General features: G+C 40.1%; 2 protein-coding genes across 6 annotated transcripts; one reads left to right on the forward strand and one right to left on the reverse strand.

Annotated features, from left to right (window-relative positions):
• Nucleotides 1-3,213: 3,213 nt before the first annotated feature.
• ube2d2l (ubiquitin-conjugating enzyme E2D 2 (UBC4/5 homolog, yeast), like) lies at nucleotides 3,214-18,716 on the reverse strand. Of its 2 annotated transcripts, XM_084718526.1 has the most exons (8): nucleotides 18,339-18,716; nucleotides 9,360-9,423; nucleotides 9,199-9,230; nucleotides 8,959-9,036; nucleotides 6,825-6,930; nucleotides 6,543-6,636; nucleotides 5,766-5,819; nucleotides 3,214-3,831 (listed from the first exon to the last, which is right to left on the reverse strand). In XM_084718526.1, the coding sequence occupies exons 1-7, from the start codon at nucleotides 18,360-18,362 to the stop codon at nucleotides 5,771-5,773; spliced, it is 447 nt and encodes a 148-aa protein (XP_084574652.1). In that variant the 5' UTR covers nucleotides 18,363-18,716; the 3' UTR covers nucleotides 3,214-3,831; nucleotides 5,766-5,770. The 2 variants fall into 2 exon arrangements, with proteins under 2 accessions (XP_084574652.1, XP_084574653.1); XM_084718527.1 differs by lacking the exon at nucleotides 5,766-5,819 and having other exon boundaries at nucleotides 18,339-18,710.
• Nucleotides 18,717-32,845: 14,129 nt separating this feature from the next.
• Nucleotides 32,846-221,822, forward strand: LOC146326295 (transcription factor COE3). 4 transcript variants are annotated; one of them, XM_084718532.1, is made up of 18 exons: nucleotides 32,846-33,644; nucleotides 61,053-61,209; nucleotides 63,418-63,481; nucleotides 66,115-66,170; nucleotides 75,380-75,453; nucleotides 85,500-85,568; nucleotides 152,254-152,335; nucleotides 152,448-152,565; nucleotides 160,979-161,112; nucleotides 162,530-162,656; nucleotides 185,217-185,305; nucleotides 205,122-205,187; nucleotides 207,298-207,472; nucleotides 214,364-214,543; nucleotides 215,440-215,445; nucleotides 219,374-219,439; nucleotides 219,635-219,757; nucleotides 221,477-221,822. In XM_084718532.1, the coding sequence occupies exons 1-18, from the start codon at nucleotides 33,511-33,513 to the stop codon at nucleotides 221,506-221,508; spliced, it is 1,752 nt and encodes a 583-aa protein (XP_084574658.1). In that variant the 5' UTR covers nucleotides 32,846-33,510; the 3' UTR covers nucleotides 221,509-221,822. The 4 variants fall into 4 exon arrangements, with proteins under 4 accessions (XP_084574658.1, XP_084574655.1, XP_084574656.1 ...); XM_084718529.1 differs by lacking the exons at nucleotides 215,440-215,445; nucleotides 219,374-219,439 and having other exon boundaries at nucleotides 219,668-219,757; XM_084718530.1 differs by lacking the exons at nucleotides 215,440-215,445; nucleotides 219,374-219,439 and having other exon boundaries at nucleotides 160,982-161,112; nucleotides 219,668-219,757.
• The last annotated feature ends 66,536 nt before the right edge of the window (nucleotides 221,823-288,358 follow it).

The raw sequence follows: 288,358 nt of genomic DNA on the forward strand, positions 1-288,358 counted from the left end.
ATAGAAACACCTATAAAAACTTCAACATAGAAATACAATCAAAAACAAAAAGGACAGCTGTTGTCATTTTCTGATGTAACTGTATTAAAATCACTGCATAAAATTAGATTGAAGCCAACTGTAAGTTGTTCTCCAAGTCTGTTAAATAACTGAGATTTCTTTCTGTCTTCAGGAGCAGTATTTTTATTAATTATGTGGTATTTTTCACCCGGATGAAAACAATCCAACTTAAGCTACTTAACTTAACTTAAGCTAACTTTAAGCTACCTGGAATAATGAATAATTATAATAACATCTTGAGATTTAATTTTGTCTTTCTCCTGCCGTCACCATTACTGCTTTTTGTTTGAATGAAAGAGGGAGAGTTTGCTTGTTCTTGTTACAGAGCGCCTGGACGTATTTCTGCTTTTACATCAGTCCCATTTGAGAGGAGCTACTGTGATTGGTTTCTTTCTGTGAGGAACACAGCATGTGATCAATTGCATTTAAGAAAAGAAGAAACAGCTGACTTCAACGATGTGCTCAGTCAAAAAGTAACATCAACCTTCCTACAAATGTAGGGGACTCAAAAGTACAATATTTGTCTTTGAAATGTAGTGGAGTGAAAGTAATAAGTTTCCAAAAAAATAAATACTCAAGTAAAGTACAGATACATAAATAATGTACTTAAGTACAGTACTCAAGTAAATGTACTTCACTACTGTCCACCACTGAACATAACATATCTGATCACAGTAGACTGCTAACAGCCATTTCAATTCTTACATCCCTCACAAATGACCACGATTTTCAATGAACAGCCATGATCTGAATTTAGAAAAGCAAATGCACAAAATATTATCATCAGTATACAGAGACAAGCTTGATAGTGGGGCAGCCAGGGTTTATTATGATCTTGAGGCATTTCTAGTGACAGGATCTGTCAACTGTCGCACTAGTTTAGCTTTATTTTGGTGTCCTAGCTAAGATAGCTTGCTAGCTACAATATAATATGCTATAATATGCTATAATACAATATAGCTAATAGTACTGAATATATTTTCCTCTCTGACAAGTAATGTACTTTTTCTCAAGGTAACTTAAACCCTTATCAATTATCATATACTTATGTTTCACAAGTCATCAAATGTCAACATCTAACTAACAGTAGCCTATTGAAAATGTTTCCCTTTCTGACAAGAAATGGAGCTACTTAGTCTTCAAATTACCTTAAACATAATCAATAATTATGCAGAGTTATCACATCAAATTTCTTATCAGGTAAGATGATAATTATTGTAAAATAAGACTTACATGTTTCAGGTCTTCAAATAGTTCTCCACAGTGGGCTACAGTAAATACTGTATGTTACACAAATGTGGGTCATTTCTTACCCATGTGTGAAAACTTCATGAAGACTGACAAAAGCTATGCTTATTCATAAAGGAAGAACAGAACACTTAATATGATGATGTGTGCTAAATAAAACAATTAAAATTTACTGAATAGTTGGATAAATAAATGATGACATACATAGAATATGAACATTCAGCATAGAAACACTCAGCCATACATGAAATAACATGGGAAATGGATATGGGTCATTTTAGACCCATGTTGCGCATTAGAGGGGTAGTGATATAAAAAGTGTTTTTATTCAAAATGTAAAAAAGAAAAATATACAAGAAGGATGAATTATGATCAAAAACAAGTTAATTGAGGAATACCTGGAATGCTGAGTAATAAAATTAATTAATTGCAAAGATACAGCAAATAAAAACTCAGTCGGGTCACTTTAGACCCATGTTGTGCATCAAAGGGTTAAATGATTTTGAAGGTGACGTGAAGATTCAGAATCTGCGTCATCAGTGACACCTGCTGGTGGTTCAGTGAACTGCAGGCAGCGGCCCGTTGGTCCCACTGAAGAAATTACAATCTTTATTTAAAATAATGTTTCTATCAGTGATGTTCAGAGCTGCAGACTGTAAATCAATCATTGGTAAAACTAATGATCGAGTAATCAGTTAATCAGACTTACAAATCTTAAAAAAATTGCATTTATCAAACAACCCCTCAATTAAAGTTTTGTTTCCACAGCAACATTCCACGTTCTCCGACAGCGTGACATACACTCTTAGAAATAAAGCTTCTAAGCAGCACCATGTATGGTTCTTCAGCTTGTCCCCATAGGAGAACCATTTTTGGTTCCTGTTGAACTTTTTTTTAAAACTTCACTTGGAATCACTTCAGAGTTCTACCTAGTACCCAACATAAAGGGTTATATCTAGAACCCTCTCTGGAGGTTCTATCCAGAACTCTAAGGATGCTAACAAATATCCAACCAGAAGGTTCCACCAAGAACCTTTTAGCATTTGAACAGTTTTAACCAGAACACACCCAGGAGGTTCTACTGAGAATCGTTTTATATTTTGGTACAAAGAACCCTTGACAAACTTTTAATGAAAGAGTTCTTCAAAGGTCTCAACAATCTCTGAAGAACTTTCTTCTAAAAAAGCTTCAGGTTGTCGGATGTTTCCTCGTGATAAATGATGCTGCGATCTGAAGGTAACGGGATGAATTCATTTAAAGTTTTGTTGTTCAGGTAACGACAGATGACAGGAACACAAACGTCTTCCTTCCTTCTTGGCTTCTACACTTTAACTTCAATAAAAATAACAAAACAACAGTGGAAAAAAATACTCCGTTAAATGTAAATGTTCTGCATTTAATTTTACTCAAAGTACAAGTTTTACCACAAAAATGTAATTTTATTTATTAAAAATAAAAGTTCTTCTACCGCTGGAAACAACTGGTGATGTTTTTAAGAGCCGACAACAAGAACATCTCATCAGCTACAAATTTATTATTTTCATATTTTCTAATTTTGTCTTATTTTTAATTTAATATTGTTATATTTTTACTTATTTTTTTAGCTACAAAGTCAATATTTTGATTTTATATAATTCAATATTCATCAGCTACAAGTTATTATTTTAAGTGTCCTGAACCTTTAAATCTGACATCCAAATGACAAGAACTTGAAAAAACCCAAACTTAACAAAATGACATCAACCAAACATGATCAGCGACCAGCCGATCAAGTTTGATTAATTATTGTTGTCATGATTTGATTATTTTGTCTAATTTAACAGAAAACTGATTATTTTGGGGGTTTGTCTCATTATGACTAATAAACAGATACAGGAGAAGAAAATGAAAACAGTTCAACAAAACTATTTGCAATTTGTTCAACTTTATTGAGAAAAGAAACCATCACAGAGCTATTAGTTGATCAATCAGCCATTGAGAGCTTTGAGTTTCATCTTCAGTGCAAAAAGAGGAGAACAGTGTTGTGGATGATGGATGAACTAACGGCTCTCTCGTCTAAAAACAACAAAAAAACAACAAGAAGAAAAACAGAATAAAACCAAAACTGTCGTTTCTTTTTGTTTTAAAAAGTGGACAAATCTCAGCAGCACATGAACCAATCACTGACATGCATTAAATTATTAATTTATTCAGATTCTCCTGTAACAGTTGTTTTGCAGTTGGCACATTCACAGCTCAGAGTCCTCGAATCTTCTTCACTCCGTTTTTATTCAGTTTAGAAAGCAGAAAAAAAAAGACGGACAAATCAAAGAGTTTAAAAGCGTTTTAACGTCGAGGACAAAAAGAAACGTGAACAAATTGCCATTATTGGCTGATGGGGGGGGGGGGGGGGGGGGGCGTGGCCACATGAGAAAGAATAAATCAAACAGTTTGTTCCAGCAGAAGAAGAAGAAGAAGGAGGAAGAGGAGGAGGAGGATCACATGGCGTATTTCTGAGTCCAGTCCTGAGCTGTCTTGTTGTACCTGCAGACAGAAACACACACAGGTGAGTCGAGGACGTCGGCAGGTTCACAGACAGAGCAGGACGATGCCATGCCTGCACGCACACACACACACACACACACACACACACACACACACACACACACACACACACACATATATACACACACACACACACACACACACACACACAGAGCTGCCTGTGTTTGTTTTCATCTTCTTCACTCGGTTTTATTTTGTTTCTCTGTTCTGTCGATGTGACCTTTTTAAATAAAGATTCAATTAATGAAAGAATAAACGTCTTTGTGATGCAGCTGCGTTCTGTTCCACTTTGAGATGATTTTTTTTATTCTTGACAGAAGCTGCTCAGTTTGCACTGAGCAGCTCGAGCAGGAAGTCAAACACAGGAAGCGCAAAGATCATCCAGTCAGTTTTCAAAATAAAACACCCTGCAGACCCACGATCCTAAAAACAGACAAAGACAGAAACATTTAACTGTGCAGCCTGTTGGACAGTCCCTCCAGGACGTTGTGATGCCTGTGCCATCTTGGATTGTTGTCAAAACTCCACATTTTCCATAATTATTCATTATGTTTTTTGCATTTATGTATTTTCATTTATATCAGGTACTGAATTTGTCACATTTGTCACTGTTGTTGACATTTATTATCACTCTGTACACTTTTATTTTATAATTTTGTGCAGTTTGACTGACTTTGATCTTCTTTGTGCAAACCCCCCAGGTGACCTTCATCTTCTAAGATTTAGTCTATAATCAATTATTAAATTAATCTGCAACTATTTTGATGATTGACTAATCAGTTTGAAGTAATTTTATGACAAAAAAGTCCAAATTCTCTGATTCCAGTTTCTTAAATGTGAATATTTTCTGGTTTCTTCTCCTCTGACAGGAAACTGAATATCTTGGAGTTTTGGACAAAACAAGACATTTGAGGACGTCATCTTGGACTAATCAAGAAAGTAATCGACAATGAAAATCTTCCTAACGTCTAACCTGTCTGCACAAACACACTCTTAGGCTGGTTCACACTATACGTTTGAGCAGCGTGTGTGTTGGTTTTTATTTTGGCGCCCATATTAACCAGTTAGAGCGTCCACACGGTGCACTGGAGCAGCACCGCTCATGCAGCTCACAAATGATGTGTTGAAGGTCATGTGGACATTACATCAGCAACAGGACACCTGCACTGCCGTCTCATTGTCTCCATCTGTGCAGTTTGTCACAGACATGAAATCAAATCAGGTGCAGGGCAGTTTTTTCCCCTCTCTCTCTCTGAACGTGTGTTTTTCTCTTTAAACTCTCGTGCAGACGGACAGCAGGATCACAGCCTGTGCGGACGCCACAGTGTGAGCGAGCTGCGGCGGGTCGGTGACGGTGACGTCATGTACGGCTCCAGCGTGCAGAGTGAACCAGGACTAAGACTTACTGAGGTGATTCAGGTGTCAATTTAAAAAATACAAGAATGAAATCTGAACCTGAGGTTTTCACCGCCTGGAAAACTGTCAGATTTGTTTCACATGCAGATCAAAAAAAAAAAAAAACAGCATTAAATGACAGCAGATACGGAGGATTAATGAACAGCCACATCATCGCCGTGTTTTCATGTTTTAGCTCTTCGTTTGTTCCTGCTCGTCAGTTTCTAACTCAGACAGTCGGTTCTCTTCACTTCACACAGGTTCAGACGGGGTTCTACGTCAACGTCCTCCCTGTATCTTTAAACAAACTGTGGTTCTGCAGGAACAGAGACGGATTCACAGCTAAAACATGAAAGACCAGCGGTCTGTGGACTCGTCTTCAGATTCGGAGCCATGCTTCAAATGCATCCAGTCCAGCCTGTCAAAGTTTTTTACAGAACCAGTGAGATCAGGCCCAGCAGGCAGGAAGCTCAGGTGAGTAAAACTCTGCTCCAATCAGACGGCAGCTCAGATCTTACCCAGCTCACAGCATGGCATACTTCTCTGTCCACTCCCTGGCTAGTCTGTTATACCTGAGACCAAGCAGCAGGACACTCGGTTAAACTCCTCCCACACAGATTCTACTCTGGTTTTTAATGATTTTTACTTCCAGCTGGGAGCTGAACAGCTGCTTCTGGAGAAACACCATGAAAATATTTCAGATTTCATATGTCGGAGACGTGGGTGGAGCTCCATCAGACCTTCTCTAGTTTTAATTGATCAGGTAAACTGGCTGCAGAATAATGACGCCATCTGAGTTCAGAGGTTTCATCAGGCTCACTTTGATGATGCATTTCTCTCAGAAAATGTTTCCATTAGAGACTAAATTCTGTGTGAATCAACTTGTTCTCCTAAATACTCAAACTCTGTTACTGCTTCATATAAAATGACTTTACCTCTTCAGTGCTTCTCTCACACACATTTGGAAACAGATGCAGTCTGTCCTGTGCAGTTTGTGACGCTCTGAGGAAAATGGGATGCGATCCGGTCGTCTTTACAACAGCGGCGCCAACAATAATACGACTCGCAAACACTAGTGAGGGTAAATGTCTGTTTCCACTTTAATGAAGAGGAGGAACGATGAAGGTTTTTGCGTGGTTGGTGCTTTCTGAGACATGTGACTGTCAGTTTTCAAGTTTATTAACTTTTATTAATTTAAAGTTGAACAAACCAAATAATGACATTTAAATCATTTTAAAAATGAGAGTTTATTAGGTTTTTGTTTCCCTAACTGTGTTTGTCAGGTGTGAACTCACCTAACAGGGTCTGTTTTGTAGATGCGGGCGATCTCTGGCACTAACGGGTCGTCAGGATTCGGGTCACATAACAGAGAACAAATGGACAAAAGGACTGCAGAGAAAAACACACCAAACATTTATTTATTAATCTGAAATCAGATTAGAACAGCTTTTTTTTTAACTAAGTCAGACAGTCTGTTAAACTCTTTTTGGATTTTTTTCAATTGACAGAATTAATTAATTGATTAATCAGTTTGAGTCATTTTAAATTTAAAAAAAGTCCAAATCGTCTTCACTCACCTTTAGAGATAGTTAATGCTGGAGACCACTGTGATCTCAATATATCCAAGCAGATGCTGCCGTTACTGTTAATATTTGGGTGATAAATTCTTGTTGTGAAGGCGACCTGATGGAGGACAGAGACAAACGTCATGAGACAGTACAGAGTTTCTGACACATCAACATTCAGCATCAGGTTCCTGATGAACTTCAGGCTCAACAGAGAACAGTTTGACTGGCAGAACTGCAGCTTCTGATGTTTGTTTGCAGCAGATAAAACTGAACCTGAGACCCAAACACAACTTAAATCCTGCTCTCTACGTCTGAACACAACAGAACTTGACTTGTGCTGCTCTGGTTCAGACTAAATTTCATCCATTATGGACTCATAGATCATCAGGCAGACAACCATCTTTTAGTCTTAAAGGTCACATACAAAACGCACTTTTTCAACAAAAACACACGTCTCCACTTTCTCTGAAGAACCAGAGAACCTGTGAGAAATGATTGGTCAGATTTGCCTCCCCTTACGATGTCACAAAGGGGTCAGCACCACCTTCAGACAGGTGACCGTCCCACTCTTTTCAGAAGGGGAGTCAGGAGTGTTTCAGACAGAGACGGGGGAGAACGGAGCTGCAGAAATGACCAGCATAAGAAAAATACTGTGTTTTATGAAAATGAAAGTCTGTAGTAGAATCCTGAAATAAAAACATGAACCAAACATGAGCAGAACGTTTCCTCTAACACTGAGCTGAAACTCAACCAGAGACAAAAAAACTCTGAGTGCATCATGAACAGAACACGGCTTCTCATTCAATGTTCTTTATTTTGATTAGTTTTCTACCCTGAAGGTTCTGATTCAACTTGATTCATTTCAGTTTCAACGTCAACTTTTCTTTGATATGAAAGAGATTCTCACAAAACTGAGGATATAAATTGTACAAGAACTCTCTAACTAATAATGTTTAGTACGGCTGCAGACTGTCAGCACTTTCCTTAATCGATCACTGGTAATATTCACAACCAATCAATCAATTAATTGCTATTATAAAAACACCAAAAAAATTGTTTATACCAAACAATCACAAAAGTGTCATCAAAAGTTTATTTTCTCAGTAATATACTGACAGATCAGATATTCTGATATTGATACTTATCAGCTGATATTCTTTATACAGAACATGATATAAAGAATATAGAACATAGAAATAAACAGAACTTTTGCAACACTTATGACAAAGAAAAGTGTCATGAGGATATTTTACAGTTTAATCATAACCTTTTTTGTCCAAAATGACATCAGGGCACTGAAACTTTCACTGATATTTGATATAATTATTATAAATAAAATAATAACAAGGTTTATATTAAACAGAAATGAAAGAAAAATGATTAAATAGACATAAAATGCTGCTTGTAAAGCAAACAAATAAAAACAATCAGCATTATGTTAAAAATCAGTCACCAATATAGAACTGTGATCAGCCGATATCGAGCTGATATATTGATCTGCCACTAATATAAAGACACAAAGACCTACATGTCAAACGTGTATCTGATAAACTGTACAGAACTCATTTAAAAATCTGTTATGATTCAATTTATTTGGTACCAGATCAATCAAATTCTAAGCAACCAATTAATTGATCATTGATTAATGTTTAGCTACACACTGATCAAGTAGTTTTTATTAAAGATGATCTGGTGCTAAAAGCTGATCGCAGGTTCAAACTGCAGGAGGAACCAAACACGTGAAGGAGAAAAGACATTTTAAAAGATCCATTCATGGACTTTTATCAGTCGATATCAGATCAGGCAGCTGAAGAGAAATCAATTTGAAATGAATCAGTTCCAATCAGAACTATGAAATATGGAATCTAGAATCTAAAATAGAAAAGACTTAAAAACTGTTTTCTACACCTTCAAAGATTTAATGACATCTTTATTAAATCCTTTTTACTTTTTATTGTTCACCAATAATCTTCTCCTGTAAAGTGTGAAAACTTTATTTCAACCTTTGATTTGAGACTTTGCGCTCTGTTCTTTATTTTGTTTTGTCAGATTTGATCAACAAACATCGAATGAGAAGACGCGTCCAAACTTTTGACAGAAGCGTTGCAGATATGAGAGACAGTCTGTGGAGCTGCTGACTGACCTTGGGTGGTTTGAAGGGATAATCTGTGGGGAAATGAATAGTCAGGAAAAACACACCGCCCTGATAGGGACTGTCAGGCTGCAGCAGGAAACACACAGAACACACACATTAGATTTCAAAATAAAACTCACAAGTCATAAACAAGAAAAGTGTGACATGAAGATACGTTACAGAGCTGAATCAAAGTGGAAAACTTCTCTCAAAATAAAAATTCTCTCACAGAAACTCTTTGATACTTACAGGTCCCATTATAGTAGCTTGCCAATGAAACACTGGTGGAAAAAAGAAAAGGGTTAATAAATCAGATTTATTCTGTATCTGATGGACAAAAACAAAGTGACGGCAGCTCAGAGTCTTTCAGTTTATATTAGTGAGAAAAGTTCAAGTAAAAATGATCTTACTGTCTTCACCGACGGGTCCAGCAGAGCACTGAGCCGGAGGATCTCTGGACAGATCAGTTAGCTCCTGAGGACACAGAGACAGAAGAGACAGAGGAAGTCAGAAAACACAAAGACATGCGGTGGTTAAGGATCTCTGATGTCAAACATTCACAAACAAAATGATGACTTTGATTTCAAAGCTTTTAAAGCCAAGTTTACTGGAAAATAAGACGACTTTCATCACCAAAGTGTTTATAATAAAACAGCTGTTCATCAATAATAAGATCAGTGGACTGAAAAATAGTCTGTTTGAACAAATCACTTAGAAAACGTGTCACGTGTCTGTGGTTGTTGGTATTTTGCATTTTGTTCTGTAGGACTGTTTCCTGTTTGGAAACAACACACAGATGACACACATACTGACACACTCACACACACACACACACACACACACTCACACGCACGCACTCACACACTCACACTCACACACACACACACACACACACACACAGCTTCCGTCAGCTGCACTGAGGCCTGAAACAGCAGATCTGATCTAACAGTTACAGCTTTATGTCTGATCGACGTGTCACATCCTGTTGACCAACAACTGATCACTTCATCCTGGAGTCAGAGGAACACGAACCTGACAACCCGACTAACACCACGACCGTCTGTTCAGGAGTTAACGGGGTTTTTAGAGGGTTACGGCGGGGGTCTGCAAACTATGGCCAAACACGCTGCAACCATTAACTCTATTGCTTCCTTGGAGACTCTTCTTCTTCTTCTTCTTCTTCCTCCTCTTCCTCTTCCTCTTCCTCCTCCTCCACTAACCACCTTCACAACTTCCAGGAAAACACTCCAAGCTGTAGCTGAACACTCATTTTAGTTGATGAAATATTAAAACTTTTATTTTTTGATTTGGTGTATAAGCCAAACATTTTCACATGTGCAGAATGAAGAATCGCTTCAGACCAGGGCTGCACAGTGTGAGCGCTTTAATTAATTGATCATTGGTATCATAAACCATCAATTAATTGAGTAATCAGTTTTTAGAAAAACAGAAAAGATTTGCTTCCACCAAACAAGACCAAATACATTTTTTCCTCCTTGATCAAAACTTAGTTTCCACAGTAACATGCTGTATATTCTCTGAAGCGTTACAGCGTGTGAAACACAGAAAGACAAAAGGCCGACATATTAAACACAGAGACTTTAATATCAGATAACACTGGAGCACACTCATAAAAATAATGTTTTATTTGTCTATCGATATGATATCGCAGCATGAGATGAGACTAGATATCATGATAGATTCTGGATATTGATTTATGGCGATATGGCAGAAGTGTTGTCTTTTCCTGGTTTTAAAGGCTGAATTACAGTAAACTGATATAATTTTCTAAACTTAGACTGATCTATTATTTGCTTTTACCCACTGAATCATTATCTCCACATTACAGATGATTATTGATCAAAAAAATCCCATTTGGGACATTTTATCACCTCTGTTGCTTCCACCCCTTAAAGTACACAACATGTAGTCAGTCACGACCAATATGATCAATAATTATTGATATCAACGTGACTGGTTTTTCAGCTATGTCACCCAGGTGTGATATTAAGTGGTTTTGAAGAAGTAAAACCTCTTAGATTTGATCAAATATCACTGAAACTGAAACTGGTTTAACATAACTGAAAAAATAAGGTATGAATTAATGGATGACTTTAATACCGTTTGTTCACTTTGAACTCTTAAAGAGAGTGAAAGTAGATATTTTACCTCAGCCCTGTAGTACTTTTTGTCCATTTAGATAGTTTTGGTGTGAGCTGTGGAGATATCTATAAATATCTATTTGGAAAATTCAAAACCAGCATCTCTTTCCAGAAATCATGAGTGATTTCATGTAAGAACTACTTTCATACTAAGAGAAAAGACAGTTTAGTCGCATTATTTCATTATATTGGAGAAAAGGCAGACATCTCTAAAACTCTGCAACTCATCAAAAAATCTGAGAACACTACAGGCCAGGTGAAAAATATGTTCCCATTAAATATAATATATGACAGTCCATCAACTAAATAATTCATTATCCTAAAAAAAAAATCCCATGAAATCATTATTAATGGGTTAATTAGTAACATTTCAGTAAACTTTACAGACGCTGTGTTCTCGCTCTGTGTCCTACAGTCAACAAATAGCTCCAACAACTGTCACTAAAACCACATTTTCTCCTTTTTATGTTTCTATTTCTACATTTTTCCACCTCGTGTGCACTTTCCTTGGTCATCGTCGGGTGAATGTGCTGTTTAGACAAATAAAGCTCCTCCTGAGGTCAGTACAGTGTCTGTCTGAAGCTACACACACTCTTTTAAACATCAGCAGTCCTCACAAGTCCACAGGCTTATTTTTCAGCATGAAGAAGAACAATAAAGGCCAGTTGGGCCGCAAAAAAATACAACATTTGTCACATCTGACAGAGTCAAAAAGCAGCAGACTTTTGAGGTGGAGCAAAAAAAAAGAACAGAATAGATATTCTCCAGCTGGACAAGAGAAGATAAATCAGACATTGTCCAGTTCTCCTGCTGCTTCTCCAAACTGAGGGCATGTCGACCTCCATCCACAGTAGCTAACACGCCGACTGTGGAGAAGAGCCTCATTCATCGATTATTAAATGAATCCTCAACTATTTTGATAATCGATACATCATTTTGAGTTATTTTTTAATAAAAAAATTCTCAAAATTCTCTGATTTCCGCCCCTCAAATGTGAATATTTTCTAGTTTCTTTTCTCCTAACCTGAATGTGTTTGGGGGTTTTGAGGTCGTCAACTTGGGTTCTTGAAAACTTTATCAATATTTTCGACCAAACACTAACTGACTAATAATGAGTTAATCAAGAAAATAATCGGCATGATGAAAATAATCATTAGGAAAACGAGCTTGCATCATCTCCACAAACCAACTGAATGAAGCGATTACAGATTTAAAAACCGAAGCGTGTAGGACTCTGAAGATCAGACAAACCAGAACAGGAATGTTTTCTCCTGTCAGCAGCTGCATGTTCAGTAAATCTGAGATACCATGAACACAACGTGAACAGAGTTTCCTGGATGACGACATGAAGATGCCGTCGAGTCAGTCGACTGACACGGAGCTGACAGACGCTTGTTGTTTGTGTAGTATCAGGCCAACGAGAGGCCTGAACAAGTGAAAAAACCAGACAGAAGTAGAAATGAGAGAATTTTGCAGAAGTGGTTTATGTTGCAAAATATAAAAGATCCTCAAGACTTGAAACAACCGTGAGAGAAGTTTCAGGTGGTGTTTTGCGGTTGTTTAAGTTTTTCTTTCCTCTGTGAGACTGAATATGAACATGTAAAAACACTAACTGTGGAAGTTAATGTCACTGTCCCTTTAAGTCCAGCCACAAAATACATCAACACCAGAAAATCAGAAAAAGTCCAAGATGACAACTCAAAGATATTCAGTTTACTGTCACAGAGGAGTAAAGAAACCAGAAAATATTCACATTTAAGAAGCTTCTTAGAAAATTACTCAAACTTCAATTATCAAAATAGTTGGTGATTAATTTAATAACGGATTAATTTTTGCAGCTCTAGTTTGCCGTCCTACATTACAACAGGAAGACATTTATTTTGAAGGCCAAACTTTAGCCTGAAACAACAGGAGCCGCTCAGTCATGAACTTGTATCTGCCATCATATGAAGGCAGCATTACACACACACACTGAGACACACGGCTGTTACTGATGTGTAAGCAGCAGGTCTATTTTTACTGAGCGAGTCGAGCGGACAGAAGAGTCGGAGGCCAGATCAGGATATAGCAGCAGCAGCGGCGGCGGCAGCAGCAGAGGAGGAGGAGCTGCTGCTTATAGGACAACCGGTTTGTATTTCCAGCCTGCTGCAGGTCTCCCTGAAGCCAAACTGGCTCTGTGTGTGTGTGAGTGTGTGAGTGTGTGTGCGCGTGTGTCGGTATGTGACATACAGGCTCGGCACACACAGCTCATCTTTCAGGTTTGACTGAGTTTGGGAGGCGAGAAAATGGTCAGGAATTCAGACAGTGACTGTGACAGAAGCAGCTGGTGGAGCTGATATCAACCTGCTTTAAAAGCTCAGAGTCACAAACACTCAGAAGTTTCACTGCCGTTTCAAACCATTTAACATTTAACAAGTCATGTTCTCATAAATATGTCACCTAAAAATCCTCAGATCCACTGTGTCGGAAACATTTTTCCGTTGTGTTCAGTACACCTGCAACTATTAATTCATTATTAATCGACTATTAAATTAACCATCAACTACTCTGCTAGTCGATTCATTCATTCATTTTTTTTCTAAAATATGAGGATTTTCTGATTTCTTTACTGCCCTCTGACACTAAACTGAATTAGGGCTGCAACTAATGATTATTTTCATTGTCAATTAATCTAGTGATTATTTTCGCAATCAACTGATTAGTGGTTTGGTCTATAAAATATCAAGAAATATATAAAATGTCAGAAAAAGTGCAAAAATTTCAATCAGCGCATTTCCAAAAGCCCAAGATGTCGTCCTCAAATGTTTTCATTTGTCCACAACTCAAAGATATTCAGCTTTCTATCATAAAGGAGTAAAAAAACAGAAGATATTCAAATTTAAGCTGGAGAAATAAAAAGAATAAGAGAATTTTACTTTCTCTTCTTAAAAAATTACTCAAATGATTAATCAATCAAAACAGTTCATGATTAATTTAGACTAATCGATTAATTGAGAAACTTATTGACAGATTAGGTCCTAGTGTTCAGTGGTATGTCTTTTGGAATATTGAATACTGAATTCCCAGACTGTTGTAGCTGTTCTTTTATTTGTCTTTACCCTTTTAGTCATTATATTCACATTACTGATGACTATTTATCAAAAGATTCACTGTGTTAATATTTTGTCAAAGCACCAACAGTCGTCCCTGCAGTACTGATGGAGGTCTTTGGTCGAACACTGAGCCTCACCTCTGGTAAAAATCTGTCAGCTTTCAGGTAAGAAAACTAAATCCTGCTACTTACAAACTAACTACTTTATTAAATTCAAGTACTTGGTAAATGCTTCTTTTCTAGGTCTTAAAATCAACCCAGATTTTTCATTATTTCATTCATACCTTTGCCAGTAACGTTGTGAGTTGTCATTAAATTCCTGTCAAAGTGGAATTAAAAAGGTGTTCAGTGTAACTTGGAGAACCCTGGAGGTTCCCTGGTTTTGAGGATTATTTAAACTAAATGCTACACAAAGGTGACATATTAATTCAGCAGAACCCTCAGAGGGTTTATTGTTTTGTCAAGTCACTGGACACTGGTTCCTATTTTTATCTTCTACTGTACGCAGCTCTGCTTTCTGTCATGCACCCCATTTTAAAGGGACAGTTCACCACCAAATCAAATCTACATATTTATCCTCCTGCTGCTTATCCATCCAGAGAGATTTGAGTCACAGAGTTTTAGAGACAGACTGGAGGTATGGCTGCCTTCTCTAAAATATAATGGAGCCAGATGATACTCAGCTTGTGGAGCTCAAAAAATGAATCATGTCATATCTGGGTCAGTGTATGGGGTTATATCAGTCATTCCCAAACACCGGGTCGTGCCCCACAGGTGGGACACAGGAGATTTTATTTGGGTCTCTTAAAAAAATAAAAGACTAAGGAGAAAATTCTGCAAAATTTAAGATTTATATCTGCAGTACATCATTTATAAGGCATTTAAAATGTGTGTATACTGTTTTACTGATTTAAAACTCTTATTTTGAAAAGCTTTTACCAACTAATAACAGTTTGTTCAGATAATATACTTTTCCTCTTTAGATAAACTTGAATCATTGATTGATTGATTGAAACCTCAAAAACTGTATTTTAAAAATTGAGTAAAGTTGTTGAAGTAAGTTGCCTTGACATTTTGAGTTAGTATTTAATGTGTATATGCATGTGTCAAAATAATATACTGCATGGTGACGTGGAAATGGCACTAACAATGGTGAGAAACATTCATGAATGCACAAATGATCTCTCCGAAGATTTATTAAAAAGGCCTGTTGTGAACTGGGTCATGATGGTTTGTCATTTTTAAGAAGCGGTTCCCCAGAAAAAAAGTTGGGAAACACTGGATTGGATGAGCCCTGCGGCCTGAAGGGAAGCACTAAGTGTTAAAAATACATTTTGCATTACTCATTGTGCATAAATAAGTGTATGTTGCATTTTACAGCTGTAGATTATTTTAAAATACATACATATAACTATAATATAATCATATAACTTAATTCTAATTCTACCATTTTTCTTCATTGTGGACTCACTAACAGTGAAATCCACCAACATCACTGTTGACAATTCTATTGAAATTGTGATACAGTCTATGGTATTTTTCAAGTTGCAGGAGGCGCAAAATGTGTTTCAAACTATGATTTTAAATTAAATATCATTGTGCTGAAATGTCCTGGCCTACACGCCATATTTATACAATCTTAAGACAACATCTTTGTTTGGTACAGATCCCTGCAAAAATCACAACATGATATATTTTAAATGAAAATATAATATCACAATATCAGTCTAAATAATTGCAATTAGATATTTTTTGACATTATTCAGACCTGGCTGCCAACAGTGTCTCTTTTCAGACATCATGACCCAAATACTCGAGGTAATTCACACACACTGTTGTGCGCAGTTTCATTTAGGAACTATTTTCTTATTATCAAACCACATCACGGCACATCTACTCACAGACAAGAGGCTCATGGTCGTGAGAGTGCAGTACGTAAACACTGATGGTGTCCTCAGCTGAGCTGGAACCTCTCGTCCATGAGCAGTTGGAAGGTGTAGTTTTGTAGAAACAAAGAAACATCTAATCCCATTATACTGGAGAGAAATCAGACATCTCTACGGCAGATGTCTCCAAAACTCTGCAACTCAAACCAAAACTATCCAGACGGAGAAACAGCTCTACAGGTGAGAGGAAAAATATGCTTTTAATTTTAGAGTGAACTGTTTGGGTAACATAACAACTTAAGAAGAACACTATTTCATTCAAAGAAAAGAGAGTGAACAACCACGTCTATGAATCAAAAAGTAACGAATGATTGACGATTAATGATTCATAATAATTTGACCTCTGTATTAAAAAAAACACATCAATAAGGGACAGACTACTCTGACAGCAGGCTGAAATGATGAAAAACACCAATGAAGTTTTCCAGAATTCAGAACAAGATATCATCAAGTGTCTTTTTTCGAGATGTAAGACAGAGAAAAGCAGCACTTTGTCACATTTGAGCAGCTGGAAAAACGAACTGAAATAAAGATGTTCCTGACAGAATTTTAATTTAAACTAGCCAACCAATTTAAAAGTAAGAAAACACTCAGAAAACAGTTTTAATAGAGCATGATTTAATTTTAACGCTGCAACAATTAAATGATTATTGAATTAATTGCCAACTATTTTGATAATTGATTAATTGGTATATTTTAAGAAAAAAGTCAAAATTCTCTGATTCCAGCTTCTTAAATGTGAATATTTTTTGGTTTCTTCAATCCTCTCTGACAGTAAACTGAACATCTTTGAGTTGTGGACAAAACAAGACATTTGAGGACGTCATCTTGGACTTTGAGAAACATACTGATTGACATTTCTGCACTTTTTCTGACATTTCACAAATCAAACCACTAATCGATCGGGCTTTAGAAACACTGATCAACATTTTCTGATATTTTATAGACCAAACAACTAATGACTGATTAATCAAATATGAAAATAATCGTTAGTTGCAGCCATATTTAATTGATCATATTAAACATCTGAAAAAACACTGCATGTCTGTAGAGCCATTTGAAACCACTGATTACATTCTTCAATAACCAGACCGACTAATAAGGGTGGCGACGTTCAATCATATATTCAACTAATCACATTAATCCCTAAACTGAAAGAAGTAGCTGATTATCAAAATAGTCTCAGATTAGTGTTTTTGTCGATCAACTTAACTGATTCATTGATTTATTGTTTCAGCTTTTAGACTTTATCTTATTTCCTTGCTTGATGTCAAGAGGCCACCAATGTATCAGCTGCAGAGGAGAACACACAGGCCACTATATGAAATGTTGTATTGATTATATCTTAAATATTATACATATTTTACATACATATAAAATTTCCATCTTACCTACACCTTATCAGTGGTTGAACACTAATCAGTTCAAACTTTAACATAAACTTTTGTCCACATAAAAGATATTCAATATAATAAATTACCTACAACAAACAATAATTCAAACTATTGTTGCTCTTTTCTTATTTGATTTTCTGATCTAAGAACAATTTGTTTCTCTCTCTATTAGACTAGCACTTTTTTGTAAAGCAGCTTGTGTGAGGAGAACTTAAAACCCAAAGAAACACTTTTCAAACTTAAGAAAACATTATTATTAAAAGTATTTAGTGATGTAATGTTCAAACGTAGTAGTTTCGTTATCAACCCATGTTTTAAACACTGTTCCATTTAGATATAAGTCATTAATTCAAAATATTATTGACTCAAAAGGTTACACAGGTAATTTATTGGCCTGATGGGAAATGAAGTAGAGAAGATTTCAGTCCTGTCAGGCCTGTTGTGTGATTCTGAAGCTAAAGCTAACAGCAGCTCAGTAAACTGAACCTTTGTTTCACTTCATGTGAAACCGTCAGACCCGCCGCAGGGAGACGAGTCTGTCAAAAACAACTGAAGCTGACACACGTGAACACAACACACAGAAAACAACAGACCCTGTCCTCTGTGAGAGCTGACACCGTGCACCAAACCACAGACACAATTTAACGGTTTTTATGCTAAACGTTGTGTCATCGGCAGCAGCTGCTTCAGAGTGGAGAACAGGCTAACGCTGCTAGCTCAGAAGCTAATGGCACACAGACCACACACTTTACACTTATATGTTTTAATTAAATGTCTTAAAAAATGAGTTCCTTACCTTGGTAATTCGTTTTAAAGCCATTGTGTCTGCGTGAAGGGACCGGCTGTCGAGGAGGTGGAGGAGGAGGAGGAAGGAGGAGGAGGAGCAGGGCAGGCCAGCTAGCTGACGCTAACTAACTAGCATCTAGGACTCTGCTAGCTTTGTGGCTGCTTCAGGCGCTAAGCTAGCTAGCTAAGCTGCACATACGGTGGTTAAACTACAAACTGATAAATCTTAAATCACCGACTCTCCAGCACGTCAGCCCCCGGACTGCAGGCTGACAGACACACGAATAACGGACCGGAGCGACCACGGCAGCTCAAAATGTCTTCCGTTCCACACAGAGAGAGGGAGCAGCTGTCAGACCACCGGGAACAGGAGGTCTCACTCCGACTGTGTTTCAACGACAGTGAGGTCTCACTCTTATGGAGTTTTAAGAGTGCAACGAATAAATATGTAGAGATTAAATGTGGTAATAGAGAGAGGAATAAATTAAATAATAAATAATAACATTTTAAATGTAGACTTATAAAGTTAGATAAATGAAAAAGTAATTAAATGTGTAAATATAGAGAGAAATAAATAATAGCAAATAAAAATGTTTATTAAATATTTATTTTCTTATTCTTTTACAGACAGACAGGGGATCTGAGTCTTATGGACTCATTAAAAAGAATTCATCTGTAAAAGAATAAGAAAATAAATCTGGAAATATAAATATGAATAAGTAAATAGACAAGTTGGAACATAAAGACGAATAAATAAGATAATAAGTAAATCTGGAAATATACAGACAAATAACAAAATATAAAAGAATAATTAAAAGCATTTTCATTTCTAAGTGTTAAATATCTCTCTCTCTCTCTCTCTCTCTCTCTCTCTCTGTGCACAAAGCCAGTTGACTGACAGCTTATTCCTTCAAGGAATAACAACTATGCACTTGTTTAATACATCATTTACTTATTTTCTTATTCTTTCACAAACACAAACAGGAAGGCTGAGTCTTATGGAGTCATAAAACAAGAATGCATCTGTAAAAGAATAAGAAAATAAATGTGGACGTATAAAGAAGAAAGAATAAAAGAATAAATAAATAAAATAATGAATAAATAATGTGGAAAGGTGAAATTAAATAAATGAATGAATACATAAATAAATAAATAAATAATGAGAGGAATAAGTGAAATACATAAAACAAAAAAGGAATAAATAAGTAAATAAGAAATGTGGAAATATGACTATAAAAAGATATATAAAGACAAATAACTAAATATATACTATACTTATGAGTATTTTATTTATTTTCACATTTATATCTGTATATATTTATTTATGTATTTAAAAACTATCGTCCTCTCACAGGGGGAAGCTGTGCTATCCGTGATTAACTGATTTAGCAAGTAAAGTACACTTAAAGCCAAGAAAGCCGAAAATGCTATACAGAGAATATTACTTCCGCTCTAAAACGGAAGTAGGATTACAACATAATGAAATGACCAAAGAATAAGGTGAAATTTCTTTGTTTTTTAAAATGTATTTTATATTTTACTTTACCTTTTTAAAAATGGGGAAAATGCGACTCCAGCTAAATAAAATAACATAAACACACAAATCTTAGTCTACATACTCCGGGACGGTAGGTGGCGGTATGCATCTAAAATCTGGCATTACCAATCCGCTAAATAAAGGAAAGAAGAAGAAAATGGTGCTTCTGATTGACCAATGAGCTGAGGATAGAAAGTTTGTGCAGGTAACCTGTCAGTTTAAAACACCAACAACTGACGATGATGGACGTTAAATGTAACGTTACAGCGGTGAGCATTTAATAATTTGTTATATCGGTAAAAATGAGCCAGTTAGTATTTTATTGACGTTATTAACATTAGCATAAAGTCGATATTTACTTCAACGTGAGGCGGGATGATGGACTGTTGTTAGCCAACATTCATACCTGAAGACCTTTAGCTTAACATTAGCCTTCAGCTAACGTTAGCCGCATGTATCAAATATGTCAAATATGTGTATTATCGGAGATAACCCGATGTAATTGGTGAAAAGTAACTAAATACATTTACTCAGGTACTGTACTTAATTAATTTTTGAGGTACATTTTATGCTACTTTATATAAATACTACACTTGAATTCAGAGACAAATACTGTACTTTTTATTCCTCTGCATTGATTTGATAAGTTCAGTTACTTCGAATATTCTGATTATTAATAATAGAATATTAGAAACAAATAAATTATGATTGAATATTATAGATTCAGATGAAACTTTATTGATCCCCAGATGGAAATTAATCAACTGCACAGAAATATTTAAGTCATTAAAATGAGCTGCAGCATTAAAGTGATGAACACATTAATGCGTCAGTTATTATGATCCAATAATATCGAATAACCTATTCGATATTATTGGATTTCTGCATCATGAACACTTTAAATATATTTTAATGTTAATAAAATGTGTACAGTGTGGTATTACTACTTTTACTTAAGTACAAGATGCTGGTTGTTCATTCAGAGGAGGCACATCCAGGTGTTACACCTGAGCACAGAGCTGCAGTTATTAGGTGAATGATTATTTAATAATCAAGTTATTGTTGAAATAATCTTTTAAAGCAAAAATGCAAAAAAAAAATCCCCAATTTGAGATATTTAATTGTGAGTATTTTCTGCTCATTTGTCTTTGTCTTGTTGAGTCATTTGTCCTATTTGACATTAAAACAAACCTTTTCCTACAGGAGGGATTATTTAAAATAAATAGATTACTGCAGTATACTGTATATACAGTTAGCTCACATGGGCCAATGGGTAAAACTCCAGTTTGTGCCTCATATATTACAATTACATTTAAGTTACGCCGCTAAATACCTGTTTTAAGCTGATGATCTTTAAAGAAAAAAATCTCCTTTTGTTACCACTTAAGTAGCATGAAGTTTGTTATCATCCTCTGATATCTAACTAGATTTAAAAAAGATAGAATGAAGTTTCTAATAAAGTTTGTAATAACCCACTGGTGGGTTTCTCTTGGTGAAGAGGTTTTATAACAACACTTGTCACAGTTTTAAAAATATCTCACTTTTTAACCAAGAATAAAGATGATAGCCAGAAATGAAAGACCTTGTTCTCACTCACCTTTTGCAGTACAAACCAAAAATTAAAAATATTTGTTATGTGGTGCATTATTTATGTTTTAGTTTGTTTACAAAATAACTTGTTCATATTTGTGTTGTGTAAAACAAACAGTTATTTTATTATCAGTTAATCTGCTGGTTCTTTCTGTTTGTTTTTTTTTTTGATTAATGAGTCTATGAAATGTCAGACAGGAGTGAAAAATGCGCCTGATAATCGAAGGTGATGACTTCAAATGTTTTGTTTCAACCAAATACAACCAAATATGAAAACCTTCCACTCTGAAAGACAGGAACCAGACAGTGTGTATTTTAACTATTTTTGTAGGAAAATGACTGAAATGAGTGATCAATTATCAGAATAGTTGCTGATTATTTTTCACCTTTACAGCAGATGCAACGTTTTTTTCATCCAGATGGTCAAAAATGTCTTAAACCATCATCTTCTGTGTGTTATTGAGTTTAATTTGCTGTTTTACAGGATGAACAACAAGAAAAGCTTCTTGTGAGGAGGAGGAGGAGGAGGAGGAAGAGGAAGAGGAGGAGGAGGAGGAGGAGGAAGAGGAGGAGGAAGAGGAGGAGACTCCATCGCTGACAACGATCAAGTTTATTCAAATTTATTCTCAGGTATCACAAACCACTCAGGTCATCTCATCTGTCTTGTTTCTGAATATTTGGGGAATTTAAATGGTTTGTCTTCTGCAGTTACACAAAGTGAAACATGCTGACAGATATTTATTTTTAGAGACAAAATACCAAATGAAAATATTGTATGATTTTGGGAGGTGTTCATATTGTTTGATTCAGTTTCAGTGTTGGATGATACAATTTCTATAAAATATCATTCAGCTCATAAACAAACTCATAACAGGAAGTCAGAAATAGAACAGATGTATCGTTTATGACCTCAGTATTTCTAAAAGCAGGGACACTAATGTACTAAAAATCAAAATAACAGAATAAAAATGCCTCATGTAACCACTTCAATCAGAAGAGAGCGACTCGATGGGTTGAGAGAGGTGCTGTAAATCTTTGATTATCTGTTCAATAGGAAAATATTAACACTCAGGACATAAACATGTAAAGACTTAATCTGATCGTTTCTCTCTGGTCGGAGTTAATATATTTTTTCTGCACGTTGTCCCCACATGGAGGAACAGAAACATGGTGAATGATCACAATAACACTGATCTGTGACCCAAAGAATATTATATGATGATTAAAATCAACATCAGTAAGAATATTACCAATAATCATAATCAATAAACAGTTTACAGATCTAAATATAAATAAATAAATCAGTTCCTCAGTCTGTGATGAAAAAGACCTTATATCTGAACTGCAGCTATTGGTCACATTATTTATTCAGTATATTAATAATTTGACAAAAATGATTTGGTGCATAAAATGTCCACTCTCAGAATCCAGATGCATGTCTTCAAATGTCTTTTTATGTCCAAAACCCAAAGATATTCATTTTACAACTGTGGAAAAAAAGAAAATCCTCCCAGTACAGAAACTGTAACCTGATTATTGATGGCGTTTTGATTGATAAATGACTCAAACAGAGGATTAAAATGACACAACACAGGCAGTAAATCAATATCACGACTTGCTGGTTGACAGAGGAGACGAGGAGACGAGGAGACGAGGAGACGGACTTGAGCATGATGAAAAGTTCTCACTGACTCTGTGTTGAATTGTTTTGATTTTCAGCAGAGCTCAGATCAGTCATGTAGTGAATGCAGCAGGTGTGAACATGAGTGTAATGTGCTGTTTTCTACACTAGATGGCGCTCTTTACCTTGTTTTTACTCCAGGTTCAACACAAATTCAGTCTCAGTCATCTATCTGATGTGTGTTCGAGATATTTTTTGTGACACAAATGACTACAGAAAGATTACACTTTTTAATAATGCTCATATTTCCTCCAAACCTAAAACACATCAGCCTGTTGATGGTAAATAAATTTACCTTTAAGATCAATACATTGTTATACGTTTACTGTTTGGGGGAAATACAGACATTATTGTTGTTTTCACTCTGGAGAAATTAACTTATTTGATTTTAGGAACATTTTTTAATATTAGAATTTTCTGCGTCAGCTTATCTGAGCCTCGGCAGGGCTACGATTTTGTCTAACAATGTTATCAGATGAATATTTTTTTTGCAACATTCATAAAACATTCTTTATTCTCATAATTGAAAAAAACTTGACTGGTGTTCCTTGGGGAACGTTTCTGCTGCAGCTGCATCCAGGTGTTTTATCGTGTTTGAATAGTTAAATGTTTTTCATATTCATAACTAGTCACAAAGCGTTCTGGGATATTTATTTTTTTTTAAAAATCCCAGCAGCATAAAAGCTTTACTAACAGTGCAGTAACATACAGGAAGTAGGTTTTACACATGAAACGTCTTTGAACATAAACTGGATTATTTTAAATGTAGTTTTGATGTTTATCAGCGGCAGCAGCAGGAGCAGCAGGGTATTTGAGTGTCTGGGGGGCAGTTAACAGTGTTTTAGGATATGTAGGAGTGTCTAGGGCGTCTTGGGGGTTAAATGCCCCTCAGATGGTTAAAGTGGGGTCGTGACCTCCCCCCCAGCAGGAGGTCTGCAGGCTGCAGGATCCTCTGATCCTCTGAGCCTTGCTTCCACTTCAGAGGATAAAGAAGAGACTCGGTTTGGATTTTCACGTTTCTGTCGGGAGGAAGAGGGAGTGTGTGTGTGTGTGTGTGTGTGTGTGTGTGTGTGTGTGTGTGTGTGTGTGTGTGTGTGTGTAATAGTTACAAATCAAACAGTACAAACTGATTATTTAACAGACATCAGATTTCAGCAGCAGCATGTGTGGCTTGTGCAGATTTTTGTAATAATAAAATAAAAATACAGACCCCGTCATGACAAACAGATATGATCAGTTTTTTGAAACCACAAATTTCTTAAATGTTGAACATGTTTAGTGTAAAGTCAGCTGTTCCTCATTAAACTAAAGGATGTCCATAAAATAAACCAGAACTAACTGAGTCGGATCATCTCAGATTTCTTTTACTTCAAACCTAAAAATCTATAAATAAATCAGCCTCGTTCAGTTTGTTTCAGGACTTTTCCTCAGTGTGTCGAACCAAGAATACAAACTGTGTTTCATTTAGGAAATGACTTTCCTGTCCCTTATTTTGTCAAAATAATCTCCACTCAATGGTCACTTACTTACTTATTACAAGTCGCTCTGTCTCGTCTCAAGTCAATCAGTCATTATTGAAATCTTACAATAAGTGAGAAAATCCTCTAATGAGACAATCTCCTTTCTACACTTTACAGTATTTAAAAAAATCTACATTTGTCACAGAATAATTTAGTTCACTTACTGTTTTCTTCTGAGCTTTCAACTGTATTTCATGGTCTTCATCAGTGAATTGAACTATGGCCACCTTAGAACAGGTGGTTATAACTCATGTCTCAGCTCAGAGGTGGTCTGTTGTGTCCTCACTCAGCTCCTCTCACTGATGAAGACCATGAAATATGTTTGAAAGCTGCAGCACAATAAAGGTTTCTCAGTTTAACATGGTTTGAGAATTGAATGATATCATCCAGTGAACATTTTCTTATTTATGGTATTGAATTAAGCACTGGCTGTTCTTCTTATCTACACATTATACACACCACAAACACAACAGACATTAAATCAAACACAGAATTATAAATCAGTCAGTTCCTCCAAAAATCACAACAACTTCATCCTTTTAAACTTTATGTTCATACATGCAGAGTTCTTCAAAATAAACATTAAATCATAATCAGAATGATCTTAAAATAAAATAAGACATAAAAACCATTTCAGATCCTCTGCCTCCTAAAAAACTGGAAATATCAGTCTCCCTCCAGGAAGTTATGATCACAACAGGAAATGCAAATTCAGCCAATCCCTGTGAATTACCACGACGTTTCTGCAAATTTTAACCGATCATTGAAGTTTCCTGTGAGTTCCACCAATCACAGCCGTCCCCACACGCTAAAATCATACAAGTACATCTCAATGAGCGGACTTCATGTTTTATTATTTACTGTTTTATTGTATTACTTTATTTTGTCATTTTATTTTGAATATGTTTATCAGAGTTATTGTTATTTATTAATGCTCTGTGCAGTTTTTTTTTTATGGTTTTGTTCTGGTTTTGAGTTTGAGCTCCAAAACGATTTTGCTTCCACCAAGTAAACTTCATTTACATTTGAAGCATATTTTGCTTGAATTTTTGTAATTTGAAACTTTGATTTTTTTTTTTTACTGATTTTATTTAGTGTCAAGGTAGAACATTAATCCCATACAATCTTGAACACTCCTTGACAACAGAGCTCCTCCAGCATTTCAGATTAACAATTACAGTTCTTCAGAAGGGCAAACAGAACTTAAAAGACATAACATCAGAGAAGAAGAAGAGAGAAAAAAAAATGTGTATATATATATATATATATATATGTATATATGTATACACACTCACACTCATTTCTAAAAGTTCAATTAAGAATACGTACATAAATTAAAAAAATAGTAGTAATAATAATAATGATGATGTAGGGGGATGAATATCATCTTTACAAGGTTCTAATCAGCCAGATACCGAGTTACAGTTGTCCATCTCCGTACAAAAATGTCTTTTTTCATTTGCAATCGTGCAGTTAATTCTTCCATGCAGACCTGTCTCAGTCTCTCAGTCCATTGTTCCACTGTAGGGGATTGATTTCACCACCAAAAAACAGTTATCATTTTCCTTGCAATTAACAATAACATCCTTAAGACATACAATTTGTCCCCATAGAGTAAACCTGTCGGTATACATCCCAACACATAGTACAGTTCAAAGGTAAAGAAACATTTAGAATAACTATAATCTCGTTTCTAATATTCTCTCAAAATTTCTGCAGTTTCGGTGAGTCCCAAAAAATGTGTGTATGGTCACCAACCATTCCACATCCTCTCCAACATAGTGGTGAGGATCTTTCTATGAACTCAGACGCTACTGTAGGAGTCCTGAAGTACCTAACCTTAACTTTCCAGTCGAACTCCCTCCACGTAGGACTGTTAGTGATCTTATGGCTTGTTAAGTTACTTTCCTCCCATTCTTCATCATTTATAATAACATTAGCTTCCAACTCCCATTTTTCCTTTATATATGAAGTATCTCCTGCCTCCTCCAATTGCAAAATTTTATAAATATTTGATATATACTTATCATATCAATGAAATACTGTTCGATACCTGTTGGCGGTCCCCGTATTGCTTCCCACTCACTGTGAGTCAGTAGATAATGCCTTATTTTACAGTAACAGAGGAGGTCCTTTGCAGGCAACCCAAACCTTTGCTGTAGCTGTCCGAATGTGCCTTTGATTTTTAATGAATTATATTATATAGTACTAAAAGTGATTAAAAGAATTTAAAAAATTCTTTGCAAAAAACACCTAAAAACATTGCATCATGCACTGCCATTTTTAAAAATAGCTGCTGTGAAATCAGACATTTTAGGCCACAACAATCCTCCAAAAAACCTGAGAAATCCAGGAGGGACTGAAATACTGTTTTGACAAAATTTAGAACCAGTCTTTAGTTTCTTCTAAATGTGTCAGTTAATTCCAGCCAGAATTAAGCAGAATTAATAAAACCAGTCAAGTAACTGTTCACTGGTTCCAGCTTCTCAGGAGGATTTGCTGTTTTTATCTTTTTTTTTATTATTCAGTTTCAGCCTCTTGGTTGGACAAAACGAGACATTTTGGGGACGTCACACTGAACTCTGTTCAACGTTTTTTTAAGATTTCAGAGATTAATGATTTATCGATGAATTGACTGAGCAACCAGCACATTTATCATGAATGGAAATAATTAGTAGCAGCTCCAGACTGGACTTTAGTGCCACATCAATATATGAAATCTTCCAGTCAGTTCACTGTTACACTTAATAATAAATTGTTTAATGTCTTTTGTATCAGTTTCTGTTTAGTTCAGTTTCTGTTGTGTTCATCAGAGGACCGAATGAGTTCTACACAGAACCTTTAACTCAGATGTTTTTGTATTATTTTCAGGATCAGGGGTGCAGTCACCCATGAGACAGGTTTCTGATTTGTAATATTGACTTGATTAATTACAAAACAGATTAATTTCTTCCATATTAAAGGTACAGAATTTGTTCATCAACACATCAGAGAGAAAGTTTATTGTTCATGTCTCGTCCTCAGGAGCACAAATACTGACGTTTAGTGTTGGGAAATGTCCTGAACAGCAGACTAATGATGAATCCATGCAGAGGGCTGCAGATACAGGCACCAACACACGCTGACAGTGGGTCATAAAAATGAAAAAGGATTATGTCTCTGAATCTGTTTTTTAGGAATATGTGGCTCATTATGCCTCTAAATAAAAATATCAATTTTAAATGTGTAGCTTAGTTGCTGTTGTTTTACCTCTTTTGCATAACTGGTATTATTTAAAACATCTGGATTATTAGAATTCTCTGTATCTCTGGTTGGAGAGATCTAAAATACCAACGTAATCCTCTGACAGTGTATCTGAGCTGCAGTACCTGCTGTGGTCCACTGTGTGGCGCCCTGTGCCTGCACACTGTGCTCCTACGACTGCAGCTGTTCCTCAAACTGCTGCTGGATTTTATTCTCAGCAGCAGAGAAACAGAACAAAGTGCCATCTGTGTTTCACACATGACAGATTCTCCTGTTCATTACCGGAGCCGCGCAATTAATAAAGTCATTAAAATATATTAAAAAACAGGTAAATTAAGAACCTGCGGTGTGGCGCTCCTTCAGGTGTTCCTCTAATCTCAGCACGGCAATATTAAGATCCACTTTGGAAGGTTCTGCTAAGATTAGAGAACCCATTTCAGGCGGTACACCAGGTTAAAAGAAAATATTTACATTTCTGTTTACAATATTTATTTGTGCTTAAAGGATTTAATCCCGCCTATTTAAAATAAAACTGTTCTGTGTTGTTAAACGGGGATCTAGCACAATTTGAAGATCTGAAGAATGTTTGGGGGGTTCTGGAGGCAGTTCCAGGGGTTCTTAAAGGAGGTTGATGGTGTTTTCAGCAGGTTCCAAGGTGTGTGGAGAAGATTCTGGGTGTTCTAAGGGAGGTACTGGTGATATTCAAGGAGCTCCATGGGAATTTAAAGCTCTCTGAGGCATTTTTGGGGTTCTGCAGGTATTAGAGGAGGTTCTTGGAGTTGTTAAGGGATTTCCAGAGTGGGTTACTGTGTTCCAGTAAAGGTTCCACTGGGTTTTAGGGGTTTCCAGGGCATCTAATTAAGGCTGTGATCATTTTTAAGGGGCCATGGGATCCTGAAGAGGTGTCAAGGGTTCTAACAGGGTTCCGCTAGTGTTCCACAGGATGTTCTGGGGTTCTAGGGCTTTTTAGGGGGGTTTCAGGGAATCTAAAGGATGTCCTGGTCACAATAAGGAGAACCAGGACGTCTAGAAGCAGTTAATGGAACTCTACAGGTTCTTAAGTGTGTTCCAGGGGCTCTAACAAATTTCTTAAGAGATTTCATTGATCATAAGGGGGCCTCAGCGTTCCAGGAGTACTTAGGACAGCTCCAGGTGTTCTGAGGGAGTTCCAGGGTAATTCTTGAGGTTCTCCGGGGGAACTAGAGGATGTGTTGGAGGGTTCTCAGAGGGTTCAAGTGGATTCGAAGGAGGTTTAAGGTTCTCGTAGATGAATGTCTTTATCATCCCTCATTACGGGGCCTTGAGGGGGTTTCAGGAGTTCTTAAGGAGTTTCCGAGGGGAGTTCCAAGATAGATTTCAGGTTCCAGTTCCAGAGGTTTGTGACATCATGTTCCACGTTTCAGCCTGTGTGAGAACCAAAAACCTAAAAATCAGAAGAAGCAGGTCCAGTAAAATGAGACGAAATTTATTTTGAAAAGCTCTCACGTTGTTAAAATTTCCTTCATCACGGCCTCCTGTGAAAATCTGATTAAAATGTTCTAATGATTATTTTTTACAACATTTTACTGAAATCAAAGTCCAATAAAATTATTACTTCAGGCACATTATTCTAATAATTGAAGTGATCAAATTATGTTTATAATAATAATAATATTAATGATGATGATGATAAAGAGACGGACCGATGAGCCTGTTGCCGTCTGCTTTCTGATCCGGACCTTCTTCTTCATCTTCCTCCTCCTCTTCTTCATCGCCAACATGTTTGCAGCGTCTCATTGACTTTTTCTCTCCGCGCACACAGAAATATTTTTCCAGGCTTTCCAGACGTTTCTGTGTCCCTGGAGGAAGGCAGCGGGCTAAAGGAGGATAAATATTTAATCAGCGCTGCTCACCAGTTTTTGCTTAATTAGAGGAATTCTGCTGCTGCCACGAAACTGAGCAGAAATGACTGCTGGAGACGTCAAAAGATTCCAAAAACATCCCAAATTTATTATTATTATCATTATTATCATTATTATTATTATTATTATTAATATTATTATTATTGCTGTTGTTTTAATTATTTTAATTGCTGGATTATGCGGCCTGTTTAATATAAAATCTAAAAATTAAAGACACGTTTTGTAACAGAATGTGAAATAAAACACTCAGACTAAAACACAGCTTATTAGCGGCTTTCCCTCCCGGTGTGTGTGTGTGTGTGTGTGTGTGTGTGTGTGTGTGTGTGTGTGAGAGAGAGAGTGTGTGTGAGAGAGAGAGAGTGTGTGTGTGTGTGTGAGAGAGAGAGAGAGAGAGAGAGAGAGAGAGAGAGAGAGAGAGAGAGAGAGAGAGAGAGAGAGAGTGCCATATGTCCGTGCGTAAAAAAAAGCGCAAATTGGTGCCAAATTTGCGCGCCTCCCGTGTCAGTCAGCCTGAACGCGGGATGACAGAGGAGATTATTCCACATGAAACCAGTTAATCCCCCCAAAATCTGAAGGAGTCTGTGCGGCGGGAGGAAGTGAATACAGATCTGTGTTCCTGACGAGCTTCAGTATTACAGTCTCGTCCGCGCTCACATGAATCTGGAGCAGAGCAGAGACAGACCGACCGACCGACCGACCGACCGACTGACTGACTGACTGACGCGGAGAAGGTTTGGATGAAGCACATTCAACCTTCTGTCAACCTCAACAACTCTTTTAATGATTGAGGCCGAGAGAGAAGTGACAGAAAGTGTCCGTGTGGTGTTTGAGGTGTGTGGAACTGACGCGTAAATCGCTCAGAATGACTTGTGACTTGTGCGCTGCTGCTGCTGCTGCTGCTGCTACAGAGAGGCGGTTAAACTCACCACATGAACAGATTCCCCTCAGTGCTGCGGGTTAAAAACACTTCAAACATGACTGGATGTTGGACACACGATCCTGTTAAATCTCATGTGTCAGTCTGTTTGTTAAAAACGTCTAAACGTGTCCATCAGGACGCCTGTTTGCACCTTCAGCTGCACAGCTGTTTGTCTCATTAACTCAAATCTGTTTTTATCCGCTTTGAAGGCAAAATATGGAGCATTTTCCTTTAAAACAATGTGAAATTATCGCTCTCAGTCATCCTTCTGACCCCACTAGATGTGTGTGATGGTGTGTGTTTCTGCAGAGACCCTGCCCTCTGCCTGTAGGGGAGACCTGGAACAATTGGAACACACTCAGTTCTTCCAATCAGAAATTTTCAACAAACAACTGATTTTGAGGTCTGAAAGTGACTTTTTGGATGTTCAGTGTTTTTTTCATCTGTCTAAAGTTTAGATGACTGCAAATTTATCTCCAGGTTATTGGTTAAAAATGAACATTATGATAATATACATGCTGCCAGCGAGCATTCGAGATTTTATCATGGCTGCAAGATCAGAGGCTCAAGATCCAATGTGAGCACCTTGTTTGTCTGTGTTGACTTTTCTGCTAAAAAAAACTGGACATAATTCACTAAATTTAAAGGTAAAATTACTTTTAAGCCAATTAAAACAATTCAAATCTTGTTACCTCTGGAAAAGCTTAGTTTTCTGCAAAAATAGAAACAGACTTTTACTTTGAACACACACTGTCTGACATCTAACAGAACCTAACATTATCAGCTAAAACAGCAGTAATCTGATTACTTTAAAGTGTTTTTATTTGTGATACAGTGGGTTAATATAACGACTGTCACAGTCACCCCCCTGCCTGCTGACATCTGGCATTAAATTTAATATGAATCTTGTTCTATTAGTGAAAATAAATACTTTGTATTATTAATCAGCAGTTCTCTGTAAAAAAAAATTTGAACTGAAACTTTTTTAAAGGTTTTTTATCATGATAATTTAGGAAATATCTGTAAATTAACCGCATTTCTCTGTAAAATTGTAAATGAAAATTTCTGCAAATGTATTGTTTTTGCACTTTATTAGAATGAAGATATTTTAGTTTTTCAGCTGTTGCTGACAATCATTTGACAGTTTTCTTACAGTGTGGTGGAAGAAGTACCAACATATTTTACTTGAGTAAAAGTAGAAATGTTGAAATCAAAGAATACTCTGTTACAAAAGTCCTGAGTTTAAAATGTAACTTAAGTACTGAAGTTTTCTATTCAAAAGTAAAATTACTCATTATGCAGAATGTTCCATTATTGAAGAATATCACATTATTCTGTTTTTCTTAATTAGATGAGAGCATTTTAATGTTTTAGTTTGTTGACATGGACCCAGTTTCAGATGCTCTGTATGGTTCTGAGTAGATTAGTGGTGTCGTACTGGATCAGCGTTTATATCACACATTTTTTTTTAAATGTGAAAAGTACCAACTGTCAGTGTAAAATAAATGTAGCTGAGTAAAAGTTACAATATTTACCTCTGACATAAGGTAAAATAGAAGTACTGAGAAAATAGAAATACTTCAGTAAAATACAAGTATGTTAAAATTTAGCTTAACTACAGTACTTAAGTAAATGTACTTAGTTACTTTCCAACACTGTTAATTAATGCACTGATATATGTTTCTTATGTCAAAAGATGACGTGTTTTTCAAGCAGTCTGTGAGACATGAGGGAAAATGTAAAACAAAATATGTTACAATATCCCCCGGTCTCCCCTACTGTTCTCTTTTCTCATAATTTTTCTGCTGGGGACGTTTTACCAACCTACAGCTTTGATATGTGACGTCCTGGGAGTGACTCTCAACAACCAGCTGACAAATCCTCCTGATTCTACTTTTAAAACAAGATTTCAAACCTCATTTTTTTACAGTGCGCGGCCCCGAACACGCGGAAACCCTTATTTGGCATGCGCTTTGAAAAAACAATGACGCAACACGCGGCTTCCACCAATCAGAGTCCAGAGGCGCGACCAATATCCAAATGAGCAGTCCTTGTTTGGTGTTGTCTCCGCCCCCTCCTGCTCCACGCGGGTCCCCCGGGAACTCCCGAGCCTTGGACCCCGGGAGAAGGAGCTCTCCGCCGGGACAGAGGAGCCATAAAGAGCCGGGGAGGGAGGGGGATGAGATTTCTCGCTGCCCAATCCCCCTGTTCCCCCGGGAGCAGCAGCCTTCCACGGTCCGTCCCTCCCTCTTGTTTGCTAATCATTTCATTTTACTCCTTTTTGAAGAGCGCGCTTGTTTTTTTATCCCACTTTTCATTTCTCCACACGCGGCTGCTCGCCTCCCTCTGATCCCGGCTCTCCTCTCCTCCTCTCCGCTCCGCTCCGCGCTCCGCTCCGTCCTCCGTGCGCCAGGCTCTCCACGGCGGACTCCGACTGCTCCTCTCTCCCGGGCTCCTCTGAGATGCTCTCCCCGCTCGGCGCGCCTCTCTCCTCCGCCCTCTTTTAACTTCACAGAGCCGGTGTGAAGCCGGGCAGCTGCAGCCAGGGCCCGGACAAACCCGCAGGGATCCATCCCGGGCTCTTCTCTGGATCAGGACCGGGCACTTTGGGGAAGCTGCACTCGTGTGTCCCTCCTCCTCCTCCCCTCCTGCCTCCTCCTCGTCGCTCCTCTCCTCTCCACCTTAATCCAGGTGGTGCTGTGGCTGTTTGAGTGTTTGAGCTACAGGGAGGATTATTCTGCTTCTTCTTTCTTGTTTCTGGTGAAGACAAAGCTCCCAGAAGGACACTTTGATGTTCTCCATCCAGGACAGCCTCCCCCGGGGGGCCCTGACCATGAAGGAGGAGCCGCTCCCCACTGGCATGACCCCGGTCCGCTCCTGGATGCAGGGCGCAGGGATTTTGGACGCCAACACAGCGGCGCAGAGGTAAAAATATCACCAAAAACCACCAAAGCAACTTTTCATCTCTGTGCTCCGCGGTGCCAACGAGTCCGCTGATTAATGCCACAGTCAGAAAACTCCCGGGTGGAGGTGAAAGTCATGTTCGCATCCTGCAGGAGCGTCTGAAGAGTGACACCCGGTCAGTCTGCAGAGAGAAAAGACGAGAAAAGAGCGAGTTCAAGAAATTAAAGTTCAAAGCGATTCAAGCACATGGTGCTCCTGCAGAAAGAGTTAAACTAGCAGCTTCGGTTTATTTGAGAAAAATCCTTCAAACATTTGTTTTATCTGGAAAAGGATAAAATAGATTAAACAGACACAAAAAGCTGAAGAGCTCGGAGTTCAAACTTTGAGTCCAAACTGTCAGAGCAGCGGCAGAAGCATCAGCTGGACGTTTTGGGAAGCTTTTGGCTTCTTCACTTTTAAAATTCATGTAAAAATGAACGGGGTTTGGTTCATGATTTGGAAAAGTACAATTGATCAGGAGTAAAACAACAAAAAACAAAATCCAAGACAGAATCATCCTGTCAGTCAGAAACAGTCTGTTTCTCAGTGTTTCGGGTTAAAGGTTTCAGCGCGGAGCGGCAGCCTCAACATGCCGCCTCCCTCCAACTCTTCGGCGGATTCGGCTTCACCAGCAGCCCGGTGCGCATGGAGATACGCGCCGAATTGCTTTTCCCGCCTTCACGTGTCTTTATAAACAAAAACCCAACTTTAAGTAACGTTAACGTGTGCCGCACCGCTGCTCTGATAATTCATTTAAACAAATCTGATACGAGGTTTGGTGCTGCACGAACACGCCGCGCGCAAAGAGCGCAGAGACGCGGCGGGAGGATCGCGGAGCTGCAGCCGCTGCTCGGGACTGTTCTCCGGGATCCTTTAAAGAATATTTAGAGCTCATTTATAAGACAATTATAAAAACTAATACACGACTATTTAATTAAATCACACAGAGATTTTCTCTTAGAAATAAACATCATCGTTTACGGATTCTGAGGTTTAATAAAAATCGTTAATTTAATTTGTGTATGAAGCAGTTCAGGGAGAAAATAATGCGAAATTTCAAGTTTAAATTAACGACTTTTTACACGCAGCATAAAATAACTTAATGTTTGTCCTCCGTGACAGAAACATGAAGCCCGGCAGAGATCTGACTCCGAGTTTCACTTTCAAATCAGTCCATTTTTAATTTTTAAATATCTTAAAGCCTCTCAAAGCGGAAGACGTGGTTTTAATCTCAAAGCAAGAAATGGAAATTCCCCAAATTTAACAGTAGAATAAAAGTGTAATTTATATAATGATAAAAAAAAATCGCTTCAGAGGTTTTTTTAAACATCATAAATTTCTCCACCACTGTTGTCTGTTTTCTCCGTTAAGATCTGCTGATAATAATGAGAGTTCTGAGGATGTAAATAGCTGAAGTGTCTCTCAGGTGAACTGGAGTGAAATTTGACCGCTTAACTGAAATAAATCAATGCGCTGCCTCAGGTTTAAATCACCTGAACATGAAGAGAGAAAATCCATCAGCTGCTGCTCACACAGACACATCCATCAGCTCCGAAAACACGCAGAGAGTTTCAACTTAAAACAGTTTGTTCTTCCTGCTCTGTCTTCATTTAAATTCTGTATGTGATGCAGGAATTTCTGCAACAAGATTCAAAAACAGAAAACTAGAAAGTAAAACAGATCCAGTTTAATTTTCAGTTTGAAATCATTTTAGCAAAACAGAATCTTGTTGCTTTATGCAGTTTAACAAATCAGCTGCTTCACATCAGAGCAGTTACATTCTGCATGTGAGGAAGCAGAAACAAAACTTTATTATCCAAATATTCACACAAGAAAAATATATTCACATGCAAAAATGAACCAAACCTCTCAATTAATTTATTATTTGATTGGTCTGTAGAAAGTCAGCAATTAGTAAAAACATTCAAATGTTTAATTTTGTCTGAGCAACAGTTTAAAACTCAAAGATACAGAGTGAAGAAGAAAAGCTGCACATTTATTTTAAAAGGTGCAACGGGACAGGAATTTAATTTTAGCATTTTGCTTTAAAATAAAATAATGATTATTCAGTTCTAAAAATAATTTCCTGTCCATCAAATTAATTAGTTAATTGACTAATACTTTGAGCTGTGAGTTTGTAATGATAAACATCTGCTGATAAATAGATTCATATGTAGAGTCTGTTTTCACTTGCTGCTCACTGTCTGTGTCCCACTTTAACACACGACATGAAGCTGAAACAGATGCAGATAAAAGTCACGTGAAGTTCATTTCTGCCCAAAATCACAAACTTGCATCAGAGGACTGTAAAATCTGCAGAACAACATGAAGTTATGGCACGAAAATATTCAGTGAAACGCTCCAAACTGCAGATTTAGCAGGTGTGTGTCCAGATCAACAGTGATAATCCAGACTGACGGGACAGAAACGATAAGAGAAAAATAAAAAACAGAATGAATGTAGAGAGGAAACATGTTTGAATTGAATCTAAATGAACCCAACTTCATTCAAAAAAAGACTTGTTTTGTAAATTTTATATGAAACTGAAGAACTCTGAGTTGATCGGTGTGTCAGAGCCTCAACAAACACTTAAATAAAACAACGTTAAAGTGTGAATATTTAAATGAGAAGAAGCAGGACGTTTATCAGAGACCTGACTGAGCGGAGATGAAGAGTTTCTGTGTTTTTGTCCACTTGATGATCAGTTTCTCTGGTGGTTTTTTGCAGCAGAAGAAGCTGCAGATTTGTGGTGTTTTTTTAAATAATGAAACTCTCAGGTTACTGAGCGAGTGTGTGAGTGTTGTGAGTGTTGTGTGTGTCGTGTGTGTCGTGTGTGTCGTGTGTGTCGTGTGTTCTGCTGGGAGTCACAGGAAGATTCTCTGTTTCAATCATTTGTGTCAAACCCAAAATCAAATATCACAAAATTGCCTCAGAGGGCTTCACAATTAATTCACATTAGACACCATCTATTCCTCCATTTAGAGACAGAAACACTGCAGAAATCCTCAGATATATGACAGCTATCAGATATAAAGTAGAAACAGTTTGTTATAATGTAAAAAAAAAAAAAATAAAGTAATAAGAACAAGAATCATCAGTTTCTGATGATTCTTGTTCTGTGAATCTGTAGAAACATGAGATCAGAGTTAGAGAACTGATGCTGCGTTCACAAACCTAAGAATCTGTAAAAATGTTCAACAGGTTTAAAAACTATGAGCCTGCAGCTGTTTATTTAATCTCCAGTTTGGTTATTGATTAGTGATTGGTACGTGATCAGTTTGTACGAGGGGAAAATGAAGAGACGAGCAGCTGGAGACTGACTTTACTTCTGATCTTTGACTCTCACAGTAACTGATCTCATTTTCTATTTTAGATCATCTGCACGATTTCTAATTTACTTTAGTTTTTACATTTTAAATGAAAGTTTTTTTAAACATGCAATAAGAACATTTCAGGTTTACAGGAGTAAATAATTTGTGGGAAATACACGATAAACAAATCAAATACAAAATTGTGAGAAAAGTAGAAATAGTTGTGACTGAAATCTGAACAGGAACTTTGTTCCATCTTTTGTTTTTCAAATGACATTTTACCAAACATTCAACATATGAAGCTTTAACTGTTTTCCATTGTCTTTAAATAAATCCATGAAGCTCCAGTCACATCTAAAAATCTTCATTCTGATCTATTGATTAGTTATTTAATAATAATAAACATAAAATCAGGAAACACTGAACCAAATCATGGACAGTGTAGGAAAGTTCCAGCAGAAATGATCCTTAACAGACTCTGATAACATCTCTGTGGTGTTTGACACACTTCTACAGTTTATTAACTTCCGAGTCAGAATCCTTTAATCGATGCTCAGAGAGAGTTTGTAGATCGACTACAAATCAGGTGGTTTCTCTCAGGAGTTTGTCTGATTCACTGGTGACACAGAGTCACAGCCTTTACAGTAACATCATGTTTTTATAATTCAATAATCATTGAACTAATATTTAAAATATCAAACTTCAGCTGTTTTCACAATGTTTTAAAATAATTAATGAAGCTGGAGTCACAGCTACAATAAAAAGTGAAAATCTTCATTTTGACCTGCGGGTTTGGTGTCTGAGATGAGCTCTATAAACAGTCTCTTATTCAATGTAGGAAAATTCCAGAACAAATGATCCTCTGATTATGTCTCTGTCATATTTTACACACGTGTCACAGTGTTTTCAGTTCCTGCTCATCACACACACTCAGAAATACTTTAAAATCAGTTCAGACTGTGAGTCTGGATCCTTTAATCGATGCTTACTGAGAGTTTGTGAGTCGAGCGATTTGGTGCCTGAAACACTCGAGTGACACCGAGAGCAGCACGTTTTACAATAACAGCACGTCTCCGTCCTTTACTCATCATTTACCTGATATTTAAAATATCAAACTGCAGCTGTTTCTCCAGTGTTTCAAAACAATTCATGAAGCTTGAATCACAGCTACAGTAATAAGTGAAAATCTTCATTTTGACCTGCAGAGTTTGGTTTGTGACATCATAATTAACAACCAGAACCAGAACCCAGACAGAATAATGCATATTTCCATTTGAATAAAGTCTGCAGATCAGGTAGAAATCAAGCGATTTATCTCTTGAAACACTCGTGTCACACTGAGAGCAGCACCTTTTAATGTAATGTGAAACATGTCATGAATATTTTCACATGAAAAGATTAAGAAACTAAACAAAGGACTCTAATAATCCAAACTGTAATAAAACCAAAATATGGAAAATTACCTGATAAATATATAAAACATGTTTGGAAGATGTAAAAAGAAGCTCAATTTAATGTAAAATCCCACAAATGTTTATAAGTTTCACACTAAATTTGATGTTTGTGTCGATGTCTCACTTATCTTTATTTAGTTTTTTTTTTTTTGATGATCAAATATTTATTCACATTTACAAGTGAAGAGTTCACATTAAGCATCGATAAATGGTGACAAAAATGACAGCGATAGTAAACTAATGTCGACTCCCACCCCAAAAATCCATCTCCGTGTAATCCACTGGAGAACGTGTGCTGGAATGACAGAAAGAGAAATAAATTAAAAGGCGGAAAAGATTTTTTTAAAAAGTCACATGTGGAGGAGCGGTTGTAATACGATATAGATGCATAAATCCTTGGGTTTTTCTTAAAGCTCTGGTCCAGGATAAGATAAGAAAAAGAGGCAACAGTGACATAAACATTTAACCAGCGTTCGCCCGGCGAGTGAGATCTGGTGTGGAGATTTAGCAAAGACAAGTGGTTCAGCAGGAGGACAGTGGGGGTGTGTGGGACTTCATAATCGAAAATCTTTGTCAGTAAGGAGCAGAAAGCTTTCCAAAAGAGAAATACGTCCAGAATGTGTGCAAAAAAGAGCGGACAAGTGCACCGTAGAGTTCACATCAAATAACTTTGATTAAGAAACTTTTCTTATTCTAAAAAAAGAAACTGAACCTAAACCTGTTCAAGTGTCAGATGCTCTTGGTGGATCAGTGACTGTGCTTCAGATCTGCGTCAACATGAAGAAATTTAAGGGATTTAAATGTCTTTAAGTGAAGATCATGTGTTAAAGGTGGAAGTGTTCCTGTCTGCTGCAGTGGGTTATTTTGTCAGAGGAGAAGCCGACTGTAGATGTGTGTGGATTATTTATCTGTGGACACATGAATAATGAAGCGTTCAGATTGTTGTACTGTGTGTTCGGAGCTGCAGGAAGACGCTGGTTTGAATCCTGCGTGTTTGAATTAACGTCAGTTTGCAGCTGTTTGCTGTCACATCACACAAAGAAAAATTCATGTTTGTCCTTTTTGTGGTTTTGTTGTTAAAAAAAACCATTTGTATTTCCATGCTTTAATGTGTGAAGCAGTTTTGTTTTGTTGTGTTTGGTTCCTGTACGTTTCGCGCTCTCACATTCAAGATATTTGTTGAATGAAGTGTTTCAGTCCCTGTGGAACCTCATCAGGAAGTTATTCTGATAAAATCACAAGTATCTCTGTGACAGAATCAGCTGGAGGCAGCGAATACACAGCTGGAGAAACTCCTGATCTGAATCAGAACAAACAGGATCAAGAACAAAATATCCAGTGGAGACAAAAGTTTACATCAAAAACAACATGTCAGATGATATTAGATGAATCATAAACTCTGATTTCTGTCCAACATTTCTTAAACTGAAGGAAAAACAGAGTGGTTAGGATTAGGGACATCTACGACGTCTGACAAAGGTTTCTCACCGCGGTCAAACCCGGGACGGTCTGCACCACAAACCTCTGGGTCACCTGGACGCTTAACGGGGTTTAAAATCGCTTTTCTCCCCTTCGGAACATCAGTTCATATTTTCAATGTTTCTCTTAGAACGTGTTGCAGGTTCACATGAGAAAACATGAGAGAAGTTCTGTTGTATTCTAACATGAAGCCCATAAATATTCAGAAAACCTTCAGAATTCGCCCTGTAAACACAGACGTAGATTTCAGGGAAATCTAGGAATTTTATTGTGACAAACCACTTGACTTTTCTGTATTGTGTTCCTTTATATTTGTTCAGTTGTCACCTGGAGCCTGAGTTTGGGTTTTCCTTTACATAAACTGGTTCACACCATAAACTGATGCAGAAATGACACAAACTGGTGCATAAAAATCACCAGAACGCAGCAAATGAAGTGTTTGATGCTCAGAATGTTTCTGTAAAGTCATACTGGAGGTCAGAGGTCAGTCAGACTGTGGGGATATTTAAAGCATGTCTGTGTAAAACACCTGTGTGTGTGTGTGTGTGTGTGTGTGTGTGTGTGTGTGTGTGTGTGTGTGTATACCTGCCACCATTTAGGTGTAATAATAAGGAGTTGGTGGGTTAAATTTTCTGGTGTATTTAGATTTTTATTTTAGGACACTTTGACAGCAGCTAACGATAAATTAGCAGCTGCTTTCATGGTCCTTTAATCAGGTTGTGTGTTGCCATGTTTGGGTTGAAAGTGTGTTGTTTGTGTTTTATAGATGATCTGGCAACTTCTGACAAACCTTTTATTGGTGCATGACGGTCGTGAAAATGACAATAGTTTCCTGTGAGAAACAACAAAACGTGGCGGCACTGGGAGACGGACTTGAAATACGGGAGAAACCCAGGAAAACTGGGAGTGTTGGCAGGTCTGGAGATCAGTGTGACAGTCAGAAAATGTGTGTGTATCTTTGTATCATCAGGATATGTTCAAGCAGAACAGAGGTTTGTTGGTTTACGTCCAACACAGGAACCCTGCAGTGTGAACTTTATACGGTGTGGAGATCGGAATGATTCAGACACTTTATTCTGGAATATTTTTGCAGCCTGAGTTTAGTGTTCTCCTTTTCATAAAGACGTTCCCTCCATAAACTGATGCAGGAACGACACAAATTGGTGCATAAACATCACCAGAATGCAACAAATGAAGTGTTCAATCCTCTAAATGTCCTTGTAAAGTGGTGCTGGAGGTCAGAGGCTTTATTTAGATTTTTTTTTAATGACTTTTTGAAAACAGTTAACATTGTGTGTTGCCAGGTTTGCTTCGACCGCTGGGTTCAAAGTGTAGACAGTGTGTGGATTTGGTTTGGATTGTGTTTCCAGGTTGTGTTTCACAGGCGATCTGGCAACTTATGGCAAAACTTTTATCCATGCATAACAGAATTGTGCAAATTACAGGAGTTTCCTGGGAGAAAAGGAGAGCGCTGGGACTTGAAATGCAGGAGAAACCTGGAAAATTTGTGACAGCATGAATTTTCCTTTTACCTAAAATTATCATACTATAAATTGATGCAGAAACGGCACAAACTGGTGCATAAAAATCACCAGAATGCAGAAAATGCAGAAATAGGGAAAAATTTTAAGCTAAACTTGGTTCTTTAACTTTAACTTTTCATAAACCTTTTTTTCTGCATTCTGGTGACTTTCAAAGAATAAAAATAACAAAATAATAGGTAATATACATGTTATTTTTCAAAGAAAAGCCTGCAGATGACTTAGAAGTGACAGTTATTAGCTGGAAAACACCGTGGGACAACATCATTTAGCGTCACCTCATAGTCCACTTTCAAATTTGATCACAACAACACAAAAAATTTATATTTTACAAATGTTTTTTTAAGCATATACATTAGAGAAATACAGGAGAATTGTGACCTCAGGAGGAAACTGGGAGAGGGCAATGAACAATCTCCTGGGAAAATCAGGAGGGTTGGCAAGTAAAAGTGTGTGTGTGTGTGTGTGTGTGTGTGTGTGTGTGTGTGTGTGTGTGTGTACCTGCCAACATTTCTGTTTCAAACTAACGGAGGGACAGTGGCTTAAATGTTTAGGTGTGTTTTGGTTTTTGACATCAGCTCATGTTAAATTAGCAGCTTGATTCAGGTTGTGTGTTGCCAGGTTGTGTTTCAACAGATGAGTTGAAAGTGTCGATGTGGTGTGTATTGGTGTGTGGATTGTGTTTGCAGATTGTGTTTCATAGACGATCTGGCAACTTAAAGCAAAACTTCTATCTGTTTATGACAGTTTTTTGTAATAAAGTTTATGGGTTGTGCAAATTATGGGAGAAACAGCAAAACACGATGGTGCTGAGACCTGAAGGAGGTCTGGAGATCAGTGTGTCAGATCCTGTGTGTATTGTGTGTATTTGTGTGTATTTGTGTGTATTTTTGTCTTTACATCATCAAGTTATATTTAAGCAGAACAGAGGTTTGTTCAGATTTATTTTCTGTCCATCACAGGAACCCTGTAGTTTGAACTTTATGTGGTGTGCAGGTCCGAGTGGTCGATGACAGATGAAACAGAGTGTGTCAGGAGCAGTTCAGTGATTTTTCATCTGAATCATTTTCAAACTCACCTCCTGTCCAACAGGTCACGCTTTAATCCCCAAATCTGTTCAGCCATCTTTGTCTTCCTGAAGAGACTAAAATGTGATATTTTCCGACCCTGGTGACCCCCCCCCCCACCTGTTAGTTTAGAAAAGAAAAGATAGAACTTCTTTAATCCAGAGAAAATTAATGTGGCAAAGATTTCTCAACATTCCACGAACACAGAATAAAAACAACAGAGGATGAATTCTAAAGGATATAAAGTGACTAAAGCATAAAAGTAAAGCAGCAGCACCTGATAGAAAAACAACAGAAGTCACACAAGTAAAAAGTAAAAATAAACTTAAGTACAAACGTGGTTTTGGTACGGACATTCAAAGTAATGTTAGCAGTTAAACTGAAAAGTAATAAAAAGTAATATTGCACCTGATAATGAAGTTAATATTGCAGCTGATATCAGACTTCATGTTGTACATGACGATAATAATAAAGAAAGTTAAACGTAATATTGCACATGATGGTCAGGCTAATATAGCACGATATTGAACATAGTTTAGGGTCCCGGTCCCCCAGTTTGAGCCCCACTGATCTAAACCATCATGTGTGTACGCTCTAAAACAAAACATCAGGTTCATCGATCCACAAAGTTCAAGATAATATCAAAGATAAACTCTGCAGATTATGAGGCTGGTTTACATCCAAATTTAAATAAAGTTGTTCAGATGTTAAACGCTGACACTTCCTGATCTTCTTATAGAAATTATTTTTATTGGCACCAAAACTTCTTCTTACTGAGTTATTTCATTTATTTAAGTCATAAAATGAATAATTTTCTTAAAACAGGTTAAATAATCTGCCTTTAACTTTCAGACTGTACAGGTCATTAAGTTGTACAATCTTTTCTGTGTCCTAAAAATAATCTTGTTTGTTTTAATGATTAAATTCTTCAGATTTTAGTTTCTAATATTTCTTAAGTCAGACAGTAAACGTGCCTCCATGTTGATAAATTAATTTTAGAAATACTGAGGTCCAAGTTCACCATCCTCCAGAAAAAAATGACCAGAAACCAAAAATTAAGTTTTAATTCTTTTTAAAAAATGTCATTTTTTCTGTACACTTTATTTCCCATCTGTCCAACTTTTATTTTCCAAACATGAACTTTTCATGAGCTAAGAAAAGTTAATTATAGCTCTGTGACTTTTTCAGATAATCCAGTAGGTTTTTCAACAGATTATTCAAACAAAGACAGGAGAATTGTTCTCAAGCCATAAATAAAAACAGTGGACATCGACTCTGCAGACACAGATTCACTCAGTCTGATATTTGTGTGTTTATCAGGCTAAAACTCCCAAATTCCCAGAGAGAATCAGAGAGGAGAGGATCAGTGTCCTCAGTGACAAACCTGCTGCTGCAACAAAATCAAGAAAACAAAGTTTTTATTGTTCTGTCTGATACAGAGTTTGTTGTCATGTTCTAGAAAAATATTCTAATGTCATCAGTTAAACCAAATCAGATTTCTGGGATGAAGCCTGAATATTTTTTTCTTTGATGAAACTGAAGCTCATTTCTGTAAAAATCTGAACTCTCAGGTGGAAAAATGGACTTTTAGGACTCAATAACAGGCAGAATTAAAGTGTGAAGATGGAGGGTTGTGGTGCAATGTTTGCAGGTGTGTGTGTGTGTGTGTGTGTGTGTGTGTGTGTGTGTTGAAGCTCCAGGTGAACAGATTTCCCTCGACCCTCCCTGACATGGCCTCTCAGAAAAGGGAAGAAAAAAGAGCGACAGAGTGAGTGATCCTGCCCTCCACACCCTATCTCTGTCCTCCGGGGTTAAAGGGAGGGTGGGGGGGGTTATAAACTACAGGTTCCCAGGCTCGGAGGGGGAGGCGGGGGGAGTTCAGGTACGGTTTGGACGAGGTGGATAATCGCCGACCGGGGGATTCCCCCGCTCTGTTGACGGCGTCATTCGTCATCGGCTCAATCATCGTGCGTTTGGCGTTCCACTCGGCGCTCCCCGGGGGCGGGCAGGAGGGCGGGCGGTGGACTGAGACAGATCTGTTGAGTTTGGCAGTGATGGATCTGAGCGCTGAGAGACTTTTTATCAGAGAGTCGTAACTCACGGCGGCGGTGGCGGCGGCGGTCAAGGAGTGATGGAGGAGGTCAGCCGAGGCCTCGACCGCTTACTACCTGCTTTTTTTCCTCCCACATTTCAAACATCTTATTTTTTCCACCCGGGTGAGAAAAACCCACTTCCTCCTGCATTTGCATTTGTCCACACCCCCCTCCTCCGCTTCACGTACGCACAATTAAACTCTCCTGAACGCCGCCTTAAAAACGTGTTAGATAATTAAACAGCCGGCAGATGCTGCGTCAGCCTCGTTACTGTAAATCCTCCCCGACACGTCGTCCTCGCCGCTCACCGCCACCGTGGAAGTGGAGTTGACTAGTGTAAATAAACCGTCGACTCTCAAGCGTGGCTCTTTTGTCTCCTCGCGGCCTCTGCTGAATGTCAGGACGAGCGGCTAATCAGAAGCAGCAACGCAAAAAAAAGCTGCAAACAATTAACCCGAGCCGGCGTCTGAGAGGAGCAGGTGACCACCGCTAATAGACCTGGCCAGGGTCTGCGTGTGTGTGTGTGTGTGTGTGTGTGTGTGTGTGTGACAGGCAGCGTGTGGGTAAAGGATGTGTTTTGGAGGAAACAGCTGAGTAGAGAAAAGCTGCAGCTGCATTTGTCCGACTCTCCATCCATCCTGAGAGCACAGAGGTAAAATATTAAAACTTCTCACACAAAAAAACTCCACATTCAAATAAATCTGAAAGAGTTTGAAGCCAACAAAAAAACTCCAAACGAAACAGCTTCTTGACCAGGAAAACTCAGATTTACTGAACCCTGAATGCACCGCAACCAGACCTGGGTGAATAAATAAAGAAAAGTTTAATGAATTTGTCAGTTTTACTTCTTATGACAGCTTCATTCGCCCAATTCCACCGGAAAAATCAGCTGTTTAAGACGTTTTGAGTTTACACCTGCAAATGCATTTACTTTTTTTCTTTTCTCAATTATCCTCCCGATGCGTCAAACACAGGAAAAGCAACTGACAGCCACTGGTTTACAATCCTAATACCAAAAAACACTCAAAGATGTAGAAAATTCTTGGTCACAAGCAAAGAAATCTGAGGAAAGTTTGAAGGCAAAATGACTGAAAACAAACATTTGGAAACAGCTGCTTGACCTGTAAATCTCAGATTTACTGAATCCTGAATGCACCACAATCAGAGCTTGAAGAATAAATAAAGATAAAGAATCTGATGACAAACTGATTTTTTACTTGTTTTACCAAACTGTTTGAAAAATCAGCCGTTTTACATCTTTATAAAGACATTTTGAGTTTACAGCTGCAAATCTTTTCTCATTTTTCCTAATTCATCAAACAAAGAAGAGGAACTGAACGTCACCAGTAATTGACTTGAAGCAGGTCCGTGACCAGGGGATCGCAGATCAATGAACCCTGAATGCACCACAACCAAAGCCTGATGAATAAGTAAAGAAACTAAAACGTTTTAGGTGTTATAAGAGATTTTTCACCTGATTCCATTGGAAAAATCAGCTATCTGATATTTCTATTTAGACGTTTTAAGTTTGCAGCTGCAAATCTTCTTTTCTCTCCTAATATGTCAAACAAAGGAAGCAGAACTGGAAGTCGTCAGTTTATAATTCTTGACCAAAAGCCCCTAAAAGTGAGGAGAGTTTGAAGCCAAAGAGATTGAAAAGAATTTCCAACATCTGGAAACAGCTCCTTGACCTGGAAAACTCAGATTTACTGAACCCTGAAAGCACCACAACCACGGCTTTTCTGAATAATTAAAGAAAATAAAAAGTTTAAAATAATCTGATTGTTACAGCAGCTTTATTCACCAAACTCCTTTGGAGAAAACAGCTCGTTTACATCAACTGAAAGTTTACTGTACTCGACCACAATACCCTCAAAGCTGTAAAACGTTTTCTTCATATCCAGATAAATCTGAAGAGAGTTTGAAAACAAAATACTTTTCACCTAAAGAACAGCGCCTTGACCAGGAAAAGTCAGATTTACTAAACCCTGAATGCACCACAACTACGACTAATAAAGAAAATAAAGTTTTACAGCTCTCTTCACCAAATTCCATTAAAAAAATCAGCTGCTTTACATCTCGATTAAGACATTTTGAGTTTGCAGTTGAAAATGATTTTACTTTTCTACTTTTCTCACAACATACTTTCTCAAACATAGCATAGTAATCAGGGGAACTAAAAATCATCATGCAATACTTGACCAAAACAATTCCTTCAGATTTACTGAACCCTGAATGCACCACATGGACCAGAGTTGGATGATTTCATGTGCAGAAATGCTCACTTTTACAACATATTAGTGTAATGTAAATGTTAATGATTTTAAAGTGGACTGAGCAGCTCTGAGTTGTAGTATTATTTGTATTTGTGTGTATATTAGTACGATTATTGTTGTTATTGTCATGAAGTTGAAGGTGAAGCTGCAGAACAAACAGCTGCAGGTTGGAGTCTGACGTCCGTGAAACCTTGTCTGCTTTTATGATGCATTTTCACACATTGAACACCTCACAGAACGTACTAATTAGCACACATACTGCTCACACACACACTCTCTCTCTCACACACACACTCTCGGTCAGGAGGAGTGTGTGAGCGTGTGCAGAAGCCCCTCAGTCTAAAGACTAATTTGTTGGTAATTGCAGCATGACAGGAGCAGCCATTTCAGCATCGAGCCACCGTTTCCCCGAGCCAGTCGCCCTAATTAGGAATGACACACACTATTAAGGTGCACAAATGGAAATCAGTCAGCGGGCGTTTCCTCCCCGACGGCACCGCCACCGCCATTGAACCCACAGCAGACCGCCGAGGCACCAAAAAACCTCCCACAATGCATTTGTAGTGGAGGCACCATCTTCAAAAAAATCACACAAACACAAAAACACAAATTTGTTTCTGAAGCAAAACTACAAAGATTGAGCAGAAAAATAAGATTTAGATTGAGATAATCAGATTACTTTTAGTAATCATATTACTGACAAAAAGTGAAATAAAGTCAAAAGTTGAAAAGAAGACAATAATGGAATTAATTTATAGAAAACACAGAATGTTAAAATCTGTGTTTTTTCAATGGAGTTTGGTGGGTCTCATTTATGTATTAACGAGGGAAAATGAGGGACAACAGAAGAAAAAGTAGGAATGAAACAGAGGAAAAGAGATGAGATGAGGAGATTTAACCAGTGACATAACAACACACAAACGCACACACACACACACACGCACACACACACACACACACGCACACACACACACACACACACGCACGCGCTCTGGGCCTGCTGTCTTCTCACCATGTTTCAGGCTCAACTCATTAGTTCATATTACACGGCTAATAAGAGCTAACCAAACAGGTGTGTGTGTGTGTGTGTGTGTGTGTGTGTGTGTGTGTGTGTGTGTGTGTGTGTGTGTGTGTGTGTGCGCGTTTGTGTGGCCTGATTGGGTAAATGTATTCGTGGGTAATTGTGCAGCCTTGCATAAATCAACACACACACAGACATACACACTCTGTACTGTACATGAACAATATGTGCATATTTTAACCGTCCAAACCTGACTAACATAGTAATTAGAGAGGAAGACCTGATGGTGTGTGTGTGTGTGTGTGTGTGTGTGGTTATGTTTCTGTGTGTGTGTTGATGTGTTTTATGTGTGTTAGAGATAAAATAAGCAGGTCATGTGATGTCAGAAAGTCAGAAGTGTGTCTTGTTTTTTGATCTTCAGGTTCTGTTGTTCAGGTTTCTTCAGGTTGAGCAGAAAAAAACAAAAGTTCATTTTCTTCTCTTAGGGCATTAAATCGATTGCAGCTGGACTGGTAAAATTGTGTTGTTAGTTTTAGAGGCTAAATTTTTTGCTAAATTAAAATTAATTTAGCCTCTAAAACTAACAACACAGTCCAGCCACACCTGGCTCCAGGTGCCTCCAACGACCATCGTTAGAACAGAATGGAACACTACCCCCCCCCAACGACTGTTGCTGGCTCACTGGGTTTTCACCCCACTCAACCCAAACGACCGTCGTTGGGCCTCACAATAGGGAGTGACCTGGATGAATGAGAATATTCACAAGCATATTCATTTTCTTCTTTTAAGTAATTTTAGTTTTCATCAAATAAACACTGAGGATCTACTGGACGTGTTGAGTTTGATTTCTGAGCCTAAAATCCAAAAATGAGTGATCATGTGATCAGCTGTGGTTCCTCGTCTGAAGTCAGTATGTTTGTTGAATGTGCTTTTAGTTCGGTTTCTGGAATAAAATCTGTGAAACAAAAGTCACACAAGATGAAGAGAATTTCACGTTTTGTTCTACGACATAAAATTCAACAGTAAATACTCAGGCTGTGACAGTCTGGATCTTTTCTGACCACGGTGACAAAGCAACATATTCCTGTTGGATGTCTGTTTACCATGACTGCCTTCATAATCATGTTTTATTGAAGCGTCCTGTCATTAGCGTAGCTTCTTTATGGAATAGGTCAGGATGTGTGTGCAAGTGAGGACTGTACAGTTTGGTAAAAAAGTCATATTGTAATTATTTTGACTGAAATTGCAAAAAGCTTGAAGTTGAAGCTGAAATTGATATGATTAGTGTAAATGATCAGTTTTGAATCACAATTCTCAAGTTTACTGAAAAGGATTTTTGATTTAGATATTGTACTTGAACAGATTGTGATTGCGCAGGTGAGGCAGAGCGAGCAGCAACAGACTGACGGTGGAGCAAAAACTTCAACTCTGCAGTCAGTTTGTCAGTGTGGCAGTAAATGTACAGTTCAGGTTACAGAGTGTCAGTTAATAAATGCTGCAGCTTCTTCTTCTTTGTCTGTTGTTTCCAAGGTGCTGAAAAAGTGAGGTTAGCCCTGAAGTAAGCTCAGCAGAAAAGTTTAACATTAAGCTAATGCTAATGCTAATATTGCACTTTTATAGTCGTTTCCCTTTCAGAAGATTTGTAATCAGCCCTGGACTGCAGCGTCTTTTTGGAGACATGATCAAATAAATCCAACACTGAATGTCTTCTGTATTTATTTATACATTATTCTGTGTTGAAAACAGTTGTTGTTGTTGTTGTTGTTAGCATGTTGTTAGCATGTTGTTAGTGGTCCTCTGGCAATCCCAAGATGCCTTGGGTTGAGTCAGTCCACCAATAAGAGGTTGTGTTCCTGACTTGTGTGTCACAGCACTGATCCTTAGGTGTACTAATAGATGGACATGAGATTGACCTTTCAAAATAAAATTTGCAGTAATGACAGTAATGTGCTCAACTCCGTGGTGGTCATGACATGACTGCAGTTTTTGCCCCGGTAAATGAATTTTGAGACTTTTACATGTTTTAAAACAGGCGATTGCTAACAGGTGGCTAAATGAAACTACAGAGGTTGTCTGGGAAATTAAACATCATCACGTCATGTGGTGACATGAAGTCATGTGACTGTGGTGTAGTTTGTTACTTTGGGATAACCTCGGTTGAGCTTCCAAGATGAAGTGAAAACTTGCAGACCACTGATTGTTTGCACAACACGGGACGTCCTGCACAAACCAGCGTTTTTTATTGGCCAAGCTGCTTCTGACAGCAACCAGAACTCTTTTATTCACTCAAAAATGCCAATGATGCAGTGCAGACGTACGAAGAATACCAACCCTTTATATCCTCTGTTACAGGAGCAGAGTAGCTCCTTTTGTGTGAAAACACAGATATGTTAGAAAAGAAAAGGACATAAAAAACGATGGAAAACGGTGTGTTTAAGGACTAAAGTCGTCCTCAGGGAGTTTAGTGGTTTTCAGGAGTCAAACATGTTGCAGGTTCAAGGTGGAGTTTTAATGTTTGTTGATGTAGTTTAGCTTCAGTTAGCATCCAGTCAGTGTGTCGTGTCATTTCTGCTTTGAATTCTGCTCAGATTAGACGTGTGTGTGTGTGTGTGTGTGTGTGTGTGTGTGTGTGTGTGTGTGTGTGTGTCTTTACTGTATGTGTGTGGGTCTTTACTGTATGTATGTGTGTGTGTGCGTGTGTGTGTGTGTCCTGTCAGGGTGTGTTTGCTCTGAGTTTGTTTCCCACTGAATCAGATTTAAACATCCACTGTTTATTTGATTAACATCCTGGCAGCCAGCCACAGTGTGCGTGTGTGTGTGTGTGTGTGTGTGTGTGTGTGTGCGTGCGTGTGTGTGTGTGTGTGTGTGTGTGTGTGTGCTGTATGGCTCATTAGGCTGGTGTGTAAGTGTGTGTATTTATGTGTGTGTGTGTGTGAGGCGGCAGGCCACGCTGGTTAAAGACTCAAACAGCGGTCACACTCCATCTCCTGTTTGATTAATGTCATGGTGTGTGTGTGTGTGTGTGTGTGTGTGTGTGTGTGTGTGTGTGTGTGTGTGTGTGTGTGTGTGTGTGTGTCCAGCTCTCTGCAGTCAGTGTGTATCAGGAGGATTTTCAGTGTTTTGTTTCTTCTGCAGTTTTTAGCTTCAGTACCAAACAGAAGTTTTTACCTTCATGTTGGATTAAAACTCTTTGACCTGCAGCCATTTTTATTCACATTTACACACAATTTCATCCCAAAGCAGCAGGAAGAACGGCTGTACGGTCGGGGTTGTTGTCCAGAGACGAGCTGACAGTTCTCGGTGGCTCCAGTCTGATTCCAGTGATTTTACATCAAACATGTGGAGTTAACAGTCGATCACTCCAAACTTTATTTTGACTCAGAAATATGTCGAGGTAGAGACATCATTTACAGTGTAGCCCAGTAAAACAATCAAATAAAAACTGCTTGACACACCAAAGTCAAACTTAAATAAAAGTGTCTACAAGAAATAAAAAAAAAATACTAAAAAGCACAATGAGATTTTAAGACTAGATAATAATAAATAACAGACAAAATGACACCTGTTTTATTGATCAGTTATCAATAAAAACAGTTCAAATCTGTATTAATCAGCTAAATCAGGAGCAGCTAATGCAGTGATGCAGTTAAAGATTTAAGTTCCTCTACAGATAAAAATGAGGAACTTTTGAAATTGTTCTGCATGTTGTTCCACACAGATCCCACTACACTGTAAAAACAGAAAGAAGATAAATATTCTTCAATATCATCAAATCGTTTTGTTTTAAGGAAAAAAAAATCTGCCAATTTTATTTGGTTACAATTTTAAAATGATCTTATAAATCCAGCAGCTTAACGACCATAATGAGATTTAAATGTAGAAAAAAGTCAAATATTTCACTTATTTAAGAAATAAATCTGGACTCTTCATTGAGGTGACTTTAAGAATTTATATCTTGATGTAACATTTATATTTAGCAAATAAAGCTTATAATTTTCTTTAAGCAGAATAGTTTCTTAATTAAGTCAACATTTAGAATCTTTACTTTATTACACGTAGAGCTGCAATTAACCATTGTTTCCATCTGTCCATTATTTTTTCAATTAATTGATCAGTTATTTGGTCCATAAAATGTCATAAAATGGTGAAAAATGTTGATCAGAGTCCAAGATGACGTCCTCAAATGTCTCAGAGATATTCAGTTTACTGTCAGAGAGGAAAGAAACCAGATTAATAACCGATTCATTGTTGTAGCTCTAATTACATGGCAATCAATTACAGCGTTCTAAGGTCTGTTATTGCTGTATAACAGAACGCTGCTATGAAGAACAGACTGTTGCCATGGATACAGACCTGATCATAGACTCTAGAGGAACAATCATTTTAAAATGAATATTTTGTGACAAATTATAGCGTTTTGGGGACATGGGGACTTATTTCTCAGCTTTGTTGAAATTCTTTTCTTGCCGTGTGCAGAGAAATAAAGTTGCATAACAAGAATCACAGCAACAGTTTTGATCAGGTTTGAGTATAAATCTGTTATTTGTTCCCTCAGATTCATGATTCTTGCCTCCACTTCTTCCCTTTAATAAATACGTGCACACGTGACGAGTTCATGGCCTGAAATATCTGTAGATGTTGTTTCTGTTTCTGGAAACTCTGAACACACAACGTCATAAATCTTCTAGATTAAATTATTCAAACGATGTTTCAACATGTTCTTTATTATATTGTATTAAGATTTTAAATATTGAGTTTATTTTAGTTGGAGACTACAAATGTTTCTACACAGTTTGGAAGACGCTGGTAAAGAGAGGCTGTAATGCAAAACAGCATCCAGGTGCATTATGGGAAATGTAAGATCTGGTGTTCTTGGACTAAAGGTAGGATATCTCCAAATCTGCCGTTCAGATTGGCATTGTTCTTTTTTTTATTTTGTCCCCCAGTAGTGTCGAAGTTTGAAATATCAGCTTCACAAATGAATCGTTCTTTTTGAAGGAATCCTAAAGAGGAACAAGTTAACTCACTGAGCCGAGCATCAAGAGCTCGGTTTCAATTAATTCATTAGTTGTTTGGTCCATAAAATGTTAGAAAATGGTGAAAAATGTTGATCAGTGTGTCCCAAAGTCCAAGATGATGTCCTCAAATGTCTCGTCTTGTCCTCAACTCAAAGATACTCAGTTTACTGTCAGAGAGGAAAGAAGCCAGAAAATATTCACATTTCAGAAGCTTTTTTAAAATTAAAATTAATCCTATCACAGTCTTGAAAAAAAGGTCCAAACATGTGGAGCAGTTTGAAGTTTAATATTCTGTCTTAAAAATAGACTCAAAATGATTCCTCCATTATCAAAATAGTTGATGATTAATTTAATAACCAATTTATTGATTAATTATTGCAGTCCAAATGTCAAATACTTTCCAATATTTATGTCTCTATATATTGTTTGTGCTTTTCTTTGAGTTAAATATTCAAACTTCAGACTCTCAGTTTTTTACGTCTGCACCATTTCTATAAAACTCATCCTGGCAGATTTTGGTATCTTTGGAAAGTTTGAGATCTGCACTAGAATTCAAAATAAAGTTCAGCTGGTTTGAACAAACTCTGGACAAACAGGCTGAGTTTAAATCAGGTGGATCAGGCGTTGAAACCAGTAGAAGACATTCTGTACTGGGATCAGTGGCTGACTGCTGATCCTCCTTTAATCTGAGAACAGAAAAGATGAAGCTCACAGGTTTTTATTGCAATATTCAGGCAGTGGATTTATTCACTGTGAGTGTGTGTGTGTGTGTGTGTGTGTGTGTGTGTGTGTGTGTGTGTGAACTGACTGCAGCAGGCCCGGCTGTCTTGCTCAGTAATTGTTTGCAGAGTGCTCGACACGACTCCCGCTGACCTTTAATTTCAGGCTTTGTGGTGGAAACGTGCGGATCGTCGGCCGCGGCCCTCGTTTGCCTCGCTCTGTTTGTTTTGTGTGAGTGTGTGTGTGTGAGAGTGTGTGTGTGTTATTTTTTTTTTCCCTCCCTGCCTGTTGGCGTGTGATTTACACTCCGGGCATGTTCGAGCGAGCCGTGTGCCATCGATACTGTTTTTATTACACCTTGTGCCAAGTGCTAACAGCCGGATACGAGGCGCGGCGACGAGTGGATGCTGCCGCAATTAGCATAATTGAAATAATAATAATGCTAACGAGCTTTCTGAGTGGAGGCAGAGCAGAGAGGAGAGGATGAGCGGCAGTGATGGCGGCGGCGGTGGCTCCGTCACCGTGGCGATCGGCTGTCTGGATGGCCGCTGCAGAGCGTTGTGTGTAATTGGGATAATGGGCTGGTTTAGTGGTGGAAGTGATGCTTCTGATAGAACAGGTGCCAAATTCACTGAGTCAGTCGACTCACTGTTTGTTTTATTGTTCAAACCCAAATTTATATCAGGCCTTCATCATCTTGTCAGTTTAAATATCAAAAAAATCTGAATCAACCTTTGTTGGGAAGTTGAGGATTGGGATGCAGATATTAAAGGATCGTTCTGCATGTTTTAGCTACAAATCATAAATATTTTTACTTCACTGAACTGCAAAAATCTGAATACTCTCAAGTCACGTCTGCGTCTATTTAAGTCTTCAAAGGATTTTATTAAACGTGGTGAAAATATCAACAAGTGCACGTATCAAGGTCTGTAGTAGGCAACTGGACTTGATAAAGATCCATGAGGCTTCTTCAGTTCTGCCTGACTGGTTTGGGAGTTCAGGTAGTCTGGCAGAACTGAAGAAGCCTCGTGGATCTTTATCAAGTCCAGTTGCCTACTACAGACCTTGATACGAATACCATGACTATGAATATTCAGACACATCAACAAGTGCAGCAACAATATAAAATAGAAAAATACAATAAAAACACAAGTAAATGCTCAAATAACGGCCCAGAAATGATCGTCAGATAGATGGAAAACTAACGTGTCACAACGGCATAAGTATAAAATATTGCAGAATAGAGAATAATGCATATTTCAAGAATGTTTTATGTACAACATGAAGCGTGGGAAGACAAAAAGAAAAGATAACAAATAATTTACATATCAAATGTCAGAGGAGGGCCAAAGAAAAAAAATTGAGCCTACAGGACAATTTTGTGATATTTCAAATTTTTTCTCAGCTGAGCTGAGTTTGGATCTTTTATCATGTAAATTTGCAAAATTAACTTTTTGTTACCAGAATAATAACCTCATTTTTTTCTCTCAGTCCAGTAGACGGTGCTGAGTGTGTTTTTCTTTCTTTTTTTTTTTTCAGTGAGGTCAGCAGGACCAAAATGATAAAAGTGATGAACAGACTAAAAACTTTAGATGTTTTATTTTGAGGATATAATTTGCAGTTAAAAAAGGTTATAATGTTATACTCAGAGTGTAAAACGTTGGAAATTGCAATAACAATATTGTGTTGTGATAATATCATATCACGGGTCTTCTGGTGATTCTCACTGCTACCAAACAGTAGTTTGTACCTGTGAAGAGGACTGAGATACATATAATCATAAATAAATAGCTATAACTCTCTGAATCTGATTTTGTTTTTTATCAGAGATTTAAACACGTCTGGTGTTTGTTTGTCTGCAGCAGTGAGACTGAGAACATGATTCGAAGGTGTTTCCAGCGTGGATCACATGTTCTTAGACGTTGACTTAAAGATGCAGCAACTCCTAAATCTGTCTGTGTCCAGTCACTGCTGATTGGTTAAATCTGCAACATCTGATTTTTTGTAGTTGTCATCAGAAGGAAGTTTGAACACAGTATTAACACATCATCAACGCATCGTTCCTCTGAAGACACGTTTGTGTTGAGCTCAGTTTTTGGTCTCCTCCACCTCCTGAGGGAAACTTCTGTCTCTTTAGCTGCTAAAGTTCACAGACTTCTCTTTGTCTGTGTCTGTCTGCTGTTTGCTGCTTTTCAGCAGCTTTTTACAGGTTTTTCTCTGGAAATGACAACATGAAGTCAAAATAATTAATGGATTAATCATGAAAGTAATCTGCAGATTAATCAATATGACAATAATCCTTAGTTACAGAAAGTGTTGGAGAAAGGTCTGACTCCACACATGCACATTCTGCTGTAGAGGAAGAAGCATCCTGCCTTGTTTGTATTTCTTTAAAACAATCACAGTCATCTGGGCGGAGCTAAGCCCAGGATGCAGCGAAGGTGCTGCCGCAAAATATTGTTGATGGGGAACTTGTTTTGGTGGAACATTTGCAAGTCTGGAGGTGAGCTCTGGTATTAAAATGACTACATCACTGCAAAAGGAAAGAACAGCTGTTAGCTTGTCTGTGTTCGTATCATTCATTCGATATTTTCAGTGTGTCGGCTGCAGGTGTTCTTGTTTCCCTTGGACTTCGATAACAAGCTAACGAAGGAAAGTGTCGTCACCTGCCTGTCCAACAGAAAACAGAGCAACTCCACATCCCTCTTTATCATCATACATCTTTTCCTTATTAATCTCATTATTATTATCATGATTTAGGAAAATCCTGCTCAGTCTGCCTTTAAAAGACATTTTCAGTGTAGGGCTTCGACTTTTAGAGTATTTTTAGTGTCATATTGGTCCACTTACTGCAGTAGAGGATGTGTCAGCGTGTTACCTGAGTATTTTTACTGCAGTGCTGGATGTGTCAGCGTGTTACGTGAGTATTTTTACTGCAGTAGAGGATGTGTCAGCGTGTTACCTGAGTATTTTTACTGCAGTGCTGGATGTGTCAGCGTGTTACCTGAGTATTTTTACTGCAGTGCTGGATGTGTCAGCGTGTTACCTGAGTATTTTTACTGCAGTGCTGGATGTGTCAGCGTGTCACCTGAGTATTTTTACTGCAGTGCTGGATGTGTCAGTGTGTTACGTGAGTATTTTTACTGCAGTGCTGGACGTGTCAGCGTGTTACGTGAGTATTTTTACTGCAGTACTGGATGTGTCTTGCAGTTCTGGTCATATTGTTTCAGCTCTGTGCATCAAAATAGCAAACTGTATAAAACCAGCTGTTTTTTTTTCTCACATTGAGACTCTGGTAGTGAAAGTGTTGAAGTCTGCCGCGCTGTTTCCTCTCAGTGTGTTTTAATTTTAACACTGTTGTGTTTTCCGACACTCAGCTGCTTTTTTACCTCCGAGCCTCCTTTTAAACACACTCTCACCTGACCGACACACACCTGAGCTCAGTGCCCTTCCTCCTCATCCTCCTCCTCCTCCTCCTCCTCTTCCTCAGACTCTCTGCTCACCGTCCGCTGGCCAAACGCTGCGAGTCAGAGAATTAGCTTCCAACAAACTGGCCTACAAATGAGGCATTAAGCATTGGTAATGGGGGTGCAGAAAGGTCACGGCTGTATTAATCTGCCGTCGGGGGAATAGACCCCTGAGCCGGGAAACACAGAGACCGAGAGAGAGCAGGCGAGGCTCCAAAAACAAACCCTGAGCATGAATAAATATTTATCTGTGCCCGGGCGATCATATTGATCATAAAGTGTTTTAGGAAACAAAACGAGCAGGAAAATGAGATTGATGTAAAAATATTCAGCTGTTGCTTTGAGCGTTTCCCCCTCGGACCCCCGCGAGGTTCTCCAGGCTGAGAGCAGAGGTCGTCTCCTGCAGGAGCATCGATTTTATTTCAGGATCAACCAGGATTTTCATCCACTTTTCCTAAAATCACATTAACTCGGGGATGTTTTTTCTATTTACAGTAAAGGCCTTTTTATATTTTACAGATGTGATGCTGAAGACAGAAATATGGCATCAAATCAAAAAGACTAGTCAGTGATTGTCATAATGTAAACCAATATAAGGAACAAACACAAATGTATTTATAACCACAAACACCAGGAAAAACTGTGATCGGTGTCAAATCGAGATGGTTATCAATTATTGAATCTGGATAAATGTCTCTTTTCTTTTTATTGGCACATAAAATGAACAGTAATTTAATAATCTCTTGACTCTTTTAAAGTATGACAGTTTAATTAGTTTTTACAACACAGAACAAATAAAATTTGACCTGACTTGTATGGACTCCTGCAGTGGGAGGTGTGTTTAATGAATCCATCTTTTTATTAATAAAACATGGCACTTTATCTTGATATTTTTACTTGAGGTTTCTGACATAACTTAATAATCTTTTATCACTACATAAAGTTGTTTTCATTTATTCTAACTGTGCCTTGTGAGTTTTATGAATTTGTTGAAGTTAAAGTCTTCAGAAGCTTTAGTTTGATGAGTTTACACTGAATGTGTTTGTATCATTTACTTGTCAAATATATGATTTATGAGCAAAATGTACAACAATGAGCTAAACACAGAATCTCGAGGAACTCCACAAGAGCAGAAATTTTGCATAAAATGTATTTATTTTGGGATGCATGATAGCATCAGCACATCATCAATATTGGTCAATAGGCTTTAAAGTGAAATCTTTGAGCCTGAAATGAACATTTCTGCTGATATTGTGATGCTTTAATTATGTGTTGAGACAGTGTCTGCAGGGTGGAGGGTTTTTTTTTTGAAATATCTGAACAGATATCAGAGTTGCTGTCATGTGAGGAGGAACCATCATGTTCCTTCAGCGCCTCAAATTGAACTGCCCATCTTAAGAACAATTACTGAAGAAGAACAAGAAAAAAAAACTCTCAGCAGTAGTATTTTCTTATTTTGCCCTGTGAAAGTGAAGATTTTGAAAAACTTTGTATTTTATTATGAAAAACTTTGTATTTTATGCCTGTATCTGCTAGTTGTCTGTCACAATAAGAGCCGGCAGAATCAAAATGTTGATTCACTTCACAGGAGAGACCTGATGTTCTCTGACTTTAGCTGGAAAGACACACATGCAAATATCAGTATCTGCAAAATATACATTGGTGGGTCGAACACAGAACCCTGAGGAACTCAACTACTAACTGTTTATTTGGTTCTTGTTCTCCAGGTCTCTGCTGAGTCAGAATCAGTTCTGCAAAACTGTTAACTTTGCTGTTTTCTCTTCACTTTTATTTTCTGAGCAGAACACAAGTTAAAGCATGTAAAAATTCCAGTGAGTCAGAAGCAGTCGGTGCAGTCACAACCCTCACAGACACGTGGAGAAAAATCATTTTCAAAGAATTAAATCATCATTCTGTAATAAAGTAAAGTGATTATTTGTAAATGATTATCTGTTCACTTTAGTGCTTCAGTCACAATCAGCTGTAATATTATCAAAACTGCAGTTTGACCAACATCCAAATCACAGATCTCATTAAATTCCACATCATTATGATTTTAACATTGTTTCTTCACTAAAAGTGAAAATTTTGTTGCAAAAATGATCATTTCCTTTAATCGAAATTTCAGTCAATATACTCATAGTTTGATTTTTTTTTTTTAACCATATTCTGCAGACGAAGTTAAGATGATTATAAAAATGCTCCTGTTATCCAGTCAAATCAAACGTGTCATAGTTGATGTGGATATTTTTGGGATTATGGTCAACAAGTTAGAGATGTGAGGTTTTAAGAGAGGCAGTCAGGTCATATTTCACAGGTGAAGCTCATGCATGTGTCATAAATACTGTAGTAACCTGCATGTTGTGTCTTTCTCTCTCTTGCACTTGCAGGAAAATAGATGAAGACAGATGAAGTTTTCAGAGCTGAGTTGTGATGTGGTGACGAGCCTTTTCTCTAATGTTTTCTTTAAGTTGTTGTTTGGGACGTCCACGATCAGGTCCTGATGGTGTCTCAGCAGCTGGAGACACATCAAAAGTTATTTTAGCTTTCGTTGCAGTGATCTCAGGGATAAATGTGAACAAATATGCAGTATTTATGTCACAGAGTTCTGGACCAGGATTGTGTCCTTGCACCTCTTTGATTGGCTGTTGTGTGCTGTGATCTTTACCTGGAAGAGGATTATAATAACTCCAGGCTTCAAATGCTCCTTTAAGATAGTTATGATTCATATAAATATATTTATATATAATGTATAGAGACAGATAATGTCTTCCGCCTCCTCCTCCTCCTCCTCCTCCTCCTCAGACTGGAGGAAGAGTCTTGTCTCTCCTGGGTTTTGGCCTCTGTCTCTACAGTTTTTCTACCTTTTATGTAAAAGGTCGCGCTTACAGAGAGGAGGAGACACACACACACACACACACACAGACACACACACACACACACACACACACACACACACACACACACACACACACACACACACACACACACACACACGATAAATCAATTCAGTACAGTTACCTCCCTGTTTCAGTCACTATTATCACCTGAGTAGTTTTCCACTCGCTGCTGCTGCTCGTCCATCACCGTCCTCCTCACTGTGAAAACACTTTACACATAAATGCTTTACTGATCAATCTGATTGATCAGGTTCATTTTAATAATTACTGTTTATAAAATCTGTGTGTGTGTATGTGTGTGTGATTGAGAGGTCCATGTTTCCTTGAAGACAGAGAATCCATGACACCACACTTTCTCTTTCTTATTTTATGTGTCTGTTTCACAATAAAAGCATCTCACTGGTGGAGAGCTAACTAAGTACATTTACTTAAGTACGTTCATGATATATACTTAATTGCAGTATTTATATTTTCTGCTGCTTTATGCTTCAGCTCCTTTACATTCATTTGAAAACTTTAGTTACTCTGCAGATTCAGATTATTGATATAAAATATAATCAACAAATCAGTTATTGATGTCTTATTAAAGTAAAGCCAGCTGCAACATTAATGTTACTCTTTATGCCGTAGTAAATATTTATACTCAGGATTATTTATAAATATATATTAAATTAAATTATTGACAAAGATGCCAAAAACTCAAGATTTGAAATAAATGTCATTTATTACAATACTGTCATAAATCTGACATGAACAGATTTATGTTCCTTCTGTAATAAACTAAAATAAAATTAAAGTAATAACCCTGACCTAAATGTGCAAAAAGGCTCATAATTGTTAGTAACAATGAATGTTCAATTTATATTTATATATTGTTACATCTCTGTATGAAGTAAAGTGTGACCATGGCTCTTTATTGATCAGATGATCAGGTCTGTGCTGAAACGACCTGCTGTTTATTCATATTTATCAGTACAGAGTTGTGTTGATAATCATGTAGAGTATTAAAACGATTTCTCTCTCTCTCTCTCTCTGTGTTTCAGCGGTGTGGGTTTAGCCCGAGCTCACTTTGAGAAGCAGCCTCCGTCCAACCTGAGGAAGTCCAACTTCTTCCACTTTGTGCTGGCGCTGTACGACAGACAGGGACAGCCGGTCGAGATTGAGAGGACCTCCTACGTCGACTTCGTGGAGAAAGACAAGGTGACGGCATGATGTTTTATTGTATTACACTAACAGATGGAGGCCGCAGACCCACAACTCCTGTGTTCTGTGAGATAAAATCATTGATTTTATCAATGGAGTTTGGTTGGTTTGTAGAGCGTGATATTTGTCTCATATAACGGTGGTTTCCTGTCAGAAAAGTCTGTCTGACAGAAAGATAAAGAGGTGAAAATATTCTAAATATAGTGTTCACTTAAACTGATGCCAACTGCAATCTATTGTATGGTAATAAACTGACTACACGCAAGTACCTCACTTCAAAAAACCTGAACTATCCCTTTAAAGAGTCAAAAAACTATTAAAAACACATCAATGATCCACACAAACTGTGGTTTACTTTGACTCAGTCCCACACACACCATCCTGCTGCTACAAATACTGACAAGAGCACCGAATGTGGATTCATCCGCTGCTGAAAATAGTCATTAAATGCACCATTTCCTCCAGTTTGATCAAATCTACAGCGAGCAGCTGTTTGAGGAAACTACTGGACCTTTTTTACATCTTCAGTAGGAACCAGTGAAGATTTATTGATGATAAAAATATAGAATAACAGCAGACTGATATTTGAAGTTGCACCATATAATAAAATACAAACACTACGAGAACTAATAGGACTATTGATGATAATAATAATAATATCCAGACAGGTTGAGAGTGTTTGTGGTTTGATCAGCTGCCAGCTGGCACCAAATCCTCCTCCCACTCACTCACTCACCTCACCTCTGCTTTGACCTCTAGTCTCTCGCCCCGATATCCCCCAACACACACACACACACACACACACACACACACACACACACACACACTGGGACTGAGCCAACACTCGCAGGCACAGTTGGCACCGAGCGGCCGACTGACGGAGACTGAGAGGAGAGAGAGCTGAAATAAAAGAGGAATAAAAGGTTGGAAAGAGAGAAAGAGAAGAAGAGGAAGAGAGGAAACAAGACGGGGTGACAGAGGGTCAACAGAGAAGAAGAGACGATGAGGAGGAGACGGAGACGAGGAGAGAGGGGGAGAGGATAAAGAGGATGTTTTAACGCAGCTCTCACATGCCTGTCGGTGGCTGACGGAGGAGTGAATTCTTCAGAATAAACCGACAATCTGTGACCAGAAAGGTGGAAACTGGAGACACACAGTGGACAGACTCGTCTTCATGCCAACTGTCAGTCACATGATCACGTTGGCTGACTTGGTTGTAGAGGTCAGAGGTCAAAGGTCACCCAGCAGTTATCACCATCGAATAGCTTTCAGATGAAACTCGATAATAAAATACATTAAATATATCTGTATCATACTCAGGAGTTATTGTATCACAAACTAAACTGGAAAACTTTTTCTGCTTGATTTTTATGTGGAAGCTCATTCCTGCCAGGAAAATAATAAAACACATTAAATATAATGAATAACAAAAATAAAACAACTCAAGATAAATCAAGAGTGTAGGATACCGAGTCAAAATTATGATTGTCCAAGTCAAAATAATTAACATTATGTCATGATTATATCAAAAAATGACAGACTTATCATTATTATTATCATTATTAGTTTTTATAATGCTGTTATCTGGAGAGTTAATAATTTAATTGTTTTGAGTTCTCTCATGATGACTGCCTCATTATCTCAAGACAACAAAGCTTGTTTTTCTCAAGATTACTTGATAATTAAGTCATAAAACATAACTGAACGTGTTCTCAGCCTCCGTAAAGATGAATTTTGACATCCTAATATAATTTATGTCACAATTCTACAGAAACAATTGACTGAAACTATTTTTATTCAGCGTCTTATAAATATGATTTAAAAAGTCTAATTTTGGACTTTGCAGCTCATAGTTCTGACATAGTCTGTTAAAATTCTGACTTACCTCATAATTTTGATTCAAACATAATTTTATTATTATTAAAAATGACAGAAATGTGTTTCTGTTCTTCACAAACTTCACTCAGAGACAGAAGCGGCTCGATCAGACGAGTTTTTTGCAGGTCTGTGATGATGTACATGATACATGTGTTTGTCATGTTCACAGGAACAGATCTGACTGTGAGGACTGAAGCTGTGTGTGTGTGTGTGTGTGTGTGTGTGTGTGTGTGTGTGTGTGTGTGTGTGTGTGTGTGTAGCTGTTTGATCTCACCTTCATCACAGTGACTCTGTGTGTAATGTGTGATCTGTGTGTTTGTGTCACAGGAGTACAACGGAGAGAAAACCAACAACGGGATCCACTACAGGCTACAGCTCCTCTACAGCAACGGTGAGTCCAGAGAAACTCAAACTACACTGAGCATCATTTTATAGCTTAATATAACACAAAACAAACCAGACACATGATTCAGCTACAGATTTGGGATCAGTTGTTGATATCCAAAATGTTTTTTTCAGGAAAAGTCTTCTAAGTGTCTCTGTCGGGATTTTGTGGTTCTGCTGATGAAAATTCTGAGACTTGAGTCTCACAGGAGATTTTATTTGAGTCACTAAAGGATTAAATATTATAGAAGAAATTCTGACACCTTACACCACAACAGTTTGTCAGTGTTCGCTGCAAACACCAGCAGTTTTGATCACGTCCTTAGTTCAGTCAACACGTTTAACAGCTCGCAGCCGTGACGCCGCTGATCGCTCTGAAACGTTCACGATCCTGTCGGGATTCTGAACAATTTAAGTCGATCAGGGGAATATCGATTATGACGTACTGAAACGCAACAATCGGACACTTTGGTGATTCTGGTAAAACTCTGAACTCAACATCTGCAGACTGATGAGTCGTCTGGATGACTGAGGGAGAGAAAATACTTCTGTTGCTGAAAAGTGTGAGCAGGTCGACTTTCTGCACTTCTTTTGTCTCATTTATGAAGTCAACTAAAATGTTCCATATTCCTAATGAGAGAAACAGAAAATATTTAACATGGAATATTTTTATGGTTTTGTTCTGGCAGCTTCACACACACTCGACTAATGCGCAGAAAGTAAAAAGTGACACCTTCTGTTGCCTCACATCACTTCACTAAGCCCCTCCCTCAAAATGATGCACCAATCATACATGTGCATTTTGCTGAACTTGATGCAGAACGTCAAGGTTGTATCAAACTAATGTCGGTTCCCCTCAGATAGTTATGTTGACTCAGAGGTAAGAGAGACACATAGAACCCGGAACAACTGAAAGAACCTGTCATGATAGTTGATAGATTGATATCAGTAAATTCTTTTTTCATAATGATGAACCATTTCAGTCCTTTTTTAAGCAACAAACATTTTCAGGTTTCAGCTTTTTAAATGTGAAGATTTGCTGCTTTTCTTTGTCACTTTTGGGTTTTGGACTCTTGATTGGACAAAAGGAGACATTTGCACAGCTGACATTTAAAACATTTATACTTAAATATCTGAAAATATGTGCTGAACAGTCATAAAAATGATCACTGTTTGATAGAAGATCAATTAAATTTTACTCAGTCAGTCAAATTCTTAACAACCGATTAATCGATCATTGATTAATTGTTATCATCCCTGGTGGAGACGGGACGGACGACTGGAAAACATGAACATCATCCAGGCAGCTCTTATGAATTTGTGAAACACATTAGTGGAATAAAATGATTTTCATCTGCTAACTGTGGTGGAATCTGACTCTTATAGGTTGACTGACAGAATGAAATGAAAACTTAAATTTTCACCTTTTTGTAAAAGTCATTTGTGTAGGTCAGGTGAGTGTGTGTTCAGTATTGACTGATGAAGTGGAGGTAATAATGGCTGCTCTGTCTGCGTCCCACAGGTGAAACTGTCTGTTGAACTTTGCTGCATGAATTAAAGTTGAGCAGGATTTTTATATGAAAGGTCACCTCAGATGGAAAAACTTTTTCATTATCAGCAGAGCAGCTTTACAGACATCTGGAATATCTGACAACTAACCAAACCTGAACTCTGTTTTGTCCATCGAGGGGGTGGATGAGGGGTGGGGGGGGTTTGGGGGGCAGAGGAGGATCTTTTGCTGATTCAAAACACACGGCTCGGCTCTGCGCTGGCACGAGTCCAGAGCTGCAGGAGGAGCGAGGCCGTAATGCTCTCAGACCCCTGCAGAAACACCAGATAAAGTGGGACATAAAAGAGCGTTTTCTTCCAAAGGGGGATAAATCACTCTAATATGAGTCGGCATCGTCGGATTAGCATCGTACGGAGGTAATTGACCTCATCTGCAACCGGGACGGATAGCCGCCATTTAGGCTGCAGACTGCTCAGCACTCAGCCGCTGAGCGAGGAGTGAATCATGTCAATTAGAAAGCAGAGGAAGCTGCGAGGAAACAGCCCGAAAAACAAGAAGAAAAAAAAAAAGCCTCACGAATACAATTAGAGCTCCGCCGCCGCTAACAGGTGTTCCCTGCAATTTCCTCCACCCCATGTCGTGTTTGTGTCACATTTACGCTCGGATGCATAGCTAATAAAAGACAAGCAATCCTGATTGATATTTAATTTGTCGGAGAATGAGGATTCCTTGTTATCCTTGAGGAAAAAGGCAGTGGGGGGGGTGCGGAGGGGGCGTGGAGCGCGCGGCAGTTAAAGGCGGCCTGGCCTATAAATAATAAACAGCTCTGGAGCCGCGCTAATGTTTGTTTTTGCTGAGGGGGGTTATCGTAGCTGGGACGAGATGACACGGCGAGCTACACAAACCATAAATACACAACCGGGACATAAATAATAACAGAACTCATTTACTGAAACATTATTAGGAATCACTGTTTTTGTTTGGTGGGGGGGGGGGGCGGTATGTTCTTCTTCCTCTTCTTCTTCTGCATCTAATTAGCATCTCAGGCTAATGTATGTATGTATGTTGGCGGTATGAATGTGTCTCACAGATACCAGATAATTATGACAGTTTGTGTTTGTGTGTTTCAGGCATCAGGACAGAACAGGATCTTTACGTCCGGCTGATCGACTCCATGACCAAACAGGTGAGACGACACAAACACGCAGCAGATCACAAACCAGCTGAGTCCACGTCTCAGAAACAGGCGATGGACGATAACAACATTTCTAATAATATAACCAGACTCCAGGCAGGCTGAGAGTGTCTGGATGTTTGTGAGAAACAAACACTGATCAGACGCACACAGTCCTGCAGAGGTCGTCTCAGTTCTGTCAGGTGGTTCTTGGTCACGTGGATTTGAACCCTCGACCTTCGGATCCTCAGAGGAGACTCACAGACTGCAGCGCTGAGGAGGCGTGGTTTATACACAACCTCTGACCAATCACATCACACGTTTCAAAAACTGAAACATTTTTATCTTTTTGAAATTAAAATGCTGACAAAAGTCAAAATATTGGTGATAAAATCTCACATCATTCTGTTTGGTCGGATATTTTTCATTCCATCAAACACTGAGCCAAAAATAAAATGTTGTTCATACAGAAGAAATTACAGACAGATATTAAATCTGACTGCAGTTCCTTGATGTTGACCATCTGAATGAAGCCGTGTGGAGATACAGAAGTTCATTTATTTTTCATATTTATAAAAACACAGAGTGATGGACTGTTGAACTGACCACAGGCTGCAGTGAAACAAACTTTAGTCACAGTTCAGCAGATGTGTTGAAGAAATTTCAGCTCTGCAGGACGAACAGCTGATTGTCAAAAGTCTACAGATTTAGCTGGATGTTGGAATAAGTCCCGCCCACTTTAAGAGTCATTACCAAAATTCATCCATCGACTAAATCATGACCCAAGATTGTGCAAAATGTTTTTTGTATACACGAAGTCAGTCACGATATCTAGCCTTTTCACATCTGTGGCGCCCTCTAGAGGTGAAGCACATTGTGAAAATCAGCTATTTCAATAATCACTTGTCAATCAGTTTTTATAAAATCCAAACTTAGATCAGCAAAGACTGCAGATGATGCTGTCTCATTTTTATGCTGATTGGCTGAACAGTGTGGGAGGAGTTTTGATCAAATTGAGAAAAAGTCACAGAAGTTAAGATTTTTAAAGCAGAAGACTGAGAAAAGATGCAGATGAATCAAACAAATTAAATGGTGAAATAAATTTGAGTGTACATCAAGCCGTTTTCAAGATAATTGCAAAAACATAAATTTTATTGTTACAGCACCACTGTGAGGTCAGTGAGTGTCACTTTAGTTGTGGGTGGAATTTACAACCCACCTCCCAACTTTGGTGAATTTCTGTCCTAAATTTTTTGGTGCTCAAACACTTTTAGTGAAGAAAAGAAATAAAAATCAGAACAGAAACAACAGGGTTCTGCAGTGAGCGTCGCTGTTCCAACTCCAGAACAGAGTCTGTCAGCAGCTCAGCTCACACAGGGATAAAACCGATCCAGCTGAAGATCAGTTTAATAATCAATAAACCAACAGATGTTTTAAAATATCATCTGACATTCAATCAGTTCAAAGTTAAAAGCAAAAGAACAAGAACAAAATGGTTCCATTCTGTTGTTTTATTCCAGTTTCCCTTCAAGTGTTTTACTCGTATTTATATGAATCAGGCCAAGGTGATATTGATTAATTATTGATCAAACAGATCGTGACTGATCACATGTTATGTGCTCCAAAGTGTGGAAGCAGCTAAAATTAAGATGAGCTAATAATTAATTGAATATTTGATTATTAATCGATTATTAAAGTAATCACAAACTCTTGATAATAGATTCATCAGTTTAAGTCATTTTTTAAAGACAAAATAAGTCAAAATTTCACCATACTCTGATATATTATCAACCAAACAGCTTATCGATTAATGAAGAAAATGATGGACAGATTAAATGATAATGAAAATAATCAGTACAGGAAAGACATTAGAGCTTTAATCGTGCCTGAAAAGTTGAGTCGAGGCCTGATGACGACAAAATTCTGTCTGAAACAACCCGAACCCGACCCTCAATAGAGCCTGAACCCGACCCTCATTAGAGCCCGAACCCGACCCTCAATAGAGCCTGACATTTTTCTTAACAAGCTTCCCTGAAACAGTGACAGGGAAATGAAACTGCCAATGACTAAACTGGGGAGAAAAAATTAAATAATTAAATAAATAAATATAAAACAGCCTGAACCCAATATGAGGCCATGAAATATGTGAGAAATAAGGCCTGACCCGACCCGAACCCATCGGGTCCCATCGGGTCCCGTTAGGATGTCCATGTACTACGCATGACAACATGATTGTGACAGGATTAACTAAATGATTGACTGAGAAAATAATCAACAGATTAATTGACAATGAAAATAATTGATAGGTGCATCCCTAAAATTAAGCTTTCTTTATTATGGCTGACAAAATCAAATATCATGAAACCAAATACCTGGATATCAGTGTTACAGTAATGCTGCAGGTGTGACTGTTGGTGCTTTCACAAAATATTAACACTAAAATTCTGTCATTTTTGAGTAACGCAGTGTTTAAAACTCATGTAATGATAATAATGATATCCAGAAACTAAGATGATAACTGGGCTCATATCATGATATGTTGAACTGAATATTGATATATTGCCCAGCCATAATATGAAGCCAGTTTTAATAGTTGAGAGAGCAGATTTTTATTCAGTGTGTGAGAATATTTTCTCTTTGAGTTTCTGATCTGAAGCAGCACATGAGATGAAGGATGTCCCGTCGTCCTGGGGACAATAAAAATAACAGCTGGGACACAAAGATACGCTGTCTGGGACAGAAGAGAAACTTGTCATCACAAAAACAATTATTATGTTTTATATCATTGAACATCCTGTACATCATTTTAATTGTGAGGTGTTCAAATAAAATAAAATGAGAGGTGGCTCCGACACGAGCTCTGTGTTGTTACACACAGGAGCTGACACTCTGTCATGGTGTCCAAAATAAAAATGAATCATTCATGTGTAAGAACAGAGACATGTTTACATTTGTACTGCAGTTTCCAGTGATCTTACAGCAGACAGCAACTCAACCACTAACTGAAAGAAGTTACCTTGGTTTTGTTCAAACATGCAGAAAATGTTCAGAAAGCTTTGAAACACGCAAACCTTTATTTTGAAAACCTCTTAATGTTTTGAAATGACATCATGTCCTTTGTGATGTCACTGTTTTCAGCAAAAAATGTTGCAGTCAAAGAGAACTTGTTCAAGGGAGAACAAAAGTAATCTTACCTCAGGATTACAAAAACTTTAACAAAATATTCTTTAAAAGTTTCGGAGTTTGGACAAAGTTGTAAAGTCACAGGATTGGTTGAATTTGAGTGAACTGTTGTGATCACATCAGAACTTCCTGTAGGGACTGATTAATGAGAACAGTGACTTAAGAACTATTTGTCTGTCAGGCCTTTTTTTTTTTTTTTTTTTCACCTAAATCAGGCTCTTAACTATTGTCACCATGGTTACCAGACAGTCAAGACAGAATCTGACAGTTAGGAAGTTTCTGTAGCCTCGGGCTGCTGGAGTTCAGGCTGTGATTAGCCTAGCGTAGCATAAAGACTTGAAGCAGGGGGAAACTGCTAGCACGGTTTCATGCAAAGTCGATGCACCTCCGAACAGTTCTGAAACTCTCCGATGAACGTGTTCGATCCAAACACAAATATAAAATCAGTTTCCAGTTTCTGCTCAGAGTCTCAGCTGATCGTTTTCTCTGACCCACTGTGTCTGGAGAAACTTGTTTTTACTTCACACCCAAAAGTCCAATTATACCACAGAAGGCAAATAAAACACTCAATGAATCAGTCCTGTTCTAACCTCACAATCATTTCTCTTCTAAACTTTAACTAACCCTCAAAAACTCCTCAGACCCTTCGTCTCCTCCTCCTCCTCCTCCTCTACACCCTCCTCTCTCTCTCCGTCCTGAACTCGAGCAGCACTGATCTGTTTTCCTTTCCAGCAGAGCAGCTCGGTCTTTAGCTGAGTCCAGATCCTCCCGTTCCTCCCACTTTTCCGGTTTTCACTCACTCAGAACCCCCGTGTGGGATTTGAACCTGCGAACGGCTTCTCTGCCAAGAAAAACCCCCAAATATTTCCAGATTCCAGTCGATCCTGCCAGCCGACCTCCCGCCTTCATTCCTGAAGTTCGCTGAGCTCCAGATCCTCCTGTTCCTCACACCTACAGGTTTACTGAACAAATATTCATTGGAGAACAATCATTAGAACCCTCTTTGTTGTTTAAATGCAAATAAAAAACACCCTTAACAAATAAACAAATCAATAATTATGTTCATAATTATACAATTAAAGAAAATAAACAAGATTAACAGTAAAGGGGCTGCATGCAATTTCTAGTTTTTATATATTTTATCTAATTTGTGTGTTTTTGTTTTTTGTTTTTCTTCTTTTGTGAATATTTGGAGAGGTGCAGGAAATTAAAGGGACAGTTCATCCCAAAATCAAAACTGCATTCTTTATGTTTCCTCTGGCCTGTAGTGTTGTTTATAATAAACACCAAAATACAACACATTTGGAAAATTCAAAATTCATAGTCATGACCTGGTTAATAAAAAAATAATCCATAGACCTCGTTGTGAACACTTCAGTGTAGGAACTACTTTCTTTGTTAGAAGGAAGAAAGTAGTTCTGGTAGGTTCTTCTGCAGAAACAAAATAGTTCCTACATGAGTGTGTGTGTGTGTGTGTGTGTGTGTGTGTGTGTGTGTAGGGGAAGCAGGGCTGCTTTTCAAAATAAAACAACGTTTCAGAGACAGAATTCTTGATTTGATTTGGTTTAGCACGTGAAAAAAAACAATCAAAAACAAAACAATATAAATAATAATAACAATATATAAGGGAGAGTAAAAGCCTCCAAGGCTCATCATGACCCGGGATTTACACCAGCGCTCCGTCATGCACGTGACTTCAATTTACACCAGCAGCGTTTCAGAAGTGTTTCAGCAGCAGAGCGTTTTGCCCGTCTGATTATGTTTACTTGCTCTGATTTTGTTGATGAAGTCCTCTTTCCTTGCTCTTTTTGCTTCTACCATGGATAAGCAGGCTACATAGTTGTTTATTTTCTGTCTGTCTTTATGATCGCCAGTCTGCACGGGGTCTTTTATTTTGAAAATCAATCAGCTTCTCCCCTGTTTTCCGTGCCCGACTTCCTGCCCGTTCGACCAGCTCTGTGTCAATTGACGCGCCATCCGTCGAAAATAGACTCGCTGCGTATTCTCTGCAGAGTGGAGCGCCGAGCTGCTTCCGGGATGCTGCTGAGACGCGCCGCCGTCTGGTGTTGGATTCTTGTTAGCACCCTTAGAAAGGTAGAAAGGTTCTAGATAGAACCTCCAGAGAGGGTTCTAGGTGAAACCTTTTACCTTATAGGTATAACCCTTTATGTTGGGTTCTCTGTAGACCTCTTTGAAAGTGTTCCAGGTGAACTTACGAACGAAAAAGTCCTAACAGGAACCAAAAATGGTTCTCCTGTGGGGACAAGCTGAGGAACCTATATGGTTCTAGTTCACACCTTTATTTCTAAGGGTGTATGTAACGCAGTTAGAGAACGTGGAACATGTTGCTGTGGAAATAGAACTTTGAGTTAGGGGTTTTCCAGTAAATGCAACATTTTTAAGATTTTGTAAGTATGGTTAATTGATTAATTGATTGTTAATTTTACCAATCGATTAAGGACATAGCTGACAGTTTACAGTCCTGGTCCTGTTATATTGAAGAGAAGTCAGACGTCTCTTCGGCCACTTTCTCCAAAACTCTGTAACTCACACCAAAACTTTCTAGACACACTACAGGTAAGAGGAGAAATTTCTAGTTTTGATTTTGGGGTGAACTGTCCCTTTTACGTTTAATAAAATAAATCATTTCCACTCACCTGTTCCAGCCTCCACCCGTCCTCCAGCTGCACCTCCTGCTTATTTATCCCCCCCAGTCATATCAGCCCCTCCCTGCTGGTTCGGCCCTGTCGGCATGTCACCGATCGATGTACCAAGCGGCTCCTCGACAAAGCGTCAGCCACGGAAACCGATCAATAGGCCCTAATGTGGCGCAGCGACGGCACACTGGAGACAATAATCCTGACACCTCCTCCTCCATGACACACACACACACACACACACACACGTCTCCACCTTCACCTCCCACTACATGACACCCCATTGGTCGACAGTCAGACCTGACAGACGGGTCGGCTGGAGTCCCCGTGGATCGATACGACCCCGTCGAGGGCCTGTTAGGGGCCCTGCGTCCGCGGGATTGTCAGAGCGAAGAGGAGCTGAATTAATGCAGATTGGACTGTGGAGCGACGCAGACACGAGTTTATACAGTGAGCTACGTCACACAGAGAGGCTGAAGACTCCAACTGTCTCTGCTCTGTGGGACGTCTCTCTGGATCTTTTAAAAAGGCCAGAAAAATATGCCAAATAGTTTCTATGAAGGTCACGTCTATAATGCATTATAAGCACATTCATAAGACATTATAATGCACTCATAAAGCTTTATAAAACTCTTTAGAAATGTTTTGAATCATGTATGGCAACGTATAACAAGGTTTATAAAGTGTTATAAGAGCTGAATGTAATGTGTTATATTTCCAGCATTCATAATGCTTTATAGCTCCATGCCAAAGTGACAGCATGTCTTGGGTTACACAGCACATTTTAGTTTCTGAAATGGAGTAATGTCTTCTGAACATCAATAATACGCCATAGCATGACTTTGCGTGCTTTTAAGTGACATCACTATATAAGGTTATTAGCAATTGTATTATGTTAAAAGACATAATTCCAATGTAAATTTGACATGCATAAAGCATTATGAATGCTGCAATTACACTACATAATGTCTACCACTAATAATACTTTATAAATTTTGTTATAAGTTGTCATGCATGGTTATAAACATATAAAGTTTTATTAATCCTCACAAATGCATTCATGTCTTATGAATGTGCACATAATACCTTCTAAATACATTCATAAGACATTATAATGCATTTATATGGCTGTATAAAGCTCTTTATAAATGTTTATAATCATGCATTATAACTTATAAGAAGGTTTATAAGCCGTCCACACCGTCCAGGAAGGTTCCACTTCAAATTCAAAAACATCAGAAATATCATAACTTTTCCAGAATGTCCTAAACCTCCGGCTCGTCCTCACAGAGACGTAAAGGCATGAAAGTAGACACACACACACACACACACACACACACACACACACACACACACACACACACAGGACCCCTGCATCAGGAATGATGATGTATAAATATCGACCAACACACAGTATGTGGTGTGTGTGTGTGTGTGTGTGTGTGTGTGTGTGTGTGTGTGTGTATCCTGGTCAAACTGGAGCGTTTTAATCCAGAGGAACAGAGCAGAGCCGGGATCAGGATCAATAATGCAGAAGTGGTCGTTATCCTAAAAGTATCGTCCCCCAGGGGTGTGTGTGTGTCTGTGTGTGTGAGTGAGAGAGAGAGAGAGAGAGAGTGTGTGTGTGTGTGTGTGTGTGTGTGAGCGAGAGAGAGAGAGAGAGAGAGTGTGTGTGTGTGTGTGTGTGTGTGTGTGTGTGTGTGTGTGTGTGTGTGTGTGTGTGAGCGAGAGAGAGAGAGAGTGTGTGCAGGGCGGAGGTCTGTTTTGACTATAAAGGTGGATGAGGTAGTGGTAGGTCATCGTAGGAAAAGCGGAGAGGAGTACACACACACACACACACACACACACACACACACACACACTTACTGGAGTTCATTTACAACCACCAGGGTATTACAAAAAGCACCACACACACACACACACTCTCAGCGGTCATCCGTCATCCGGACGCTGACATGACAGCTCGGTGGGGGTGAGGAGGGAGGGGGGAGGATGAGGAGGGGGCTTCATCCTGGGGCGCCGCCCGCCATCTGGCAGGGAATTCTGGGAAGGCCTGAGGAGGCTCAGACCACCGAGAGGGGAGGCGGTGGTAGAGGAGGTGTTGTGCAGGGCGTGCAGGAAGTAGTCGGTGGCCATGTTTGATTGTGTTGTTGATGCTGAGGTGTTTGTGTGTGTGTGTGTGTGTGTGTGTGTGTGTGTGTGTGTGTGTGTGTGTGTGTGTGTGTGTGTGTGTGTAAAAGGAGCACCTGAACATGTCGATATATCAGCTCAACCTGAAGGATAAGACACCAGAACCGGTTCATACGCACAGGAAACTGGTCCCAGTTACAGAAAGAGCAGGTCATTAATGGGGGGGGGTGTGCTGGACTGACTGACTGCTGCAATTGACCAATCAGAATTGAGTTCTGTTTTGATGCACCGCTGATTTCACATGAAGTCATTTAAAGAGCGACAGAGTCCGTCTGTAGGAGGAGGAGGAGGACTGGATGGGTCAAATAAAACAAGGGTTTCACTCAGGAGACTGGGGTTTATGTCCTGCATGAAAAAAAGTCAGTGTTAAAATATTTTAAACTTGCACCACATAACTTTCATATATAAATTAAATAATGTTTTGTAAGCTATTTAACTTGCCTATATTCTGCTACATAACTTATGTAACTAAGATATTTATCTTAAGCCCATACCATCTTTACCTAAACTTAACCAAGCGTTTTTTTTGCTTTTAATTTGAAAGTCTACCCAGAAGTTGTATATTATTATTGCTAACTTGACTGTGGTGTTCTGCACATAGAAAACTAGAGGGGGATGTGCGTAGTTTGATGTGTAGAACCACTGAACAAGCTGCTGTATTTGACATGTTGGGAATGAGAAGACACTGTTAGTGAACTGGTTTATCTGTAGAGTAAACCGGTTTAAACGTGAACTAAACTGGTTTATATGTAAACACTCCACCTCTCCAGTAACTAATAAGACAGATTTAATTAACTGAATCTGAACCTCAGTGTATTTTCAGTAAATCACTGAGGGCTGCATGATATTGTGAAAGAGTCATATTATGATTATTTTTGACTGAAACAGCAATTGTGATATGATTAGTGGGAATGATCAGTTTTGCATTAGAATTTTCATTTTCACTGCAAAACAAATAACTGTTAGAATCATGATAATGTGACAAACATATTTTCTTACATCTTGAGAACAAGATTTGAAGGTCAAAGCATTTCTGCAGCTCTGTACTTCATTATAATGCTGTTTTCTCTCACATTTTTCCTTTTTCACAACACTATAATTTGGTTCTGGTTTTTCAATAATGATAATATTGTGATTAATTGTGCAGCCTGAGTCTCACCCGTCCGTCTGTGTCTGTCTGTGTCCCATCAGGCCATCCTGTATGAAGGTCAGGACAAGAACCCAGAGATGTGTCGCGTCCTCCTCACCCACGAGATCATGTGCAGGTAAGACAAAGAGTTGGGCAACACTAAACCCTCGGTATGATCTCACAGGAGCTGCTCACTAGTACTGTGGCAGAGTGGAGGACTGAACTGAGGCATCATTGGACGTATACATGTGATTTAAATGCAGCAGTGTATAATTATCTACCCACTGTGGTGTACATGTGTGAGTGTGTGTGGAGTGTTAATTACGCTGCAGAGGAAGTGTTTATGTGTGTATATTGACAGATTAGTCGTCATGTCAGAGCTGGAAGATAAAAAGAAATTTGGTGTTTTACATGATAATCGCTACTGTAATTGTACGTTTTGTACCGTTAAAGATACTAACTGACATTTAGATATTCAAGTTGTTTTAATCTAATTTTCTAGGCGGTCTGGGAGATAGCTGGAGTGATAATAAGATAAAATAAAATAATGTTAAAAAGGACACTCCCAGTTTGGAGAAGCAGCAGGAGAACCAGTGTAGGAAGCTAAACAATATCCTGCTGTGGACAGGGTCAGCAGCAACATGTATTTTCAATGGCATTTTAAGTGAACACTACATTTAGAATATTTTCACCTCTTTATCTTTCTGACAGACAGACTTTTCTGACAGGAAACCACCGTTATATCAGACAAATATCACTCTCTACAAACCAACCAAACTTTATTGACAAAATCACAAATTGTATCTCACAGAACACAGGAGTTGTTGGTCTGTGTGTTTGTGTTTGTGTTATTGTGTGATTTCAGTGAATTTGAACTAACCCTTTATAACACTGAAGTCACACAACAACACAAACACACTCACAGACGGAGGCAGCAGCAAACCAACAGCTCCTGTGTTCTGTGAGATAAAATGACAGATTTTCTCAGTGGAGTTTGGTTGGTTTGTAAAGCGTGATATTTGTCTGATATAACGGTGGTTTCCTGTCAGAAAGATAAAGAGGTGAAAATATTCTAAACATAATGTACACTTAAACTGATATTGATTTATATACTATATTTAGAATATTTTCATCTCTTTACTTTGCTGTGAGACAGACTTTTGTTGCTGGTGTGTTAAGTAAGTTAATTTTAATTTTATTATTTAATTTTATTGTTTACTGTTCTTAAATAATGATTTACTTTAAGAATAATAAAAATGTGTGCAAATGGATGGATTTAAAATATCTAAATATACTTGTGCTCAATAAGATACATATATTTATATAACATATAATATATATTTTACAATTATTTTATCATTATTTTCTGTTTAGATGTTGCTCTGTAAAACACTTTAAACTGCATCTCTGGTATGAAAGGTGGTGTTTGTGTGTGTGTGTGTTTGTGTCTAAGAGAAAAAACGAGCAGCTGTTGGTTTGTCGTTCATCACACCAATCAACACGTTTCCTGCCCTGCGTGTCTCTGCTGTCGTCTGTGAGTTAATGGTTTTACTGGTTCAGACTGAGGAGTGAAGAAGAAGAAAAAGAGGAGGAGGCTGGATAAAAATAGGACAAACACACACATATAGTCTATATAACAAACACATATACAAACGCAACTGAAGAGCCTCTTTGTATGTTTGAGCCACAGCACACACACTGCACCAGTACAGACTTACCAGGTGAACTATTCTCATGTGCATTTAAACTGGTCTGAATGTGCACGAAACTGGAATGAAAATGTGTAAAAATGCAAAGTAAATTTGTTTAAATATAAAGTAAACAGATTTAGGTGTGAATAATTTGGTAAAAACATGAAGTAAACTGGTTTGACTCTGGAACAGATAAACTGATTTAGATGAACAGAAAACCGTTTTTGTTCATTTGGTCTGTATTTCTTGTCACAGTGAGTCAGAGGGTCCTTAAAGGAACAGTTTGGGGTTCTTTTGAAGTGGGGTTTGGGAAGTGGAGTTACTTTTCCAATATTCTAAATATAGTGCACAACTCAATATCAATTTAAGTGTACACTGTGTTTAGAATATTTTCACCTCTTTACCTTTCTGTCAGACAGACTTTTCTGACAGGAAACCACCGTTATATAACACAAGTATCACTCTCTACAAACCAACCAAACTCCATTGATAAAATCAGTGATTTTAGCTCAATGAACACAGGAGTTGTTGGTCTGCTGCTGCCTCCATCTGTGAGTGTGTTTGTATTAATGTGAGACTTAAGTGAATCTGAATTAATCATTTAAAACACTGAAATCACACAATAACACAAACACACTATCAGATGGAGTCAGCAGCAGACCAACAACTCCTGTGTTCTGTGAGCTAAAATCACTGATTTTATCAATGGAGTTTGGTTTGTAGAGAATGATAAAATGAGGGATTTAAGTTCATTTTCCTGTCAGAAACATCTGTCTGACAGAAAGATAAAGCAGTGAAAATAAACTAAATGAAGCGTCCTATCCCTTAAAGAGTTCCCAGTTTCAATCTGTAAGAGAACTATGTGTGACGTGTCACTTCCTGTACTTTGACCTCACCTTGTTTGACTCCTCCTCCTCCTCTTCATCAGAACTTCAGTATCTTTAAACTTCTCCTCCTCTTCCTCCTCTGACTTTTATTGGAGCTCATTTCCCCCCTACGAGATTCCTTCGATACGAGCTTCATTTCCATAATGACGTGTGTCTGTGTGTGTGTGTGTGTGTGTGTGTGTGTGTGTGTGTGTGTGTGTGTCTGTCTGTCTGTCTGTCTGTGTGTGTGTGTGTGTGTCTGTGTGTGTGTCTGTCTGTCTGTCTGTCTGTCTGTGTGTGTGTGTGTGTGTGTGTGTCTGTGTGTGTGTGTGTGTGTGTCTGTGTCTGTGTGTGTGTGTGTGTGTGTGTCTGTCTGTCTGTCTGTCTGTCTGTCTGTGTGTGTGTGTGTGTGTGTGTGTGTGTCTGTCTGTCTGTGTGTGTGTGTCTCTGTCTGTCTGTCTGTCTGTCTGTGTGTGTGTGTGTGTCTGTCTGTCTGTCTGTCTGTCTGTGTGTGTGTGTGTGTGTCTGTCTGTCTGTCTGTGTGTGTATGTGTGTGTGTCTGTCTGTGTGTGTCTCTGTCTGTGTGTGTGTGTGTCTGTCTGTCTGTCTGTCTGTGTGTGTATGTGTGTGTGTCTGTCTGTCTGTCTGTCTGTCTGTGTGTGTGTCTGTCTGTCTGTCTGTCTGTCTGTCTGTGTGTGTCTGTCTGTCTGTCTGTCTGTGTGTGTGTGTGTATGTGTATGTGTGTGTGTGTGTGTGTGTGTGTGTGTGTGTGTCTGTGTGTGTGTCTGTGTGTGTGTCTGTGTGTGTGTCTGTCTGTCTGTGTGTGTGTCTGTGTGTGTGTGTGTGTGTGTGTCTCTGTCTGTCTGTCTGTCTGTGTGTGTGTGTGTGTGTGTGTGTCTGTGTGTGTGTGTGTGTGTGTGTGTGTGTGTGTGTGTGTGTGTGTGTGTGTGTCTCTGAGCTTCAGTCATTATGTGATTGAGTGCGATTATTAACCAGCTTTCCCCCTGATGGATGCTGTGTTTCCATTCGCTAATGAGTGAGGGATCAGAGAGCGCCGGCTCACTCTTTCCATCTCGCTCTGTCTCTGTGTCTCTGTGTCTCTGTGTCTCTGTACTGTAACGTCCCAGGTGAGCTCGTCTTTATGGGCGTCCCTGTTGGTTTGTCTACCTGGATCGTACAGCGTACAGGTGGAAGAACACCTTGTCACACTCACAGGGGATTTAATAAAAGTCCACCTTGAATTTCTATTTGAAGAGGAGATTTTATCTTTGACTCTTCTGATGTTACTTTTTACTGAAGAGATTCACATTTTACAGTAAACAGGAGATAAAGATGGCTACCGCCTGGTAAAAACCTCTAAAATACCAACTCTAGAAAGATGTTTGGCACGGTGACACAAAGATCAATTCGTAGGTGAGAAGTGTGAATGTTGGTCGTATGAAGGATAAAAATCAGTTGTTCATATACATTTTGACCTTATATATACACAGTATACTGTACAGTCCCTCCAGAGAGATTTGATGTTTTGATCCCAACAATTTCTGTGAATTCTGCACAAATTTTTCACATTGTTTTATTATTTTTTGTATTTTTGACATTTATCAATGTGCTGTACACGTATGTACGTTATATATTCTATAGTTCTGTGCTTGTTTGAGTTTGAGCTCCAAAAAGCTTTTGCTTCTTTGTGTAGAACCCCTCAGGTTTTTGGTAAAGTTACTCTGAAGACTCAAAACAAAATGTGCTTTTATTCTCACCGCAAAAAAGTAGTTTTCTGTAATTTTCATGTGCTCCTCCTACTTCAGTGGAGAAAACACCTAAAAACAATCACAAGTTTTCAGAAGATCTGCTGTGACAGCAGGCTTTTTAGACCACAACAATCCAGAAGACCAGCCTGGAGGGACTGATTCTAGATCTGCAACAGTTAATCCATTATTAGAGCTGCAATCATTAATCAGTTACTAATCAATAACTATTTCTTTACTTCTCTCTGATCTTTGAGGACGTCAGCTTGTTTTTTACATTTTATGGATAATAACTGATCGATTCATTGAGAAAATAATTATCTGTAATCATGGACTGATTTTTCAACTGACAAGACTGGATTCATTAACTGATCAGTCGCAGCCTCTTAGTCAGGAACAGCCCTAAAACCTTCATAAAACCTTCATGAACCTTCATACAACATGTTCTCCACTCAGTGTTTGGTTCCAGAAATCCTCCAAGAACAAAATGAAGAACTATGAAATAATCTTATTTTACAGGAGGTTTTAAAACTCGGTGATGAACTGAATGTCTCAGTCACAAGCACATTTTTTTGCTGTGTGTGTGTGTGTGTGTGTGTGTGTGTGTGTGTGTGTGTGTGTGTGTGTGTGTGTGACCTCTCCGTCGTATCATTGCGGCACATTAACCATTCTTAAACGGGACTCTGCTGCTTTCCAAAACTACCAATCACAAACCAGTGAGCAGGCACGGCGGCGGCAGCCAGGTTGGCACGGCGGCGTTGCCAGCGGGCTCCCGGAGGCTTGCCAGCTCCAGGCCGCTCTGCTCGCCTTGCCTCGCCTCGTCGCCACCGTCACCACCTCGCTCCCTCACTGGCTGCCAGGCTCCGGGCGACGCTTAGACAAACCTGCTGCCACGCTCGCCGCGAGCGAAGGCAGCTTCCAGGCCAGGCGGCGCTGCTGCTGCTGCTGCTGGCTGGAGCGAACCGTCGAGCCTGGCTGCCACCGCCGCCGCTGAGACGTTCCAGGCCTTCGGGTAATTACAACACTTGCCCTTTGAAAGCGAGCCCTGCGCTGCCGGCCCGGTGTTATCTGGACGCTGTGATCCGAGCGCCGGCCGGCCTCTGACGCCGCGCTGCAGCGTCCTCGGGGAGCCTTTGAAGGGCTCTCTCTCAGTGTGTGTGTTTTTATCGTGCGTGTGTGTGATAGTGGAGCGCCGACATGCCCGGACAAACCTTCCCTTTGTGCCTTAAGTAGATTCCACTTGTGGCGGCGTCTGAAGTGGCTGCTGAGCGGCGAGGAGGAGCAGCCAGCGGTAATGATGCCTGTGTGGCCCGGCCGAGGCTCGCCGGCCAAACTGGCTCCTGTGGCTGGATTATTTTTGGGGCCTGTGTGTGTGTGTGTGTGTGTGTGTGTGTGTGGCGGCTGCACAGCGGCCTGAGGAGCCTCTCTGCAGCGGTGGCAAGGGACAAACTCTCTGCGCCAAAATGAGTGACAGCGGCAACAAACACACACACACACTGTTTGTTTTATTTTTGCCGTTTTTTTTTTACAGGCTCTCTCACAAACACACACACACAGACACACACACACACACACACACACCCTCTGTCACGGCTTCACACTCCTCTCAGGTCTGTGTGTGTTGTTCCTCGCAGTCATTAGCCGGCCGTGGTGTTAGCCTGTTTGCGGCCCGGGGGGAAACGTCATTAAGGCGATATTGTGGACGCTCAGCCAAGGTTTGTTTTCGTCTTTGGAAAGGGGCCCCGGGTCCCTGGAGGGGCCCCGGCAGTGCTCCTGGGGTCCAGTTTGTTTATAACACTTCTTTGGCAGTTTGGAGGAGGTTGTCACCACAGCAGCACCAGTGGGTTTCCAATGCTAATTGGTCTCCTGGAACTTTCACTAATGGTTCCAAGTAGTTGGGGGAATAAATTATTGTGGCGCATTCTATGGCAACAGTCACACACACACACACACACACACACACACACTGACACAGAGACAGACAGAGAGGAGCGGAGGAGCGGGGACACAAACACGTCGCTTAGTTTATGATTTTTCTGTACTTAGAGATCAGACGGCGTGATAAATGATTCATAAAGCGTCTCATTTGGCATTCGCAGCCTCGATTTGACGCTTGTTTGTCAAATGGCAATTTGATTCAGGACAGCATGGGGGGAATGCAGCGGCGTAATTGGACGTCGCGGGTCATATGCGATATGATTAATTTTTAAGAATTACCGGAAGATATGTTAATGACCCTCACAGCGATAAGAAAGATGTGCAGAGCAGCTTGTCAGGAGATTACAGTGGGAGGATGGTTGTTGTTCACGGTGGACGGATCAGTTCTGTCACTGCCTCACAGCCTCACTTCAGATGTTTGCTGTCATAAATTCATTTTGACAAACTTCCTACAGTTTTGTCTCGTTGGAGGTTGAATTATGTGAATGTTTCCTCTGAGGCCGAATCTGTTTCAAATAATCTTCTCATGTCAGAATACAAATAGTACGATTTCAAAACACTCCTCTGTAATACATGAAGCTCACGCTACGTTTTATTTATTTAGATTTTAGCAGGAAGTCGCACTGAAATCAAAACATATTAACATATTAAAACGCAACAACATCATACACAAAAATACACAATAAAACAAGAACAGTTATGTTTTCAGCTTACAGAAAAGGTTACTGTATTCCATTACAGTTGCAGATAAAAGAAGATGTAGTCAGATTACAGATACATTTACTGCAGTAAAAATGTGGATTATAAATAAGATTACAGTTTTGAAATAAAGAATGATATCCCACCATGCACAGTCCACACACAGCTGCTAAATCAATATTTAAATCAATCAATCAAATCTGCACAACAAAGGAAGGAACAGCTGTTAATAAACCAACAATCAACATAAAACACTGAGAGCTGCAACCATTAATCTATTAAAATAATCTGCATCAATTTTGATAATCGATTAATAATTTTTAGTCTTTTTTTAGTAAAGAAAATCCTAAAAATTCTCTGATTTCAGTTTCTTAAATGTGAATATTTTCTGGTTTCTTTCCTCCTCTCTGACAGTAAACTGAATACCTTTGAGTTGTGGACAAAACGAGACATTTGAGGACGTCAAACTTGGACTTTGATCAACATTTTCTGACATTTTCTGAACCAAACAACTAATCGACTGGCAGAGAAAATGATTGGCAGATTAATTGAAGATTAACTGACAATGAACAGGAAAGACTTGTCTGTGTGCTTCACATGTGTGGACACTCTTGGGACCAATGAACTGATCAATTAATTGTGAAAATAACAGATTTTCAGTTATTGAATGCTCAGTGTACACAGTAAGAAGAGGCAGTTTTCTATAAGGCTGTTTGTTTGTCTGCTGATATGATTATTACGATACAAACGGTATGATTCAGTTTTCTGGAAGGACCAATAAATTAAAGCTTCACTCGACACCTTTTTGGTCAATTTAATGACTTTTTTGTTACTTATTGTTGTTACCAGGATCAAAATACGTAACTGTGATTACTAATATTACAGTCTATTGTGATTTATTACATCATTATTATTATTAAATCTGATTTAAGGGAAAATAATCAGAAAAATCAGCACATTGAAGACAGATATCTGGCAGTATGACACTAAAACACAAAATGAATCACTGCAACAAACATTACTGCAGTGTTCTGATATTTTCTCACAGCTCTATTTTTCCTCAGTTTCCTCAAAACTCAGGATACATAAAAAAAAAAAAAACAAGTCGCAGGACGAAGCTGGTGACAAACTCAGAGAAGGATGGACGTTTACCCAGTCTCACTTATAGATTCAAAAAACAAAAAACAGTGCTGTTGTCTGTGATTGGTCAGTGACGTCCATGTCCATGATGTCCACCGTATCATAAAGAATAAAGGGACATAAAGGCTCCATATGGACGAGGCTGCATGTGTAAATATACGATAAGTCGCCGTAATCAAACAGAGACGGAAAAGAAGCTTTTTTTGTCTCAGCATCAAAAGTAAAACAAAATTTATTTCTAAAATAAAACTTCACTTTGTTTTTCCTGCACAGAATAAACAAACCTTTCCTCCATCCATGCTCACATATTCTACAGTGTTAAAAAATAAAAAATAAAATGATGTGAGTAAAAATGTCCTCCTGATTCTTCTGAACTGGCTGATGTACGACTGACTGTAACTCTGTTCAAACGTGAACACAGACTCAGACATTAAGAATAAATCTATAGATGGTCTCATTAACTTCTCTAAGTCACACAGAGACATCAGGATTAAACTGACACTGTTTATAACCTGTTATAAACTCACTGTAGTAACTTCAACTAAAGGTATGATGGTGTTATCTTCATGTAAAGGATCAAAACTCAAACTGAAGTCAGTATAATTATCCTCCACATGTTAAAAATCTCTGTTTGTTCTTACTAACAACTAAATAGTTCCCTCTGAAACTATAAAGTAGCATGCACTTGTACTTAATTACATTACTTGAGTAAGTTACATTGCTCCGTGGTGCGTTCACTGACTGCAGCACATCTGAACACTGTTGTTTGCAGCAGTTTCTCCTCTGTGTGTGTCTGTCTGATGGATATTAATGTGTTGGCCTCAGTCTGCTGCTGTTCAACATGCCACGCTGACCCACCACACCAACAGACTCATTTGGCTCCACCCGTCCCCTGTAGAGCTGAAACAGAAACCCAGCGCTCCCTCCTCCTCCTCTTCCTCCTCCTCCCTCCGGATGCCTCCACAGACCGTCGACCAGCTCCCGCTCGTCTGGTCCGATGAAACGTTCGCCGGCCAGCCGGTTTGCCCTCTGGCTACCTGGACGGCTGTTTGGCGAGCAGCCGTCCGGTTGGCTGGCTGGTTGTCAGGGGCGACGGCGCTGGGGGTCGGGGTTGGGTGGGGGAGTCCGCAGTGGTGCCTCCGTCGCTGGGCGTCGTCCAAATGTTAGTGACCTTGGCTTGGACTTCACCCAGCTGGACACACTGTGTATGTGTGTGTGTGTGTGTGTGTGTGTGTGTGTGTGTGTGTGTGCGCGTGTGTGCACAGAGGAAACAGGACTGCTTTTCAAAATTAAAGTCAACTTGTTTTAGATGCAGGTAAAGGTAAAGTGTGTTTAAAAGTTAAAGAAAACAAAAAAAAACTGCAGCTCACTTTTACAGTGTAAATCTCCTTTAGCTCCTTTGACCAAACGAATGTTACCATGACCAGCTGGTCATGGTAACATTCGTTTGCTCGGTCTGCTCCTGGTTGACATTTAACACTGTTACATGTCATCACAGGAGACTTCTGGGTAATATGTAATAAACTGAGTTTGTACAAAGTCTTGAAAGTTTGGAAAAAAACTTAATTTTAACTGTTATGTTTTCAAGGTTATAGGTTATATAGAAATCGGTTCCACCTGTGTGGCATCTTTTGTAACCTGGTCTCTTCGGACCCTCGTGGTTTCTAGTTCAGACTTTCTGATGTTGCTGAGGTCGACCAGCGTCACATGGGGTTCAGCCATCTTGAATTGAAATCCAGTTTCAGTCCGTATTCTCAAACTTTTATTCCAAACTTTTATGTTTTCATTATTGCCATCCATGTAGTAACCCTGCAGTTCATATGGGAAAATAAACTAGTTTCATTCTGTTCATGCAGAAAACTGTTGTCAAACAAAATAGCAAAATTTACATAATTATGACCCAAAATTGAGTTCTCCTCCTCTGTAACATCAAAAGTCTTAACCAAAAAAAAAAGAAAAAAAAAAAAAACAGGTTAAAAAGAAATGCTGGGGAACGTCTTTCTCCTGTAAACTCGAATCTGATGGTTTTTTTTTTTGTTATCTGAGACTCTGTTTGGTTTCATACGATGAAATTTTACTCACTGTGTTGTTTTTCTCTTCCAGTCGGTGTTGTGACAAGAAGAGCTGCGGAAATCGCAACGAGACGCCATCTGACCCCGTCATCATCGACAGGTAGGAACTCACCTGAGCCTGGTTTGACCTGTCGCTCCGTCTGTACCTGTCTGTCTTCACACTGTTCCTGTCTGTGCTCGTGGAGCTCAGACTTTACATCAGCTGGTTAAAGTGTGGAGATGAAATGATTGAACATGATTTGATGCAGTAAGCAGCCGTTCATCAGAGGTGAATTTATCTGCCTTCATGTTTGAAATCATCAGAGATTTGGTTTCTTTGTCGTTGAGGAATCGTGTCCTTCTGTCTGTAGAGGATCTCTGTGGCTCTTTGACTTGTTGTCTTGAGGTGATGATTGTTGTTTTCTGGTTGCTGCTGTTGATCCTGAAGCAGATCAGGATCTTTTTATCTTCTTCACTTCACTGCTGATCATCGTCCAAATCATCCATCACTTCTTCCTCTCAGGCTGGTTTCACTTCACTTCTAGACTGCAGAAACATTTTAATCACAAATTAAAGTGAACTCAGAGTCTTACTTCTGGAGCTTTCAACCATTTCTCCTGGTCTTGTTGAGCAGATGTTATTTATCTTAATCTTTTTACATCTTTCTGAGCACAAGTTGAGTCTGACGAGACGTCCTGAGAGAAAAATAGAAAAAATGACAGAGAATCTTAGTAAACAGACCTTCAAATAACCTTTTCCAAGAATCAACTCTACACTTCTTCTTCTTTTCAACAAGGAAATGTCTTTTTCCAGCTGATAAAACAATCTCACCTCTTGAGCTTTGCTATTTATGCCTTTTGATAAAATGAAGACTCAAAAATAACAGTTTTGTTCTCATCAGCATCAAGAGACGATTCTGGAAATTCTTTAAAGAGCTGACGTCAGCTGCTGAAAGGCAAACAAACCCAAACAGAGACACTATGACAGGAATACTGTCTCTTTGTTTCATTTAAAAGAGAAAATGTCCTGGTCCTTGAAGGCACCATATAGGACAGATCTTAAAGAGGTTATCACGTGTCATTTGAGTCATTTTGACACAAAAATCAACTCATAAAGTCTCTGTCAGCTGATTTTTATAATAATTACAGTATTGAGTATTTGTGTGTTGATCAGCACTTTATTTTTCTGTTTTCTGAATAAACATCCGTCTGATTTCTTTGTTTCTTCCTGCTCCTGTTTTCTGGCGTCTCACTTCGTCCTCACCTCTCACTTCCGACACAAAACTCGACTGTGTGAATTGTTCAATCAACACCACGCAAAAAAAATAATGTTTACATGCTGCAGCCCTCACAGATCTGTCCTTAAACCTTCATAAAACATTATGAGCAGGATTAAATGTGACAAAGACACACGTCGACTGATTTAAAGGTTGAGATTAAAAACTGAGATCACTGACTTCTAATTTTGAATAGATTAATAATTCATATAAATAAATAATTCATTTCTCACTGTAATTTAAGAACCATGTTGATTATTTTGGAAAATACATTTCCCATAAAACTTTGGGGGATGTAAACAGGAAATATAATGTTGCTAAGCAGCCGTGAATTTGTGCCCTTCAGTTTTAGCTTATATTTGTAGACATTTTGTAAAAAAGGCTTTAATAAAAGTGCTGAATGAGCTGTTAGCTGCTCCTGATTGCAGTGTGGTCATGGATAGACAGATAAATATGACTGGATTGTGGTGAAGAAAATTAAAAAATGTGACATTTCTCAGGCAGTTTCTGCTGTTATAAAGACCATCTTTTAAATATGATTTATAAGTGGATTTTTTGAGGTTTATTTGTTTATATGATGAAAAGAAAATGATGTTGTCAGAAAGTGCAATTTACCCGTAATCTAGAAATGTGTGTTTCATATCTGTGTGTTGAGATTTTACTGAGTTGTGACTCTGAGAAGGACCCTCAAAGTATTTTAATCTGCTTTAAAGGGATAGTTCAAGGTTTTTGAAGTGGGGCTGTATGAGGCACTTATCTACCTAGAAATCAAGATTAGTTTGAGTGTACGCTATATTTAGAATATTTTCACCTCTTTACTTTTCTGACAGAAAACCACTGTTATATAAGACAAACATCACTCTGCACAAACCAACCAAACTCCATTGATAAAATCAGTCATTTTATCTCACAGAACGCAGGAGTTGTTGGTCTGCTGCTGCCTCCATCTGTGAGTGTTGGAGAAATTGATATTTGGCTTTTCTGGTAATAACTAACTGTTGTTTTTTTACAACACCTGCACACACCTGTCCCTTTCACCTCACAGTATCACTGCCTCACCTCTGTCCCTCCTCACCCTCCTCCCTTTGACTCCCCCTCACAGTCTGGAACCCTGTTATAACCCTTCAGTTAGACGATGGAAACATAGTTTGTGTTATTTTCCAGCTTGATATAAATATATTTATTGTTGTAGAACTTCTGACTGAACCTGCTGCCTTGACATTCTGTATTTTAAAACTCGCCGTGATGATGATTCCTGTGTTTATTTTTCATCCAATGCCACATCAGAACTCCCCGCGTCCCTCAGTGTGAATATTCACTCTGACAGCCAATCAGACGGTCCAAAAAACATCAGCATCACAATCCTTTATTAACACCGCGTCCGTCCTCGCTGTCTAATCCCTCCGCCCTCAGTGTCCTTGGAGTCGGCGGCTGTCCGTCACAGCGGCCGGCTGTGATTGGTCAGGTCGCAGTGGTGGGAGCCAATGACCTCAGAGGAGGTCAGGAGGGAGGGGGAGGAGGAGGAGAGGGGGGCCGGTACCAACTCCATGTTGGCTCGTTAGAGAGGCCTTGGACCACGGCCAGGACACACACACACACACACACACAGGTGATACACACACACTCACACGGACACATATATAAGAGAAAATGCATACAGTGCACACATGTTCATACATGCCAGAATAGGAATTCATCAGAAAATGTACACACACACACACACACACACACACACACACACACACACACACACACACACATACATTCACACGATGACACACAATGACACACACACACACACACACACACACACACACCCTCTGGTCTGTCCTCTCACCTCAGGCTGTGTGTGTGTTCTGGTGTGTGTGTGTTTGATGGGTGTTTTTGGAGGTTTTGTCACCTCTCTGTGTGTTCTGTCACACATGAGATGGACTCTATATGTCCAACATCTACTGACACAAGGCATTGTGGGTACCGCTGACTGTGAGGAGCTGTATAGAGACTCCGAGAGTCATAACTGTCCTGTGTTTCATCATGAAGAGGCAAAAATAACATATATATATATACATATAAATATATATGTGTATATACATATATATATATTTTAGGCCTTTGTAGTCAGCTTCATTAGATAAATGTGTGTTGATCAATGAGAAATTGAACTCTCAGTGTTCAGAAGATAAACATACAGTTGATTTAAAGGTAAAACACACACATTAAAACATCGGCTACAACACTTGCTCACAAATTCAGACTTCACTGCAAAATTATGTAAATCTCATCATGTCACAGTCATTATTTTTATCATAAACATTAGGTTGACAGTACATGTGGTCCAGACATTACACTGTAATTTACCTTTTTTGCTTCATTTCTAGAAAATTCATGATTCATGCAATCTGCACAGGAGAGAGGCTCATTTTCTTGGTTGATATATTGATTTGATTGATTTAATTGTTAGTTGGCAGCATGTCAGCATTTGTGTGGCTGAACTGTTACAGTACAGTTATGGTTAATGAACCACCGTTAAATCTTTACATTTTTTCCAAAATAAGTGGCAAAAAAGGTTAGTTTCTTCATTTTTTTCCCCAGTTGTAAAAAAAAAACATACCCTTAAACCAAGTTACGTACCAAAACTTTAAATTTTACAAATTATCAGCAGAGCTGCACAGTTTGGTTCTGGTTCTGTGGTTTGGATATTGGACTCGACTGTATTGCAGTTTTGATAACTGTGCAGCCCGAGTTATCAGCTGACACTTTTTGAACATTCAAACGTGATGTCCAGTCAGCAGTCAGGAGGTCAAAGGTCACAGCAAGAAGAAAATGTTCAGGTGCCTCAGATAATCACAGACGATGGAGGGAAGAGAAGGAAAATGATATGGATGAGAGAAAAACACAAAGATCAGTGTGTGTGTGTGTGTGTGTGTGTGTGTGTGTGTGTGTGTCAGTTTGATTTACTTCAGCGAGACGTGAATTCACAACATTAAACTGCTTTACTGTAGCTACTGAGCTACATCATTTGCATGATGGGTCACTAAACACACTAAAACACCCCCAACTCTGCCCCCCCCATGTGTGTAATATGTGTGTGTGTGTGTGTGTGTGTGTGTGTTAGTGGTGGGGTCACAGTAATAAATCCTGCATTTCTTAACAGGCGCTAAAATGCAGAGAAACAAGCAGAGCTGCAGTAAATCACTGACAGAGTGTGTGTGTGTCTACACATATATGTGTGTTTCCATTAATATGTGCACAATAGCTGTGTGTGTGTGTGTGTGTGTGTGTGTGTGTGTATTCCCTGGGTTAGTGGTCCAGTATCAGTGTCCTGTCGTGTCCTAATTAAAGCTGCAGAGGAACAACAAGCAGGAAAATGATTTCAGACATTTTCCTGCAGCTGAACGTTACACAAAACTAATTCATATTAGTGTGAACATGAGACATAAAAGTGCTGTGTGAATGTTGAACATTACACCCTGGGTATGAAGCTGCAGGATGAAGCTGAAGGCAATAAAATATATGAACTGCCTCATACCACTGCTATATAAGACAAATATCACTCTCTACAAACCAACCAAACTCTACTGACAAAATCAATAATTTTATCTCAGAGAACACAGGAGTTGTTGTCTACATCTGTTAGTGTGTTTGTGTTGTTGTGTGACTTCAGTGTTGAAAAGGGATAGTTCAGATTCACTGAAGTCACACAGTAACACAAACACACTAAAACATGGAGGCAGCAGCAGACCAAGAACTCCTGTGTTCTGCGAGCTAAAATTAGTGAGTTTGTCAATGGAGTTTGGTTTGTTTTGAGAGACTGATGTTTGACTTTATGATTATTTATTTAAAATGTCACATTTGAAAGCTGTGAGCAGCTCAGGTAGAGGAACAGAAAACTCCATCAGAGGTCAGAGAAGAAATAGCTGCAAGAAATTTGTTTGAACTGATCCTTTAACTCAGAACAAACAGAATCTGTCTGCTGCTTCAAACCTGAATCTGAAGCTCAGATGAGGAGATGCTGTCGGTCACTAACATACCTGTGTGTGTTTGTGTGTGTGTGTGTGTGTGTGTGTGTGTGTGTGTGTGTGTGTGTGTGAATATAAATGTGCACTGATGCTCCTCTCAGAGGTCGCTTTGTTTCCTCCGTTTGCCGGTTAATGGCCGAAATCCTGCCGAGGCAGCAGAACGCAGCGCTGACGGATCGCCGTAACACCACCGTTATTACACGCTAATATTGCAATTAGATGGGTGGACAAGTTGCCCGAGTGGGGCAATAAATTGCCACAGAGTGTCAGAGCGTACGAGGAGGCTGAGCTCTAATTACCCAGAACACACCTCTTCCTCCCCCACCTCCTCTGCTGTCTGACCATCACCCTCCTGCTTTAATGGTCGTGCCTTACATGGAGGTCATGACCCCACCCCTTTACACACACACACACACACACACACAGAGCGGAGCAGGGCAGCACTTGTTCCTCTCATACCATTTGCAGGTTTGATGTCGTCTGTAGAGAGTTTAGAGTGATGAAGAGCGACCTTTGACCTCCACACACCGTCGGCCTCCCAGTTATCAGTTAGTCTCCACCCTCCTGCTTCACCCACCGCAGTATTGAATTGATATCCAGCCGTACACCAGCCAGTGTTAACTGATCTTTTAGTTTGGAGATATACTCATTATTTCACCACGTTTGTGTTTGTGTATGTAGTATGTAGTATTTCCAACCACCGCTCCAAACAGAAGCAGGACAGGTGTGTGTAAACGTGTAGTTCAGGTACATCTCCGGCCTGAGGTGAACATTCTGGTGTGATTAATAGTCTGAAGGGATCTTCACATGACCAGAAATTTGCTCTTCTCTCACCACCAGGTGTGTTGGGGCCTTGAAAGCTCCTTGAGGCAGATAGTGATTTGTATTATTGGGCTATACAAATACAGTTTAGCTTAACTTGACTTGGATGTAATCTATAACCACGGCAACCAGATTGGTTATGAGGTGGATGATTTTTCCTCAACCCCTGTAAGGGTTGAGGTGACCGAGGGAAGAGGAGGATGAGGCGTCCACTCTGCATCAGCGGCAGCAGCTGTTTATGAGGTCACCGATGCTCTCCGTCACTTTTCTCGCAGCGTGCTCCAGGACGCCTGATGACAACATGAAGTTAGGGAGAGCAGCATTGACATCAGCAGGACACAAACAGCTGATCAGCTGTTAGCCGCTTAGCTAGATGCTCAGCAGCTAACAAGCTACACCCCCAGCTAACTAGCTAATGCTACATCCCCATGGGGGACGCTCAGCGATGACCCCGTCCTGGCCCACGGTGGTGGGACAAGGTTATGGCCAAAGTGAGGTTATTTCTGTAATATTAGCTCAAAATAACAAGAATTAATTTGCCTCTGGGCAAATTACTCTGGTTCATGTCATGTGACCAGAGAGGAAGTGGCTAAAGGGTCAAGAGTGACAAAGAGGCGTGACGCAGTTTCCTGACTGGAAGTGAGCGAGTGAACTCAAGAGGGTGAACAGCAAAATAAATGATACAGATACAGATTGTAATTGTGTTTCTCCCTCTGCATCTGTTTATTTAAAAATAACCTCATTTTCATAAGTCTGCCATCTTTCTATATAACTGGGGGCAGTTTACCTGTTCGAAACGCCAACAGCTCCCTGATTTCCTGACAAAACTTGTCCATTTTTAGGATTTTCACAGGCTCTGGTTGAAAAACAGAAACTTGAAAGGCTGTCGGCCTTGATTTTCACCAGATAAAACAGTTTGGAGGTGATGCAGCTGCACAAAACATAGCTAAAATATAAGCGACACATGGCTCAGCCTGTTTACTGATGGAAGGAGCAGAAAAAAGTGAAACAATCTGATGTTCACGAGCCACACCTTAAATCTTGTTACACTGAGAACAAAATTCTGTTGTTTGTTAGAAAATTTGTTGAACAGTGTGTTTAATCAACACTGTCCAGGATAAAATATCATAAAAACTGGTAAAAAAGTTCTCAGTAACAACTTGTTACAGTCAGATTAAATGTTAAACTACATTTCCCATCAGCCCTCTGTGCAGACACCTAACCAGTGATTTTACTGGCTGTCCTCTGAACCAAATGAGAAGAAGTTTACAGGGAGAATCGAGGCTGAGCAGGTTCACAAAAAGCCTCAGTGTTTTTTTGTTTTTTATGTTTTTAAGTGCTGCCTGCTCAGAGGATTAATCATCATTTGCAAAGAGAAACTCCTGCACGCCGTCTTCGCCTCACAGTTAAGATGTTTTATCGTCTCGTGGGAGCAGAAACAGCAGCGAGGCTGCAGAGCGAGCGTCAGCAGAGAGAGGAAGGTTTGATTTAAAAAAGAACACACCTCAGAGCTTTCTGTTGTTTTTATCAGTTTATTCTCCTTCATGTCAGCTTTTTATTCCTTTATTTTCATGTGTGGAGGACGAAGTCTGCCTGTTTTCGTCCATTTATTCAAAGAGGTCACCAGCCAGGCCCCAAACATTGCAGTCACATGACCTGCGACCTGAGCGGTCAGTGAGATGGCGAAATGGATTCTTACTTGATTGCGTGATCTTTTTAATGTGAGGTCATTAGACTGTGGATACTACGAAACAAAGAGTCATTTAGTTCATCCATGATAAGTTTTCAGTTTTATATTTTTATTTTCTCACTTCGTGTCGGTCGCTGACAGTTTCCTGTCTTCACCTGCTGGATGTACACGAAAATCCCGATGAAAAAAAGAAGAAAAACTGTTGGAAAATTTCAGATCCTTTGATAAAAAGTTGAAACTACAATATGTCTGTGTAAAGCTGAATTTAGAGAAGTCAACTATGACTCCCAAGGTGCATTTCACTCACAAACGTCCAATCACAAAGCAGGGATCAGCAAACCTTTACGTGCACCTGTGAATCCTCCAGTGTCTGACAGTAAAACTCAGTGGACGTCTCTGCAGATGTGGAGCTTTATGTCTCCATGTGTTGGACTCTATGGAGGGTTGACTCCACAGGGGGGTGGGTGGTGATGGGGGGGTTATCTGCCCCTGTGGACCCTTCCCAGCAATCGTATCGTATTGATTTGGCGAGCGAGGCCCATCGGAGCCGGCCAGATTAAGAGTATAGATTTACAATAAAAGCAGGACATTACTGGGCAGGCGAGGCTAAAATTGAAAGGAGAGAGAGAGAGAGGGAGATGGGGGAGAGGGTGAGGAGGAGTGGAAGAGTTAGTCAGTGGGGGGCGGGCCTGGAGGTTGCTGCAGGGGTTTCTGGGTAATTTGAGTTGAGGATGTGGGTGACGGCGGATACATGCAGGTCAACTGCCGCGGTGAGATTTCGGGTTTATGTCGTTATCGAAGGAAACTGACGTTACGACGACGTGTTAATGAGGTTTTATGGCGCCGACACGGACAGAGGACCTGCAGGGGGCAATGCATCATGGGTAAAGTGGGATCAGGTTGTAGTGATGGAACGGGAAGCTTTAAGATCTCTGTGATCTCCTGATTTACTGACGCCAGTCCTCACCTGTTAGTGCCAGTCCTTCCAGGACAGACAGATGGACACACACAGACAGAGAGACAGACAGAGACACAGAGAGACAGAGAGACAGACAGAGGCACATAGAGACAGACAGACAGACAGACAGAGACACAGAGACACAGACAGACAGAGAGACAGACAGAAACACACAGAGACAGAGAGACAGAGACACAGACAGAGAGACAGAGAGACAGACGGACATCTGGTGTGGAGTTTGTGTTTGTGGTTGTAAAATATAGATGGTGGCCGGACGCTGCAGCAGGTGGCCTGATGTTCACACTGAATTATTCACACACACACACACACACACACACACACACACACACACACACACACACACACACACACACACACACAACCTCAGCTCAACACTAACTTCTAAAAGTGGCTGTCAGGCAGGTAACCGGGCAGATTTCGGTTGCCAAAACTGAAAATATGGTTGCCATTATTAGTCACTTTATATTTTGAATAATTAAGATACTGGGCTGCATGATTTGGTAAAAAAGTAATTTGGCTGACTTTGACTGAAATTGAGATTGTGTTGTGTGATATGATCAGTGGAAATGATAATTTTTGTATTAAAATCGTCATATTTTCAAAGGGAGAGAGGAGGGGATCAGAGGTCAAGAGTCGGTCCTGTTTTTAGACTCGTGTTTACTTTATGTGACGGAGACGATTCACGAGAATAGTACAGAGGAATGACTCACTGTGTGTGTGTGTGTGTGTGTGTGTGTGTTTATCAGATCTCAGCTGACCTCTGCCTCTGTTTCCAGAATCTGTTTCCAGAATCTTTTTTTTTTTTTTTTTACAGATTCTGTTCTCTCCACTGGAGAAAAAGAGCTTTTCATCCAGTTTCTGCAGTTCAGAGTTTCCTTCTGTGCGTCTGATCGACTCTGCAGAGTTAGTGTTCATCTCTCAGGTGTTCAGGGGTGTGTGTGTGTGTGTGTGTGTGTGTGTGTGTGTGTGTGTGTGTGTGTGTGAGTGGTGGACAGTAACCTGTCTGGGTGTCTCCATTAGGCCCTGGTGGGGCTGGAGCCTGCAGGGGGGCCCTCGGGGGGCCCTCAGGGCTCAGTCAGGTTTGATGTGATCCAGGGAGAAATGTTCAGTGGGGCAGGGAGCCCACAGCCATCGACCACGGGGGAGGAGGAGGGGGAGGAGGAGGGGGTGTTTACTGTACGTACAGATGTGAAGGATGATGGTCAGCTGACGTCCAGATCTGTTGAGTCGACATGTTTTTATTTTCAGATGAAATCCTGAAGGACTTTATGTGACGTGATGATGTCATGACAGCTGATTTTCTCAGTGAAACACGTTCAGACACAAGGAGTCAGTTCAGCTGATTTTACAACAAAATTAACTCGTATGTGCAGTTTTTTAAAATGCATCTCTCTTTCAAACTCAGTGCACTCATTTGGAACGATGTTTGAGCTGCTTGGATGGAGACAGATGGACTGAAACTGAAATTTTTAAAGGTTTGGTCGGCCTTTATTTCTTTCTCGAACAGCACACACAATGATTACAGTCTCCAGTAGTTGTGTACAGGTCGGCTTTTCTTTTTTGTCATGTCTGTGTTGTTGTAAAACCTGAAGCAGTTTCTTTCTCTGTATGAATATCAAGCTTTTTGCATTAATGATTCCAGTAAAACAAAACTATTTTCCTGACAAAATCTTAAGACTTTATAATTTACACAGAATGAACCAAAGGAGCAGGGTTCAAATCACACAGCAGCTTTCAGAGGAGCCCTGTTGAAAATATTAAAACTTTTACTTTCAATGAATTTTCTCAATATTTTCTTAAATGCAATGTTTTGAGTTTCTAAAATTCAAAGCTTTGAGTTTATTTAAAGAAGAAAACTAAATTATCTCAACAAAAGATCTGAAGTTGGTCAAACTTTTTCAGAGTTTGAGTTTGGCTCAAGACTCAAATATTTGTTGAAATCAGACGTTTTCTCAACTATTTTTTTTACTGTGTATTTTGTCCGTCGTCATGCAGCAGGTTTAAAAATGAGGAACGTGAGATTTTAAGTTGGTTTTTCAGGTTCAGGAGCAGAACTGAACATCATCAGCTGCTTCCTGTTGACTTCTAATTGGATTGGTGAATTAAGGCCAAATGTGATTACATCACCACCTGCAGCTTCGTTAGCCGCCTCAGTGTCAACATCCAGCTGAGCTCAGCTGGAAACACCCCCAGCACCCCCCCACTGCCCCCATAACCCCCCACCCCGACCCAGGGCGGGGCACTCACCAGGGGATCATGGGAACTTTGGGAGTCCCCCCCACCCACCCAACCCCTTCTTCCTTCTTCCTCCCCTCACCAAATCCTTCTCCCAGCATGCACCTCACCCCCTCAAGGCAAATCACCTTGTTAATCTCAGCATACACACACACACACACACACACACACACACACACACACACACACACACACACACACACACACACACACCTGCTGGTGTAAACAGCAGCTTTCTCACCGTCAGTTATCACTTAAACTTCATTTCTTTTTATAGTTTTTATAATCCCTGAACTCAGTCAGCTGATAGAAATAAATATATAGATATACAATCGACAAACATATGTTTATACATTAGAGCTGCAACGACTGATCAAATGATTAATCATTTATTGATCAGTAAATTAAACACCAACTATTTTGATAATCCATTGACTGGTTTGTGTATTTTTTTTAAGGAAAAAGTCTAAATTCATCATATTTCTGCCCCGGAGGTCCAGGTGAGCTGCGTCTGGTCCTGATGGAGGTGGAGACGTCAGGGTGGTCAGAGGAGCTGTTAGTATTCAGAGCATCAACACTCTGATTAGAAACATCTCCTCTCTCTCTCTCACTCCCTTTCTGCCACTCAGTCTCAAGCTCGCTCGCCCCCTTCCTCCTGTTAATCACTCGAGTGTTTTCCCAATTAAGAATGCACTGATAACCTTCCATCACACTCACACACACACACACACACACACACACACACACTTGCAGTGGTTTAATCAGGAATATGAGTGCGGTGTGGCTAATTAAGGACGACCATCCGTGGGCTCCTGCCTCGCCAGCAGATGTGGGGGAGGGTGTGTGTGTGTGTGTGTGTGTGTGTGTGTGTGTGTGTGTGTGTGTGTGTGTGTGTGTGTGTGTGTGTGTGTGTCTGTCTGTGTAGCTGTGTTAGTGTGTTGCAGAATTTTATTTGGCTCTACCTGTCAGAGGATGGGATGATCAGTGCTGATTGGTTGGTTAGCGGTCGGTCATTTTCGGAGGTGACTGTCTGGATGTTTTCACATCAGTTTGTCTGCATCTGTTTCAGTGAAACATTTGTTGAACAGATTTCTGTTTCTTAGTTTACTGATTTGAGACGTTTTATGTCTGAAAGGGTTCAGTAGCGACACAACAAGAAAATGAAGAGGTGATGCCTGCAAACATAATGTGTTTTTTTACGCACAGCAGAGCTGAAATTTATATTTGATTATTAAATTATTCTGCAACTATTTTGATAATTTGTTAATAATTTAAGTCATGTTTTAGGCAAAAATCCCCCAAATTCTCTGGCTACAGCCTCCATCCTCCATCCAGTTAACATGTTGCCACAGACTTAGATTAGAACCCGACAGATCGTTCTCCACCAGTTTTTTCCAATGGTCACTCGCAGAATTGCAACAAAAATTCCCCACAGGCCCCAAAAGTTTTGACTCTTTCTGTGATGAACGGAGGTTTTATATTTTGTAAAACTTTCCTCAAACTGAGAAGAACAATTTTAAAAATCACCACAATGTAAAGTTTGTTGGCTATGCAGTCGGGGAAAAGGAGGAAACACTTCTGCACACATTCAGTGGGATGAATAACCAGGAAGTAAACCTGCAAGCTAGAAGACTTGTTTTGGGCTTATGCACCAGCCGAACACCTCTCATTGGACTGAATGGATGCCATCTTTGCATCCACTCTCTGGTTCATTATAATAAATCTATGGTTCAAGCATACACTGATTACATTAGCTGCCCACTGCCCCCACCATCTGAGAGTGTTATCAACACTGAGTCACATGACAGACACTGCAGCTATAAAGTCCGAGTGTCTGGTCTGTACAGCGTCAGAGGAGCAGGAGTCAGATTTCAGGCTGATGAACCTGACATCATGATTACTGGATGTACAGACTGAAATCTGACTGAAGCCTCATCAGCATCAGCATCACCATGAACAGCATTTTTGGTACATAACCACGTAACAAACAGGATGATGTGCAGTGAGCAGGTCATTATTGCAAAATGAAGCCATAAAACATTTAAAAAAAAATAATTTAGTCACTTTTGTTTTTGGTAAATAACCATGTTATAAGCGGGATGATGTTCAGTGAGCAGGTCATTACTGTGAGAAGAATCCTGATGATGATGCAGGACGTGGAGCATCACAGAATAACTTACATAATGCTGTTTTCTCACACACTTTTGCTTCTGCTTCTGCAATACTGAATATTACACTTGGCAACATTGTGATTTAGATTTGATTGTAATAGTCTAAAGTGAGTCTAACTTGGCTAAACAGAGTGTGAGGGATGTTTGTTAGACCTGCAACCCCCAAACTTACTAATGAACCAACCTTCTAAACATGTTTGGTTCAAAGAAGAATAAAGATCTCTTACAGATTTAGAGCAACATTGATAAATATCTTATTTTGGTAACCAGTGGGAGAATTTCCTCACCGTGGCATCTGTTGTTTTGGTTTGTTTTTTGGACTGTTTGTTGGACTAAACATTTGAAAATGTTGTCTTGGACTCTTTCATGACAGGTTTCACTATTTTCTCCCATTTTTAGACTGAATGATTAATAGATTAATAAAAAACAAACAAACTGGTAGATTAATTTACTTGTCACTTTGACCGTCCAGCAAAAAATGTGGAGAATAATCAAGGAAACACACTGATACACATGAGGAGGCTGTAAACACACCTGAGCAGAACAGGTTTAAGGTTGTAGAACCTGGTAAGAAACTGCAGAACATGGAGGACAAAAGGAAATACTAAAGTAAATAATTAATGCATTTTATTTTCATTCCATTATAGAAAAAAAACAACAAAAAAACAAAACATGATTTTATATTCAGATTCAGTTTCAGACGTTTAACCCCAGAAAACACAGAAACACAACCTGAGGCACAAAGACACAGAGCCTCTTCTTTGTGTGGAGAAAATAATAAATAAACAAAGCTGTGTGTGTGTGTGTGTGTGTGTGTGTGTGTGTGTGTGTGTGTGTGTGTGTGTGTGTGTGTGTGTGTGTGTGTGTGTGTGTGTGTGTGTGTGTGTGTGTCTGCGGTGTGAAGAGTGAAATGTGAGGCGGGCGAGTCCAGACACAACGACAGCAGGAAGAGAGATGGAGAGACGGGTGAGGGAGTGAAGGGGGAGGTGTGGATGGACAGGTGGGGGGAGGGGGGGGGCAGAGGGGGGTGTTGGGGGGTTGATGGAGGGGTGAGAATGAGACAGTTGGGGGGGAGATGGAGAGGAGGGGAAGGGGTAGAGGAGAGGGGAGGGGAGGGCAGATTAACAGGGTATTGATTTCTATATAAAGATGGAGGGATGTGATATGGGGGGAGGAGAGGAGGTCACTGGGGAGGAGAGACGATGGTTTGGGTTACATAACGACCAAAACACCTGTCTGTCTGTCTGTCTGAGGCTGTCTGTCCACCAGTCTGTCTGTCTTTCGTTTGAAAGCTCTGACAAAGCCAGTAAGTCAAAGTTTGAGGCAAGAGTTTATTTAACCCGGGTACAGGTGTGTACAGGTGTGTTCCGCTGTGCACAGGAGTGTTCCGCTGTGTACAGGTGTGTACAGGTGTCTTCTTCTGTGTACAGGTGTGTTCCACTGTGTACAGGTGTGTACAGGTGTGTTCCGCTGTGTACAGGTGTGTTCTGCTGTGTACAGCTGTGTACAGGTGTGTTCTGGTGTGTCAGGTTTGTCATGTGTTTTCAGGTGTTTTCACCTGTCTACAGGTGTGTACAGGTGTGTTCCGCTGTGTACAGGTGTGTTCTGCTGTGTACAGGTGTGTTCTGCTGTGTACAGGTGTGTTCCGCTGTGTATAGGTGTGTACAGGTGTGTTCAGTTGTATTTAGTTGTGTTCAGGTGTGTCAGGTTTGTCATGTCTTTTCAGGTGTGTACAGGTGTTTCTGGTGTGTTTAGATGTGTCAGGTTTGTCAGTTGTCTTTAGGTGTGTTCTGGTTGTTCAGGTATGTCATGTGTTTTCAGGTGTTTTCACCTGTCTACAGGTGTGTACAGGTGTGTTCTGCTGTGTACAGTTGTGTTCTGCTGTGTACAGGTGTGTTCTGCTGTGTATAGGTGTGTACAGGTGTGTTCAGTTGTATTTAGTTGTGTTCAGGTGTGTCAGGTTTGTCATGTCTTTTCAGGTGTGTACAGGTGTTTCAGGTGTGTTTAGATGTGTCAGGTTTGTCAGTTGTCTTTAGGTGTGTTCTGGTTGTTCAGGTATGTCATTGTGTTGAGATATGTCAGGTGTGTTCAGGTTGTGTAATCAGATGTTTCAGATGTGTTAAGGTGTGTCAGGTTTTTCCATGTTTGTACAGGTGTGTCTGATGTGTTCAAGTTTTTCAGGTGTGTAAAGCTGTTAAGGTGTGTTCATTTGTGTCAGGTGTGAGAGGTGTGTGCAGGTGTGTTCAGGTGTATTTGGGTGTCACTTTTCTGTTGAGGTTTATAAATCTTACTAATGCTAACATTAATGTTACCAGCAGTTCTGAGTTAGCTATTGTTGTGTTTCTTTTATACTTGAAGCTGCAGCTGCACACAGTCAGCATCATGTTATGTCCCCCAGAGTTTTTTATGACATCACAGTGTGGGAGGAGCCAGAGAATTCAGCTGAAATGGACATTCAAATTTAAACAGAAGCACGCAAGCTGAAAATGAGCAGAAAAATGTATTTTGTAGGAAAAGTCACCTGTATTATACCAAGTTGAATTTCTATGTTAATGTGTTCAGTGTAAAAATGAATAATTTAATGAGTCTTCAGATGACTCCGCCTCTTCCTGTCATCTCAAGCTGTCTTTCAAAAAGAGTTTTTCCCTCTGTAAGGAGAGTGGATACAGCATCATCTCTGTGACTAATGAAACCAGGGTCATGTGACTGGTGTGGACTGTTAGCATCAGTGCTATCAGTCGTCTCCACTGGCTCTGGTTACCTTCTTACTGTAAAAGTAGCGTTAGCGAGATTAGCGTTAGCCTAAAGCTGTGTCCACCTGCCTGATCTTCTCCCTTCACTTCTCAAACTCACTCACTTTATATAATTACACACACTGAACCAGAGTATTCACACAATACAGCACACACACACACACACACACACACATACACACACGCACATACACACACACACACACACACACACACACACACACACACACACACACACACACACACACACACACTCTCAGCGGCAGTTCTGAAGCATGACAGAGTGTGTTTCTACCTGCCGTACGGAGCCGTGTAATCCCTTCGCACCGCAGCGGGCGTCCATCAGCTTCACCTCGCCGCCGAGGCTAAACACAGCCAGGATCAGCTGAGTGTGTGTGTATGTGTGTGCATTATGGGTGTGAACGCAACACGCCAGGGGAGGAGGCAGTGTCATCCATATTTGATATCACTCCAGAGTAAAAACTGAGGGAGACACCCATGTTTTATGTCTGTTTATTGTTGTTTATTTATTATTTACTGGCGTTTCCTTGATGTCCATTTTGAGAGCTGAACTTTTTGCTGAAAGTTTGTGTTTGAGGTTTAAAAACTCGGTTTGACTTCGCTTAGTTTGTAAATTATGATCAATAAATAGAGTCCACATTCAAATAGAATTTGAACCTGTTAAACACAAAGTTTGTGATGGTGAGTTTGTTCTTCTTCTTCTGTCAATAAGCGAGCAGCTCTGAGGCTGACGTTACATCAGAGCAGACCATGAGGCTCAGCAGGTGGTTTGAGTTTTTGTTCCCTGCAGGGAGTTGTTTTGGTGAAATGCAGTGTGACTCATGTTTCTTTCACTGCCAACATTTTTCTGTTGCATAGTTGTTCAATTTTTCACCAAAATCCAGGAGGCTATATGATGACAGAGCGCAGGGCCGGCTCTAGACAACAGGGGGCAGCAGGCAGGATTTTGTTTGGGGGCCGTCCTTACTTTGCCTGAAGCTGAAAACTATGAAATAAAGACTGAACTGTAGTTTAAGTGTTCAAATATAAAAGAACCGGTCATGTGACTGTTGCTCACCTGCAGTGTGAAGATGAACTTCTCTGTTGTGACGTATTTCAGAGGAAAACAGGAGAAAACATCAACGTTGAAAAGTGGCTAGTTGTTAGCTAGCTGAGCTGTGTGCTGCTAACAGCTGAAGACAGATGGATGTCATGATATCATTGGCTGGTTCAGGCGGTCTGGTAGCTCAGTTGTGCCGAGGCTGTCGGTCCTCTGCAGCAGCCGTGGGTTCGAGTCCCACCTGTGGCCCTTTGCTGCACATCATTCCCTCACTTTCCCTCTTTCCTGTCATGTCTATGGCTCTTCTTTCTTTTACAGGAAAAACATGATTGGACTTTGATATAAGAATACAAAGAAATAGTTTTTTGTGTAAATCACTCAGACTGACAGCTCTTGACTTTAATGAAATCATCAAAGTATTTCCACCTGATTAAATGTCTTTCTTTCAGCATTAAGCAGTTATGAGTCCAACTTAATTTCTTTGTGTTAACTCAGCAGAATTACTTGGATTTTACAGAAGTAACTCTTGTAAATTGTTCCAAGTTCATTAAGTTGATCCAACAGAAACGTTTAATGCCAAAATAAAGCTACGTGGAAATATGTTCCATGATTTAATTAACTAATGAACTTTTCACATAAAGATATGAAATGTGCGTATATATTTGAATATCTGGCTTCAACAGATGTTTCTGTTCCTCTGAGCTTTCTTTTTAACACACGTGACATGTTTTATAATAAAGATAAATTCATTGTTCAGTTTAGTCTGACCACCAAAATCTACTGCAGTCCAATAAGACAGTCATTAATTCAGGTGTTAATAAAGGTTGTAATGTTGATTTTCTGTTGTTGAAGCTGTAGAGAGGAGCTGATTCAGCTGCTTTCTTTTTGAGGATGTGGTTTGTGGTGCTGTTGATTTCACAGCAGCTTTTCTAAAAAATTGTGATGCATGTTGTGATGTTTTTGTGGGAACAAGTGAAGATTACAAATGAAAGTTGCAATTTCTTCCTCCTTTTTAATCATAGTTTTGTATAATTCAATAAAAACCAAAGGCAACTTGTTCCAGGGAGAATGAAACCATGTGAAATCTGTCAAAAGGGCTCAGATTACAGAAACTCTAGTAAAATGTGCTTTAAAGGTAAATGAAGAAATTCACTTGGTGGTTATTCTACAAAGAAGCAAAACATTTTTGGAGCTCAGCTCAAAAACTGAAAGTGCACAGAGCGTGTATAAATGTCAGTAACAGTGATAATTGTTATTGACCATGACGTGATCGCTGGAGCTCGTGGGAAACTGCAGCGTTGTGGGTGGTGATTGGACAAAATTGCAACGTTCTGCAGAATTCACAGGGATCGGCTGACTATGAGTGAATTGTTGCGATCACGACTTCCTGGAGGGACTGATGGAGAGACGCTAAATATTTGGTCAACCGTCATGTTTGGACAAAATATTGGACACACGTCTCATTCTAACCTTCATAAAGGTAGAATTTATCACGGAGCTGCAGCATTAGTTTCACAGTCTATAGGAGATATTTTATTTTTAAATCTGTGTTTAATAGGAGCTCAGAACTGATCTGAAAGGGTTCAAATTCTTTTTTTTTAATTTCATCTCGATTTTAACAAAAGTTTAACAAATGAAACATTGAGGCTACAGAAAACCAGCGTCAGGAGATTTTGGGAGGAACTCAGGCTAAAATCACAATTACACATCTACACACACACACAGGTACACACACAGGTACACACACACACACACACACACACACACCTTCACCTTCTCTCAGCGTTACAAACTGTTGCCAAACAAGCAGCTCTACAGTTTTTTTCAGTGAAAGCGTGAAAACAATCGAGCAGCTGAGCTGAGCTGCATCCTGCTGCTACACACACACACACACACACACACACACACACACACACACACACACACACACACACACACTGCAGCTCACTCACCCACAACACAAATCAATACCAATTTATAATTCAGGATTGCTGGAGTTTGGGTTTTAGGGCAGCCTGGCTTCCAGCCTTCATAAATATTACAGTGTTATTGACTTGATCTCAATGAATTGGAGATTTTCTTCTTCTGCGTTTTTTTTTTCTTCATTGCCCCCCCACCCCTCCCTCCTCCTCCCTCCTCCTCCCCCCTCCTCCCTCCTTTTCTTTCGGGTGTTTCTGAGGAGTAAAGTCTTCTTTATTTATTCTCTTTGAGTTGGAGATGAGACGACTAACGGGAGATAACGTGGTGGCTAATAGCCGATGGACGAGCTGAGACCTCCCCCCGACTGACCCCCCTGCCTCGCCCCGACACACACACTCACACACACACATTCACACACGCACACACACACTCTGCAGCCTTGTCAGGCGGAGTTGAGAGGATTTGTCGACCTCAAATCTGAACAAAGACATCGTCGTGTCAGACACTGATCACCAGGATCTGTGTGTGTGTGTGTGTGTGTGTGTGTGTGTGTGCATGCGTGTAGAGAGCACAAATACACACATGCACACACGCACACAAACACACACACACACACACAATCAATTTGAGTCAATTCAGTGCCATTTGACTGATTGATTTATTGATTTGAGGACAAAATGGGTAAATATTCATATGTTCAAATATAATACACACTTTGAGGAAAATACATGCAAGCATGTACACACATACACAGAAATATACACACACGTGCACACACCAGGACACACACAAATACTCACAAACACACAACAATAAAGATTTTGTTTTTTCAGTGTAATTTGAACACAAGATTTACCCAGAATCCTCTCCTCCTCACCCTCCACTTCTTCTTCTGTTCCTCACCTGCCCTCCCCTCCCTCCTCCCCTCCTCCCCTCCTCCCCTCCTCCCCTCCTCCCCTCCCTCCTCCCCTCCTCCCCTCCCTCCTCCCCTCCTCCCCCCTCCATACAGTAAAGATGGAGGTATTGATTTTCCTCCTGACCACCAGCACAGTTTTCTTATTTTTGTCTCATCTGATCCGCCTGCTGACAGACACTAATGGCGGACAGACAGAGTGTGTGTGTGTGTGTGTGTGTGTGTGTGTGTGTGTGTGTGTGTGTGTGTGTGTGTGTGTGTGTGTGTGTCCAGTGTCAGTGATGTCAATAAAGTAATAAAGTTCAGTGTATTATGCTGCTAAATGGCCACGTCTGCACCGTCTGAGGTCCTAAAGCAGGTTGCTGAATCTCGTCTGTCACTGACTCTATCAGGGCGGCAACTAACTACATTATTATTTTTTTTATCAATTAATCTGTTCATCTTTTTATCTGTTACTCCATTAGTTTTTTTGTCTATCAAATTTCAGAAAATGGTGAAAAATGTTGATCAGAGTCCAAGATGACGTCCTCAGACGTCTTGCTTTGTCCACAACTCAAAGATATTCAGTTTACTGTCAGAGAGGAGGAAAGAAACCAGAAAATATTCACATTTAATAAACTGAAATCAGAGAAATTTGGACTTTTTTTCAATTAAGAGATGACTCAGAATGATTAATGGATTTATCTTTGCAGCTCTACTGTATCTACTGTATATAAATGTGTTTTATTGATAGAAAGGTACCAGATTCATGGAAAAGTTCCCTTGAGGAAAGACTACGGTTCAATGAAGCTGAAAATCATTTAAAAATGACAAATATAATACTGATACCAGTAGAGTTCTCCATCAGATACCTTCTGCTCTGATTGATTTGATGCCCATCATGTGAACTGACATGTTCCTGCTGCAGTTTATGTATTTATTTTTCTCAGACGTCTCAGGTTTGCACTGTCGCCATATTTTACAACATTTTGGTGACATGTTGGCGCTCTGAGCTGCAGCTCCATCAGATTCATCACGCTCGACTTCACCACAGACTGTCTGGGTTGTCGCTGCTGTGGTAGTGGCTGAATAGTCATTTTTCTCTCGATCTGGGTACAAAGCAGATCAAATCTTTTGAATGGAAAAGTTTTGATGGGAGTTATTTCAGCTGAAAGCAGCCCTGGTTCACTGTGAGCTCATGACCTTCAGGTTTCGTTCAGAGATGAACTTCCAGATGAGTTTTACAGTGATCAGGGTTGGAGGTGAAGCACAGTAAATCTTCAGTATCTCTCTGCTTTATTTACAATCATAAGTAACTAATGAAGGTTTTCTGAGCAGCTCGTCCATGAACATCAATCATTATGTGATACACATGCATTATAAACATACTTATAATGCATTATAATCTGCCTATAGCACTGTGAACAGAGCTTCCTCTCATCACCGCACACTGAAGTGTGTTACTGTGATTTTATGAAGAGCGATCAACACGTTTCTCCTGTGGCGTCTTCAGGTTCACGCAGCAGAAACACATGAGAACTCACAGGTGTACCAGATCCATCCTGACTTCTGCACATCATTTTTAACGTTTCTGACCAAAAATCATTTGTTTCAAAATACAGGATGTTTTCTGTGTCATATTCCACTAGTTGATGTCGAGTCCTTGATTTCAGTGATTCTGCTCAAAACTGGTGGAAACACAGGCTGCTTCTCTAGTCCAAGAACCTTGAACAGAGCCGGTTCTAGAGGCAGAACTAACGTGGAGGGAAAAAGACTTTTCTTGGGTACTCAAAGGATAAAGGTCTCACCGTCCTCTGACAGCCAGGATCACCTCCTGGTGTTTGGAGGAAGCTGGAGACCCTCTTCAGGATTTGGTGTCACATTATTGAGTTAAAAAGACGACATGAACACAAGTAGAGACAAACGTCATCAGACTGGACTGAGAACTGGACTGGACTAAACTTTGCTGACTCAGTGTCTCAGCTGCCGTAGGAGACGACAGGTAGAACGTGTTCTGCGGTTCTCTGTAAATCAGTGTCCACACTGTGGATCATATTCTGACTGATCAATACTCAGAATCAGAAGCTGTGAGGCTGCAGAACATGAACGCACCGTTGATATAATAGCTCCTGCTGTCAGAGTCCAACACTCCTCAGGTTGTCTCTCTGAAGAAAAGTGTTGATCCTGGAGACAAGATGCTCAGCTGGACCAGTATCAATACCAGTATCAATACCAGTATCAATACCAGTATCAGTCCCTGTGGCAAACATCAGTGAGCTGGATGTGAGACCAGTCAGTCCTGCAGACGTTGTTGTAATGAGCAGCATGTGAGCGTCAGCAGAGCTCTGATTTAAGACGGAGTTTAAACAGAGAAACACACTGAGAATTTATATTCACCAATATCTCCAGATAGATAAACTGATCGATCAAATGACATTTATTGATCCCAGAAGAAAAGCTGCTGCAGAGGTGGAAGGTTTGAATAGAAAAAAAAACAGGAAGTCAAATGAACTGACAGCGAATGTGATGTTAATATGAGGAGATGTACTGAGAAGAACAGGTTCTATGAAGAACCTTCATCTGTTTCCATCAAAAATTAGACCGATTATTGATTGGCTAAATTGCTATAATACGCATTTTAAAGAAGATGATTACAGACAAAAATTATTTAGAACCAAATCCCGTCTCCTGCATCACTTTTCTGTTGTGGATGTGAACATGAACATCCTGACACCTGCAGGAGCAGAAACTCAGGTGCTCTGATCAGGATTTCTGGGGCCAATTACCAATAATTGATCGCTGGAATCAGTATCAGCCAATACTGATCAAAGGGTCTATTTGAAACGTATGTATTTTTGTTCATTTAAAAGTTCTCACCAACATTTTATATTAAGAATAAAACAACTTGAAAAGTATAACAGAGGTACTTGTGTTTTACATTTTCATTTTTTTGTTTTCTGTTTTTTCTTCTCAAAACAAAAAATGAGAAATGAGTCATTCTTCGTTTTCTGTTTCCCTGTTTCTAAGTGGGAATCAGTAAACAGCTGACCCGTTTCCCTTTTTTTTATTTTGAAATTAAAAAAGGAAAAGCGACTTGTTGTCTGTTTTGGAATCTGAGAATTAAAATAAACCTGCATGTTTTGGTCCAAGAAAAACAAACAACAGGTTGTTTCAAAACAAAAAATTGGAAACGGGTCATTCTCCATTTTCTTTTTCCACCTTTTAAGAATAAGAAATATGTCGTTTTCCCTTTTTTGATTACTGTTGTTTTTCATCTCGTTTCCGTTTCCAAATAGGAACAGTTTGTTTCCTACCGTAGATGTTTACACGACTACAAGATTTCATCAAACAGAAAATCTACCTGCACTTTGCGCTCAGAGGATTTTCATTTCAGAGCCGTCTGCTCTGTCATCTGATCGGCCTTCATAAAGATCATCAATCAAACTATCTAGAACAAATATTGGCCGATCAATCAGTCTCCTGGACGCAGTGTCTGATTCTGCAGCATCATAATTAATAAATAACATAAACTGCTGTTTAAAAGAGTGATGTGAAGGTTCAGGACACTGATGTAGACATGTTGATTGTGTCACCATGATGACGTGTTAACAGTTATGGATTATTGATTGGTTGATTAACAGTGAGACAAACCAATTGTTTGGCTCACAGAGTGGGAGGAGACCTGCTGGTTTCATCCTGCAGTCAAAATAAAGATTCTGACTGGAAACTGAAGAGTAAAAGTACTCGAGTACTTGTTGCCTTCACACACACACACACACACACACACACACACACACACACCTGTAAATAAAGTGAATATCTGTGAATAAGCAGCAGGATGTTGCTGCAGCGGCGTCAGTTTTCGGCGGGATTGGATTTTGGTCACGACGCCGGCACGCCGATCCTCCAGCTCTGCCCTTTTGGCTGCTGGAGGATCATCTGCTGCCGGATAATCATGACTGAAATATTGAAGCGGCGGCGTTTTGGAGGCGAGTGGAGCTGAAATTTGGCACTTGGCAGAGCGATGCAGGAGGAGGGAGGGAGGGAGGAGGGGGGGTGTGAGTTCATCCTCTGCCTGCCCGCAGTCGTCTTCCTTCAGCCCCGCAGTAAAACCCCTCTTAGTGGGTAGTGCCATCTGGCCGGGGCCCCTGGCGGAGGCGTAACGGCGCCCAAAAAACTCGGGGTCGCGATGCTTTACTGCCCAAGCCTGCCGCCTGCAGATGGCAGCGGGCGTGCCGCTGGAAAACGCCAAGGTCGCTGCGGCATGTGGTGCGGTGGAAGGGAGAGCTAAATGGCAGCGGGGACGGGGGGGTGAGGACGGAGGGGGGGAGGCACCGCTGGAGCCATAGCAACATCAGGGCCGTGCTATGCTACATTAAAGAGCAGTGCTAGCTCGCCATATGGGAGGGCTACTGCTATCAAAGCTAATAGCTATGTTAGCTTAATGCACACACACACACACACACACACACACACACACACACACACACACACACACACACACAGAGTGAGGTGGCAGCTGGTGGAGTGAAAAGCCTCCCAGTACAAAGGAATTTAATAAGAGAACAGCTGAATGAGACACAGACAGACAGAGAGACAGACAGAGTACCTGTCTGTCATCACACTTTTTCACTTTCAATAATCTTTATTCATACAACATGAGTTTACATTCGTGAAGCAGAGTGGAGGAAGAAACAGAAAGTCGATGGTGATAAAAATATAAACAGATGATGTTTGAAATGACATCATCATTTCATCATTATACTAAAGGGACAAAACTATATGGACACCCAAAGATTCCACCCATATGTGATCTGTGTTAAACAGCCCTTTTAGACTGAATAGTTCCAGGAACTACGGAGCCAAAGACAGAGCTGGATCATGTCTCTATAGGGCCCCGGGGCCAAAATGAGCCCCACCATCCCCTCAGTGTGTCCTAGTATGATGTGAAATTGACTTTGGCTTCACTGCTTGATGTTAATTAATGAGGACAAACAACAGGGACATCGTGATTTATAAAACATAACTTGCATATATGTTTCATTAGTTAGCAATTATAACTTAGGCACAATTTATTTAGTAAAATGCAAAGTTGAAACACAATAAAAAAAAGCACTTCTTCTGCAAGATGAATAAGAGAGATAAACAGATTTAAAAAAAATTATATTGAATCTGTTTACATTGTTAGGCCAACTTGTAGAGAACAAAGAGTTTATCAATAAAAGATGTGAACATGAACATGTGGATTCAGTTTGGAACAAAATACCACCAGAAATCACTGTTATATTAGACAAACATCACTCTCTCAAGACCAACCAGACATTTGCAAAATCAGTAATTTTATCTCACAGAACACAGGAGTTGTTGGTCTGCTGCTGCCTCCATCTGTTTGTTTGTTTGTTTGTTTGTCGTCTCAGAAGTCTCACAATAACACAAACAAACTAAGAGATGGAGGCAGCAGCAGACCAACAAGTCCTGTGTTCTGAGATAAAATTACTGATTTTGCAAGTGGAGTTTGGTTGGTTTGGTCAGAGAGTAATATTTGGCTTATATAACGATGGTTTTTCCACCAGAAAAGTCTGTCTGACAGAAAGTTAAAGTGATGAAAATATTCTAAATATAGTGTATACTATTTTAAGGTGAATTCTTTTATGGGTTGGCAGTAAATTTCATACAAAAGCCCTTAAGTTTCCCTTTCAGATTTCTGTCATTTCAGCTCATACTGAACAAATGTTAAATTAATTAATTAACACAAACTAATCATCAAAACATGAACCCAGAGTTTTTGAAGCCCTTGAAGGATCCAGGTTACCTACTTTGCCCTGACCACAGGAACTAAACTACAAAATAAAAGTCCCATCTGGGTTTTCACCACATCTGAAACACAGATTTGCATCAGTAATCATTCATAAATTGGAGGTGTGACATGCAGTTTTGAAGCTCAGCACTGTAGAAAGTGCAGTTATGATTTAGTTATGAAGTTCCAACATTCAGAGCAGGTCATAGTGTTTTATAACCTAAGGATGTGTTGATCTGTTCAGTTTGTACGGTGAGCAGGAGATCCAGCAGCGTGGAGCACAGAGAGTTTACAAGAAACAAACAAAACAAAATCTGAATGAGCTTAATCTTGATTTAATACCAGGCTCACAAAACTCTGATCAAACTGTCTGACTAGGCAGAAATAGGTAAAGGTACATCAACATGGTCAATCAACAAATCAACAATCAACAAAGAGTAAACAACAAGATGTACTTTTTACTAAAATGACCTGTATTTATGCTGACTTGTTTTAGCTGGATGAGTGTGAGAGAGTTGAGTTGTGCGTCAGAAAATGTTCTGTTCAAGCCTGAGCAATAAAATGGACTTCAGTTTTGTACTGAAAGGAAAATGTTTGACCCTACGACTGTATTTTGTGTCTTATAAACCCATGAGGGTTGGGTACTTCTTGTACATGACACAAAAGTAAAAGGAAATCAATCAATCAATATTGTGAATTCTCTTCATTTGATCCATCCCGTCAAACATGGATCAATAATCTGTCATTACATTGCCTTTTTCTTCTTTAAATGTTTTCAGAAACATATTTTAGTGTCTGTTTAGCTGTAACATGAGAAACTTTGTGACCAGGCCGCCATGTTGAAAAGACTCGAGCTAAAGTGAGCAAAGCGAGTCCCCTCCCAGCTGGAGCTCGTAGAGGTTCGGTGCGTCCAAAGTCGTCCTCGCTGGAGTCTCTGTGTCCACAGCTTCTGTCTCATATTGAGCTTATTTTCTGTTTGTCTTTGGACATTTTTCTGCCTCTAACATAGAAAAATGTCTAAAGGTGTGGAACCAGAATGTTTCTTTCTCCTAAAACACATCATGTGACGCACAAATGCTGAAACTGTGAATCTTCTGTGTGTTGGCTCAGTAGAACTAAAGTTCTCTCGGTTCTGTTCAGGTGTGTTCTCTGTTCTTCACTGCAGTTTCCTCCTCTTTTGTTCTGTTCATCCTTTGTCTCCGCACCTCTCTGTCTCTCTGCCTGCAGCTGAAGACAAGACTGAAAATTAATTTGGGGGGTTTCATTAGATTCACTTTTTGGCCCATTTCCCCGGGTTTGGTCCCTGAGCACCCTCACACACACGCACACACACACACACACACACACACACACACACACACACACACACACACACACACACACTCACTCTGTCCATCTCTGCTTAGGGATGAAGGGAGTACAGAGAGCTGGATTGTGTGTGTGTGTGTGTGTGTGTGTGTGTGTGTGTGTGTGTGTGTGTGTGTGTGTGATGCTGTATTTTAATGATCAGGAGCAGGATGCCCCGAGGAATCATCAATACCCTGAATGAAGTTTTTACAAACAAACAAACAAACACAAACAAACACTGTTAGACCATCAAGGTTCTCATGTTGAGGTGAACTGTGACCGCTTTCAAATGTGCAGGTGAAAGGTGATGTTACTATGGTAACATGTTGTGCAATAACAAAATGTCACCTGCGTGTTTCATTATTATATCCTTAATGGATTTTAGACTTTTAAAATCATGCACTTAAATAAAAAAAAGCAGAATATGAAGATAATAATCTGCAGCATCACAGCTCTCGTACCAATCTGTAATCTGAAACAGTTAATCCAAGGCTGCAACATCTAAAAAATGTCAGAAAATAGTGAAAAATGTATGTTACTGTTCCTTAAAATCTAAGATGATGTCTTAAAATATCTCATTTTGTCAGTCTCAAATCCAAAGATATTCAGTTTAATATGATAATAAACAAAGAAAAGCAGGAAATCTCCATATTTGAGAAGCTGAAAACAGCATTTTCTGCTATTTTGCATGAAAAAATACCTTAATCATTAATCAATTATCAAACAAATGCAGTAGTTTAATTCTTTTTTACAACTTTCCTTGTGTAATATGTACATATAGACTTTATATGTGAATATTTCGTCCCAGAGGCGGCTCTACACTGAGTTTTATTTTTGACAGATACTGCGTCAGTCTGCACAGAGCAGATCAACTTGTCAGAGACAGAAAAAAACACAGAGAATCCTGTCACTCTTCAAAATAAAAGAGCCTGTGCAGACTTTACAGCAGATCATGTGTGGGCACCTTCAGATGGATGTGGTTCTGCTGAGGGAACGTGGACTCCTGGGTGCATCCCTGACTGTTTATAGATTGATCCCTGATCTGATTGGCTGAGTGATTGTGGTTTTATTTCCAGTCTGTTGTTTTTTTCTCAGGCTTCATCATATTTCAACCAAACACATCAAAAATGTAAAAACAGAAGAGGAACTCATTAGAACATCAGAACATAGAAACAGATGAAATCAGAGGAGGGTTTGTTGTTTCTGTTGACCTTCCCCCGCTGCTCTCTCTCTCTCACACACACACACACACACACACACACACACACACACACACACCTGTATTTCTGTGTCTCGTTTTGTTTCTTCACCACCTCAAACTCTCTGGTTCAATATTCTCTGCTTCCAATCTGTGCTGCTGTCACCAGCTGCTTTCTGCTTCTTTTTCTGCAAAGAATTTATTTTTGGAGAAATCTTCGGTGCCTCCTCGCAGCCCGTCGGTCCGCTCGCCTGCTCGCCGCTCGCTCTCGGACTCTCACCTCCTCAGGTAGATTGAGTTTTCAAGGTGAACGTCCCATTACAGGAGAAGGTTGACAAATTAATTTGGTGTGCGCCTTGTTGCAGTGTGGGTAGCGATAGTGACCGGCCTGTCAATTTGAGAAATGAGGTGTAGCTCAGCGAGCCAGATGGGAGAGAAATTGAACAGCACATTAGCTAATTACTTATGCAAATCACCGCCAGTCGCTGCACCTTAACTTAAGCAGGCTGGATGACACTCGGGGAGGCCGGTGGAGAGTTTTAGCTAATGCTAATCCAGACGTGCACCCCCCCCCCCCCCCCCCCCCCCCTTCGGCCCCTCACCTGCTGCAGGAGCAGAAAACCTGCAGCCGAGCAGAAAATAGATCACAGCATGTGAAACAAATACTGTGTCACCTCAGAGAAGGAGACAGAAACACTCTGAGAAAAGTTTCAGAAAGTCTCAACTTTCATCAAGTAGAGTTTATTTATTAAAGAGAAGAAAGTGTTTCACAATAAAAGACAAAAGGCACAAAATGAAGTCACGATATTAACCTGAGAGAAATTAAGATAAACAGGTTTTTGCAGGTTTTAGGGTTCAGTGATTTGCCCAAAGACACGTCAACATGAAGACCAAACCACCAACCCTGTGATCAGTTCCTCTACATCCTGACACGCCCCCAATGATCAATTAGTTCATTATTTCATTTGCAAAATGTCAGAAAATGCTAAAAAAAAAATCAATCAGTGTGTCCCAAAGCCCAAAACGACTCTCACAGATATCTTTTGTCAAAGTTTATTTGTTTTTATTTAACTCGTGTTGAATATAACTAAATATGAATCAATATTAAAAGCCATCAAAAGTGAAGAGGAGTTTAGTTTGACTGTACATATAGAGAGGACACTGTTGACCAAAGTGTAAAACTGGCTTTTGTTCATCGAAATATTAAAGTAACAAGGTAACACACACATAATATTATTAGAGCTGCAACATTTTTTAATTTAAAAAAAAAGTCCAGATTCTCAGATTTCAGCTTCTTAAATGTGAATATTTTCTGGTTTCTTCACTCCTCTCTGACAGTGAAGACATTTGAGGACGTCATCTTGGACTTTAGGAATCACTAATTGACATTTTTCGCAATTTTCTGTCATTCTGTCTTTTTCATCTTGTATTTTCTATATATTTCTATTCCTAGACTGGATTAATGTGTAAAAACATTCAGCTCAGGCATGTGGACGTTAACCTGCAGGGAGAGCAGGCTGCTGCTGCTGCTAGCACTGCTAACGTTAGCCACAAGCCAGCATGACGTCATTTACCGCCAACGAGCAGACGCTGTCATCCTGCTCAGTCTGCAAAGATAACTCGGTCAAAATATGAATTCACTTCACTTTGTTGAAAGCAAAGGTTTCTGAAACATGATAGAAAATATCAAGAACAAATACATAACACCAGAGAGCAAAAAGGTGAACTGTTCACCATATTAAGAATATGATTTGGTAATTGAAGAATGTGATCAGCAGCTTCAAATGACTCTTAAATACCAGCAGTATATTTTGTGTTTTTACATTTTTAGGCAAGTCAACTTGTCTGAATTAAAATTTTTGTTTAATCAATAGGGAAATTAGTCAGCAGGATCATCAGTGGGTGTCGTCAGGGTGGACGGTTGGATCAATAATTCATAGTTCCTGAACTTTAACCTACATAAGTTAATCAGAGAGAAGACTGTTTCTGTATATTTTAGTTATTCGTAGCGTCTTAAACCGGCTCAGATTCTCCTTATATCAGATAAAACCAGCATGTATTTACATGTTATACTCATGTTACAGTCAGTTAGCCAGGTAATATTTTATATTTAGATACTTTTGTATTTTGTGGTTATTACTGGAAACAATACCACTTTTGTTCACAGGGGGCTCCAAAATCAACACAACATGAGTTTGTGTAACACCTTTAACCCAGTAGTTTTGTATCTAAACTGAACTAATAAATCTGCAGCAGAAAACACCCAAAAACTCATTTTGATTGATAAATGACTGAAAAAACATGAATACACCAGAACAGGAACATTATTTTCATGTGGCCCCAGACCCTCAGGGGCCCCAAAACAGGTTGATTGCCAGTGACTGGTGAGACGTGTACTGGACCTTCAGTTTTTCTTCTGACAGACGAGTTTAAAAAGACCAGAAATAAATGATGGAGTGAGGAGAGACAGAAACGTTCTGATCTGAGACGTGAAGGAAAAAGTAAAAACGTGTCCAAAATGTCTGAATAAGTGCGTCACATCTGCATCATTGACTCACGCAGCAGTGAGCCTACATTAGTTTATTAAGACTCCTACATTGACCATCAGGAGCCTCCTGTGAAGCTGATCCCTCCCCATCTGCAGACTAAAACCTCCTCCTCCTCCTCCTCCTCCTCCTCCTCCTCTTCATCACTACCCAGCGTCCCGGCCTGAGACTCGGTGGCCAGGTGTTCATTTAACGCCTAACGGCAGCTCGGTAAGGACGCCCCTGAGTCCGCTTCACGCCGCTGCCAGCCGAGCGAAGACTCCGCTCTGCCAAAACTCCCCTCTCCCCCATAAACCCCCGTTACACTCCTCCTCCTCCTGCTCCTCCTCCCTCCATCCTCTCCTTTCTTTCTTTCCTTCCCTCTCTCTATTGTTTAAACTCGTACATGTTAACCTCGGCGGCGGCGGTGATGTCACCTCCGTCCTCATCCTCTGCTGGTAATAAACTGTCCAGACGTCCAGCAGCTGGACACTAAAGGCTCCTTTACAGCTGAATATACGGCAAGCAGGAGGGGACATATTTGCTTTACATACACCAGCAGTTTTTATCGTATTAAACCGTCCTGGTGCTGAATTTAAAACCACATCGAACAAACAGCAAAGAAGAGCTGAGAGGACGACAAAGATTTAATGTAAACAAATAAAATACACACTGTAAACACAAATATGTCCGCAGTGCTAAAAAAAAAAGAAAAACCAGTTGCCACAGAGCTTAAATATTTTGCAGTTAAATTAAAATCATTGAGTATTTTCAGTAAATGCAACTCAGAATTTTTATTATCCCTTCTCATAGCAACAACTTAAAAAAAATGATAAACTGTACAAACATAAGCGTTTAGAAAACTTCAAGAAATATTCCAAGGCTACTTAATTCTTAGGGTTTTTGAGTTTTGAGCCCAACGCAAACAGAAAAAAGTAAAGTTTTTTCCCAACTAATATTGTTTTGTTGAGATAATTTACTTTTTTTCTTTGGATAAACTTGAACCTTGGATTTTCAGAAATGAAAATAAAAATGTATTTCAAAAAATTCTTGACTTAACTCATTTAAGTGAAAGTGAAAATGTTTAATAATTTAATATTTTCTATTGAAACCAACCAAAAGAAGACAAATCAGATTCATAGTTCATGGTGAACAGATTTTAAAAAACAATTACTGGGGGGTTTCTGAAACTCAAAGATTCAGTTTTATCTAGAGAAGATAAGCAGATTAACTCAACAACAGATTACAGATCAGTAAAACTTTATTTTAGCTTTAGTTTATTTTAAAACTGACTTTTGAGAGTTTGAATTTGATTCAAAACTCATAAATGTAGTGAGTTTTCTCTGCTTTTTTCAAAAGGACAGAATTTATTCATTTTAAGAATACAAAAAATGATTTTTCCTCCTCTACTTTGGTACTTAATTTTTTTAGCGTTAATTTAAAACATTTTGCTCACAAGTTTTTTTTAAGGAGATGAAGTTTTCTGCAGTTTTAATGTCCACAAAACATAAGAAGAACAACAAGAAGTGAAAACAAATCATTGTTTGTCAAGGCTTTCTCAGGTCACAAAGTGAGTGAGCTGGTAAATTAATGTTAGCTAAACATTAGCGCGCTCACTGCGCTAATATTGGCCTTGACTCACTGTTCTTTGTGTGACTTCAGATGTTGATTGAAGTTGGAAGTTGTTGCATCTCCGTCTGTAGTTTTCGACCTGCGTGTTTTTCATCCTGGAGGTCATTCTTTGTCAACGACATCATAGTTTTTGTGCGTGAACAAAATGATCCTTGGTGTCATTTTTTCAGCTGGAGCTCAGTGACGTGATGTTAGTTCTTCATGGTTCTCTGCTGTTGTCTGATTCTTTTAAAGTTTTCAAAGTATAATTATGTTGTACATGTGTGAAAAGATTTTGTGCACATCGGTATAATTTGCACGTGTTTAAAGGTTTTGTGGTTGTTGTGTTTTTGTAATTAAAATTTGTGCAGGAAAAAAATAAACAGTGAGGTCACACAAAGTCTGAGACACAGATACTCAAATTTCCCATCTTTTTATGTGACCATCCTTTTTTTTTGCACATGTACAAATTATATCTGTGTGCACAAAACCTTTTCACACATGCACAGAATATTTCTACAGCTGCGAAACTTAATTACACATTCACACACTTGTATACTTGCATGAACATTTTTCCCACATGCACGCAAAAAGTGATATATAACTACAGGCTGTGACATTATGTATGAACATTGTTTTACAAGCTCAGAATCTTTATGACCCTGATTTGTCTCCGTAGTTTTCATGCTACTGCTTGTTGAGACATTACAGACAAAAGAACATTAACATAAACGTCCAAGAACATGAAGAAAACATTATTGAAATCAAAAACGTATCTAATATTCATGTAAACCTGACAACAGAAGCAGAAGATAAGATCCAGAAAATCAGTAAAACATTCCTCTACAGAAACAGGGGGGTTACACAGGGGTTATGGGGGGGGGTTACGGGGTTGCAGTGGGTGAAGCAGGACGGGGGTTTTCTCTCCCAGCATGCACGGCATTCCCTCCCCGGGCTCTCCAGCGGGGCTTAGCGTTTTGTACGTGGCCCGTCTTCCTAATCGCGCTTCGCTAATCCCACCTGTCAAAACCAAAACCTGACGCTCCAATCAAAGACCCCCAGATCCTCCCGCCCCGCCGCGTGGTCACCCTTTAATTAGCTCATCCCAGGCCACTGCTGGGGGATGCTGGGAAAAAAAAGACAGTGAGTGAAGGAGACAAAGACAAACTCTCCTCCTCCTCTTCCTCCTCTGGAGGCTCTGTGTCCGTTCAAATCGAGCCGAGCCGGGGGCGCCGGGCCACCTAGATCGAGAGCAGGTGTGTGTGTGTGTGTGTGTGTGTGTGTGTGTGCAGGTATAGGAAGTGAGTATGATAGACTCGACTGTGTGAGAGTGTGTGTGTGAGCATTGATCCATCGATCGGCGTCAGTGTGGCCCCCCGAGCGCCGGCAGGCTTAACTGTTATTACTGCTGTGGCTGTTTAGCCGTCAGTCATTAATTAATGCACTCACAGTGTTAGCTCTCTGCACCTGTCAGTCACACACACACACACACAGACACACACACACACACACACACACACACACACACACACACACACACACAGAGCTGTGACTGATAGCCACTCAATGCTGGCCGAGTGTTTGATTTCTGCCTGTTGACGGTAATGAAGTGTGTGTCGCTGACTGAGGACTGAGGGTCAGTCTGTAGCCTCACCTGTCTGTCTCTCACCTGTCTGTCTCTCACCTGTCTGTCTGTCCGTCTGAAGTAGGCTGGACAATTGATCAAAATTTTATCAAAAGGAGGGGCAATATTTTCTAAAAACCAATTTATCTTGGTGCTGCAGAGATGTGCTGACATCAGGTTCTACAAACTGAAGAAAACATGTATGTAGGGTTTGGGTTAGACAAATAATTGATTATTTTCATTATCAACTAATCTGTCAGTCATTTTAAGGATTAATCGATTAGTTGTTTGGTCCATAAAATGTTACAAAATGTTGAAAAATTGGGCTGCATTGTTTGAGAAAATAAAAATTATCTGCGTTGGCTGTAAAACAGTCAGTGCAATCAATGCTAAGCTAAGCTAAGCTAACCAGCTGCTCGTTGAAGCTTCATATTTACTGTACAGACATGAGGGTGGAGTCGATCAGAGGATCTTTATATCCAAAGATATGGAACTTTTCTTTGAAGAAAATAATGATATGATCTCAGAAGAGCTTTACAGAATGAAGAGAATGAAAGAATTAACGGGTGGCTCCGTTGTTTTTTGTTTTTGTTACTTAAACATTCACATCCAAACAATAAGATTTTGGTTGAAGTTTGATGGTTTGTTGTCAAAAAGCTGTTTTCCTAAGCTGTTGTTCCACATGTCCTGACGTAAGTTTCTGCTCGATGACGTTACAACATAAGAAACCCTCGGGGTCACATCAGTACTGTAACCTGCATCACTGCTTTTTAATGTGAACAACAGAACAGAACACAGTTAAGAACCGGTTCTGCACAGAAAGAATGTAGTTTGGTAAAAAGTTCAGGATTTCTCACTGAAATGTTAAGAAAAAGAAGCAGGTCTCTGAAATAGAAATACTCAAGTCAGAAGGACCGATTTGAACTGGATTGGTCCAGACCGGTCTGTACTGATCTAGACTGGTCTGGTCCGGACTGGACCGGACTGGACAGGACTGGTCTGAACTGCACCGGACTGGTCCGGACTGGTCCGAACTGGTCCGGACTGGACCGGACTGGTCTGGACTGCACCGGACTGAACCCAGCTCAGGTATTTTACAGTGTGAATCCTGCAGCAGGTGAAACCAGCTGTGAGTTTCAGGTCTGAGCCTGGATGCGAGGCGGCGGGTGTAAAACCGGAGCGGGTCGGCCTGAGGTCGACACTGATCTGCATGCAGCGGTGCAGCGCTCGCTAACGTCCCCTGAGAAACAGCTGGAGGACGAGTGCGTCTCCTCCTGCTGGAAACTGGAGCAGACAAACAGTTTGTGTGGAAGCGAGTTCCTCCAGTCTGCTGACCGAGAGCTGATGGTTTTACATGTTTGACTAATTGTTGGTTATTTACAACAGATTGGTTTAATTACAGAGTCTCAGTGAGTTAATCAGCTTTGTTCTTCTTCTTCTTCTCTACACAAACATGTCGTATCAGAGCTCCTGCAGGAGTCAAACAGGAGGAGGACGATGTGATCTGAAACAGAAACACACACATGTGTGTTTTCCCCCTCAGTGAGTCGGGGGGGTTTGGGGCGTCCCGGGGGAGTTCGGAGAGTCGAGGGCTGACTAATGTTGTGCAGTGATTTGTGACATGAAGCAGAGATGAACGGAGAGCCTGTGAACGCAGCGTCAGTCCGTCCTGAACACAGAGGAGCTCAAGTGTGTTTACAGGACGTGATGGAGGAAATCTGACCTGAAGTCTGATGTAAAATACTGTCAAAAACTGCAAATATCATCCAATCAGCAGTCGGCTTCATATGCAACTATTCTGCATGTTTACAGTCGGGTTTGTGCAGCTCAGAACAGACGTGTCGGCAAATTCTTCACTGAAGTAACAGCATTAATACCACAGTGTGAAAATACAAGTCCTGCACTGAAAATGTTACTCAAGTAAAAGTAGAATATCCAAATCTATAGTTAGTTTAGTGTTTTTAATCACATGTATTGATCTATATGTCACATATAGGGCAGTATCTGACCCAACAAGGACAAACAAGTCATGTCATAGATATTCTCAGATATTTTAATTGTGTTGTGTTGCAGCCAATGAAAAGCTTTCTTCCTTTTCTCTCCTGTGACGCTGCTGCAGCGAAATGTTTCTGTGAGTTTCACTGAACGGAAACACAACTTTATAACTTTATTCACTGAAAAAGTGAATTAGTTGGTGAAACCAGATCGAATTTTCTTGCGATTTCTGGTTTTCCCTCTGATGTCCTCTGACAGATACCTTTACTGAAGTACTTAACTTTACTGAAGTACTTAACTTTACTGAAGTACTTATCTTTACTGAAGTACTTAACTTTACTGAAGTACTTAACTTTACTGAAGTACTTATCTTTACTGAAGTACTTAACTTTACTGAAGTACTTAACTTTACTGAAGTAGTGTACAGGAACAGTTAGTTGATGTTATCAGGAAACAAAGGAGGTTTAAAATCCTCCCAAAGCTCTTTTCTATCAGATTAGCTCTGATTCTTGAACCAGATCTGTTTTAGTCATATTGTGATATGATAGGATTAGTGGAATGATCAGTTTTGCATCATAATTCATGTTCACTGAAAAAAAAAAAGCTATTAAACTCATGATGATGTGTTATTTGCTGAAGTATGAAACTTTCATCTGGAGAAGAAAGATATTTTCGTCTCTACAGAACCTCATAGTTATATTTTCTCATGTTTTTCCTTTTTCAGAAAATCATGACTTTGTTCTCGTTCTGTGATTTGAATGTTGCACCATGTTGTGATTTTATTGCTTTTTGGTTTTCCTACTCTTTGTCTTATTATTGGCGCCTGTACTTCGGATATTTTCCATCTTTTACTGTTTTCTGATTTGTTAACTTTGCAGGAAGTTTTTTTTTTGTGAATCAGTGTATTTAGCACTGATATTGTTCTGACGTTCCACCGGTGCTTCGTTCCTGGTTTTGGTTCTGATGCTGAAAGTCAAACTCATCATCATCATCATCATGCTGTCGTCTCTCTGTCAGTTCTGCGTCAGTTTCACAGGAACTTCCCTGTAGTTTGTCGGTAGTTTCAGTGGTTTTCGTGTTGTTTCTGCTGCAGTGCGTGTAAACAGTGTGTGATCGGTGGAAACACGAAGCCGCAGCGTCAAACTCCTCTGACGATGATGTGTAATTGATCCTCGGAGGTTTGCAGCAGCTTCCACCAACTTTATGATCCGTGATGTGCAGCTTCCGGTCGCCGATAGAGAGACATATGTTCTCTATTTAAAGACGGGGAGAAACAGAGAGAGAGAGAAAGAGAGAGAGAGCAGAGGAAGTGGATGATGGGAGTTTCTCTTGGGAAACCTCGATTCTTCCAGCTGAGTACAGATGTTGCACCACCCGTCCAATCCCACAGCCCCCACCCTGCTCAGCCCCCATCACCCCCCCACAGCTCCTGACCTCTTCACCTTTACACAAACTGTCAGCAGCAGCAGAGTCACTGTTAGTTTAAAACACAAAAAACACTCAACAGTCGGTCAGTTTCTCCTTTTTACTTATATTCTTTTTATTTACTCGTAACAAGCTGCGTGGATTTTATTCTATAATCAGTATTTCTGCTTCTGTGTGCAGAGCTGCAGGTTGTTAAACTCATCTTTAGTAAAGCTGAACATTTCATTTGATTAAAATCACAGTATGATTTACTGCAATTTTCAAATCACAGGATGCACAATATTTGTTAAAGGTGAAATATGTTAAAACACATTCGATTCTACAGACTTAAGAAAACACCTTTCTTTGGTTTGAAGTTTTTCAATGAAAATGAGAATAACAACATAAAAATTAGCATCCAGAATCATCAGTCAAAATAAATGCAGTTTGTTCAGCTCTGATCCTGAGTCTGTAACAGTCAGCAACCAGGTGGTAAAATTTATTTAGGAAAATCTTACTTTTTGTCAGAGTTTGCTAATGTGAAAAATCTGACATATCATTGCTTTTGCATCATGTTTTTACCCTACGAGGAAGCTACAGTCACGAGATCACGAGATCATGAGATCACGAGATCACGAGATCACGAGATCATCCATCTCGCCAGGCTCCAAGCTATCTGTCTGTGTCTGCAGCAGAGGTGAGACGAGCCAATCAGCATCCTTAGAAGGACGACTGATTTTAGGTGCTTCCATGGAAACGACTCCTCTCAAACAAACAATGGCGGCTCTGTGATGGAATCAGACCTGGAGAGGATTTCTTTATTAAAAGAACAACAAACAACGAACTGAAGGCTTTTCTCGATGGTTTTGCTCGTCTTCTGGCCGTGTGTTTTTCGGTGATCTGACTGGTTGAAATTAGCTCATGTTAGACGTGACAGATGGTTCATCCAATCACCTGCCAGGTGTTTTTTGAAAGTGCCCGCTCTTTTCCGTAGCCTGTGTCTCTGGTTTGGTGTCTTTTCCTCTAAATGTTGACAGTGTCTCGTCTTTTGAGTCTCTGTACCCTGTGGACGCCAAATCAAATCAAGAAAAGTCTTCAGGTAAAAGAGAGGATTTAATATCTGCAGCTCCGGCCTGTTTTGTTTGTGAAGGTTGCAGATCCCTGTTTGAGTGTTTGTCCAGGTGTTTCCTCAGGTTAGACGTGTTTCCTTCACCAGTTTTACATCTGAACCTTACAGATAAAGTTTTGAATGTTTGTGTGGAGTGTAGAGAATTTGATCCTGTGACTGCTGGACTCACCGTGACTTTAACAAGCTGCACGTTTGTTCTTTCTCCTGATGCTCTCACGTTCTCACTCAGGTGGGTTCTCATAGGCACCGATTGATTTACCAGTCTGTGGTACCGACACAGTTCAGTGAGAACCCTTAAAAGAACCGAGTTTGGTCCCCATCAGAGTGGTTAATGAAACCAGAGAGTCAGTGTGATCCTGAGTGTTTTTATCTCAGCTCAGCTTCATCGACTCATTTTATTGGCTGCAGTAACAGCAACAATGAATTATGGGATTTCATTGAGAAGAGGGTGGGGGGTCGGCGGGCGGCGGGCGGCGGGTGGGGGGTGTTGATGGGTGTAAACAGAGATAAAAGAGAGTTAATGAGCCGAAGCCTTTTATTGGATCTGACTGTGTAACCGAGTGTGTTTCTGCTGTTCAGCTAATTTGACAAACTGGAGCTCGTCATTCACAGGAAGTCACGTGATTGCCACGGCGACCAGTTCTGCCTGTAAAAGGTGGTGATTGACGGCGTGGAGAGATTAACCTGTTAAAGGTCTGAATAGTGACCCCGTCCCTCTGTGTGTCCCACAGCTCCCAGAGCTCCCATCAGGTCCAGTTCAACCAGCACACCGTAAACATCTGATTAAAAATCCTGGTTTAAAGATTATTACAAAAACCTTTTAGGGACACTTTAGGAAAAAAGAGAAGTTATGGAGCTGTGAGAATATAATATACTGACAAAGAGGCAAATTTACAAGAACAAACATGCAAATTTATGATTAAAAATTTAATATTTTCTGAAATTAAAATCACAAATCTGAGAAAAAAGAAAACATGGAACATGTGAGTTTTTTTCCTCATGAATATACGACTTAAATCTCAGAATATCTGAGTTTCTTTTTCTTGGAATATTTCCACTCTCTGTCAGCTGATGTTGTAAAATATAAACTGAAAATTAAATTTGACATTTTGAAACAGGACTCTGGAACACAGACGTCTTTCTGACGCCCGACCCTGTCATCACAGTCCTGATTGGTTTTTTAAAGTTTTGTGATTTTTCAGTCGCCTGATTTCTTCGTCAGCCCACAGAAACTACAGGAACATCATCATCATCATCATTGTCATTGTCATCATTGTCATCGTCATCAGTTGTTAGCAAATAATACACAACTTCATTTCTGTTCACAGTCATGATGCTGATAAAGATAATAATAATTCTAGCATCAGATTAAATGTACAGACATAAAATAAAACAAAGAGAATAAAGGGATGTTTAAACTCAGGGTGTTGTGATTAAACAGTATTGATGATACACATGATCAAAACCAGAGATACTCATATCATATAAATAAAACTGCATCACTTAAACAGACTGTTTTCTATGGCAGCATCTTTCCACCAGTAAAAAAACAAAGATATCCCCGTGAGAAACCAGATAAAATGTCAAAATTCTGAGATAAAGTCAGAATAATAAATAATAAAGTCTTAATTATGAGAAAAAAATCATGAGTATGGGATGAATTATAAGCTAAGAAGTCATAATTATGAAAATATAATTATGAGATAAAATGTCTAAATTCAGATTTTTTTTTAAAATCTATTTCTTTTCTTTGTTTTTCTCTTAAATCCGTCACAGTTGTGGTTCCAGACTCTCTCTCCTGTGTTTGATGTGATATGATAATGGCGTGGCGAGACCTTGTGAGCTGTGTTTAATGTTAGAGATGTGACTCCTGAGTGTTTGAGCTTCTGTGTTTGGTTTGTTTTTGTCTCTCCGTGATGTTTTCTGTGATAAAGTGTGACTTGCGGTTCTGGCTCAGTCCAGCTCGGCGTGGCTCTGGCTCGGCTCTGGCTCAGCTCTGGTCCAGGTCCGGTCCGGGGGGGTCTGCTCGTGTCCTTGGTGGACTCTCCTTTGGCCGGCCCGGTCCTTCTCTGCGGGCTGGAGCGACCCGCCTCGCCTGTCGGCTGCCAGGTCGCACTTTCCCACTGAGGGACGATGGACGGCGGAGCTGGCCGCTCGCCCTCCGTCCCTCCGTCTCTGCAGGACTTTTTATAATCTGCTGTTTCTGCTTCACTGTTCGCCTGTTTGTGTCGTGTCTTCATTTCTGGCCAGAGTTGTGTTTATGAAAGTCTCCTTGTTATGATGTGATGTCACACGTGGACGACCAATCACAGTCAGACGCTGTCAGTACCTGAACTTTGACGTAAAATCACCTCCTGAGAGGTGACCAGTGGAAACACCAGTGGATTATGTTTGTTAAGAGGCTCTCAGAACTTTGTACATCAAACATTATATTATCATTTATATTATTACATTAATATATCAAAGATCTTTTTCTGAACTCTACAGATAAAACCTGCCATGAAAAGTCTCCATCCTCAAACAGAAGCAGTCGGTGAGATGAAAGACATTTTAATAAATGAGTTCAAATGAGCAGCAGCGGTGATTCTACCTGTTTCCATGAATAACCGTCACTTTCCTGAGTGTAACTGCAGAGATCTTTAACTTTTATATCTTTAAGTCTGCTTCATTTACAGCCTAACGAGACAGCGAAACGATCATGGACTCAGTAACTTTCATTCATTTGACCCCCTGAATGTTGCCTCTGACACGTATGATTTGGTGGTTGAATAAAATATCCTGCAGTCAGGTGTCAGAATAATCATAAAAACGATTTCTCACTCTGAAAGTCTGAGAAAATGAGCTGCAAAGTTGTTTACGTCATGTGTGCAGGAACATGACAGATGAAAGTAAATGTTCGAGGTTTATTGATTTAAGTATTGCATATTAATTTCTTGTAATATGGTTGCAAGTTTTAGCTGTTAGTTTCTGTGCAGGCAGAGCGACCTGGGTTAGTCTTTCAGTTTTTTATATTCAGTGCACATTTTTTACAAATCTGTCCAGTCGTCATGGCTCCCTGCAGCTCCACCAATCACAGCAGTCCATCATACATGTGTGTTTCTATGAATGTTTCATTATTTTTGTATTTTTATTTTTTATTTTGTCACAGACGCTGAAAAGAACACAGTGTGTCGTCGTAATTGACATTTATTAAGGTTCTACATCCTCAGACTGTATGTACTGTACATACACAGAATGTGGTTTTATTATCACCAGAACAAAATTTGCAACTCTTATTTTGCAAATTTCATGTACTCCTGCAACTTCACTGCAAAAAAAAAAAAAAAAGTCTAAAAACATCACAAGTTGTTAGAAAAGCTGCTGTGAAATCAGACATTTTAAGTCACAACAATCCCTAAAAAAATCCAGTGAAATCCTGGAGAGACTGAGTCTAAATCAGAAACAGTTTAGTTTTCTCTGAGTGGGAAAACGTTTGCATTACAGTTCCTCCCATTCAGGAATAGAAGGAGATACAAGCATGAAGAAATTCTAAGAATATAAATAGAAATCTGAGTATGTAAAAATATGTAAAAAACAATTATACACGTTATACTGCTATATACAATAATATAGAAAAACAGAGATAAGAGATGTGTAAGAATATGTAAACAACAACATGCATGGATTGATGCAACACGATTATAAATAAGTGTACAGGTTGGTTTTAATGCACAGTATAAATAAATAAATGATGCCAGTGTAACCAGGGTTTTGCACTGAGGATTAAACAGTCGAACTATTGCTCAAACTGACAGACATGTAAATACAGAAACATGTCAAGACATATTTTGGTGGTTTTAGGGACTTAATCATATAAAACTTCAAATGTTTCTACTCTTTGTAGTTCTGTGGTTCCACATTACAACATCAAAAAGCTCATGAACACACCAAAGTCTGATAGATGATGTCCAAACTCAGGAAATGGGAACATCCGAGGAGCACTTGAATGCAACATTAGTTTTTAACCTGAGACCCCAGATTCAGGGACTCTGGACAGACTCACTCATTTTGAAGCTTCCTGAAGGGACGTTTGTCTGCTGGATGCTGGATTTGGGACAGTTTGAGTCCAGATAAATGAGTTTTCTTCATGAGACAAAAGCTCAGTTTCTGCTCGGTGTTTGAAGCTTTTTAAAGGTCCAGCTGAGCAGGTTTTGTGTTCGTGTTCGTCTGATGCGTCATTCATAAAATCATCAGAAACGCTGCAGTTAGAGCTCTGCTGTGACCTGTGAAACTGGACCGGTGTGTGTGTGTGTGTGTGTGTGTGTCCACGTGTCGGCCTAATAAACTGCGTCTCTGAGGAGGAGGCGGAGCTGTGATCTCAGTTCATTAAGTGACTCGGTCCTCGAACGTGTCACGGCGCTCGCTCACACTCGGCTGCTTTTTAATTAATCTTTATTTTTCCTCAGGACCCCCCTCACCTCCTCCTCGTCTTCCTCACACCCCCCCCCCCCCCCTCCTCCTCCTCCTCTCTGATCCCGCGTCGTGTTAACACCTCGCAAAACGCAGTCGAAGCTTCGGGGGGAAAGTGTCGGCGTACAGGGAGGAGGAGGAGGGAGCTGGAGGTTTTTTTTGTTTTGTGAGAGCGTTTCGATAAAGATTTGATTTGATGAGAGTTTCTCTACCTGCTGCTGCTGCGGTGGAGGTTTTCCAGTATTTATCAAACGTTGAAGGTCCCAGCCTCAGGTGTGTTCTGACAGCCGAGAGTTAAAGAGGGAAGTGTTGCTGTCTCCACCTGCAGGCGGCAGCTTTTACAATTCCCTCTAATGTCTCTGACGGAGGTTTCGCTTCAAACAGAAACTCTAATTCTGCGTAAATGATGTTCAATTTTTCCCAAACGCCGCACATTGTCGGCCTCTTGACGGCAGAGTCGAGCTTTCATCTCCTCCTCGTGGAGGTGAGGAGCTGATGGAGCCGGTGGAGGTGAGCTGGGATTTGGGCCAAATGGAGCTCCAGCAGCTCCTCCAACATTCAAACAACTCGATTGTCTAAAAGCAGTCCTGAGAAAAACGGCCTACAAATTTAATGACACCGATTATCTCAAAGGCTACACATCTGCTTTGTAGTCTTTCCCCTCCAGTGCACCGCCCTCCCCTCGTTCCCCTCCCTCCTCACCCCTCCTCACCCCTCCTCTCAGTCAGACATGTTGAAGTCTTTCCAGGTGAGAAGCTCGGAGGGTTTTTTTTTTACTCAGAAAATGCTGAAAGGTTCAATTAAAAATAAAAATACTCCTGTTGAGTAAAAATAATGCATCGTGAGTTTTTACTTTGCGGCTCATAATTTTGACTCGTTTTATCAAAACTCTGAAACTTAGTTTTTCTTAGTTTAACTTTGGTGTAGTATGTAGATTAAAAAACATTAAAAAGGTGATGATGTGATATTTATTGAAGTCTGAACCAAGCAAACGTGTTTTCATTCATCTGGAGAATTTTAGGTCCGATCATCTCTGCAGCTCTACAGAACCTCATTATGATGATGTTTTATCTTTTTCAAAAAAATCTGATTTGCTTGTGGTTCTCTGATTTGGATATCGCACTTGCTCAGATTGTGATTTTATTGCAGTTGTAATTGATTGTGCGCCCTAACCAAAGTAAAAAAGTTCAGCTGAGTCCTGAGAGGTCAAAATGTCTCATCATTTTGACTTTTTACTTTTTTATTCCAAATATTTCACCTGTTTTTCTTGTCAGCTTTTGGCTCCCATATGTGACTGACTGCAGCCTCACTGGTGTGTTTGTAGGTGTTGTGTGTTTGCAGCAGTGTGTGTGTTTGTGTGTGTGTGTGTGTGTGTGTGTGTGTGTGTGTGTGTGTGTGTGTGTGGTGGTGTCTTTCTGTGTTGTATGTTGTCAGCAGTGTGTGATGGTGGTGTGTGTTGTGCGGTGGCGTGCAGGTGGCGGTGGTCGAGGTGCGTTTGGTTCACGCTGTGTAACACTCCTGCCCTCTGTTTGCGCTGACGGTGCAGTGTCATCAGCGACTGCTGGCAGCCAAAAGAGCCGTGAAAACACGAGCGGCAGTCGCGGGAAGCCTCTGCGACGAATCAAAGCCGAGGCCAGAAAGCACAAAATAAAACCAGTGAAGAAGAAGAGGAGCGGGGACCGGAGATTGACACGGACCATACAGCACTTGACAAGCGTCCTCGTGGCGTTTGTTCAGCAAAATTAAACACTCAGGACTGTTTTCACCTGCTCAGGCAGGCAGCGGCGCATATGGCCCGCAAGTTAAAAATAAAGACAATGCGCATACATTAGCATCCATAATGCAGCGCGACCCCCATTTAATATGCAAATTCCCTGAAATATTACTGAACACCTTCTGTTCCCACAGAATACATTTGAATTTGCAATTAGAATTATCCTGTATAATTAATGAAAAGCGTCAATTTTTGGCTGCTCGCTAATTTGATTAAACATGTTGATGAGGCGTTTAGAGGCGCCGCCGATCGCAGGAGAAAAGAGATCCACATCCTGGATCAGGTGATCAGGTGACCAGGTGAGCAGGTCTCATCCAGGAGGTCACAGAGAGGGGAGGAGGAGGAGGAGGAGGAGGGGGGGGGGGGGGGGGGGGTTACTGTGATGTCAGCTCTGTGTGTGTGTGTGTGTGTGTGTGTGTGTGTGTGTGTGTGTGTGTGTGTGTGTGTGAGAGACCTGGCAGCACATCAACAGAACAAATGGTGAACAGTGTTTGTGACTCGATGATGTCACAGCAAGGCGCTCCGTCACTCCTCACAGGGATTTTCTAATAACTGATGTCCCTGTTGATTAAACACAAAGGTAAATTTAGACCAGCTGATGTGTCAGAAAGTCAGAAAACAGTCAGTAAATGATGTCATGTATGTTAGCTGAGTGTGGCTAACGTTAGCAGCAGGTTAACGTCCACATGTCTGAGCTGACTGTGGTCACTCATCGATCCAGTCGAGTGATTAATTATCAGTTTATTAACCTGATTTTACTTTTCTAATTGAAAAATGAACAAACCACATTTTTGTCCTACTTTCCACCTCACTGGTCCTTAACAGCTGCTACCAGCCGCGGCTGCTGTAACATCTGACCCCAGGGGTTCCCAAGCTTTTCCATGTGAAAGACTTCCAATTCTTCTAAGAAAATCCCCACAGTAACATAATAAAGTCTTCATGGTCAATCAATAATCAAACTAGGGTTCCTATAACTTACAGTAAATCAAATCCATATTTCTACCCTTCTTGTTCCAGTTTCCAAAAAAATGTAATCAAAGTTAAAATATTCTGTTCCTCCTTTCGCTGAAGACCTCGTACAACCCAATCAAGGGCCGCTGTTAGTCCCTGGACCCCTGTTTGAAAACCACTGTCATAGACTCGACAGTTAACCTGCGATGTGCATCAACAAAATATCAAATAAATATCAATAATGATCTTCACCAGCTAACTGTTTTTGATCACACTCGTGTTTGAAATACAAAGCAAAAGTAAACAGCCTTGATTTCCCATCATGCCTTGTTTCATCGCTGACTTTTTGTTGTGTCTGGATCTCTCGGCAGCTTTGACATCCTTCTCTCCTCGTTTCCTTGTCTCCTCTCCTCTGTCTCATTAATATTAATGATATTTGTAATAAAGTGCGTCTCATTGATTGAGGCCTGTTTGTATTACAGAGAGCAGATTATTATGGTCTGTAACGCCTCAGGACCGCTCGGTGTGTGTTTCCATGTATGGACACTATATTAATAATAAACTTTATTTATACAGAAAATCACCTTTTGAACAGAAAACAACAACAACAACAAAAACCTGAATAATTCCAGAATAATTGTTTTGTGGTTTTGTGAGTGTGAACAACACAATCCTGTAATGTGTGTGAGATTCTTTGTCTTCTTTATTTAAGTGACATACAGTTTCTTTAAGGATGTTTTCTTATTGATTATAGATGATTAATTGATGATAGGTTTTATGTTGATTTGATTTTTTGATGTGTTGTTGTATGAAGTTCTTATCCGTAGTCAGTCTGTTACCTACAGTAGATTTAAGTGAACACTATATTTAGAATATTTTCTCCTCTTTATCTTTCTGTCAGACAGACTTTTCTGACAGGAAACCACCGTTAGACAAATATCACTCTACAAACCAACCAAACTCAGTGAACAAAGGAGTTGCTGGTCTGCTGCTGCCTCCATCTGTTAGTGTGTTTGTGTTGTTGTGTGCCTTTTGTGATCATGAATTAACCCTGAAGTCACACAACACAATAGAGCCAAGACATGTAGGCAGCTGTAGACCAACAACTCCTGTGTTCTGTGAGCTAAAATGACTGATTTTGTCAGTGGAATTTGGTGGAGAGACACGTATAAAAAAGCATTTTAACGTCAGTTTCCTGTCAGACATTTGTTGTAAATTTCAGTTGGCAGTATGTTGAACACCGCTCTGCTCTCTGATGGAGGCCTGCAGGTGTTGGATGTTGCATCACAAGTTTGATGATGAATCAACCACAGACTCAGTTTTCAACAGAGATAACACATAATATAATATCAGTCTCAATCTTCTCATGTCACACAAAGGTCACAGAGCTGCACACAGCTGGTGTTTTCACTGTTGTTGGGTGGTCAGTGAATGCAACACACCCAGTCCGTTTAACACTCAAATTTAAGGGAAAGAAATTTGATTTATTTGAGCTTTTGGATCTGATCTGATCTGATCTGATGATGCGCCAAGTTTATTGCAATTATTGAAGGAGGCAGTTTTCCATATATTATATCCAGTGTCAGGGGTTGATCCCCGTCCGTCTCCTGCATGTGGTGATTCTGCACCTGTGAGGAGCAAAAAAGAAACTTACAGAAACATCTGCAGCTGCAGTCGCTTCACTGTAATAACGTCTTTTCAAGGTTGGAGTGTTTAACCGTGACAGTTACATGGAAGCTACACTGAGGTTTGGATAAGATCTAGTTCATATTAATGTGAATAAACACACACACACACATACACACACACACACACACACACACACACACACACACACACACACACACGGACATGCAATGATCGCACAGGCTTGTTTTTTTCCAGGGAAAAGGAAGCAGATTTTAGAAGGGATTCCTGGGAAATAAGCAGGAAGATCTGTGTGTTCAGGCTCAGACTGAGTTTCTGTCTTTATTTACAGAGCAGATCAACACTGCAGGAATCTGTCTCTCTGTCTCTCTCTCTGTGTCTCTGTCTCTCTCTCTGTGTCTCTGGGCCGTCTGGATGCCATTAGCTGTGAATGATTTCATCAGTAATCCACTTACAGCCGGGTGGAAATCAGAAAAGATGGATGCTGACATCAGTCTGTTCTGTGGACGAGGTGTTGGTGTCTCTGTCTGTCTCTGCTGGGTGGAGGAATAATCCACCGAAGCAAAATAAATGAAGAAAACATTTTAAATGTGATATAAATTCAGATTGTCGGGGTTGTTTGACGTGTGGTGATGGCTGAGCTGAGGTCACATTTGTAGGCAGAGAAAATGTCCTGTTGAGGGTTGAGTTGCAGGTAGGAAGGATTTTACTGATGCACACAGCTGCTGTGATGACAGAGAAGAAGATGCAGCTGCCAGGACAAAGTCTGTACTGTTGGATGCAGTATTCATACAGCTGGGACACTTCGTCATAAACTTAAACCTTGACCCTCTTACTCACATCCTTTGCAGTCTGTAGCACAAAATTTGGAGTAAGAAGAAAATGTGTGATGTATGTTCTGGTGTACAGAGGATTATGGGTAAGAATAGCCAGATATGCTGCCTCATGACGGTCTAAACCCAGCTAATGTTCCCGATCAGTTGGTGAACAGTCCAACGCTACATGATGACAGGAGGAGCCGACATCAAAGGGTCAAAAAGCGGCGGTGACCCTCCACAGGCCAGTTATCTCTGCAGTCACTTTTCTAACATCTCCTGCTTTAAACTCAAAAAGTCAGAAGGATCGTGACGTCTCACTTTCACGCTCTGTTTTCCAGCACAAAATCAAGATCAAGCGAGATTTATCATCCTGCAGAATGCAGTTTTTGGCCTGCTGCATTTGATATGCAATGCTATGCATTGGGACTAACTGTTTTTCTGATGTACTACATGATGGTGGTTTCAGTTCTGCACTCACCTCAGGTCAGCCTGTCTCATTTTGTGGACTGTGGAGACTCAATAGTGAAAATTGGCTCTTTTATGAGAAAAATTTTAATGTAGCTTACAGACTAAAAGAAGATAAACTTGTCTTAAACATGTCTTTGTTGTTGGCTTTGATATACAAAAACGATATCAAAATTTAAAGGACAGCAACACACACAGCAGGCATTACATAAAAGACAAAGAATATAAAATACAGGCTAACAGACAGCAGCATCAGGCAACAACAAGCCAGCAAATACATGCAGCCATACAGTCAGTGCAAGGAAACAACAGGAGACGACAAAAGCTGAATGCTGCACAGCAAAAAAAAAAAAAAAAAGCAGGAAACAACAAAAAGCAAACGGCCAAGAAACAAAAGAAAGCAATGCACCGACAGCAAGAACACAACGAGCAGCAATAAAGTAAAGCAAGAAAAAAAAAAAAAAAAAAATTCAGAAATTTCCTAAAACTGCTGCAGACTGTAGTTTTTATCAGAATCAGGTTTGGTTGAAACAATAAATATACTAAGTAGAAAAATATAAAGAAAAGATAAAGAGCAAGTGTTTCAAATCAGGAAGTGCAGATAGAAAGAAAATTGTCAATTAGTTGACAACTATAGTAAAAATATACATTATTTACATGACAGAGCTGTGCAGTTTTGTGCTGGAATCTTTATATTTATATTTATATTTATATTTATATTTATATTTATATTTATATTCACCTATAAATCTACAAAAGTTCACAGAATGTAATATGAGAACATCTGAAGTGTATTTGAAGCAGTCTGAAGAAGCAGCAGTCCAAGATGGATGTGAGGCCGTAGACTTTGTGTTGATCAAACAAACAGGAGGAAATGGCACATTTGTCTGGGACTATTTTCAGTGGCGGATTAATCCACATTCTGTTGAGTTCAGTGGAAAAGGCCTCTTGAATACAAACTCTTGTTCTAAGAGCCAGCTTCTGGAGATTCTGCAGAAGAATAAACACAGATATTAGTGAGTAATTTGATATTTTTGGTATCTGAGTGGAACAGTCTCTGGACGCTTCACAAAACGAGAACAGAAGAAGATTAAAGAAGAAAAACCATCAGTGTTTGAGCTCATTCACAGTCAGGAGGCTCCGTCCCTCGTGTCATTTTTAAAGTCTTCATACTGAACAACAGGCAGCGTCTGCTCTCAAACAAACAGTCCGGTTCTTTTATCAACCTGATGAAGCAGAACACAGAATGTGTTCATATTAACAGGACGAGTCTCTCTGTCCCGTTTTCCCTTTTTTTCTCGGATATTCAAGCCTCCGTTGTGCCGAGTGCGGCCCAAGGTCAGGCCAGATGGTGCGGCTGGCTTCACCTTGCTGCTGACCGCTGGTCCCAGCGCAGCGGAGTGGAGCCGCCGCCAAACAGATGGAGAAGAGCAGCGACGCTCGCTAAAACCCCCGAAATCTGCAGAGCAGGAAAACACCGTCCACAGATTTAAAAAATCTGCAGAGGAGAAAACACAAAACACAAAAAACAAGTTTCTCTGAGCTGTTTGTGCCAATTAGGTGTTTTTTTCTTTACTCGTTCTTTTGGATGTGTGTGTGTGTGTGTGTGTGTGTGTGTGTGTGTGTGTGTGTGTGTGTGTTTAATTTGGCCCCAACGTCCGATGTGGTTTGGTGTCGACGCCGACTTCAAAGGAGAGTAAATTACATTTACTTTGTAATGCTTGCATCATTATTCCTCCTCTTTATCAGCAACCAATCAGCACTGTGTGTATGTGTGTGTGTGTGTGTGTGTGTGTGTGTGTGTGTGTGTGTGTGTGTGTGTGTGTGTGTGTGTGTAGATTCAATATACTTCCTCTGTATTTAAACAGTATTATCATCACCACTGTAACTAACAGTTCTTAAACTTCCACCGCCAAATGTAACGTAGCTCCTCATGACTGATCAGGTGTCCAAATGAAGAAGAAAATCTAAATTTGCAGCAATTAAATAACTAAATCCAAAGTAAAATCATTAAAACAAACAATGTGATGCTGTTTAAAGAAAAATAATGATACAAGACATGAAAGGAAGTCTTATATAATGGTTAATGGTGTTACACTCATCAGAACCAGTGTTACAAAGTGTTTTACACATGAAACACAGTGATGTACGAATAAACAAGCAGACATCAGGAATAAAAGAGAAATAAAGATAAGAAATGATAAATAAAACACTGAGGATAAAATGTGAAAACAATCTGTGAATGAAAACTTCAGATAAATCAGTGTAAGTGCACAGATGACATCTGGACAACTTTAGCAACCGACTTAATCTGAAAATATCAAATCAAAGACACCAATTATTGATCAGCTCATCCAACTGCACTTCAGTCAACGTCTCACACCGGCAGAGTTCAGATCAGTCCTTTTAATACTTTTTTCAACAGAACTATTTTCATATATGCAGGTTAGCTTCCAAATTTAATATTCTTAATGATGAAAATTTGTGATCAAAATTAAACAAACAACATAAACATCAACAACAAAATGCATTTCAGATTGTTTCTTCATGAAAAATGATCTTGCTATCTTGAGAAATCAGCCTTTTGTTTTCTTGAAATAGTGATAAATGAATTTGTTTTTATGAGAACAAAGACTTATGAGACGTCTTTGTTGTCTCAAGATAATAAATGAATGAACTCATAACAAGCCGCTGTAATCATGACTCTTCTTGGCTTCAATAAAAATGAGTTGCACAGATATGAAACCCAGAAAACACGAAGGCTGAAACATGTAGACAAAATATCTAATTGTGTTTGTTCAGACTGATATTGAGATTTGTTCTGTTATATTAGAAGGAATGATCATTTTTACACCATTTTTCTCATTTTTCATTTAAAACATCATTATGATGTGATTTTTGCTGAACAAAGAAAAACTGTTTGTCAGTAAAGTTTGTGATGAAGCTTTCATTTTGATTTTTGTTTTGGCAGTAATGAAGTCCTTCATCATTTCAGTCCTTAAAATACATGAAAATTAATGAAATTACATTTTTATTTCAGCGTTTCTGTTTTAAAATGATGTGTAATCATCCTAAATACTTATATAAAACAGAATTAAATAAAATGGACACAAATTGTGAATTAAATATCAATTAAATCAGGATGATGTTCATTTAATACTGGCAGCTTTAGGCTTCCATACATGACTGTTTGAAAGGAAGGCGATGAATCTAAAACCTAATTCTTAATAAAGTTTCAGCAGGGGTGACGTGTTTGTGTTAAGATGCAGAAAGGTGCGGTCTGTTCCTTTAAGAACCATCAGCTGACGTTCTTTACACGCTATGAAACGGTCCAGTTTCCTGTTGTTTGCTGGTGATTACTGAACGTGTGAAGTTTCTGATCAGGTGACACAGAAAGATTTTCTCCTCCTTCAGTCTGAGGCGAAGCAGCGGCATGAAGAGATATTGAAATGAAATGGTTGGGAGGCAGGCCCCGGGCGTTATTCAAATGGCCACGTTTTTTTCTTTTTTTCCTTTAATTTTGGTTCAATAAAGCTGGACGTTGAACCATCAGCAGTCAGACACTTAATTAAATACCTCAGCGGCTGTTGGATCTGCGTGAAGCCTGTTTGGAATAATAATGAACATAAAGAGAAACGTTTGTCAGACTGATGAGTGAGAGATAAATCTGCTGCTCTGATCTGATAAATAAACTAAAGGAATCATACAGAGAGACGTTTGACTTTAAACGCATCACGACCAATCAGCTGCTGCACTTCAGAGCAGATGGATGGACTCATTCGACTGTACTGACAGAATCTGTAACACAAAATTATCTTTATTCACATCAACAGACTGCAGAGTCTGAGGACTTTCCTTTATTGATCATTGGTAAAATTAACAATCAATTAATCAAGTCATCATTATTATGAAACTCATCTGAATTTTGCTTCTACCAAATGTGTTTTTCCCTCTAAATCAATCTTAACTGTTTTTTTTTTTACTTGGATGATGAACCTGAACTCAAATATGGTGGAAGTTAAGTTTTGATCATGGCAGTTTAACTTATCAATAACTTTAACAAACAACAATTTAAACTTATCAATTTATTGAGAAAATATTCAACAAATAAATAAAAACTAAATCATCATTAGTTACAGCCTTAAAAACGCCAAATTAGGCTAAACACTGTCACTGTATTTTAAATTGAGGTAATCTTCTTTCAAAAGATCTTACTTTAATTGCAGTGTAGTATTTATCTGTTTTTGTGGTATTACTGCAGTTTTTAAGGTATCTTAGTGTATTTAAAAGACCATTCCAGTGTTTTGCTGTATCGTCACTGTATCACTGAGAAAACATGTTCCTGCTGTGAAACTGATGGAAACCAACGTCTGACTGAAACAGATTGAAAAATACAACAAACTGTACAGTGAATATGAATTTATAAATATTTATCGTCTGCACGATTCAGGAGCTTAAAGGATTTTTCTACCACTGATGGAGCGAATGCAAAAGAAAACATATTTCTGAGATGTAAAACATTAATTAAAATCGTTAGTGTTTGAATGTGGAGCAATAATTTAATCATGTTGTAACGTATTAAGAATTTACTGCTCAGGCGGGCGTGAGCGGCGAGTGTTAAATGAATCATAAAAGTGGAGAGGAAGAAGATGTTTCTTCTAAATGAGACAGAAGTGCTCAGAGAAACATTACTGTCACTGAGTGTGTCAGCTGACCTTTAGACCGACCGAGGTTAATCAGGACGAACTGAGGTCACAGACGGTCACGTTAATATTTCATCTTATTGTTTTGTTTTTATCATGATCATTTTACATTTTACTGCTGTCTGCAAGAAACATTAAATGAGTTTAGTCAGATTAAAGATAATATCTGCATCCTCAAATCTGTCCAGTTTCTCTGATTATAAGAAAGACTGTAATATTACGACAAGCAAACTCAATGCATTAGGTAAAAAAAAGAGGGCCTAACTGCCCCCTTAGCCTGGGGCTAACTGCCCCCTTAACCTGGGGCTAACTGCTCCCTTAGCCTGGGGCTAACTGCTCCCTTAACCTGGGCCTAACTGCCCCCTTAGCCTGGGGCTAACTGCCCCCTTAGCCTGGGGCTAACTGCCCCCTTAGCCTGGGGCTAACTGCTCCCTTAACCTGGGGCTAACTGCCCCCTTAGCCTGGGGCTAACTGCCCCCTTAACCTGGGGCTAACTGCTCCCTTAGCCTGGGGCTAACTGCTCCCTTAACCTGGGCCTAACTGCCCCCTTAGCCTGGGGCTAACTGCCCCCTTAGCCTGGGGCTAACTGCCCCGTTAACATGGTGCCAAGTGAAAAGCCCCTTTAAGACTCTAAGAACTTTGCACACTTAAATATAATGGCTGTAAATATAGTAAATATATAAATATTGAGAATTACATCCCCCAACGTATACATGACCAACCCAAATGGAAACAATATGAAACACAAAAATCACAGTCACTGCTTGTTTTCACTTGAAATGACTCTGAACGTTTCACCTGACACACAGCTCTCTGCTGTCTGTGTGAAGATATTTAGACCTGCACACATACAAGTAAAAATGGTGCAAAAAAATTACTTTAAAAAAACTGTCCTAGAAAAGCCCAACTTACTGTAAAAAAATCATGTAAAAGAGGCCAGAAGGGACAATAAAACACGATGTGTAGAGGTGATGAGATGAAGTGAAGTGGAGCTCAGACAAAGACATTCACATTCTGCAGATAAAGTTTGAGGCTGAAGTTTGCTTGTTTGCGGAGTAACGACAGCAAACTGAAGGATGCATTGTGGGATTTTCAGGTCGGAGAGGAGTCGACAGGCCGGGAACTCGTGGAGGTTTTTACATCTGGAAACTGAGTCTGTTTCCCCCAAAGATCAGCCTCACTTCAGCTGTTAACTTCTCTTTGTGTATTTAATCTTATTCTAATGAGCTGATCTTTGATATTTGGAGGTCTGACCTTAATTTTGGAGGTTTTAACAGCGACGCTGCTGCATCACTGACCTCAGACAGAATTCAGAGCCTGATGTGAGCTGCTGAGGACCATGATGAAATCCATGTCAAACCTCACGTCTCCCAAACGTCAACTTTTCAGGAAAAGAAACGGTCCAGTTTTTTAGTTTTTACCTCGAGGCGGTTTGGAGTTTATCTGCTGGGTTTTAGGAGGATTTCATCAGGCGAGAAGCTGAAGGATCTTCTCTGTCCAGAGAGAATAAAGAAATCCTTCAGTTCAACACGAAAAAAAAAAACTGGCAAGACCGCTGCCACGAGGATTTCACATGATGATATCAAGGTTTCTGCAAAATTCAGACATGGAAAATAAAATACAGACACAAAAACAAAAGTAAATTATTGTACACGAAATCCAGCTGTGTGTTTCACATTTAAGATGGAGATTTAGAAAGATTAGGCTCAGAGTGGAAAAATAAAACCTCAGATGATATTATGATGTTTTTAAGGACCTGAGTGTTTCCTGGAATTATGTAGTGAATGACCTCTGACCCCTCACAGACTCACAGCGACCCTCTGATTAGTTTCAGTCCCACTGAGCTGAATGTGAAGACTTCAGCTGTCGACCTTTTTATTAAGCCTGTTTTAACCTCACTGGTCTCCTGAAACCTGTTTTTGGAGAAATTCAGCCAAAAAGTTGCTTTTTAAAAAATAATTGTACACAATAAAACAGAACAGATGAAGAATACTGTAGAATATAATATTTCAAACTAACAGTTTAAAGTGAATTTTAGATCTTTCTTCTTGTTTTGCTTTGATTAAATCCAGCAGGTTTTCAAGATGATTTTTTTGTAGTTTAATTATAATGTTCAGCTTCCAGCATCTTAAATGTGAATAATGACAATAAACAGTTAAAATAATTAAAGTGGACCTAGTCATTAACAAAGCTTGGCAAGCTTGCATGTAGCATGTTGCTAACAAATGCTAACGTGGTTGATGTGATGTGAGTCTCCATCCAGTGGTAACTAGGTGGGAAATCAAGTTGCTAACAAATGATAATGTGGCAAAACAGTACATCAGTAATTCAAACAGGGTAAAAGAGCACTACTGATGCTAATTTGGATAAAAATGTAAGCTGACAAAGTGAACAGATGCTAATATGGCTGTTAAAGTGACTTTTTACTTAGTGTAGCCCTAAGTCTGAAACAAATATTGTGGCTTAAAGGGTAAATGGCTAACAAATGCTAACTTAGCTAACAGAGTATGTTGCTAACTCAACCTTTAAAATAAGCTATTAAGAATTGCTAACTTGGCTGCTGAAGTAAGTCTGTAACAAATGCTACTGTGGCGTAAAGGGTAAAAAGCTAATAAATGCTAACGTGGTCTGTGTGTCACACTGCAGGTAATGAGACTTTTAAGTTCAACAGTCTTTCTCTTTCACACGTCTTTAAACTGAGATCACTTCTGCTCAATTATATTCTAACATTGACCAAACATTTTTCGCCCCTGGAGCTCCCTGGAAGACCCTTGAAGGTCGCCTGGAGTTTCCTGGACTCCAGCTTGAGAGCCACCAATTATATTTGCATATGTATTAAGACAAATTATAGGCAGTGTGTGTAAATTTGGCTGCAGAGTAAAATTATTCATTTAGTTTAGTGAGAGGGCCTGCTCCTGTTCCCCAGAGTGAGCTGACTGTTTCCAGGCTGTCATTTCAGGCTGTTTCCAGGCTGTTTCCAGGCCTCCTCTCCCATGTTTTGGTCGTCTGTTGAGGTTTATCTGGTGGCAGCTGCTCGCTCGACGCTCCCTCTGGTTGACAATATGCTGCCAAGCTGTCCACATATACTGAGCTACATACACTACAACTCCCATGATCCCCCGGGGCTGCAGCAAGGCTGGGTGGAGGGGGACAAGCGTCTGCTGGTCGCAAACAAATTGAAGTGTTTGATGAACTGGAAGGACTGGGTGGTTACTGGAGGGAGTGTGGTGGTCCCTGCTGTGTGTTTTCTGCTTTTACTGGTTTTACTGGTTTTACTGGTTTTACTGGTTTTACTGGTCGGGCTGGGTGTTAATATCAGTGACAACATTTTTCACAGCTCAGTTTCACTGTTCAAACTATTTGTTTTCAATTTCAAAAGTTAATGTCCGGGCTGCCTTCAAATTTAGTTGAAAATAGATTTACTAAATTTGAAAAGACAGGTCATGGTATTTTTGTAAAGATTCAAAACAAAGTTTAGAGTTTAAAATGAGTTATACTTGAGAAAACATGTTTGATAAACCTCAGATATTAATCTGAGTCAACAACTTGTCAGTCAAAGTTTGTGTGCAGGCTGTTTTAAAATTGTAAGCTGGCTGAATTTTAAAAGGCAAGTTGAGGTCTTTTGCAATGAGTCCAAACAAATAAACTTCTTGTGAAATAAAACTTGATATTAATGTACTTATATTTGAAAAAACAAGTTCAGTAAGATGAAAAACTGAAGTCGAACCAACCTCTCTTGAGCCAGAGTTAATGTGTGGGCTGCCTTAAAATTTTTAAGTTGATTGAACTTGATAAGAAATGTTGAGGTACGTTTATAATGATTCAAAACAAATTTTCTAACAGGATAAACTTCATAATACTTCAGTTATACTTGAGAAAACATGTTGAGTAAACTTAAGACTTAACTGAAGACATTGACAAACTTCAGAAACTTGATTTGATGAGTCAAACATTTCAAGTCAAAAGGCTTCAAGTTAGAAAAACTCCTGAAGTGTTCTGAAAATTTAAGTTGAATTAACTTGAATAAATCAAACCTGTAACACGTTAAGTGAACAGGAAAACAGTTGATTCAACTCAGTTCCTGTGTGATTTTTTTTTTTTAGTGTTGAGTTTTACAAACAGCATGAATGCTTTAAAGTGTTGTGTGTGTGTGTGTGTGTGTGTGTGTGTTCTGTCTCTTGAACACATGTACATGGGTGTGTGTGAGTGTTCATGTGTCTGATTGGCTGGACAGTTTGTTCTGTGTGTTTTCATGAAGACGTGTGCTCGGATGTTTTTCCCTGGATTTTGAATCGTACTCAGATTTCCACCTCATTTTTAAGTCATAATGTCACACACACACACACACACACACTCACACTCACACACACACTCACGCACACACTCTTCTGGCTGCAGTGTTGCGTCACACGGATGATTTTTCGATCGCAGAGACAAATATGCTGATCGTCATGACAACGCTGCCAAAATACAGCTGAGGAGGAACCGGGAGTTCAGTGTGGGAGTCTGTGTGTGTGTGTGTGTGTGTGTGTGTGTGTGTGTGTGTGTGTACTGGTTCACTCAACCAAAAAAAAAAAAACCTTTTCCCGTTTCTCTCTCTCTCTGTATGAAATAATTATGGGATGTTCTGTTCGTCTCTGCGCTCCAGGAACTCAGCATGTGTTTTTTTATACACAACATCTCTCCACAACATTTGTACACACACTTACACACTCACACACACTCACACAGTCTCACCTCCAGCGAGCAGGAAACAACAGAACACAAACAGGAAGCAGCAACAACACTTTCATGTTCAAACATCTCTGCTCCTCCTGTCGACTCTGATCCTTTTTATTCAACACTCAGACTCTCAGAGCTGCTCTACTGTCACATACAGACCATCATTCATCACACAAACCTGTCGATTGAACAGAAACATGAAATAATCTTTAATCAGTCAATATTAAGGATCAAAGAGGGCACTGGTTTGTACATTTTTAATATAAAACACAAGAGGTCTTAAAATGATGTACCAGGCCTGTAAAAATAAAAACTGTGATACTAATGACTAAAAAAATATTTATACAGCTTTTCTAAAGCACATTTGAATTTGACATGAGCAATGCATTTTAGCCACAGATCTCAAGTGCTGCACATTTTTGAGTACTACAGGATAAATGTAGTTTTTATTGCTCCACATTTATCTGGCAGCTGGATTTAGAGGCTACTTTAAATAAACACTAGGGATAATGATTATTTTCATCATTGATTAACCTGTCAGTTATTTTATCCATTAGTGTTTTGGTCCCTAAATGGTGAAAAATGTTGATTACAGTCCAAAAGTCATGGTTAAAAGAAACTAATATTGACTATTGACTGGTCAAGTTGTGCAAACCTGCACCTGCAAAACTACGAACACGTTACCCAGAATCCTCTCCAAGTCAAACTCGCCCGCCCAGACAAGTCCAGTCATGTGACCTGACCTGTGTTTAAACACACATGCACATTTACTGACCTGTGATCTTGGAGAAGTATTTGTCACTTTGTGCAGTGTGTGCCTGGGTGTAGTTTCTGACTCTCCCAAACGTCTGACTGATGTATTTTCAGTCTCCACTGGCTATTTTTGCCTTTATATCATGCATTTTGATATACTAGCTATCATCTAGCCTACATCGCTGTCGGATCAGTGATGTTTCATTATTTGGCCAGATTTGGGGTCAAAGGTTATGTTGTGACTTTCACAATAAAAGAAATCCTGGCAGATTAGGCTTGATAATGTCAACTGATTTAAATGTTCAAATTACTGTATAATCATTTTTATTTCTGATTTCTCCAGCAAATAAAACCAACCCGCCTGCAATTAGTTCATTTTTACCTGTAATTATATATAAATATATTTTTTAGCCATTAAACTTTTTTTTTTTTGTGGGTCACCTGGCAGGCATGGATGCCTGACCACCTGACTTCCTCCTTTGTCCCTGATGGACAGGAGTCATGATTCCGCCGAGCACTAGAGGGCGCTGTCATGTGAACATGAAGCAGTGCTGCTTTGGGTGCATTAACTGAAATGACTCCTGCTGCAGTTTTTCTGTGCAAAACACACAGTTATCATTTCCATGGCTGAACAGACGAAGAAGAGAAAGTTGTAAAGAACTTTCTGTTTAAATTCGTTCATACCAATAAAGTTTTAAAGTTACCGATAAAGCATGTGTTCCATCTACATCTGATTTCATTCCTTTTTTTGTCCGAAGTGCCGAACAAATGAGATCCGATCCAACGACACTATCAGGGAAACCCTACAAAAATGACAGATGCTCCGCCCACGCTGCGTATGATTGGCAGATGAAGTCCAGTTCCAGACACTGATGAAGACTTAATAAATCTGTGATGATGTCAAACGATTAGCTGCGATATTCCTCCCTGCAGACAAACTCCTTCATGTGTTTTTAGGTTTCGTCGTCAGAGATCGATCCTGCGATGGAGTCATCACGTTCTCAGCTTCTTCTTCTTCTTCTATTTTTTTTAACACGATGGATTTTGTGTCACATTATTTTTAATGCAGAAAAATTTCCCTCTGGTCACAGTGAAGGGGGAGGAGAAGGAGGAGGAGGAGGAGGAGGAGGAGGGTGTGAGCATCTCCTTCTTTATTGCGATCGATTCAGATTGATTAGTTTCAGATATTTAATGTGACGCCTCCTCCCTCCTTGCTCGTTTGCTCTCGTCACTGTCGCTTCTTTATTTGTAAAAGACACAAAAAAAAAAAAAAAAAAAGACGAAGAAAAGCGAGGCAGGCCTGGCCAGGCCAACAATCCCACAGCCTCCCAGAATGCAATGCATAATGGTGGCACTCAATATTTCAGACGGAACAAATGAATTGCGCGAGGCTCTTTTAGCAGAATAAACTGCTTTTGCGTGTCAAGACAAAGTCTGGGGAATAAGGGACCGAGGACCTAATGTGTTGTGACAATAGACAGTAGAGAGGCTGTGTGTGTGTGTGTGTGTGTGTGTGTGTGTGTGTGTGTGTGTGTGAGTGTGAGTGTGTGTGTGTGTGTGTGTGCGCCTCACACACAGAGAGAGAGACAGAGGCAGATCTGTTCCAGGACTGTTTTAGTGCCTCATCAAATATTTAGTTTGATTGTACATGGTCCTGTAATTGCCATCTTGGCTTGTGAATTATTGATGGCGTGTAGCAGAGCCAAGGAGGGCCCTCACACACACACTCACACACACACACACTCACACTCACACACACTCACACTCACACACTCGCTCATGTGCTGTAATAAGGCCAGACAAAGCAAACACACACACACGCTCGGCAGTGCTGAGGCCAGTGAATCATCATGTGATGGTAATGGGCATGAAGCTGCTCTTGTTTCATATCCTAATTAGCAGCCGAGGAGCTTCGTCTGAATTCCTCAGTAATTATTTGAAGAGGGCGTTTCAACAACACGGCAGAGTCAATATTAGACTTTACTCGACCTTCTAATGAGGCGACGCTTCCACCAACGCCTTCCCCTTCTCCTTCTTCTTCTTCTGATGTTTTTTGAAACTGCCTGCAAGCTTGTTCTTTTTTTTTTTTCTTTTTTGTTTCTCCTCCTCCTCTGTTGCGGTTCGTTCGTTCGTTAGCTGCAAACAAATGAGATGTGACGGTGAGGCGGTTAGCGGGTTAACCAGGACGGATTGTTGTTAGCTCGGCCGTGGCCTCGGCTCGCTACGCTTGCTTTGTGCTTTATTTCAGTTTGTCACCACTGAGATGAGGCGGTGGTGGTGTCGGCGGCGGCATGCTGGCCCGGGCTCGCCGGGCGGTCAGGTGGTAAACTGGCAGTGGCGGGGCGGCGTGGTGGTTTCTCACAGAGAGCATCAAACTGTGAGGGTGTGCAGTAGCAGCGGTGGTGGCGGCGGCGGGCGGGAGGATCGACAACATGGCAGCTTTTAAAAATACTCCTGCTGAAATATTGATTTTTTTTCTGCTTCTTTTTCTTTCTTGCCTAACGTAATAAGTGAGAGACTCCAGGGAGTGTGTGTGTGTGTGTGTGTGTGTGTGTGTGTGTGTGTGTGTGTGTGTATGTGTGCATCCTCCCTCAGCCTTCAAAGTGTGTGTGTGTGCTCCTATGAACTGTGTGTGTTTCTGTGTGTGTTCATCAGGGCCTTGTAATCTGAGCCCGACGTAATTGCTTCCCATAGTGCACTGGGTGTGGTCGGGGGTGACATCATCTGGAGTGGCCGGTGAAAACGCTGAAGTCAGACCAGCGTCCCCCCCCCCCTCCTCCTCCACCCCCTCACCCCCCCCACCCCAGTGTGAGCTAAATTAGCTTTAAATCCGCCCCACTGGAACCATTACAGCCACCGTCATGTTCCTGCTTCCATTCAGACTTCAAGTCAAAACACTTTCTGTTCTTTAACTTAAAGAATTAAACACTTTTTAAACTGAATTTTCAGATTTACGGCTCTAATTTTCAACCAACAATCTGCCCTCTGTCACATGCAGCCTTCAGTTTATTAGATCCACCTCAGTAAAGTCCAGCAGTCCCACAGAAAATCTTCCTTCATGCAGGTTAATGTTTTGTTCACACGGTTTCAGAGAGCTGCTGTAAACTGTTACAGAGCAACTCACATCTTTATTCTGCAAATATGCAAATGCAAATATATTTCACAGAAGGAGGAAACATTTATATTAGGGCTGCAAAATTAATTGCAATTGCAATAAAAGTGCAAAGTGCAATAGTCTTTTGAAAACTGTGTGAGAAAACATCATTATAGTGAGGAACTGTAGAGCTGCAGAGACGACCTGGACTGAAAATCTTATTCTCCAGATGAAAGAAAACAGACGTCAGTAAATATCACATCATCAACATTTAATACTTTGTGTTTGTTTTTTCAGATTGTTAAGTTTTGAAAAAGTTTCACCAACTACTGATCTTTTGTTGAGATAATTTACTTTACTTTTCTTGTTCTTAACAAACACAGCCTCCATCTTTCTTTTGTTGAACCTCCTTCTTAAAAATGTTGATGTTGTGATATTTCTGCAGATAAAAACCTGTTGATATCAGAGTCTGTCACCATGTTTAAACAGTAGCTGTGTTTCTCCTTCTGACCTGAAATTTGTGTTTTTCTTCTGTGCATCATCTCTGCAAACTGTTGGCTGATCATATAAATATACATATATTTATATGTTTGTTGTGTCCAAAAGTATGTGGACGTGGAGGTCAGAGCTCTGCAGGTTTGATTTTGGTGCTGAAGGAGGAGAGCAGCAGTGATTTCAGAGCTGCATTCTCCTCCTCCTCCTCCTCTTCCTCCTGTAATTGATTGTCGGCTGGTGTAATGAGGTGACAGCTTACAGCAGCAGACTCTGTCGCTCTCATTATCTTCACCTCCTGTTTAAGAGCCACAGAAGAAGAAGAAGGAGAGGAAGAGGAAGGAGCTCTGGCTGTTTGCTCAGCTTCATTATTTATCATGTTTTGATCAGTTTTCAATCAGGAGGTGTGAGTTCCTCCTCACTCCTCCTCCTCCTTCCTGCTGTCATCATGGTGGACTCAGAGCAGAAGAGGAGCCTGATTTATGAATCATTTGTCTTTAAACTCCTCGGTTGTCCTGCGTCTTTGTCCTCAGATTGAAGTCTTTTAAGTTGTGTTTAGACAGATGTGAAGTGAAGTACAGGTGAGACGTACCTGCAGACAGACGAAAAGCAAAGACCAGAGTGGAGACTCATCTCATAAATGATGATTTCAGGGTTGAAATTTTATGAGACATTAGAGAGTTAAAAAAAAAATCTTCAGCTTCTTAAACGTGAATATTTTCTGCTTTCTTTCGTCCTCTCTGACAGTAAACTGAATGTCTTTGAATTGTGGACAAAACGAAACATTTGAGGATTATTACAATTATTGATCGATTAATTAATCCATTGATTAATCAAAAATAATCATTCGTTTATTTAGTATTCATTATTTTTTTATACAGTGTTTGTATTGAAAACGATGATGTAAACTGAACACACACACGTGTTAATGTCTGCTTTTGTGTCTGAGTTTCTGTGTGTTTTCTTGTCAGAATGTGTGCACAAGTGTGTGTCTTCACGCCAGTCTGTGTGTGTGTGTGTGCATGTGTGTATTTTGTGTTTGTGTGTGTATAGTGTGTGTGAGAGTCTCTGGTCGTCTCCAGCTGATTGTGTGTGTGTGTATGGTGTGTATTGTGTACAGTGTGTGTTGTTGTGTCTCCAGCTGTGTGTGTTTGAATTCAATCCGTATCGATCGATCGTCTCTGAAGGACTCAGATCATCTGAATGGAGCTCCATATTATTCTGTTCACTGCCATAAAGGGCATTAGAGCCTCAGAGCAGCAGATCAGCTTTCAGTCGATATATATACACACACACACACACACACACACACACACACAGAGCCCATCCCTCCTCCTCCTCTACGCTCACTCTGTCTCTTTAAAGGGTCACTTCACACAAATCATAAAAACCAGTGGAATCTGTCGACACACAGAGAGCTCAGGGTTTTATTTAAAACACAATGGAGGAAACATGTCAAACATTTAACACCAACAATTTGAGTGAAATGACCCTTTAAGTCAAATCTTAACCCCTAATGTCCCGCCTCACTGAGCGCTGACAGTTTCTTCTCATTGTTCTTATTTATAACTGACTGATTACACACGGAGAAATATATTGAATGGGTTCTCTGAATCGGTTAAGATAATTTAAAGGATAAAAAAACACAAAACACACTTGAATTAATATAAATATTTATGTTTAGATGTACACTTTGGTGATAATTAACAGATGGCTTGAATAAATTGTAATATTTACAGGGTTTTTTATGTGTTTTTCCATGGATTAAAGGGCTCAAGAAGTAATACATTTGGGCTACAGCTAATGATTATTTTAATTATCAGTTATTCTGTTGGTTTGTTGTTGATCAGTGACGTCCTCAGATGTCTTGTTTTGTCCTTAACCCAAAGATATTCAACTTATTTAAGTTTAAAAAGCTGAAATTAGAGAATTTTTTCTTAAAAACTGACTTCAAATGATTGATCGATTACAAAATAATTGCAATAGAATAAATAAAATCAGTCACTTCTATGTTTTAAAGGGTTAGTTCAGATTCACCAAAGTCACACAAACACACTAACAGATGGAGGCAGCAGACCAACAACTCCTGTGTTCTGTGAGATAAAATGGCTGATTTTATCAGTGGAGTTTGGTTGGTTTGAGAGAGTGATATTTATCTTATATAACCACAGTTTCCCATCAGAAAAGTCTGTCTGACAGAAAGATAAAGTGATGAAAATATTTTAAATATAGTGTACACTGAAATGTTAGTGTCTCAGTTCACCTTACCTGTGACTTAAAGGGGTGTTTACTCTCAAAGACCTTAAACTGACCAGATCATCCATTAAAACTGATTTAGGATCCACGTCGAGTCGAGCCTGTTTGTTTTGTTTTTACATTTGAAAAGATTTTAAAAGCTTCCCTTTAAAAATACCTTCATTACAAAATAATTACTGGGTAAATTAAGGTGATTTTAAGGTCAAATTTAGTGGATTCTTGTAAACAAGCGTAAGAGTGCCATGAGGCTGCACAGAGAGTGAAACCTGGCCGAGCTCCCGCTGTGTGTTTTTAAAGATATTGTTACTGTCTTATTAAGGTGGAAATCGATGCCGACCTCACAGAGCCCCCATTAATATCTCCCGCCCCCCTTCTCGTGCACTCCCAGCATGCCTTGCTGAGGCGGCGGTGGAGTGGATGGGGTGTGGGTATTGTGCCGAGGTTATCCCCTGGTTAATGTGACATGTCTGTCTGCGACCTTGCCGCTTGTTAACTGCCCGGATTATTATTGTGATAATGTGGCAATTAAAAAGGAAGCGCTCCATCAGAACGGGAGGGGGGGCTTATGGTCCGAGAGATGGATGTGTGCAGATTACAAGGCAGTGGGAAATGCATTAAGGTGGCAATCCATTCTGACCCCCCCACACACACACCCTCCCACTGTCCTCCTGCAACGCTGCGGGTTATTACCGCCCGTCCTCATTGATATCCGTTCCCAATCAATACTCCTCCGCTGCCGTAAAAATCGGCGTAAATCAAACATGCGGCGGGCGAGAGAGATCGGACGTGCGGGAGGAAAAATCAAAAGGCGGTTCCTAATGAGACGCCATAAGTCTGCAGGAAGTGTCGACTGTCTTTATCAAGACGCCGCCGCCGTAGCGGAATGATAATTTCATCAGAGCTGAGAGACGAGAGGCAATCTGTGAGCTGACACCCGGAGACAAAACAACAAAGACAGAGCAGAAATACTGACAAATATTTTATATATGATAAAACTACATAACATCTTATTAACATTGTTCATATTATAGACAGATAAACAAGAATTTATGTTGAATAAAACTCTTTGTGGTTCAAACGTCAAGACGTTTTTAATTTTGAGACAGAAATCATTTGTCGTGTTTTATTATAACTCACATTAAATTGTCAAATCCAGTTTCAAATATCATGAAATTTCACACGTTGTTGCTCAACATTTACTCCTCTCAACAACGACAGTAAATCTACAATAAATAACCAGGTAATAAGTGCTTTATGACAGAGTATAACTGCAGCGGATGGAAGCACATAGATGTTGTTTTGTCATATATGTCAGTTTTAATGCAGCGTTCACATTATTTGGGATCCATGACTCTGCATTAAAACTGACAGAGTTTACATAATGACACTTAATAACAACAGTCATAAACGTTCGTACAGATTTCTTCATTTTCATGTCAGGTGGTATGTCAGTCTTATGAACACCTAATCAAATAGAGTGTAACGTCATACCTTTGCTCTATCCCCCCAGGTATAAACATCATCATTTTAAAGTGTTTATTAATGTGTTTGTCAACAACTATAACATCTATTAATGTTTAATGAATGATTTATACTGCAGTGGATCAGGTGACATTTTATTTGAACAGATGTGCATAAAACTGTCATGACATCTGTCATAATCATGACATGTTTATGACTGTTCTTATTAAGTGTCATTTGGTTAGTTATGTCATTTTAAATGCAGTTGACATTGTCTGAGAGTCCTAACTTTGCTTTATAATTGACGCAGCAGTCATGAACCTTCATAAAGATTCCTTCATGCTCCTGACAGGTGTCATGTCAGTCTTATGAACGCCCCAGTCTGTGGTTATAACAAACTGGCTATAAACACACATAAACACGTTAATAACTCACAAAGACGTGTTGACTCAGTAAACATGTAAACATGTAAACATCTTTGCACAAGAACGTACTTACATAATATTTATATTCAATAAAACTGTAAATTCATCTTAACGAAGAGTAAAAACAGTTTATTTAAACAAAGTTTTTCTCTTTGCATTATGAGACAGAAACTTGTGTGTTGATGAAACGTTTCCTGATGTGAAATGAGTCTGACCTGACTTCTCTCACCTGCGGTCTTCTCTCTGATCCTGGATCAGTGTTTGATTTGATGGACTCAGATGTAATCAGATTACTCCGCAGCAGACTGAGACTAACCTGCCCCGTCCGTCTTGTTTTTTTTCTCTGCAGATTCTTCCTCAAGTTCTTCCTCAAGTGCAATCAGAACTGTTTGAAAAATGCAGGAAACCCCAGAGACATGAGGAGGTTCCAGGTAAGAGACTCACCTGAGGTTCACCTGGTCGACCAGAGACACGATGTTTTATATATATATGTATGTATATGATACGTAACCCAGAGGTGTGTGTGTGCGTGTGTGTGTGCAGGTGGTGGTCTCCACTACAGTCAACGTGGACGGTCACGTGCTGGCGGTGTCAGACAACATGTTCGTCCACAACAACTCCAAACATGGCCGCCGCGCCCGACGCCTGGACCCCTCTGAAGGTTAGACGTCTCTCAGAGACAAAGAACCTGAGAGGACAAAGAGTTTGGACTTTAAGTCTCATAAAACTTCCAGAATTAGATAAAAGAGGCGCTAATTAGGAACAAAACAGGCAGAAATATCCAAAAGTCAATATTCTGATATTGATATATATTATAATATTCTTTATTTCTACATATAACATCTAAAATGAGTTTTTGAATGAATGAATTAATTTTTAATGGCATTTTTAATAATTATTAACCAGAGACTGTAGATAAAAAACAGAAATACAGCTTGAATCTAGAAAAATCATCAGATATACATAAAATTCAGCATGTAAAAAATAATAATAAAAAAATCGGCATTATGTTTTCATTTCTTTTAAAAATATATTAGACAGTCTATAAACTGATAACATACAGACCAGTTAGTATTATCCACCACTGACACTCAGATGCACCTTGTGTTGGTCTAAAACTCTCCACACTTACCATGTCATCCTTTTTGGTAAACTCCACCTGTCTGGCATGTTGAAAGAGTTAAAACAAACCACCCTAAATACAAATTTGACACAATTTACTGAGTTGAGTTTTTAAAGTTCAAGCCTTTATGTTTATCTAAAGAAGGAGAAGAATAAAAGATCAGTGGTTGGTGAAAACATTTTTAGAATCTGAGTTGGGCTCAAAACTCAAAAATGTCTGTTGCCTTAAAATTTTGAGGTTTCTCAACTTTTTTTTGTTTTTCCAGTGTGGGAGGATCATTGATTCCACCTTTGATTATGATTACTGAAGTTGAAACTTCATTTTAGTCATTTTTTTAAAAATAGAAATTGTGACACCCCGAGCTACATCACATGTTTCATCACTCTGATTGGTTGTAGATCTGTCGAGTCCAGAGGCAGTTTGGCCCGCATGTGCCGATAATGAGACTTGGAAATGGAAAATGAACTGAGATTTGTCCGGCGATGCCAGGCTGTAAAACTTCCATAAAGTTTTTGGACTTCTTAGAGACTCATTAAAACCAGAATGATCCAAATCTGAGCAGCAGAGGTGGAGATATCCTGATTTTTAGTCCTAAAACACTGAATCCTACACTTCCCATGATGCACCTGGATAGTGTCTTTTATTCAAGACTCCCTGCCTGTTAAACAGTCATGTCTTTTAAACACCAGACCTGCAGTTTGTAACCACAGAGGACATAATCCAGCTGTTTCCACAGGCTGAGGACGACTCAACATGATGAGTTTTATGTGTAAAATCAGCGGACTGTCCCTTTAAAGACAATGTGACAGTTTACTGAGAAAATAAAAACGAAAACTGACAAATATTTAATGTGACAAAAGTGAAAAACCAGCGACGGAGTGAAACAGGGACAGCAGGTTCTGTGTGAACCCCTCCAGCTGCTGGCAGGTCCTCTGTCCCCTCCGTCCTGCCCCGTGTTCCTGTTGGACGTCCCGCTCCACCGGGAGGGGGACGCCGAACAAACGCTCCGTTCTTCCAGCGTTCCGCAGCGACCAAATAAAATGCATCATTCGCGTATAAACTTCACACGATGAAACTCGAGTCTGAGAGCTGGAGCTGAGCGGTAACATTTCCTCTGAAGTTGTAAACTTTAATACCTCTCTGCCCTGTCCCTGCTCCAATAAAACCCTCCTGCCCCGCTGTGGAGCGATGACATAAGTCCCTCGTTTGATTCGACCTGCATCGAGTGCCAGGCGGGTGGGGCTAAATCGCACCAGTACAGTACCAGCGTTTTCAGAGAGCATTTGGCTCTCAGGAAAGTGGGCTCATCTAAACCTCCCAGCAGTCATTGTTTTGCCCTGTTTGCTAAGCCCCACCCACCTGGCACCTACAGGGGAGTAAAACAAACTCACAGTATATTTGCTAAAACTAACTGACACGAATCATGCATGAACAGATCGATATATCTCGCGTCTAACTTTCTTTTTAACATACCTTAGTCTGCAGTTTTCTTCTCAAATAGCTTTAAAATTTGAGGCTTCTACAGTGGCTGTTTGTTTTGTTAAATTTGGAACACCAGAGGGGTGGAGTTTGTGATATAAAGCCATTGACTCGGATGTGACATCAGTCACTGGAAAGTGAAACTAAACTGACTATCAGATACATCTTGTGTCCATGTAAAACTCTCCACACTTATAGTTTCATGATTTTTGGTAAGCTCTGCTTGTCTGGCACGCCCAGGGGGTTAAAAAAAACATGCCAGTCTGATATCAACAAGCCAGTGTGTCTCACCCACTAAACCAACTCACTGTACATTTTCCCTTCAATTCAGTTACAAGTTTGAGGTGTTTCCAGGAGAGATGGCGTAACTGTTTCGTTTGTTTTAACCTCCTTGGAGTGCCAGATGGGTGGAGCTTAACCATGCAAGTGCCCAAGTTTTCAGACAGCATCAGAGATGATGTGGCTTACAAGAACATGTACTAAATCAACTCATCCGAATCTCCCACCATTCATTGTTTTGTCCTGTGTGTAAAGCCCCACCCATCTGGCACCTGCAGGAAAGTAAAACAAAGTACAGTATTTTTACTAAAACTATTTGACACCAATTAAGCATGAACAGATCAATAAATCTCACCTCTCTGACTCTCCAAACTAGCTTTGTCTGCGGTTTTCCCTCAAATCTCTTTAAAGTTTGGGGATTATACAGAAGTCTTTGTTTGTTTTGTCCAACTTTGAACATCAGACGGGTGGAGTTTAAGGCATTAGATAGTCTGGAATGTGATGTCAGTCACTGAAAAGTGAAACTAAACTGACTTTCTGATACATCCTGTGTCCGTTTAAAACTCTCCATGCTTATCCTGTCATCCTTTTTGGTTAACTCCACCTGTTTGGTATGTTTAGAGAATTAAAACAAACCATCATCCCAAATACGAAGCTGACATCAACAAGCCAGTGTTTTCTCATCCACCAAACCAGCTAACTGTTCCCCTTGCCTCAGTTAAAAGTTTGAGGTGTTTCCAGGAGAGATAACTGATTTGTTTGTTTTATCCTACTTGGAGCACCAGACGGGTGGGGTTTTACCGTACCAGGACATTTGAAACTCTCAGTTAAATTGAAAGTCACAGAAAAGAAGACCACATTCCTGTTTGCTTTCATAAAATTTTGTCCAAACTTCAGGGCAATTCCTATTTATTCTGTGAGGTATACCCCACCTGTCTGGGACATACGAGATAACAAAACAAGCCCTGAATCAGTGTGTCTTCCTACTTCCTACTTCCCTCAGCTTCTTTTCCAGGAGCGATACTGCGACTCGTTTTAACCAACATGGAACACCAGACGGGTGGGATCACCAAGTCAGTGCAGCCGATTAAATCTTTGTGACGAAAAACTAAATCAACTTTCACTTTTAGACGCTTTTATTCTGAACTTCCAGACATTTGTTATGTCTGTAAACTGAACCCTTCCCGCCCCTCTGGGACTTCAAACAGAGTTAAACAAACTCACACTCTCTGTTGTGTCACTTCTCAAACCAACTCCCCAGTTTCCCCAAACTCACTTTAAAGTTTGAGGCTTTTCCAGGAGAGAAGCTGCAGCTTGTTCGCTTGTTTTAACCAGTTGGGAACACCAGACGGGTGGAGCTTTCATTATCAGGGCATCAGAAAGTCAAAAGTCTGAGTCACTGGAAAGTAGACTAAACTGACTTTCATATAGTTCTTCTTGACACTCATCATTTATGAGGTAAACCCCGCCCGTCTGGGACATACAACAGAGTGAAACAAACCCTATAACAATTTACCACCAGTCAGACTTCAAAAATCTGTTTTCTTTGACCTCCCTAATGTCTACCTCTGCAGTTTCCCTAGACTTGTTTTAAAGTGTTGAGGCATTTCCAGGAGCAGATGATGTAACTGTCTCGTTTGGTTTAACCTACTTGCAGCACCAGGCGGGTGGTGTTTATCACACCGGGGGTGTTTCAGACAGGATGAGGTTGTTGATCAAAGAAAAAAAGCGGAGTAAACTGACCTCCTGTGATTGCGTTAAAATGTTTTTCACTCTTCCTGTGCTTTTTGTGTGGCAAACCCCACCTGTCTGGCACGTCCAAGGGGATAAAACAAATGCTATATGACACCGATATGTCAAGCTGTTTCTCACCTGCGTTCTCATCTCGAGACTCTGAGGAAACTCATCAAATCAGCACTTAAACATTCATGTACAGAAGCGTGCCGACTCTGAGGGTGCCGGGTGTACTGTACGGTGTCCTGCAGGGGCCAAAAGGGGCCCGTTGTTTACCAGACGGTCCTGTATCTGAGCCCGCAGAGGAACGCTCGGGGCCTTTCATCTCATCCAGACTGGGATGTTTTCAGAGCCGATAAAAAGCCCCAACATCTGCTCCCGCCTTTGTCACCAGCCCTCAAACCCCCCCGTCTCCGCGATAAAACTTTCCACCGCCTGCTCCTCGCCTTTGTGCTCTATTCATTTGATTGGAAAGTCCCCCACCGCCACCTCCACCTCCACCAACACCACCCGCCCCCCAAACCCATCGCTCTGTTTGTTTACTGCTGTGACAAAAGAGGGAAATTAATAAGGAGATGACAATCGACTCCTCGGAGCGGGAAAAGCCTCGACCCTCTGCTGCTGCTGCTGCTGCTGTTGAACGGCTCGGGGTTTTCTTTTCTTTCATCTGGAAACTCTGAGCGACTTTCAAAAGTTGGTGCTGCAACCAGAGGCGGCAACAAGGACCCTGAAGTTGCTTCAAGACAAGTCCAACATTTATCTCCCTTTCAACTTCCATCAAACTGTTACAACTTGAAAAGCATAAAGCAAACTCCACTTCCAAAAATAACTTCACATCTTTGTTGCCTTGTATTAAACTTTAAACTCCACCTGTCTGGCATGTTCAGAGAGTAAAAACAAACCATCCCAAATATGACGCTGACATCAACAAGCCAGTGATTCTCATCCACCAAACCAGCTAACAGTACAATTTCCTCAGACTCAGTTAAAGGTTTGAGGCGTTTCCAGGAGAGATAACATAACTGGTTTGTTCATTTGTTTTAATCTACCTGGAGTGCCAGATGGGTGGAGCTTAACCATGCAAGTTCCAGGGTTTTCAGACAGTATCAGAAAGTGATGGTTTACAAGAAAATGGAGTAAATCAATTTCAATATTCTTCATCTAAACCGCCAAAGATTCATTGTTTTGTCCTGTTTGGAAAGCCCCACCCATCTGGCACCTACAGGAGAGTAAAACAAACTCACAATAAATTTGCTGAAACTATTCGACACCAATCAAGCATGAACAGATCAATGAATCTCCCGTCTCACTTTTTAAACCACTTTTGTTTGCTGTTTTTCTCTCAGATAGCTTTAAAGTTTGAGGATCATAAACAAGTCTGTTTGTTTTCTCCAACTTGAAACACCAAATGGGTGGAGTTTATGATATACAGTCATTAGGTCGTCTCAGGTGAGATGAAAAGTGAACTTTAAATAACATAAGAGATCAGAAAGATCAAAACATGATCAGAAACCGTTTTGTGTGTTTACATGCTAACAACTGTGTTGGATCTGATCTGGTTTTTTGTATCCTGGTTATGTTTTGCACTCGTAAACATCACATCCTGGTTTCAGAAACCTGGACTAGACCTTATCTGGGTATTACCTGGAGTACTCTGAGAGAAACCAGGGCTCCTCTTCCCAAAAGATGGTCTTTCCTCTCGTCCATGACATTTCTTTTCCTCATCAAAGATAAAATTGAATGTGATGAACCAAACCAAGGCGGTAAAAACTCCAGGGTTTGGTTAAACTGGACAAGACTGGTGTGAACGCACCCTCAGGATCACGTACACACTGATAAAAATAACCAGGTTCTTCATGTTCCATGTGATACTGAACGTGATCAAAACTGGAATTACTCTGAAAACGGGGTACTCATGCATGAGTAAATGTACTCTAGTGCATCTTTGTGGTTCTCTCCAGAATCTATTTGATGTTCAACAAAAACTGTCTTGGACCAGAAACTATCCAGAGTCCAGACCACCAAGACTGAGTGAGGTCGAGGAGGAAGGCCGGAAAAATGGAAACCTGGAGCATCGAAGCACAATTCAATACAGAACCGTGCAGTGCAACCCGATCCAGTCCAAGTAGATCCTCTCTGATACGTTCAAAGAATCCGGAGTGATGATTGTGCGCATCGCTAGAAATGAAAACTTTGTATTTGGGAACACAAACGTGGTTAAACTGTGAGAATGTCTCTGGCCTTAGAGACTCAAGGAAAGATACTGGCGAGCTTTAAACCGAAGGAGTTTAATCCTGTCTAACCCTTTCACTTCCAAAATTTGATGGGTTCTTCCTCTACCAATGCTCCACCTTTCCGCCAAGTTTCATGAAAATCTGGCGTGTAGTTTTTCCATAATCCCGCTGACAAACAGACAAACAAACAGCACCGGAAAATCCAATGAGCTGCCAGTAAGTTATAGTAGAAGAACATAACTCCAGTATCACTGGTGAAAATGGTAACTGGAATGTTTAATAGAGTCTCTGAACGCAGCTTTATAGATCAGATCACACAGTAAACAAAAGGAAACTCAGAGCTCTGACTGGAATATCGAATCATCTTCCCAATAAAATGGCCCTCGGTCCGGGAAGAGGTTGTAAACCTGCGGAGCCTCGTCCTGTTGAGTCCGTCCGCCTGTCTGACTCGACTCGACTCTGTCCGGACTGCAGTCTAGTCATCGTGGAGACGCTGTTTATGTGGAGCCCCTTATTGATCTCTGTGGCATTGGAAAAACCAATCATTTTGCATGTGTTAGTGGAGGACTAACAGGCTGCTGATAGATCAGTCCTGCGTGGAGGGAAATCTGACTGGAAGCTCAATAATCAGCTGCAGTTTTGTTAAAGATTTGTTGCCTCGTTCTGAGACTCTGAAGTCGTCTTTTGAACGGCGGTCAGAGGTCAAAGCAGCCACGACACTTCAGCAGCTTTCTGACAGCCAAGAATGTCTGATGATGAGGGGCAGGGGCAGATCTAGAGGGGTGGCATGGGGTCACAGTTGCCACTTCTAATGCCAAGAATTTAATAATCTGTCCTGGCATCTTTTAGGTGATGGGTTTATGTTCAATGAAAAAAGAGAAAAAACGTTGTTTGGAAAAATCTTTGAAGATTTGACAATAAAACTCGTGACACAGTGATGTTTTTGAATTAAAATATCTTCATTTATGGGTCTTTACAAGGAAATATTGATATATATGATTAAAGTCTCGATGAATATTTCTCTTGATCCGCCTCTGGAAACATGAGAATAAAACCGTCTGGGAGTTAGAAAATCCAAGACATGCAAATAATCATGTAAAAGCCCGGTTTTGTTTTTGTTTTTTTGTTTTTTTTTTATTACTCCAAAATGAGTAATTGAGTGTAATTGAGTCCTTCAGAGTCTGATATTTCCTGCTATAGAGGTGTCAAAGTGCAAATCACAAGCTTTGCTACTGAAATGTAGAATTTCTCCTGCAGGAAACTGCTCTGATGAGACTCAAGTGGAAACAGGAAGTGGTTCAATCTTGGTAAATAAAGGTGCAATCTGAACTGAAGCCCCCAGACAGTAGCAACCAAACTGTTTAATGACAACGTCACGTGATGCACAGCGACCCAAAAAGACTTTTATTCCCATACATGACAGAAGTGTGAAGATTTTTTTTCTGCACGATCAGGATTTAATCCATTCGGTTTGATAACGTTTTGAAAGCCTGTAAGAAACTCATGATTAAATCTTTTCTCCACACTTCATGTCAGACTGTTTTAGCTCTGTTTAGCGCTTTAGCCTTTAGCCTCTGTCCTTAACGGTTAGCTAACCTCAACCAAACTGTTTATGTTGCCGGTAACACAGATCAAAATGTTTTCACTGCCAAGTTGAACAGTTAGCTAACCTTTTGTAGCTGTAACTGTTTGCTAACAACAAGCTGTTTTAGCAACAACAGCTGAAACTAACAGTTAGCTAACCTGAAACAAACTGTTGTAGCTGACTGAACTTTTAGCTAACCTAAATTGCTAGTTTCACATCTGCTAACATGACCTTAATTCAAACTTTTTATTGTTAGCTAATCACTAGAGCTGCAACAATCACGTTTACTTGATTAATAATCAATTAGAAATGTATTTATTTTTATTGAGAAACAACAGTTTGATTCCCTGATTCCCTGGTCTCTTACTCTTTTCTAACAGTAAACTGAATTTCTTTGCATTGCGGACAAAACTGATCAACAATTTTCACAATTTCTGACACAAATAACTAATTGATTAATCAAGAAAATGATCAATAGATTAAATGACAATGACAATAATCATTAGTCGCTGTTGTCACACAGTCTTTTATGGTAGAAACATTTCATTTGAACACAGATCATTTTATTTTAAGTGATTTTATTTGCTGCTCGTGTCTCTGTATCACTCATGTCGCTGTTTTGTCGCCTGTGTTTCCGAAGCAGCCACGCCCTGCATCAAAGCCATCAGCCCGAGCGAAGGCTGGACGACCGGCGGAGCCACTGTCATCCTCATCGGGGACAACTTCTTCGACGGCCTGCAGGTCGTCTTCGGCACCATGCTGGTCTGGAGCGAGGTGAGACCACTTCGATTTTATTTCTCAGAGGAGGAAACCTGACATCTGAAAGTTGAATTAGTTTCAAACCTTCACAAACAAATCTGTGTTGTAATATTTTTATATTTGCTGTATCAGATGAATCAAACAGAACAAAACTGCATTTTCAAACTTTCAAACAATATTTGGCTCAGAGTCTGTGCTCTGAAAGCAGCTGCGCATGATGTTCATCATGTTCTCCATCTTCTTCATCCACACACACACACACACACACACACACTCGTAGAAACACCTGCATCTGTATCTGCTGCTGTGCAGCTCTGCCAGGTTCTGCGTGCCCCTGAAAATATGTAGATTGGTTGCGTGTCGAGGTGCAGGAGGAGCCGCGCATACGGCGCGCCATGAAATATTGAAGCAGGTCCAGAAGAGCAGAACACCTGGCGGGGGAAGGAGGGAAGGAGGCGTGAAGGCAGGCAGATATACCTCCACACGCTGTTCGCTTCACATCACACGCCGCTGACGGAGCTCCTCTCACTTTGATCAGCGTCGTCTGGCGGCGAGCAGACGGACTCCAAAGCCCAGCATCCCCCTGAACGCAGACTGCATGCTGACCCAGATTGGAGGAAGTCGGTCGGACTGTTTTTCCACAGAAAGTTTGTTAGGGAGGAAAAAAAAAACCTCCTGCTGCAGGTTTTCATGACGCTCGTGATGAAAAAAGATGTTCAACATCTGCACCGGGATCAGCGTGTGATAAAACAGGTCTGGTTTCAGCTGAAACTGAGACTCTGAAAAGGTTTGAAATGTGAGTTAAAGTGTGAATATTAAGAAGAGCTGAGAATGTTTTTCTCACATTTTATCTGATTAGTTTTGGTTTCATATTTCAACATTACTTCACAAACCTGCGTCCTGTCATCGCGCTACTCGACAGTCACAGATTTGTTGCGTCTGATTTGGGAAACAACTCAAAAGTGTCTGAATCTTTCTAACTCAGTCTTTATAAAGTTGTCAGATCAAATTCTCCTTTTTCCTGTTTTGATGACAGAACTTCCTGTAAGTTCCAAACCATCCCGTAAAGTCTGAACCGTGCAAGAAAGAAAAGTGTTTTCACACTAGAAACAAACTGGGTTCAGATCATTTCGGACCGATCGAGGTCGCTGTTAAATTCCCATAAGGTGCATTTAAGCAACTGAAGTGTTGAAGTTTAAACTTGACTGTCAGTCAATGAAAACTGTTGAAATTAGAGAATTAATTGAATATTAAATTGCAGAACTCCATTTTTTCACAGTTTTGTTCATAGAAAGTTTCACAGCAGACAAGAAACAGTATATTATAATAATAGACGTTGACCCGCTGTCTCGACCGGACCAGTACCAGAAACCTGTTCTCCACCTGTGACTGTATTCTGAAACAGGATGTGTGTGTTTGTTTCGTCACCCAGCTGATCACTCCTCACGCCATCCGGGTCCAGACTCCCCCTCGTCACATCCCCGGGGTCGTGGAGGTCACGCTGTCCTACAAATCCAAACAGTTCTGCAAAGGAGCGCCGGGACGCTTCGTCTACACCGGTAAGACCCACGAAACGGTCCGTTTCCTCAGATATCAGGTGACCAAACAGAAGCAACGTCCGATCGGTCCGTTTCTCATCACAGGAATGAGTCTGGGAGCTTTTGAATATCTGATACTTATGACCTTAGGGATGATGGTAGTTGTAGTTTTTGGGGCCTGTTTCATCCTGAACACCTTCTGTGATTAAAACATGACAAAGGGAAGAACTTCAGGTTTTAACTTGTTTGGGAGAATTTGTTTCTCTGCTGCTCTTTTACTGTTTTAAATACAAAGTTTGATTTCTTAAAGACTTTTGATTTTACAGATCACAAAACACAAACGTCTTTTTTTAGACACTGATCACAAATTAGAGCTGGGCATGAAATCAGTATTATATCATATCACGATATGAGACTAGATATCATGACAGAGTTTGGATATCGACAAAATAAATCTGATAAATTATTAAGTGAATATTTAAGGATTTACTGGTTGACACCTAAACATCATCCTCAGCTTTTAAACTCTGATTTTTCTTTTTTAAATTTCCTCTCAAAGCTTTCGTCAGTATTCTTTTGCAACCTGACAGAGTTTTGGAAACTTTTGTCTTTCCTGTGGAATTTAAACTAAAGTTCTGTGAGTTTGTTTGTTAACAGTTCTGTGGGGTTGAAGAGCAGCTTACAGTGAAGGTTTAAGGTTTTTAGACTGAAGGATCAGGTCTGTTCTTCACTGTAAACAGTTTTCTACGAGCTGAAAGTGAAGTAAACATTTTCCCTGACGTGTCAATCCCATCATCCCCCTTCTCCTCTTCTTCTTCTTCTTCTTCTTCTTCTTCTTCTTCTTCTTCTTCTTCTTCTTCCTCTTCTTCTCCTCTGCAGCTCGTCCTTCAGACTCATTGTCTGCTGTCCAGAGTTAAACGTCCACACGCGCCTGTCCTTATCTCCCCCTCAGATCGGTGCTTTTACTGTCCCGATTATTCCGTCAGAATATCCAGATGTCATTCAAAGTAGCAGAAAGGTCAGATGGAAGGCTGTTTAGCGCGATAAGTAAATGTCATTGCGTCGGGCTGAGCGTGTTCAGGCTTTCTGTTTAACACCAAGTTTATCGCCGCCTCCTTCCTCTCGCACTCGGCTTTGTTGGAGGCGCCGCCGCCGGAGGAGGGACGAGACGGACGCTCACAATGGACCGTCCAGCCGCGTCGCCGCCGCCGCCGCCTCCTTTTGCAATGCTAATCTGTGATTCCATTTACAGATAGGACTGACAAGAGCCGCGAGCTTTGCTTTCATGCAGAGGTGTGTTGTGAATAGAGCTGTTGTTATCGGAGTGTCCATTAGAGTGTGTTCTCCTCAGGAACATGTTAGAACCCAAATCACACAGGAATGAGATGAAGGACGATGATATTTTAGCGTCTCCTGTTATCAGATGGTCAAAAGAAAAAAGCATCAGTGACGGAGAGACTTTAGGAAACAGTCAGGTGAAGCTGTTAGGATCAGGGTTTTTGGGGCTGATCAATAATCACCAATCACTGGATCAATCACTGCCTTCTATTTATCATGTGGTCGGTCTTAACAATACAGCTACAAAACTATATCATGATCAGGAAGATTCATATCAGTCGATATCGATAATTACTGATCATGTAGGTCGTGACATGTTGAGCTGCAATTGATGATAATTTTCATATTCTATTAATTGGTCAATTATTTTCTTAATAATTGATTAATAGTTGTTTGTTTTTAAGTGTCAGAAAATTGTGAAAAATTAATCCTGTCACAATCTTATCAATTGAAAAACAGGTCATGTGAAAAGATGGAAAAAATATTTGTTCATTTAAAATTTAATTAGAATAACAAACAATCATCTCAATATCACGTGTCGTAACAAAAACGTTTTTTTAGTCTGCAGGTTTGTAGTTTTTTGTAGTTATGTTGTAGTTTTTTGTAGTGTTCCTCAGGATTGTAGTTGTGTGTGATTATTTTGTAGTTTTTTATGGTGTTTTGCAGGTTTGTAGTTTTGAAAAATGAAACTGACTAATAGAAAACCAATGTTTACCTTCCTTCTAATTGAATTTAAACTTTATTAAGCAAAGCGACAAAACACTAAACAATATTTGACAGACAGTGTATTTAGTAAACTGGCCAGCAGTCATGTAAAAACTAGTACAAACTGGTCTGGTTCTTCTCGGTTTGTGAGCATCAGCAGACAGATTCCACAGATCCAGTGAAGAAACGTGAACATCTGACTTGAGTTTGATTGATTGGAAACAACAAAACTGCGCGTCCCTGAAGGCATCGCGAGGCTGAACCCCGACAGGTGGCTGCATCATAATGTCGTACAGTTTCTTGTAATTCTCCCAAGTCTTCCTCCCGCTCCTCCTGCCAGAGAGGCGGCCATATTGTGCACACACATCGCCAGTTCATCTGATTTACACATCCATATTTTAAGAGCGAGGACGCGGCGGCGGTGTGCGTCTGCAGAGCGCGCTCATTGTGCCAGCAGTGTGTTGTTGTTGTTCATGAATGTGAAATGAGCCGAGCTTTTAAATACTAAACAGGCGAGCGCTTGGTGGATAATTGAAGAGGAGAAGAGAAGGCTGATGTCATTTCCTTCACAAACTCGTCTGAATGTGTTTTACTCGCTGGAAGCAGAAAAAAACACAGCGACACACACCGACACACACACACACACACACACACACACACATCAGACGGCAGCCAGGAACAAACATGGCTGCCAATCTGTCAATCACATAAAAAGCTTTTATTTGATTAAAAAACCCTTTATTTTCAGAGGAAAATGTAGAAAATTTAAAGCTTTATGATCGTTCTGACAACATGTTGACTTGTCATTTCATCCTATATGTGTGGAAATGTAGATTTTTAGTTTGTGACTTTCTGCAAGAAAATGTTTCAGTCACAGCTGAAACAGAAATTTTCAGAACACTTTGTGGTTTTGTGTATGTGTCTCTGACTCCTGGTCTTAACTCCAGTCCTGGTCCTGTTAGGGGCTAAGCAGGGCAGGAACACATGCTGTTGTAGGTTTTTTTTATAGGTTTTGGTTCTGTTGGTTTGTAGTTTTTTTTATCTGCAGGTTTTTTTCTGTGTAGTTGTTTGACTCTCTTGGTTTGTAGTTCTTTGTAGCCTGTTTTTTATCTGTAGGTTACTTCTTTTTTGGAGTCTTTTGGTTCTTCTGGTTTGTAGTTTATTTCTTTTTTATTTGCTGGTTTGTAGTTTTTTGTAGAATTTTCACTCTGCAGAAAATTTCATGTGTGCAGGTTTGTTTCTTTTTAGTTTTGTGGTTCTGTTGATATTTTTTTTATTTACAGGTTTCTCCTTTTTTGCACTTTTTTTTAGTTGGTTTGTAGTTTCTATACATATATATGTATATATATGTATATCCCGCCTCCTCCTCCTCCTCCTCCTCTCAGCTGCCACCGTGGAGGTGCAGCTGGAGGTGAAGTGATGAACATTCAGATCCGAGTGTTTTCCCAAAATTCCCTGCTCTCTTCCTCTCTGTAGCTTAAAGCAGCTTCAGGATTTGATCCCCGGGCTTCGCTCTGAAACGTTCAGCAGAATGACAACGAGAGAGGAGGAGAGAGGAGGAGTGACTCCTCCTGCTGCTCCTCTGCACCTGAGACTCATCTGTCTCCAGGAACACGTTCTCACAATACGAAAACAGATTTCCTCGATATCTGTCTCAGAGATTTATTAGCCGAAAAAGCCCAAAAAGCAGGAGGTGTAAATTTAAAGTTCAGTTACCCGCAGATCTGTGTTTTTACAGTGTGTATATTTTAATTATACCTTAGTTGATTATATTATTGGCCTACTTTTTAAATATGGACCCCAGGAGCAGTGGTTGTTACCAAGGCAACAGTTAGAATACAAATAAACAATATAAAATTAGGAGCATTAAACTGCAGGTTTTTGTTGTTGTTGTGTAGCTTTGTGGTATTTTTGCAGTTTGTAGTTTTGCTTGTTTTGTTCGGTTTTTTTTCTACTATTGAATTTTTTGCAGGGTGGGGGTTCTTTTGTAGTTTATGGGTTCTATGATTTGTTGTAGTTTTTGATTCTACAGTTTTGTGGTTTCATTGTTTAACTGTGGGGGGCAGGTTTTTAGTTTTGTGTATTTTTTCTACTTTTTTTTATCCTCTGGTTTGTAGTTTTGTATAGTTATTTTGTATTTTTGTAGTTTTTCTTTAGTGTTCTGCAGGTGTTTTAGTTTTGTGTATTTTTTTGTAGTTTTTCTTGTATTTTTTGTAGTTTTTGTCATGTTCTGCAGGTTTGTAGTGTTCTGCAGGTTTTTTAGTTTTGTGTATTTTTTGTATTTTTTCTTGTATTTTTTGTCATGTTCTGCAGGTTTGTAGTGTTCTGCAGGTTCCACTCCTCTCTCCTCAGCAGTGCTGCTGGGTCCTCACCGCCGGCCTCAGAGCTTGTAATGCACGGATCAATGCAGCCTGCGGGGGGGAGGAGGGGGGAGGATGGGTGAGGTGGGGGGGGTGTTGTGGGATCGATGGGTGCTGAGTTATTGCGGCGCTCGGCCACTGATTTTTAGAGAGCTGTGTTTTCCCAGGAAAGTCAATACCTCCAGGCTCCTCTCATTAATTTCAACCCCCAGCGCCTCCTCCAACGCCTCCCCCTCCTCCTGCAGCTGCACCGGGGGAGCTGCAGCCCCGGAGAGGGAGAACAGGGGGGAGGAGGAGGAGGAGGAGGAGGAGGAGGAGGAGGAGAGTGGAGAGAGAAACTGAGATGATGGAAGTGAGAGAATTTGAAGAGGAGAGATGGAGGAGGAGGGGAAGAGAAGAAGATGATGAAGTCAAATTCAGGCGAGAGGAAGAGGAGGATGGATGCAGGAGGTGGTGGAGATGAAGAGGAAAGAGGAAGGAGGGAATGAATGAATAAAAGACGAGATTTTCTGGTTCCTGGTTTAGAAACAGACAGAAGGAAAATATTGATCCCTGATATGGAGATCATGTTCCAGCAGATTATTGATGAAGACTCTGTCGTCACGAACTGGAGCTGAGAACCACAACTGGAAACTTAAACTGGGAGCTCAGCTGGTCGGTTCCTCTGCAGTGACTTTATAATAAATAATATGATGAGAACATGGAGAATAATTCTGGATAATTTATCCTGTTCTCCTGAACGGGGCTCAGCTTTCAGTGGGGTTTGTTTAAGATGCACTGATGTGTATTGGGGGGGTGGGGGGGGTGGGGGGTGTGTGTTCTCGAGGGGTTCTCCTCTGGCAGGCCTCGACGTGTCTGAGCCCCCCCCGTCCCCCACACAAACACTGCAGTGAGGCCTGCTGGGAGCAGGTGTGTCCGACCTGAGTGTCAGATGAATATTCAAACAAACCACATGGCCAAAAGTATGTGGACAGCTGAACACAAAATATTCCAGTTTCTACTCTTATTCTACTGATACTCCTGCTGAACTGTTTACATGACTGAAGAAAGTGAATAATATTCCTGTTTGCATGCAGATGTGCAAAACTGTTTCACTTCATTGCATCAAAACAGCAGTTTTATCAAAGTTTTCCACCAGTGGTTGACTTGTTAACCTCGGCTTGAGAAGGTGACTGTTATATATAAAAAACTGTTGTTATTTAACAGCAGGTGTGTTTCTGGGCGTTTCTGACCTGATGAGAACGAGTCATGTCAGAAAGATTCAGATGTACAGAATAATTTAGAGAAACATCAGACTCCAAGTTTTTGGCTCTGCAGGAGTTTTCTTTTTTTTAAATGCAGTTTTAATTAAAGAGGTGAGGGTCTGTAGGTTTTGCAAGTTTTCTGTAGTTTTTGGTTTGTTGCTAGCTTTTGTTCTGTAGTTTTTGGTTGTTTTGGGGGTGAGAGAATCTGCACATTTTGTTGTTCAGCTGTTGTGTAGTTTTTTGGAGGGTGGATCTGGTTGTTGTGTTTTTTTTTTATCTTCAAATTTGTCTTTTTTTGTTGTGCCAGTTTGTAGTTTTTCTTTTAATCTGCTGGTTTGTAGTTATTTGTAGTTTTTTATCTGTGGGTTTGTACTTCTGTCTTTTAGCTTGGATGGTTTGTTGTCTTTCTACTTAAAAAAAATCTGCCAGTGTATAGCTTTTTATTCTGCAGGTTTGTACTTTTTTGTACTTTTTAGGTTCTGTTGGTGTCTATTTTTTGTAGTTTTTTTGGTTCTTTTGTTTTGTAGTTTCTTTCTGTTTTTCACCTGCTGGTCTGTAGTTTTTACAGGTGTGTTACAGTCATGTTAATTATTGAGCTGGAGGAACTTTTAAACACATTTTTGTACATTTTTTTAGCACAAATTTCTCCCACAGTGGCATCTGCATGCTCCATCATCTGGTTTAAATCAGTTACTAATTACTGACATGTTGAGACACTGAGGTCACACATCAACACAAACACACTAACAGATGGAGGCAGCAGACCAACAACTCCTGTGTTCTTATAATTATTGATTTTATCAGAGTTTGGTTGGTTTGTATAGAGTGATATTTGTCAGTGGTTTCCTGTCAGAAACGTCTGTCTGACAGAAAGGTAAAGAGGAGATAATATTAGCGTGCAGTTAAACTGATGTTGACTTTATGGAAATCAAAGTGAGTAAAAGCAGAATGAGCTGTTCTGAACGTTTATTTTCCCGGATGCTGAATGAGACACTCAGCTTTGATATCATATGCATTTTTACTATTTTGAGCCAAATTTCCAGAGGCTTTAAAAAGTCTTTGTAGTGAAGAAAACATGAAAAACTTTTTTAAGGACGTGAACGGTTTCAGATCAGCTGCTGAAGGAGAGAAAAGTTGTTAGAGTGACACCTCGGAGCAGTTTTCAAACACTCTCCACCTCTGCTTTTAAATGACGCCTCTGAGGATCCTGGATGTCAAACATGTTAATGTATGCACATGGAACTACACACACACACACACACACACACACACACACACACACACACACACACACAGGGTTACAGCACCAGGAGGAAGGAGGTCGCACAAATAAAAGCAACTGTAGGGAAAAACTCTGACAAAGACAGACAGAGCTCTGAGGTCAAAGGTCAGTTTATGAGCCAACACCTTTTTTTAAACTCTCTGCACTGAACTCAAACTGATCAGAGTCCAAAACATTCTGACCTCACATGCAAAATATGTTGTTTTTCTCTCTTTCTTCGTTCTGTTTTCTTCATAAAAGCTGCAGTTGTATCCTCCCTCTCTTCTTCTTCGTGTTGTTTTTTGTTGGTAGTGTTGCAGTGTGGGTGTTCACGTTCCTCTGGGACGTCACACAGATTAAAGGGTTCTACAGATAAATTCTCCTCCACTTTAACGCCTAATTGTTTCTCTAAAAGCACTAAAGTGGACAGAAAGGTCAGATCTCCGCTCAGCTGTCGACGTTCTCCTCTCTGAGGGTCTGTGAGGTTCTCTTTGTTCTGTTTTCTCCTCCACTGAAAAGTCACAGGTCGAACTTCAGGATCCAACACATCAGGAGTTCCTAAAATGTATGTACATGTGGTTCCTTTACACAGAACAGTGTTCCACTGTTTGTGACGGCTGCATGTTCTGTTCTCTCAAATTGATCCATTTGATTTACTCTCTTAGAAATAAGGGTTCCAAAAGGGTTCTTCCTGAGGAGCTGATGTTCTACTGAAAAACTGAATTGGTCCGTCAAGTGTTCTTAGTGAGATTAAAGGTTCCACGAAGAACCTTTTTAGCAGAAATATTTACAATCCTTGAAGAACTCGGTCATTAAGGGTTTTTTCAGGGTTTTTTCTACTTTTTTCTGATCTATCATGAATCAAACAACTAATCAATTAATCGAGAAAATAATCATTATTTGACTTTGACCAGAAAGGTTCTTTACTTGTGACTCTTAATCATAATTTATAATCGTGAATAAAAATCATTTCGTAATATAATAAAAATAATTTTATTATCGCCAAGAACTGGGACTTTATTTCACTGCTTGACCTCGACGCTCACAGTTTCCTCTGAGCTGCAGCTCCTATCAGCGCCGCTGGAAACACAACCAAACACTCAGTACGTTTTGTTCTTACACACACACACACACACACACACACACACACACACGTGGAAGGCATTAGCAGATTGTTCCATCAGGTCTGCTAAAGGTCTTGTGAACATGTAACTGAGAGGAGAAAGTTAAACCTCGAATCTGAGACGCAGTAAAAGTTTCTGCAGCAGGAGGAGGAGGAGGAGGAGGAGGAGGAGGAGGAAGGTCTCCCTCCCTCTCCTCCCCCCTCTCCCCTCCCTCCTCCCTGTGTGTTGCTGTTGTCCTCTCGACTCATGTGAAGCAGCGCTCACTAATTGACTTCTGAATTTTTATTGTTTAATTACTGTCACAGAAACACATGGAGGTAATTATGTGTAACTGCTGGGATCAGTTTGTACCTGCAGACACACACAGAGGGAACAGAGAACACAGGAACCAAACACGTTCCACGTTCTTTAGCCTTTATGGTTCTGACACTTTTTAATGTGCATCATTTTGTCCTAAAAAACAAGAATCCAAAGTCACAGTGTTTGTTTTTCCAGATGTTTTCATACAGATGTGTCGATAAAGGAACAGTTCACCCAAAAAAGTAACCTGATTGTTTGATGCACTTATTTATGTCCCTTATTTTAGTATTTTGTGCCCTTAGATGACATAATAAATGCACTCAGATTACAGCATTGTATTATTTTAGATTTTTTTTCATATTTTATTTTATGTGTACAACATTCATTCAAGAAAACCTGCACTCTAAAAAACTTTTTTGACTTTTAGGAACAACTCAAACTCTTAAGTTTTGAAATAAACCAAAACTTGCTTTTCTTTATTAGATAAACTTGAATGTAGTCTTAAAATATAATTAGTTAATAAAAGTTAATAATTAAAATAAATGACAACATCTGTGATTGAGGCTAATAAAATATGCTAGAATAGAGCATTAATCTTTCACTGAACAACTGAAAGTAAACATGATATTAAGTTTGATTTTTGCACTGATAATTAATTTTCAAGGTGCCGTAACAAATGACTGACACTTTGTGACCTGACCTGTGATTGGCTGAAGTTGAACACCAAAAACAAAGTTCCCACCACAACTTTAATTAATTATATCAGGATTTGTCAGATCTAATTATTAAAGACTGATGCAGGATACAAGATTACATACAGACATGCTTATTTTCTCTTTTATTTATTTATTTATCAGTCATTAATATCTCAAACACTTCACATGCTGAAGACGTCTGATACTCATGGTTACCATGGAGACAATGATCAACATATAAAACCATGTTCAAATAGCACCACCATGTAGCGTTCTATGTTTTTGGTAATAACTCGTGATCTGTAAGGAGTAGAAGAAAGATTTTTCTACAGTAGGATCCTTCGATGAAGCCGATTCAAATGATGTAGGCCACGCCCACTTCCACCCATACAAATTTCAGCCAACACCTTTGTTGCGTCTTTTGGCACACTTCATCCGATCTTCTCCAGATTTGGTAAATATCTTATTTAGAGCACCCCCGAACAGAACTTACTAGTTAGTGTCATGATATCTTTCTTTTACCATTTCTCTGTAATTGGTCATCAAACTTTTGGAGGCGTGGCCTGATGCTGCGTTCCAGCCCATAACTCCATAACAGTCACATCTGAACATGATATTTCTCCAACTCTGTTGTCTTTAATCACATGAAACTTGACACACAGCTTCTCCATTAGCATGTGTACAACATGTTGAAGCATGGCACTGGTAGCGCCACCTTGTGGCCATAAATAAAACACCATCATATCTCTTGAATGCATCCTTCAGTTACCTCAGATTTTGGGTGGCATCTGTTTCGGAAGTAGGTCTGTCGAGTGGCAGCAGCAGACGCAGCAATCACACACATTTTCTTCAGGAAATGAAAATATTCTATTTTTTTGTTGTTGTTGTGAAAACTGGACTTTATCTGAATCTAACCCTCGGCCTCTCGCTGCCTCTCTCAGGGCCCGGGCTTCACGGCGGTCGGGGCCGGAGCTGCCTGTCAATCACAGTTTAAAGTTCATGAAATTTCTATGAGCATCGATTGGAGCAGAGGAGGGAGGCGGAGGGGGTGGGGGGGGGGGGGGCTGTTAGTGACTCCATTGATTGATCAAGTGTCTTCTTGCTTTGAGTTTCTCTCCTCGCTCCATCCTCTCAGCTGAGAACAGTTTGACACGACGTGTGTGTGTGTGAGTGTGTGTGTGTGTGTGTGTGTGTGTGTGTGTGAAGCTGCTGTAGGTGTGACTGAGGTTTAACTCCAGGTGAGATGCTTTGAATCACAGGTAACATCTGAACAAGTGTCTTTAAAACATCTGTTTGTGTTATTTAGAGGATCAGACAGATGTGAGCTTTCAACGCAGCATCTCACCTGAAGACGATGTTTTCACTCAGGTGACAACGGCATCATGAAAAAAAAGATGAGAGTTTAGAAATCCTAAAGTTTGGAGTTATTTATCATTTTATTTAGAAAAAAAATAGTGCAGAGTATCATTTCTGTTCATGATTTACAAAGTTTATGTTCTAAGATCTGACATCTCCTTTCTATGATTTTTGGGTGCAGTAAAAATTCAAATAAAATCTATAAGAGCTGCTAGAATAAGACAGTAATAGATAATAATAGATGAGATAGTGAAGGACAGAGTCTGGCTGTTGCTTTAAAAATAGAAAAACAAAAGAAAATATATTCAAAATATGAGCGTTATTTAATTTGAAACTGAAATAAATAAATGTGGTGTTAAAGTCTGCAGGTACAGCAGCCTCACGTCTGAAACCAACTTCTCAGACTATTATTTAATGTGGAACCAAAATAAATTGTTTCAGAGGCTGGAAAGAAGGAAAAGTGTGAGAGGAAAAATGTCTCTCTATATATTTTTGACTGTACCTTTAATATTTCATATGAGTGAAAGATAATATTTAAAGGAGACGTCGGTGACCTCATCAACCCTGTGATTTCAGCAGCTGGACGGTCAGAGGACACAAAGTGATCAGAGTCCACTTGAGTTTACGACTCAACTGATGTTCAGCATTAAACTCGTCATCAGAAGACGCGTGATGCGTAAGGAGGCGTCAACGTTCACACGGCGGTAATGAAACAACACAAGCAGTTTCTTCTTCTTCTTCTTCTTCTTCTTCTACTTCTTCTTCTTCTTCTTCTTCTTCTTCTCTTCCTCTTTGATCTCGGTTCTTGTCTCGTCTTTTAATAGACAGCAGAAGTGTGCTCTCCGCCGAGGGAATTCCTCCACCCTCAGCAGAGACGCACCACATTTCATATATCAAAGAGCACCGCCGCGCCGCGCTGCGCCGCGCCACCGCGCCGCTCCACTTAAGGAAGGGGGACTTGTGGAACTAATGTCGGGTAATTAGCTGTTTCTGCAGGGGCATTTTCGGCCGCGACTCCAGAAAATAATAACTTCTCAGGTGGGGGGCCTATTTCTTTGAGGCACTGTGCTTCTCGTCAGTCTAATCAGGAGGAGGTAATTATTCACTGATTAACATGCTGGATCTGGGCGGATGTTCCCTCTAATCACAGAGGTTGTTGCGTCAGCGGCGGCTCTCCGAGGAGGAAGCAGAAGGGGAGTGGGTGTTCTTCTGTCACTCCGGTCCCGACAGGCGCCAGGCGACATGTTCATCTGGGTTACACGGCGAGGAGGGAGGACGGCGAGTCGGTCCCCAGACTAACAGAGAGGAGGAGGTTACCTGTAGTTCTGAAAATACCTGCAGCTGTCAGGAGGGAAGACGAATCAGCATTTGTTCCCTTGAAAATCTAAATTTGTTCCCTCAAATCCCTGAATCTCTGCTCTTAGATCATCTGCAGAGGTTTCCTCTCTCTGAAGAGTCACAGGTGTCATCAGGAGCTCGATGGACTCTTTGTTGGGCTGATTATTATATTTCACTCATATGAAAGTCTGATGATTCTGTAGGTCTGCCTTCATGTTTGGCACATAGTTATCTCTTTTCCACCACGTCAGCTCTGGTTCCTGAACTAAGATTCTAGAAAACGTGATGTTTTGAGCGGTAATCAGAAACGCTTCATCAGAGCATAACCACCTGTAGAATATGACACACCCACTTCAAGTCCAGGAAAACGTTTTGGTTCCAGCTGGTGGCAAACTTTTCAGGTTCTGAATCAACTTATTTTGGAGCAAAAGGCTTCAAATGTGAATTGCAACAGAACCAGTTCCATGTTGGTTGAAACGAGGTACATGAGGTTCTTCCAAAAAGAAAAAAAGTTGTTGTTCTGTGTAATTTGCTGCTTTATTTCGGCTTAAAGTCACATTTTGTTTCATTACAGACACAGTTCACTCTAAAATAAAAAACATATTCTCTCCTCTGTACAGCTGTTTGTCCATCTAGATAGTTCTGGTGTGAGTTGCAGAGTTTTGGAGAGATCAGCCTGAGAGTTATCTGACTTCTCTCCAGTAAAATGGAACTAGATGACACTCAGCATTAAGACCCAAAGAGCCAAAAATTACATTTGAAAAACTCAAAACTTTCTTTCTGCAGTAGAATTTACTGGAACTTCATACGTCTCGTTTCCCCCTGATGTCCTCCAGCTGCTCACTTTCAACTTTGTTGTGTTATTTTTGGTGCATTTAATGGCATATTAATTTATTTACTGAGTCAATTATTTTTGGCAGTTGCAGCTTTCCACACTATAAAAAAAAGAAAAGGATGAGAAAACTTTTTGGATTTTGAGCCCAGCTCAGTGTCTTACATTTTGGAAAAAATCCTGACTAATGTTTTGTTGAGATAATTTACTTCTTTAAATAAACTCGAATCTTTGAGTTTTAGAAGAAATGGTCCTTCTAATGCAGTAGAATCTACTGGAACTACTTTCTTTCTAATAGAAAGAATGAATGAATGAATGTTATTATTATTTAATATTGAAACTATTAGAAGGTATCAGAAGTATCAGCAGGTGGTTTGGCCTGTAGCCTGAGAGATGAAAGTCAAACCAGGCTGATGATCCCTCTCTGTTTTCTGTCTTTCAGGATCAGGTTACTTCATTTGTACCTGTAGGATTTGCAGAAGAGAAGGTTCCATCTTGATACAGATTTTACAGACAACAACAAATAAAATAAATAAATAAATAATCTCTTGAAGCGAATAAGATAGAGTTTAAAAAAAAGTAAATAAATAAAAACAAAAGCACCAAACGTGTTCTTTTAATTTAACTTTAGAAAACTAAATGAAACTATGTTTGTGAGGAGTTTTTAAAGCTTTTTGTTTTTAGCAGGAACCAGTGAGCCACAAACAGGAAGTCAGACGGTGACGAGAGACGGATGAACACGTAGGTTTGAATCTGAACATAAGAAGGAAAACAGAACAAATCCAGAGCGTTTCTTGAAATTTCATAAAGAAGGTTAAGACTTAAATCTCTGGTAGCGTCCCTCTTTGTTGTTGTTGTTGTTGTTGTTGTTTATCTCGTCCTCTGACTGACTGATGAATTGAGAGTTGGAGGAATAACCCAGCAGATCATTTCTTTAAGTTTTAGGACTGAGTCTTTGGTTAAGATAAGAATAAATCTCTGGTAGCGTCCCTCTTTGTTGTTGTTGTTGTTGTTGTTTGTGTTGTTGTTTATCTCGTCCTCTGACTGACTGATGAATCGAGAGTCGGAGGAATAACCCAGCGGATCAATAAGCTGGTGAAAGGATGCATCCTGGGTGTTATGGCTGCCTGTCAGCAGCTCCAGCTGACGCCAGTTGGCCACTTGACAAGCAGCAAAACAAATCAGGCGTCCACTTAAGGCTCGGCGTGTTGTGCATCTGTCCACCCCCCCCCCACCCCCCCACCCCCTCCTCACTCTGAAGGAAGTGAGGAATCATCAGCGGCAGCGATCTGCGGGCAGCGAGGCCAAACGCCGCTCTGACCTGCATCAATCAAACAGCCGGGGGAGATGGGAAATTGCGGCGCATGTTGCTGCGGGATGGAGGAGCGGCGGGCGTGTCGGGGGAGTCGCCGCCACTCAGCGGCGTGTTTCATGCGGAATATGGAGTCTATTTGAAATGATAAGTGTAATACAGGAGGAAGCCGGGTCTATCTGCGTCATTGGGGACATGACTGCGCCTTCACCGAGGCCATCACGGCAAAACAAAAAGGTAAAGGTGAGCAGGGATCCCCCAAAGTGCATATTTCATCTCCGGCTGGTAAATATGTACAAACCAGCGGCGTAGAAAAACAGATTCCCACTCAGAGCGGGCGGCGGCAGCGACGAGAGGCCCTACGGCGGTGGGAACCGGCAAATGAAAAATAGCGAGAGATAAATAAATGTAAACAGTTGCGAGGAGGAGGATGTAAACAGAGGCTTAGTGGATGTATACATGCTCCTCTGAAGCATGGAGGCCCGTGGAATTGTGGGAGCTGATGTGAGCGGGGTAATGAGCCTGCAGAGATGTTCCAGTAATCCGCCGTCCTCCCTCCAGAGCGCTGATCCTCTGATCTGTTATCAGCCGGCATCTGCAGCAGCAGCACTCAAATTATCACAGACTGAAGTGAGAGGAAGAGGAGGATTCAGCCGCTCTTCATCAGTGATCCTCTGTCAGGCAGATACAGGACAGGTGAGACTCACCTGGAGAGACACGGAGACCAACTCTGAGGGATTCATCAGTCCCTCCAGGATTTCACAGGCTGTTTTTGGGATTGATTGATAGCTGATTAATAGCACTGAAAAACAGGAAGAATACAGATGAGAGACACATCAGGGAAGTCTTCTGTCGATTTAAGTCGCAGGAGATGCAATATTTGTTAAAAGCAAAATGTATCAGAAACATTTAAAAAACATCATTCATTTGGAACAGATTCCTGCAAAAAAATCAAACCATAGTAATTTTAAGATGTTTCTCAATCAAAATAAGAATAATGATGTAAATATTACTAATATCACAAATCATATCAGTTACAACATCAGTCAAAATCGTCCAGCCTCTGTGTGTTCATTGGTCTGTGGTCGTTCAGTTTTGTGCTCACATGTTGAATATTCCTAAATTAGTTTGTCAAATTACAACACAGGTGTGTCAGTCATACAGGAGGGGACGTTCTGCGAAGGTAACCAGTGTCCCAAATATTTACAGAACATTAAGGCTGTTCCTAAAACGTCCTGACTTTAGTTATTTATGGTTTGTTCCATTTTCATTCTTTTATGGTGACACAGCATCACAAACAGGACTTTTGGAATGTAAAGAAAACATATGGTTCTCTGTCAGTTACATGAGAACGTTCCATGGAGGACTTTTTAAGAAGAAAGCATTCCCTTGAAAACTGTCTGAGAATGTCCATGAGCAGAACTTCAGAACTTGCAAGAGATGTTCTCATTTGGCTCCTAGTTCTAGAATACCTCAGTGTCTGCTTGTTTACTGATCTTCTTCCCTGACCGAGGCGCAGGCTCAGAACCGGAGTTGGTCCCTGGATGCTGAACCGCAGCAGCCCGCCGCTCCTGACCCTTATCATCAGTTCATCAGAAGGATAAATTCACTTGTAAATATATTTTGATGATATTTCAAGATTCTGCAAAAATTCCTTCCATCTAAATATTCTCAGAACACTAGAGGAAGGACCTAAATGGGACCAAAAACAGAACATTATAGGCTGGTCACCGAAAAGTTTCCGTAATGTCACTAAAGGTTCTGCAAACATTATTTGGAACATAGTGTGGGAACCTAGAGGGAACGTCCTGTAGTAACGGTCACACATCAGTAGAGCTGATGATGTGCGAGATGGTGTCATCAGGAACTGGACATCGTGCTGCTCAGCTGAAAAATAAAAATATTCAAATAAATAAATGTAAATAACAGAGGGCCGCGGATGGATCCTTGTGGGACGCCTTTTTCTTTTTTATTTTACCACAACTCAGAGCTTCCTGGGGATAAAGCAGGTGGATAAACTGGTACAGTGGCTTCAGTTACAGCTCAGAATAATAAAGTGAAGGATCATGGGAAACTGTTCTGAAAACGATGAAAAAGTTCCTCTGGTCTGAAACGGTCCAGTAAAGGTCCACTGACGTGCAGCAGGAGGGTACAGGGATCTGGATTTTTCAGGGTATCAGGGTTCAGGTTTCGACGCCTGAGCGTTGAGGTCATCGGCTTCACATCTGTCTCGTGTCACTCTGACACCCTGATGATGTCATTGTGACCCCGATGTCATCTCTGACACCTTCCCGGTGGGGCTCTTTGTGTTCGTTGGGGTTTGACTGTGTGAGAGAAGCCAGGTGTTGCCATGGGAACAGGGCTGTAGGACGGGTGCTGTGATTGGTCAGTAGGACTTTGTTAATTGGTTTGGACAGCAAAGACTCCTGGGAAAGTGGTCAAACTGGTTTGGGTCTGTGCTATTGTGTTTAACAGGCTTTTATTTTGAAAGGATGGTTTGATTTCTTGAAAACAGTGGAGGTGGTGATTGATGATTGTCTCAAAGTACTTCTACTGGTACCCCTAAGACCCACAGATACTACTGAGGACACTGAGGACACTTCCTCTGTATGTCCTCTGGGAATTTCAAGTTTACATTTTACAATTCAAACATTACACATCCTGGGTGTTTAATTGGTTAATTCCAGTAGTGCTGGAATCATTTCAGGCCTACAAGCCAGAACAGAAACCAAGAAAATTAGAAATGAATTCCTGCAGCATTTAAACCTTCACATTAGGAAATACAATTTACATATTAATCTAAATGAATAACAGCTTTGTGGCCGATGACTCATGTTATAGTCAGAGTTATATTCTTGATTTTTTCCTGAGGAACTGACCCATCTTTTGGTCTGTAAAATCAGGCCTGCTCTCAAGTGAAGGTCTTCCTGCTTATCTAGTTGTTGCATGTTTATGACATTAATAGAATGATTTAAATATATATTTTGGGAGCATCAGAAAATGGTTTGAGTTCCTGGTCGCGCTGCACGATCCATGCAACCTCGTTTCTTAATGACAACGAATCACTTGCTTCTGCTCCTCTGTGCATTCACATCAGGCTGAGGTGATATGTTTAAACATATATGTTACGTTTAAGTCAACCCAAAAAGTTAGCAGTGAGTCTTTAGTCTTAGTGAGAAAGATTGTGATTCAGATTTTATCCAGGATGATGCAGCCATAGTTCCAGAGCTGAGACACTGTGCTACCTTACAGAGAAACACAAAACAATGAGCCTAAAAAAAACATTTTTGAGCGACATGAGACTTTTAGTTAATTTATTTCAACACAGTGTAAACTTCATACGAGTCTTCAAGCAAAAACTCGTGGACTTGGCTTGTGGAGGAGGATGTGGTTTGGTGCAGAATCAAAGTGGGCTGACGACTCGTCTTTCTTGCTCGCAGTCTTAGATCCACTCAGTGTTAGCTTAGCTCTTATCCAGGCTCCCCTCCCTCTCTTACCGGGGTGATCACACTGCTTTCTGTAGGAACTTTCCCTTTGACAGCCTGACAACAGCAGCAGCCATAAACATAAATACACAGACGCCATATTAGCCGCTTTGGCCCATTGGTGCAATATAACAACGTCACCGCCATGTTGGACAGAGCAAGACTGTTCTGATAAACGGGGAGCTGCAGTTTTTGTCTAAAAAGCTAATTTCAACGAGTAATTTTTATATGAACTTACTCCACATAGTCCAGAAAAATCACGGCTCCCCTGTTTACTGTTATCTGTTCGACAGCCCTCTCCAATATGGCGGCGACGCTGACGTATGATCCAAAGGCTAATATGGTGTCATCATTGTCATGTGATCAGTCTGTATGGGAACAAAAGAAGGACAAACTACACCTGATAGTCTCTCAGTACCACGACTGTACATTCCTCTTCAGTGTGTCCTCACTGAACCTTTATATTCTGTTTTTACTGTCCTCTCATCCCTTCATTTTATATGACCTTCTGGTTCATTTTACTGTATACAGAAATATATTTTATAAATGTGACTCTGGCTTTAATTTGACTGTTAAAACTCCTCTTACAAACGACGTTCTGATTCTTTAAATATTATCAATCAATCGGGGCCTCTTTGATCGTTAATCAGTGTGCAGATGTTCCAGTTTTTGGTGTTTTTGTGTCTCGCTGCGTCTCCTCTGATGCTACAAATCTGTCGTCTTGAAAATGAGTCTAACATGTAGCCCCCCCCCTCCTCCTCCTCCCCTCTCCTCTCCTCTCCTCTCCTCTCCTCTCCTCAGTCACTTAGTCGCCTAATAACGAAGCGCTCCGATCAGCAGGACGCCAACCAACCGTTTGATCACTTTCACAGAGAGGAGAAGGAGAAAAAAAGCAAACAGAGAGAGCGATAAATACTTGATTAAATGTATAAAGAATCGCCCTCGTCTCCTCTCACCTCTGAATTATCTTCCTCTGCTCCTCCTTTTGATTTATAAGAAAACATCAGACATCAGGAGAAAATGCCGGCCGGCCGCCATGGCCTCCTCCTCCTCCTCCTGCTTCTCCTCCTCCTCCTCCTCCTCCTCTTCGCCTGCACACAAAAAAGACAGAGAGAGAAAAATCAATACAAATTACGATGGAGAAAGTGGCACTGATGCCTGGAATTGCAGCATATGTTTACACTAAATCAGGCAATCTGTCTTCATATGGGCGGTGTAATGCGTGGGGTGGGGGTGGGGGGTGGGGATGGGGGCGAGGGGGGGTCAGGGTTCGCGCTGCCAGCCGCCGCTCTCCAATTACTCGGGCTCTTTGCAGGGAGGCAGCCGGTATCGATTGGCTGGGAGGAGCGCGGGGCCCTGCAGGCAGCCAATGGGGCGCTGGGGTCAAAGAGCGGCGAGATTTTAATAAGAGGAAGTAATGGGCTTAATTTCTACAGAGGAGGGGGGTCGACTCTGAGCCGCCTGTCCAGAGGTTCATTAAAAGACTTTGTTTCTTTCTTCATCTTCTCCTCTTCCTCCTCCTCCTCTGATGATGATGATGAACAGAGGAGGAGGAATCAGCAGGATGCAGCAACAAATTATATTAATTTCATGTTAATTAAAGAGAAACTCAGCAGCAGGATCCACTTCTTTGCTTAATAAGATGCAGATAACAGCGTTCACTGTGGCTCTTTGCCTTTTTTACCAAAGTAAATCAGTGATTCTTGGTGATTCTGTCCAAAAACAAACAAACCCCAAAATACAGAACCACCATAAAAACATTTCTTTATTTTTTTTACTTGTTTTGTTACTGTTTGGGTTCTGTTCACACTGCAAATATTTTCTCACATCTCCCTTTTCTTCATTAAATACTAGTTTACTTTGTTTCAGTCACTCCCAAACACTGGGTCGTGACCCACAGGAGGGTCACAGGAGATTTTATTTTGGTCAAAGGTCACCTGCCACAAGCCGGGTGCTGATACCTGAATGTAGACCAGCGAGGTGGAAAGTGGGACAAAGATGACATCTCGACGAGGAGTGGACGAGTCTAAATTTAAATTTCAGATTAATAAACAGGAACATTAGTCCTTGGTGGTGAACATTAGTGTTTTTTTTTCCCCAACTTTAAAGGTAGAATCAGTAGGTTTTGTCCAAGTTGTTCATCAGAAAGATCGTTGATTGTCTCATTTCCAGGTCGTCAGATAACGTTTTGGGTTTTTAAAGCTGCAGGATCTCTGCAGGCACAGACACAACAACACTGACAGTAAGAGGTCAGAGGTCATGACTGAAGGGGATTATGTTCCTTCTTTGCTTGAAACATTTGATGAGAACTTTAAAGTGACTGAAGAGTCTGGAACTGAACTGCTGCTGAGGTTTTGGATCTTTAAACAACCTAAAATCACAGTTTTCCTGCACCGTCAGTGGAACAGACGTCCTTTAGAGGGGGATCCTTCCTTCAGGATGGACAGATGTGAAGACAGCTGGAAGCAAAAGAACAATTACAACGTGGAGAGACAGAATCATAAATATCGAGTTAATAAAGAAGAAGCACAATATGATATCAATCAATATTAGTGATTATTTAATGTAACAACTGTCTCAGCTTTTTCACGAGGATCAGAAACGTCTGTTCGTCTGCTGCAGATGAAGAGTTAAACATCTCTCTGACTCTCTCTGAGTGTAAATGGGTTTTTTATTCAATTGCAGCATTTCCCATAGTGCCTTTCACTTGTTTTATAAGTTGGGATGTATGTACGCGGTGTCGGTTTGGGACTCGCCGCTGATTGCTGCTCGTGTCGTCGCGGTGCATTATCTCCATTCATCCTCTGCTGCTCCGCATCCCCCCAAAAAGTCGCTTTGGGATCCCACAATGAATCCCTCTTTTCATCTGCGGCAGGGCGGAGGTAATAGATTCAGGCCGCGCCGCTCGCTGCTTCCTCTCAGGGAGGCGGGGAGGCAGGAAAATCCAACATGGCAGCCCCTGCGGCGAGGGCCACGTCCCTCAGCGCTCTGTCACCCTTCAGATATCATCCCCACCCCAGTCGCAGCCTGAAAGCCCTTTTTCTCCTCTGCCGCCGCTTGAAACGGGCGCCGACAAATTTGATTTAGCAGCTCGCGGTCGTCCATTCCCGGGAAAGAAAACAAATATTGTTATAATGGTAATAACATCCATTTGGAGCGCCGGCGACAAACGGTGGCGGGGCCCTTTGAAGGAGACCCCGTATAGCTGCCTTATTCTTATTCATGAAAGCCGCGGTTATGCATATTAGCGCAAACTAGCTATTCTACTCAGCGGCATTTGGTGTGTCAATCATCCTTACAGAATACAAGAGCCAACGGTGACAAAAGCGGAGTGGGCAAGATCGGCTGACAAATTGTCCCCAAAGTCAAATTTGACAGCCTTTTATGATTAATGGGCTTGATTATGGAGAAGTATCTCCCCGAACTCATTTCCGGGTGTTTCTGCAGCGGCTCTGCTCGCCACGTACGGCGAGGAGGAGGAGGAGGAGGAGGAGGAGGAGGAAGGCAGATTGTTTGTGGAGGTGAATGAGTGGAGGGGAAAGAGAAAAGAAGAGGGAGGAGAGGAGAGGTTGGATTGAATTAGTGGTGGAGGAGCGGAGGACAGATGGAGTGTGAGGTCTCACACTTAATAACCAGCAGAGAGATCAGAGACGCAGAGATCAGCTGACACTGTGTGTGTGTGTGTGTGTGTGTGTGTGTGTGTGTGTGTGTGTGTTAGCGTTCAGTGTTAATAAGAAGCAACAGACTGAAGCTGAACATCACTGAGAGGTCGACATGAGTCCTAAAAGTTGACATGGATAACCATCATGTTCACTCATTTATGTAAAAAAAAATAAAATAATCAAAGCTCAATTTTATTAAAACGAGTGCAGGAAGAAGATTTGAACCTTTTTCTAACTGACTGCATTTATTTATCAATTTATTGACTTTCATCAGGTTTATAAACAAACAAATTTCATATAAAGATGTGAGACCACAAACAAAAGACAAAAGACAGATAAGGACAAAATGAAAGATTTGGCAGAATTATTTAATCAGTTTCACATTAATCTGCTGGAAGTGGAAAGTTTCTCTGAGCTAAAACTTTAGATTTTAAGGGGCGGGCCTACGAGCAGGATCTGTGACATCACAACCTGTTTAAAGTCAACCTGGTCCAATATTCAAGTTGCGAATGTGTGATGTGGAAACTTAAACCCTCGAGGACACGTAACACAGACAACAGACTTCACAGTGAGGTAGGAAATATTTTTCATGAAGGACAAGGAGTGTGTCTCTTCAAAGAGTTTAATAATATAATTAACTTTATAAAATAATAACTTTTTAAAAATGTTAACATTTTTATAACATTTTGCGAGGAAGGATTGAATTAACTGTAAAAAACACATTCAAAAGTTTCAAAAAAGTTAAATAGTTTGAAAGAAAACATTTGAAAGAAAATCTTTTATATTTTCACTTTTAGGCGAAAAAAGATGTTTGACGTTTTCAGTCTTTTAAAGTTGTGACTCAGTTTTGAATCAAACTCTGAAAACTTTTGTTGAGATAATTTACTAAAAATTGAATCTTGTTTTTTTCTTTCACTTTTTCAAAAGTGCCATCATCAGCAAATTTGTCTTGAAACAATTTTTGTTTTTACAGTGTTAACTTGTTGCAGTGAGAGGTGGAATGAAAAAATTCTTGTTCCATTTACTGAAAGTATTTGAGTTGGCTTAATCAAATATTTGAATTTAACTGTAATCAAGGAATACATGTGACCACTAACTTTATTTAAGCTCTGATCATCTCCAACCTTAAAGTTGATCAACTCAAAAACATTCTGGCAACTGATCGCCTCAATTTCTTTAGTATTGATAAGTTATATAGGTTCATATAGAATCTTGTTCAACAATCTTTAAAGATACTCAGAAAAAACTTTTCTGTCTTTTCTGAGGTTTCCTTGAAAGCCAGTGATTACATTTTATTGGAATGTTTTTATTCTTTTTGGTATTATGTGTGTATATATATATGTATATATATATATATATATATATATATATATATATATATATGTATGTATGTATGTGTAGGTATACATTTGGTAAAGGTGTGATGATGAGGTCAGCGTGTCGTGGAGCGAAGCATCACCTCCCGCCTGCTTGTTGAACTGTTTTTTTGACAGAATTTGACCACAGACGTCTCCGATGTTTATTTCTGCTCGTTAACTTTGTCTCCGTCTCTTTCTGTCCGTCCCGCAGCCTTGAACGAGCCAACCATCGACTACGGCTTCCAGAGGCTACAGAAGGTCATCCCTCGCCACCCCGGGGATCCCGAGAGGTTACCTAAGGTCAGTGGAGACGAGTCATTAAGTCACTGCTGAGGTCAGAGGTTAAAGGTCAGGGGTCAGATTCAAAGCTGGGCAGTGAACTTTGTTTGGTCTGGCAGGTACGTCCCAGAATGCAGCTGTCAGTCAGAGCTGCTGCTAATCGTCCACATTAAAGTCTGAATTAACGCGGTTTGTCCCTGTGAGGCTGCCGTAGACCACCTGCGCTGCAGAGGTTCAGGTTTCTCGTGTTATTGAACGCAGCTCAGGACCAGGCTGCCTGATTGGATTTGTTGGTTCTGCTCCGTACGGTCTTGGCACCGCCGGCGTGTCCTCGCTGCCAGCGGGGCTGATTGTTCCCGATCCTTCAAACAGGAAACAGCTGTTCATGGGAGCAAATCCTGCCGCTGCCGCCGCCACCGCTGCTGCTGCTGCTCTCGCCGTGTTTGTTTCCCCTCAACTGGCGAGGAGGAAGGTTTGGACGGTGGCAAGTTGCTGGCTGAGTCTGAGAGAGGGACGCCGTGATGTTAAATATGACCTGATGGTCAGGTGGTGCAGGTGGAGAGATGTGATTGGCTCATCACTGTTTGTGTTTGCAGCACTTTTTGAGAACAACATTTAATCAATAAACTTTATTGATGATGTAAATATCTTCCAGGTGAATGATGATATGATTGATTCTGCTTATCGGTCCAATTCTTTATATTGATTCCCTTATTGATTCCTGATCAGTTTTAGTCAATCTGGGCGTGGAAACAGTCTGTCATCTTCTTAATGGATGAAATGAGAGAATATTTGTTCATTTACATTCAGGTTCTCTGAGTCAAAGGTCAAATCTGCTCAGCCTGCCTGAACTAATGTTATAATAATGTTATAATATGTTATAATGATGTTATAATAAGAGGAAATTCACCCAGCGGGGAATCAGTGGCTGTTGAGTGTCAGATTGATGCAGTTCCTGGACTTCCTGTCCTGTTCAGACAGATGTTTCAGCATGTCGCTGCTGTTTCCTCTCTGACTTGAAGTGATTGTTTTACAGATGTTAGAACGAGCTCTGTTCTCGTCTTTATTCATGAAGTGAAGTCATGCTTTGGACCGTTTCTTCCTCTCCATCACGACTCCTTCTTGTTGAACGTGTCCAGCGGCGTGGACGTGGAGTGTGACGCCATTGTTCTTCAGAATGTTTACCTGATGACTTTTTAGTTCTGCTTCATTCTTTCATCAAAGTAGTAAACACTGACACTAGCTTTGACAGGAGGGGGAGGCGGGGGCCTTGTGGACCTCACGGGGCCCCATGCACCATGTAGTGTGTGTATAGGACCGACCGTCTCGATCCAAAACCCAAAGACTTTTCATTGTCTGTCAGAAATGACAAAGAAAAGCAGCAAATCCTCACAACCAGATGATGTTTGATTAAAATATAACTGATATGTTAAATCGATTATCAATCTGACCCCTAATCTTGATCGTTAATTTTATTTTGATCAGCTAATTGATTAATTGACTGATCCTTGCAGCTCTGGTTCGGAGTGTCAGGTGCTGTTTAAAGACTGAAACTGATCAAGATGGGCAAAAAATCAATATTATATCGTATCGTGATATGAGACTAGGTATCATGATAGATTTTGGATATCATTATATCATGATTTGTTATAAGTTTTCCAGGTTTTAAAGGCTGAATTACAGTAAAGTGATAATTTTCAGAACTTATCAGAATGTTCTATTATTTGTCTTTACCCACTGAGTGATTGGTTAATATTTTGTGAAAGTTATCTCTGCAATATTGTCACAATATTCAGGCATTTGGTCAAAAATATTGTGATTTTTACTGATTGTGTCACTGTGCTTCCACTCCTTGGAGTATGCTAGAGCTGCAGCGATTAATCGATTATTAAATGAAATCAATCGCCAACTATTTTGTAATTTTTCAAGGAAAAAAAAGTCTAAATTCTCTGATTCCAGCTTCTTAAATGTGAATATTTTCTGGTTTCTTTCCTCCTTTCTTACAGTAAACTGAATATCTTTGAGTTGAGGATAAAACAAGACATTTGAGGACGTCATCTTGGACTTTGATCAACATTTAAAACATAGTGTCAATGCCACAACCTCCATGATCAATAACTATCGATATGGATTGATATGAAACTTCATTAGACGTAGATATGAATGCGTGTGCCATACAGTAGGTAAACAGTACAGACTGGTTTACAATTAATCAATTATTATTTTTGATCATTTTAAGTATTAATTTGAATAATTCTCTGTTTTGTGTCACAGTGAACTGAATATCTTTGTGTTTTATACTGTTGGATAAAAGAAGAGTGTCTTTACTGCGATTTTTAGACGTGATAATAAACTGATTCATTGGCAAAAAGTAAAAGAAAATTAATCGATACTGAAAATATCTTTTCGTAGACTAACTTAATGTTGGTCTTATAAGTTTTACAGCCCAATCTGAAGCAGGTTTAAAGTGTCTGCAGGTGGATTTTTTAAATCTGTAGTAAAAATGAGAAGAAACCAGCTGCCTGGAAGGAAAAAAGCACATTTAAAAATCTATTAAAGAGCCGCAGCAGCAGCAGCAGGAGAGGACGGAGGAGTGAAGAAAAGTGTCTGTGATTTGTAGTTAATGGTGTAAAAAACGCAGAAGGCTCCTTTAAGATTTGTGTAGAAAAACATCAGTAGTGAAATCTGGATCCCGGTTTTCAATATTTACCCACATTTGTATGCACACACACACACACACACACACACCTGCCCTGGTTAGTATGAAGAGATTATTTTGGCGGCTGCTGGCTGCGAGGGCTAACTGAGGCAGATTCTTTGAGGCAGCGAGCGGCGGCAGCGGGCGGCGAGCGTCAGATGGGCTCTGACACTCGAAAGCAGCTGCCAAATTGAAACCATTTATCAAAATCTGACATCGGAGATCCAGTCACCAAAAAAGCAGTTTATTTGTAAATTGATACTAATAGTGAGCATACATTGTCTGGCCCCTTTGATGGCCTGATTTGCAGCCAGAGTGGAACGTCAAACACCCTCCACCTCCTCGCCGCCTCTTAAATATTTATTTATTCAAAAGAAAACTCAATAAGACCGCAGCTTTTTCCCTCCCAGACGTTTTGGACAAGAGAGAAAATCACAGAGAGGAAAAACGATGCACCGATGCTGTTGGCTCACAGCCGGCGAGGCGTCAGCACGGCGGGGTGATCATGTGACCGAGCAGCGACGGGTTAACTCGACTTGTCACTTCTCTTTTGTTTTCACCTGCCGGCGCTCTGCAGGGGACAGGAGGAGGGATGGAGAGAGATGTTTGGACGGCGAGGGTTTTGTTTTTGGACAGGCGGCGCGACACGGAACAGATTGATTCGTTGTAGGGCGTCAGGTGGAGGATTATGGGAGCTGTGTAGAGGCAGAGTGTGTGTGACTGTTCACTGAGAGAAAAAAAAATATGGAAACCAGGAGAGAAAACACAGAGCTGATTTTATCTGAAGGATGGGAAACTGCTCTGGAATTACCTCAAAGAGACATCCAAGCCAGGGTTAGCTTAGCTTAGCACAAAGACTGGAAGCAGGGGGAAACTGTTAGCCTAGCTCTGTAAAATTCACCTCCAAGTCTCTGGTTTATCTATGTGGATCTCGTTGCTAACAGTCTAGTCACCAATCTACTAGCTAGGTTTTGTCGGGATTACAACATAGAAGCTAACTCAAAGCTAACTGGACCTAGAAGTACAGCTTAGCACAAAGATGAGAAGTGAGGGGGAACTGCTAGCTTAGCTCCATCAGAAGAGCAAAAAGGAAATAAGAACTGCTTTTGTTAGCTAACCAGCTAGTCACTAATCCACCTGTAGACGTTGCTTCACCTGTGAATCAGACACAGGTAGAGGTGTTGAAATGACAGTTAGCAGCAGCAGCAGCTGTGAGTCCTGCAGGACGTCTCTGGCTGCATGTGTCCTCCTCTCTGAGCGTGCTGGACGGACGGACACTGAGGTGTCCGCTTGCAGCCGAGCCAGACTGGAAATGAAATTAGAGGGCTGAACCTGATCCTGGAGAAACCCCAGAGGTCGTCAGTGACCAGTTGGCCTCGCAGCCTGTCGAACTGCCTGTTAACTGTCTGTCTGTCTGCTCTACAGACAGACAGACAGGAAACTGAGGAAATATCTGAAAATGAAGCCTGAAGTCTTTTAAAAACATGAATCATTAATCTGAGAGCAGAAGCAACATTTAGAGCTTCACTTTGTCCCTTTAAGCTTTAGTTAAAGTTACTGATTTCACCCTAATCTGAATATAAGAAAGTTGAGGGTCTTTTAAGGTATAAATTAAAGTAATAGTTTGAGTCTTTTGAAGTGCGATTTAATGAGGTATTTATCTAAAGTCAGTGTATTAGCTCGAGTACATGGCAGTCGACAGGAAACCACCGTCATATGAGACAAATTTCACTCTCCAAACCAACCAAACTCCACTGAAAATATCAGTAATTTTAGCTCACAGAACACAGGAGTTGTTGAACACTGCTGTTTGTTTGTTTGTGTTGTTGTGTGGCTTCAGTATTTTAAAAGCTTAGTTTGAATTCACAGAAGTCACACAATAACACAAATAAAGTACCTGATCGAGGCAGCAGTAGACCAACAACTCCTGTGTTCTGTGAGGTAAAATGACTGATTTTGTCAGTGGAGTTTGGTTGGTTTGGATAGAGTGATATTAGGCTTGATTCCCATCAGAAAAGGCTGTTTGACAACAAGGGTTAGTGGTGAAAATAGTGTTTTAAATGGTTAGTTCACCAGATGTGCTAAATACAAAAATTGAGGCTGATTGAGGATTTCTGCTGCAACCTGAACCTGAAATATGTAGATTTTTGTACAATAAGGGACGTTCAGTGGTGAAAAACAAACCAACCTTTAAACACAACCCTGCAAAACAAGCTCAGGCTGAAATTAGCTGCAAAAAAAATCAAACTTGAGTCCTTTTTTTTTCCTGCTGATTAGTGAACCATGAGGTGGAGATTAAATGTGTTTGACGTGTTGTGTGTGCACTTTAGCTCTGATCATTGACCCCCATCCGGACTCGGGTGGGGGGGTGGGTCCGTCCGTCCGTCCGTTCAGGGATTATTAATTCCAACCCACTTCATGAATGAGGAGATTTCCTGCTCTCATTGAGAATAATGAGCAATATTCAATTCATGAGCTGAATTTCAATCCGTTTCCTCTGAATGGAATTAACCCCACACCATGTCCCACATCATTAGAATACCTCGCCGCCTGATAATCGCTAATCTGGAGATCCGGCGCGATGCGGCTCTGCTGCTCCTGCACGCCGCGCAGGTCCATCCATATTTTATAGAGATCAGCGGGGCGGCGGCTGTATCTGTAGCTCTGCTCGGGGTGATTTATCATTGTTAAGGCCGCTGTCTGATGGCTTCTCCTCCAGGGTCACGCTGATCCCTGTTCGCCCAGCACCTCCTCAACCACGGAGCCGGCCCCCCGTAATTAAGCCCCTAGAAACCAATGGAAGAAAATAGAAAAAAATAGAGAGGGAGGAGGGGGAAAAAAGAGGAATATGTCAAGAGATGGACGGAAGAGGGGCAAGGTCACGAGGGTGCAGCCTCCGAGAGGAGGAACACGGTGAGAGGTTTGTGTTTACGCTCAGAAGAACCTGATTTAACCTGCAAAAATATGAAAATATCAACATTTCATTTAATTGAAAAGTTATAATTTCACATTTTGCTTTTTTTTATAGAATAGTTTAGTTAAATTTTCTGTAGATCTTATTTTCTGGAGAAAATTACAATTAAAATTTCTGTAATTTTTCCTTTTTCTATACATTTTGATCTAAATATTATTTCAAAGCTTATTTATGCTGTTGATGAAAGTCCTTTTATTATAAATTATTGATGCCTTAGTATAATAGTAAGACTCGTTTTAAGTAGAGATTCATAATGAATAATCAGCCAATAAAGGGAAATTATATTATTATTTATTATTCTGATAATGAAATTTTAGCCACTAAATATCAACTATAATAATAATATCTGACGTGACAGGACAGGTCAAAGGATTTAATTTGAATTCTGAGGCAAAAGTCAAAGTATGTTTGTGAAGTTTTCCATCTTTCTAAATGTGAAATGATCAGTTACCGTTTCTGTGTCAACCATGAGAAGCAGATAATTATCAGTCTCTTGTCGAATCATTTGAACAGTTTTTGCTTCTCTTAAGAATTTATTTTAGGTTCCAGTTAAATCCTGACTGACGTGTTTGGATGAATATTTTGAGGCGGATGCTGTCTGATGAGAGCAGGTGGACGTTTTGTGACGTTTTGTGTTTTTCTTCAACTCGCCGTCTAAAACAAAAGTCGAGTTGAACTGAACCTAAAATAAATCAGTCTGCTGTGGTCATGTTTTTATCATATCAGCTGCTCCTGGTGCATGATGGTCCTGATTAACCACGACGCCTCCAGAGGAACAGGAGGAAGAGGAGGATGAGACGAGTTACACTGTAAAAAATACACATTTATCTATTTAACAAACACTCTCTCTCTCTCTCTCTCTCTCTGTGGCTCAGATCAGTTTATCTCACTCTGAGGGGGTTTCACCATCAGCAGAGTCCAGAACGAGGTGGACTCCTCCTCCTCTTCCTCCTGTTCCTCCTTCTCCTCCTGTTCCTCCTCCTCCTCCTCCTCCTCCTCCTCCTCCTCCTCCTCAGTGCTGAGTTGATGAGACCCACTGAGGATGAAGCAGAGAGTCTTATTTCTCTCCACCTGTAAACTCCCTGTAGCTCCCTGTGTGCGTGTGTGTGTGCGCGTGCGCGCGTGTGTGTGTGTGTGTGTGTGTGTGTGTGTATTACACTGCTGCATTCACACACACACTCTCCCCACCTGAAAAAACGCCTCCTCCATCTCTGGTTTTCTGCTCGTGGCTCTTTTTCTTATTTCCTTGGATATTTTTCAGACAATCAGTAAACAGATTAGCTTGCTAAAGCTACGGCTCGCTCACCTACCTGCAGTGGTCATGTGACCTGTTTCTCCATTAGCCGCTCTAAACTATTAGAAGTCCTGCTCAGCACCAAATGTGGATTAATCCGCCGCTAAAAATAGTCCCTGAAAAAATGCACTGTTTCCTCCTGTTTGTTTCAAAGCCAAAGACAGGAAGGTGATTATTGGTGATGAGGAAACAATAAAATCATCTGTCTTCACCTTTCATCATAGAAAACAACATGTGAGCTGCCTGTAACGCTCACAGTTATGAAATAAAGTTAATTGTAACTCCTTCAAAAAGTCTAAATTAGTGATTCCATCTGGAGCAGATGGCGTTCAGACGTGATGAATTTATTTTACTTTGAAAACATTTGCAGGCGTCGTGTTAAATTATCATTAATCTGACAGAGAAATATTACAGTTGTTGGATTCAGACCAGTTTGAATTAATGATCCAAACTGCAGGAATGTGTTTTCATTTCCTCTCAATTCTTCTTCTCTGCTTTTTAATTTGGTTGTTTTGACCCAACTTGAATGAATCGGTGCGATGATCAGATTAGACCAACAGGATCATATTTGTGTTTATTTTTAATTTCTGTTGACCTCTGGCTCAAACTTAAAGGGCCATTTCACCTTTTATTTATTTATTTATTTATTTTTACACAGAATGATGTGAAAACAGTCATATAATGTCCTTTGTATCTCTGGAGTAGAAAATTACTAAGATGATGTCACAGTGATGTCATCAGCATTGTTTAGTCTCAAAAAGGTGTCAACAGTTTTGTCACAGTGCTGACATGTTTCCATGAAACGGTGTGAAACATGCTTTGAGGTTTTCTCCTGTTTGGTGGGTGTGTCACAGGTGTTACCCAATCAGCAGAGATGTATATACATAGACCCCGCCTTAAGGCAGCGCAGAGGGCTTACATATCACAACAGCGTGTTGAATTCAACATAAGAAAAAATAAAACATTTTGGTATGTTTTGTTGAGGCTGAATATGTTTGTGCTCAAACGGATCATAAAAGTTCACGTCAGTTGTTCTGTTGGTGCAACAAAACTTCTCTTCAGTTCCCTGTTAGAAAACGCTGCCTGATGACAAAGTAAAGCGGAGAACATGTTCTAAATATAAAGTACACTTAATACCATATTGAGTTTTTAGGTGGTTCTTTGTTCACGTTTTGCTGCTGCTCATGTCTCCAGCCGTCCACACACTGTCCTGAGGCCGCTGTCAATCAAATGTGAGCGGACACGCCCACACACTCTGAGAAATCATCTAATGAGCTGTTTTTGAACTCGGTTTTCTAATAATTATGAACCTTTATTTTCATTCAGATCTTTGCAGATGATTTATGAGAAACTTTCATATCACATCTGCATGTTTACTGTTTGCTTTAAAATATGGAGGAATTATTACAGGAATGTTTGTTTCACACGAGGACTATTGGAAATAGATAAAGAGTATTGTATTGGTGATCAGTTTTTAAATGTGATTTTTTATTTCTCATTATATGACGATTAAACAGTTAAAATGTTCAGTAAATAATAAATAAATTCTGATAATAAAGACGTGTGTTTGAGGAAGCTGAGGAGACGACGATGATGATGATGATGTTCTTCTGTAGCTTTGAGAACGTCTCAGCTGACCAACTCGTCCTCCTTCAACCAACACAACCCATCATCCAATCAGCTTCCTCCATCTCTGAGCTGTCCACTTACCCCCCCCCCCGACTCCATCCATCTCCTCTCAGCTAAAGGGAAACACCCAGAGACCCTCTCCCCTCCTCCTCCTCTTCCTCCTCCTCTTCTTCATCTCCTCATCCCTCTCGCCTCCATCTTCTCCTCCTCCCATATTCCTCCTCCTCCTCCTCCTCTTCATCTCCTCATCCCTCTCGCCTCCATCTTCTCCTCCTCCCATATTCCTCCTCCTCCTCCTCCTCCTCCTCCTCTTCATCTCCTCATCCCACTCTCCTCCATCTTCTCCTCCTCCCATATTCCTCCTCCTCCTCCTCCTCTTCATCTCCTCATCCCTCTCGCCTCCATCTTCTCCTCCTCCCATATTCCTCCTCCTCCTCCTCCCCTCTCCTCCCCCCTCTCGGAGGTGTGGGTCAGTGATAAGAGATGATGATGATAACCGGGAGCCAGTGCATTACCGTATCGATCGGGGCAGGCCTTTCAGCGCCGTTAAAGCGCCCAGCGCTCTGATTGCCGGCACTCGCGCTGACAGGAATCCAATGGCGCTGTCTCTGAGTGTGTGCGTGTGTGTGAGGGTGTTAATGTGTGTGTGTGTGTGTTTGTGTGTGTGAAGGGTGTGGCTGAGCAGCTGATGTGTGTGTAATGGTGTGAATGGGGATGTATAGCGTAGCAGCGTGGAGGCAATTAGCCGCTCTGACAGATAACAACACATCCAGCAGCTGAAACTGAAACCTGATCTGAGGCAGAAAAACACAGAAATCAACAGCACTTTGTTCAGTTTGGAGGAAACACAGAAAACTCTGACGGCTTCACGGGGAAACCTGCTCCGTTTGGTTTTTAAAGGACTTCAGAGCAGATCACACTGACTGATTGTTTCCTACATGATGCTTCAGCTCATTTACTTTCCTGCAGGTTTCAGTCTGATAATAAGGAGAAATAATATGAGAGTATAGAAATAATGGGCGACGTAGCCTCACAATTATGTCACAATATTTCTGATGATATTTATGACAATATATATAAAAAACATACTGAACACGAGTCTATCAGTGGTTGCAGGTTGCAGCAGCAGCTTTTATTAGTTCAAACAAAATAAAGAACATTTTCCATCCGTCTTCTTCAATGAGCTTCTGTCACTGATGACAGTAAATTAACCTTCAGGAGTCTGAACAATAACGTCACGTCATAAAACTGACCTCAGATTTTACAGCAGCAAACCAAACAAACCTTCAGTCAGATGTGAACATGGATGGCGTAAACAAATAAAATAAAAATGCTGTCAGAACTTGAATAACCCTGTCAGAGAAGCAGCACACATCATCACCTCATCTCCACACTCACAGGACTCAAGAGATGATTGAACAAAAAGTTTATTCTTGATGAAGACGTGTGGATTTTACTCCGTCTGACTGAGCGCCTGCCCACATCAGTTCAAACTCGGTGTGCAGCTGTTGTGACCCGACTTCAGATTGTAAAACTGTAAGGTTTTTTGTGTGTTTTGTGTTGTTTTAGTGTTTGTCCTGCAGTTTATCCTGTTGGATTTGGCACCACTATGTTGCTAAGCTGGTTGTTGACAGAGTTTTGGGTTCTGTTGGACTGAACTGTGAGACACTGTGTGACAGTTCAGAGACACTGTGTGGACGTTAAACCTCGTTTGAAGCAACTATATAATGAGAGTAGCTGATCAGATGCTTTAACTGTTTTTTCATGTCGTTTTAGTGGAAGTTTTTAGACGAATCCTTTGTGGGATGCACCACCTTGCAGCGCCACCATTGCTGCAGTGGCACATCGTATCTCTGTGGGTCGAGAATGAAACTCCAACTTTGTGAGACTCTTTCATGATTTTTCATGGTTTCAGTCAAAATGTTGACTCTCACAAGATGTGGTGGGTCTGAGGTTCCCCTCTGGACAACATGTCTGCTGACAGTGACAGATGGATAATTTGACTGATGATTCTTTTAGGATGGAGATATTAATGTTCTTAACATTTTACATACGTATGACAGAAATGGATCATGGTAAAGAGAAAAAACAGACCACCTCACTGTTTAAGTGATGAAGTACTGTGTAATATATATTAAAAATATGCATGAATTCATATTTTTCATCAGGTATTAATTATTTTGATGAACAAAGTTCCTCTCTGTGAATATTTTGATCCTCTCTGACACGTGGTGCTCCTCTGTTCACTCAGACAGCAGCTCCCTTCATCAAGTAAACGTTTGTGCATTTTGAATTCTGTTTTTTTTTTTTTTGCTGTTGCAGAGCTGCACCTCACACTGATCTTTGAATAATGGTGGAATAGTGTTTTGTGAATATTGAATAGCATGCTGGTTTGAAATGCCCGTCACCAGTTCTTACTTGATTTTTGAGAAAAGTGACGGCCATTTCTCATACAAATAACTTACAAGTTTTGTTTTTGGAGATAAATGAAACTTATCATTGGCAGTGTGTAGACGATGACCAAAGCATGACACACGTCACACACCAGGTGAGTTAAGGAACTCACAGTATTGTCACCTGTGTGATCCTCGGGAAGGAAACTTGTGTCGAGGCAGGAGTTGTGTATCTTCAGTCATATGTTCAGTCTAATATACGGTTCTGTAGTTCACCTCAACCACGTTCAGTCCAAGAATTCCACCAATGATAGCGAAGCTCCTGGTTTGTCACCACATGCTTTATAGGTAAGGATGTCTGTGAAAAATATTTTGAACTGTGACGTCGTGTCCAGCTGTTTAAAGCTCTCCTTCCTTTTCCATCGTCTGGATTGGCATCATACCCTCGACCAAACAATATGGAACCACATCAGTCATTTCCATCCAGCGTTTGCTCTTCCTGTCATGTGACGTGCAGCTAGCGAGCGCTCCGCTGATCGTAGGCTGGTCGGACTCGATGGTGTGTTTATGACTCAAGTAATGAAACAAGTTTGTTGTGTTTCTGTCTTTAGAGGTAACGGTTTTCTTCTGTTGGAGGTCTGACCTCCTTTAGGTACTAAATCTGTACTGGATTCTGAGGCGCTGCTCTCACTCTCAGACATCTTTTCACTTTTTTATGGTGTAAAAATGTGCACTGGTGTTATCGTGGACGGTAGGATGTGTCACAGCCCTGTTGTGAGAAAGATTTCATGAATTTGGATGCTTCTGTCATCTAAAAGGAATTCATTTATATTTAGGTGACTTTAAGCAAATCAAAATCAAAATGTGCTTTTCTGTAATTTTTAAATCTCAGGAGGTGCAATATTTGTTAAAATCAAAATGTATATATATACAGTATATATAAAAAACTTAAACAAATAAGGCAGAATAAAAAAATCACCATCAAAATAATCACAATTAGATATTTTTTAAAAATCGTTCAGCTTCACCGAGGACACCAACACGTTCTCATCCCAACAGTTTGTCTCCACGTCTCAGCGTCTGATACTGAAGAACAAGTTATTCTTCATCAGCTGTTTGAGACGCTGCTGGAAACACGTAGTTAAAGGATAAATCTGTAATATATTTATTGTAAAAAAAAGAATAAAATGACCATGATGTGTGATCAGAGAAAAAGGAAACATGTTTAGTTGAAATAATCACGTCTCCTTTAAACTTTCTGTTCCAGGACTGAATGAAACAAATCAAATGTCTGACAGATCAAAACACAAAGAGTTTTTAAAAACTCTGTCACTGTTTACCTGAGACCTGCAGCCAATCAGAGCAGAGCATCATGACTCATATTTGATCAGGAGATTGATGAGTTATTGATTGATTCTTCAGCTCAGACTGGACGACACAGCAGCAGTTCTTCTTCTGTGGTGGATTTCGTAGGTTGTTTTTTGTTTTTTTTGGCGGCGGTGGTGGGTGTTCTGGGTAGCTGCAGCAGTGAGAGAGCCTACTGATTCACAGATCAGAGAGTGGCGGCCAAGAACAAATGAACAACTGCACACACACACACACACACACACACACACACACACACACACACACACACACACACACACTGTGAGCAGCAGTGAGGCCTCGGAGGCGTCATTAACTTGAGAAGGCTGTTGTGTCTGTCAGGACCTAATGAAAATAGAAGGACACACACACACACACTGCATTCTCACGCACACACACACACACACTCACACACTCTCAAACACACACACACACACACACACACTCACACACACTCACACACACACACACACACACACACACACACACACACACACACACAATACACAGTATATACAAACACAAAGAGCTTAAGTCTTTTCTGTACGAGGTTTCAGTGTATGTGAACGGTATTTTTCAGGTGTGTGTTTCTGCATGTACAACACATGTGAGTAACACTGTGTGTGTGTGTGTATGTGTGTGTGTGTGTGTGTGTGTGACGGGCAGCTGCTGCCTCGTGGCGTCTTGCTGCTGCAGCCGAGCGAAGGAGACATTAACTAACTTCTGTTTTCTAATGGAGATTAATGAAGCCAGAGGAGGAACACACACACACACACACACAGACACACACACACACACACACACACACACACACACACACACACACACAGACACAGACACACACACACACACACACACACACACACACACACACACACACACTGAAATGCACACAGAAACACAAAGAAATACACAACCAAACACACACAGAAGCAGAGACTCGTCCTTTCACCTCAGTGAAAACGGCTGATTTTGGGTTTTAGTTTAAAAAATAAATGGAAACAAATTCAAAGAAAAATGAAAGAACAAAAAAAAAAGTAAGACAGGAAGTAAAGAAAGGAGCAAAGTGAATGAGAGAGGAAAGAAAAGAGTCAAGTCAAATTTTATTTATATAGCTCAATATCACAACTGTGCCAGTGTGAGACGCCCTCTGTCCTTTAGACCTTTAGGTGAGGACAAACTCCCAGAGGGGACAGACAGGAAAGAAATAAAATGAAACAATATAAAATATGGAAAAACAGATTAAGGAAGGAAGGAAGAAAAAAGAAGGGAAAAAGGAAAGGAAGGAAGAGATGGAAAATATGCAAAGAAAGAGGAGGTAAGAAGGACATAATGATGTGCAAACATGCAAACACACACATAAATATAGAGTGTGTATCGTATGTAAACACACACATGTACACACACAGTGTTGGCAGGATCAGGCTGACAGATTGTCCTACAATAGATGGAGATTTGATTGACAGGAGGCATTCACTGAACACACACACACACACACACACACACATTCAGATGATGTCACACACACACACACACACACACACACACACACACACACACACGTTCAGATGATGTCACACACACACAGATTCACCTTCTGGATGGTCAAAGTGTAACTTGAGTTGTTGGAAGGTGTTTTTTTTTCTCTGTTCTGTGACAATTAGAATTAAACTACAGTATAATTCATTTATCAGTTAACTTTAGTCTTTATTGCTGTTTGATAAAAGCTTTTAAATAAAACAGTTTGCACAGGGGCAAGTAAAAACTGACTTCAGGCCAGTAGATACTGTATCTAACCCAGTCTCCTCCTGCTCCCCCAGTCTTCCCCTAGTTCCAGTCTTTGTGCTAAGCTGGGCTTAAATTGCAGAAAGCATTTCCACATAAAATATCCACACCAGTAAGAACAGTTTAGAGTTCTTGGTTCTGTCATGAGACATTTTATTCTGATTTGACGTGATGACAGTGAACACATCACAGTGTCTATAACAGGTCGGCCTTCAGGTCCAGATGGTGGACTCCTGAATTCAGCCCTCGTAATTGATCTAATTTGTCTAATTGGGGAGGAAAAAAAGTGTTACATTCACCGATTCACTCTGCTGTGGGAAAAATCCAACATGTGTGTAACAGCTGAGAGCAGAACACACACTTTTAATCAAAATACAAACAGCTGAAACATCATCTGTCAACAAACAGAGAAGAACAGAACAAACAGGGACAGTAAATGTTTGTCAGCCTGTAAACATCTTCAGTGTTTATTTAAATCTGAATCCAACCGTCACAGTTTTATTATTTCTGAGTTTCTGGATGTTGTTCTGTTTCCATCTCACTGTGTTGGATCGTCTCCTTCGAGGTCATCGTCTGTCGTGGGAAATGAGAGCTGTGTGTGTGTGTGTGTGTGTGTGTGTGTGTGTGTGTGTGTGTGTGTGTGTGTGTGTGTGTGTGTGTGTGTGAAGGCCCTGTTGGTTGCCAGCAGTGAGGGAGCGCTCTGATTGGCTGGGAGGGGAAACAATGTGGTTAATGGCGACTGTTTCTGCTCTGAGTCACAGGAGACATTTGTTTGGACGCTGCAGCTCGCAGCAGAGAGTTAAAATCGAAAACCCGAGTAGAAATCCTCGGTTCTAATCTCCCCCCATCAGAGCGGCTCTCAGTCCATCTTCAGCTGAAATAAAATCCTCAGATTTGAGCGTCGAACGTGAGCAGATGTGACGTGACGGAGCAGCAGGTGATTCAGTCTGACAGCCGAGAGGAAAAAAAGATTTACAGCTGCTGAATCTCTAATGATGAGTTCAAAGACTCCTGTAAGAAACACACTTCTGACTCAGTTACACATTCATAACCAGTCCTTTACTGCAGGGCGGAGTACCATGACTACACTGTAAAATACTACATGTACTGCAGTATCAATCTCACTCAGTGAAGTTTAGATTCTGAAACAGTTCTGGAGCTTTCAGTCATCATCACATGATCTTCATCAGCAGCCATGAGCACTTTAAGGACTTTACTTTTACTTTCACTGTAGAACATAAAGAAATATCATTAAAATGTGCATCAAGTATCACAAGTAAAAGTACCACAAACAACTGTACTAGTACTTCTAGCCGTTATATTTCTATGTAGTTTAATGTAGAGCTGCAACTGCAACTTATTTTAATTTAAAATGTCAGAAAATGGACAGAAAATTTTTTTTTTTCTGTAAAAATAAAATAAAAAAACAGATTTGTTTTTATTTTCTCTTTTAAATCACTTTGAGTTGCTTTTCTTTGTGTCTTATAAAATATTCAAATCGATTAATTGATTGTGAAAATATTTGAATTATTTAAATGATTAATCACTTCAGAAACAATGAATTGTTGCAGTTTAATAAGAAGAAATGCATCATATTATTTGACAGATGATGGATTTTTGATATTAAGGAATAAAAACAGACTCAATAAAACACATCAAAAGAAGTACAAGATTAAATCTAACAATAAGTTTTCAGTTTGTTATCGGAGGAATCAGTGAGTGAAAAAATCTGAAATTTGAAGTGAAAAATGTTATTGATCACCTTTCAGAGCGGTGAGAGCAGCTCAGAATTGTTTATCTGTGACGAAACACGACAACATAAACAAACAAACAAATGAACTGGAAGAGAAAACATTATTTATTAAAGCTGCAAAGACGAGTTGATTCATTTATTTGTTGATGTAGAGATAATTAGTTGCCAACTATTTAGATAATCAATCAATTTTATTGATTTATTTATTTATTTTGACATTTAAGAGACGAAAGCAGCAGATTCCTGAAGTGTGTGTCTTCATTAGTTTGAAATTATCATTAAATATTTATTTATTTATTTATTTTTGAAATGATCAGAACTATTAAAACATTGAAATGTGATTTAAATGACGTGTTATTTTTCATGTATCCGACCTGTTAAACAGCTGTTTCACTGTTTGGTGACCAGCTGATCAGAGTTGTGATTGAAAGTTTCACATTAATTGATTTATCCTGAAAATAATCTGCACGTTATCAGAAATGAAAATGATCGCAGCCCTACTTTTAATGAAAGGAAATAAGGTATGAAATGTTCATACAGATAAATCAATATAATTATAAATCCAAATGATATATAATGACTGAAATCATCTGAATGAAATGTAAAATACTGTTCTTCATATTTGTATGATATATAAACTGTTCTATGACAGAAACACACTGTAATACAGAACAGCTCATATACAGAATAAACTTTACATTAAATACATATTTAATATTAATAATATATGATTAATATACATTATGTATAATACACAGATGTAATCTATATTTTGCTCTAATGATTATGATAATATCTGAAAGGACTACACTGTAAAATAAAGTATATATTTTAACTCAAAATGTTCTTTCATTTATTCAGCTTTTCTTTTTTTTTTTTACTTTTTTAAATTGAGAGTCAAACAATCAAATAAATGTGTTTAATAAACTTAAGATATTAAGTTGAACCAAAAATCTCTGATCAGATGAACGTCACAGATAAATGTGATTTTCTTTCAGACCGTCTCAGTTTGAAAAGTCGCTTCTCGGTTTCAGCCTCTTCTGTTGGAGACACTTTGATCAACAACGACTCAAAGACGACATGTGAAAATATTCATTATTATGATATTTTAAGAATTCAACAGTATTGCAGTGTTATTGTAAAAAAAACATCATGGCCTTGACTTAAAGTGTATTAGAAATATTTATACTCAGGAGAGTTTTAACTCTCACACAATGCATGCTGGGAAGTCTGCTCTGATCACGTGTCTTTGATTGAACATTCATGTTCAGGTGGTGAGAAAAAAAAGCTCAGTTGATTCTACTAAACTCCTTTTTTTTTTTTTAACAGTGCAGGAGCTTTCAGCTGTATCTCATGGTCTTCATCTTTAGTCTGAGCTGCTTCACTTTTCATCTCGTTTATTCTGTCGTCTGTTTTAGTTTCTTTTTCTTCCTGTTTCTCCTCGTTTATTAATTATAATTCATTATTATTACTGTGCATTAAATGTTAACTGACATATTACACATATTTATATTTTTTCATATGTTATTGATTTAATTTTCTCTTTCTGCTTCTTGACTGGCAGTTCTTACTTTCTATGTCACATCATATTTTTATTTTTATTTTTTTTTAATATTATTATGCAGACAGTTTCCTTGTATGTGAACTTTATACTTTACGGGGAAATTCACCTGATTCTGATCAATCACACAGAAACATAAACGGTTAATAAATGTGGTCACATGACCTGCCCCCCTCTCTCTCTCTCTCTCTCTCTCTCTCTCTCTCTCTCTGTGTGTGTGTGTGTGTGAGTGTCTCTCGCCCTCCTCTGTGCTGTAATACCTCAGGGAGCTCCAGCAGAGGCCTCCACCTCCCCACTGCTGCTCCTCAGGGACTCACACCTCCTCCTCCTCTTCCTCCTCTTCCTCCTCCTCTTCATCCTCCTCTCTGTTGTCTATCAGCTGATCATCTGTGTGTGTTTTCACCTGACGCTGTGGTGTGAAAACACACACCTTCATTCACACTCCTCTGGGAGTTTGTTTACTTTCTGTTTTTCTTCCTTCAGGTCTGTTTCGTTTTTTGTTCCTTTATATCTGTATTTTCCTTCCTTCCTTCCTTCCTTCCTTCCAATTTATCTCCATTGTTTTCTTTCCATCCTTTACTTACCTTCCCTTTCTCCTTTTCTTATTTCCTTTCATTTCTGTTCCTCACTTTTCTTGCTTTATTTTTCTTTCATTTACTTCCTTCCTATTTCCTTCCTTTGTGTTCCTCCAGTTTTATTTCCTTTCTTTACCCTCATCGTCTTTCTGTTTCTAGCTTTTCCTTTATTCCTTTCTCTTTTTCCTATTTCCTTTTCCTTTCCTCTTTCTTTGCATTATTTTCTTTCCTTTCCTTCTTTCCATTTCTTGTTCCTTACCTTTCCTAGCCTTATTTTCCTTTTCCTTCCTTTTTCCTTTCCTTCCCTTGTTCCTTCTTTCCAATTTGCCTCCTTCATTTACTTCCCCTTCTTCCTTTCCTTTTCTTGTCCTTCTTTCTTCTTCTTCCTTCCCTTACATGCTTTGGCTCCTCTCCTTTTATTTATTTCCCTTTTGTTTCTTTATTCCCTTGTTTTACTTGTTTCCTTCCCTCATTAATCTCTTTCCTTTTATTTACCTCCTTTTCTTAGTTCCTTTTTCTTTTTCCTTTCATTTTTGTTCCTCTGTCTTTGCTGTCTTTTTTCTTTGCCTTGTTTCCTTCCTTCCCATTTCTCCTTCCTCTCCTTTTCTTTCTTCCTCTTTCCTCCCTCTCTTCCTCCTTCCTCGTCTGACCTCCACATCCTCCTCCTCTGTCTTTGTGTATTCATCTATTTATTAGTCCTGTTATTGTTATTAACAGCCATCGTCGTAGCGACCCGCTGCGCTGCAGGCGCTCAGATTGGACGCTTCCTCTCCTGTGGGCTGATGGGAAAACAGCCCCGGGCGAGTGTGTGTGTGTGTGTGTGTGTGTGTGTGTGTGTGTGTGTGTGTTAATGGCTTCCCACTGACTCTTCCTGTCTTTTCCTTCCCTCCGGATACAAACGTTCGTCCCTCCATCTCTGCGTCTCTTCGTTTCATCTCCATCGGCGGCCATTTTGAAGAAGCTGATGTGAATCTGATCTGTCGTCAGTTTCTCCGTCACCAACCTCATTTTAGTTTACATGAGATTCAGTTTGCTGTTTTGTCTCAGCTGCTCTGATTGGCTGGTTCCTCTTGGTGCAGGTGTGTTGTTACCTGCGAGGTTCTGCTGCTGGTTTGGACGTTCTTGAGTTCTGTATTTGTGGTTCTCTCGTCACAAATGATCTTCTTGATGTCTCTTAGTAAATATCGATGATGTAAAACCTTTTCAAGCGTTCTGATTGGTCAGATTTGAGTCATTCCGGAAATTAGCAGAAAAAAAATCAGTAATTTTAAACTGAGGATGAAAAAAATGCCTGTTAACTGGAATATTGGCCAATATTGTTTTTTCTTTAAAGTTACCAGTTGAATAATTGAAATGTATTCATAATCTATTCATGGATGAATCTTTGCAGCTGTAGTTTTCTTTCTATCTGTCTTAACAAACTGAATCTGTTTTTGACTGTTGGTGGAACAAAACATCTGATTATTTTATTAATTTTCTTCTTTTGGAGGATAGTGGTTTCACTGTTTACGTTTTATGGAAGTTTGAGTCAGATTCAGTTTAAATGACATTGAAACTTTAAAGGTAGAATCAGTAGATTTGTCCGAGCTGTTCCTAAACGCACCAGAAAGAGTTTTTCTTGAGTCTCGTTCCCAAGACGACAAAGACAGACGTTTTCAGTTGATAAAAACGTCCCCAGCAGCAAAATAATGAGAAATACAGGCAGACGATTCGTGGTCTTCATGTGAAAATGCTGTATGATTAATGTGTAAATGGATTCAGGTTTTCAGCAGAGTAAAACTGTGTGTGTGTTTCTGTGTCTGTGTGTCAGGAGGTGCTGCTGAAGCGAGCAGCCGACCTGGTGGAGGCTCTGTACGGGATGCCACACAACAACCAGGTGAGTCTGCAGCTTCACTTTGACCTTTGAACTCCACTGCAGGAGTTTCCATCCTGCACTTTGTCAGAGTCTTTTTATGATTTGGAACCATCTTTAACTAATCTTAATCATAGTGGAGTTATAGATTAGTAATTATAGAAAGAAAACGTGTTAAAAACTTTACTATCTTACTGACCTGTGATTGGACAAAGTCTCCAGTCATGATGAACAAGTCTGGTTTTGTCTCAGACCACTTAAATTACATCAGTAATTTATCCACAGTTATTAATTAACATTAACAATAACTGGAGAAGCAACTGATAAAAAACTACAGAACTGAAGTGGAGTTTTAATAAAATAAAGGTTGCAGAACTCTGCATGCTGTCTAACCTGCAATATAACATTTATTTGCATATTATTTGCATCAGCTGATGAGGTGATCAGTCTGCAGCCAATCACATTCCCCGTGTGCAAAACTTTATATATGAATGCATCCCTGCTGTGTGACGTTTGAGGCCCTGTTAAAAACTGTAGAGCAGAGTTTCACAAACTTTTTTCTGGGACCCAGTATTTTGAAATGATAAATGATTATGACCCAGGTCACAATAAGACGTATCAATAAATTCTGGTAATTTGTGCATAAATAAATGTTGCAGATCATTTTTACAACCATTTTTGCGTCACTTTATATTATCGTAACACGTTATTGAAAACATATAACAGGCTCTTCATTTTTCCATTAAACAAAAGTTGTACTGCAGATATAAATATTAAATTTGTAGAATTTCCTCCACAGTCTTTTATTTATTTTGGTGACCCAAATAAAATCTCCTGTGACCCACCTGAGGGTCCCGACCCAGTGTTTGACAGTGACTGCTGTAGAGGACTTTATATTTAAAATTTGTGATGGATGTTGATTTTTCTGGATATCAGATTCACATACAGATGTTGGAACATGATGAAGTATTTTTTTGCTGCTATCGTTTGTCTGCAGGATTTATTTTTAGGGAACTACTTGATTCAATGTGTGCAGTTTGGATCAGACAGAAATAAATCTGATTATTCTATTTTAACTTATGCATGTATTGATGAATTTGCAATATTTGCAGATGTAATATCGATAAATTTGTTTGGAATTTATATGTTGTGTTTTATTTTTCTGACTGTTTTGGATATTGTGTTTTTTTTTTTTGGCTCGTGGAGAATGTGATTGGTTGCAGACTGACAAACCACTTCCTATTTAAGTTTCTTCTCATGGATACAAACTGTCTGCCTGATGAAGGTTTAGTACTGAAACGTTAAAAATAAATCTTATATTGCATGTGAGACAGTGTGCAGGAGTCCTTTTGAAACACCTGTCTCATCTTATAGATGTGTGAAATGTTCCTTTGTTCTAATAAAATAAAGGTCAACATTGTTTATTTCTCCGACATAAATCATATTAATTCAACTTTGTTTCATGCTAAACGGTTATTATAGAACTTTTGCCCGGTGACGCCTAAAATAAACTGCCTACCTCAGCTTTAATCCAGAGTTTTACAGAAATCCTCTGATATTGATCTCGTCTGGTTGAATTCAAACCTTTTAATTAGTTGTTTTCTTCCTCAGATGAGTGAATGAATGTGTAAAAGGGTTAAATCACTGTTTTATTATCAACTGAAACGTGTCTGTGTTTCTGTAAATCAAAAACTGTCTATTGAACTCAATAGAGCTGCAGCGATTAATTGATTGATTAATTAATTAATTAATCTAAATTAATCACCAACTATTTTTATAATCAATTAATCAGTTTGAGTAATTTTTGAAGAAAAAATGTGTAACTATACATGGAACTATAACTTTCGATTTTCCTTCCTTTCCCTCTGAATTTAACTGATGGCTCTTCTTAAGCCACATCCCCACCAAAATAAAAGTCTCAGATGAAAACAGTTGTGGCTGCAGACAGATTTTGTTTTTTCTTGGGTCTTTTGATAGTAAAGTTTGCTGACTCCTGCTCTCGTTCAAAGAGGAATGGAATGGGACCTCATGCAGCTGCAGTTTCTATATTTTCGTATTTAAAATACGTCCCTAATAACTGTCTCCTCTCTGTCCCTCCATCACTTCCTCCTCCTCCTTCCCGTCTTTGTTGCAGGAGATCATCCTGAAGCGGGCGGCCGACCTCACCGAGGCGCTCTACAGCGTCCCCCGCAGTCACAACCAGCTGCCGTCCCTCACCGGCTCGGCCGCTCACTCGGGGATGATGGGAGTGAACTCGTTCAGCAGTCAGCTCGCCGTCAACATCTCCGAGGCCTCGCAGGCCGATCAGGGTGAGAGCTCGAAACTATTACCCATAATCCTCTGAGGGGGTGGAAACTTGGAAACTTGTTTGCAATATTTTTTCCTCAGGATGGCAACGTTTGTCACTCAAGCCAATTAGAGGCAGAGTTTGTTGGGTTGTGCCTTTGCCATCCTAGTAAAAGAAAACAAACATCCCGTTCTGTTTGTCCTGGTCTCTCCTGGTCCTGGTCTCTGTTGTGTCTCTGAGGAGAAACAACCAACAGTCTGTCTCTGCAGTTTGAAAAGTGTCGACGTCAGCTTCACAAAATTAAAGATGTTTGTCATAAAGTTCACACACACACACACACACACACACACACACACACACACACACACTCTTGTCCTTACAGCAGCAGTATTGTTTTCTGCATCAGGGTTATTTTATCTCCCTGACTCGTCATTTATTCGACTCGTTTGAGTTTCTGTCTCTTTGATTTCTGTCTGCTTGTGTTTCTTGATTTCCTGGTTTCATCTGTACGACTCAGGTTTTCTTCCTCGGAGAGTTGTAACATTTGTTCAAATCATCTGAAGACAGAAATCTTCCATTTTGCCGGAGAAAGGTTTCAGAAAATATCATCAGTCAGGACAAAACTTCCCTCCTTCACTTTCCTTTGGTCCAAACTTCTGATCTCAGGATAATTTTTGGATGATTTGAAGACTTTTTTTTAATGTACATTATATATCCTGTGTAGCGATTTTCAAGTTTCTGCAACGTCATTGCAAAAAACGCCTAAAAACGTTGCAGCATGCATCACAATTTTTTAGAAAAGTTGCCAAGAAATCAGGCACTTCAGACCACAACGATCCTCAGCAACAGCCTGCGAGGTCCTGGAGGGGCTGATTGATAAAGTTGATTGTGTGTGTTCGTGGTAATGAAGGAACACGTCACACTAATGGATCTCTGTGACACACAGGAAGCAGATCTGTCAGGCTGTGATTCACATGTGATGCCTGTTAGTGGAAACATTCACTGCTGGTTTGAGTCTGAACACGCTGACGTGAAGAAAAGTGCAGAATATGATCAGAGTTTAAGAGAAAAGCTGCGTGTTTCCTCAAACGTGCAGCGAGCAGCTTGTGAACACGCGTCGACAGGAAGCAGATAGAGCTGCTTTTACTCCCCGGACACCCCCCCTCACCTCCTCCTCCCCCTCCACCCCCCACCCCCTTCACTGAACCATCGTCTGCTTTTCACATCGGCCCGGCGGCGAACACCTTACAGGAATCTATGAGGTCATGGGAAACGAGGCTGCAGCTACAGCTCAAAATTCATAACTCGGTAGTTTATGTGCGCGGAGCTCTCCGGTCGGAAACATTACACCGAGGATGTGACCGCCGCCGCCGCTGTCCTCCCCGCTGTTATGAAGTATGAAACGGCTCTTTGTGCCCCTCGCAATTATCTGCCGTGATTAAAACATTAATAAAAACAGCGGCTCGCGAGCCCCGGCCTTATCAGGCGCACGAGGAGAGTAATTTACGAGGCTAATTCAGAGCAGCCTGAGTGGCCTGCTCAGCCTCATGTCAGCCTCCTGAAGAGGAGGAGGACGTTTCTCTGCTCCTGGAGTTCGTCTTCTTCTTCTGCTGCACTCTGACAGCTGATGGGTGGAGACGGGGGGTGGAGGGACACTGACGCCCCCAAACAACAAAATACCTTTAAACTCTGCAGCAGAAATGGTCCATCCGTGCATACATATGTATTTTTGCTCATTGTGATGATATTTCCTTTGAGATAAGTATAAGCTGTGGAGAATAATTTAAATTCTTCACATTCCTAAAATCTGTACAACCTCAACTAAAAGGTGATGGAAGTCAGGAGTTCCCAAACTTTTCCAGAGATGCACAGAATATAACAGAATAGTACAATAATAGTGTAAAAGAAATTTATACACAAGTATGTAAAAAAGGCGGGTGCCATTTTTTCTAATGTTTAGCAGCAAATATGTGCACATAGAATATTATACATCTTGAAAATGTAAGAAATAGAAAATAACAAATGTTAATAATTACATTCAGTGATGTGCATCAGGTGTTACAGCTCTGTATATGGTTCATTGAATTTTTGCACAGAGTCATTTGCAGATGAATTGTTGTCGTTGTCAAACAGTTCGTCCTGTGATTTGAAAACTGCAGCAGGTCTTTTTCTGATTTCGACTGAAGCACTAAAATAAACACAAAAGATCCAAAAGTTTTTTAAATGTAGAAAAATGAACAAAATGTTTCTCAGAAGTTTTTTAACTCTGGTAACTTTTATGAGCAGAGTTTGAAGGCATTTTGATAGATATTTTTTGTTGTGTCATTATATAGATGATTTTAAAATGTTTTATAAAATCTGTCAAACCTGAGCCCCAAACCACTGATCTGTTTCCCGCCTCGCTGCAGCCTGAACTGTCACCACGTTTTGTCCCTCCTGTGATGTAACATCATGACCTCATCACGAGTGTACGACATGATGACACAAAAGACAGAAGTTTTAACTTTCTGCTGCAAAAAGAATGAATGCTTGAGCTTTTATTTTGAAGTCGATTTAAAAAGAATCATGCTAACGTTACATGTTTTACTGCAGGAATAAATAAGAGTAAAATCTGAATATTTAATCTGCAGTAAAATATTCTGAACTCAGCTGTTACTTGCTTTTTCTGGAGCTGGACTGGATTTTTACAGCCTCCTTCAGCGAGTGGAACCTGCTCAGGTGTGGTCATGTGACATGAAGCCTCAGTCACAGAGAGGACAGGTGGTCAGATATAAAGAAAAACCTGAACGTGTTCCTGTACCTGAAGAAGGCAGTGGACAAAAACTATTAAGCAGCACAGATATGAGTCCTGAACCTCTATAATCAAACAGATTTTTATTTTCACGTAAAAAAACGTTCTGTTGTTCTGTGATGTTCAGACCAACAGACCGACACACAGCAGCATCAGAGGGACGAACACACTGACGTCATGTGACCTGCGGTCAAAGTCTCTGCTAACAAACATCAGGTCTATTAAAGTCATAAAAACTCCTTCTGTTCTGATTTAGACTTGTGTATCTTGTAATTATGACTTTGTGCGTCATAGCTACGACTTCTGCATCTCATAATTATGATTTCCGTATCTCGTAATTCAAGTTAGATTTATTTATAAAACCCAGAATCAAGTCCACAACATCTTTAATCCTCAGACCTTCATTTGGAACAAGAACAGCACCACAAATATAAATATAATGTTCTCTGTCTGCCACAATAAACAGAAGTAATAATAAAATTACATCTCTGGAAAAACAGAATGATGGTATTAAAGGGACAGTTCAGAGTATTTGTAGTGTGGTTGTATGAGGTATTTCCACAGTCAGTGTTTTACACAGTAGATCATTTTCAATTAATCTGTTGTAATCTATTATTTTCCTGATTAATAAATTACTTTTTTGGTCCAGAAAATGTCAGAAAATGGTTGACCAGATTGATTTTCTTAATTGGTTGGTGATTATTTTAACATTAGATGCAAAATAACTGACAGCTAAATAAATCAATATCAGTTGAAGTGTAACTATATTAAGACCATAAATAACGGTGTTTTCCTGTCAGAAAAGTCTGTCTGACAGAAAGATCAAGAGGTGAAAATATTCTGACTCTAGGTAAATAAATCTGAACAATCCCTTTAAGTAAATGAAGAACCCAGTGTCTCATAATTACAAGACAATCTAGAAAATATCTAACAGATAGAGGTCTAGTAATTATGAAACATAATGATAAAATAAAATCAGCAGAGTTTGACAGTTTCACACCTCCAGTCTGCAGCTGAATGAAAACCATCCTGTGAAACCTGTAAGTGATTTGATTTGTTTCTGGAGGTTCAGCCGAGTGCAACACGAACCGTTAACATCCAGTTTTTCATTTAACTGTCGTCCTGATGCGTCGCCACGGTAACAAACTGTTGAACAAACTGCTGGACAAAAGCGTCCACCTGCAGGAGTCCTTGAGCGTTGGACGTTTACTCAGTGAAACCAAACTGTCAGTCAACCAGTTCATCACCATGAAACCAAACTGCTCCTAAACTCTGAACACATGTTTCCATTTGAGTCGTCAGTGTGAGGTCGAAGGAAGTGATCTGCTTCCCACGCTGCTGCTGCCGCCGCCGCTGCTGTGTGAGGACGAGGACGAGGACGAGGACGGGCAGGGAGGGGGACACACCAACACAAACAGGACGGGACACTGAGTCCGTTTGTTAAAGAAGAATTTATGTTTTTATTAAAGAACAATCGTGACATTTAGTGATTGTGTGGCTCTGCAGCTCCGGCCGCTCCTCCTCTCCTCTCCTCTCCTCCACATGTGTTTCCCATCGCCGCTCCTCGCTCCTCGCCCTCGTCCCCGGGCAGCGCTCCATCAGCCTGCTCCTGCTGGGAATTGCGTTGGCCCGAACCAGGAAGTGGGGGAAAAGTGGATGAGGGTGGAGGAGGGAGAGGAGGGGTGGAGATGTAATGTGCTACTTGGCACACGGTTGGCTCCGCTCGGCGAGCTCGGCCCGAGGTCGGTGGGAACCCGGGAGCCTCACGAGGGGGTCAAAGGTCAGGCTGAGTGCTGCGGGGAACATCGGTATTCAATGCATGTTGGATGAGGGTCAATCAGCGGGAGCAGGGGGGGGGGTGGAGTTGGGCAGGGGGGTGGAGGTGAGCACAGAGCTGCAGCAGAGAGGTGAGAGATGAAGGGCAGGAGAGCAGCAGCGACAGGCGTGATGATGTCACCGCTGAGGTCACAGTGAGGAGGTCAATGAGACACACACAGTCAGACATACCTCCAACACACACACACACACACACACACACACACACACACACACACACACACACACACACTTTAACATATCTGACAACAGTGAAAAAACAACTCAAAACTTCACTTCAGCTCATTTTTGACCAAATGGATCAGGTGGTGCGTCATCGTCGTCATCATCATCATCATCATCGTCATCATCATCATCATCATCATCAGTCGTGGATCAGTTCTAATGATCCTCTCTGGATCGGTTCTCTCTTTTTAAAAACATTTAATTAATGCGTGTTGAGTTTGGCGAGTTTCTCCAGATCTGTTTCAGACTCCTGACAGGAAGACAGAGTCTCTTTGTCCTCTCCTGTTTACATTTCCACCACATCTTAAAGGGACAGTTCAGACACTTTTCTCTCATTGTTCTGCTCTGTGAGGTAAAAAACTGTTTTCATCAAAACAAGTTTGGTTCCTGAAGTATCGCTGTGAGAAACGAGGTGATCAGTTAAATAACAGATTAAAACACTGTGAGTTTATTTCTACTTTAGAACATCATCAATCATATCAAACATAATTAGTCTATTAATTGATTATTAATCAATTACTATATTAAATACCAACTATTTTGTTGATTGATTAATTGGTTGAAGTTCCTCTTTTAATAAAAAATGTTTCTAACATTTATATAAAATAAATTTTCTTATAACAAATATATCTTGGCGTATTGTAAGTAAATCTCATAATAATGTAAATATGTCTGTTTGAACATAAATATATCTTGTAATAATATATTTTATAATTAGAGCTGCGAAGTTGAATCAGTTATGAATCGATTATTACTTTATTGCACAACTATTTTATATTGATTAAGTAAAGTAAACAAAAGTCTAAATTCTGTGATTTCAGTTTCTTTAATGTAAATATTTTCTTGTTTATTGATTCCTCTCTGACAGTAAACTGAATATCTTTGAGTTGAGGGTTTATCGTAGGTAACTTCAGAACTAAAGCCGTCAGCCTGCAGGGGGCGCCACAATACAACGACAAGGTCACATGATCAACTGGATCAAGATATTTATGATGGAACTGGAGCTGAGAAATATGACTTATAAATGATGTGTCCATATTTTCAGGCTGTGCTTGAATATGTGACATATATCTGGATGTAATGTGCATTTTTATGCAGATGACACAGTTTTATATATTAAAGTTTATGAAGCTTCTGGTTTCTTCTCTTCTCTGACACATATCTTTGACTTGTGGACAAAACAAGACATTTGAGGACGTCATCTTGGACTCTGATCAACATTTTTCACCATTTTGTGGAGCAAACAGATCAATCAAGTCAATATCAACAGATCAATTGATGATGATAATCATCGTTAGTTGCAGCCACAGTTTCTACTGTCGAAACAAGAACCTGGAAAAGAGCTGATGTTTACTTTAAATCTTCCTGTCAGAGGGTTAAATTATTAATGTAGGAACATCAGTAAAAAAAATACAAAAGCATCATCTCTAGGTTAAATTCTCAAATTCTTTTAATAAAGAAGATAAATATCTGTTTTTCTTTTTATGTTTTGTATGTTATTCATAGAACCGGTGACTGCAGACGTCACAGTGGTTTCATGAGTATCTTGGGATTTTGTGACAAACCCCACATTATTATTGTAACATGCAACTATACAGAAAGTTATTAATGAATATTTAATTTACTGTATCAGTACTTTGTATTGGGAAATGAGTGCAAACAGAGACAAATGTTTTTCAAAGTGAGCTGCAGTTTTAACAGTTTACTCAGGATGGGTAAACTGCTGGACCTGATTGATTGATTGATTGATTGATTGATTAATTGATTGATTTTTCTCACCTGCACTCTGATTGGCTAATACTCGTTGCCTCAGTTTGTGCGGTTGTTATGGACTAACAGGTGCCCCTGAGATTTTGGCGAGTGATGTAAACTGTTTATTTATTTACTTTTCATTGAACAGTTTGAGTTTAGATTAAAGTTTTGACGCAGTGTGATTAACATGATCACAGTCTGGTCGTGTTTCAGGTTAAACTCACCTGGTTGAGGTTTCAGCAGGTTTATAAATGCATGAAGAAGAACTGATCTTCTCCTGTCTGACTCTGATGCTTTTCCTCCTCGCAGGTTACTCCCGTAACTCGAACAGCGTGTCTCCTCGCGGCTACGTGCCGAGCTCCACGCCTCAGCAGTCCAACTACAACACCATCACGTCCACCATGAACGGATACGGAGCGGGGATGACCAACCTGGGCGTACCTGGATCCCCCAGCTTCCTCAACGGCTCCACCAACTCTGCTTACGCAAGTGAGTCCATTTAAAAAAACAACTTTAATGTAAAGAGACCAAACCTCGTCCAGCTGAGAGGCAGGCAGCAGGAGGGAGCCTTTTTTAAAAGATGTACGATAAAACAGGAAACACACGGCGCTGTTTATCGTTCAGGGGAACAAAATGATTCTCTGAATCAGCAAAAGGCTAAATTTTATGAAGATAATAAAGTCATAACTGGAAACCTGCACATAAACATTTGAAACAAGTTTAAACGTTTGAAAATAGAAATGATTTGTTTGTTTGACGGTGAAGGTCCAGCTGAAGTGACCTGAAGTGTCAGTTACATGGTTGAAATGTCAGTTGAGGTGGAGGTTAAGGTGTCGTTTCTTGTGTGAGTGTTTGACGTGTCTCTTAAAGACATTAAAGCAGGTCAGTTTGAGGTTAAATGTCACGTTGAGGTGAAGTTTCAGCTGAAGTTAAGTATCAGTGTGAGAACTGACGTGGTGTCAAACAGCGAACGTGTCTTTCACTTCACGACTGACACGACTGACCTCTGAGCTGCAGGGTGCCGTCACTTAGTGTTTTTACTGAAAGCAGCTGAAATGTCAGTTGACATGTAACTGACCATGTTATACTCTGAATGATATTTTTGATCTCAGAGTTTTTAGATTGGAAATGTGATGTCATGAAGCGGCCTGTTCTCACTCCTAATGCAACAGATATGACAGTTTGGTCGACGCCTCTCTGATTCAAACGTTTAGTTACGTACTGATGTACACGACTTCCATATGTTATGTTAGACTCCTGAACTTACGTAAGTAACATTCTCATCTTAACACAAACCATGATCTCTACATAAACCCACCTAATTAGTTTTTGTGCCTTTATTTTGAAAGTCTTGCATATGTATTAGTATTGTATTGTCCACAGAGTCGTGTGTGTGTTAAATGTTCATGCTGAGTCTCTATCTTCCACCTGATGTGAAGCAGGCAGGTGTGTTGGTCTGTATGACGTGTGATCAGGAGCACATTCACTCCAAAAAACAAACACATGAAGCAACATTTTTAAATAAAGTGTAAATGAAATATATAAAATCAGAAGTTTATTTATCCAAAACAGTAAACACAGACTCAACATGACAGAAAAACATTGAATTAAATGCAACTATTTAATTAAGCCTGTGTGATAAAGTTACATTGAAAGTTTACATGAAAAATCAAATACATAATGTCAAGGTTCTTTGGGTGTTTGTCCACCACTGACCAAAAAGAAAAAAAAAAAACAGCGGTGCTGTATTTTGCTGCTCTTTAAAGGACACGTTATTCAGACAGTAAGAAGAATCAACGCTCTGCTTCCAGGACAACACAGTTAATCCACAGGTCATAAAAATGAACATTGTGATTAATAACAGATGATTGCATGTGGGTGGAACAGGACGAAGCTGTGTGATCATTTACACACCGCAGCTGTAACTTCATTAATTGTTTAAATCCAACAGGATCAGTTAATTAATGTTGTTTGTTCTTGTAGGCATCCAAAAGGTCTCGCACACCGTCCGTGGATTTTATCTGCTGCTTTATTCCAAACAGACTTCCATCATAGATTTCCTCTGGACAGTTTCGTGTCCTGACAGTTTTATAATTAACTAAAGCTTTAGTTTTTCTGCTAACAATAAGCAAACAATATTTGCTGCAGTGATGTCACTGCACACATGGAAACGAAACTGAAAGCAGCCTGATCATTAAATTGTTGTTTAAATTACGTCGAGCAGTGCAGGTGATTTCTACACTGCATGTTGAGTCGTCTTTAAAGATTTACTTTAATGATGAGAGAGTTCACTAACTAAAATATAAACCTGAAAATTTAAAAATATATAAAAAAAGAACATAAATAAAAGCAGAAACAGACAAACAGCAGTATTAGCAGTTTTAAAATAGATTAAAGGTTTTGTATATTGTGTAGATTTTTTACATTTTGCACATCGTTACCTTGAATAAATGACACATTTCTCTAGTTTGAACATTTAAAACTTTTGGGATCATGTGAGAACACAAGTCAACAAAATATATAACATCGATAATTTAACAGCTTTAAACTGACACTAGAGGGCGCCGTCCAGCCAACTGCTGTGTTTGATGAGTTGGAGTGAGAACGTGTTGAATGAAGAAGGGATGAACTTTAATTTTGATCACAGTTTAAGGAAACGTGATTGTGAATAGGGGTGCAACAGATCACAGCCGTCCCGTGTTCTGTATGGATCACCTGCTGTGTTTTACTACTGATTTAAGAACCGTCACATCGCCTCCAGTGACATCACCTCCATGACATCAGACATTTTTACTGATCTAACTCTGCTGTCGTCATAGAAACAGATCATAAGATTGTGATGTTTATTGAAACTTTGGTGAACTTCTACACACACACACACACACACACACACACACACACACACACAGCTCCTCTCAGCTCACCGGAGCAGCTCTGTGTCTGTCTGTCTGTGACTCAGTGTGTCTGTACTGATTGGCTGTTACTCCTGACTTCTAACCAATCAGATAGTGCTGTGGGCGGGACACTGATTCAGACTACAGTGTGTAGTGGTGTATTATACTGCTCAGTATATAATTATCTATCATATGTACTGTATTGTAGTATAATACAGTAGAGTGTAGTGTTTGAAGTATTATGATGGTGAAAACTACAGACAGAGAGAGAACAAAACAACCAAGTGCATTTTTAAAATAATTTAACTCTGATCCCGCCTTTTCTTTTTTTTGCTGATCTTGATTTGTGACTTAAAACCACGATATGATCTGAACTGTGAATTCTGTGATCTATCGCACCCCTAACCGTGAATCAGCTGGGACCAAAGAAATGTTGAGGTTTGACTCCCAGCAGCACCTGAGAGACAGGAGAGGAGAACTTCAGGGTGATAAATCAGCTCCCTGCAGATACGTATCGGTATCAAACATCCAGTTCTGGATGGACTGTTGATGATGTGTTGAAACGCTGGTTATGTATTTTTCCTGGCTGCAGAGTGCTTTCAGGTTGTGGTCCTGATGCAGGAGGTGAACAGTCACCGCTGTGGTTCTCAGAATAATGAAAGTGAGGCTGCAGGAGCTGAGTTGATGCTTCAGTAGTTTTTCGGTCGGCCCTGTTGTTGCTCTGAAACTTCTCACTTCTCGGCTCTGATTAACTCGCCTGGAGTCGGAGCCGCTGCTGCTGCTTGGAAGGCGCAGGTGTGTTTTGGAGACCGGTAAAGTCTAAAGTCGCCCGCGGGGAGCGTTCCATTGTTTTGGCTTCTGTATCAAAGAGCTCGGCGAGTCTCAGCGAGACTCGTTTAGAAGGTATCGAGCTCAAACTGCGTCTCCGTGCCAGGTGATGTTGTCGTCCCTGGCGACCAAACAAAAGGTGGGCTCACATCTCGCCTGGCTGAGCTACAGTTTCCCTCCGCCGAGGTTCCCAGTGTGTGTGTGTGTGTGTGTGTGTGTGTGTGAACGTGTGTGCGTGTGTGTCGACTGAACACCGCCACGCATTGTTCACCTCCTCTGACTGTCCCCCTGTCCATCCATCCGCCTCCTCCTCACCCCTCCCCTTCCTCCTCCTCCTCGACTAACCCCACTAACATCCTCACCGCATCCTTCATGCATTCATGCATTCACGCTTTGGGCCGAATTCCATTAATATCAGCTGGAGAAAGAAGCAGAAAAACAGCGAGAAGGAGCCAAGAACAGAGAGGAGACGTGAAGCAGCGATCCAGGACACACTGATAGTTGTTGGCATGAAGCGATAAATCACATTTACATTCCCCCGTTTCATTTTACAGTTCCATTTTCAAATGCTGTCCTTGAATCATTTACAGACTCGCTGTGGTCCATAAAGTCTGTGGAGCTCTTAAAGGAGCAGTTCAACACATCTGAAAGCCTCTAATTCTGTCTCTCTGTCAGAGTGAGACGTTCAGGTGGACATCAGCCTCATGTTTGTTTTTCCAGTACCAATCTGGAGTCAGGAGGTGGTTAGCTTAGCTTAGCATAAAGACTGGAAGCAGGGGGAAACAGCTAGCATGTCTCTGTCCAAACTTCAAATATACACAGACCAACAGCTGTAAAGCTCAGCGAGGAACATGACGTGTCTCATTCATTTATTTTTTATGGTACTCTTTTGTAACTCTTGTATAACAAGAAATGTTTCTTGTCATAACATCAGTTTTTTTTGTTGTAATAATGAGAAAACATCTTGTTATTTAACACAACAATATCTTATTTTAATGATGAAATATCTTCTCATAACATGATTCAGTTTGTTTGTTGTAATTACATAAATATATCTGTAAAAAGTATATATATGTTTTGTAATAACATGAAATTATTTTGCGACAACATAAATATATGTTATGATGGGAAATTATCTTGCTATAATGTAAATATATCTTGTTATACCAGAGCTGCAAAGATTAATTGATTAGAAGTGATTGATTAGTGTGTTGTGAACACAGACATGAGACTGACGTCCACCTGAACGTCTCACTCTGACAGAGACACAGAGGATCGGAGGGTTTCAGACATGTTGAACTGCTCCTTTAATCAGAATCACAGGTCAGCTGTAGAACAATAAAACACACCATCACATCACGGGTTTACACACACACACACACACACACACACACACACACACACACACACACACACACACACACACACACACGTGTACAGTGTGTGTGGAGGAAGCTGCTGCTGCTCTCAGGTTGGATCAGGTTGGTTTTTCAAAATAAAAGTCCTTCAAGTTATGGATCAACTTTGCCAGATGTGTGCAGCTGTTTGTTGTTGGGAGCATGTTTGTTCCTCCAGCTCCTCCTCGGCCCGATCTGAGGCAGGGACCCACCCATCTCCACCTCCTCTTCATCCTCCTCCTCTTCATCTTCCTCCTCCTCTTTGTCCTCCTGCATGATTCACCTCCATCCGATCACTCACCTCCTCCTCCTCCTCCTCCTCCTCCTCATCTTCCTCCGCCCGCTGCCTGCTCGTTACCGTCACCTCCTTCTCCTCCTCCTCCTGTAGGACCCCCCCCCACCACCACCACCCTCACTTCCTCCTCCTCCTCCTCCTCCTCTTCGTCTTCCTCTGCTCCCTGATTCATTCTCTCCTGTCCATATGGTTTCTGCAGTCAAACAGAAGAGCGCCTTCGCCCCTGTCGTGCGGCCACAGACCTCCCCGCCCCCCACCTGCACCACCACCAATGGCAGCAACCTCCAGGGTGAGCATCCCACCCCCCCCTCCCGCCTGTCAGCACCCCCGTCCTCTGCTGTCCGCCTGTCTGTCCACGTCCCACCTGGACACACAGACAGAAAAACGTCACTGTAATGATAAAGATCTGTTAGTCACATGTGAGGAAGACCTGCTTCAAACACTCCGAGGTCAAAGTTGATCCATAACTTCTGGCACAGAAAATAAGAAAAACTTTATTTAAATGCTTCTGATTCATCTTATCAGGCGATTTCTGGCGATTACGAAGAATTCAACCTGTTACAAGCAAAAATCGGGTGAGATTTTTCATGACGTAGTGGAGAAACCTGCTGGAAAACGCAGGTTAAAAAACAAAAGTTTCCACTTTTTAGGAATAAAAATAACAGCTGTCAGAGATTTTTTGCACTGCTGTTTCTTTGTGAGGAAGTCAAAATGAAAAAGACAGACAGAGTGTAATAACTGTCCATTTATGTCATAAATCAAAAGAATCCTGGTTTCTGTATATTTTATGTTAAGTTGAGTCTATAAAATTTAAGAGCTTTTTATTCCTGATGAATGCTGATAAAATATCAATATTATGTGAATTTGTCCTGTTGTTAAACCCTAAAGTTTTATTTTAACTTGTTAAGTAAAAACTAATAATTGTCAGTCAACATATTTCTAATTATTATCAATAACTGTTTATAAATTTACATTTTTATGATTCTAGTGCCTGATTCCAGTGAGGTAACCTTGAGGTTTGGTAGATATAGATAATAAATTTATGTACTGATGATTGAATCTGTCAGTTATTCTGAATGTAGAGTCGCCTCTTAAAAAACAAATATACATCAAGTCAAGTTTCCAATACAAATAGTTTTTTATTGGAAAGTGACTATTTTCACACATTTTAAGAACAAACACCGTTAAGGACTCAATAATGAGCAAGAGTTTATCTGAACTGAAGGTGGAAACGAACGGACAGTGAAGTCACACGTACTTTAAAGGAAGTTCATTTTCTTTTTTACTTATTCTAAGAAAACAAAACATTTAGGGCTCAATAACTGACAAAACTGCTTGATAAGATGAAACTTCTGCAATTAAGCTTCTTCGAGTCACGCCCTCTTTGTTTAAAGGGATAGTTCGGACTTTTTGAAGTGTGTTACTTATAGTGGACTGGCGGTCGACACGCCCCCAGGTTTATTTTCACCACTTAACCTCGCTGAAACAGAAGAAGCGCTCTCTCTAAAGCCACCAAATTCTATTGAAAAAAATCAGTAGTTTTTTTCACAGAACACAGGAGTTGTTGGTCGACTGCTGCCTCCATCAGTCTGTGTTGTTGTGAGACTTCAGTGAATCTGAACTAACCCTTTAAAACACTGAAGTCTCACAACAACACAAACTAACTAACAGATGGAAGCAGCAGCAGACCAACAACTCGACTACTAGAATGACAGACTTTGTCGGTGGAGTTTGGTTGGTTTGGAGAGAGGGATTTTTGACTAATTTAATGGTGGTTTCCTGTCAGAAACATCAGTCTGACAGCAAGAAGAAGTGGTGAAAATATTCTAAATATTGATAATATGGTTAAGTACCTCATATAGCCGCACTTCAGAAACCCTGAACTATCCCTTTAAAGACTGATGAAGCATCACGTTCAGCAGAGAGACGAGTTCATCCTTCCTGTTGTGATATTTTCAGAAAGACGTCCTCAGGCTGTTGAATCTGACTGATTCTGTTTGTGTCTCAGCTATGGCAGGTCTCATCGTCCCGCCCATGTGAGGAGGACCCTCAGCCGGATACCGTCAGACCCCCCCGAACCCCCAGCCGATGGAACCCACCCACCTGAAACGCCACAACAGCGATAGCAACGAAAAATCCTTCCCATCATCCCCCAGGACTGACCCAGAATCCATCAGTGCACCAGAAGAAACAGTTTGACTCTTCATCAATTAATTTCCCGCACGGCGCCGTCTTCATGTTCGCCGACGGCTGAAGCCACCGCAGATGTTTAAACCGGAAACAGGAAACGTCTGCGGCGGCTTCACGTGGAGGCAGCGCTCCTTCAGAGGAGGTCAAAGGTCAGCGGTGTGGAGAGAGGACTGTGGGTGGGTGTGGGGGGGTCAGGTGTGTCCGGGGGGGTCAGGTGTCTGCAGTACTACATGTTGTGTGAGTATTGTCGTGCTGAGTCATGAAACAGGTTAGTTTGACTTCAGAAGTCTGAGGAGACCCGAACAGGTCTCAGATCAGTTTGAACCACTGTGAGACAGGAAGGAGGCGTGTCCACTGCAAGCTTCTGGTCACCATGACGACATCACAGAGGTAGGTTTGATCTCATTGGATAGTCAGCCAAAAAGGTCTCATCAGGTCTTCCATATTTTAGCCATTTAGTGCAAATCACAGCGTACGCACCAAATTCTATTTAGAAATTCAGATGTATTTTTCTGTAATTCCAGGTTCCCATTATCTTCCATTTGTTTTAATAATATGTGAAATTAATAAGCAGACTCTTGAAACTTGCATATGTTGTGTCATCTGTCACAGTAACCATGAGGTCAGCATTATTTTTTTTTGTCAAAGTTACATTATTTTAATCGCAGTGCAGGCTTTTAAAAATCAGTCCTTTTTAAATGGAGTTCTGTGTGGACCTGACCCAGCTGAACTGAACCTGACTGGTCGGTCCAGACAAAAAACCTCAAGATGCTTTTTTATTTGTTTAATCCACAGACGAAAAACTTTGTATGACTGTCATGTCTATCATAAAGTCTTATGATGTGCTTATAATGCATTCATAAGGCTTTATAAAACTAGAAATGTTTATAATCATGCATGACAACTTATAACAAGGTTTATGTTTAAGTATTATAAGGGGAGGACATAATGTATCATAACTCCAGCATTCATAATGCTTCATAGCTTCATGCCAAAGTGACAACAAGTCCTGGGTTACACAGCACATTATAACTAACATGACATTAGCCAGCTTCTGAAATGGAATAATGTCTTATAACTATGAGTAATTCGCTATAGCATGACTTTGTGAGCTTTAAGGTTATTAGCAATTATATGATGTTTATAAGACATTATTCATTTTAAAAAACTTTGACTTAATAAGCTATTATGATACTTTATAGCAGTTCGCTATGCGTCTTTATAACTGTCTAAAGTCATGGTAGTTGTTCCACATGACATGTAACCCAGCATTCAGATCAAACACTTTGGCACAGCGCTATAAAGCATTATGAATGCTGAACTTATAATACATTATGTCCACAACTTATAATACTTTATAAACCTTGTTATAAGTTGTCATCCATGATTTCAGACATTTATAAAGAGTTTCAGAAAGCTTTATCCAGACATTAAAACATCTTAGGATTGTGTTTATAACACATTATAGGCATGACTTAAGTTTTATGCAACAAAAACAATCCAAACCACGTCTCTGAGCCTGATGCTTCACTGGAGCGAGCAAAGTGATGCCTAAACTGCGTCATTAAATTCAATTTTATTTCAGCTTAATTGAAAAATGCTTCAACTCGTCACTGGAGGGTCATTTTTAGGTAAACATGTAATTACTAATTAATTCACACAAATGAAAACAATCAAATTCTGATCAGATTAAAAGAGAGAAATATTAAAATAGACAAGGATCGATGGAAGGTCGCGTATAAATGAATATAAATTTGTTAACAGCCCGTCCTCATCAGAAGAACTTATTCTGATAATTATGTTTATTGTTAGGTGGCGCCATCTAGTGGCTGTAGTAATTATGACAGGACAAAAGAGGAAGTCAGGTGACGTAGAATAAAGAGTGAGGAGGAGGAGTCAAACAAACAGGACTTTGATCCTGAAGTTGAAGTTGTGTAACTTTATGTATTTACTTTAACTCAAATCTTTTCCTCAACCAAACCAAAGTAGAAACAGTAACATTAACCAGGAGTCTGATGTCGTGTTACTTCTGTTATGTACTTCAGGTCCAGTTCACGTGTCACTGGACCTCCAGCAGTCTGAAGTGTGGATCTGGGAGTCACTGACAGTTATTGATAGTTATGGATTACACAAGATTAGTTTGAAAAGTCTGCTGATTAATATTCACATCATACAGGAACGAGTCAGTGGACGAACTGGACGGTTTTCTGTTTATTTTTGTGATTCTGCACTTTTAAGATGAATTTTTTAGATGAATTATTGTGACGGCTTAAAGAAGGTCATCAGTAATGTAAATATTCTGTTCAGATTTAAAGTGACTCACTGACCTCAGTCTGTTTGAAACAACAATATTTGACCATCAGTCTTGAGTCATATGAACATAATGAAATACTGGATCTCTGATTGGTTCTCTGTGGATCAGAAGCTCTCAGTGGACACTGAACCTGAGTCGGACCGAGTCCAGAAACCAGGAAAAAAAAAAAATCAAACTCTTCAAACCTTTTTTCAGATCTGGAAAAAACAAACAAACCGTCAGACGGTTTCCAGATTTGACGGGTTTTCAATCAGAAATCCCCTAAAATCCCCCATGAGGACCAGACTCCTGATCAATATCACAGCATTTTCCTTTGTGTACCATAGCTTTTAACAAGGTTTGTGTCTCTTATTCTGAAAAGGAGGAAAATGCAGTAATTTTCTAAAGCTAAAGAGCGAACAAACGTCCTGCCGAGGAGAGAAGAGACGATGTTACACTAACATCTGTCTGGATGAAGTCGAGGCAGCCCGGGTTTCTGTTTCTTTAATTTTCACTTTCATTTGTTTTTTTGTTTTTTGTTTTTTTTTCTTTGGACGTCTTTCTCTCATTTTTAAACCTCCAGTACAATAGTTCTGTTTTGCAGGTGTGTCGAGTGGTAGATTTTAACCAGAAAAAGCTTGCAGCAGTTTTAATCACATTTAGGTACCAGATTTTTCTCGTTATTCTTCTGATTGTGCTTATTTTATATGTATTTATAAAAGTATGTTTTGGGGAGTTCCTTTTGTGATTTAGGCCTGAATGATAGTCTCAAATATATATGTAAACACATTTGATGTCTTAATACCTTTTAGATATTGTAAAAAGAGTGAACAAGTGAGAGGAATTAACCCTTTTTGTAAAAACAAAAAAAACGTCTCATGACATGGTCACCCTGTTTTTGAAAGCAGGACGTTAAAAAAAAACGCTTTCATCACTTTTGTATAAAAATGCTTTTCCGATACGATATTTAACTTTTTGTAAACAGCATCATTTGTGTTTCCCCTGGTTCTTCTCGTCCTTTGTGTATTATTGTGAAATGTATAATCATGGTTATTTCTTAATGCACTATTTTTTTTGTTGGGGCACTTAATAAGAGCAATGCATCTTAGCAAAAAAGAAAAAAAAGCTAAAAGTTTAAAAAAAAAAGATGAAAGCTAGAACAATATGCACCGATATGTTTTTTCTGCCGTTCTGAAATGGCAAAAAAAATCCTTGTCATGTGAAATTTTTATATTTCAGAAGCTTATAACGTCATAATATTCCTCCACTCTTCCTTTTTGGACCGAGCGTATCTCTTGGTTTCGGTGTTTAGAAGACGATATTTTATCCATCTTAATATTAGACCCGATCCTAGTCTTTGTGTTTTTTGGTGAGAATGATTGTACGATTTAATAAAAACAGGAAAGCAGATTTTAAAACCACTCCGAAAAATGAGTTTTTTTGGGTCACTGATCTCAAGGAAAACTTCCATCGATGTTGGTGTTGTTGTTGATGGTGCTGTTCTCGTCGTTGCACACAATCTGGATCATTTTACTTATGCAACTGTGTTCCTGTTCCGTAATGCAAGCTCGTCTTCCACGCTGACGTGGAAAAGTTCGGAAAAGTTGACAGTAAAAATGTTTTTGATGCCTTACGATTGACCACACTTCAACACAAAGTCTTCTCTTCATTTTATACGGATAAGTTTTGGTTGTGCGGTGATTTAATGTTGATCGTTTCTGTTGTGATTCGATTTGATTTCTGAGATTTTCTCCAGTCAAACTGGGAGAATTCGTTTTGTTTTTAAAAATGTTCCGATACCATTTTTTTCCCTTCTCAATACCGAAAAAAAAAAATCTGGCCTGTGAGACGCTGCGGGGAAGTTGCAGTGTCCCCAATATCAAAATCTGTATCGGAACAAGCGTAATTATTTTGCACCAGATGTTTGTCCCTCAGGTTCTTCCCGTAGAAAACCATAACGTTTGCATCATCAGCACTGATCTCAAACTGAGACGTTACGTTGAAACTTCCTGGTTTAGTTGTCGAGTCACACGTGGCTCCAAATTATAAAGGAAGGAAGGTTCTACAACAGTTTTAGAACAGAAACGTTCACAAAAGAAAAATGACATTATCTTGTTAATATTATGTTACTGTCAGGTAATTATAATTTAACATATCATAATCACAAGATATTTCAACAAAACCATTTTATAATGTCATGATTTGTAAATTAAATTATATGGAAACTGTCTCATATGTATGTAAGTCGATAAAAGCTGCAGTTGCAAGAAATTTTCTTTGCATGTCGTTTTCTCAAGATCAGCGGTGAATTATTTATCATCTCCAGAAAACAAGCTGTTATCTTGAGTTAAAACTAATTTTCTTGTGATAACAGGATTATCATTTTGTTATCTTGAGATAAAATGTGTTTTCTCATCATATCAGGTTGATAAACTTTGTTATCTTGAGACAGAGCTTGTTTTCCTGTGATAACGAGTTCATTTTGTTGAGATAAAAATTGTTTCTCTTGATAATGAGTTCAATATTTTTATATCTTGAGGTGACAAAGCTCATTTTCCTGTGATACCAGCTTCATCATTTCATCATCAAGAGAACAAAGATTATTTTCTCCTGATAACATCTTGAGATAAAGCTTGTTTTCCTTTGATTATTGGTTTATTTATTCCGTTATGGAGAAAACGAAGCTTGTTTTCTTGTGATAACGGGTTTGTTGACCTCGCTGTAATGAGAAAACAAGCTTCGTTATCTGAACATAATGAAATAATTCACTTGTGATCTTGAGATTACAGCATTATAAAGAAACCTGCAGGTACAGCTGTTCTCAACATACGACATCAGATTGTGAGAAACGTCTCGATGTTAAAATCAAAAGATACAGAGCTACAGATATAATGATGTTGGACACGTCTCCATGTGGACACGTCTCCATGATTTCCTTTTGTTTAACAGTTTAAATCAGAACTGTTGTAGAAACAGTTTTTTTTCCAGACTGTGTAAAGTTTGTGCTTAAAGAAAGAAGAACCATCTAACATCCCTTTAACTCCTGGAAAACAAAAATCAAACCACCTGAGTTTGTTTGGGAATAAAAAGTTGTGAGGGCAGGAATCTGAAGTTTTGGACGGATTCAACTTTTGACTTTATGCAAATCCAGCAGGACTGACAGAAACCTTCGGTCACTGTACATCATCACCCGGACGCCGGCGCGTTGGCTTGTGGGTGAACATCTGTCCAGTGTCTTTAGGAGAAGCCTTTTTTTTGTTTTTTCTTTCAGCCTGCAGAGCGAGCGCTCACACCTCGCTCTGTTCAACATGAACTCCCTCGTCCGTCTCCACTTCTCAACAGCTTGCTAAAGTTTCTCTCTCGTTTTTTTTTTTTTCTTTTATTTTATTTTTGGTCACAGTTGTAGAAAGTTTTGCTTCTCACCGTCCTGGTTTTCAGCCGAGGTTTTAAAAACTGCAAAGTATACTTTTTTCGATGTTTTACTTCAATGTGAAAGAGGGCAGAGGTACTGCATCTTTGTGAAATATGAAATATATCATCAAAGTATATCAAAGCACAATGTTTAATTAATGTCTTTAGAATACAAACGGGGGGGCGACACCCCCGGCTTTTCTTTTCTGTCTCTGGCCATGCTGTAAATAGATGCATGTTTTTTGGGTTTTTTGGTTTGTTTTTTTCCTGTGATCCAGTGCTTTTTGTACAGAAACAGTCTAATAAAGATTACATTTGGCTTGAACTCTGACTTCTCACCCGTCTCTTAAGATTTAAGGTTAAAACGTCTTCACCTGTTAAATGTTTGAGAGTAGATCGAGTCATTTCAGCTGCTTTCTTTGTTTAAGTGTCACTTTGAGTATTTGAACAGTTGAAATCAGTTCAGTTTCTTTTAAAATATTTTGCTTCATCTGTAGAGGAAGGAAATGAGTGGAAGACAAAGAGAAACAGATAAAGTCTCGTCCGGGTCAAATAAATCTTCCAGAACTGTTTTGTTAACGTCTCTATAATCAAAATATGGCCAAGTGCAATATCTACATCGCAAACTTCTGAAAAAGTTAGAATGTGAGAGAAAACATCATTATAATGAGGTTCAGTAGAGCTGCAGAGAAAAAAAACTGCTCACCATTCACTTCCATTGTTTGGGAGATTCTGTAACACCGTTTTCCTGTTAAAGTCCAGCAGAGTTTTGTGAACTAAAAAACTAAATGTGACCTTCAATCAGCATGAGGGCGAACAGATAATGACTGAACTTTTGGGTGAACTATCCCTTTAAGAGTTTGAGTTGGGCGATGCCTCGACATTTTAAGTCGTCTCAACGATTTTTTTAACAGTGTACAGAGAAAAAACAAAAACTGTTGATGTGAACTTGAGCTGCAACAATTAATCAATTACTTATTAATCACCAACTATTCTGATAACCGATTAATCGGTTTAAGTCATTTTTTTCTGATTTCAGCTTCTTTATGTGAATATTTATATATATTAGTAAACTGAATGTCTTTGAGGTTTGAGTGAAACAAGACATTTGATGTCATCTTTGGTTTTTCACTTTTTTTGGACAATTTAAATTGAACTATGTAAATATAAATAAATAAACCATTACATATATAAATTATTATATATATAAATAAACTATTGATTGATTAATCGAGAAAATAATTGACAGTTGCAGCCGTAATCCAAACACTCGTCAAATCTCATCAACGTCTATAAAATCTTTGGTTTTTTAATCCCAAAGAAGAGGCTGTGACATTTTTTTCTCAGCAACTGAGTCGATTAAGCCGAAGACGAAAAGTACAAGTTACGAGTTTTGATGAATTTTAAACAGTTGAAACAGTCAAACGATTAAACTTCAGAGAAAAGTTCAGTCAGAGAAGTGAAGTACAGAAAGTTGTCTGAGGTCAAACATGTCACTGAGCTAAAAGCAGGTTTGTTTCAGAATAAAAGCTGAATGAAAACATGAATCTGTACAGTAACTCCAGCTGTCAGGAAAAGTCCCCAAACTGGAAATCCTCCAGCGAAGCAGCAGAACCTGCAAACTGGAGCGCAAGACGTGACAGGAGGAGACGGACTCTGGAAGCTTTCAGGTTTTTTGGACAGAGAATGTTTTTAAGTTTCATCTCGAGTTTCTTAAACTAGCAAACTTTTTCCAGCCCGGTTCATCCAGCAGCAGCAGTGACCTTCAAAGCGAACAGCTAATGATGAAACTGTTGGCGAAGGATCGCGAGGACGGCGCTCTGACTGACGTTTGGAGTCGAGCTGATGGGAATCAATCAGAGCCGCTCGGAGCCAGAGCAGCAATCCTTCAGTGAGAGCGAGAGCCGCGCAGACGGTAAAAACATCAGGCGGGATCAGGAGAGAAATACGTCTGAGGGTGACGTGAAGGTTTGTATGGAGGAGATGATTCAGGAGGGTTTAGATGTTGACAGTCAGGAATCCTTCTGTAAATCCACAAACTCAAACCTTCACAGACACAAAGTTTACAGACGGACTGAGGTCACTTTAACTTTGTTATCTGTCTGCTAAATATTTATTAATTATTACACTTTTATCTGGATCTGATCGTCTCAGTCTGATGTAAACAAATTAACATGTTAGAGTATAAAACAGCTGGTTTACTCAGTTCTGCACTCGGCATGATGGGAAATGTGTGCTGTTGCTACAATACTTCAGTACAAAACCTCATGGTGATCTGCTTCAGTTTGCCTGTTAAACACTCTTAAAACAAGCTCAAAACTTCCTGTATCTGTTTCAAATTAAAAGCCCCCTATCATTTTAGTGAATACAAAATCTTATTTCCTTAAAAGGGTTTTATTGTGAAACATTCACAGGAACATGTTGTGGAAAATGAAAAAATATAACAAATGTTTATCTTGAGATTTCTCAGGTTGCACTAGGCCAAAGTCTTAATTTATTTATTGTTTTGATGTTTAGAAGAAGAAGGTAAAGGGACAGTTCACCCCAAAATCCATCATACATATTTTATCTGCCTTCTCTCTCAAATAATGGAACTCAGTCTCAAAGAGCCAAAAAATGCTTCACTATACTTTGTGAGGTTATGAACATGAATATGATGTAGATGATGAACTGAGTTCTGGACACCAGGAAGACTAGCTGGTGTCACGGGCATTAGCTAATATGAATCCTTTTAAATAAATAAATAAATAATGGATTAAATCCAGTCGGTCCACATGAGACAGTGAAGGACACACTGCTAATAAAACATGGGAACATCATGTGGTGTAGTTTTGTTTTAAGGTTGTTTTTTTAAGGTCAGGTTTTTTAGCCTTTATTTTGAAAGGATAGCCGAAGAGCAGACAGGAAAGGGTGAGAGAAGACGGGCCAAAGGCAGGAGTCAAGCAGGAGCGCCCCCGTGTGGTGTAGGTTAAAGTATAAAGGGCTAAAAAATCTGTCCAAAAAAGACTTTTATTTCATTTTTGTCTTATGTGTTATTACGTTGTTTTCATCCTGTTATGTTTTCATCTTGTTATATCTTTTCTATGTTTTTCATTTTTTGTTTTGTGTCTTTTTTATGTCACCTCTGTTGTTACACCTTTAACGTCGTTTTCATCTTGTTACATCTCATTTTTGTCTTCTTATGTCATTTTCATCTCAACATGTTTGGTCATGTCTATTTTGTCTTTTATATCGTTGTTGTCTTGTTATGTCGCGTTCATCTTACATCTTTTATGTCATTTCTATCTGTTGTTGATAAATTACTTCTGATGCTGACTAGCGAGGGTGGTGATGTATAATCGTGTAGTCGACTAATCGCACACATCCCGACTGGAGACGTGTGTCCAGGTGAGTGTAGACGTCAGGAGGCTGTTAGGAACAGTTCACTTATTTGTTGTGATCAAAGAAACGTGTGGATTCGAGTCGACAAACCTCTGATCACTTGATTGTTTTTCCAACTGAGGAAACAGCCGTCAGAGAGCAAAACAGCGGACGTGTCGCTGAAAAAAACCCACGCTGGGCGTCGATTCAGAGGTCTGGAACAAAGACAGGAGAGTCTTTAAGGGTTTAAGGAAACGTCAAACTTTGACAAAGTCGACATCCAACAAAAAGAGCTCCTGTTGTGAAGACAAGTTTTGTTTTGAGCAGGAATGTGTTCGAGATCGATGATCGACTCTCAAATGTTAAACCACATGACAGAAGACGAGGCCGCGACCATCAAAGAGCAGCTTCATCAGACTTGTTGTTCCTCAAACGTCTCAGTCCCGCGTGTTCGCCGATGCTGAGAGAAACAGAGACGTTCCTCTCGTTGTGATAAGATCTTTTTAAAGTCTGAAGGTCGGCGGTGGTCTTTATCTGAGCAGGAAGTCTGGTTTCCATCGTGGAGGACCAGAACAGTCCGGTATCAGAGTCTGCAGTGGGGGGGAGGAGGAGGAGGGCGGGGGTGTTTGGCAGCGTCCGGCCTGCTGAGACTCGGCTGCAGGCACAATTAACTTTCACTCTTTCACCGTCAGCACCAACCTTGATGAGTTGTGAAGTCGGGTTCTTGAATTCACAGCGCTCGTTAGCGGAGAGCGACGCCCGAGGCTAAAACCTCCAACCCTCCCTGAGTCTGCACGTCCTGCGCCAAACTCCACGCCGCCGCTGCCAGAGCGAGCTGAACACCAACAAGCTCACATTCACACAAGAGAAGAAGTAGAAGAAGAGCTGAACACGACCCAAATCAGATTCACAGAGAGCAGCAGAAGAAGAAGCGCTGCGTCGCTGAGAGAGGCTGTTAACAGCTTGGACACATTTTGATGGATTTGGTTCCTCAGAAACGCTCGATCAGGACTTCCTCTGGACAGATTTACGGGGAAAAGGTCATGATGGGAAGAGAGGCTGCTGATTGGTTGAGCAGGTCGTGGTGAATGAGGAGCAGAACTGAGACACAAAATGTGTTCAGCTTTTCATCAAAAACTACACGATAAAGTGACAGACGCACAAACAGACACAACGACCACAACAGAGAGCGTAAAAAAAGGTTTTAGTTCACATCAAAGGCGGTAAAAGTCCACAAGTACAAATACTTCAGTAAGAAGTACTGATTCAGTCTGTTTACTGCAGTAAAAGTGAAAAAGAAATGTCCTCAAACTATAAAAGTAAAAATCATCCTCTGTTTCTGTCCAAAGACGACTGAACCTCAGCTTTTCTCCTCCAGAGTTTTCATTTTTGTCTTGTTACATCTTAGAACAGTATCTGTATCTTCTTTTATGTCATTTTTGTCTTCTGTGTTGTTACCATGTTTTTTTTTTTTTGTTACATGAAATTCGTCTCATTACATCTTTTAGATCATGTTTGTCTTGGTTTGGACTGTTGTATTTGTCTTGTTAAACCATTGTCATCCGTCTTGTTATGTCTTTTAAGTCGTTTTGTCTTGTTACGTCCTGGACATCGTTGTTGTTGACACTTTGTTACATAATTTTTGTCTTGCAGTGTATTTTCAGCAGCTGCCATGATGCCTCATAAATGTACGCCGTGTCATCCTGTGGTTTCTTCCTCTGGATGTGAGTAAATACGCAGGATTGGAAGGGGAAAAAAAAACAACTGAGAATCACAAATCATGCTTTTGATTTTAATGATCAAAATCAAAACCTCATTCTGACAAATTTTCCATTTAGAAGGGAAGTCATCTCTGTCCCCAAATCTCACAAACATGTCAAAACATTTCCAGGTTCCTCACCTGCCAACATGTTACACACCAGAGTCAAACTCCGACACGTTCCATCACAAACAAGAAACTGTGGACTTAACGTCTCCTTCATATTATTTATATTAGCGCGGTTTTTCTTTTTCGTTGGTTCACTTCATGTGATGGATTCAATTCAAGTAAAAAAAATCTAATAATTCAGAGATATGAATGACCAGATTGAGGAAACAAAGTATCCTGAGCTCTCAAATGAGTAAATTTATGGTCTGAGTGAATGTTTTTCCTCTCAGGCTCGGTGGGAAGAGGTTTGTTGACACCAGCTGCTGAGAGCTACAGGAGGGGAGAAGGCCAAAAAGAGTTTTTTTTAACAGCTCAGCTCAGAGCTGCTGATGTTTTGGCTTCATGAATAGTTGAAATATTTTTTAATCAGTCAGAGGAAGAGGTGGTACAGAGTGAGTGCAGGTGTGTTTGGTTTGGGCGAAGAATGGAGTTAAGTGACATTATGTCACCGCTGCTCGCCATACATCTGCGCTCTTAAACGCTAAAGAATTAGACCATTTCCTGTGCGGTGATGATGTCATTGTGATACGACTGCAGGCCCAGTTTTAGGGCTTTTCTCTGTGTGTGTGTGTGTGTGTGTGTGTGTGGACTGACGGGGGGACTGTAAGTCATCTCACACAGGAAAAAAGCCCCGGGCCCGGCCCTCGCGATGACACCGGAGCCCTCGCCAACTGGGCTCGGAGCTGGAGAAGGTATGTAAATCACTCGTCCAGAGGTTCGCGCTCGCCAGCCGTGTTTCCTGGGAAGGACGAGGTTCTGGACGAGGACTGGAAATCTGATGTGGGCCCATCGAAACCATGTGTTGCTCAACTCTCAACAGCTCTGTCAATACAGCGGGAATATTTCAGAGAGGGTCAGCAGGAGCTCATCGGCGGGAGGGACGCCTGAAAACCGCTGAGTGGAGTTCAGCAGGACTTTGACAGACCTGGTTCAGGTAGTGACAGACCAGGTACGGTCAGGTATCTGACGGATCTGGATCAGGTATAGATGGACCAGTGTGATAAGATGAATTCCATATTAGTTTGAAGGTGTATAGAAGCTCTTTAAGAGTAAACCAGAATCTCCTCATGACCAATAGAACCTGTGGAACACCTTCAAAGTAGACTGTGAACACCTCCTACAGGAGCCTTAGAACCTTCTCAACAACCAACTTATAGAACCCCATCAATAACAACTAAACTGCCTCTAGAATCTCTTGAAGACACCACAAGAACCTCCTTAATGACCCCTAGAACTTCCCAAAGAAGCTTTAGAACCTTCTTAATGACCACTACAACCTCTGAAGGGACCACTAAAACTAAAGAACCTTAAAAGACCCCTCACACCTGATTTGGCCATCAGAATTCTTTAAGTAAAGCAGAACCTCCCAGAGGACCTCCAGGACCTTCAAAGCAGCCACCAAAACACTGTAAGTACTGTAGAACCTCCTCGATGAAAACAAGAACCTAATAAATTACAGTAGAATTTCTCACAGGACCCCTCAGACCTGATTTGGCCATCAAAACCCCAACAGCATTGCAGAACCTCCTCAGTGACCACTAGAACCTAATAAATGACCACCAGAATATCTTACAGGACCCCTAAGACCTGATTTGGCTGCCAAAACTCCTAAAGTACTGCAAAATCTCTTCAGTGATCACTAGAACCTCCCAGAGGACCTCTAGGACCTTCAGGAAAGCTGCCAAAATTCTAAGAGCACTGTAGAACCTCCTCAGTGAGAACCAGTGAGGTAGAACCTAATAAATGACCACCAGAATATCTTACATGACCCCTCAGACCTGATTTGGACATCAAAACTCCTATGGGACAGCAGAGCCTCCTCAATCATCAGTAGAACCTCTCAGATAACCTCCAGGACCTTCTAAAATATCCTTTGAATGAGTTACAACAAGGGCTTCTAGAACCTCTTGAATGACTACTTGAACCCCCAGAACAACCCCTAAAACCTCTTAAAAGAACCCTAAAACCCTTTTTCTAGATTCTTAGAATAATAATATACTCACAGTGAGTGAAAATAAAAAAACATTAATAAGCTCTGACCCAGGTTCTGTCACCTGTCTTTGGCCTTGAGGTTCTGTTGTGAAGAATAAATAAGAATGAGCTCAGCTTCAGTTTATTTTACGGCATTAAAAACATCCAAACTGTTTATAACCTCCTGAATATTTTTACACCGTCTGATTAATCAGCTCTGCGGTGAGGCAAACACATGGACAGGTGTGTGTGACAGGTGTGTGTGACAGGTGTGTGTGACAGGTGTTACCTGATCAGTCTCAGTGTTTCTCACACTTTAAGTGAATCCAGGAGAATCTGTCGATCTAAACACATTTCATAATTTACTTCAGTTTGTGCAGCTGCTAAAAGAGAAGTTTTTGACTCAGTCTGCTGGAAAACACCAAAGGAACAAGAAGAACGGCCACCAGCACGGGACAGGAACGGTCAGCTGGTCATGTACGGATGTACTTTGTCCAGAAGGCGGATTAATGATAAATCTGCAACTTTCAGTGGTCACTCAGTAGAGTGCAACAGATGGTGAAGCACCTCCTGCAATGCCAACATAACTGTCAGATGCAACGAGTGGAGAGGAGTTCTGCCAACATTAACGTGACCTCCACATATGCTGAAACAAGATTCGATCACTTGTGCCCCTTTAGCTCACATCAGCCAGCTACACTTATGAAATCTGCATGACTCATTATTTTAGCCACAAAATCCACTGAAAATCTGCTTTTGTTTACATCATCACAGACTTTGTGTTGCAACAGTTACTCCAAAATTCGATGTTAAATCTCCCATCATTATCACTGAAAACTGCATAAATGTAGTGTGAGAAGGGAAAGCTTGACAGGCTTAGCAACAGTAACTAAGGAGATTGATTTAACATGTAAATTGTGAGTAACTGTTGAAACATGAGGTCTGTGATTCCTTAGAGAAGTTAAACAAAAGCAGATTCTCATTTCCAGCTGACGACTTTGTCACTAAAATAATGAGTCTCAAACAGATTTCATAAGTGTAGCTGGTTGATGTAAGCTAATGCTAATGCTAACACAGCTGAGAGTCTCCAGCTGGGCCTCTTCTGTTCAACATCTATATGCTCCCTCTTGCTCAGATTATAGAATATCACAACATCTCCTACCATACTTATGCAGATGACACACAACTCTATATGACAGTGTCACCAGATGACTACAGTCCCCTACATCTGTTAAATAAGTGCATTGATGAAATCAATACATGGATGTGCCAGAATTTCCTACAACTAAACACAGACAAAACTGAGATAGTTGTTTTTGGCCCTAAAGAACAAATATCAAAAGTCAGTGCTCACCTTGAATCCATGACACTAAAACCTAAAGATCAAGCCAGAAATCTTGGGGTCATTCTGGACTCAGACCTAAATTTCACCAGTCACATAAAGACAATTACTAAATCAGCCTACTACCACCTTAAAAACATAGCGAGAATTAAAGGATTTCTGTCTGGGGAAGATACAGAAAAACATGTCCATGCTTTCATTTTCAGCAGGCTGGACTATTGTAACGGTGTCTTCACAGGTCTGAGTAAAAAATCAATCAGACAACTGCAGCTCGTCCAGAACGCTGCTGCCAGAATCCTCACCAACACCAAGAGAGTGGAGCACATTACACCAGTGCTTAAATCACTGCACTGGCTGAACAAGGTGAAGCAGCCTTTAGTTTCTGTGCTCCTCACCTGTGGAACAAACTTCCAGAACACCTGAGGTCAGCTGAAACTGTCGGCTCATTTAAATCAGGTCTTAAAACATTACTGTTTACTGCAGCCTACCAGTGAAGTGGATACGTTACATATTTTTAGGATAATCTGTAGCTGTTGTTTTTATATTTGTCTGCTGTCGCTTTTGTTTTATGTTTGCTTCTTTCTTTATATGCATTTCTGTAATGTTTTAAACTATTTATTGTCCTGCTTTTAGCTTTTGTTTTTAATTATCTCAAATGCAATTTTAATGTTCTTTTATTGTTTCTAATTCAATGCATTTTCAAGTTCTGTAAAGCACCTTGAATTGCCTTGTGTATGAATGGTGCTATATAAATAAAATTGCCTTGCCTTGATGTTTTAATGTTTCCATCTGACACGTTTTAAAACAAGAACCCTGTCAAAGTGTTTATGTAAAGTTAGCTAACAGCTGTGTACATGATATAACATTAATGCTAACAGACTGAGGCTAAAGCTAGCTTACATCTCAGCTAACATTGGTCAGATGGTGAAATACAGCAGCTATATCTACATGATTGATGACAGAAATACACTCATTAACCTTGAGACAGGTCACCCAGCCAGACCAGCTGGACCACGATCACCACAGGAAGAGAGCCGGGATAAGAGCTAAGCTAACCAGGCTTAGACCTGAGACAGTGAGCCTGAGAGAGACGCATCTTTGATTCTTCATCAGCCCACATCCTCCTCCTCAAACCCCCACAGAACAAATGATGCAGTGGATCTAACAAGTTTGACTGGAGGTAAAGTTAAAGCTAGCATTAGTTAGCCAGACATGCTAACGTTAGCAGATGAAGAGTTTAATCCATTCACCATGTGTGCTCTTGTGTTTCACGTTTTTGAGAGAGGACATAAACGACGCCACTGTCCAGACTCATGACCAACAGTGTTGCTCTTCTCAGAGCCTCCTGGAAAGATTGACAAACGCAGTTACAGTTACTTATCTACGATTGGACAGCTCCTGTTTGGAGGTGGGGCTTAGCAAAGGGTCGATTTGATTCAGCTTCTACATATATTGCATTTGGGCATTTTGCAGTTTCAATAATATTGATTCATTGTGAAGCTCTACTTTGCACATGTCATAATAAGACAGTACAGTGTTGTTGAGAATCTGTACAGTCTCACAAAACATAATATTACAATATTCAAGTGTATCAATATTTTCTTACAGCCCTGATCCCCAGTGTGAACCATAAATTCAATACACATTTATACTCGGCCTGTCGCCATCTTAGTACCACAACACCCTGAAGCATAAATCCACCTCATTTGCCTTTACGCAGTTAGTTTGTAACAGGCCACACACACACACACACACACACACACACACACACACACACACACACACACACACACAGGTAGGAAAGAGCCTAATAAATAGAGGCGAGTGCAGACTGTTTCTCCTCCCATTAAACACACCATCAGATCCTTTAACAGTTCCCACGAACAGACTTCAGTGAGCGCAGTAAGGAAACCTCCTCCTCCTCCTCCTCCTCCTCCTCCTCTTCGTCGTCCTCCTCCTCCTCCTCACCTCCACGGAGCTCGACGAGATGTTTTCAGAGGACAGAACTTTGCGCTCGACACCTCCCGGGGAGAGAGAGGACAAAAAGGCGAAGCACTAGAGTACACTTTACACCTGCTTCCCTTCTTCATCTGTCTTCATTTTTCTGGAGGAGGCAGGATGTTTGGCTTGGCTGCGACCTGCACCATGACTTAATCCCTGGGTGCTATTGTTAAATTTTTCAAGCAAAAAAAATAATGAAAACCAAATGCGGCCGAGGGAGCGCGTTTCAGGTTTCAGGGCCTGCGCTTTAACAACGTTACGTTTCCAGCACGTCGAGGCCAAATAACTCACTTATGTTTCCCTTGTAATATTACGCCAAACATGAGATCTTTACTTTGTCAAATCTGGTAAGTATCAAACCAACTGTATCAATAGGAAAACAGTTTTAATAAGCATTCCCAGGCGAGGGCCGAGGAACACCTCTCACCTGGAAGCTATTAGAGCCGACAGGAAATGGAGGCAGAGATCGAGTGCTTCCCAATAATGTGTGTCCCCCCGGAGAGGGGAAATATGTAGATTCATCATAAAACATATCGGAGAGCTTGGACTGTAACAGAGCAGAGAAAATCAGCAAAGACAGCTGGGCACCTCCAGCCCTCCAAGATCATATCGCACAAACATCTGTGGATGCAGCGTGCAGATAGCGTTTCATCGCTCATGTCGTAGCATCTCTCCTGACAGTCAAACTGTAAACACCTTCTCCAGATGGACCCGCGGTTATATATGGAAGATCAGGCACGCCGACAAGAGAGAGGGAAGAGGGAAAAACATTCAACTCACATGTGACTCAATAAAACTATGAGCTGCACAGAATTTAAGTTCTTGAAAACAAGAACAAAAGACGCAGGTTGATGATGTTGTGAAGGATCATGGGAGTTGTCGTTGAACATGACTCGGGCAGAAATCATGTTCACAGACATAATAATCTATTAAAGTTTTACTCCTGTTACTTTTTGTCATGTTTTCTGACTTCCTTCCTCACTCTCTGACATATTCTGTGTTTTCCCAAAGGTCAGAGCAGCAGGCGACCAAATGAAACGCACCCCTACCTTCAATAAATGACAGTGCTTTTTAAAAACATTTCTGTAACTTTTGGTACACGACTCATCAAAATATATAACATTTTTCATATATTTTTTAGAAATTTCAATGCAGAAAATATAAGCTACATATTATATATATAAAAAATATACATATTTCATTATTTTTAATTAATTTGTTGAAATGATCACTTTTTACTACTTAAAGATTTTGACTGCTGTTATATTGATTTCTGACGCCCTGCTTTGCTTTGCCTGTTTGTAAAAGTCAGTTTTATTATGAAAAGTCATAAAACATGATGACTTACTGTTTTTTTGATTTACCATTTCATAATTTGCATCTCTTCATTTCAACTGATTCATTTTCTGATAAATTTGTCACAGTTTTTCTGATCCTGGCACCTCTGGGCTTCCGTACGTTGTTGTTGGCAGTTTGGCAGAAATATATTTGGCCTTTTGACTGATAGATTTATTCTGCGTCCTTCACTTTTCGTCCATTAAAGTCCATCTACGGCCGGTGAGGCGAATCTTCCTCATCTCCATTGAAATTCCTGAAGCGGAGCGATCATCATCAGGACGGTCTCAGAGGCCGAAATCAGCGTTAATAAATCAATCCCCGGCCTGGGTGAGCTCTCTGCATCGCTCTCCATCGCTCCCTCAGCTGCTTGCTAAACAAATGGATTCAGCATGTTTAATGAGGGTGGGGGGGGGAGGGGGGGGAGGTAACTAATACCTTTAATGATCTCAGCAGACCTGAAATCACTGGCACCTGCCCAGAGCGAGCGGTCGGGGGGGGATGTTTTGGACAGCGGCACGGCGGCGGTCATGGATGAAGATGCTCTGGTAGTGTGGCAGATTTACGGCCGAGCGCTGGAGATGGAAACGGCCGTGAATTAGGAGGGCGGTGAAACGGGCCACACACTGAAATCACAGGCCTGCGGACGTCTCGGCGGTATGAGATGCTGAATAGCGTCTGGGGTAACGGCGGTGATGACACGGGCAGATGATGATTCAGGAGCAGGACGACGTCTCTCTGTTTGTTGTTTGGAAACTTTAAAACCCTGCTGGGCTCCATGTTCCACCTTGTTCCTGTGTTCTGTGGTCTGCAGGGTTTTCAAAATAAAAGCATCAAGTAAAAGTAAGAGATGTTGGGAGCTCACCGGAAAAACAGATGCTCACATGAAGTAATTGTAAAAACTGTCAAAAATGTACTGTCATGTATAAATACATATATATATATATATATATATATATATATATATACATACATATATATATATAAACTTGAGCAAAACTAACTTAAAGTTAAAGTTTAAAAATAAACTTCCAGAAGTAAGACAACAAAATAAAACTCTACTTCCTGTAAAAATAAAATATTGAATTTTAGAAGGTGTAAAAAACCAACGTGAAAAGATATCCCCTTTACTCAGAAAATAAGTAAATAAATATTTAAGTACAATTATAGAAAAAGTAAAAATAAAAATAAAAAGTAGATAAATTGCACCTTGTACCTTTCAAAATAAAAGTTACTGTGTGGTAATTCTTTTACAGGAATTAAATTAAAGAAACTGATTCTGTTTTCTTTTGTTTTTTCACCACCTGGAAATTACAACAAATCTTCCTCTGGGTTTACAACATTAGAACACTACATATAAAACATCCTGATTATATTCTGTAAAATTAATAATAAAAAGATGATTTTTTAAATTATCCATGTTAGTATGAACACCTGTCTGTACATGTGAGTTACTGAAGCCAGAAAATCTTTGGTGAATGAGGGTTCTGGTGAAAAATGGTCAAATCTGCTGCTGATATCAATAAAGCAAAAACATGCCTAAAATAAACTTATTTATATTTGAAACTATAATATATTTATAATCTTTTCTACCTGTTATTAAGGTGACATCACATACATGGACTCATAAACGCAGCCTTCAGGTGTGGTGGCTATAATTAACATGAGGTAGCCGGGTAACGTTTCATTTCAACAGCTACACTTTAGAGTGTGTTGGCTAACAGTTCATAAGGATGCAGTGATGGTGCTGCTGCAAATCAGGGTGGAACATTTGCACGTCGGGAGCTCTGGTATTAAATGGCTACATCACTGCAAAAGAAAGGCTAACAGCTGTTAGCCAGTTTATGTTTGTACTGTTAGCATCCCGGGCTAATTAGCTGTTTTCAGCATGTAGGTTGCAGCTCGAAGGTTGCTGTTGTTTCCCAGGAACCCAGTGGATGATAGCGGTGATGGACTGATACCAGCAGTGTGCATCAGGGGAGTCAGACAAGGACTGATAGACGGAGAGTCTGAGTGCCCGTCATCCTGAAAACAAACACTGAAGGTCCGAAGGTCTGAACTTATGTACTTAACTAAACTGATGTAACTAACCCCAACTGTAATCTTATCCTTTACCCAACTAAACTGCATCTGTCTCACAGCGTTAACCACATGTTAATTATTGTTACCATGACAGCAAAAAGTCACCTGACCACTGTTACCACATCAAAATAAACTGCGTCTTCCACAGGGTGTCTGGGACACTCCAGGACTCCTTGCAGTTACTGCAGGGAGTCTCCACATTATTTTTAAAGTTTTTGTAAAACTTTTTTTTTTAATTAAAACAATGTCTAAAAGTACACATTAACACGAATCCAACAGAACAAAGATTAGCCTATTTGAATTAACAAACAAAAACAAACCCAAAAGCATTGAATTTACTCGACATTGATCAAAGGCTTCCTGTGTAATCCCATAAATCTGTGTGGGACCGAACTAGTCCTATCTGACTCGTGCAGCGTGTGATGCTAACACAGCTAACATTAGCCATGCTACAGCTGCTGCTGACTCAGCAGCGACAGGTCAGTGCAAATGAGAGAAGACCTGGGAATAAAATTGGGGGTCACTGCTTCGTATCTCTGTCAGCCGAGGGATCCATGGACTGAAGAAACGATGAAGACTCCCTGCTCTAAAATATTAAGGGCAAAAGATTCCAAGGAGATGATTTATTTTATCTGCCTTCAGAGCAGTGGGCTTTTATTTTCAGGACAACAGGCTGTTGGGGTTTTGGATTAATGAGCAGAAAAATTTACTTGGATATGGTCAATTATTTGGGGAAAAAAAGATACATTATTAATGCAGCAAAGATGCAGAATAAATGTGCTGTAGCTGTTGTTTAAAACCTTTTGGGTTTTTTTCTCCAAATAGAACAAATATCAGAATCAGCCTTTAAAACCCCCAAATTATATAACCCCAAACTTCTCCTTATTTTGATTTACACCTGAAAATTCCCAGATTTGTCCCCCCGTACCTGAGCGGTTTCTCCATTTATTTCACCATCACGTTCCCGAGCAGCTGCAGGCGGAGGCGGTGGGCCTATAGGTTAAAAAATGTGCAGCGATCTGCAATGCAACTGACTGTTGCATTTACAAACAGCCCTGGGACTTTCCCCTGGTGATGTGGAGTGCTGCATTATTGGTAATGTACATCCAAACAGCCGTGCAGCGCAGCGCAGCAGGTCGTGACCTTGCTGCTCCCTGAGGAAGCCGCTTGTGCTGCAGTAAACGCTCCTCTGCGTTGAAGGACATCGCCTGCTGTCCATAATGGAAAGCCCGAAATCACAGAACGATGAGTCTTTTACATGAGCTTGATGGTCGTATCATCTAATCAACTACTTACAGCGAGCAAGACTCTTTGTCGACGCCGTCTTTGAGTGGATAATGGACGCGAGCCAGTTGCCCCCAGAATCCATTTGTGCCCTCGGTGATGTTGCTTGAAGCCTCTATACATAATCGTCTGTTCTCCGGAGACATCTTAGGAGGCTCGGTCCACTCTTGTGGGACAGACGATCCGTTCTCAATCACTCCTACGCCTGATTCTTACCCAAATATCATCACTGGAATCATTTAAAAGCAAACACGTTTACCCTGAAGACCGAGTGGTTCATCTAAACAGGACCAGCAGAGGAAACACAACAGAACATCTACTGTGGAACCAACACTGATCACAGAGCTGCTGAAGGCTTCGTCCACTGCAAAATACAAAATCTTCCTTTTAGTGGTTATCTTGAAGTTATCCTTTAGTTGTAGGGTTGTTGAGGCCACAACACATTTATTCTGCATCTTTGCTGCATTAGTGATGCTTTATTCTGTTTTTTTTTTCCCAAAAATAATTGGCCATGTCTAAGTATATTTTACTGCTCATTATTCCAAAACCCAAACACTCCCATTTGACTAACAGCCTGTTATCCTCTGAAGGCAGATTTTTCATCAAATAAATCATCTCCTTGGAATCTTTTGCCCTTAATATTTTAGAGCAGGGGGTCTTCATCGTTTCTTCAGTCCATGGATCCCTCAGCTGACAGAGATACGAAGCAGTGACCCCCAATTTTATTCCCAGGTCTTCTCTCATTTGCACTGACCTGTCGCTGCTGAGTCAGCAGCAGCTGTAGCATGGCTAATGTTAGCTGTGTTAGCATCACACGCTGCACTTTGGCCAGTAGTTTCTGAGGTGGAGGGTCTGTCACAGTCTGGGATATTAATACAGATAATTGGTCAATGTTTCAATAATATGTAGCTGACTAGTTAGGTGCTGCACAGTAATTTAGTAGGTTAGGTAAGAATCTTTGCTAATCTTTGTTATGTCGGGTTGTTAATATCCTTACTTTCAGACATGTTTTAGTTTTGAAAAAAAAAAGAAAGTTTTCCAAAAATGATCAAACAATCATTTGAAGGATCCTGCAGTAACTCTGAGGAACCCCTGAGGGGTCCCAGACTCCCCGTGTAAGATGTATGTTTGAGTTTATTTTGACGTGCAAAACAGTTGTCAGGTGACTTTTGCTGTCATGGTAACAATGATTAACACATGGTTAACACTGTGAGACAGATGCAGTTTAGTTTAGTTAAGTTGAGGATAAGAATACAGTTTGTGTGTAAGTTTGGCCTGTCAGACCTTCAGACACACGGTCTGTCTCTCCCGTCTGACTGTAAGTCCTGTCATTGGTCGCTGGCTTCAAGCAGCGTTGCAGCGTCCGCTAAATACATTTTCAAAGTCCCAGATAGATAGATTATAGATACTATTTGGGTGGTTTTTGGATTGGATAGATTTGGATTTGGAGCAAATATTGAGCTGGAAAACGATAATCAATCAATCTGGCAACACTGACCGAATTCTCCTGGGTGAAAGTCCCGTGTGAATTCATCCACTTCGCCTCCTTCAGGTGGACTTTGTCGCTCATGATGCTACACCACCTGTCTTCTTTTTTTCTCTCTGACATTGGCGTATCATAATGACACGCCATCTCTGCATAATATAAGTCAGTGAAGACTAAATGTCATGAAATGACACATGAAAAGCAAAAAGGTGTTAAGACAATTAAGACAGTTACTACTCATATGCTATTTGGGGAAACCAGACAGTTGCACAAGCTCTGACTGGAGTTTTCACCTGCATTAAAAATAGATCAGAACAAAAGATTTGTAAAAGAAAACTAGATGTTTACTATAAATTATTATGATAAAATGTTCATATTATCTCTGCGCTGATGTTATTTTGGTTCCATGTTAACTTTGAGTTCTGAGCTGCAGAGTTTCCAAACATTACCTCATGATGAGAAGAAAAGTGCAGCTTTGATTTAAGACATCGCAGACGAGCTGAAGTTGCATCACAGACTTATTAAGGCCACGGATGTACAGCTGCATAGATTTAACACCACATCACACCACTTTTTACAAGACAGTTGATGAGATTCAAGTATCCTCCTTCTCACACGCCGGCGTATAAATATTTACCTGCAGTGCGTCTGATTCCATCTGTCCGGCGCTGGTGCTGCCCTCATATATTTCCCTCTGGGAACTGTGAAGATGTAGCAGAGATCCGGGCTGACCGAGACTCTTATTAAAACAATGAAGCTCATAATTATCCTGGAATTCCAAAGCAGTGCTATAGTCGTAATGAGGCCACACAGGAGCCGGCTTATAAAGAATGAATGTAATAAATAAGCCATTAGATGGGCAGTAAAAAGAGGAGGATATAAAAAAAAAGACAACAACGCTGAAATGAGTTCAGACAGGTCTTGTTGTCTCTTGATGAGCACTTGGAGAAGTTTCTATTTTCGACCGTTAGCAGTGTTTGTTTGTGAGTCGAAGCTGAATTAAAAATCAGTTCTGATCATGTGGAGACTTTAAAAAAGCTGCAGAATGGTTTCCTCATGTGTCGTTATGTTAATTAAAGTCAGAGGAGAAAATTATGTTTTCTCTCATAAACAATTTAATATATTTGTTTTAATGCATCAAAAACACCTGGTGGTCTCCTGCTCATGTCCATCATTTGATATTTACATGAATTTATTATTTGTTTAGAGTCAGAACAAAATGTCATCCTGTCCTCCATCCTTTTTTAAATGTATTGTTAAAGCTGCTAAATACATTCAGACTCATAAGACGTCTTATTTCAGTCCCTCCAAGACTTTGTAGGCCTTTTTGGGATTCTTGTGGCCTAAAATGTCTATTTTCACCACAGCTTTTCCAAAAAATTGCGATGCATATTTTTAGGCAAGTGAAAAATGCAAAAGAAAGTTGTGATTGTTTTTTTTGTGTAATTCATTAAAAATCTAACAAAACTGCACTCTGAGTGTTCTGACTAACTTTATATAAAAAAAGCCTCAATTAAAAATTAAAACATTAAATTATTAAAAAATGTAAAAATATGAAATAAAAGTGATTAATAAAACAAAACATCGATTTGGTTCATTGAGACGTACATGTATGATGTTTGCACAGGGGACGGCTGTGATTGGTGGAACGAGGTTTGGTCAAATTTGCAGAAAAGTTGCACAGTTTGGATGAAATTGTAAAGTCGCACAGAATTCACAGGGATTGGTTGAAGTTGTGTGAATCATAATCGAAGGGTGATGTTTAGTCCTTCCTGTTTAGGTGTGTGTGTGTGTGTGTGTGTGTGTGTGTGTGTGTGTGTGTGTGTGTGTGTGTGTGTGTGTATGTGTGTGTGTGAGACAGAAACAGGTGATACAGTAACAGAATATTGATCCATTTCTGATCAACACTGATCAGTTTGACAGTTGTTTGTGTTCTATCAGCTCTCAGATGTATGTCGCTTTGAATAAAAGCGTCTGTGAAATGAAATTGTCAGATTGTTTTGTGATTGTAGTTTAATGTTGTGTTTGGTAGTTTGGGAGGGGAACCCTTGAACTGCGAGTCTCTTGTGAGATTTGAGCGCGTTGTTCCTTCATTGTGACGTTGCACAAATGTTAAAATGATGACTCTTGACTTCCCTTCAAGACTCGACCATCAGTCTCTCCTCCTCTGGTTTCGTCGCTTCCACACATCTGCGGTCTCTTCTGGCTGTGATGTCACACACAGATGTTATCTCAGTCAAATTATTTGAACTTTGTATAGAAGTCAGGGACAAAACCGAGCTGTGTGTCGTGCCGAAGGTAGCAGTGCTGCAACTGCCAACGCAAAGTGTTTTTACCACTGCTCACGTGTGGGGGCCTAAAGAATGGCTACCAGTGACCCATGTGGGTCTGCTGCAGTACTGTCACTGGGTTTTTAAAGACATCTTGCAAAGTGGACACACAGCCTGAAGTAACGCTGTTTAGAGGGCGGAGGCATGGAGGAAGTAAAGGATCCCCTGCTGTAGAAAACCAGAAGTGAACAAACTTGTGCTGTAGCTACACATCATGAAGACAGCGTGCGCTCAGTAAATGATGCATAGGTGCCGATTGTGTCTGTAGATCAAAGTGAATCAGAAAAGAGTCTCAGTGGAATTCAAGTTTTTACTGTGAAAAAAATGTTCCTACCTTAAAACACCTTATTTTAGAATAGAGTTTGGTTCAACAGTCTGTCCACTCAGGTGTTTTGGGGTATTTTAACATAAATAATTCACATAAAATGTGCTGATCTACACTGTAAAAATGAAAAAGTTGAGAAAATTGAAAATTTCAAGGCAATGGACAGCAATGGATTTTTGAGATTGGAGCAAAACTCAAATTCTGAAGTTTTGAAAAAGTTTTACCAACAACTGATTGAATTTTAGGAAACTCAAATCACTGTATTTTAAAAAATATTGAGTAAATTCAATGAAGTGAAAGTAAATGAAAGTAAAAATGATTTAATTTTTAAGGCACTAAAAAGATTCAAGTTTATCTAAAGGAAAATTATCTAAACTAAAGATTATAAGTCAGCAAATCATTTTAAAGTTTACTTCAAAATTCACACTTTCCGTGCGTTGCTTTTAAATTTTAAGTCGTCTCAACTATATAACTATATTTTTTACAGTGTCAGCTCCACAGATAGAAGTGAAAAGTGACAGAAACATTTCTCTCTTTCTTTCTTTGTCAGAAGGCTGCAGTTCGCCGACTCTTTCCCTGCTTGATGTTTGTTTGGTGATTCGTTTAAAAGCTGCAGAAGACTTGTGTTCGTGTTTGTTCATTCAGTGACAAAGACTGTCCTTACCAAGTGAGACAGCTGGATTTGTGAGAATCCAGGTTATCTGTTTGTGTCTGCAACAGGGGTGGTGTGAGCCAATCAGCATCCTCGGAGTGGCAGCTGTGGGCGTGGTTTTGGATGTGACAACCAATGACAGCTCCTGAAGAGGTTAGCATAGATACTGTGATAGCATCAGAAATATCAGAACTGAAGAGTAAAAGAAGAGCAAAGAACGACACTGAAGGATTTTATCGATGGAAAAGATGTTTTGCTCTTCCTCCATCTTTGGTCCAGTGAGTTGATCTGATTGGTTGAAGTTAGCCTGAATTAGATGTGACAGACAGACAATTCATCCAATCACCTGCCAAGTACTTGTTTTGAAAGTGCTCATCCTTTTCCAAACAGTTTCTACGGACGGCTTTCCAGATGGTTCTGTGTAAGAAACCGTCTGGCACGTCGGGTTAAGTCCCTCCAGGATTTTGCTGATGTCGTCTTTAGTGGACTCAGCAGCTGAGATGGGAGGGCTGCTGCCGTAAATCTGAGCTCCTGTGTGATGGTTCCTTCATGAGAGGTTCTGGACACTCATGACGAGTCTTGTGTTTGTTCTGTCACAATGATCCTGGAGCTCTTTATTCATTGTCCGTGTTTCAGGGACATTTTCCTCACAGGATCTGACAAAGTTGATCTCGGCGGTTATCGAGACGTCTGGCTGCCATATTGGATTTGGCTTATGACAGACACTGTAAGCCCGTCATCTCCTTGTCAGGAAGTCTTTCCTGCTGCTGACCACACATGACCCGAGGTATCTGAAGTCATCGATTTCCTTAAAGACGGCGACTTAAATTGTACAACTGATGAGTAAATGTTTGTTTAGAGAGGTTCACCTGTAATATCCTCCACCGTTCAGAGCAAAGGAGTTTTACATATCGAGTCTAACCAGACTGTTTTACTGCCACCTGCTGGACTGGAGGAGCAGAACAATGGATTTTGAAAAGACAAAAATAGTATAGAAACAATCACTATAAATAATCTTCCACTATATTTGCTTTTATTAACAATTTAAAGAAAATCTTGAATTTAATTATTTGTCTGTTTTTACAGACAGGAGGCCAAAGATGGAATTAAATTTCAGTTGAACTTTGACTTGTTAACTGTGCAGCTCCTGACAACAGCTCATTTTAGGTTTAGGGAGTAATCTCATTACATGTAATGAGATTATGTAATCTGGATACCAAAAAGGTAACTGTATTTGATCACAGTTAACAGATAACAAAGATGTGATCAGATTATAGATACATTTAGTAAAAATGTGGATTATTAGCAGGATTACAAAATAAAAGACAGATATCCTACGGTGCACACAGCTGCCCATTCATTATCATGACCTTTAAATCAATCAATCAGTCAATCAATAAACAGCTGGACAAACTAATAAACCTAACAATGAACATAAAACACATGGAGCTGCAACCTATTTATTATATAGTTGACTATTAAATTAACCTGCATCTATTTTGCTAATCTCTTTATAACTTTTAATTACCTTTTAATTTAAAAAAGTCTAAATTCTCTGATTTCAGCTCCTTAAATGTGAATATTTGACATTTGAGGATGTAATCTTAGACTTAAATGAACACTTTATAACATTTTCTGACATTTTATGGACCAAAAACTATTAGATTAACTAAGATATTAATATGATATAATAATGCTGAAAAAAATTGTCATATTAGGCAAAACAATTTCACCATATTTTATGTTAAGATAATCCAAAAGTTTATATTTGTATGTTTTGCAGTTGTGTCTTTTTTAATATAAAGTTAGTTAGATCACTTTGAAGAGAGGACAGTTTTTGTTGATTTTTCATGAATTATACCAAAAAAAAAAAAATTGCATCTTTCCTCTGCAGGTTTCACTCACCTGAAAGCATCACGACATGCACCACAGTCCTTTTACAAAAGTTCTGAGAAATCCCAGTGTGACTGGGCCTTAATGTCAGTGTTCACAGCTGCTCAGTAACATGTACAATAAAGGGAAACTCATGACATTAGAGGTTTAACTTTCTGCCTTTTTAGAAACACCTGTGCACCTTAACAGCTGAAATTAAAAATGAAGTGCTGCAGATTGTTCAGACAGGTTTTGTTCTTGATGAAGACTTTCTGTTTTTTTTTTTTCCTTTATCAGTGATTTTCTGTTAAAAAATGAGGATGTTGGTTAAAACCTTCCAGCTCACATCCAGAAATCCTGCTGCTGGTACGATTGTTTTCTCCTGCGCCGCTGTGAGTTGGTCTGATAAGGAGAGACGACTGATAAGTAAAATGTTTTCTCTGATAAACAATTTAAAATATTTGTCTTTACCCACCAAAGAGACTCAGCATGCGTCTCCTGCTGCTGCTGTTTATTATTTATCACGAACATGAAACCCCCTGTGGAGTGAACAGGAGCCAGCTCTGTTACCCCAAATACCCGTCAAATCCAACAAGGCCTTCACAGCTCCATCACGCCGCTGAAAGGCAGTGAAAATTGTCCTTTTTTTAATGGCTGCTTTGAAGTAAAAAGAATTATCATATCGCTGGAAGTATTAAAGTTCCCCAGAAGGAACCCTACAGTTTTATTAGTTTTACGGCTGCTGTCTTTTTTACACATTTGACCGCCTTCCTGGAGCAAGTATAACACCAAAGTTAATGGCTAACGGAGAGAAAGTCAAAGGGAAAACTTGGCTGATTATAGCTATAACTCCTGCAGATACTAATTACCAGTGGCTGTAAAATAAGTCAAACTGGTCATCCTAATGAGTCCACCAGAGACCGATTGTTAAACTCCATTAAAAAGATCTATTTTCCTTCTTTTTTTTATTTGTGTTTCTTCTCGGCTCCACTGTCAGCGTCATCTTATCAAGTGAAACCAAACAAACTCCTGTTTTAAAGGTCATGACGCTGCAGACGCACAAATACAGTAATTAATGCAAAATGAAGCTGCACATAAACAGTAAAAATGGTGGTTCAGTGGAGTCAAGAAAAATCCTCTTCGTTAAAACGCTGTCTGTCCGTGTGTGGACAAAGTTTGTCTGCTGACGCGTCAGGTGAGTCATATGTGACATTAACAGAACAGGTAGAGGACATATACACTCTGATGTGTCTGTTGTTAAGGACGCAGGTTGGACACGTCTTCTGTCCCCCTGCACACGGTGAAACCTCAGAGCTGATAATTAACAGAAGTAAAACAGAAAATAAAATGTTCCTTTATGTTGTTACATACATATAAAAAGTAGAGAGATGTAATTAATGTCTCTGTCTCTCGCTCTGTCCATCTGCTGCTGGACGTTATGAGTCAATTCTGTGTCATAAAGTCACTAATATTAATATGACTGCACAGGTCTCACAGAACATTTATCAGCCAATATCACACTGAGACAAAATCCTGAGACCTCACTAAGACAAGACGAGACAAGACAAGAAGAGACGAGACAAGACAAGAAGAGACAAGACAAGACAAGAAGAGATGAGACAAGACAAGAAGAGATGAGACAAGACAAGAAGAGATGAGACAAGACAAGACAAGACAAGAAAAGATGAGACAAGACAAGAAGAGATGTGACAAGACAAGAAGAGACAAGATGAGACAAGAAGAGATGAGACAAGACAAGACAAGATGAGACAAGACAAGACAAGATGAGACAAGACAAGAAGAGATGAGACAAGACAAGACAAGACAAGATGAGACAAGAAGAGATGAGACAAGACAAGAAGAGATGAGACAAGACAAGATGAGACAAGACAAGAAGAGACGAGACAAGACAAGACAAGATGAGACAAGATGAAGAGATGAGACAAGACAAGATGAGACAAGACAAGACAAGACAAGGTAACAAAAGAAGAGACGAGACAAGATAAGACGAGACAACACAAGAAGAGAGACAAGACAAGATGAGACAAGACAAGACACGTTAATTTAAATAATTCTTTATTAAAAACACACTGTGGACATTCGCAGTGTTACTACATTAATAAAACTCATCAGAAGCCCAAAAAAACTGGAAAATAAAGTAAATAGACTGATGTCCTGTTAGTCTTTGTAGTTGTCAGTTTTTTGAGGGGACAAAGGTCAAATGTCAGGGCAGCAAGGGCAATAAATAAAAAAATGATAGTACATCAGTGGAAATGAACTTAATCTTTAAAGGAGAAGTCTGTAATATATTCACTGTAATAAACAGCTGTGGTGTCAATTTCTATTCTGAGCTGAAATAACTGTTTTTGTTTGCCTGTTTCATGTTAATTAAAGTCTGAATGAGTTATTGTCTGTTTAAGAGTCATTAGAAATAATTAATAATCTTGCAGACGGAGGAGATGTTTATAACATTTAAATTGATTGAAATGTTGATGGAGTTTGGCAGCAGTGAGACAGAATGTGTGTTTTCAGAGCAGTGGGCTTTTGTTTTCAGGATAACAGACTGAACTTTGATCTGATCAGATGACAGTGGAGGACTCGTCCTCACATGTTATTGTTAATTTATGATGTTGAGCTTGTCCTGCGCTCCTGCAGTCATCCTGCAGGCGTCCTGCAGCCTGCAGAGCTTCAGTGTGGTGAGGAGGGGGTGGAGGCTAACTACTCGCTTCAACCATAGATCATCTAGTAAACAGGATTTTAACATATTTAAGATACACTTTGTGGCTCCAACTCACTGTGCGGCCTGCTGTACTCATTTTTGCATGTGCAGTTGAGTCTGACTAATGCAAACCTAGCTTAGCTTATCCTTGCTGTTTAATTGTCTTCTGTCTGTGGAGTAGAGATCTGCTCCAGAGCCTGAGATCAGCTCACTCTGCTCTGCTTTAATCCCACAGACTCTCCCTTCACTTCACCCAGCAGCTCAGAAACAAGACACAGGAACATCGTGGACTCTTTCTGCTTCTTCCTGTTTTCATGGACAAACTGTACATTTACTGCCAGTAGACAACTTCACTGCTAAACTTTAATCCATCTGCTCTGAACGCTGCCACCTGCACCCTATTTTTCCTCTTTATCTCCTTTTCTGCTGTGGATGTTGTGTAAGAAAAGTCAAACTCAGATTTATCAGTTTGACATGAGCTGCAATTATTACCTGCTTTCTGATGCAGAAGTGCCAAGACTTTTATCAAACTCTGTATGTATGTAATGCCTTTTTTTTTATTTTTCCTCTTAATTAGTGTTTTTCATTGTGTTATGTCTTTTATGTTGTTTTTTGTCTTGTTACATGTTTTTGTCATATAATGTATTTTACTCTTTTGTTGTTGTCTTGTCTTTTGCCTATTAAAATCTTTTTCATCTATTACATCTTTTTTATCTTGTTTTGTTTTGTGTTTTTTTGTCATGTCTCGTCCCGTCTGTCCTGTGTGATGTCCTCTGATGGATCCACCAGTCAATCGTCTTTTCTATGTCTCATTGTTCTGTCCAGGTTGAAATCAGTCTTGATGTTGGAAAGCAGCGCACAATGATGCAAAATAAAAATAAACAATAATTCACCTTAAAGTCATTAAAACTAAAGTAACGAGTCTGTTTAGAAAATGTTCAGATATTTGTGTTCAGGTGTATGAAAAGCAAAAAGTTGTCAGAAAAATTAATTCTTGATTAAAGTACAGATACCTGAAAACTCTACTTAAGTATTTGCACTTAGTTACTTCTCACTTCTGGTGTTTTCTTTATGAATATGTGCAAAGACAGTTTACTGCGTCGGAAACAAAGATTACTGACTGAATCACTAAAACAACAAGCTTTACATCCTGCAGGCAGATTTACACACTCAACTTATAGTTGGACAGAGTTCTTCTATAATGTACATGCAGCTCAGATCAGATCCTGACGCTGACAGAACAGAATCATCTATACGAGTCTGTGCAGAGACAGTAAAGGCTCCATACGCTCCAGCAGACAGCAGCCCTCCTGCATGTACGTATTCAGCATTGTATGGTGATGAAAGGCGGATCATCGGGGAGCGAGCGGCTGTTATTTTGGCACGGCTCTCCTAATGTTGCTCGCAGCTCTATATATGCCATCCATCGCCCGAGCATCCAGGGACTCCCGGGGCTGCTAAAACCCTGCAGGGTGGGTAGAATCTAATAAAACGCACTTGACGTTTTAATTGCATTTTCCTCATCAAGGAGTAATCTGCAAGATGGTTGTGGCATTTCTGTTGAGACCAATAAGGCTGATATTATGATCAGTCATTTCTTTGATAAACACGCCGACGCCCGAGCTCTCGATTGTGTGAAGAATATTGAGTGAGATGAAGACGCTCGCTCGCGTTGCATCATTTCATTTGATACATTCTTGGACGTTGTGTGTTTTTTGGTAAATATTGTCTTATGCAATATTTGTGTGTTGTTGTTGTTGTGGGCCTCTGACTGTCAGAGATGTAATGTGGTGAAGGTGTTGTGTGTCTGACAGCTGTTTGAACATGTTGTAAACAGAGCGAGCAGTGATTCTGGACTCGCTGCAGGTTTTTCTGAGTTGAGTTCAGACCGCAGAGCGAGCGCGGCGTCCCTGCAGGGTGACGGGACGATCATGTGGCCCATAATGGCTTTCAATTAGCGCACTCATGAACTCCGCATGCTGAAAACACTCCGTGTGTGTGTCTGTGTGTGTGTGTGTTTGTGTTTCTGACTGAAACCCAACTCATCAAACACACACAGTTTTACTTCTTACAGCACTCACACCTCCAAATAACCCCCATCACATCAATCTATTTTAACCATTCAGCAAATTTACCCATAAAATTATTGATTAATCGGATCATGTTTGTTGAATGTAATGAAAAAACATCAGAATCACACTGAACCATTGAGACTTTCCTCAACGTCAAACATATATTACATGAAACTAAAGGTTACTGTCATTGTCAATGAATCTGTCCATCATTTTCTTGATTAATTTTGATTGATTAATTTCAGTTGTTTGGTCCATAAAATGACAGAAAATATTCACAGAATAAAAAAAAGTCCAAGATGACGTCCTCAAATGTCTCGTTTTGTCCACAACTCAAAGATCATCAGTTTACTGTCAGAGAGGAAAGAAACCAGAAAATATTCACATTTAAGAAACTGAAGTCAGAGAATTTGGACTTTTTTCTTTGAAAATTACTTAAATTGATTAATTGACCAACAAAATAGTTGGCGATTCATTTAAATATTGATTCATAATGTTTTTCTTTGTTAACGGTAAATTAGCTCACTGTTTAACTCTGAATCACTTTGGCGACACTGAGAAAGTTTCTAAAAATGTTTTATGTATTTATTTTTTATTTTTAAGATGCCCTGCTACATGGCAGATATTTCCTAAATGCCCCAGACTTAATACACTGTAAAAACTAAAAAAAATAATATATACTGCAATAGATTTTTTGAGTTTTGAGCCCAGCTCAAACTCAAAAGTTTTGAAAAAGTTTTACAGACTACTCATCTTTTGTTGAGATAATTTACTTTTCTTCTTTAGATAAACTTAAAGATTTAAATTTTGGAAATGTAAAAAAAAAAAAAAAAAAAAAAAAAATGCAGTCATCTGGTAAATCCATTGAAGTGAAAGTAAATTTTAAAATTTTAATATTTTCAGGCACTAAAAAAACCACACAAATCAGGTTCACAGCTCACTGCCTTCTTTCTTTTTTTTTTTTTTTTTAAGTTTATTTCAAAAGTTAGTCCATAACTTTTTAAGTTTTTTTTTCTTAATTTTTTTTACAGTGTAAAGCTTCACCTGCCAAAATGCTGCATGAAGAAAAAAATGGCTGTTTAAATATCACACGGGTCTGAAAAATTTTAAGAAATCTGCTCATAAAGTATCACAAGGGCAGACACTTTCACCCAAATATTAATAACTTCACTCTCGTTAAACATTTGACCCCACCCCCCCAAAAAAATAAAATATGATAAAATAAATGAGTAAAATATGATAAAATAAAACATATCTGGTTCAGTGTTTCATATTTGAATTTACCTAAAATGACTCAGTTATGATTAAATTATGATACTATCATATATATGTGATGTGTCGTATATAATATTTAATTTTTCCCTGTGTTTGTACAGTGTATGATAAGGTTTATGATTTGTTATGGCTCCATACATAAATATAACCATTAAGGTTTTACTATAAAGTGTTCTGTGGTTGTTTGGTTCAGTGTTTTATAGTCGAGTCTGATCGTCTCTCCTTTATGAAATAAAACATGAACCTTGAGGGAAACAGAGGAGCTGTTTAACACACAGGATGGATGTATTTAATAAAGGAGCAGATTCTTTATCAGATTCATGATTAACTGAATTAACTGAAGTGAACTGAGGGACGATGTAAACTATAAAAAAAGGTCAGTCGGACATCACATCCTTTATTCTCACGCTGCTGATTTGTGTTTTTGTTTGTGTTGTCAGGTTTGTCCTGCACACAGATCTGGATCTCACTGACATGATGTTGTACTTGATTGATTGAGGTCACCGGGGGTCAAACTGTGTCTCTCTGTGGCTTTGACAAAAACTCATATGGAAATGAATAATGGTTATTTTAATAACTGTTGTAGGCCTAAAGAGACTCTTACATTCTCCACTCGTAAAAATGTGCAACCTATACACCAAGTTTAAACAAAAAGCTATTTCTTCAACTAAAATGTGTGTCATAGCTGAGGGGGTTACTCGTTGCACAGCATGCCAAATTTATTATTATTTTTTTAATACATTTTGATTAAAAATTGTCCAGTATCAGAAATTTCCAGTTTGGTATGTGTTAGGAGTCAATGTTGGAGCACTGAAGCAAATTTCCAGCTCGCGTCGCATCGAGGATGCAGCAAACTCAACAGACTCCAGTTGTTTCTGTTATTTCATCAGATCAGAACAGAATTCAATGTGACTTGAACCTCTCTGCCTCCCGGCTCTCTCCTCCAAAGATCCACGGAGCTCAGCAGCAAAGTTGAATATTATCAAGGTTTTATTTGGACCAAACCAGAGCTGGTTACTGTTGGAACAGTGAAAAGAGGAACCAAGACATTTTAGTTGAGTTTTACTTTATAAAAGTTGAGTTTGAATTTGAATGTTAGTGACAAAATCAGGCGTCACCTGCTCTGTGCGCTCTGCGGTGCGCCCCTTGAGTCTGTCAGATTATTAATACAAAATGTAATAAACTAATAAAGTATTATGTATTATATGATATATTATTATAGATACATGACCTCGCAGTAGGGCTGTCCCAGACAAAGTTTTTTTAATTTGGTCTAATGAAACTATTTTTTTTACATTGCAACACGCTAAATTCCTCTCTGAGCCTACATGACTGTGTTTAACCAGTAAGACTTTACACCGTTCATCATCATCTGTGATGCTGAAACATCAGATTTTCACACAGTCAGATAAAGTTAAAATATGCATCCTAAAATCAGCGCACCACAGGTGTGGCGACACCTGCGCGCCACGCTCCACGCTCCTTCACACCATAAATTATTATTATTATTTATATTATTATTATTTTGATCAAGCCAGAGTTGATGATTAAAGGGACATTTGACAGATGAACCATTTTTGTTTGAGTTTGATTTAGTTTCTGTAAAGTTTGAATGAAGCTGACGATGATGCAAAAGGATTCTGGTGAGTTTGTTGAGATCAATAAATCAGCTAAGCAAGAACAACCTGAGCCTGAAGCGTCGTCCTGCGCTCTGCGGTGCGCTCTGGTGAAGCGTCTGACGGCGAGTCAGATGTCCTGCGCTCCGCGGTGCGCTCTGGTGAAGCGTCTGACGGCGAGTCAGATGTCCTGCGCTCCGCGGTGCGCTCTGGTGAAGCGTCTGACGGCACGTCAGATGTCCTGCGCTCCGCGGTGCGCTCTGGTGAAGCGTCTGACGGCGTGTCAGCTGTCCTGCGCTCCGCGGTGCGCTCTGGTGAAGCGTCTGACGGCGCGTCAGCTGCGCTCAGTTTCTATCACTCTTCTCTGCTTCCATCACTGTTAGTTTTGTGGTTTGTGGTGATTTAGAGACTCAGTTTGTAAAGTTTACAGCCTGTCATGATGTTGTATTGATCTGTGTACAATGATGCAGATAAAAAACAAGAGCTGAAACTTGTTTATCGACCAGAGTGCCAGTTAATATAAAATATATTCATGATTCCCCTTAGTTCTGTTCTTCTTGAGCATTTTTATCAGCTTCTACCTGTTATTTTAATGCACAATGACTGACAAAGGAAAAATGTGTTAATAAACCAAACTAAAACTAAAAGGAGGTGAGGATAAACCCTCCTCCACCTTCACCTCCGCCCACATTGTGCTGATGTTGTGTGAGCAGATGAGTTCCTGTCAGCTGTGAGATATGACTGTATGTGCAGCTGCTGCGTTAATATGAGCCCATCTGAAAGCCTGTCAGCCTCATTGTTTATCAATTAAGTCATTCCTCACGTCTGTTTCAATCTCTGTTCAGACCGTTTGATACGGATCTGTTCCCTTTGACCACGGCTGATCCAAAGAAAACATGGCCGCCCACCCGTCTGTTGTTGGCTGAGGGGTTAAAGCGCTTGCGTCTGCGCTCCCTCATGGCTTTAAGTGCAGCAGAAAGACGAGTAATTGGAACTAGTGAGCTATAGCTACAAACAACCTCCCTCTTCTCCCTGAGATTCAAATTTACAGTTTGAATGGCAGAAGAAGAAGAAAAAAAAGATCTTTCAATTACGCCTTTTCTCTTTTCCCCGCACATTTAAATTGGAAGTGATCTCAGAGGAAATAGTTATCATTTTAATGACGGCCTCCATTCATTAAAACTCTCATTCTTCCTCTCTTTGCCCTCTCTCCTGTGGATTGGAAGCAGATTCTTACAAAAGCCCCGCTTCAATTACCTCCGAGTTAACCCGCCCTCCACGTTCGCATGCAGGGGCCCCCCGTCCCCTGACGTGTGGCCCTGAGAGCCCGGCCCCGGCCGGCCCCCGCTGCTGTTAACAGCAGAAACCTGAACTGAGAGCTGCAGCCTGCTGTCAGACATGCTGGCATCCATCATGTGTCCTTCACACAGTCCTGCTGTTCGTCAGGAACCAACATGGAGGTCGACTGTGAGACATGACGGAGACGATCAGGAGGTCACGTCACACACACACACACACACACACACACGGTTTCATTCAGGAGGTCACATTACTGCACATCACACACACACACTGGAGTTACACAGTTATATTTCAGAGAGTTTGTCAGAAAGAAATATTTTACTGCTCATCATTTATCTGACGGCTGCAGTCAGTGGTAAAAATTGTTTTTTGTCGTCCTCTTGGTAAGGTGTCATGGTGACGTCATGACCAACACCTCTGAGTCCTCTGACTGTCCAAAGTCCAGGTGACTGATCAACATATTGATGCTTCTCTGACTCATATAAACACTTTAATTTGTCCTGACTTTCACCTCACAGGCTCAACCTGGTCTCCTCAAACCTGCAGAAATATCATGACTTTACAAACTCAAAACTGACTCGTTGCTAAGCTCCGCCTCCAAGCAGAAACTGTCCAATCATAGATTAACATATAAAATATACATTCATTGCATAGTTTGTTTTGCAGTTACACCTTACCTCAGATATGTTTTTGTCTGAGAAATAATTACAAGAATATTTTTCAGTCATAATTTGTCTGCAAGCTCATTCTGTACAAAAAAAAAAATCGTGAAAAAATCATATAGTGAAGTCAGTATCGGAAATCATTTTGAATCGTGAGTTGAATGCATCATTACATTCCTACAAGAGCACAAGTGTGGGGGACAGATGTGACTCTAACTACGCGAACGTTAGCATGTCCAGCTAAGTAATTAACTAGCTGCAGTAACTTTACCTCCAGACAAACTTGTTAGATCCACTGCATCATTTGTTCTGTGTGGGTTTGAGGAGGAGGATGTGGACTGATGAAGAATCAAAGTGGGTCGATGAAGATGCATCTCTCTCTGGTTCGCTGTCTCCGGTCTAAGTCAGGTTAGCTTAGCTCTTATCCCGGCTCTCTTCCTGTGGTGATCGTGGTCCGGCTGGTCTGGCTGGGTGACCCGTCTCAAGGTCCGCTGCACTAATTGAGTTCTTTGCTTTACGTTTTCAGTCTTTCAGTTTTCTCTCCTTATTTCCTTCCCTTGCTTTCCTTCTTTCCTTCCATCTGTCAGTCAGCCCGACGTCCTCCTGTGAGTTCATGTTTGACCTCTTTCCTGTCAGTCGTGTACCAGAGTACTCCTCTCTCTGTTGGTATTTATACTTGAAGATGTCAGTGTGAAGTATTTGTGTGTGTTTTGGCGCCGCTGGCAGTTTAACGACGTGAACAGGCCCACGACTACAATTATGATGAAATCAAAGCAATTTGGTTGTTTCTTTGTGTTTGAGTGTCTCATTAATACGAGATAAACCGCAGACATCAAACAGAATCCTCAACGACGACTCCAAGACCAACATCTACATTCATTTGTTTCTCTAAAATCTCCTCCAAAAAAAAAGAAAAAGAAAAAAGAGACGATCGCTGCGGCTAATTGCAGATTTTGATCCAGCGGCTCATTTGCATGTGGGGAAGTGTCGGCGTGTTTCTGAAAGACGGCGGCTTCCTCTCACCTGAGGGCCAAACGCTGTTACACCTTTTAAAACGGCAGAAACAACATTTGATCAGGGACTAATCACCATTTTCTCTGAACAACACTTTGAATATTTCAGCTTCTCCTCCGGATGCAAATGAGCGCGGCGGCATTAATCGTATCACACATTAGGAAGTCAGAGCACAGCCCAGTGTTTTTCACTCTTTTTTCATTGTGTAATTAGGGCCCAAATGTTAATGAATTATGCTAATTCCTGACAATTAGCATATAATATTGGAGACAATCAACAATTAGCATATGCTGCGTTGAAGACAATCAGAAGCTGCTGCAGTCCCACGCCGACGCTCGGCCTGATGTATAGAAGGCGGCCGGCGAGCATGCCAGGCTCATCTGATTACATGCAGAATCAGCATGCTAATTACTGCAGCACCCCCCCCTCCTCACCCCGACTCACCCCCTGCACTGCACCTCCACAGGGGGAGGAGGAGGAAGAGGAGGAGGAGGAGGAGGTGGAGGTGGACAACTCTGAACACCCCTCACTCTGTTAATCCTCGCCCAGGAAACACAAAAGAGGCAGTCGCCAGGGTGACAGGATGAGACGAGGACGCTGGGGTTCACCTTTGTCAGGTGTTTTAGGTCAGAACCTGTTCTCCAGTCCCTCTAGATGTTCTTCTTTTCCTGAACCGGAAGAGGAACTTTGGTTTGTTCACACTGAGCCGTTACAGGCCTAAGCTTGGCCATTAAGAATAACACAATCTGTATGTTGTGTTCACCAAACTCCATTAACATTTTGCTCAATTTAACAGTTATAAACATTTACTCCCTCTACAAGACTGTTAATGACTTCTTACAGCTCATAAACAGACACAAACTCATTCAGCAAAAATTCTGCATTAATTTGAATTAAATTAAAAACAGTTATTCTGGTCTGAAGTTGGACACCTCAGCTGTAGGTTTGCTGTTCAGTTCTGCTCTAATAATAAAACAGGTTAAAGAATATAGGATTAATATTGATATTAAGTATAATATTAAAGGTGTCACATGTTTGTCTGATCATCATGAAGCTTCATCTTCTCTCACATGTTCTCTTCTCATTCTCTGATCTCACAAACGCTGCTGAAGAATTTTAAACATTTGGATGTCGACGTGTTTGACTTCCCTCTCCAGGTTACCAGGGTGTCAGGCTCGGGGCCCGGGGCCCCCATGCAGCACCTTCCTCCCTGATCCCGGCTGCGGTTGGCTGCCAGCCTGCAGGCGGGATGTGGAGCCGGGACCAGGGTCCTGGACATCCATTTGGAACTCATTAAAGATCTCCAGTGGACCTGGGGGCCCGGTTCCCACATCCTCCGGGGGCCTCGCACTGTCGGAGCTCATTTACAGAGTGTCCTCTCCTCCTCCTCTTCCTCCTCCTCCTCCTCCTCCTGTCCTCTCCTCCTGACAGCCTCTAATTCGCATTTGAATTTAGGTCACATTGATCTGGGCCTCCGTCCAAAACTCTGTCCCTGAGGATGTGGAGCAGCCAACAAGCAGCCCGGCTGAGAGAGAGAGGAACCATCTCCTCCTCCTCCTCCTCCTCCTCCTCCTCCTCACCCTGGCCTCCCCTCTCGCCGTGGTTGGGCGGCGGCATGGAGAGGCTTCAGCCCTGAAACAGGCTGCGGCGCTGCGGGTCAGGACGTGATGTGGACGGCTCAGACGGCGTCTTGACATGACGCTGAGAAAGTCTGAGTCTATGAAAATAAAATTTAAACTTTTGTCTTTGAGGATTTTAAACTTTAACTAGAAAGCTGTGGTCACATGACTGAGGTCACATGACTCATCAGGAATTCAAAGTTCTTATCGTGATGAAGTATATCAACCCTGTTCGACGTGCTGCAGCTTTTCACTGGATTTCTCATTTTTTAACAACAGAATCTTTACCTGCATGTTATCACTGCTAGTTTTTAGTCACCAGATATTTTAAAAATACATTTTAGCAAAAGGCCAAAGGTCAAGAAACGACTGATTCAAATTCCAAGTTTTTGGTTTTGTTGTTGAGACAAAGACATAAAGCTCATGTGTGGAAGGTTAGAGAGAACTGAAGAAACAAGGGATTTTATTTTGAAGGGTCAATCTCATGTTGAGATCAGTGCAAGGATCTATTACATCTGTGGATCAGTGATGTCACACAAAAGTCAGAAACACAGCCTCTGATTGGTTAACAAGTCAATTGGATAGATTTTTGCAAAGTCTCCCAAAAAGACACTGCAGTTCAAGGCTGGACTACAAAGCGGAGCTGACAATGATAGCATTAGCATTAGCTTAATGTTAGCCTTTCCTGCTCAGCTTACTTCAGGACTAAGTCCATCAGTTCTCCAGCAGCTGGGAAACAACAGACAAGACTTTTGTTGGTGTTGAGAAGCTGCAGCGTTTATTAACTGTGACCTGAACTGTACATTTACTGCCACACTGACAGCTGACTGCTGCGCTGGCATCACCGTCACCCTCAGCCTGCTGCAAACACTTTACTGCCCTGTTTCTCAACAAAGCTATGCTATGCTTATGACAGTATGCTTTAATGAAATCCAATAAAATGTAATTACAAAGGCAGCCGTAAACCAGCATCGTGCAGGAATATGATGCTTTTTGTCAAACTGTCACAGAACTACAGCCAGCACACATTATCCACATTTACATCAACGTATGTTGCAGAAAAAGTGGGATTTTGTAAATTGTTGGTTGGGAAATGGAACATTGGGGCTTAGAAAACTTCCGGGACTTGACATGAAATTCAGATCTCTGGCAGTTTTATCAGCAGAGCAGTTGACCCTCCAGCCTCAGGTCGAGGAGAGACTTTCACATGAGAATAAAAGATGGTGTGAGCTTTACAAAGTCAGTGTATCAGGGGTCTGATCAACATGCCTCATCACTGGTGCAGAGAATTCACTGTTTTATAAAAGTACATTTCACCCTGTCTGGTTCTATTATAAGTCCATGGATGGTACGTGTGCATCAGAGAAGTAGGTTCTGTTAATCGTTCCTCCTTGTTCACTTTCCACTCACTTTACAAAGTGTAGCTCACATATGTAGCACTTTAAGTTCATATTCTGCAATGTGCAAATAATTCATGTATTATGTTTGTTGATATTTATTAGTTATTACTGGTGGTGACATATAGTGACTTTAATGTTCATAGACAGCAAAATTAATATGCACTGTAAAACTATTTTCTGCATACTTCATTTTTATTCTGTCAAGGATGTATTGCAGAAACCATATCAGCCTCAACTTCAGTAACTTTTGAACTCTGTGCCCATGTCATCACTGCTTCCCCCGGGGTGAAACAGGCATATTTTAGACACCGACACCGACTCAAGCAATTCATTAAAATGCCGAACTGATTTTTTTTAAAGCAACATTCCAAAAGTTCACTTTAAATTCACTTTGACAATTGGATGGAAACACGATGAACTGCATCATCTTGATTCACATCTTTGCATGACGATCTTCTGTCTGTGTGACGTGTCCAAATACAACAACACACAACAGGATGAAGCAGCACCTGCATGGAGACAAATCAGGGTCAGAAACATTTTGAATTTGTTCAATAATGTTCACAAATAATTTCACAGCCTGCAGCTGTATGCCACTTTATGTGTACATGTACAAAAACATTCATGCACATTATTCTGTGCATGTGTGAAAAAGTTTTGTGCACACATCTAATCAGAATTCCTATTCATACATCGTGTCTTGTAGCTTTGTAACTTTAGGGTCACATAAAAAGAAGTGTCCATGTCTCAGACTTTGTGTGACCTCACTGTTTAAAATATTTCTGCACAAATTTTAAAACAATAGTACACATGTGTAAATGATACCTGTGTGCACACTGATTTGTCTCCATACATCTGGATGTGACGGTGATGAAGGTGGACAGATGCTCAGCACAGGAGAAGATATGGAGTCTAACAGAAACATGACGGCTCACTGCTGTGTGATTGTGTGTTTCAAGTATTCAGCTGCTGCTGTGTGTGACTGTTTGAATTCGATAAAGACCTGTGTGTGTGAGGTCAATACACGATCATGTTTTTAATTTAATACCAGTGAAAATAAACACTGTAAATGTCAATGTCAAACTGGACAGACGACCAAAACAACAAAGTAAAAAGTGGCATAATGACAGGAAAAGTGACAGATGTTTGAAATACTCGACCTGGAGACTCATTAAATCCTTTTTCTTTATTTTTTCTATATAATGACGACAATCATTGATCAACCCACAAACCACATTCAAGAGCTCATAAAAAAAGAATGAATTGTGCTCAAACAAAATGTTTTTTGTGTCTGAAACTAGAAGATCCGTTCTTTCTTTTGATATATTCCATGTTAACATATTCACAGAAATGAATATTCTGTGGGTGTTGAACAATCAGTGAATCTTGTCAAAAATGGTGGCGCTGGCTGGCAACTTGTAAAAACAACACTGGTGGGGAAAGAGTTAAATGGCTAAAAGCATCATGGTATTCTTATTTTCTGTTATTAAATCAGCAAAGATCCCAGAATTTATATTATTATATTATTAAACTGTCAGTTTAATTAGAGGAGCTGCTTTCAACCATAAAGGGGCGGAGCCTGACACAAGGTGCTGCTCTCATCTATACAGGTTTTAAAGTGTTTGTCAGCATGTTCCCCCGGCATGAAACAACAAACTCTGACATGCATAATGATGTGACACACACTCATTTTCCACTTTCCTTTAATCTGATTGGAGGAAATGGAGGAAATAACTCTGAACGTCTTTTAACAGAAAAATGAATCCTGGCAGAATTCAAGCTGCTGATATTTTATCAACTTCTCCGTCTTTTATGTTTCACATTCAGCATCTGTTTCACGTCTATTTTTAACCAACACCTGCTTACACACACACACACACACACACACACACGCACACACACACACGCACACACACACACACACACACACACACACACACACACACACACACACACACACACTCTGACTGTCCTGTGTTTTCAGACTCTGGATCAGTTTAACAGCTGAACAGAAGTGACGCTGAGAGATGTTAAAGCTTCATTTAAACTTTTACAGGTGAGACCGCCGTGATGTCTCCCCTGACATCATCATCATCGCTGTAAACAATCATCATCATCATCATCGGAGAGGACGGCCCACGCTCGCTGCCACCTGCCGCCGTCATCGTCTTCATTTACTGACCGTTTTGTTGTCGAGGAACCGTCCTGACGAGATCCGTGGAACAAATGATTTCTATCATCACCTGCAGCTGCTGCGGCGCGGCGAGAGCGCCGGAGCTGTTTTTGATTGTCTGTAATAAATAACCCTTCAGAGGGAGATAAATAACTCCTCCTCTTCCTCCTCGGTCGTTGCTGTCGTCGTCCTGAAGAGGAGGCCGAGTTCGAGCAGAAACTCCTGCCTGCGTTTTATTTTTTCCTCCTCTTCTCTGCTCGTCAGACGCTTCCCCTCGTATTAATTTTCGCAACAGATTGCGGTGTTGAATTAATGCATTTTTCAGCAGCAGCAGCAGCAGCGGCGGCAGCAGCAGGCTCGCCTCACATCTCTCAAGAACTCAATTACTCTCAACATTTAAAATAAATAAATTAAAGGTGTCCTGTACCCGGCAGCTGCATCATTACAAGTGCTCCTGAGAGACCAAATTAAGCCACAGAATGTATATCTAATATACAACCCCACTAATGATACGTGTTAAAAGAGCTGCGATGTAGGCGCTGCTTAAAAATTACACGGGTCATTACGGCGAGTTGAGACCAGATTTATCTGCTGCCAACAAAACACATAATTTGTTTTACCTGGTAATCACGCAGGCCGCCTAATTACATGTGAAAACACAAAAGTGTACTTTATGGTGCCCTGCCTATGTATGTGTGTGTGTGTGTGTGTGTGTGTGTGTGTATGTGTGTGTGTATGTGTGTGTTATGGTGATGTATGCTACATTAAATGTAATTTCATACAAACTGACTCCAGTTTCATGGAATATATTCAGCTCTGAATGTCTGTGTTTTCATGCATTATCTTATTTTTATTGCTGAACATGTTTTTTTTTTCCCAGTTAAAGTTTCAGTCTGATGTTTTTCTACAGTTTTCCTCTTTTTACCAAATCTCCTGTGCAGATGCACTTAAAGCTGTGGTAGGGAACACTGTTTTGGTATAATTGAAAAATAATTTTATAATAACCTTTCAGAATATTGTAAATCAACTGGTCTGAGACAGAACTAGACTAGACTAGTCTAGACTAGACTAGTCTAGACTAGTGCAGCTGCATGTGCACATTCCTTTGGTGAGACCATGAATCAGTGGCAGAAACTCCTGCCAGAAAAGTTGGAAAAAGAGTCCAGATACCGAGAACATTCTCAGCTCAGGAGTTTGTCGGGTCACTCGGTTACTTTTGACTTCACCTTCAGTTATGTTCCTTCACGTCTGCCACAGAACTTTGCAGTGAGCCGAGTGGATCAGATGGAACCCTGCAGGAGAGGGTTGGTGGCAGAGTGGAGCTTCTGGGGGAAGAAACACTGGAGTTGCTCTGATGCTGAGGCCTTTATTGTATGTTTCAAACTTTTAGGATTAAAAAGTGGATTTATTTTCACTCCTGTTTCTCCTGCAGCATCGATCCACAAAGAAATTATGGACCCACAGACCGGCTCAGCATTTGTTTCTTTTAAACTTTTGGGATTAAAAAGTGGATTTATCTTATCACGTTTGCTTGTAAACCTGTGTGCAGCAGCGACCCTGGAGCAGCTGACCGTGCTGTTTACATTATGATAATTAGTCTTTCTGTCCATGTTGACTTTTTACCTGCTGCAGCTTTAAGTAAAAGGAGGCCCAGGTCATGTGCACTTGATGTTAAGTATGTCTTTTTTGCAGCAGTGTGATTTAATTTTAGAAGATTAATAATTTATTTGCAAAATTGTGTCATGCTTTAAGTGAATAGTCATGCAGGTTGGAACAAAACCAAAAGCAATTTTGTGCTGTTTATTTGTGTTACTGTTGGTGTGTGAACGGCCACCAAAATAACTTGTGTTACTGTTTTGTAAAAGGCCCTAATGTGTCACAAAACTAAACACTGTCATGTCTGGGTTCATAACATCATCCAGTCCACCACCGTCTCCAGGACCTGCCTCTGGAGGACTGCTGGGTTTCTCTGTTGGACACCAACGTTCATCTCAGCTGCAGAGAACCCTGCATGTTAAGTTATTGTTAGCTGGACACAGTTTAAACCCCTGATCCAGCTCTACTGTCCTCTTTCACAACACGGTGTCCATCAGTCACTTTCAGTTTTTGCAGCTCCTCCAAACACAACCCAGTGTTAGCTAGGCTGAAAATCAGACCAGTGGTGGTGCTGTATTTGTCCTCAGCTACAGAAGTGTTCCCTAATGTGCTGCTAGAACGTCCCTAATGACCATTTTAAGGGATCCAACAGTTTATTGTCATATTCACAATTAAAAACAAGTTTCCCTGTCCAATGAAATTCTTCCTTTGTCTTCCACTCTGAATGCTGTTCAACAATAAAACACAGTAAAAAAAAAAAAAAAAAACTTAAAAACTTTGCATTTACCAAACAACCCGTCAGTCAAAGTTTTTATTTCCACAGCAACATGTTCCACGTTCTCTGCAGCAGAAACACTGTGTTAGGGGCTGTTTTTTTTTTTTTTTTTTTTACTGTAGTAGTACTTGGTATAACTAAATTTGTGAAGTTACTGTGATATTATATTATATTATGTTAAACATAATTATATATGTTATTATACTATGATGCTAATAGAGGAGAAGTGAGAAAGAGTCATGGAAAGTTTTCCTTCTACCTCCTCCTTTTTGGAAACGGTTGCTCTCACTCAAAGTGAACTCTTCTAACTTTCAAAAATACCAGATCCTACGGTCCCATAATGCACCTGGATTGTGTCTTTATGAGCTTCTCTGCCTGTTAAACAGACACATCTTTCAAATTCCACACAGGCTGCATGTGAGACATGTTGTCTCTGTAAATTCAGTGGACTGTCCCTTTAACTTGTCTTTATTTTGACACAAGTGTTCTAGAGCTCATTTAAAATTCACAACTTGATCTTTGATTTTTGAGTCAAATGTGCCGTTTGTGATTTTGGTCAGTTTAGATCAAACATATAGAACATATAAGTTAAGTTTGAGACTGAGCTGAACTGGATGTTTGAGATGAAGATTGATCAGGAAATTACAGTTAATTAGTTCGTTAGTTATCTGGATAATGATGCTTCTCATCAGGAAACAACTCGTAGGATTGTTTTACTCTCGAACAAAACGTGATGAACGAGGAGCCGAACGAGGAGCTGAGAGGAGGAGTTCCTGAAAAGTGAAAAAAAGAAAAGAAAAAGAGGCTTAATTACATCGACACAACGCCACCACCGCCGCCGCCATCACGGCCTCCGTCGGATGGCGAACATCTGCATTTTAATCGATTTAGTTCCCTCCCTCCTCCTCTTCGTCTCCCTCCATGTCTTTCGAGATCATTAACTTTATTGGATTGGACATTCCTGTTGCAAAAACAATTCAGCATAATCATTTGCAATGCAACTCCCCAGTGCAGGATGCAAATGCTGCTCGCTCGCTCGCGCTCGCCGCCCCGGCCTGGCAATTACTGACGGAGCACAGATGCGGGCGGCCGCTCCGTCAGAATAAAGTCGAGACTGCAAATAATGTGATTACTCAGTCATTACATATTGGAGTGCATTCATTAGGGGCAGCAGTGGATTCTGGGCATTGTTGACATCGCCTTGGCAGCGGCCGCGACGTAACAGGATGTCAAGAACGTAATGCCCATAATCTGATCGTCCAAGACCCCCACCCCCCGAACCGCGGCGAGCTCCAGATGAACATTTGAGATGTGAGCCGAATGTTAATAAGCCAAGGTGTCATGTGACTCGCAGGTGGTGGCGTCGGAGGGGCAGGTGGGTCAGGTGACTCAGAGGGAGGGAACATGATGGAGCCTGTTGGTTTGTGACGGTTCACTGGTTTGATTTAAAGGTCAAAACACACACACACACACACTAACACACACACACACACACACACACACACAGGGTGTGTGTGTGTTTGTGAGAAGTACATGTCAATACAGTTGCCATGGAAACAAAGCGTCTGTTAAAGAATTAAAGATTTGATTTCTGCTAACTTTCTATGTCAAAATAAAGAGTTGTCCTTGTCGTCTGTGTTTCTCTAAAGTCAAACTGTTCTAAGTTCTAACTGTGAACTGTTCTAAGTTCTAACTGTGAACTGTTCTAAGTTCTAACTGTGAACTGTTCTAAGTTCACAGTTCTAAGACTCTGAATCTATGATCACAGACAAAAGTTTAACCTTGACAGACGTGGAAATCTGTTTGTCTGCCTGTAGCAATCAAACTGACAAACTGTTTCTAATGAAAGTTTTCAAAAAGTCTGAGTAAATAAAGTAAATAAATAAAATAGCAACATCCAGTCCCTGCAGGATTTCATAGGATTTTTTGGGGGGGGTTGTTGTGACGTGATTTCCAGATTTTCTAAAACACTGGGATGCATGTTGTGATGTTTTTAAGTGGTTTTTGCAATGAAGTTGCGGTGGCATCTGAAAACTGCAAAAAAGAGCCAAAAACCACATTTTGTTCTGAGTCTTCTGAGTATCTTCACCAAATAGGCTTAAGACGATGAAAACTCTTACAAAATCTGCTTTATTTATAAATGAAGAAGTGCACCTGAGGGATTTTATGTGAAAAAGCAAAATCTTTTTGGAGCACAAACTCAAGCTAGAAAAATTGATAGAATATGTAAGTATGTAGAACACTGATAGATGTCAATCACAATGACAAACTTTATGTTCTTTTCAATACCTGAGACAAAATAAAAAAAATAAAAATAAATAAAACAAACAAACATACATTTATGACGTTTTCTGGGGGACTGCTGTGATTGGTGGAGCTGCAGGAAGCCATGATGGTCGGTCAAATGCATAAACGTTGCATTAAATTTACTAATTTATGAGAATGTGCAGAATTCACAGCAATTGGTTGAATTTGCATTAATTATTAAGATCAAAAGAGTTCACAGTTAGGAAGTCTGACTTTGGGAGGCGTTCCAAGAGATTTGAGTTACAACATGTCTGGAATGAAGCATCTGAAAACTGCTCACCATTCAACCTGCTTGAAACTTGCTGACTGTTACACATTTTCAGACGTGTCCACAGCTGTTCAGGGTTCTTCCTGACGTTCAGGACGATCTGTGACCTCTCATGTCTGACTGTTATCATCATGAGACGGTTACTTCTGACTGTCTGGAGGTTTTTTTGTCACACCGGCCCAGGATATCAGTGTGTTTCCTGACTATTTCAGAGTTATTAGGTTCTCTGATGATGGAACGAGCTTCCTAACTCAGTCACTCTCAGTCTTTAAGAAAAAAATCTTTCATGAACACCCTCACCTGCACAACATATCCGTCAATATAATACATTTAAAAATCCAATGCATCTTATCACTCTGTTTATTGCCACCTGCACTGCCTGGAGGCACCTACATCCTGTCAGACCTAAACTTTGCTGTGACACTTATGAAACTGTAAACTGTAGTTTTCCAGAAAATAAGTGACTGAAAGAGTGAGATCATGCAGGTTTGTTTGTCTGAAGGAGACTGAGGCCTTTCTTCTGTTACATAAACTCTGTGTGATCTGCAGGAGGTTAAACAGCTACACTCTGACCTCCAACACAAACTCTGGGTCCTTGAACACACCGCAGGCTCTGACAGTATTTATTTTGTCTAATAACACAGTCTGTATAGTCATAATTACAGCTGAATCAAATTAGTTAGTGAGATAACATTATTTTGGGATCCAGTTCAGTGACTAATTAACACAAACTGTTTTTTTTATTCTCATCACAGAGATTAATGTCTTTTCCACCAAACCACATCTGGATTTTAACACTTTAAGAATGCCGTTTAATAAAAAACACAAACACTTTTTTGACATATTGCATCTTTAAACTGAATAAACACGTTCAAATGTGGCCTGTTTGAGACGTATATTTTTTAATGCCTCTGCAATAAATTAAAGAGCGGTTTAATTTAGCAATTTGGTGCAATATGTTAATGTGGGAAGAAAGGAGAGATTCACCCTGTAATACATTCAATGAAATGAAATGAAATAACATATATTTGAAAGTGTAATTTTTCTTTAACACACATTATTATTATTTCAATCCTCGTAATTGAAACTGCAATCCAGGCAACTTGTATTAAATTAGATTGTGGCAAAATTGCACCTTTGGTTTGCCAAGGCTGACTGAGTCCTTGCATCAAATGAATTTAATTATTCCTGTAGCCCATATATTATTAATCATCTATATTGATTTCTGAACTCCCAGACTGCTTGTGGATATGCAAATGCAGCCGCAGCAATATCGGGATGGGCTCATTTGCATGGGAGCCCATTATTATTTTATAAGTAAATTTTAATGTGGACTCAATTAAAACTCAGCCAGTGGAACAGCTAAATTGGCCCAAGGTATGAGCTTTTCTGAGATTCATGTGCGGAGCCGGGATATATCAATTAGTAAAGATCAAACTTTGGCTTCTCTGGAGGGGAAAGAAAATGCTGGAATTCAATCAGAGCGACTGCAGCGGGCTTTGACTCTCCGGGTCCGTCTTTGGTGGGTTTTTTTTTTTTTTTATTCCTGTGGAAATGGTCCAGGTTGTAATCAGATCTGCCAAATGGAATTATAACCCGGAAAATTCCTGCACTCGGTCGCAGCTTCGACAGGGGGAAAAGGAGGAGGTCACTTCAATATTTTATCACCTGTAATGTGACCTTCCTGCTCCCACCACAGGTCACCGCTCTGTCCTGCTTTAATGGACTTCACTTAAAAATTACCTTCAGGGTTTTATTTTCAAGACGTCTCATTTAAAACACAGAGCTGCAGCTTTTCTTTGAGGCTCCAGAGATTAAACCAAACATGTCTTCTGCATCATTTTAGACACTTTTCAGCCAAAGTTCAGCCTGACACGTTTGGTATCTAGTTGATCTCTGATTTGTTGATATCAACCAGAAATGTGGAACACTGATGACTAAGAACTTTGGCATCGATCGCTGTTTTAGATTTTTAATCTTGTTGCTTATGAACTGGCGACTTGTCCAGGGTGAACCCCGCCTCTCGCCCAATGTCAGCTGGGATAGACTCCAGCAGCCCGTGACCCTTATGGAATGAGCGGTTACAGAAAATGAATGAATGAATCTTGCTGCTTATTGTTTGATCAGATCAGTCTAAAATTAGCAGAATGATTAAATTAGAAGCTGTTTTCTTTTATGGCTCCTCCAGACTGAGAAATTTCATCAGTCCAATCAGTTTATTGTGTCTGCACTGCTGCAATAATGGAGCTAAGCTAATCTAAGTTCTTGCAATAGTGATATTTATGTGTCTAGAAAAAAAATCCAAAGAAAAAGAGAAGGAGGAGAATGTGGACTCGGTCATGATGAGTGAAAAGGGGCTAATCTGGGATGCCAATTTTGCAAATAGAGTTTAAGGTAGCGTTAAGTGTTTTTGTGTTAGGCTAGGTATGCTAAAATAGCATACAGAAACACATGTTTATTGGTTGATATTAGGAGACTCTTCACATGTGATAAAGTGTTCACATTGTTCACATCATTGCAAAGTTGTTAGCAAGTTAGCATTCATATTATCACACTGTGGAAATGTTAGCCAGCTATTGGAATGTTAGCAAACAGTTCACATTTTAAGTGTCCATGTTAGCAAACTGTCTCTATGTTAGCCTATGGACAGTTTGCTCACATGTGGACAATTTGCTATGTTAGCAAACTGTTTGCATGTCACTAAAGTTTGTATGTTAAGTGTCCATGTTAGCAAACTGTCCACACTCACGAAAATTGTCTGCATGTAGATTTTGTTTGCAAACTGTTTGCGTGTTACCAAACAATGTGCGTGTTCAGTGTTTACAATACCAAACTTTTCATAGGTTAGCAAACTGTCCAGAGGTCAACTAAATGTTAGCAATTAAATGCAGCTTCAAAATAAAGTTCTGGGTGATGGAATAGCTTTTGGGGTGGACAAAGAGTCCAGCAGGGTGGAGACTGGCGGTGGACAATGTGTCCTACAGGGTGGAGCATGTGGACTTAGAGTCCTACAGGGTGGAGAAGGGGGCTTGGCTGTATTTTGGATTTACGTCTGTGTTTTTGGCTCGTGGTGCAGAATTGAACCACTTAAAGTTAATATCTGAGCTGTCACATCTTATTTATGTCCTGTAAGTATTTGAGCACAGCTCTGGATCAGAAACAGCTCTGTCTATTTTCATCTCACCAACCTGATATTTCAACTGTTTCTTGGATCCAGACGAGCAGCTGGAACAAATACAAACTATTAACATGAATGATAAGACTCCCCGCAGGACTCGCCGAACATAATATATCTGATAGAGTTACTGATCGATAAAAGTGACTCAGTGATTACTTCTCCAGCTGCTGAGACTTCTGGCTCCCCAACAACTCACTTTACAGCCTGGACTCTGATCTGGAACACAGACAGGTGAAGTTTCACTGCAGTTTATTTATGTAATCGAAAGGCTTTTTAAACCTTGCAGGACGAGATGTAAAAGAAAAGCATCTATCTGAACTGAAAAACAGATTTAACATGGTGATAATGTTTATATGCATCAGTCAGTGGAGCTGCATCTCTTAAAGGGATGGTTCCTTTCAAGGAATAGTCAGCAGCAACACATATTTTCAGTATAATATTGTCACCACTTTATCTTTCTGTCAGACAGACGTTTCTGTCTGAAAACTACTGTTACATAAAACAAATATCACTGTCTTCAAACCAGCCAAACTCCACTGACAAAATCAGTGATTTTATCCTGCAGAACTCAGTAAATTGTTGCCTCCGTCTGTTGGTTTGTTTGTGTTATTGGGTGAATTTGTATTTTAAAGGGTTAGTTCAGATTCATCAGAGTCACACAATAACATTAACAAACTAACGGATGGAAGCAGCGGAAGACAAACAACTGCTGTGTTCTAGGAGGTAAAATGTGTGATGTTGTCATGGAGTTGGTTTGCAGAGAGTTTTATTTGGCTCATACAACATTGGTTTTCTGTCAGAAATGTCTGTCTGACAGAAAAGTAAAGTGGTGAAAATAATATAGTGTACACTGCTTTACTTTGCCGTCAGATTTCCCTTTAGTTTGGCACTACATTTTCTCAACTGTAGCACTTCAGGAGTGTGAACCTGTGCAAATATCCAAAGTATCTCTTTAAAATAATAATAATAAAAAACACCTCTGTATTTATACCTTAAAAGTGCAGATAATCCCTAAAATGATTGAAATGATCCATTCCCTACATTTGTACAGGGCTCAGGAGCAATTGATTGGCTGAGGAAACTGGCAGAAATTATATGAATTTGTTATATTATATTACTCTATAATGCATAGTATATTAAATTATAGTATCCTGTGTTACTGGTATGGTTGGTATGTTTTGTGGCATTGAATCGTGCAGAGAATCCACCCGAAATGTGGTTTTGCAAAGGGAAAAAAGAGGCACCATTTTTCTTGATAAACTCTACAAAGTGATCCTGTCTGTTTCCAGTTTTATCTTGTTTCACAGGGACGTCCTGGTGGTCGAATCAAAGGTCTCGTACGGTACACTCTGGTCGCAGACAGTGGCTCTTCTTTCATGTTAATCAGCGACTGTTTGAGTGTTTCTGTTTGGCTGATAGAAACTTTAGTTCAGAGAGAACAGAGTCATCTGGAAAACCTCAGGTCGGCCTTATCACCTGCTGACTGTGTGTGTGTGTGTGTGTGTGTGTGTGTGTGTGTGTGTGTGTGTGTGTGTGTGTGTGTTCATCATACTGTAGGGGTGAAAGTCTCTTCAAACAGTCACATTGCAGGGACAAAAATCTGTATTTATTATTAAATTTATTTCAGGGTGAGGGTCTCAGTCTTTAGACCAGTTGGAAAACCAGTTGGACCAGTCAAAGCAGGCATGAGTAAGAACTGGGGCGTCATCAAAGTTGCATTCAAGAGCGTCCACTGCTAAAATACCAGAGTATAAACCTTCAGCCAGGGGACCTTGAGCAGCTTCTACTGTAGATCAGGGTTCTGCAACCTGCGGCTCCGGAGCCACGTTCAGCTCTTTAGCTCCTCTGGCTCTCTGCAAATATGGCAAAAAATCAAAATGAGTGATTGTTATTGTGTCAACATTTAAATTTTCATTCATCATTGTTGTTGGTCTGTGAAAAAGTTGCAAAAAAATTTCAAGACAATGGACTGCAGTAGATTTTCGAGTTGCTGCTGTGACTCAGGACAGGTGATGTAGCAGCTACATGTCTTTTAGACTGAAAATAATATTTTTTCTGCATGTTGTACAAAACAGTGTTGTGAATGAACATGCTAAACAACAGGCTGTTTTTTATTGAATGGTGACTGAAGGAATCAGTTTGCAATTAATGAATGTGAATGTGAACATTGAGTGATAACAGCCCTCACATCATCAGCTGATTGAAACAGAACGTGATCACAGCAGTGTGTCGATGTGATATAAAAAAGTTGTTTTGGTTGTGATGCCTGAAGTTTTTCTATAATTCTGATGTTTATCAGTGAAATGTCTGAATTCTACTGCAGGCTGGAGTCTGTTAACACTGAGACACACACAGACAGATCCACGTTATACACTCATCTACAAACATCTGCATCTACACATCTGTCAATATGATGGAAAAAAGATCCTGTAAGTCATTAGAATGAGAAACTTTGAGACTCCAACATATTATATTTTTTTACAAAGGACAGATTTAATATTTCAAAATATTGACTATATCTCAAAATAATGAGAAACTTTCTCAAAATGACTTACATAAACATTATCTTGAGATATTAAGTCATTTTTTAAAAGATATTCAAAACTCTGACTACTTGAAATATACTTGTTATATTTTGATATTAGAAACTTGTATGTGAACTAATTAATAATAGAATTGATCTGTTTTCACCAATAAGGACAAGTTTGTGTTAAAGTTCATATAAGAAGTCAGAGTCAGCTGCCCTGTTGGTCGGGGGAAATTGTTACAGTGGTTGGGGGCAAAAATAAGTCATATTAACCCTCTGGATCATATAAAGTAATCCGATTACACTGAGGGCATTCAGCAGCAGCAGCAGCAGCAGCAGCACTGGTCTAAACTCTGTCAGTAAAATATAATTTGAAGTAAACAGAACCATCAGAACCGACATGACGCAGATTAATTAACCAAACGTTTTGTATCTGTTCTGTTTCCTGTCTGACTGAGTGACTGCAGGCTGATGTCAGCTCATGTTGTTGCAGGTTTTTCTGTTAAACATCAATTATAAAGTGACTCAAAGGAGCCCAAAGTGAAGCTGTTGATTAGTTAATAGTATTGATTGATTATTGACAGCCTCCCTCAGTGCACTGAAATGATTTTTAACCTCCAAACATGCCGACATCATCAATCATCAATTATCCTGTTAAACCTCTGGAGAGCTGCAGGCTTTTATTGGCCACTGAAGAGCTTTAACACCTCCTTCCTCCTCCTCCTCCTCCTCCTCCTCCTCCTCCTCCTCTTCCTCCTCACACACACACTCACAGATAAATCTGACCTGCAGCAGGACTGACACATTAACATCGTCTCTGGGAGCGCTGCGAGGATGCTGCAGTCTCTCTGAGGAGGTCGAGGAGCTGGCAGGAGGAGACTCCTCGGCTGCCATCGTTCCCACGGCGATGGATTTAATCCAGTCCGACCTGCCAGGATTTTTTGAAACAAAGAAGAAGAGCGGAAACAGACGGACCAGGCTCGCTGATTTATCAGGAACATCAGTTATATAAGAGAGGAGCAGAGAGAACAGGCTGAGGGTCACAGAGAACCAACCGCACAAATATAACTTCATGTTCAGGAAGTCAGGATATCAGGACCTGCTGTGAGGCTGAAGAGACGACAAATCCTACAGACAAACACTGAGACTAGTGGAAATACTTCTGCTTGTACCCTGGAATGAATTTATTTCTTCCTTTAAATTAATTTATTTGCTATTAAATTCTCTTAAAGGTCGAATGTGCAGGATTTAGTGCCATCTAGTGGTGAAGTTGCAGATTATCTTGTTTCACCCTCCCCTTCCTAGCATGTAGGAGAACCTGCAGAGTCGGTGTTTGTCCACTCTGGGCTACTGTAGAACATGGCAGTTCAACATGGTGGCCTCTGTGGAAGAGGAGCTGCTTCCTCTGTAGATATAAAGGAAAACACAAAGATTCTCATTTTCAGGTGATTATAAATGAATAAAAACTTACTTAGGAACATTATATATCTATCAACACTCCTGTTTTTCCTGTATTTCATGGTTGTCTCCTGGTGCCCTCCCGTTTTGTCTCTACTCTCAGGAAATAACTTGCAAACTTTATTATGAATAATCGTCTGTATGTTTTGTATGTTTTTCTGACACGGTTCAGGATACAAAAGCATGCATTACACCTTCAGTTTAGTATTTTGCAGCCTGTGTGTCTCCATGCACACGTCTGAAACAGCTGCACCAGTTCACTCTTGGACATTTCTTGAGGTTAATCTTTCAGTTTGCAGAAATGTCATAATCATGTCTATCATGTCTGGATCAGGGACGGATCTGGAGGTGTGGCATATATGTTGGCAGTTGCCACCCCTGAAGGATGCCACCCCAGTTTTGGAAGATCGAATTCAAAAATATATAACCCAGCGCCTCTGATTGCCTGCAGCCACCAAGATCTCTGAACCTGGTAGTTCTGCAGACAAAACTCACTCGCTCCCAGCGCCAAACAAAAAAATAAGCTAACCTTTACCAGCATAACTAGAAAATCATTGTATATCTTGGCAAAATTATCTGTCTATCTATGTCTGGGCTGTCAGATTTCATGAAATCATTAATGTGATTCAGATAAATTTAAAAATTAACTTGCAAAAAAGGGTAAATTAATGCATATGATATCTGTTCTGCACATTTTACACTAACTGATGTTCAGTGATGAAGACATGTCTTTGGGAAAATGTTTGCAGAGTTGGAATTAAAACAAAATATTGATTTGTAGTTCTTCTACAGAGCGTTACTCTTTTACCACAGTAATGTTACTGTTATTGTTCAAACAGACGAGTCTGATTTTCCATCAGGTTATGATGACTGAAATAAAAAAAAAGAGAAATGGGTTTGGTGATGATCACACTGGGCTGACTCTATTAATAACTCTAATGTCTTTCAAGGATAAAGAAAAGTTGTAAAAGAGATGAGCTGTGGAAATCAGTCATCTCCTTCATAAAACAGCAGAATCTGTATGGTTCTACTGCAGCAGCCTGGTGTTGCTGTCAGCTGATTTAATGAAGGTAAACTCTGTGAGGCTGCAGACTTATCAACATGTCCTGCTGCGTTCAGGTGCTGCAGGGATCGCAGGTGAACTCCTGTATTTTGAACCTTAAACATTGATGGATATGATATTATACTCCATGTCTGACATTCTGACAATAAATCCACCTAAATCTGCATCAGTTTCCTCGGTTTCCAGTGTTCGGTGGTCTCATTCTGTGAGTCATCATCATGTTTACATGTTATATTTAGTACAAACAGTCAGCTGAAACAGGAAGTTCACATTCACTTTATTACAGAACTGTTCTGTTGGGTTGTACAATGCACAGACGTTCTACTTCTCTAAATGTTTTGTGTGCAGCAGCTCACTGAACATAAAGACAACATACCAGCTGTGTGTTGGTGAGTGTGGTTCTCATGTCTGCCCTGTTTGGTGTAAAACATTAGCTGTGATTAGTTGTGAATAAATAAAACTGCAGCGTGACCCCTGTGGTCGCTCCTCGTCCTGCCACACCTCTCACAGCCAGAGAAGAAGAACTGTGTAATGGTTTCCAGATGGCGGCGGGGCGCAGGGGCTCGGCGTCGACACATCCATCCTCCTCACTTACTCTTCACATCGTGTACGAGTTGATTTTTTGGCTCCTCGCCTTGCCGCTCCCGGCAGACTCGACTGAAGGACGCCGCAGGAAGAGAAAGAGCGGGCGGGTTTAACGGCAAGATCTACGGCGAGGTATTAATGTCTGAGAGAGCCGCAGCTCATCTCGGCTGATCCTCTCTGTGGAGAGCGGATACAGCAGAGCTTAGCAGCCAGAAGTTTGTGCTGCAGCTCTAATTGGTTGCACTTTTTATTTTTGCAATAACAAGGAAGCTGCAGCAGCTGTCAGACGCAAAGAGGACGAGGGTGTGAGGAGAGGAGAGGAGTGTGAGAGGAGAGGAGTGTGATGAGAGGAGAGGAGTGTGATGAGAGGAGAGGAGTGTGAGGAGAGGAGAGGAGTGTGAGAGGAAGGACTGTGATGAGAGGAGAGGAGTGTGAGGAGAGGAGAGGAGTGTGAGAGGAAGGACTGTGAGGAGAGGAGAGGAGTGTGAGGAGAGGAGAGGAGTGTGAGGAGAGGAGTGTGAGGAGAGGAGAGGAGTGTGATGAGAGGAGAGGAGTGTGATGAGAGGAGAGGAGTGTGAGGAGAGGAGTGTGATGAGAGGAGAGGAGTGTGAGGAGAGGAGTGTGAGAGGAGAGGAGTGTGAGGAGAGGAGAGGAGTGTGAGGAGAGGAGAGGAGTGTGATGAGAGGAGAGGAATGTGAGGAGAGGAGTGTGAGAGGAGAGGAGAGGAGTGTGAGGAGAGGAGTGTGAGAGGAGAGGAGTGTGAGGAGAGGAGAGGAGTGTGAGAGGAGAGGAGAGGAGTGTGAGGAGAGGAGTGTGAGAGGAGAGGAGTGTGATGAGAGGAGAGGAGTGTGATGAGAGGAGAGGAGTGTGAGGAGAGGAGTGTGAGAGGAGAGTGTGGTAATGACAAGGAGTCGAATTCAGTATGAAACACACACTCTGATGAACACACACACACACACACACACACACTCTGATGAACACACACACACTGATGAACACACACACACACTCTGATGAACACACACACACACACACACACACACACACTGATGAACACGCACACACACTCTGATGAACACACACACACACACACTGATACACACACACACACACACACACACACTCTGATGAACACACACACACACACACACACACACACACACACACTCTGATGAGCACACACACACACATACACACTCTGATGAACACACACACACACACACACACACACACACACACTCTGATGAACACACATGCACACACACACACACACACACACACACACACACACACACACACACACACACACACACACACACACACACTGATGATCACACACACACACTCTGATCTCACCCACGTCGCTGACTGAGAGGCGTCTCAACATGTGGTCTCATACAGGCATTAAAACTGATGGCCTGTTTCCGTTCTCGCCCACAAACCAACTCACACACTCTGGAAGTGTGTGTGTGTGTGTGTGTGTGTGTGTGTGTGTGTGTGTGTGTGTGTGTGTGTGTGTGTGTGTGTTAAAGGCTCTTTGTTTCAGCTGTGTTGTTGTGATGGTTGAACTCTGACCTCCAGTTGGAGCGACAGACGGGAATCAAACCTCCTGCTTCGAGATAATCAGGACCAACACTGGTGGAAAAAGTACTCGGATACTTAACTGGAGTAAAAGTAACTAAAGTAACTATACCACATTGTAAAAATACTCTGCTACAAGTTAAAGTACTGATAAAGTATTACCAGAGAAATGTACCTAAAAATATTTTTTTTATAAACGTTCTATTCTGTAAGAGTGAGTTCTACCTAGAACCCAACATAAAGAGTTATACCTAGAACCATCAGTGAAATGTTTCACCCAGAATTCCATATAGGAGGTTCTACAGAGAACCCTTCTATGGTGTAATGGTTCCAATGAGAACCCTCACTGGAGGTGGGATCTAATACCGTTCCACCTTCTAAGGGTGCTAACAAGAGTCAGGGGGTTCTACAAAGAATCTTTGTATCTTCCAAGGGCTTTATCTAGAACCCATTCAGGGGCTTCTACAGAGAACCGTTTCATATTCCAGAGGTTATCCAGAGAATCTACCAAGGCTATTCTCTTGAGAACCCTTCTTCCAAGGGTTTTATCTAGAACACCCTCAAGGTGTCTACTGAGAACCTATGTATATACAAAGAGTTTTATCTAGAACCTATCCAGTCTTTTTGGAAGAAACAGATTTTTAATGTAACCCTTAATCTTAGAAGAACCCTTGACAAACCTTTTCTTGAAAAACGGGTTCTTCAGAATGAACTGGTTCCAGGTAGAAACTCAACACTTCAGAAAGGACCCATTGGAACCCTTATTTCTAAGAGTGTATTAGTCACTTACCGGGTTCCAGTGGTCCATGAGCAAGTTTCAGTAGCCTTCAAGAAACTAAAAAAGAAGGAACACTCATTACATCACTGTAGAACATTCTGTGTTCTGCTTGGTGTCAGTTCTATTGAAGTGTATGCGAGAACCACTTTAAAACTCAACATATTCATGGTGTTTGACCTTTGATAAAGAATAAACCGTTAAGGGTGTAATGATCTTTTCTTCTTTTTTTAGTTTCTGTGGGAACCTTGAGGAAGTTCCTCCAGTCCTTGAAAGGTTTCCAGGGTTCCTCCTGGTGCTTCCAAAGTTCCTTCATGGTTGTTTGAGTTTTCAGGAGGTCTAGAGCAGGTTCCACGGGTTTTTAAGGGAATTCTAGGGGTCACTGAGAAGGTTCCAGGTGTAACATTAACATCAGTCCTGTTGCTATGACTACCGGCAGTTTAACTGTTGATCTGAGCGTCCACGTGTCGCTGCAGCCAATCAGAGAGCAGTATTTTACATAGCAGTAGAGTAACTTCATGTCCACTCCGCGCCACTGAGGGGACTGTGGTGCCTTCAGGACCAGCAGGACGTCCTGATGTCTCTGAGCTAAAGGTTTACAGTCTCTAATCTCAGAACGGGAGTGGGGCGGGGTTTAAAGGTCAGCGCCTCCGTACGTGGTGGAACTTCAGGATCTGGTTTCACAGGACGGCTGAAGTTGGACGGACGCTCACTGGCACATATGGAAGAGACGTCTCATGGAAGAACAATAAGGAAAAGCCTAGCGCATAGTCCATTAATTTCTTTTTTTCCTCCAATAAGTAAACGTAAAGTATTCGTGAAATGAGCACTAAAGCCTCTTTAACAGTGTTTTCACAGCTGGCCGGCTCCCTCCCGCTGCTCCTGCAGTAAAGCTCCTTCCTGAATGAACATTAACATGGGAAGGCTGTAACATCATACTTGGCAGTCCTGCGTCGCCACTAAACACCTAGTGAACCCAGCGCATAGACCCGTCCCTCCAGGAGAACAGATCTGCAGCACGGCCCGACTTCTGCATCCGCTGGACAGACCCGAAAAAAACAGGAGAGGAGAAGAAAAACCTGGACGCTTAAAACCGGAAAATACTGCAGTACAAGAAAACAGTATTTCAACTATGAGAAGAAAGAATTCATTGTGAGGAAAATCCCCCCCAAACTCCCAAACATGAAAACTCCCTAAACTTTGTGTTTCCTTAAAGACTCGGAGGAATTAAAACATTTCCCAGGGTTTAGTCTTGTTAGCAGCAGAGCTCAGGTCAGAATTTAATTGTGTCAAATACTTTGAGTTACGACTAAATACCTGCAAAAAGAATTGCATTCCCATCAACCTCAGCTGCACTTTGTGTTTGCTGCAAATGTTAGCATGCTAACAGGCTAAAACAAGATAGTTCCTTTTGAGTTTCTGCTGTGATTGCCAGGTAAAGAACTGCTGGAGTGGCCCATAATTGGTAAAGACAATTAGGAATTAAAGCTGCAAGCTTTAAGCTGGACACACTTTCACACCTCTGAGCAAGCTGGGGTGTGCAGCAGCTTTGACTAAAATACCTAATTGTCATGTAGATGTGTTCAGGACGAGACTCTTATTAAACATGTGAAGTTTGGTGAAGATTGGACCATTTACACTGAAATTATTACACTTTCATGTTTCATGGCGAGACATCAAAATTCAATACCATGCCACGGTCACGCCCTTCAGCTAAAGTGAAAACTTTTTAATAACTTGATTACAGACTAGTCTAGATATTACGCACAGATTTTGAAGTCGTTATGATGAAAAGAAAAATCAAAAGAAAATCAATCTGGTGTTGATTTAATAATTTTAAGAATGATCTTTTATCAGTTTTTATAAAGTAACTAGTCTTAGTGTTTATTAAACCGTTATTCTGTTTTAATCAGGGTTAAACTGATCAGTGCTGCTCACTGCTGGACTGGTCCAGACGTCTCCATGACCCTCGACCGCCCAATTAACCAATTTCAGCAGGTCAGTCATTAATTGAGGTCGTTAGCGGCGTCCAGGAGATCATCGCCGAGTGTGTCGGCTCACAGCTGACTAATCAGCTGATAAATCATCAAGCCTTCACTGGGAGGCTGAAAATTGAGGTCATGTGAAGTTGAATTGGTGGAGAGAGAACACATCACACACAGTGGACCGCTGTGTTGTCACGGCGACGGAGAGGAAGGGGGTCATACGAGCCTCCTGCCAGGAGCGTCTCCCAACAAAACATCCGTCTGAGCAAATTATTGAGTCTCATGTTTGGTCTTCAAGAGTTAATTATCCCAAAACAAGCCAACAGGGTGACATAATCACAGTGAGACAGAACGAGACAGAATGAGACAGATCACTGCAGGACAATCAGAAAAATCACTGTCCTCACAAAAATAGTACACGTGAATTCATGTTTTCATTTGAGAAATATAACTTTATCAACACATGTGATACATTTATGTAGAAAGTTCCTGTTTTGTATCAACAATCACTCCTTTTGTGTTTGGCTGCTCTAAAGTCAAAAACAAGGAAATGGCAAAGCTAAACTCCAGCATGGCTGCGTTGCCATAGCAGCCAGAGCTCAACGCTGCACAATGTTTGTGATTCCACCAGCAGCGTCTCACCGTGTCCCAAAAGTGTCTCTCTGCTTCAAATATGTGTCAAGTGTATTTTTGACGGACGCCGTGTCAACTAGCACAGAGCGGATAGAATGTGGTGGTGGTGTTGTTCATGTGTCAGTTAGTAGGACTCATATAGTGTTGGGGGACCATGGCTCCGATGATGTCATCGAGACATGTTTCAGCTCTGCCCAAAAAATCCTGAACACAGAAATCAGTCCCTCCAGGATGTTGTGGGCCTTTTCTGGGATGGTTGCAGCCTGAAATGCCTGATCCCATGACATCATTTCTTAAAAACTGCAACGCATGTTGTAATATATTTAGATAGTTTGAATAAATTATGAAATTGTAAGACCGACAGAAAATTGCAAAAGAAAGTAGTTTTTTTTAAAATATAACTAATTGCAGGGAGAACAAAACCGCACTCTGTTCCGGCTGTTCTAACCTGACGTAACCTAACTGTTCAGTACCTGTGACAAAATAAAAAAAATGTAGTGATTAATAAAACAAAACACTGAGTCAGTTCATTGAGATGTGCATGTATGTTTGCGCGGAGGACTGCTGTGATTGGTGGAACTTGCAGGAAGCTACAGTGATTGGTCAAATTTACAGAAAAGTTGTAGAATTTGGACATTTGGACAATTTGGACAACTGCACAGAATTCACAGGGATTGGTTGAACTTGGGTGAATTGTTGTGATTGCAGCATCGTAACTTCTTGGAGGGCCTGAACTGAACAAGGGTCCTGGTCTGGATCAAACTCGAATCACGGTCCAGGTTTTTTTATAGTGTGAAAACTGGAAATTGTGACAAGATATCATCAGAGCCAGGAGAAGAAAAAACAACGCACCAAAACAAAATGAGCTGTGGGAACACATGTGGACAGGAAGAGACCAGATGTTTAATTGACATCTGGTCTGATGTCTTTATTATGACTTATTTATTTAGTTTCAACAAAATGAACCTTGGTTTGGATTTTTATGTGTGAAATCACCGGTAGTAAACGGAAATTACTGACTGGGTTGTGCACGTCCAGTGGCCGAGGAGCAACCCAGGTTCAGTACAAAGATAAGGACACTTTGACATGTGGACAACCCTGATCAGTGGACGACCCGCTCTACCTCCTGAGACAGACACCCCTCTCAAAAAACCCCACAGTGCCTTACTGTAAATGTATTACATGTGAAAAGTTGTTTGAAATAAATGTATTTATTCAGTTATTTGACGTAATTATTCTTTCATTTTCCGTCCGTGTGTTCTGACAGTGAACTCTCAGCTGCTCAGCAGAGCGATGAGCTGTTTTCCTCGTTTCTCTCACACAAAACTCTTCTTTCTGATTGGATGTCGTCAGCGGTTTAGTGACAGACTGACCTCTCCGAGTGTAATCACTTCCTCACAGTGAAATATAAAAATCTAATGTATATAATAAACTGTGTGCAGCAGCAGCAGCCTTGAAACACAGAGAGGCAGTGATTAAGTTTTCAGTGCAGCTCTCTGAACGGCCTGTCAGAGGCTTGAACCGCCGCTCCGTCTCTGATACACAACACCGACCAGATGGCTGAGAGTGATTATGGCTGTCTCACTCAATATCTACCTGTGTCCATCTCCCAACGCCCGACGCCACCGTGAAGAGCCGGCGCTGCTCCCGCCGACCCGGCCAACAAAAACACCCGCTGTGGGTGTGAGAGGATTCTGAGAGCGAACATGTTGGTGCTTGAATCTGTGCATGAGTTGAGCAATCTGACCACATGTATTGTGGGACTTTTCCACTCTGTTCATGCAGTTGTTCTCCCTTCAGCGTCTCTGCTTGGATTAGACCGCTGTGTTTTAGAACCCGAGATCTGAGCCTGAACCGACGGGACCTAACGGGTCGAGTCCCTGCGCTTCCTTTTCCCACGTTAATGAGTGTATTTCTGTCATCTATCATGTAGATATACCTGCTGTATTTCACCATCTGACCAATGTTAGCTGAGATGTAAGCTAGCTTTAGCCTCAGTCTGTTAGCATTAATGTTATATCATGTACACAGCTGTTAGCTAACTTTACATAAACACTTTCACAGGGTTCTTGTTTTAAAACGTGTCAGATGGAAACATTAAAACATCAGCTGGAGACTCTCAGCTGACTTAAGTCACGTTAGCATTAGCATTAGCTTACATCAGCCAGCTACACTTATGAAATCTGCTTGTGAGTCTTTATTTTAGTGACAAAATCCACCGTCGTCAGCTGGAAATGAGAATCTGCTGTTGTTTAACTTCTCTAAGGAACAGAGAATGGAAAGCTGGCATAGCAACAGTAACTAAGGAGGGCGGTGCTCAGTGAAGCGTCAGTTGACTTGTTAGTTGCTTTAGTGTTGTTAGCGTTCAGCGTCAGTGTCAGTTTGTTTGTGGTATCAGAGGTGTTGTGGTGTTGATGGTGTCACAGTATTTTGGTTCTGGTGGTTCTCGTGGTTCCTGTTGGCACTTGAGTCTTGACAGAACAGTTTCTGTGCTGTTGCTGGTGTTTGTTGTGGTAAAAATGGTGTCGGCGATGACGGGTGACTCAACTCCAGCCTGGTGACATCACAGCCACGGCCCCTGTGGCAGCGACCTTGTGGTGACGTTTGAAGACGTTTGAAGACGTTTGAAGACGTTTGAAGTGGCCAAGACAAACAGTCATTAGTGGTTCTGGTTGGAGGGAGGAGGGTTCCACTAGTGGACACCTTCCTGTCAACCCAACACACAGAAACCTCATAAACTATGTTCTGCAGTTTTTATGTTTTTAATGTGACCACAGGCTGTTTATCCCAGAACAGACATGCTGTAATAAATAAATGAATAAATAAATAAATAAATAAATAAATAAATAAATAAATAAATAAATAAATTAATTAATAAATAATAATAATAGGTCACCAACATCTTCTCTTCTTAATAGACCTATAGAACTTAATCAATGAGCACTAGAACACCAAAAGATACATATACAGGACCCAACGGACCACCTAAAGGACTACTAGAACACAGTGTATCTACAACATCCTAAAGAACCGCTGAAACCATCTTAATGACTTAAAGAACCCCCCTCAGAGACCACAACCTGCTTACTGAACATCACCAGTGACCATAAAATAAAGAACTACAACCAGCTAAAGAACCAATAGAACTACTGAAGGAAGGAAATTTATTTAAACTGAGTTGAGGCGATAATGAGAAAACTTTACTACAAAACAAAACACAATCAATCATTAATTAAATCTTTTATATTGAAACCAAATGAGAATTGTTTAAATATTTTCCTTTAACAGTTTTACATTGTTTATATTTATGTTTTTATTTTTTATTTACTCTGTCCTGATTGGTCAGGATAGAAGAGTCACTTTGATGCTGTTATAGAGGAATGAATAGAACCTCGAGTTACACAAGAACAAAATGCAAAGCTGAGCTCAGTTCCCCTGAGAGCTGAGGAGGCGGCAGAACATGAGGACCATCAGAACAGAACAGATCTTACTGATTATATGTGTTTATTGTTCCAGAATCAAACAGAGTTGATCTGAAGACACACAAACATTTATTTATCTCCATCAAAGAGGTTCTGTTTATCTGTTTTTTTAGACACTGAATTTTGGTGGAAAGTTGACTTCAGGCCAAAGAATAATTGATTAGTTTTTGGTGCAGAGCCATTTTTTTTTTTTTTTTTTTTAAGTGTGACATTTTTAGGTCTTTTGCTGTTTTCTCATGAACTCCGCCCCGACTGAAAGAGAAAAAGAAAGATCTGGCTCATGTGTTCTGTGATGAAAAATACAAACACTTTCTAAGATTAATCTAACAAACACACTCAACTGTGTTGCACAACTTCAGCTCTGGTATTTGATATTAAATGATCAGTGTGATGATAATCAATCTGATCATTTAAAGGAACACTCCCTGATTTTATTAACGCGCAGAGAGTTTATTCAGATCCCAAAATATCCTCCAGCGAACGGAGAACATTTCCAAACTCAACACGGCTCACAGCTGTGCTTCATGGGATTCTTCCAAAGAAACATGATTATGACTTCCATCAAAATGGTTCCACTGTCATAATATTTCATCATGTTTATATTATTAAATTATGATAAAACCTTTAGTTGGAACGTCTGTGCCAAGAAGAACCGAAGCTGTTCTGACAGCTGCTGGTGGAACAACAAACTGCATCCGTACGAAGGCCCCATAAGAAGGTTCTTGTGGTCACCGAGGTGGTTCTACAAGTCATTAAGAATGTTCTAAAGTTCTTTAGGACCGTGTTTCCCAAACTTTTTTCCCACGTTTTAAAAATGATCGTGACTCTAATCACAACAGGCCTTATCAATAAATCTTGAGAACAGTTAATTTGTGCCTAAATGAAAGTTGACAGTTTTTACTGACATTTCTGCGTCATGTGAAATATTTAATCAATGAGAAACAGATGTAGTTGACGCGAAATA

The sequence above is a fragment of the Lutjanus erythropterus genome, chromosome 5 (assembly GCF_056507025.1).
Source record: "Lutjanus erythropterus isolate fLutEry1 chromosome 5, fLutEry1.hap2, whole genome shotgun sequence".
Classification (NCBI taxonomy): domain Eukaryota; kingdom Metazoa; phylum Chordata; class Actinopteri; order Lutjaniformes; family Lutjanidae; genus Lutjanus; species Lutjanus erythropterus.

Coding starts and splice junctions, on each gene's coding strand:
- ube2d2l (XM_084718526.1), bottom strand. CDS start 18,362: ATGGCTTTAAAACGAATTACCAAG. Junction 9,424..18,338: donor CTTTAAAACGAATTACCAAG/GTAAGGAACTCA, acceptor CTGTGTCCTCAG/GAGCTAACTGATCTGTCCAG. Junction 6,637..6,824: donor AGCATTAACTATCTCTAAAG/GTGAGTGAAGAC, acceptor TTTTCTCTGCAG/TCCTTTTGTCCATTTGTTCT.
- LOC146326295 (XM_084718532.1), top strand. CDS start 33,511: ATGTTCTCCATCCAGGACAGCCTCCCCCGGGGGGCCCTGACCATGAAG. Junction 61,210..63,417: donor ACTTCGTGGAGAAAGACAAG/GTGACGGCATGA, acceptor TTTGTGTCACAG/GAGTACAACGGAGAGAAAAC. Junction 152,336..152,447: donor GAGACATGAGGAGGTTCCAG/GTAAGAGACTCA, acceptor GTGTGTGTGCAG/GTGGTGGTCTCCACTACAGT.